Genomic DNA, 263,868 nt, shown 5'->3' with positions numbered 1-263,868 from the left:
AAGTATAATAATAGTACTCTATTAGTTACAAATTTATGAATTCATTAGTAAAATGGTTTTAGTAATATCACTGTTAGATTATAGAAGTTTGAATGCATAATCGATAAAAGTAAGACAAATAAAAACATGATAGTGAAAATAATGTTATGATTGTAAAGTAATATTAATAGTAGCGGTAGTGTAGTTAAATTTTTAAAATAAAAATGGTTATATTTTTTAGAAACGGGCTAAAAAAGAAATAACTTATACTGAGTAGTACTTTTCAGGCAAGAATTGAATTGGTCCAAATTAATAATGACTATGTTGAACTTCTAGAAATGAAAAATCAATTCATTGTTGTGATGCCTAAGTTTACAGATATCGGTTTGGGCTCCTTTTAATTATTATTGTATTGGGTCCAAATCACTGATCATTGAGCTGGATTTTAGTTTGGGTTGAATTTGAATTGAATCAGCCCAAATCACTAACCCGTACACTTAAAATAAATCCTCAAATATAATTCTAGCTGAAAAATAAAATTTGATGTTTATATACAAAGACAGGAAACAAAATAGTATGCTAATTTTCACATGCTGGACTAGACAGTATTAATCTAGAATCTTGTAGAAGCCCATAATATTATTAATTTTTCATATTAAAGTGGGCCTGAACATGACTAATTTTATATGAATAAACCAGCCCAGACACTTAACTTTGCAAAATGGTGCCCTTGTAAACTCTAGTGGAGCCAGTGGTCCAACACTAACCAGTGACCAAGCCCCTGTTGGAACGTCGACTTGGCCCGTGCTGGTCCAAGGCATACGCAAACAAAAAATACTAATAATTCAACACTAAAATTGTGTATCCCTAAACCCCTAGAATTAATCATGTGTTCATGTAAATCATAAACTATGTTCTCAACACTAAAATTTCATCGGATAAACGCAAATGTATTATCAGATAAATTAAAAATCACAAATATAACATGTCAATTAAAAAGTGAATTTGTGTTTTTAGGAACATATGCCGTGTTCTGAAAACATTCATCAATTTTAAAAATTAGTATAAATTTGAAGCCATTTTTTTTGGTGCAAGAGTAATTTATGTGGTTTGTTTGATGTTTTACCATGTTAGTTATGCTTCCTATCGAATATTGTTTAACTATCTTTCGTTCGTTTTGGAGAATAATTAATAAAATGTGAATATTAAATATATGGCTTGGTCGGTGTAAGATTTTTGATATGTGTTGCTGAAAAAAAGTAAAGGAAAAAATGCTTAAAATACATGTCAGTCTTATTCACTTGTAAATTTCGGTGTTTTAATTTAAGGGTTAGATTTAACTTAATTTGTTTGAATTTACAATATTTTTCTTTGTTATTACCAATATTTTATCCATTCGGCATATAAGAGTTTGTCGAGTTATGTGGTGAAATAATAAATGTTTGACGCAACTAAAAAGATCATGACTTGACTGGGTCACTTAGTGAAACATAATGACTCAGCTGAGTCCGTTATTTGGGCCGAGCAAAGTTTAGAGATAAACTTTTCTTTTGATGTCAATCTTTAATACTCCATCTATTTCAAGGAAGACGATTCCTTACTTGGGCGGCACATGAATTTATGCAACTTTATTTTATGTGTTAAGTGGAGAGAATAAAGTAAAGATAAAATTGTTTCCATCTTTAACAATGAATTATCTTGATTGGGACAAACAAAAAAGAAAAGTGAATAATCTTAATGGGATAGAGGGAGTATATCCCATGGAGCTCAAATTCTATCACGAATAGCTATTCCCCAACATTACAAATACTGTGAAATATGCCTGCGGAACTAGAGCATAATGAGAGAAATAATATTCCATAATTTCACAATATATAGTATTTCATGATCGCCATGTACATATTGCTCGTAAATTTTAGGAAGATCAAGCAAAACAAGGAAGGTGCTTAATATTAAGGAATCACGAGATTTGACTATGTGGGTTTTATATTGTTATTTCATTATTTACGTATTCCTTTGGAATTGCGTTATCAGTGTCCTTGTTTATTGAAAATTACTAGCATGTCCTCTGTGTCCATTAAAAATAGTCCTAGTATTATTCTTTTCAAATTTTGCTTCAATTATTTTCGTGAACGATTCGGGTGCGTTATAACATCACATTAGTACTTTCCCAGTCCCCAAAAATAGACTAGTTTTACCATTTTGGATCGTTCCCACAAATTAGACAAAGTCTAAAGATGAAAAGTTTTTAATCAATTACACAACACTTATAATACAGACGCCACAATCCAATAACACTACTTCCACTACCTTTTCCCTTTCTCTTTCTTACTTTTTTTAATCTCTCTTACTTCACTAATTACAAATTAAAACTCATGTCATACATAAATTTATATTTTCTAGGAACGGAGAGGGATTATTAGTTTATGGATGTATGTGTAGATATGGAAGGTACACACTACAAACATTGCTACATGATCAATAGTTGATGGGGTCAGATGACCCACGTAAAGACTTGAGAGCCTAATTTGTCGAGGGCATTGATACGAGAAGCTTTTTGAAAGTGTATTTTGGAATCTATAGAGGAACTTGGGTTGGAACATTTAGTCTATGATTTAACAAAAAAAGTGATCAACTAGCACTTTTGATGTAACTAGACATTGAATTAATAGGTTATGCAATTGAAAATTAATGAAATCTTTATCCTATAATTTCTTTGTTTAAGTGTCCATCTCAATTATCTTTTATCCTTTTGTTAATATTCAGTGATAAGAACTCCTATTTATTTGGTACCCAGATAGTTTAGGAGATCAGAGTAGCGGTATTTAGTGTCTCATACAATCTATTTTTATACGGTATGCTACTTCATCTTTAAGCTATATAATTACTCTCTTCCCGTCCCTAAAAAATATGCACTTTGAGTTTGACACGAGTTTTAATGCAAAATTTAGTAAGAGAGAGGTAGAGAGAAAAGTAATTAAAGTATTGTTAATGGAGAATGAGTCCCACCATCTCATCAGAGAGAAAAAAAATTCCAAAATTAGAAAATGCATATTCTTGTGGGACGGACTAAAAAAGAAAGAGTTGATATTCTTGTGGGACGAAGAAAGTACTATAATTAGTATGCCCACTCGCATTCAATTTTTAAATCTAATAAAAATAGTGCATTGCAAAAAAGCGAAAAATAAGTTTATTTAGTTTTATTTATAGTTAAATGACAGTTAATACATTTCCTCCTAAAATGATTAGAAAAATCATAGCGTAATATATTAGCCATAGATAAGCAAATCAAACATTTAATTATTTTAGTTATATGTATGGCTTCTACTTTCTAGGCCTGCAATGTTTTGGACCTGACGGCCAACTTGTGGCTCCAATTCATTTGTTGGTTTAATTAGTTGTATTCTATACCTAATATAAATATTTACATAGTAAATTAGTAATTAAAAAAATCAAAATAAAACAAAAAAAGGAAGCCGAGTAAGTCAAAATTGAATGACTTTGTTTTCGCTAATTTAACAATGCATTTACAATAAAAATACAAGTTACTGAATTTTTTAATTACATTCTAATGGCTAGCATGCTACCTTACATTTTATAATTAAGGAGTCATAATCTGTAACGATAAGGAATTACGTGGACCGAAATATATGTGACAATTCCCCTAAGCTTCATATTGATTTTATAAATAAATGGCATAATTTATTCCACTGGTAAGACGACCCTTGTCAATTTGATTTATTCAGTTACCTAACGTCGATAATTTAAGTAATGGCTTCCTAGAAAAATATTTAAGCATTATATAAGACTATAAGTTATCAAACTGAGTCATACATAGCCCCTGATCAATCTTCTATCAGTTAATGAATTATCAATGAACTCAAATACTTTATGCTACTCTAATAAATTTTATTCTGATTACAACATAGTTAAATATTCTATATCCCAAAGTCTTTTTTAGGGCGATGCAATTTAACTTGACATCACATAATAATGATCTAGTAACTATATTACCTGATTAAATATGATATTATATAATTAAATCTAATATTACACAATTTTAATAATAAAATTAAAGTATAATAAAAAAAATTTAAATAATAAAAAATAAAAAATTTATTTTCTTAACGGATAATCCGAATCTAAACTGATGCAACCTGATATCATCGGGTTTTGATTTGGGTCGATCCGGTAAAGACCCAAACCAAATAAGGCGTGATTCAAACTCATTACCTTCATGCATGCTCGTGTCAGATTTTTGTGCTGTGTCAAAAAATTTCAGCTCTCTCTCTTTTGCCATTTTGGTCCATTTCACTCAAGAATTCCCTTTCACTTTTCTACTATACATAATAAGTAATTTCATATTCCATTAATTCATTTCACCTACATTTTATTTAAAGACTAATATAAAAGTGATGAGATCTATATTCTATTAACTTTTTTTTCACTTATTTATTTTTATTTTCTTAAATCCGGTGATGAGTCAAATTAGAACTTTTATTGCATGACAAATGCGGTATATACCAACAGTATCTTATAATGTTTTGAATAATATAATATACTTCTAATTTTTATATTATATCAAATAAATACTATAAAAAATTATAAAATCATAAAACCTTTTTCATAATATAAAGCGACAGATCATGGGGACCTAGCTATTCATGAAAAGGTGAAAAAGCGAAATAGGAAAGCGGCCAAGCTCACTCTAAGTGCCTTTTTAGCCTCTAGAAAGGGAAAAGGTGATCACCGGAGTTTCTATACGATAAGTTTGGAATTTAATTTTATCAATGCAAAGTGCAAACCAAGTACCTATAAATTAGTAAATTAATACATCAAATGACCAAAACAAACACAACCTAACTATATTAAACAAACAAAAGTAATTATAAATGTAGGAGTATTTCTTTACTAATAACCTAACTTTCTACGATGACAACGTTTCTTGAACGTCTAACGTGGCCTAACACAATATCTATTTTTTTCTTCACAAGGTGGATAAGAGACTTTCTCACTCTCTCTCATCAATTATAACACATATTTATTGGTATTGAAAATCAAAGAGCCAGTTTACATGACATTATCATCCTATTATCCTCCAAAGCAAAGGGATTTTTTAAAGATTCTAAGCAGAGTCTAGTTGTCACGTCAGCCTAGAGGCTGGCTTTTGGAGATCCTCAAGGCATACGGAGAAATAATATTCTACTCCAATTTGAATCTAAGTATGTGACATTGCACCAATCATTGTAGTTTAAATATTCAACTATATAGAAAAAAATGGTCACCCTTGAATTTAAAATAATTTATGATTAAATATTTTGGTTGGCTGTGGATACTGCTGGGGGCCAGCATTGCATGAAAAGGCAGAATATGCACGTAATAGTCACTCCTCCATCAAAAATATTCTAAGTATCCATCACCCACTCTTTTTAGCTTTATTTTAATACTAAGGTCCGTGATACAAAGAACTAAACTTATTGAAAACCAGGTATATTTTGGATAAGTTTTCAACTTGTATATAAATAAAAAATCAAATTCGTGGCATCGTTAAAATGAAGGCAATATTATTTGGGATTCTTTTTATTGGTTAATAGAGGTAATTAATATAGTGCGGGTACAAAAGAGTAAATGTTAGTCATAAAGGGTTTTCTTAAGGTTTGCTAAATCGTTCAGGTTGGATCGTTATCAGATCAATATATATAATAACGACCACGTCAAATAATTAGGCCAAACTCGAACTCAACTTGTTAAAGAAATTCTCAACCTAAACATGAAATACGACCTGCTACCTTCAAACTCGAACATGACCTGAACTGGTGAACGACACAATATATTTTGAGTTGACACGACACGATTACAAAATGGATAATGGCACGAACTCGATTTAAACTTAATTTACACGAACTTAAAGGATAAAACTAAAATATTTTTTGAAATATAATAATTATTTTTTATTAGTTTATCCGAATCAAAGCTAAACCTAATTCGAAACTATAAAGTTCCTAACCGTTCGATTCAATGAGGACATGCATGAGGCTTAACCCTAACCCTTTAATTTCATAAGTATTTATGTTGAGTTTTTGTATCAGGTCAAAAATTATCAGCTAACTTAAGAATAATTAAGTTATAAATGAAAAGCTGATTCATAATCAGAAAGGTAGATTATGATTTATTGGGTCCTGATGTTACCGACCAATAAAAAGTCAGAACTCGAATCCACATCACTTATAAATTATTGTCACAATTAAGTCAACACCATGGGAAAACTGATTCTTTAGTTGGGCAGCTACACATTGTGTGGCATGTATCTGTACCAATATTTTTAAATAGATTATCGTCTCCTCTTTGATTTCATAAATTCATCTCAAATTTCTACATTGTTGATTTCTTAAATCGAAAAGAGAAATATATGATTCTTCTTTTGCCACTTGTCCTAACAATAAAAACGTGATTCTATTCACATTCTTCCCATATTCTATGTAATATAAAAAGGATTCCTTATTTAATGAATAATACTATATGATATGTCCAAAGATGATACCAGCTACCATATCATATTAATTATAAAATAAAAAGTATAAATTCTAAAATAAAATTGAAACTCGTGTTCTGAGAGATTAATTTATAGCACTTCTTGTTGCAACGTGCTTTAATTAATATTATGCTTAGTTGATTAATAATAACTATAAGTAATAAATTTTGTGTAGGATGAAAAATGTTGTCTATTTTTATGGAATAGGGAAAAATAATAAATGTCCATTTAGTGAATATTCATTTCAACGAAGATACCATCAGCTAGAGTATATACTCATTTTCACGAATTTGTCACATTATTCTTAAATGTTGGTACCACTTTTCAACAAGATTTTTTGCAATTACTTTAGCAAAAATTGACTCTTGCATAGATGGTCCCTAGCTATGGATTCCCGTCCAATCAGAAGCTTTGTGATGAGTATCTTTTCAAGTTTAAAACAACTTTTTTTTAGAAAAAGTGGAGTAATTGATCATTGATTCCCTAACACTAAAAAAGATTAAGTACAAAAAATTCCAAAAGTCACAATTCTTGACAACTAATATAGTGTTAGAATCAATCGACCTATTTATAAATTGAGAACTCAAGCACTAACCAATTTGATTATCAAAATTTTAGATTCATGCGAAAGTGAATAATAGTACTACTACTAATTTTTTTTAAGTGTTGGATTCTCACATAAAAATGAGCAGCCAGACCGCGTTGCAGGGGTGGGGTGGAACGAGCTCTCAACGCGCTCGTTGCGCCCTTCTCCTCCAATCACAGCGCGTGGTGTTGCCCACTCGCTAGACCCAAGTGTGAGACACCAAGACAAAAAGTGTTTGCATTGTCCCCCACCACTCAGCAAGCTAGCTAGTAGTAATTGGTAGGAACATGCAATTACAAACAAAAAGCCAGCACCAAATTAAGTGATCTGAGATCAAATGACAATCTATTTCCAACTGTTAAATTCTTTCTCTAGTGAGATACTAATTGATTCTTGGTTGGTTATATGAATAGCAGCTTGATTATCGTAATAATTTGTGTCTCAAGATATAAAGATCCACCGGAAGGGTAAGGAAGTGTATCTGTTTGTTTCTTTGCATTATTTTGATGAGAATATAAGTATCTCGTTACAAAAATATAGCTAGCATGTTGGCTTGATTGACAACCATAATCGCAACTTGCTAGTCACGAGTTGTCATGTACTCACAAGATAAAACAAATAATACTACAACATAGGGTACGCATTAGTTCATTTAAAAAATTACTCCATCTATCTCATAATAGATGTCACACTTTTCTTTTTAGTTTGTCCCACAAAAAATGTAACATTTCCTCTTTTAGAAAAAGTCTCCCTCAGATTAATATAAATATATTATTTTCACTCTTCACCTAACACATAAAACAACATCTCCTAAAATCTCATGTCATTCCCTAAGTATGATATCTATTATGGGACGGAAGGAGTATATTATTGATACAACAAAGCAATTCAATAGAGTCGTATATATTAATTTTTATTTATAAGAAAGTTATCTATTTGTCACGTGGTACGAAGAAAGACCTCAAAATTAAAAAAATGAACTTTGCAAAGAAATTAGCTTTAAAAGTTTTACGCTTTATATATACACATACACGTTCACTATCTTTAATTGACCAAATTCTCTTAATTACCGGACAAAGCTAATTAAAATGGACTTTAGTATGTGTTGGCCTAATAGTAAAGTGACAGATCCAAAGATAACACGGTCTTTAATTTTTTTTTTTTCATTTATGATTAAAAAAATAATTTTATCCAATCTCTTCGAGAGAAATTGCGCTACTATAACATTTTGAGATAAAGTGTATGAATTAATTTTGGGAATATCGTCCCCCAATTATGACTCTCTTTCATCAGATATTTGCTCTCCATTATTATTTTAGGTCTTTAATATTTCAATTCGCAGCTGTCAAATTTAGAAAAAGAAGGCAAACACGTTATTAAATTATATTGAAAGTTAAATGAGTCGGCCAAAGAATATACGAGGGTCACGTTTCTCAAAAGTCTCAAATAGCTATAGTATTTTTATTGTTTGGAGTGATGACGTAGCAATAGTTAAAATTTGAATATGTAGGGCACGGTTGACGCTCAATTTGCAACTCAACTTGAAACTCAACTTGACCTCGATTTTAATATATGTCTATTGCTGAAATGACTTCAAATAGTACATTAATAAATAGTTTAGGTATACCATCTATGTGGGAGAAATGTTATGATATATACCATATGTGGGCATTTTATCTGTGAACATCGTTTTTATTTAGGCCATATTAGTATATTTATTTTGTTCTTTATCATTGACATCATTAATTTATAAAAGAATATAAAAAACAAAGGTGGCCATTTAATTTATACATTTTCTGTATAACTTCAAATAAATAAAATAAAATAAAATATTTATTTTTTATACTTGTAAAATAATGCTGTCAATTACAAATCTTAAAATAATATGATCAAACTAAATATTTTAATTAAATAAATGACAAAAACATATATGAATAAATAAAAGTGATACTTACGAATAATGTTCACATAAAGTATGTAGTAGTACTCTAACTTTTTTCCAGCATATTAATCCTTAAACTTTTAGGTGTCTAAGATAGTAATTAAGAATAGTTGGAAAATACTCTTTACAAGCAGTGGAGCTATCTAATAAGTAGAAGCGCAATTTAGAAAAATAAAGGGTAATTTAATTACACCAGTCCACTCCAAAGTAAAATACATATATCTTCTACTAAAAAAATACTCCAGGTGTTTGTAATAAATTCAATTGATCAAATCAAACTTTGAGCAATTAATTAAATACTTGTGCTTTACCTTAACTAGTCTTAACCCACGTGCGATGCACGACGGAATATTTTTTTGTCATACAATTTTAAATTGTTAATCGATCAATTAAAATAAAAAATAATATAATTATATACGATTTAAAATAGAAAAATATACTGCTATGTAATAAAAATTCAATAAATATATACTCCTCAATTCATTTTACACCTAAAGACATTAACTTAAACATATTTAAAATTGAATTGAGACAAACACAATTATTTGGACAATGATAAAGAGACTACATTAAGTGTTGACATTTTTGAAAAATATGTTTAAAACAATCCTTCATATTTCTCTACTAAAAATAATAAATTGTGTAAAGATGAAGATAAATACTATGTATGTTTGAGTTAAGGATGTTACAATTCTTCTCTTTCTAAGAACTGTAAGAAATATTGGGATAAAATTCTGGAACCATATACACGCGGTACTCTAACTTTTGTAATCAAAGGAAAAAAAAACAACAATAAATGAAATGGAAATTACAATGAAAATTAGTCAAGAAAAACCATCTTTCCGCAAGACAAATTACATCACGGTTAGTGCTCTCGGATTGACATATTTTCCCCAGAGATGAAAACGACTTTCTCCTAACGTATATAACATCTCAAACCTGCTAGGCACCTATAAACTTGACGGGGCTCCAAAATCGAGCAAAACAATGTTCCTAAAATGTGCAATAAAATGTTGAGAGCTTGAGAGAGAATGAAGAATGTTTTGTTAGTGTGTATATTGTATTTCATCCACAATTCTATGCCTTTTATAGGTACAAAATTAGTAAATGAGAGATCATGGAATTATAACATCATAATTTTAAAATCAAGACAATATAGGTTACAAAATTTGTTAAATGCTCATTATTCTATTTAAATATTTGTAACCACCAATGAGTCATTGTAGTGCTTTAAGAATTAGTCAAATGCTGATTAAAATATCTAAATAAATATTCATGAGTTACTTAAAATATTCAAATTGGTCCATAACTTATAAATATTTCAGAATAAGGACAAAACATATAAATATTTCAAAAAAAAAGCCAAAACTCGCCTTTTATATATGTATAGATAATAAACGAGTCAACTTAATTTAAGCATGACACAATGCTTCTCATCCCTCCCTTATCACAGGCAGCTGCCCTTTTCTTTTCCACCCATGAATTCACCATTTACTTGCTCGAATATGAACACATTATCAAAAAATTTAATTATCAGGTTTGTTTTATTTTATACTTACAAAATCTGCAAAACAAATTGAATGTGACTGCCGTACTCCTAAGTGACGCACAATCTCGTTTAATTTGGCAAAATTCGTTTATTTATAGTAGTATATGTTTTTTCCCGGGGAAATGTCCCAAAATTTTGTTATACTAAAAATTTATTTTAATAGATTTTCCTTCAATATCTTTAGAGCCTATGCTAGAGATAATATAGTCTAAAACAAGTTAGTAGTTAGAACCCCATATAGAGTAGTAGTACGTAGTAGTATATCTTTATAGACGACAAAGTTTTTGCAATTTAAATCTAATAGCAAACTTCTTGTAGTGATGAAATAGATAATTCGCAACTTACCTTATTTATATTTTTAAATATGAACGCAATAATTGTTGTTGATACCTTGCCTGTGAGCTTGTGTGACTCAATTATTGTTTAATAAATCAATCAAATCATACTCCCAAGTCCACCTTATTTGGTTAAAATTTTACTCCCTCCATCTCTGGATAGGTGAGTCGTGTCTTTTCACTACCTGATTTTTTTTAAATGATGTTTATTTAGTAAGTTAAATGGAAAAAATAAAAAAAATGAGAAGATAAAATATATAAGTGGTATCACTATAATAAATTGCATTTTTTTCACTATTGGACAAAGCGAGTATCTTATAACAAGAACAACAAAATAAATTTAGTAAATGGAATATAGATGTAAAAACTATTGACAAAATAAACTTTGTCACTATATACTAAATCATTTCACCACTGTCTTTATCTGTCGTCACTGCATATGTCGCCCGTCCCAAGAGAACTTTGTCAAGTGTAATATGGACGAGTTATGCATGGAAATGAATAGCAAGTTAATAATTTAGGCTAATGGAGTTAATTTGTCTTTATTTGGCAATATTGAAGATGACGTTTCTTATTTAGCATATACTTATTTCTTTCCTCATATATATTCTTCATCTCGAGTGTTACAACGAACTTTTGTCAAGTTAGGAAGAGCCAAACACGTCAGATTGCAGAATATGCACGATCGTTCTCATCCAAGTCTTGCAAGAGAATAATATTATGAGTGGGCTTGGTTTTTGTGTATTAATTAATTAGACTTTTAAATGAAATTTAGTAATATTTTCTAAAGAACACCTAATTTGGTTTAGGAAAAATAGTGGAGTACTAATACTTTCACACTCCATTTAATTTTGGCATAGTTCATGAATCCATGATGGATTGAGACTCCCTTGATTCCAAAACATGGTGGAATTTCGAAGATGGTCCAGTTTTCTTTGAAATTAAAATGGGTAGCTTTAGCTTGACTCAATATTTTGATGAAGAAATACTACGTTGGGTGAAAATCGAGTACATAAAGACCTTGGAAGTTGGAACCTTTTAATGAAATCAGATTAAATACTTGATCTTCGCAATGTCATAACTCAAAAGAATGAGCTCAAAGTTAATCCACATATATATACCATTAATCAACTAAAAGATACTGATAATACAAAATATAAAACAAGATAAGGTCTCACATATATATTTTGAGGGGGGAGGTATCATATATAGGAGTATCATAACGAGTGGCTGGAAAATATCTTTTCACGAAGAAAATGATAGAAACATGTGATCACGTGTTATTAATAGACAAAATTCATTATCCTATTCTAACTGTAATTTTCCGTAAATTGTGCTATAATTTATGCTTTTACTCTACATTCATAAATGGATATAGGAGTATTACATTTCCTGGAGATAACAAAGGAAAAATGGAAAACTAATTAAGAAATATTTTTATTCTTAAAATTTTTCTCATGATGGTTAATTCAAATTTCAAGTGAGTTGTAAGATTAAGTCTCATGATCATATAGTTATAATTGTAGCCTTCAAGCCAAACCGTTACAAGTGTAAGTGAAAAATATTTTACTGGAGTATTTAATTTATTAGCTTATGTTTTTTAGTTAGGGGGCGAAAATACACCATTTTGTTGAAATGAGAAGTGGATAATTATGCGTGGAAGAGCTCTGAACACACAACACAACTGTTTTGAAAGTGATAAATCCAAAGACAACATCGAACTAAATTCATAGCTCCAGCCTCCAGGAATCAATAATTCGTATTGGTCCAAATCAACTCAGATAATTCACATACTAAAATAATATGATCAACTAATCAGCTAGCGTGACGTGCCAATTCATGAAAGAAAAATATCTTAAAAAAAGCAAAAATGCACAAGAACACTCCTATAAAAGGAAGCACCTCCACACTCTTAGAATCCACCCATCTTCAAACAGAAGGAATCTCTTTGCTTACATAAAACTCTCATTACATATAAAGAAATGGCGTCCGTACTCCCTCAAACAAATCTAGACGCCGCCGACACGCTCCCTGACGCCTGGGACTACAAGGGCCGCCCCTCCCTCAAATCCTCCTCCGGCGGCTGGACCAGCGCCGCCATGATTCTCGGTATATAACAACCATTGCATTACCACAACTTTATAAGTAGCATTTATTTAATAAGCACTAAATACGTATGCTGTGATGTGGTGATTAGGGGTTGAGGCCTTCGAGAGGCTGACGACGCTGGGGATTGCGGTGAACCTCGTCACGTACTTGACCGGAACCATGCATCTGGGCAATGCCGCGGCCGCCAACAACGTCACCAACTTCCTCGGCACTTCCTTCATGCTCTGCTTGCTCGGTGGATTTGTTGCTGATACTTTCCTCGGAAGGTTCGTTTCATTTTGTTTTTATATTATTACGAGATTCCTTATTGAATCCTAACAAAGCATACATGCCTCATTTTGTTTGCAGGTACTTGACCATAGGCATCTTCGCCACAGTTCAAGCTACGGTGAGAAACTATCTAGTTAACTTGTTTTTTTATATTAAAACATTCCTAGTTTGTGTCGTCGACGAACTTTTTTCTTCATAATTTGATAGTATTACTAAATAATTCCATGTTTCCATCATCACCTGCGAAGAGGAAAACAGAAAAAGCCATAATAAATTAAATAGAGATGATTATTGATTAATCTCTAATTAATCATTTATGATCAGGGAGTGACGCTGCTGACAATCTCAACCACAATCCCGAGCCTCCGGCCGCCGAAATGCAACCCGAGCAGCGAGGCCTGCATTCCGGCGACCGGGAAGCAGTTCTCGATCCTGTACCTAGCCCTATACCTGACGGCCCTCGGCACGGGGGGGCTGAAGTCGAGCGTGTCCGGGTTCGGGTCTGACCAGTTCGACGAGACGGACGACAAGGAGAGGAAGCGGATGATCAAATTCTTCAACTGGTTCTTCTTCTTCATCAACGTGGGATCGCTCGGAGCGGTGACGGTTCTTGTGTACATCCAAGACAACGTCGGGAGAGAATGGGGGTATGGGATCTGCGCCCTGGCCATTGTTTTGGGGCTGGTGGTGTTCCTCTCCGGCACCCGCCGCTACCGCTTCAAGAAGCTCGTCGGCAGCCCGCTCACGCAGATCGCCACCGTGTTTGTGGCTGCGTGGAGGAAGAGGCGCCTCGACCTCCCCTCCGACCCCTCCCTTCTCTTCAACGTCGACGACATCCCTGCCGCCGCCGAAACGCAGAGCAAGAAGAAGAAGCAGATGTTGCCACACAGCAAAGAATTCCGGTGAGTTCCTTTTTAGTCCTACTTTTTATTTATTTATTTACATTTTCCTAGCATGCTTAGTTAATTTGCTTTATATATATGAACATAATAAGGTTTATAAATTATTGTTCGGCTTAGTAACTTATTAGAAATGAGTCAGTCGTCCCTTAAAAGGCCAGAGATGATTACCAATACTTATACAGATGAGATAGGATGTAGTCACAAAATTTAAGAGATTTTTGATATAATCGAAAGAAGAATATGAATAATTAGTTTGATTTGATTGGGTGAAGGGAAAATAAACGAATTTATTTTGTCTATGGCATAATGAGTTAATAATGATGTTGAAGAGAGTGAATGATTTTATTTTTAATTACTTGAGATGTTCCCTCTTTCTTGTAAGGTCTATAATCATTTGATTATAAGTATGGGATAAAATAATGTATGTTTGGTCAATATGTCAAGCATAAAATATCCCTTGATATGATATGCAATAAATTACAGAATTTGTATCTAGTAATGATCAAGTTGAGGCAAGGAGTCATCTCTTTTGGTAGGGAGTGTTGCATTATTATCAGAAAATAATGACATAATTCATGAGATGACAAAATAGTGGGGGGTTGAGAGTCGATGGACCAGTTGGCAGCTTATCATAACGTGTGGTCAAGCTCAATTTCTTGATTGATCATGTTTATATATATATATAGGAAATTAGTATATACGTTTATAAGTGGTAAGCTTTAAAAAGCTTGTTTTGCATAGAGATTTGAATCTCAAGTAAGAAAGTTAAGAATCTAATTGGAGTTTTCAACAATTTGATACACTTTATATTGACTATTTTGTCCAAACAAGAAAATTGAGCCAACTGCCGCGAGGCAAAATAAATTTGAAAATGATCAAGTTTGTCTTCACATCGGTTGAGTCACTTGCAAAAATTGAAAAGTCAAAATAAAAATCAAATTGTCCAATTATAAACAAGTGTACTTACTTCACTAGAGACGTTAAAATTAAGTTGTCTGCCTCCATTCCTATTCCTAAATGCATGTGTCCTAATTGAAAATAATTGTAGTATGAGTATTTCAAAATGAATGATAAAATTAAGCACAAATTTTAAATTTTACCCTCGTCAATATTATAATAAATGCATATTTTTTTTGGTGTCTCATGCAATAGCTAGGGTTAGGGGTACATAAAGAAAAATATGTGATGTCTATGTCAATTGAATTAGCCGTGCAATAATTTAACTGCAACAAGACATGATTTGATTAAACAGATGCTGATGGAATTACTTAATTTTTGTTGTAGTTTCTTGGACAAAGCAGCAATAAACAATGCTGATTCGACACAAAAAGGGAAATGGTACATGTCGACACTAACCGATGTGGAAGAAGTTAAGATGGTGATAAGAATGCTACCAACTTGGGCCACCACAATAATGTTTTGGACCGTCTATGCTCAAATGACCACATTCTCCGTCTCCCAAGCCACAACTCTAGACCGCCACATCGGCTCGTTCGAGATCCCGGCCGCCTCCCTCACCGTGTTCTTCGTCGCCAGCATCCTCATCACCGTCCCCATCTACGACCGCATAATCACTCCCATCTGCCGAAAGGTGTTAAAGAACCCGCACGGCCTCACTCCCCTCCAACGTATCGCGGTTGGTCTAGTCCTCTCCATCATTGCCATGCTGGCGGCTGCATTGACCGAAGTCAAGAGGCTCCGGGTAGCGCAGTCGCATGGCCTGACACATGACAGTGAGGCCACTCTGCCGCTTACAGTCTTCATCCTGATCCCCCAGTTTATTCTGGTGGGGGCCGGGGAGGCGTTCACGTACATCGGTCAACTCGATTTCTTTTTAAGGGAGTGCCCTAAAGGGATGAAAACAATGAGCACAGGGTTGTTTCTAAGCACATTATCTCTAGGGTTTTTCTTGAGCTCAACATTGGTGACCATTATCCATAAGGTGACTCTGAACAAGCCGTGGCTTGCGGATAACCTTAACGAAGGCCGGCTTTATGATTTCTATTGGCTATTGGCGATTCTGAGTGTGTTCAATTTGGCAATATTTTTGTTTTGTGCAAAGAGGTATGTGTACAAGGAGAAGAGGATGGCTGAGCTAGGGATTGAGTTGGAAGAAGGTGATGACCTAGTTTGCCATTGATTACACTTCTAAATGCAAGAAGTGTAGGTTTCATAATATATCCTTGACTGCTTTTGTATAAAAATGTTTGTGGAAAAGAGTCACAAATATGAAAAGCAAGTGACCTTTTCTTTTTTGGGATTGTTTTGGTTGTGAAATACTATGTAGTTAGCCAAAATAATGATGAGAGGTAGGATAATAATTATGCAGAAAAGGCGAATGCTAAAAGTTCGACTGCTGTGATATATATGTACTCAACTTTTGTACATTTTGGAATTGATTTTAAGCTTTATCTCTAGACATACTTACAAAGCTATATTTAATTATAAGTAAATATGAGGATCGAGGAAAATGCTAAAATCTTTGCCCTGAACTTACAAATTTTACTTCATGATTAACATTTTATTTATTGCATTGAATTTGTTTATAAGACTACTTTGTTGGATGGAAGTTTGTGGATTGGACCATAATGTTTGTCTCCAAAATTTGTGGCTTGTTGTGAATCCTTGGGCCGATTGACATGAATTGTTGCATCATTTGGGCCATTTTCCCCAAAGCCCATAAATCTTTTTGTGACATAAAAACAAAATTGGGTCTAAAGCTGTCTTGTTTTGATAGAAATTGGACTAACTCCCTATGTGATGCAAGATCAATAAGTGTAATAACTTAAAGAGGAGTTGGTGAGAAAGGGCACATCAATGAAAAGTGGGCATGTTTAAAACTCTTTCCACTTATAACAACAAAATGAAAAGACACGAATGGGACCAAAGGATCCAAGCCTTCTTCAACTCTCTGCTTGTTTGAATAAGGGCTAGACATTTGTTTGTTGCTATCTAGTTGTAAAAGTATACACTTTAAATGCAAACAGTAAACTTCCTTCCAATTATTTCAATCTTCTGCACAAATAGGTGGTCCTATCCCTAATACATTAATCATGGCCTTGTTGATAAGCAAAAAGATGTACGATCGTCCCTTTATGGGTCATACAACGTGTTATTAAGCAGTGAATTTGTGGTGTTTTTAAAGTTAACTAGTCAGTGTCTTTAGACATAAATGGACCCAAATACACAATTTTAAAGAGGCCGATTTTAATTATTTAGACTTTTTGCTAGTGCTACAACACACATGTTTATTGTTATTACCCCTTGGAAATAGGTGACTTGTATGTTTATGCATATAGGATTTTGGAACATATTTGTTTCCCAATGGTTAAAGTATAGACAGTTTCTCATTCCAACCCTTGGTTTCTTTGTATTTTGTAGAAAGTGGGCTACACAACTTGTCTCAAATTATCCTACATGTCTAGTACTTCAGCAAATTATCAGCGAAAATTGAGCAAATTTAATTCTTTCTATTTCAATGTTGACACAAATTTGCAACAATAATTCCTTGTTTGGTGTCAACAAAATTGAACATTAATTGATACAAACATTCAGCCTATTAAGAGTTTGGATATATGATTCCCAATCTATTCCAGTCACGGGTTCAAACGACGTCCAGACATGCCAACCACCTGTTGGGTTCGCCAACCTGCCAACTCAGCGACCCGCTCAAAAGTCATTCTCATTCCATAGAGTACAACGACGAACTCGTATAAACCCTCCCAAGCTCTCAATCTCACTCAATAACGCAAGCTCTTTGAAACCCAGAGATCTCATGTAAAGAGAAGGAAGAAACCCTAATTCAAGAGAGGAAATATATCTTTGACATCACCCATGCTAGCCGAGCTGGCCATATGAATGTGGAAAAGCAAAAGCATTAAAAAGCAGTTAATAATTAACCGTAATAATTGGTAATGGGTAGGACAAGAATGTGTATAGAGAGTGGGTGATCATGTGAGTTTTGGACCACACAAGCGTGTGGATGGGTCAAAATGAAGGCTTGTGATTGCGATTACACTTCACACTTTGGAGATGGGGTTTATGCAATTTCACACATTGTTTCCGTTTTCATTTTCATTGGAGGTGAGTCAAACATTTTTTCTCTCTAGAAATACATAACATGGGCAGAGGGATTTAATGCAAATATTGTTACGTGTGACCATAACGAAAACGATGTGTGGAAGAATACAACTATACGATGACTTTGGTCAATGCAAGATATAGTACAGTAGATAACTTGATAATCAACAAATACGGAGTAATATTTTAGTGAATTAATCGTTCATTAATAAGAATTGGGTCCAGATCATTTTATTAATTAATGCTAAGAAATTGCTAAATTGATCAATTAATTAATATAGGATGTATAAGTACTCCTAATTGCAATTAATATATTTTGATTTTAAGTTTTTTAATGAAATTGATGACTCCTATATTTCGGGTGTACATTAATTTCTTATCTTAGTACCATTAAAGTATTTTTAAAGAAATAACTATGTAAATCCATTAATATTAATTTTTACATACATATGCTACTCCGTATATCAGTTTTTGACCTGATGTAACATGTGAGAGCTTGATCACAAAAATGTTATAGTAATAATAATTGCAAAAGCTACATTTGAAAAAAATCACATACATGTCCGACAAACGATTTATGACTCACAGATAATGATGATGTTTCTCGACAATTCACTCATGTACCATATCTAACTTTGGAGTAAAATCTAGTAAGTATGAAGTTATAATCGAAAAAGGAGAAGAGAAATCTACTATATTTAAATTTCATATTTGACGAATTTGGGTAATCATGTAAAAATAGGAGACTGTATTCGATATCATGAATGATAGAGAATTAATTACGAAAATACAAATGCGAAAAGTATTTTACTATATAATCTGTCTAACGTTAATAGACTTGTCGAAGCCAAGATTTAGACGATAAGGGGTCCAAGTCGATGTTATCAATTACTCCATTCGTCCCCTGTTAGGAGTCACACTTCCGTTTCTGCACTCGTTTTATAAAAATGATAGTAATAAATAGTTAAAGTGGAGAAATGGTAAAATAAGAGAGAATAATATAGAGAAAAGTCTTGTTTACATTATTCTCTCTCCTACTTTACCATTTCTCCACTTTAACTATTTATTACTCCCTCCGTCCCAAGGTATTAAACAACTTTCCTTTTTGAGATGTCCCAACATATTAGACTCATTTCTTTTTTTAGCAAAAAGCATCTATCTTATTTTATTCTCCACCTACTTTTTTCTCTCTCCTCTCCCCTACTTTTTCCTCTCTCATACTTTACTCTCTTCACTTTAACTATTTAAATATCAATTCCTTAAATCATGTGCCCAAAAGAAGTGAGTCTAATACTCCAGGACGGAGGGAGTATCATTTTTATAAAACGAGTACAGAAACGGAAGTGTGACTTCTAATGGGGGACGGAGGGAGTATTGTATAGCGTCAGTATTGCCGAAAATATTTGCAACACTGACAATAGACACTACAAAAAGGGTGAATTACTGACAGAATTATCGACAATGGGCAATCCCTCGGTGATAACCAACGGCTAATAGTGTTACGTCAAAATGACTGAGTGAATGACCGTAGTGGTCAACTCAAAAATTACCGACATGCAAATTACCGATAAAAAATAGGAATTACCCACAGAAATTTTTGTCGCTAAAAGTATTGTTTTATTATAGTGAGAAGATAAGAAATTGATGATTAATTTGAAAAATCTTACAATGTTCTTTTAATAAATTTTCCTACGCAATCTTTAATTATACAACTTCATGTAAAACTTAATAAGATGATAAAAATATAAACCAAAGATATATTATGTTTTTACATGTATAATAGTATTACATTTAATAATAATAGTAACTAGTATTCAAAATATTAAATAGTACCGTATAAAACAATAGATTTTATGAATAATATAATAGTAGGAAAAAATATAATAAAAGAAAAATGCAAAGAATATAAAAATAAATGAAAAACAATAAAAGGGTTTATCGAGATATCGAGAACCATTAAAAAATATTTATATAAAAAAAAAAGCATAAAACAAAAAAGAGATATCGAGAAACATTAAAAAATGTAAAAAAACGAAAAAAAAATACGAAAGAAATTAATAGCTGAATGCCTTGAGAAGGATCAAAACCAGAACCTCAAGAGTTAAGGGTATCCCCAACCCCATCCCCAATTCAGGCTCCAAGTCCCCTTCACGTCATTATTCCTCTAAATGTGAGTCTCGGGCCATAGCTACTTTAACCCTGCAGGTCTCATCCCAGACCACAACTATTAAATTGCACTATTCACAATTTCAACCTATTTTACACATGAAATAAAAAATGCCGAACAATTAAAACTGGAAAAATTCATTGTTCAGTCGAAAAAAGAAAATTACAAATCCTATAAAATTTTTTTACAAATCCTAGAAAAAAAAAGTTATTAAGACCTAGAAAATAAACTTTACAAGTCTTAGAAATAATATTGAAATAATTTAGAGGATAGAAATGGAGAAATTGGTGGAAGAATGTTGAAGAAATTGGTATGAATACGCAAAAAAATAAAAAATAAAAAATAAATAGATAAATAAATAAAATTGGGGGTTTGCGGCCCGTCCCGTCGTGCGTAACCCTGAGCCGGGCCGGACCCCGGGAGCGGCCCTGGGACCGGCCCAGGCCGTGACTCTCCTCCGTCTAACCCTGATCCCGGGCTGAGACTCGCAATTTGCGGCCCGGCCTCTAGCGTTGGTGATGCTCTAAAATGAATAATGGGATCATCTGCACTAGCAATGCCATACTTTTGCTATAATAAATGTATAATATATATAGGGGTGTGATCATATCATAACTCATATTTATGTGATAACCTAATAACCCTATCATTTTATGGGTCAAAAGTATCATTTTTACTAAAAATGATATTTATACACGATAAAATGATATTTTTTCAGCATGCATAAAATGATACTTTTATTCCATAAAATGATATTTTTTGTCCATAAAATGAGAGTTATTAGGTTATCACCATAAATATGGGTTATGATATGATCACATCCCTATATATATATAGAAAATGTTGAAAATGCTGGAAATGTAGCTTCGTCCTGCTTTTGTATATAAGAATTAGAATGAATATATCCCTTTGATATCTCTTGAGGGGATATTATAATTATTTTATTATCTTAAGGATGATATCATCATCATATAAATTACTCCATAATTTAGGAAAATTATGTTGGGAATAATTGATTGAACAATTACATAAAGCGTTCTATGATGATTAACCAAGAACAACAAAGAATGAGCATAAACTGTAGAGCGGAAGCATACCTTGATCCATAACGAATTGAAAGGCAGAATTACTTTGCAGCGGCTATGGATCTTCCAGACGATTAGAGACGTTCTTCATAATAATCTGCCGAGAGAATACAGAATTATAAGCCCCTTTATTTTCTATTCGATCCCTCGTCAAATAGAAAATTTCATACAGTATCTACACTTATTTTCATAACAAATAAAATTTTTAAGCCAAACTTATTTTTATTAAATCACATTAATTGGAACAACAGAAAAATAGTCATACATTGAATTAGTAACACAGAAGCCCAAATTATACCCCATATAGATATAGTACATAGAGTAGGGAGCAACCGAGCAACACTTTTAGTGCTTCACAGTGGTGACTTTTTTATCATTATTTTCTATAGACTTGTTAGCATCAAAACCCAATTCAGCATCAAACAGTTCAAATGATCAGAGCTAGAGTCCAAAACCGACAACCTCTTCAAACAGTTTGCAAGTAGGTATTTTCTGAAACCCTATATGTGTAGCAGATTAAATTAACTAGTAGTAGAATGCATAAATATAATACTTCATACTATTCTTCAAAAAAAAAAATACTTCATACTACTACCTATTTTACAGTAATCGCTTGATAATTAGAAAAAATCTTCCGATAATTTGATCAAAGTTAGTCACGACGTACCTTCAATAACTCCACAAAAAAAAAACTTATTTGTACAGTAAGTAGTTTAATAAGAAAAAAAAAACAATATGATCATGCACATAGAGCGAGCCATTTGCGCAATTACACATAGAAATCGACAACTTTGTTCGTTATTAATGTTGAATTAATTTTTTAAAAAAGAAATAGCACATCAACATTCAATCTTGGAAAGGAAGACTATATATGACATGACTTTACATATTTTTCAACCCCATATAATAGTTCATATAAGATTTTGCATATCTTAGAATAGTATATGATCATATATCCTATCAAAATGTGACACATCGTCGTACTCATTTTCTTTACATTTATGGGGAGAATTTAAATTATAGAGCAATGCAACTAGATTAACAAAAATAATGTCATTTTTTTTCACATGTGCATCAATTAGATACCGTGTCTCAATTACTAAATTAATTATTTTAATACTCTATCTGCCCCTAAACAATGTTCTCATAAAAACGGCCACAAGTTTTATCAAAGTGGTTGGTGTTAATAATATACTCCAGTGGAGATAGTAATAGTGGCATACATGTCATAGAAAGAATAAATAAGTTGGTACATTATAATATATTCCCCCGTCCCAATAAATATGAAACATTTGTTTTTCGGCACATAATTTTATGTAGTGTTGTTTTATGAGTTAAAGAAGAGAGAGTAAAGTAAAAGAGAGAAAAAAATAGAGATAAAGTTATTTCTATTTTAGAAAACGTTTCATTTTTAATGGGATAGTACTATTATAAGTAAAAATTAATTAATTTTTATGGACACTCTACGATGACATAAAATTACTAGGATTATGTATACCATGCATCTTTCTTTTAATTTGTAAATCTCAATACTAAATACACTCGTGCCGGATTAAAGTGAGATATACAAATGAATAGAGAAAATTATTTTTTATGAACAGGTGAATTATTCATCGAGCACCAAAGTGAACACAGATCTTGTGACCGGGTATCCATATTGGCGTCAAGGAATGCAGACGAGTACACCGTTACCGGGCATCCATATTGGCGTCAAGGAGCGAAGACGAGTACACCGTTTAATTTGAAATTGCGACGGTGTGGTAAGGAAATGGAATTCCTCCGAGATCTCCGGATCACGATCTCGTGTAGCAATGCGCCGCTGTGGGAGGGATGATGCTTTGCTTTGGTGGCACAACATTGGGAATCAGGCCCACCACCTCTTTTTTTATTTTTATTTTCTTTTATTATTGCACATTTTTCTATTTCCTTCAACTTAAGTTCCTTTTCACCATTTTTTCAGTTTCGCATGAGAAAATTGCAAAACTAAAAATTGAAAATTTGGTAATGTAGAAGACAGTATTTATCCAAACTAAAATGACAGCACATTTCCACAGCAGATTCCATGATAATAATGATGACGCTTATAACCACCACAATAATCACACATATGATAGAACACTAGATTTCAATAATCCACTCAATAAAAGTCTCACTTCGTTGAAATAAATGTGCGCACGTATAAACATACATACTACAATTTCACTTCTTGTCTACAATTCAATTTTACTCATTATATTTATAGTATATATTCTCACACAAGCAAAGCCAAACCCCTTTAACTATTACTCTATTTTTTGGTGTCATTTTCCCACCACCCTTCCCTTGTTTATGAATTCAATTCAACACACTTCTTTTCTATTCTCTCTCTCTCTCTCTAAAAGAATCCCTCAGTTTCAGAGCTCCTTTCTCTCTCTCTCTCTCTCTCTCTTCCCAATTTCTCGATTGCCACACATTAGTGACATACACACAATCCAAACTCCTCACTTTCTAATGCTGCTATGTGGTGCAGGAATTGTGGAATGGCTATAGCGAATTGGAGTTGGTGATGCAAAGATCACATCGATTGTGAGCAATTTCGGCGCGATGCGGGTGAAGGAGATGCACCCGCTGTGCTGCATAACGCTCGAGAGCGCCGGGATCGGGGACGGCTCGCCGGAGCCGACGCTCCTGAGGACTGGCTCCGCGATCGATTGCGGATCTGAGTCCAATGCCGGAGGATCTGACGTCGGCACCAGCACCAGCAGCGGCGTCGCCGGGATCCTCTACAAGTGGACCAACTACGGCAAAGGATGGCGATCTAGGTGGTTCACATTGAGAGACAACGGCGTCCTCTCCTACTCCAAGTCGCGCCGCCCCCAATCGCCCGACGTCGTCCTCATCGGCTCCGACGCCGCTGCCACCAGAAAACGCGGCAAATCCGTGGGCATTGTCCATTTGAAGGTCGGTGCAAATGCGATGTGTTTGAGAGAGAGAGTGAGAGAGAGGAAATGTGGAATGATGCGTGTTTGTGTTTGGGCATGGGGTAGATGAGAAATTGAAAGTGAGGGCTTGTCTTTTATTGCGTGTACAGAGAAAAAGGGTTTTCTACTAGAGGCAAAAAATTGAGCAGCGTGAATTTGCTAGGAATGTAAATCATGCTATATTTTGAGAAATTTTGCTTTCACGGCTAGCTACCAAAAAAAGGCGTAATTAGCTTTGATATCTGAGCCCATTTGCATTTAAGTGATTTTCATGCTTTTTAATCTCCAATTAACTGATTGTTCATCTAAAGTCGTTCACATCAGCAGGTGAGTTTTGTGAGAGTCATCAAAACAAGACACATAGTAGGCCTGGCTAGGTTTCTTTGATTTTTACTGTCTGGTCACATCAACATTTGGGATCCCTTTTTTTTATTTTTTTTCTCTCATTAATTACTTCCTCTCGCATAATTCCTCCATTTTCTCTATCCAATTACCGTCTCATTACTCAATTTTACTAATTTTTTTTTATGGAAAAAGTGCTGTTCTGGAGAATGGGCATCTATTGTTTATGTTTTTTTGGAGAATGGGCAGATTTACTTTTCGATGGGTGATAGGTTTTTCGTTTTTGAAATTTGATTTTGTTTTGAGCCAGCTTTCTTACTGCTACAGTGCATGATTATTTTAGATCTGAATAGATTCAAGCTCAGGTCTATTAAAAAATGGAAAAAGAAAAAAACAAAGAGTACATTTATTTGAATTCGTAGTATATTTACTGTTCTGGGAAGTCTCTGTTTCCTTGTACTAAGTTTTCACTATTTATATGTCTGCCCAAAATTCATTATATGTCTCACTTAGCAATCAAAGGTAACTGTTTTTTTGTTCTTGATTAATTGTCAATCAATCGTAATGTGACTTTTAAATGTGCTATTTGGTGATATCTTCTTGCTTTTTAAGTACTATGCTTGTGGTGTAGTACTCCCCCTAACTACAATTGCATTAAGGAATTCGTTGTGAAATTGTTTGTAGATCTCGTCATTTCGAGAGAGCAAGTCCGATGACAGGCGATTTTACATATTTACGGCTACTAAGACTCTTCATTTGCGGACAAATTCCAAGAAAGAAAGAGTGGCTTGGATAGAGGCTTTGAATTCCACAAGAAGCCTCTTTTCTCTGAGACCGCAGACTGGCAATACCCCTCTCTTAACTAGAGAACTGTCGGTATCAACTGAAAGGCTGAAGCTGCGTTTGCTCGAGGAGGGTGTTGGTGAGGGGGTTGTCAAGGACTGTGAGCAGATTGTGTTATCTGAGTTTTCTGGTGTACAAGGACAGTTTCAACTTCTTTGCCAGGAACGCTCCAATTTGCTCGATACATTGAGACAGCTGGAGGTGATGATTTCACTTGTTTATCTTCAATTTCGCGCATACTCCTACATTACTTTACTATTAGCACTAGAATCCATCATGTGTTAATGGTAATCGAAAGAATGATTATGATGTCCTGAGCTGAGCAGTTAAGAATGTTGTAAAGAACATAATTCGGATTGTTTTTAGAGGCCTTACGTTTGAGGTTTAGCCTATGTAGATTAAATAGTACACTACTATAGTTTAATTAAATGTTTACTTAGATAATTGGAACTTTGAATATCAAGGCCCTTAATAATTTCTTTTGCATGATTCATATCTCAAAAGGGTAGGATTGGAGAAATCCTAGCAATTAGGATAAAAAATACTAGTCATGTACATTATCTTAGTAGTACTCCATTAATTATGAAAAGTGAACAACCCCTTGAAGTGTAAACAGTAGCTAGACAGAAATTGCATTATACTCTTTTGTACCATAAGGAGCAACCAAGTCAAGAATACAATTAGAAACTTACTGTTAGTAGAATTTGATGATTTAATGTGATAAGTACAGTTATATTTGGGTTTGGCGAATAATATATTGATCTTGATGGAAAGTTCTGATTGTCATTAGTTGTCTGGCATGAACTAAATTTTTCTGTTGTCTTTTCGGGGAATGGTTATCAAGTTAATGTTCTTTGAGTGCTATCATTTATTTCTCAGATTTTCTTGGGGATAATATTGTGTATCAGTAGATTCACATGCCTTGTAGTGAGACCAGGAAATAATTTCCCTTCTCCAAGCAATTAATTTCACAATTACCAAAAAATCATTATAAGATGAGTTAATAACAACTACTGCTCCTATCTTATTTGATCGAACGCATATTTCCCTCATCCATGCGCAATTGAAGCAAAGAATATGGCAACTTGATACTTTTTTTCTGGGATGGTTTGTTAGTATGGCTTATGGTTTTCACTTTTCAGAGCTTGGTATATTATAAGTATTCAGTTTCAGAAACATATAGAGGAAGTATAGTAATATAAACTATTCAAATTTTTGTTTCCAGGCAGCAAATATTGAAGCTGAAGCCTCCGGGATTAATGATGGTGAATATCAATTGATGAAGCACGAATACAGAAATCTGGCACAGCGGAAGTATGGTGGTATAGATATTTCTTCGTCACTTTCTTTTCTCCCTTGTGTTAGAGACTATATCAAATTATGTATGTTATCTTATTTCAGTTACACCTTGGAACTCTTTCAGGTGTACTTTTTGTTTTCTTCCAACATTAGATTATATTATATAGAAAATAATTTGCAGCAAAGCACTAACCGAGATTTATATAAAGTTCAGTGACTAGAAAACATATAGATTTGTTCACTTGGAGAGTAATTAAACTGAGAAACAGATGAATCTTTTTTTGGTAAAGCGATTAAACTAAGTGATGAACTTTCTGGTGTGAATGTTTATTTTTTAACTTGCATTGGAGGCATCCACATTTGTAAATGAATTTGGAAATTTTCCATCGTGGGATGATAAAAGGTTTCTTAGTCCTAAATAAATTTGACGACGTACCCAAATTCTTTAACTAGATGAGTTGCCAATTGAGAAAATCTCACAAATGTCCATGATCAGTTTTGCATAATTATGCATTCCTTCTTCAATATTTATAGATCTATTTTCGCTCTTCATTATCACATATATCAAAGGATGTATCTGTTTTTCATTCTCAAGAAAATTGTTCCATATTATTCAATATGTATGATTCATTAATAGTACGTTTATTGCCTGATTTACACAGTACACATGTTAGACTGTCTAAGTTGGAAAGCTGTACTATATCCTCTGACATGTTGTTCTCGGTTACAGAGTGGAGCACTACTGAATCTTCAGATGATGTCGAAAAGCAAGATCTTGATGAAGCATCGGATGAGGAGGAGGTTCACTTCTTTGACACAAATGAATATTTTTCTGAGCATACATCAGGTTCTGGATCAAAAGATATAGATCAGATGGATGGTGGCATGAGTTTGGGACATCAAACTGATAGTGTGTGCAAGGCAGATGGAACGGAGAATGTAACTGATCCTAGATACCCAAGAGTTGAGAGAAGAAAGAAGTTACCGGATCCGGCTGAGAAGGAGAAAGGTGTTAGTCTATGGTCTATGATTAAGGATAACATAGGAAAAGATTTGACACGGGTTTGCCTCCCTGTATATTTTAACGAACCAATTTCGTCGCTGCAAAAATGTTTCGAAGATCTGGAGTACTCTCATCTTTTGGATCAGGCGTATGAACATGGGAAAGCGGTATGGTCCATTTCTTCAATCCATTTACTTCATAAGATGCAAATTCAATTATTGACTTAATAGTAGCCTTCTAGTTCTCATACTATTGCAGTTAACAACTGCTCCTTACTATGATCTAAACTTGCCTCTTTGACCTCATAATTTATTCACAAACTACAATTTGTGTTTGTCAGTCGGCAGTAAGTGATCCTATAAGATTCTTTAGCTGTTGCTTATTATTTTGTTACCCTACGGGTTGGAAAATGTTTTCAGTTTATAGTATAAGATTCTTCTTTTAGAAATTCTACAGTCTTTGTTTACAGCTTTCCAACCATGTTTCTCCACAATCTTTTCTGTGATAATTAATATTTAGTCAAATTTCTGAAAAAAAATACATTCTCTAGCCCATGCTTTTGAAGTTTTTCCTTGTGAACCTCATGCATGAATTGCACTTGAAAGGTTTCAGTCATGTTTCCCATGAAATAAACGCTGAAATACTGTTTGAGTTAACCTACAAATTTCAATTACACCTGATAAATTAATGAAATGTGGCATTACAATTCCAGGGAAAGAGTCTTATGAGGATTTTGAATGTTGCTGCATTTGCTGTTTCGGGATATGCTTCATCAGAAGGCCGTAATTGCAAACCCTTTAACCCTCTACTTGGTGAAACTTATGAAGCTGATTATCCAGAAAAAGGAATCCGCTTCTTCTCTGAAAAGGTGATACCTAATGACTTTACTTTTATTCAATCCACTACATTATATGCTCGTATATTAGGATGATTCTGTCAAGTCTTGAGATGAAGGCCATTCCCTTGAATTCTTTGTTTGATGCTGACCAAGTTGTGATATATATAGGTCAGCCACCACCCTACTGTCATTGCTTGTCACTGTGAGGGCAAAGGTTGGAGATTCTGGTGTGACACAAACCTTAAATCAAAATTTTGGGGAAGATCTATTCAAGTTGATCCTGTTGGAACTCTTCATTTAGAGTTTGATGATGGGGAGACTTTCCAATGGAGCAAGGTGCATAATATACATCTTTAACCATTGACGGATTTTCTTTCCCTCTTCCCCCTTAATAGTTAATGGAACACTTCCTTTTTAATGGTTTCTACTTTCAGGTCACAACCAGCATCTACAATCTGATTCTCGGAAACATCTACTGCGACCACCATGGAACGATGCATATCCAAGGTAACCGCCAATATTCATGCAAACTCAAGTTCAAGGAGCAGTCTATTCTTGAGCGCAATCCTCACCAGGTAAATCTCGCAGCATCTCTTACGTTCATGAAGCTAATATAAGTAGTACATGTGTGCACTACTTCTTGGAAACAGTTATTTTATTCTTTGACCAAATAATATAAAGATATGTACTAACTCGACAGGTTAATGGTTTTGTTGAAGATTCCACGGGGAAAAAAGTGGCTCAATTATTTGGAAAGTGGGATGATAGCATGTATTTTGTAAATGGTGAAGGAACTGACAATGCAAAAGATAGGTCTGAGGCATCTTTATTGTGGAAAAGAAATAAGCCTCCTTCGAATCTTACACGCTATAATCTAACTTCTTTCGCTATTACACTGAACGAATTGACACCGGGACTAAAGGTATAGATGATGTATTGGATAGCTCCTTTTTCATTCTTCCTCACGCTTATGCACACTAGTTCTCTTATATAGCTCTATCTGATTCCAAGTATTTCATGACGGATGAAGGAGAAGCTCCCTGCCACAGATTCAAGACTAAGACCAGACCAACGGCATCTGGAAAATGGGGAATTTGACAAGGCAAATGAGGAAAAGCTCCGTCTGGAAACACGACAAAGAATGGTATACGAGCTTCTTTTTTTTATAAATGATTTAATCAGTTTTGTGGGTCAAGAGGGCTGTTATCTTGGGGAAGGCTGCGATAGGGGATCTAGAGAAACGATTGCAGTAATTGTATGCTTTAGTACTGCTCTGGTTCAGTGGTTGGAATATGGACAGCGGGTTCAATGAACCCGGTTCATATTGTAAGAAGCACTTCTCATTGTTCTTATTCATATGATACATAACCTGCGAGCAGTGCAAATGATATGATAATTTGTTGCCAACCAATATAGGTACAGTTACTTAATGATCCAAGCCTTCCATGTATTTAAACTCTTTGCTCTTGTTAAAATGGTCAATTTCTTATCTTGTGTGATCAGTTGATCTTTTAATGAATCGACAAATTAATTTGTCTGGATGTAGTAAAAAAAATTTTTATAGAAATGTTTTGCTGCACTTGGCACTAACTAGATGGTTTTTCTACTGGTGGCAGTCGAGGAAATTGCAAGAACATGGTTGGAAACCAAGATGGTTCGAAAGAGATGGAGAAGGACCTTTCCGCTACATTGGCGGATACTGGGAAACACGAGAACAGGGGACATGGAACGGATGCCCAGATGTTTTCGGTGAGATAACCGAAGACCTCATGAATTCCTTGGAGCCTTCACAACCTCAAAACAGGTATGTTGTTACCATTGTTGGAATTAGAGTTGATTAAAGCAAAAGAAGTATTTCTGGTGATTTACTTTTATCCTGATTATGCATGTGACAGAGACAAAGCTTGGTAGCAGCATACTCATTGATCAAATGGAAACTTCCTATAAAATCTTTCTCCCAAGTCGGCTGGCTAATTATGGTGAAGGTGAAGGCAAAGGCAGTACCTTATAATGTGACATTCTTCAACTCACAAGATTTTGTATGCATATCTACCATTTTACTGCCACCAATCAGCTCGGCGTTTAGTTATAGGCAAGGCAGCTATTTGTTATTTTTACTCTTAATAAACCTAACATTCAGATCTATCTATATATATATATATATATATATAATGTACAATAATTTACAAACCATTCATCACTTAAATTATTTTGCTTTTATCAAATAGCCCAATATTTTGTACTATCAACTCGAAAGAATATAAAAAAGTGTGTTATGAATTAAAAAGGGCAAGTGTTCCATAATGTTACTGAGAAATAAACGCATGGTAACGGCGATACCTGATCAGTTCATCCTTGTTCTTCCTTATAACTTGAATAACGAGTCAAACTTCGATTATAGCCAAGTTCGTCTTCCAGTGTTCCATTATGTGTAGATAATTGGAGGCATGCATATATTATCTCCTAGCTATCTAGCTTACTAGACCTTATTAATTGACTCCTACTACCATTAATTACCCCAAACCTGCATTATGCTTCAAGATTAGGAAGAATATTCTCTAAACTAAACACGATTAATGTTCATTGGTTAACATTGCGATCTAGATGTCTGCAATTAATCGTTCACCCTCGTGTCCTTTATTTTATTATCAATTGTACCGCTATACGTTTGAAAATTGTATCTACATCCCAAATTATTTGCTTAAATATTATTTATATGAAAAATATATAATTACAAAATGGCAATAATAGTTTTTAATGTATTAAAATCAAATTAAATGAATAAAAAAATAAACAACGTTAAATATGCATGTATTAAACGAGTGTGGCACTCACGTAAAATATATTGCTTATCATTTCGTGAATTATACAAATATAATTATCAAAATTGATTAATAAATCGTAGGGAAAGTTTTAATTGATATCAATTGTATATATATGGTTGTCCTCCTCGATCCATTTGTATTTAGTACTATAAGAAATTATATACTACTATTTAATTGGTGAATATTGATTAACGGATAGCACTATGACGTGTTGCTCGTCTTGCTTCTGTTTTATTGCTTACGTAATGGTCTAGCAGTTTTAGATTGGATTGCTTAATTATTTTTTTTAATATTCAAAAACTGTTTTGTATTTCTCACTCATATGTCAGAAAGCCATGGCTGAACCTATTGATAATATATTTATAAGTCATCACAATAATGTTTTCTGGAAAAGAGTTTTTAATTTATGAAATTAAATACTACTAGTAGTATTTTTATTACATAGGAAAAAAAAATATTTTACCATTGTCGACTGCAATATACATTTGATATTTTCCGCTTTGGGTGAAGTCCAACGGATTTGTTTTTGGATCACTCCCCAAATGGCCTCAAACTGATTGGGGTTATACAAGAATTATATACACCTTCCAACGTCCATCAGACTCCAGATGTGAGATGAGTTTGTACTCAACATACCCATTCCATTCGTCCATTTAGACAACAAACTATTGGCACACATTTGTGTAACATGTTCTTGTAATCATAGTAATGTCTACAACACAAAAGAAGAAACTAATAGAGGACTTTTATGAGGCAGAGGTACCTCAAGAAATAGATGTTCACCCACCAGAAGTCGTCAGCACGAAGGGATCTAGTAGTAGAATTCCATCAAGGTTGGAGAAGGCAATGAAGATTAAGAACAAGCCATTGCGCCAACATTCGCTACTATCACTTGACCTATGCAAATGAATCTATACATATATACAGTGCGAATTTTAGGTTGTTTTTGAATACTTGTGACTTCTGATAATAGATTTGAATTTATAGAAATATTAGGTGTGAAATTATAAACGTAAAGTAACCACTCTGTACTCTCATTATGGTAACAGCTAATATATGAATGTGATTGTAGTGAGACCGCTATATTCAAATGAATTCAAACGAACCCAATGAACAAACTATCAATTACAATATTATTAGTAATATTTAAACACAGCCAATTAATACACAATAAATATTTGAATGGATTTAATATTTGAATGTTGATGATTACACAATAAATATGACGGTCAATATGAATTCAAAAAATTAACCACTAATCAATTGCAGAAAAATAACGACCATTCTTTGTTATGTGTTCATCAATTTATAGCATTTTCAAGATTATAATCACTTCTTCGTTGTCTTGATTTATTTGTTGAAACCATAGAATTCACCTTCCTTAATGATCTAAAGCCTAGCAATACTTCGTAAGTCATTCGAGTACGATATATGCGTGTTTCTGAATTCATTAAACGTGGAGACAAATCCAATGTGATCTCCTTGGAATATATTTTCCATGACAGGTGGTATGAATGTCACTTATTATCATATTACAACTTTTTAGTTATTTATCTAAAACTATTAATTTTTTATTTTTCCATGCAGGACACTAGAATTCAAGGCACGTTTCCCCGCTATTTACAAAATAAGTTTCGAGACCACATTAATAAAGGTTCAATTGTTAATATTAGGGGTGGGAAAAAATACTGACATACCGAAATACCGAACTTACCATACTGAAAAAATACTGAAAATACCAATTTTTCGGTATACCGTAGTTTTCGGTACGGTATGATACCGTACCGAAAGTTTTCCGTACGGTAACGGTATCAAATATCTCATACATGCGGTATACCGAATCTTCGGTATATACGTTATGTACTTATATGTATAAACTTAAAATATTTAATATACATATTTAATATTTAATCCCTCCGTCTCACATCTCACACAGATTCATTTGGCACATATTGCCATTATTTTACTATAGTTTCATTTGGGCACATATTTTAACAGTAACCTAAACCGTGCCCCATTTTATATTTAACATTAATATCAGTAGTTAGGTTCAGATGGAAGTTATAAGTTTAAATGTTTTTTAAATATTTTGGGTATAGGTTTGGTTGTTTTGGATTTGGATTTGAATTGTTGAAGTTTTATTGTATTGGACTTTTTTCACATAGTTGAACACTTGGAAATGTTATTTTAAATATTTTGGATATAAAATTATAATAGATTTTTATAACATGTATAACGGTATTACGGTATACCGTAAAAGTATGGTATACCGTAATACGGTACGGTATACCGCATTAACGGTATGATAATGATATTGAAAATTATCATACAGAATTTTCGATATACCGAAGTCCGATATACCAAAAATACGGTAAGGTATCGGTATAGAATTTTGTCATACCGCTACTTTCGGTACGGTATGCGGTATGACACTCTCGGTGCGGTATACCGTACCGATCCACCCCTAGTTAATATCTGCCATTTTTTTGTAAGAAAAAATCGAGTACATACTCCTATTACGGATCATGCCTTCGTAATAGCTATGTGCTCCAAGACACAAACATCTGAAGTCAACGACTCTAAATTTCCAAGATTTATGTATTCGTTTAAGACACTTGATCTAATCAAGCAGATCAAAAAAATGGATGAAGAGCCACTCTTTGGTACTCAGTACTACTTTTGCAATTATATTATTATTATTATTATTATTATTATTATTATTATTATTATTATTATTATTATTATTATTATTTATATTATTATTATTATTATTATTAATGTTATTATTATTCGTGTATTAACATTGTCCCGACTTCTATTTTTTTAGACATAATTGGTGTGGTTGTCGACCCAGGCAAGGTCATTACACAAACTAATTCTCGACTCATCGAGATTACAATTGTTGATTCGCAGTGAGTGTTGAAAAAATCGATTACATACTCCTATTATGGATCATGCATTTGTAATAGCTATGTGCTCCAAGACAAACATCTGAAGTCAAAGACTCCAAATTTTCAAGATTTATGTATTAGTTTAAGACACTTGATCTAATCAAGCAGAAAAAAAAAATGGATGAAGAGCCACTCTTTGGTATTTAGTACTACTTTTGCAATTATATTATTATTATTATTATTATTATTATTATTATTATTATTATTATTATTATTATTATTATTATTATTATTATTATTATTATTATTATTATTATTTGTGTATTAACATTGTCTCGACTTCTATTTTTTAGACATAATTGGTGTGGTTGTCGACCCAGGCAAGGTTATTACACAAACTAATTCTCGACTCATCGAGATTACAATTGCTGATTTGCGGTGAGTGTTGAAATATCGATTTGTTTTCATTCTCTATTGATATGCATTTTAAACTATATTGCTTACAGACATAACATCATTTGTTGTACACTCTGGGGAGAATTATGAACTCATATCTAGAGCAAATGAAAAAGATTGTAGGCCAAGTTCCTCTCTTTATTGTCTTGTTATGTAACCTACTATGTTTCAAGGTGATACTTCTTCTCTTCATTTTTTTAATTTTTTTTTTATTTTGGAAGATTTGATTTGTTTAAATTTTTAATTATAGGTGAAATTCGTGTTAGCATGTATTTTAATGCATCTAGAGTTTGCATCAACTATGATATGGATGAAGTTACCAAATTCAAAGTTAATGAAATATATGGCATCTACACTATTCATTGATATCGTTTTAGGATTTCCGGTGATGATTTTTTCCCGTGCCATGAAACAACTGTACTTTTCCCTTCGAGTGAGGTCTCTAACGAATTCGCTGGTTTGGAGGTGAACTCTATTGAGAATGTTCAAAAGCTTGAGGTAATTTTTACTTTTTATTTATTTATTTATTCTGTTGTAATTATTTATTAGTTTTGGATATGAATTTAAATATTTAAAACTTTTGGGAAAATCTAGATATTTGTAGAAACTAATGAATATTTATGAGTAATACATGTCATGAAATAATTTAGCCTATAAACTTTGTCTAATGAATTGATTATCATCATAAATTTAAGGCTAAGGTGCGTTACACTCAGTGATTGTGCATTTGCGTATACATATATTTATAGATAGCTTTGTGTTAAAATGACAACACCTCTTAAAGTGACACCGTGACACCACATATACAGTGATAAGGCTAATTTCATGCATCGGTTATATGGTGAAAAGCGTTACATTTTGCTGGTCTAACACGGTTTCTAAGCCAGGTGTGTGACAGAATCGCTAGATCAAGGAGATGCTGAAGGAAACAGTCTAGCGAAGGAATGAAGTAGAAATGAGCAGAATCTAAGGAAAAAGAAGGCTTGAAGGAGGGAGTCAGTAGCTGAGGGCAACAAAGTCTATCTATACCTCGCTGGGCCCCACTCCAACGCCTATAAATAGAAGAACATGCAACACACAAATCATCACTCTTTTCGCTCACTCTTAGCTCACACACAACACACACTTGGGAATGGGAGATCTGGGGTAGTTTCGGTTCCGAAGGGGTTTATTCTTCAGAAGTTTCAGTCGTAACACCGTCCGCGTGAGGGCGAAGATACAATCTCTTTATTTTCAGTTTGTTTGCACTTTTACGATCAAACTTCACTTTTGGGAGTCGATTTGATTGTTGATGCTACTAATTATCTATTCAATTCTGTTAATTTGCGTTTATCTGTGATTTTTTCAAGTTGATTACGTAGATCCTGCTGTTGAGAGTTTATTTTAACAAGTTATATGTCGATCTCTATTTTGGCTGTTGTGGTGCTCGATCTGGGAATTTGGTGATAGATCTGTGGGTTGTTGATTGATTGGAGGTTGTTGTTTAAATCTGAAGTTATGGAATGTTTCTTTTGGCTGGAGTTTGTGTCGGATGCTTGGATCCGGAGTGGATTTAGTGTCCGAGGTTGGATCTGAACAGGGGAGGTCGAGTTGTGCATGGATTTTGAATTTTCCGCTTGCTTTCTGTTTTACCTCGTCTGGCATCCTTAGATCTGTTAGTTTTTCTTATTGTTCTTCATCAAAATGATTTAAATTCAGTCTGCTCTGTTCCGATTTTGCTCATGCTGTTTTTTCTTCTGAGTTTTTACGCAATTTGTTGAAGAAGATGATGTCGCTGTTAGTTAGTACCCGAGTTAGTTGTTTTTCCAGCTTTTCATCCGTACTCTGCTTTTTCAGTTATGGTCCCCACAGTCAGTCTGTTACCCAGATCTAGGTAATTAGAGTAGTTTCTTAGATCCAGTGATTGTTCGGTTTAATTTTCGTGCATGCTTTGCTGTTTCGCCTAGGTCTAGCTGTTAGCGTAGCAGTGATACGCCCGGATTTTGCACTGTTTTAAGGCCATTATTTGGTCCGTTTTTGTTATCAAAATCACTCTACATGTCCATTATTTGCATATTCTATACATTTTGGTATTTTGACGTGTTTTGTGAGAAATGTGCATATTTGAGCCAAAAAGGGGAGTAAAAACGCATAGTCTGGAAATCTAGAGTCAGACGGCGACCAGCGACCGCCGGCGCCCGGCGGTCAGAGCTATGTGGCGGCCCGCCTCGGAAATTTACGCTAGGAGAAGAGTCTCGCCCGGCGACCGCCGGAGGACATGTGGCGGTCCGCCACCGAAGGGTCAGAGTCTCTGGACTCCAACGCGGCGACCGCCGGCCAAGGTGCGGCGGCCCGCAGGAGAAAGGCAGCGAATCCGACCAGCCCTAGATTTGCTACAAAATTTACCAAACGTTGAAGATCTTTTCCTTCTATGATGAGGAATAATCTTCCCCTATAAATAGGACCTCAAGCTTCATCAAAAGGAGTTTTCACACAACAAGAACACATTCATAGAGAAAGAGAGTGACTACTTGCAACATTCATAGAGATCAAAAGCTAGAGTACTTCAATTGTGCAAGCAGTTGGAGAAGGATTTCAAGAACATCAAGAACGACAAGGATTCAACCTACGGGTTTTATTTGCTTTAGTTTTATGTTCAAATTGTTTTCCCTTCAATTTATGTTTTTAGTTTATTCAGTCATGTGTAACTAAACTCATAGGATTCTAGGGATGTGTTAGTAGCAACTTTGGTTATACAATTCCGTTTTCTATTTAATATCCGTTTTGTTTTTACTTTGTTTCTTCCCTAAGTTAATCATGATGCTTCATAATTGAGTGACACAATTATGTATGATTCAATACAACTTGCTTCATAACTGTGACAGAGTTCTAGCGAGTTAGATCCACTTAGTAGACACTACAGTTAGCTTCCTTTAAAACGGCACTGTTAATTGAGAGTGAGGACTTTTCAAGGGTCTTAGGAGTTTTTTGGAGTTACGTGTTAGGATTGACAACCCTAATGTTAGTAATCAACGTTTGTATCGCATGAGCATAAGCTAGGTGACTCGTCCTTTCAAAGTATTAACTGTGCTAGGGTATTGTAGTTTGAAATTTGTATAACCATAAAAGTGAAAGCACATCCCTGGAATTCCCCTTATCTCTATACTTTTCTCTCCGTGATTTGCTTGCATTTAGTTGTTTACTGTTTTTAATATTTACCGTTTTCAAAAGTTTCCAAAAATTCTTGTTTCTCCAGATAGTAATTGAGTTCTAGTAGAAGATAGACACTTTGTGTACATCTTCCCCGTGTTCGATACCCGGTACTAACCTTTTGCTATACTATACCTACTCTGTATACTTGCAGGTATTTATAGTGCAAATAAAAAGTGCATCAAGCAGTTTAAATTCCCAAGTTAAGTTTATTTTCCTCAACCCGAAAAATGCGTGGCAGCAGCCAACCCCAAAAACAAGTCCAAATCCTTGAACATGATTGTTACGCATCCATCTCTGTGGGATCGATCCCTACTTCCCTATGCTAGGTTTAGTAAAGTGGTTGAGGGTTTTTTTTTAAAGAGCGCTCTGTGTGTCCGAAGACCAGGATTTTCAGACGACCAACGAGTTCCTAGACCGCGTGATCTAGTGGATTTACTGGACCAAGGAAACCTGTTATATTCTTTCTGTGCACATAGCGTGTTAACCAACCTAACCGATTCTTTTCATACAACAATATTATAAACGCTATACAACAATATTCAAAACGCTACACAGCAATCTATAGATTGTTGTATAGCGTGTTAGATATTGCTGGCCGAGAAAAATTGTTGTATAGTGTATACAATATTGCTGGCCGAGTTTTTTAGGGTTTTTGCCATGTGGCAGCTTATAATTCGTCCACGTGTACAAATGATTGACTAGGAATGGTGGTATGGTGTTATTTTAAGAGGTGGTGGCACTAAACATGCCCACGGTTCGTAAACCGGCCGTTAAGGTTCAGAACCGCCGATTCCGATTTCAGGAAATGTGGAACCGAAACCGAACCGGGAGGCTATTTCACGGTTCCGGTTTCAGTTCAAAAACCGGCGGTTCCGGTTCCGATTTGGAACCGCCGATTTTCCGGTGATTTTTTTACAGTTTTTCACTGTTCCGAACCGCCGGTTTCCGGCGGTTTTCGCGGTTCCGGCTTGGTTTCACGGTTTTCCGACGATTTTTCACGGTTCCGGTTTGGAACCGTCCAGAACCGACGGTTCCAGCACGGTTTCGGTTCGTAAAATCTGAAACGAAACCGGCCCACGGATCAAAATATAGCGGTTCCGGTTCAAGAAAAAAGTCACAGTTCCGATTCCGCAGTTAACCGCCGGAACCGAGAACTTTGGACATCTCTAGGTGGCAACCTAACCCTTTATAGATACTCCTATATGTAAATATTGATGAGGCTGTTTTCCATCCAAAAATTGATGTCATTTAATATTTATTTGAAAATTAATGTTATATTTTAATAGATTTAAAAAAAGATTGTAACTTTTTTCTCATCATTACACGTTACATTCATTAATCTCACTACAAGATCTATACTCTTTCAGTTAAATACGTATTATATAGTTATATTGTTTCTCATTTTAATTAATCAATTAACAATTTAAAATCGTAGGACGAAAAAATATTTCGTCATACATCGCATGTGGGTTAACACTAGTGAGGTTAATATCAGTTTTTCCGGATGCGTGGGGCACTCTACTACTACAATAACAAAAATGTACCCAATTTGTTATTTCTTCCATCTATGGTAAAAACGTCATCCCCATCGGCATCTTATTAAGTAAAAACGCCTACTTGGTTGGCGTTTTACAATTTCTTTTTTATTTTATGCAAATACAGTATATATTGTAACACGCCCATTAGGTTGACGTCTTTAATTAAAGCATTTTTAAGCAAATTTCGAATAAAATAAATCCATATTTATAATTTATACACTCCAATCTCGTTGGCGTCTTTAAAAGATTTTCAAAAAAAAAAAAAACTAAAATAAAAAACACCTATGACATTGGCGTTTTTTGACAGATTGAATTATATCGGATTCTCTTCCTCCAAATCGAGAAACCCACACACAACACACACAGCGGTGGCTTCTCGGTGATTTTTCCCTCCCTCCATCAATTGCATCAACAAGGAGTGAATCGGTGCTATTCTTCCGCATATTTTTTACAATATTAGAGTAATTGTTTGGTAGTTATTTAGGATTTGTAATGGATTGTAAATTGCGTTGAAATATTTTGTTGCATTATTATTAGCGTAGTGGCTTGTTTGAATGGCATTATTGTTGATTAATAGTTGAGATATTGGTGTTTAGTTAGGGTATAAAATGATTAAAAACCAAACTAGGTAGTGTTGTTCTAGCTTAAAAACTGGACAACTTTATTGTGTAGGTGAATTGTGAATGTTGTGTAGGTAGAAAATTATGATCTTGGGTTTAAATTTGAGGTGATTAGATGGTTATATAGGCTGCTTTGACAGTTGATTGCTATTTAGTTTCTTTAGTTGCTAATTCATGCAGTTTTTTTTTATTTCGGCATTTAATTCTATAATATCTATGATGTTGATGCATCAGTGTTGAGGTTGTTATAAATGTAAACCTCTTGATATATTGCATAGTGTTACCTAGGGGTGGGTAAATGGTTTTCGGTTAATCGTTAATCGAGAACCGAATCGAAACTGGTCGGTTATAGGTTAACTGATAACCGACATTTACGGTTATCGGTTCGGTTTCGGTTTTAAGTTTTGCTAAAAGTCGGTTATCGGTTATAACCGACCGGTTATCGGTTATAACCGATAACCGTCGGTTATAACCGGTAACCGAATTAAATTCAATTTTAATTTCAATTATATGTTTATTTAATACTAGAATAAAGTATAATTTACTTCAAACTTTGTCACAATTGATGAAATTGTAATTTATATCTAAATTTTGTCTAAATCAATGTAAAAAAAAGTTCATTTTAATTTGTGTCACTATCAATTAGAGTATTATACTTATAAATTTATATCTCAAAGTCAATAAAGTTCTTAAGAATTACTATTTTAATTTTAAATATAGAATAACCCTTCACTTATTATTGGAGACAAGTTTTTAAAGTATAGAATATAGATCAAGTAAAATTCAAGGCTTTTAAAGTGCCTAAACAATTTATATATTACTTTTAAATAGGAGTATAATAATAATAATAATAATAATAATAATAATAACAACAACAACAACAACAATAATAATAATAATAAAAGTAGATGAAAACTTAAAAGTTAAAACCATAAATAATTTTAAATTTAATTATATTTTTAATTAATAATAACAGAAATTGTAATTTACTTTTAAACTTTGTCACAATAGAAGTATCTGTAATTTACTTCCAAATTTTGTCAAAGTCTCATATTGCATATTTGCAATGTCAAAAAAATCTATTTTAATTTGTTACCTATTAGTTATTTATACTTATAAAGTTATAATATATCAAATTCAATAAAGTTTCTAAATATATTTTTAAAAATAAGATCTCTCAAAGTTAACAAGTGCTTAAGCAATATTACTATTTTAAAAATAAGATAACCTTTCACTTATTAATAGAGAAAAGTTTTCAAATTTTAGATCATTTAAAGTTTAAGTCTATTAAAGAGCCTAAAAAATATATCATATATGTATTGCTTGTAAATAGGAGTATAATAATAATAATAATAATAATAATAATAATAATAATAATAATAATAATAATAATAATAATAATAATAATAATAATAATAATAATAATAATAATAATAATAATAATAATAATAATAATAATCATCATCATCATCTGTAATTTACTTCTAAATTTTATCAAAGTCTCATATTCTAAATTTGCAATGTCAAAAAAGTCTATTTTAATTTGAATTAATTTATTATGGTGTAGGATAAAATTGAATGATTATGACTAAAATGCAAAAAAAATATGATAAAAAATTTGACGTTTTCGGTTTTATAATCATGCAGAAATGCGTAGAATTGAGAATACACAAAATCAATTAACAATCTATGTGAGAAAATTTCAGAATTTTATATATTATAGATTGAATCATTGAATTGAATGATTGATCATTGAAGGATGGCCGTGAAATAGTTAATTCAACTTTCGGTGATAAACTAATAGTGTGATTAGGTGTAGGTTGAGTTATCTATCACAACCTTAATCATGCAAAATAAACATTTGAATAAGTTAAATCAATTCGGTTAGTTCGGTTATAACCGAGAACCGATCGGTTCTAACCGAGTCGGTTAATCAAGTAACCGAACCGAAGATCGGGTCGGTTCCGGTTAATTTTTTGAAGGCATTTTGGGGTCGGTTAACCGACAAGTCGGTTCGGTTATTAACCGAACCGACCGAATAACCAGCCCTAGTGTTACCTATTGAGATTTTCTAGAATACTTTTTTGGTACATTATGTTTATGTGGGAATCATGCAAATTGGCAGGAACGAGCTATTGTGATTTGTGCATTATCTAATATTAGTATCCAATTATTGAAATTGTTAAGATTTGTGTATTGTTTAATTTGAATTGTGAATGTTGTGTAGGTAAATTATGACAACATCATCAACTTCTTGTCGAAGACTCTTATATGGTCCTGAGGACCCTTCCGTATTGTATCTTCGCAGACAGCACGTCTCTCAAAATATATGGGCAGGAGTTGAATCACAAGACCTTAGATATAGAAGACATGAAGAAATTATTTGGGATATTCTCATACATCCCCGTGTTTTGGCAATAAAAGACGAGATGGGCTTTGGTGGCATATTGAGGTGTGGTCAACCAAAGGTCGTTCACCACCATCTTACCACCATCAAACTCTAGCAAAGATAAAAGCTCCATTCTTAATAACACATCAGCCTGCTGAACTGGAGTTTTTGGAACACTGGAACTCTTTTTTTTTTTCTTCATCATCTCTCAAACTGTTTGTAAGGAGGTCCAACAAACCTACAGGTGGTCTAGGCAGATCCGTCTGCAGTACTTTAGACCTTTTCTTGAGTAATGCTTGTTGCCTTGCTTTTTCCTCAGCCAACATGTCTTCATCGATATTTTCATCAGGTTCTCCATCTTCTTCCGCCAATGGTTATATAACTATTTGGTAGTCATTCTAAGGCTGGGGGAGATTTATCATACCATGAATAACTTTTGGTTGGGAAAGCTCATCAACATCTTCATTTTGAACAGAATTTCCTTTTTTTAGCTTCTTAGCAATTGCCTCCAACTCGTGGTCAGAAATCTTTGGGGCAGGGAGATTTAAAATGGACCGTGGTTCAGGATCATTAAGTTTGTTTTCTTGCAATATTGCAGAAGTAGCATCCTGCCTCTTTGATACTTTGCTTCCTGCGATGTATTGCTTTCTAAATCGAGCTTCTTTTCCAACTCTTCTTTCACCTTCCAACTCCTCGACTGTTGTTGGAGACTTAACTAATTCAGCAGGCTGATCTTCATCAGCGATATCATAGAAGCCAAGTGGTGGTCTCTATACATCAGGAATTTTAATACGACGAAGGTTAATTCCAGTAGCTAAACGCCTCCGAGCCAATTCAAGCTCTCTCTCTCGCTTTCCTATTTGTCTTCTTAGCCCTAGTGACAACCAACCAATACCGAGCTTGAGGATGCATATATACGGTAACAGGAGGGTCAATCTCTATAGGGTGCAATTTTACGGGGTCATCACCAGGTTCATAGTTCCCACCCAAGGCAAGGAATGAATCCTAAAACTTTTCATTTTTTTTTTTGAAAACTTTTCATTTCTATCAGAGCACTGTGCTGCACTACACCCTATCATATTGGCAATTGTCTCCCACTGAGAAGGTAAACATTTCAGCAAACGTAATAACATCTCATCTAATTCTGCGGTCCATTGAATCGGAATTGTCTGGAAATTATGACATTCAATTGTAACCATCAATCAAATAAAAAATATTATCGATCTGATCCACTCAATCTAAATTGTCGCGGAAGTCATTTCCATATCTCACAAATAATGATTGGAAATTATATCATTCAATAATAATTTTAGTATTGTAAGCATCAATCAAATAAAAAGTATTATCGATCTAATCCACTCAATCTAAGTCAGTTCCAGATCACAAATAATGATTGTAACATTCAATAATAACTTTAGTATTGTAAACATCAATCAAATAAAAAATATATCGATCTTCAAATTCTCGGATCCACTCAATCTAAATTGTCGTGGAAGTCAGTTCCAGATCACAAATAATGATACTTCAACATGACGCCTGCGGTACCTCTTATACTTCGCCTTTGTGCTCCTCTTGGCCTTCACCATTGCAGTAACAACTCAATGAAGAAAACCCTAAACCCTAAAATGTGAAGTAAAACCTCACTGAAGAAAACTCGAAAATGAGAGTTAAAAGGGGCGGTATTTATATTATTTTAAAAACCCTGAAATGAGCTTGTATTTCAAATAAGAAGTGGAATATAATTTTAAAACCCTGAAATGGGCGTGTATTCAAAGAAGTGCCACGAACACGAACACGACACGTGCGTGTTGGGTCGTTATCGTGTCAACACGATAAGGACACAACCCAATAAGGATAAACACGAACACAACCCGTTAGGAAAATCTCAAACACGAACACGACCTGCTACCCTCAAACCCAAACACGACACGAACCTAACACAAACACATTAACGACTCGAACCATTTTGGGTCAACACGATACGAACACAACACGAAATGACACAATAACGACACTGTAACTACACGACCTGAAAACGCGATACGAATACAATAACAACAAGATAACAACAACTCATGATTTAAAAGTTATAAAACCTTGAATTTGATTAGGAACTTAAAATCTGATAACACAATCTAGCTTGACGAATAATAAGATTAATAAATTCATGCTTCTTAACAACAAAATCCAACATGAACACGACACGAAATTTAGGTATTTAAAATAATATTAATAATTAATAATATTATAATATAATTTCTTAACGGGTAACACGAACACGAAATTTTTATGTTCTTAACGTGTCGACCCGATAAAGACACGAACCCAATAACCTTTGACCCAAACCTATTAATTTCGTGTGGGTTCATGTCGTGTTATCTGTCATGCCAAAAATTGACAGCCCTAAGTGGCTTGATGGTACTCTCAGAGAAGAAAAAAATTAAAATTAGCCAGTCAAAGTGAATTCATAATGAATTATGTATAATTATTGGACAAATTTTTAGAAAATAAAAGACGCAGGATAAATGAAACGAGCAATTGGGAGGAGTTGTTACAATTCAACTTGATAGATGTTGTATGAATACTAAATGGGTGGAGGTTCGATGGATCACCCATGACTCCATGCAGTGGTGGGTCCAGAATTTTTGATTTGGGAGTGCGATAAATAAGTACAAAGATGTAAAACTTAAAAATCCGACTTTAGCATAAATTAAGATTAACATAATATACCTTAATACTTCAACATAAAATATATAACACCGACGTGATGTTTATTGTATAGCATAAAAATATACTACATCAATTTACTTCAAATTTTATAAATTAAAAAAATTAAACCATTTATTTGAAATATATATCACTATAACATTATGGTAATGTTTATTGTCAAAGAAAATATATAATGCTAGGGTCATGATAATCTACAAACCATCTATAATACAAACTATACAAACTTAAATCCTACCCACTGATTACAATGAATCAACGGTTAATATATGATTCATTCTTAAATGTCAACATTTTTATAAATAGGTCAACAAAGGGTAATTTGGTGAATAAAATAATCAGCCAAAATCAATAATTACGTTGAGATTATGCAATCCCAATAGTTTCGTCGTTTCAACCCTCCCTCCACTATTCACGTCTCATCTCTCTTCTTTCCCCAATTCCAACTTCCTCTCTTTTGGCGGCAGCATAATCGAATCCTTGTCGGTGTTGAAGCAAATTGTCTGCGGCAGCCTCATGAGTTTTGTCCGACAATGTTGGCAAGCTTCGGCGGAGTCAACTGAAGGTAAGATTTTCGGCGAAAAAACATATTGACATTTTTTGTATTTTACTCATGGTATTTGTTTGTTTTTCATGCCAAAATCGTGGTACTAAAGGTGAGATTTCCGGCGACAACCCTAGTTTAGTAGTACGGTGAATTTTTGTTTTAATTTGTGTTGACATGGTTGTTGAAATTTGATGTTGATATTTCCGGTGACAACCCCCTAGTTCAGTAGTACTGCGAATTTTTGTTTAAATTTGTGTTGCTAACATTCTGAAATGTGTATGAGAATTTAAGTGACATCTTAGTTGTGACTATGGTAATGGTTGTTGAAATTTGTTGTTGACATGGTTCTAAGGCTCTGATCTGTTGCAATTTCGTGCTGATAATTTAACTGACAAGTGCTAATAACATGTTAGTGAGTTGTTTTGTTATTGCTCTTATTGACATTGCTTGACATAGTTTAGTAGTACTGTGAATTTTTGTTGAGGTTGTGTTGCTGACATTATCAAAACTATATGAGCATTAAAGTGACATCTTGGCTGTGAATTTGATGATGGGTGTTGAAAATTGCTATTGATATAGTTCTAAGGCTCTGATCTGTTGCAATTGCGTGCTGACAATTTCACTAGGAAGTGCTAATAACATTTCAGTGAGTTGTTTTGTTTTGCGTTTGTTATTGCTCGTATGCGACATCTTGGCTGTGAATTTGATGATGGGTGTAGAAATTTGTTGTTGACATGGTTCTAAGGCTCTGATCTGTTGCAATTTCGTGCTACCAACAAATCGATGCAGTTTCAATATTTTTTTTTAAGTTTTTCATGCTCATATTGACATTGCTTGGTTTGGTGTGTATGTGACGTGGGAGGCCAACATTTAGCCGGTGGGTGATGAACTTTGCTTAGTAACTGAGGAATATTGACGCTTTTGCAAAATGGATTTTGAAATTTGTTTAGAACAATTCATTGGTGATAATTCATCTGGGGAGTGGAAACAACATGTTAGTGAGTTGTTTTGTTTTGCTTTTGTAATTGCTCGTATCGACGTTGCTCGGTTTGCGGTGTATGGTAGTTGACGTTTCTCAGTGGCATTACTTATTGATGTTTTGATATTTGATCAGGAAATTCCTTCGTCTAATGTTTTAAACTCCTGACCAACGTAAGGTTTCAGCTTGAGTTTGCAATTTGGGAGAACTGTCGCTATACACACAACAAAGAATTGTCACCGCAGAATGTCATCACGGAATGTCAAGGGAAGAATTGGCACTGCAGAATGTCAATATATGGGAGATTAAGATGTCAATATATGGGAGATTAAGATGTCAATTTGTTGACATTTGTTGTTGACGTGTTGACATTTGTTGTTGCTTGACAAACTTAAAAAAAATATTGAAACTGCATCGATTTGTTGGCAGATTATAATAGAAAAATAAATTGCTTGAATCATGTATATAGCATCAACTCAAGCATCAAAATGCAGAGAATATTCAACAAATTCCAGACCAAAATATCGTCACCAAATTCATCACAGAGACATCAACAAATTCGAAATGAAACCTACTACTCAACCTCATTCATCAACAAACGTAAAAAAGTCCAACATAATCGTCATTGGTTTCATCATTATGATACACCTATTTTTGCATATTAGCATGAAAAATATTTTGAGTTTTGTCAGACATCTCCATTCAACAAAAACGTGGTCGTTGAGCTCATGCCGGATAAAAATTCCGCCAAAGAAGAACACCAGAGAAGATTTAGGAGATCAATTATTGAAGAACTACATCAGAGAAGATTATTCCAAAAGAGAATATGATGAATATTTGATATCGAAATTTAGAGAATTATTGAAGAACTACGTCAGAGAAGAAGTTTGATATTTCATGGCTGAATGTAATCTCTTTCCAGAAATGATATCATGGTAGTTTGGGAGATTGGAGATAGATTAGGGACGCTTAATTGACTTTTTACGGAATAAAATGTTACTGATGCATATTAGAGATAGATTAGGAACGCATAATTGGGAGATTGGATATAGATTAGGTAGATTGGAGTACATTGTATTCCTGTTGCAAATTGGCGTGAAATTAGGGAGTGTTGTAACTTATCCAAAAATATCAGATTCCATATACACCCTTGTTGACAGAAACAGTATTATCTGTTGACATCGAAAATCCTCCCCTCATGGACCGTTGATTCATTGTAATTAGTGGGTAGGATTTAAGTTTGTATAGTTTGTATTATAGAGGGTTTGTATTTGATCATACCCTATTTGTTATACTCCCTCCGTCCCTTCTTACTCGCACTTTTCATTTTAGGCCGTAAATTTGCGATTGATTTTTTCGTGTAATAAAATTAGAATTTTAAGTGTAATGAGACACCACTTAATAAAGGACCTCTTAACTTAAACTAACATATTGATTAAATGCATTAATTCTAACTTCAACTATAAATAGTGTAAGGAGTTTGTGACGAGCCGAAAAGCAACAGTGCAAGTAACATGGGACAGAAGGAGTAGTATAGAAAAAAATATGTGCCAATTTAGTTCAAATTTTATGGGTAAAAAAATAAAAGTCATTCATTTAAAATATGTAATGGAGAACGAAATATACTAGACTAGTGTAATACTCTCTCCGTCCCACCAAAGATGACCCACTTTCTTTTTTCGTCAGTCCCAACCAAGATGACCCCTTTCTTATTTAGAAAATATTTAAAATACTAATTATCTATTTTCTTTCTTATTTTATTCATCTCTACTGCTTTTAAACACCCAACAACCTTTTCTCTCTCTTACTTTTTGCTAGGGCTATGTAAATATACCGAAAAAACGGTATATCGACCGTATCGTACTTAAAAATATTGAATTTTTGGTATACTTTAAAATCATAAATAGATATCCATTTAATTTATTTATATATTCAAAAAATATTTATTGGAAACCCTAAAATCATAAATAGATATCCATTTAATTTCGATTATTGTTCATAACGGTATACCGAAGTAAGGAACAATATACCGAAATTTCAATACAGTAATAGATATCCATTTAATTTCGATTATTGTTCATAACGATATACCGAAGTAAGGTACAATATACCGAAATTTCAATACAGTAACGATATAGATATTATCCATACCGAATCTTTCGATACAGTAACGATATGAAATTCTTTCGTATCGATATTTTCGATACGATAACGATACAAAATTTTCGGTACAATATACCATATCGACCCAACCATACTTTTTGCATCTCTTCTACTTTTAAACATCAACAACCTTTTTATCTCTTTTACTTTATCCATCTCTCCTACTTTTAAACACCCAACAACTTTCTCTCTGCCTTCTTAAACATTTTACATTATATATTTATTGTATAGAATATTATATACGTTGTCAATTAACTACAGTACTATATTGTAGAAAAAATTAATACATGTAAATATGTAATTACCATTAAATTTGGGGTACAGTGGTACCCCTTGTTCCAATATTGCTCTGCCACTGACTCCATGTATGCTAAGTGGTGGTCTCTGTACATCAAGAATTTTAATACGATGAAGGTTAATTCCAAGTAGCTAAATGCCTCCGAGCCAATTCAAGCTCTCTCGCCTTCCTATTTGTCTTCTTAGCCCTAGTGACAACCAACCGATATCGAGCTTGAGAACGCATATCAACAGTGACAGGAGGGTCAATCTCTACAAGGTGAATTTTTACATGGTCATCATCAGGTTCATAGTTCCCACCCGTGGCAAGGAATGAATCTGAAAACTTTTCATGTCTATCAGAACACTGTATTGCGCTACACCCTATCATATTTGCAACCGTCTCCCACTGAGAAGGTAAACATTTCAGCAAACGTAATAACATCTCATCTAATTTCGGGGTCCATTGAATCGGAATTGTCTGGAAATTATGACATTCAATTGTAACCATCAATCAAATAAAAAATATTATCGATCTGATCAACTCAATCTAAATTGTTGCGGAAGTCAGTTCCAGATCTCACAAATAATGATTGTAAATTATGTCATTCAATAATAATTTTAGAATGGTAAGCATCAATCAAATAAAAAGTATTATCGATCTAATCCACTCAACCAAGATGACCCCTTTCTTATTTAGAAAATATTTAAAATACTCAATTATATATTTTTTTCTTACTTTATTCATCCCTCCTACTTTTAAACACCCAACAACCTTTTCTCTCTCTTACTTTCTGCTAGGGCTGGGTAAATATACCAAAAAAACGGTATATCGATCGTATCGTACCGAAAAATATTGAATTTTCGGTATACTTTAAAATCATAAATAGATATCCATTTAATTTATTTATATATTCAAAAAATATTTATTGGAAACCCTAAAATTATAAATAGATATCCATTTAATTTCGATATACCGTTCATAACGGTAAACCGAAGTACGGTACAATATACCGAAATTTCTATACGGTGACGGTATAGATATTATCCATACCGAATCTTTCGATACGGTAACGATATGAAATTCTTTTGTATCGATATTTTCGTTACGATAACGATACAAAAGTTTTGGTAAAATACACCGTATCGACCCAACCATACTTTTTGCATCTCTTCTACTTTTAAATATCAACAACCTTTTTATCTCTCTTACTTTATCTATCTCTCCTACTTTTAAACACCCAACAACGGACGTCCTGATTTTTATTTATTTTTATTTTTAAAAAAAACTCTATATATACGGCTCATTGCAAACTCTATATATACGATTTTTTAAAAAACTCTAACGCGTGTATTATCGTCGAAAATGAAGGCCTAAAATAAAAATATATCACACCGTCAGGATGGGGCAAACAATACAAATTCAAGGCATAACATGTAACTTTGTTTGAATCATTTTTTTGTTTGGGATGGTTTTCTTTTTTGGCGAACTATGTTTTTTGTTAAATAAAATTGTGCATGTCCTTGGGGATGTCCGTTATTGTGTAGTGGGATGTCCTTATGATTTGGTAGTGTAGTGGGAGGTCATTATGACGTGACAGGAGGTGCTTTTGGGAAGTCCACCGGGACATCCGCACCATTGCAGATGTTCTAAAAGTGAATCGGAACTCCTATTCGCGGACAGACTAAAATGGAGAAATGTGACCCCTATTCGCGGACAGAGGAAGTAAATTATACTAATGGTTTTGGAAAATGTCCTACTATAAGCCTAGGCCTTCTATACATAGAAAGGAGTAAATAAGTTGGAAACTGAATGAACACAAATACATACGGGTGCATTCAAAATATAATTATATTTTTTTTTTTTAACAAATAACTATAGACTGAATGCATTTATAATTATATTTTATTTATTAAAAAAAACTTCATATCCTTATACATATACTATAAAATAATAAAGTAATAATTTAGCAAGACTATATCAAATTATGTATGTTATCTTATTTTAGTTACACCTAGGAACTCTTTTAGGTATACTTTTTGTCTTTTTTCTAACATTAGATTAACAGAAAATAAGCACTTATCACGATTGAGCTATAATCAAATGCTAACTAATTCTCAATCAAGAATAACCCATAACTTCAATATTATATTGGAAATTTTTCAACATATAAGTATAACTTTCTCAACATAACATGTAAATTTAAATCTCAACACAAAGACATAATTTTATCAACACAAATCTATTGAGAAAGTTGTGTCTTTGTGTTGATAATTTTAATTCATAATATTGAGATAGTTCTGGGTTCTGGATTAGAAGGTTGGTTTTATTTTAACGCGACCCTACCACGATTTATATAAAGTTCAGCGACTAGAGAACATATAGATTTGTTCACTTGGAGAGTAATTAAATTGAGAAACAGTTGAATCTTTCTTTAGTAAAGCGATTAAACTAAGTGATGAACTTTCTGGTGTGAATGTTTATTTTTTTACTTGCATTGGAGGCATCCACATTTGTAAATGAATTTGGAAATTTTCCATCATGGGATGATAAAAGGTTTCTTAGTCCTAAATAATTTTGACGATGTACCCAAAATTCTTTAACTAGATGAGTTGCCAATTGAGAAAATCTCACATAATGTCCAGGATCTGAATCCAAGTTTTGCATAATTATGCATTCCTTCTTCAATATTTATAGATTTATTTTTGCACTTCATTATCACATATATCAAAGGATGTATCGGTTTTTCATTCTCAAGAAAAATTTTCCACAGTATTCAATATGTATGATTCATTAATAGTACGTTTATTGCCTGATTTACACAGAACTCAATACACATGTTAGACTGTCTAAGTTGGAAAGCTGTACTATATTCTCTGCCGTATGGTCCATTTTCTTCAATGCATTAACTTCATAATGAGTCAAACTTCGAAATTAGCAAGAAATGTTTGTTTTACAGATATTCTATCGAATTCATGGGCTATCCATGTTCCAGACTTCTGCCTATACACGAAATACTAAAGTGTTCATATAATTTGAACAATATATACTTCAAACCGTCAAGAAATATCATAAAAGTACACAAACAATTCTACAAAGAATGCACAAAAGAGAGAAACTCAGCCTTAATCAGTCATCACTCAGAAGAAGCGAGAGCAGACTGCAACACATCTTCAAGATACTTCTCAGCAGCTGCATACTGCCTCTTCTTATCCTCAATTGCCAATGCAGCCAGAGCCTTGTCCTGGATGAAATCAGAGTCCCAAAATCAATCTATAATAGCTATAGTTATGGAGGGAAGAAACTATAACTAGAGGGAAAAGGAAACTACAGGAGGCAAGTCTTGGTAACTTCTCAATGTCTCAAGGATTGGTTTTGTTTTCTTCTCCAAATCCTTCCTGTGCTCAGCCATTTCTACCAACACGCCATGACTAATATCTGGGCTATAGCCCACGCGATTGAGCATTGCCTGGGAAAATTATGTTAAGACTTGGAACTGAAGTTCACAATTCTTGTTCTTTTCACGAGCTTGGTATATATACATATCTTGAGAACACATGACACTGATAACAACAACATCGAAAGATTCAAACCCATTCGAAAGAGACCTAACATTACCATACCTTATAATTAGAATACTGTTGCAGATACTGTCTCTCTTTTGATTCCATTATAGTCAAGTTCGTCTTCCAGTGTTCCATTTGAGCTTCACAAGGAGGTATATCATCTTCTAATTGTGTGAGTGTTCTGAAATGAAATGGTATATTTAGAAAGAGGAGAAACAAGGTTTGACATGCAAATCAGGGAAAGAAAAGAACTTGCAGATCCACCTTTTCAGGTATGTCAATCGTGCAATTGCCTTCCTAGTATAGTCAAGAAGTTCTTTGGGCTCCTGTTGAACTTTAGCTCTCTTGTCTTCTACTGCTGTTTTTCTCAGAGATTGATCTGCCATTGCTACAAGAAAACTAAAGCATTTTTCCTTGTAAGTTGGTAGCTCCTTATAATATTCTGAGTATAACCTTAAGTTTGAATACCCACCTACTTAATTCAGTATCCCTAATATTCAACAGATTAGCTACACTAGCAAGAACTTGGGAAGATGATAACACATTTGACGGTAAACTCTCTTGCACCAATCCAACATGCTCTAGTATCTCTCTTATCCTAGCAGCTGCAGTAATATAAGGTGAACAAGACACAACACAAAAACAATGAGGTTCATACATAACAAACATAATGATGTTAACAGCTAGTTATTGTTTTCACATTGAAAAATGAGTTGCGGATGTGGAAATCCATATGCATTAGTAACATACAAGCAAGCCAAGGCATGTAGCAGACAGAAATATAAGTTAGACCACCTTGTGAACGATATTCTGCAGCTTTGAGACGAAAATCATTTGCCACAATGGTGGCAGCCTGAGTCTTGGCCTGGGAGAGGGTGGCAATATTGTGCAAGTGAGCAATGCTCCGAGGAGTGTACTCGAAATCAGGTACGTCTTTTCCAACTGCGTCGAATTGAGAAATGAGCCATGCTTTCACTTCTGCAATCCGATTAGCATCAAATCCAGTGTTGCCACTGCTTTTCGATGATGCCACTGAGAGAGAAGGAGAAGGAGGATCAGATCCTGCACCAATTTCACTCATCCTTGTGGTCTTCCCTCGCTCTAAATTTGAACTTCAGTCCGAACCTACATCCACAAAATCAAAACAATTAAAGAACAGATAAAGAAAATCCAGTAACTCAATAATCACAATCCTGTGTTAAATTTTAACTCGAGACAATGTTGGATTGGGGGAAAGCATGAATCTAAACCCTAGCTTTACTTTTAATCCAGAATTGAAAATAAATATGTAGGGAGGTTACTTGCATAATTTGCACTTAATTTGTTAAAATTTGAATTGGGGGAAATCATGAATGTTTACTTTGAATTATAAGAGGTAGGGAGGTTACTTACATGAGGGAAAGTCGCCGAAGTCCGACGACGGTGGCGGCGGAAACGGCCGGACAGACACAACGCAGAGAGAGAGAGGCTGTCCTATGTGTGTCTGTGCAGAGAGAGGCCGAAATACCGAGAGAGTGACGAGTGGTGGTCGTCGAAGGCGCGGTGGTCTCCGACTCGCCGGCGAAGAGTGATGCGTGTGTGTTTGATACGGTCTCGATTCCCATTTCGAAATTCTTTTTCTGTTTCTTAATTCACTTTATTTTTATTCTTCTAAAACATTAGTACTACTATTTCATATGAATCTAACGCACTAATTCCTAACTATATTTTATTAGTACTTGATTACTATTTAAATTCCTGACTTCCATCACATTTTGTATAAATTTATGTATTCTTCAAATTGTTACAATTTAGTAATGAATCTAGAGAATAAACTAAAAAGTAGTGATTTAGAGATATAATGTCTCCAAAACATAGTATTCTTATGGTATTTTGATATAGATATATTTTTTATAATGACTACTTTATCCAATATCATATTAAATGGATACAAATCTAATTAAGGAATATTAAATCAAATTAAATATCTTTATCTAAATGCATATTTATTGATTTGATTAGAGATAAGCTACAATCATGCTCAAAACTTTTTATATGTTTACATGTCATTTTTTTCATGTTAATTTTTATACTATATTATTTATTTAAAAATCATAAAATTAGATTATAAATTAGTTATTATAATGCATATTAAATTATTATTTAATAATAAAATAATTTGATAACTTCATATATTATTATTTTTTTAAATAAATTTTTATCTAACCAGTTGATAATTTAATTATGAGTTATTTTCTTTTTTTTTATGTTACCCTTTCATAGCCGGTTTATTTTATTTTATTTTTTTTGTTAAATTTTTTATTCAAATTTGAATTGTATGATTAAATAATAGCAGTAGTTATTATGATGAATCATTTATTTGCGTACCTTTTGTATTTTTGAATTGATTTTCTTAACTTCTATCACATGTAATATTCTTTTTATATTTTGATTGACAAGTACTAGTTAGACTTCGACTCTATAAAATTATGCTTAGAAAATTAACATTATAATGTTTCAAAAATAAAAAATTATTGTATTTTTTAATACGAAAATAATTTGATGAATCAACTTTTCTCATTTTAGATTATTTAATATATCGTACATCAACTAATTATATTAAGAATTAAGAAAATTAAGAATCGTAAGCTCCATTAATAATATCCTTTTTTAGTTAGTAATTTTAATATAAGAAAATGAGAAGATTTTAAATATATAGCTTTAAAATGTTAAATATAGGAGTATTAGTTATGAACATGTGATTTTTTTTTTGTTGAGTTGTAATTCCAGAAATAATAGTAAAAATGAAATGTAAAGAATTAATATTAAAATTTTAAAATCAAAATTACGTACTCAATTAGTATTAAAATCAAAACTGCATCTCAAATAATTTTAAAATCAAAATTGCATACTCCAAATTTGTTGCTACATGATATAGTAAAATTTCAATATTTAATAAAGAAAAGTAAATATTAATTATGGTCAAATTCCAGCATTAACAATGATGTAAAAAAATAATAATTTAAAGCTATTTATATTTTGAAATATAACTTAATTTTTCTTGACATAGTAAATTTAGTTAAGAACTCTATATTTTACAAATAATCAGATTAACCTTATCAAGATCTTAATTACTACTTCCATATATAAATGCAGGGGCAACAAAGTACATATACAAAATTTAAATTTAATTTAAAATTAAATGTAAAATAAAATTACTACTTTAACCTCATTATGTCTTAGACATTATGTCTCCAAAACATTTTTCTAAACAAAAATATAAGTTAAATTATTTTTAGCAGGTTATCTGAAATCAATCCAACTCGAATCCAACACGAAATTATTCGGATTCTTATCAAATTAAGCCTATAAGGTCACGAACTCATGATCCAAACTCATTAACTTTGCACTGTTTTTGTCGAATTTTCGTATTGTGTCTAAAATTAGCCACCCTAATTAGATAGCATTAATTATCTATATGAAATACATTTTTTAATTTTAAAAAAGTAGTAATTTTTTTCTTAAATTTCCTAAAAATTTAAGTGAACTACAGAAATAAATGCATCTAGATTTTTTTTATAGTGCTGAATTGAAGATTAATTAAAATAATGATTTCATAATCTATTGATGATTGAATATGAACGAACACTAATTCTAGATTTAGAATAAAACCAGAAAGCGAAAAAAGACACCAATAGAACTTAATAGAATGAATGAATCACTGACGCCGCAAACAAGGTGATGAACCATTTTATAAGTCATGGATAGTAGAATGATGCCACAAACAATGCGATTAACCGTTTGATAAGTCGATAAATCGAACTCCGGGCACCATACTCAAAGAAGAGTTAAAAGCCACATTTTATTGATAATAAACTCTAATATTTGCTCATACTGGTGTGACCTTTATACGCACACAAGTAAAAGTTTAATTTTAGAAAAAAAAAATAAAAAAACAGAAAGAAATATAATCATGTCCTACTAAAAAATTTAGTTAATACCTAATTAAATAAATACTAATTTTTGTCGCTATTCATCATCCACAATTTGAGAGCACATAGTCATTGACTAAGTCTAAATTATCTTCAATCTTTGGTCTTCTCTCTTGCAATTAAAGTATACTTTTACATTTTAGTATAGTCTAGTTAATTCAAAGCTTCTTATGGTTGTCATGTTTGTGCTTGTATAAGGTTAGATTAACAGTTGTTTATTTGTCTTCGATCTTTTATAAGTTTGGTGTGCGTAGTGCTCTAAGTTGCTTTGTTTTATTTTCTTTGTTTTATAACTCTATGCTTATTGAGCATTTTGGTGCATCTACTACACATATCGGGAAAAAAAATCAATTTATTGGAAGCTTGAGTTGATTCTCGGAAGATATATGGGTGGCAGATCGTGCATGTGCATGATTGTCTATTCGTGTAATAAAGCTGTAAAATTATGATTGCAAATTTATGTGAATGAAAACAAAAAAACTTGTAGTTCTAATAACTGATTGATCCAGCTTCTCTTCTCTCATGTCATCCTTGTATTCAACAATTTCATCATAAACGAAGAATACATGTGTAGAAGAAAATTGAAAAATGAAATTTGTTAAAATGGTGATTAGGAAAGTATAGTACTTGTACAAACATTTAATTATGGTAAATATCATCGGATAACAAGAAGTTGAGAATGAAGCCCATTGCCATCCCGATGAGCCCAACAAGAAGTGTAAATTTGACGGATAGCCCATAACTGTTTTTACGATTCCTTCTCCTTTTATACATTTCCTACATATCAAACAACTAATTATCAATTAAGGAAAGTCCCATTTATATATTATTCTTTAGATATCATTCAAATGTCTCAATTGTTATTAAGAAGAAAAGTCTCATTTACAAGTTATAGACCTTTTTAGATAGAAATCTCATTTGGTATTAAAGAGTTTTAGTACAAAGCTGATAATTTATACTCCGCTTCCTATATTTTCATTAAACAAACATGAATATTGTGAATTGATTTGTATTGTGAACTACCAACTCAATTTTAATATCAAACGTTGAACTTTTAATATACTAGTACTATTAGAGTTGAATTCAAGGCCTATTTTATTTTCTCGTTTTTGGCAAATCTTTATTTACGGATTGTTTCAATTAGATGTAAATTTAAATTTGATACAGTATCTAGGTAGAATAATTTATTTCAGTGTGTAATTTGTGAGTTGTCGATTCATATCGAGGAGAATGTATATATATTTTCTATAATCATGTGTTTCATTGTTTGCCAAAATATAACTTGGGATATAAAATGAAGTATGTATGGAGATAAGTTTAGGCTATAGTAAATTCAAGCTAATGAGGTAAAGCTGGGGCTACTTTTGTAGTAAGAAAAACCTTAAGATTTAGCATTAAAAAAAAACTTATCTCATAATGGATTATTATTATGAGTTTATGACATATATAATGGAAAAGAATAAGTTAAGTGAAGTACTAACCACTTCTTTTTGTAGTTCTTGCAATTGTTTCACGGCGGCATCTCTTTCATTCTTAATACGCACCTGCATTGTAATAAGTTTCATATTTGTTTGTCCTTACATTAATTCTTATTTAATACATCCTATGTCCATAAGGTAATGTCTCATTTTTCCATTTTGCAACATCTACAATCTAAAGTCTCATTTTTATTTTCCAATTTGGATAAACGAATCATACTCCACTAAATCATTACACGTACATTCAATTATAAATTAATCATCCATCTGGCTGCCATTAATCGTCCCATATTATCAATTGTTAGAATACGAGTAATTGGTAGAGTATGGTACTCACCACACTGGAATCGAAATTTTGATCCCCATTTCTAACGTAGATGACTTTAAGCTTGCACTCTTGCAATGTGTCTCCAACTTCCTTGTTGAACTGTATGCAGAATCAGGCATACTTAAAGAGTGAATAATTACTCCATAATTACTACTATAATGATCATTATAGTAAATGTTCTTACTGTATCTTGAGAAAGCTCATCCACGTGTGTATTTGGAGGTACAATAGTGCTTTGCACTAGAAATTTATCTCTGCATTGCATACTACGAGGATATTCCCGTACAGTTTGAAGGGTCACTAATTCATAAACATTGTTATGTTAAAATACTCTCCAACACATATAACAACAAAATATCTTTAAAATTAATTGTGAACTGCTAATTAAATGAACATTAGAGTAAACACCTCTTACAAGACAAGAGTCCCATGGTTGCATCACACCAGTGTTTGGTCGCACAAAATACTTTTTTGGAGACGTAGTTTTTACCTACAAAACCAAGTATAGGACATTAATTAATATCTTGATCAAATGCATATCATATGTGGTTAGTACTAATTAATATGCATCGATACTCACCTTAAATGCAATATCATGCTCCGTGTTGTTTGTAACTTTAAGGTCACAATAACTATGCTTCTCCAGTTCAACTAAATCAACAAAAATTAAACGACAAATCACAATGTTTTTCTAAGTGAGTGATATAAAATACTAGGATATATATACGAAGTCGAGAATACTTTTCACTATAACATAAATTTGCGTCGAACGTTTACCAGAAACCATGGAGAAAGGGCTTGATTAGTCAGTTCCAACATAATCAATATGGAGTATATAGGAATGCGATACAACAAGAATATTACACAAACGCATAAAATGAATTTCATACTTTTGTTCATGTATTTTCATTTCTCACGAGAAATCCATTTTCTCATTTTAATTTTATTCTCCCCATGGCTATATATATACTCCATAAATTTTATTCAACAATGTGGTGAAATATATGACATAAACAAAAACCTTATGATATTGATAGTAATTAAAATGCAAAGGCAAGCAAAATACTTTGAAATTTGAGTTCTTCTGGTTGTACAGAGATGAATGGGCGAGCAGCAATTGTCATTGTAGCAGAAAATGCAATTCCAAATTCTAGCTATGAATCAAAATCTTGTATGCATCGATGATCTCTCTTTTGATTAACAGTCCTGAAGAAGATGAGAACCTTCAAAATAAATGAAAACTATTTTAGGAAAATAGATTTAGGCATGCGGAAAATGAGGATCGCAGAGAGAATGAGTATAAATTGGAAAAGAGTAGTCCATCATAAATTTCATTTAATCGGATGGTGAAAAATAAATGTGTCCCTCCAAATTCATATATTGGATATTTTCCCTTTTTCAGTAAGGTGTTTAGATTGGAATATCATTCCGTTTTTGTCGTACCATATATACTCCATATTTTATTGGTAGTAAAAAAATAGATAAAAAATTCAATATCTAGAAAAAGTTTATAAAAACCTAGTACTCCATCCGTCCCATAAAAGTTGAGATAAAACTTTTGGGCATTGAGGTTAAGAATTTATATTAAATAAATAGGAAAGATAAGAGAGAGTAAAGTAAATGATGGAATAAAAATAAAGGATTATATATTTTGTCTTTTGTTAAAAATAAAAATGACTCAACTTTGTTAAGACGGACTAAAAAAGAATATTACTCAATTTTTTGGGACGGAGGGAGTATTACAGTTACAAACTATCCAAGAAATTTCTCGGTGAAAAATGTTTGATAGCCAATCCGATCAATCTTGCTTTTGTTGTTGGAATTCTTTAATTTTATTACTCTCTCCAAAATGGAGTATGAATTTTTAATTATGCACTTCAAAGCCTCAATGTAGCTTATAGAATGTTGAATGAGATTGGAATTTGAAAATACCAGTAATTTAATCCCATCAATTTGTGATGTTACTTTTTTACATGGATAATGTGGCGGATTAAATTAATTACACAATCTGTGTGCCATATGTCAAGGACAAATTACTTCGCATTTCTCGCAGATCGTGTGTTTTGTGATAACAATTCACGTTGTTACACTCTTTACTTAATGAATTAAAATTGAATAAGTGGTGTCACATTCGCAAAACTTTGCGTGCAACTCTGCTTTTTCTCTTAAAAAACTGCATGATTGTCCTTAAATATTGTTTATGACCATCATTGAATTTAAAATAGACAAGTATATCATCAATAAACATTATTACAATGATCAATATATGTAAGATTGAAAAACTTGATTCATCAAATTCATAAAAGTAGTTGGGTCATTCCTCAACCCAAAAGGCACAACTTTGAATTCATAATGGTCATTACTGAGTCCTAAAAGTTGTTTGAAGAACATGAACATTTTTAACAATCAACTAGTAGGTGGTAGCAACATGACGGAAGAACAACATTCGAAAGTATGCTTGCTCCCTTCAATTGATCAAATGAACCATTAATTTTCGGCAATTTGTATATATTTTTTGTAGTAATTTTGTTCACTTGAAGGTAATTGATTATACAATTTCAATGTTTCATATTTCTTTTTCGCAAACAATAATAGCACTCCCCAAGGTGATATGCTCAACCGTTTATGAAGGAAATATTTGGTGAAGAAACACTCAAACGCCAATAATCATCATTGGATATTGTATAACTCATTGCTTTTTTAGATAATTACGAAATAAATCTCAAGTAATTAGACCTGTTTTATGTGGACAAAATTTATTCTTTAGAGAGAGTTCATTGAAAAGGATGGCGGGAAAGCCTGATTTTAATTTGTGTATAAGTTGACCCAAAACGCTCAATTTCCCGCCCACTCATCCCAAACCCAAACCCTTGTGCCGATTCCCTCGAAACCATTTTTGCTCTCTACCTTTCATTTCAGGTGTATTTTATAGTCTGTGAACCTTCCCCGATCTGGCAACTGATGGAGGCCCACCCGCTCAGCACTGACGCCGTCGCCGCCGCCGCGTGGCAGTCTCTCGGCCTTTTGCTCGCCCGGGGCCGCCCCGTCCATCCATCAGAGCTGGCTTTCCGTTCCACTCCAGATTTCATACGCTTCCTCTGCTCAATTCCTGACTCTCCTATCTCTCTAGCGGATGATGACCTAGTCACTTTCTCGCAAATCGGAGTTGCCACTCTCGTCGATTTCTTGTCCAATTCAGATTTGATTTCGAGATACTTGGATTTGCCACAATTTGTGCCGCGTTTGTTGGCAAATGTTAGGTCAAGTGCCCTCATGAGGACGTATTGTAGAAAAAGGAAGAGGATCGTAGGGGAGAATGAGGAATTTGTGACTATGAAAAAGAAGAGGTTCTACCTGGATTTAGATGGTACACATTATCTCTCTTTTATTTTTTCAGCGTTCCTTGTGGTTGAAATGAGCTGCATTGTTTTCGATTTTGTGTTTCACTTTGTTTTCATCTAAAAGAGCGTATGATCTTATATATGACAGATAAAAAGAGCTCAAACCAGATGGCGATTACAATTCCCCACAAATTTCAGAATGTCATCACTCAAGTAAGTTCGAGCCGATAATTCTGAATAATGGGAATTTGTTTATTTGGTCTGGCACTTTTGGTAATGCTTAAGTTGGGTAAAGGTTACATGTGCAACGTGGGTAATAGGTTTTAGATAGAATGAATCAAATGATTCATAATTTCAATAGTCAATGACAATCATATTTGAGGATAGCAATGGAATTATTTGTTATTTGAGGGAACTTTGGGGTTTGTAAATAATTTATTCCTCAAGGCTGTTTTATGGATTGCCCATTACTTAAAAGTTCCATTTGAAGGTTCTTTTTCATCGTCCTCTCAAATTTTCCACTTGAAATTCAGCACATACAGCTTGCATCTCATAATTGGCTTGATCTATCATTGGTATTTGCCTGCTGGAACCTTTCATTGATATTCAATGACATTTTACTGCATCACTTCGCAGGGTACTGAGACATTATCAAGCCTCCCATCACTCTCAGCTTCTGACTGCTGGAAACTTAAAAGAGACATGTTTATACCTGTAGCGCATAGAGACTTTGAATTTAAAGCAGATGAAATTCCGAAAAAGCTGAGGCTTAGCTATTTACATAGAACGAGTTCTAAGCCTTATTTTCAAGATCTAGGTAGTGTTCCACATAGACACCAAATAATGGCACAAGAATTATCAAATTCCATTCCTTATCCCGACAAGCTATCACATCCATTGAGTAGTAATTTCGAAGAAGGGAGTGGAATTGGTATAGTAGATCCTGCATCATATAAGTTAGAAATAGATGAGCAGATGACAGTAACACCAAGAACTGATGCTGTTAATCAAGGTTGTGATTCGTTGACTGAAAGTGGTGCTGAGAAAAAAAAGGAAGTATTTGTACATGATTCTGGTAGTTGCATAGGACATATGGAGCATCAGCCATTAGATAAAACCCATAACCCTGAAAAGGCAGTGCCTAAATCCAATAATAAGGATCACATTTCCAGCAGACCAGGAACGGCAGGTCATCTACAAAGCCAGAGAGACACTCCGAATCGTTCCAACAAGCATTCCTCTGCTCTCAATCCTAATAGGAGAAAAACTATCTGCCCAACCACAGAGAATCACAAGCGCCTTACTGATAAAGGCCAAGAGCAATGTAAAAGAGATAAAAACACAGTTTCTACACAGCAAACGAAAAAGATAGACTCTGACCAGATTCTAAATGCTAAAGATAAGAGGGATGCATCAGTTGAGAATAGGGAAAAGCCTTCCTCCATATCCAATGTAAGCTTTATGGTCTGACCAGTGTGGATGTATATTTGCACCCATATATGTATGCTTCAGAAGAATTAAGATATATGCATGCTTTGCAGGATTCTGAGCAAGTATCTTTTCCGGAATTTAAGTCATTTATTGTGGAACAAGAAGAGGGTTCAGGTATCATTTGACTATTACCCACCTGCCCACATTTTTCATGTGTTATAGATCGAAATCTTTCTCTTATTTTTCGCAGGAGGTTATGGTACAGTTTACCGGGCAAGAAGGAAAGCTGATGGAGTAATATTTGCCATCAAATGTAGGAACTTACCATCTCGTTGTCGCCTTCTCTATTATTTTCTATATCTAGTCATTTACTTTTTCTGTTAAAATCGCACATCTTGCGTCTTATTGTGTGTAGTTTCTAATGTTGTGGAGCCTACTTACTGCTCTTATTGGGCTATTAAAGAATTTTTTCAAGTGTAGTCATGCAAAACTAAATATTCTAGATAATGGTAAAATTTTGCTTGACTGCTAGATAGTGCAAAAGCTTAAACACTTGTTGGTGATTCTTCCCCAGCAAAGCTTTGCCTTGTTGATATGAATTCAGTGATTAATATGAGCCCCATTTGTAAGGCATAATCTTTTATGCGCCTCTACTCTAGTATAGTAAGAATGTAAGATGAAGTAGAAAAATACTTAAGAGGGTAAGAAGTTATTATTAGTGTATTGCTCTTGTGGTGTTGAAATATGTATTAAAGCAGCTTTGCTTTTAATGAGTGGTCTTGAACAATGAATATTAAACTTTCACAGCTGGATACATGTTTGGCGACTAACTTTTGTTTACTATGGTTTTCCAGGCCCTCATGTCAACGCCAATAAACACTACGTGAATAATGAGATAAAAATGCTAGAGAGATTGGGGTACACATTATTTGTAATATATTTAATTCTTAGCATATCCAGGGTCTTCTGAAATTTATTTTGGCAGTGGCAGTGATTTGTGTATTATACTTAATGACAGGGGGAAAAACTTTGTGATAAAGTATGAAGGTTCATTTAAGAGTACGAGTGCTGATTGTCTTGTTTTACAGCATGTTCGGCATGATAGACCTGAGGTATTCGTCACCACTTTAATCCTTCTTCTAAAAAACCTTGTTCTCTTGTAACATTATCTCAACCTGCAGATCTTAAAAAGAGAAATGAATGTTGCCGACTTACAGTGGTATGGTTATTGTCTGTTCAAAGCCCTTGCTGGTCTACATAGGCAGGTCAGGAAATATGTGAAGATGCATGTATCATTATGTGCACAATTGGATTCTTCTTGGAAGGACAAAAATGAAAATAAATTTTGGCCGTTCTTGTGCTTACAGGGAATTGTTCACAGAGATGTTAAACCTGGAAATTTTCTTTACTCCTGCAAGGACAACAAGGGTTACCTGATTGATTTCAATCTTGCATTGGTGAGTCACTGCTCCTGAAGTTTTATTGTCCTCTCCTCTCTCTATCCAACTTCTGTGTCATGTGTTCAACCAATTTGAAGCACTTAACCTGATTTATCACCTTTAATAATTTTTTATTATATGATCAACAGGATATGCGCAAAAAGTATGGGACAGTCGGTAAGTTTTATTCTTATGCAATCAACTTGGTTTATACTTTTATTAACATGTCAAGTGTAGAGGACCTGATGAAAGGTAATATTTTTTCAGTAATTTGCTGAAGGTTCAAATTCATTAATCTAGTTTTTAATTGAAGACTAGCTGGTGGACCTATAAGACATTTGAATTTTCCATTCCTCATATAAGACTAAACTGCATTTTTCCTATCTTGTTCAGATAATTCCAAATTTGGTCAAAATTTGGATGATCCTGCCAGTTTTGGGCTGACAAATTCTTTGTCGCCTGTGATAGATACGACATGCATAAACAGAGTAAACAAAAATGTTGGAAAAGTCTGTAGATCCCTTTTACCTCCCGGGAACCTGAAAAGGAAGGTTGACAAAGCAAAGGTTATCACTGAAGCTAGCAGCTGGAATCTCATTAAAAGTCAGGGTGCTGATGGTTCTGGGATAACTTCTGCCAAGGATGCAACAAGCACTAGAACTGTGTCTGGAGAAAGGTTGAGAGAACCATTACCATGCCATTATACTAAAAGGACGGAGCTGTTAAACCTTGTTCGGAAAGCCGTGCAGGGTGGAAATCATGGATCTGTCGATGCTCCCAAATCAAAGAGAAAAAGAGTTGCTGCACCTGCCGGGGATGTAGGTAGAAAACTTTTGTATGTCACTCCAATGCCACTGCATGCTAATGGAAATGCCATTTGTGGGGCTGGATTACTTAAAACCAAAGGTTCTCTGCCCCTTTATTTACTAATACATGTATTGTTGGTTGGCTTCATTAGTTGAAATATCAGAGCTTTTAAACTGATGGCCTCAATTGATAGTTATTCAATACTATTATTTATAGGAGATGGGAAGCCGACCAGAGAGGGTCCCTGTGCTGGAACTAAAGGCTTTAAGGCTCCAGAAGTAAGTTGCTTGAACTTTTTTCTTTATTATTTCACTCTTTACTTTCCCAATTGGGTGGTAAAATGAAGCTTACTTTAGTTACTTCAAAAACACTTCCCTGTGTCTTTATTTTGCTTATGCATCCACTGTCTTTGTCTGGGGAAATGTTTAAAGGTACTATCTTTTAAAAACATACCAAACCTTAGGGTTAGTTTAAGCTGCCCCTACTTCTTTAATAAGCTAAGACCAGTGTTTAGAGAGTTGGATGCTAGTAAGAAATAGTTAAGTGAAAAAGTAAAAGCAGGTCTGAGTTAAGAAGTTCTTTAGCTGATTTAAGTTCAGTTTGAGGTGTTTAAACTTAAAATACTGTAATTTAAAGCTTATGCTGTATTAGTAAGTTTTCATTCTTATATTTTGAAGTTCAGACAAAGCCTTCACTGATTCATGCATTCCTTTAATAACAGGCTTACAGCCAACAGTTACAATCTCATATTTCTTCAGTTTTGTCTATCCTCTCTCTTATGCCCACTGCTGGTGCCAACTTCTTAATCAACCCAGAATCAGATTCATTTCTTTCATTTCCTTTATTTCAGGAGCCATCTTTTTACAAGAATTTAAATCAATTAGTATGGTAGTAGCTCATTTAAGTTTAAAGCACAGTCTCATATGAACTGATGTTACTCTTTCTTGCCAGTGAGTTGAATTGGGTTAGTTCAGCTGAATTGTTATGCTGTTAAGCTCTAGAATATGTGAATAAACCTTCAACAGGAACTAACTAAAGCCGCAGATCTTTTAGCTTTGCACATATTTCCCTTTGAACTCTTATCATATGAAGATAAAAGCTGCTTTTAAAACATGGTTGTTTTATGATTTTATTGCATCACTACATGGCCAAATCTGTGAATTCACATATTAAGAAGTTACTTTAAAATATCATGGTGGCTAATAAGCCTATGATTTCTCTTCAATCACATGAGGTCCAGAGTATTTCTTGATTTTGCAACAAGAAAATATATGCAAGTGCATTTAGTGATCATAAATCAGAGAAGTTTGTCTTGGAGCAAGATAACACCACTTAGTATAGGGGTATGTAGCCTTGCTCTCCGCTGGAAGCTAAATGACCATCATGCTTTCTAGGTATTATTCAGATCTCTACATCAAGGTCCTAAGTCTGATATTTGGTCCGCTGGAGTGACCTTACTGTACCTGTTGGTTGGCAGAACACCTTTCACTGGTGATGCAGAGCAGTAAGAACTACGGGACACTAGCAACTTAATCTTAACTTCATTCAGACTTTCATTCTAACAGTTGCATGAACAGGAACATAAAAGAGATAGCAAAGTTAAGGGGCAGTGAAGCTCTCTGGGAAGTCGCAAAGCTGCACAACCATGAATCATTATTTCCAACGGTACAAATATACAAATGTCTTGTAAGACTCTCTGTAACAGGACCAGCTCAAGACTTAAACGACTCTTTCTGTAACAGGACCTGCTCGATGTAAAATACACAGCACCAATGAGTCTTCAGGATTGGTGTGCACAAAATGTACGACGACAGGATTTCTTTGATGCCATACCAAGTTCACTATTTGATCTCGTAGATAAGTGTTTAATGGTGAATCCACGACAGAGGATCACCGCAGATGAAGCTCTAGCACATGACTTCTTTGCTCCATGCCATCAGGCAATCAGAAAGCTGAGGCAGCGAAGGCAAGCACAGGCCGAAGCTGTGGTGGATCAATAGGTATTAATGCAACTTTTAACAGATAGTAAAATTATAATCTAGTTACAATACAAGTACGTTATTACTTGACATTTTATTCCTAAAAGGTGTTGCTTTTTGTGTAGAGCTTCTATCTCTGTAGTACAGTATTTTTCTTTTTTCTTTGTTTTGTCCGTTGTAACAAGGCAATTCCTTAAATGTTTATTCCATTGGAATTTGTATATATACACTCCCAGATTTATTCATTATTTCGACCAAATTTAAGAAGGCGTCAGTGACCGTTGACTGGATGATGTGGCTAGTTTTGATTGGTAATTGTGCGTGGCATTACAATAGGTTCGAGCGCAATCTAGAAAGCGTCAGCATTTAATAAATACAACTAGAGAGTTCTAGGTGAATTTAGAATAGCTAGCTCACCTCATAATTAATTAAATGTTACATAAACTTTCTGTGGAAAATAATCACATAGTATTACTAAATGTTACATAAATTTTCTGTGGAAAATACTAAATAATATACTAATCACGTAGTATTACTTTATTTCTCCCTTTATTTATGATAATTCAGCATCATTAGCGCCCTTACAAATTTAAAAACTTCATATAAAGAATAGAATTGGTGCCATCATTTTTTCTTCTTGATTAAAAAATATAAAGAAAGACTTCGAAAATTAAAATGAAATGAAGAAAAGACTTACGACCTAAGAAACTGCATCTTCCAGGAGGTTACCTTCCCGCGAAGTATATATACACGTAAACTTACAATTTCTCTCATCAAATCAGAAAGCCACTACTCTGTCACGACAAAGATAAACCTAAAATCAATGGATTCATTTTCTTCTTTCTTCGATTCCCAATTTTCCTCACGTAACCGATGGAATTACGACTCACTCAAGAATTTCCGCCAGATTTCTCCCCTTGTTCAAACGCATCTTAAACAGGTTTTGCTTTTCTAACCGATTCTTTGTTTTTCAATTGGTTCATTTTTTATTTGTTATGTTGTGAGCTTTTTATGATCGTAGTGTTTCGGTATATGTACATGGTGTGATTAGGCAGAGACCTGAGTGTATTTCGAATTCCTTATCCCTTTTCCGGAAATTAGGCTCGTGATTTTGACGGTGATCAGGATTGTTTAGAATCGCTTTTGTTTATCGACCTAGGGTAGTTGCAGTTAATTCCTTTTCTCCTTTTTCATAGATTCAATGGTTGAAGATAACGTCGAATTTCGTCATTGTTGATTGCATTCTTATACATTATTTGACTGTTTACGGCTGTGCTATTTCATCTGTGGATGAAGTAGTTGCAAGAATTTCATTTCCTCCACTGATTAGTAGTTTTTGTTGCCAAGAAAATATGGTGTTTTCGAGGCTTCCTTTATCGTGCGAGTTCTTTTGCAGTTTGTGCTGATGGGAAGATTAATACTCATTGTGAAAAAGTATCTGTTGATGAATGTTACCTTAGCTATGCTTAAAGTTTGTTGAACACCTATACTTATTTGTTCGTAGAAAAGAAAATGTGTTTTGGCTTATGGGGTTTCTTGATTTCTTAATTTCTTCCAGGTGTATCTCTCTCTATGTTGCGCATTGTTGGCATCAGCAGTTGGAGTTTATCTCCACATTCTTTGGAATGTCGGTGGTATTCTCACTTCTCTTGGATGCATGGGCTGCATCTTTTGGCTGCTATCTACTCCTTTCCACCAAGAGGTCTTCCTTTTACAGTCTCCTTTTTTCATAGAGTTCTTTATCCATTTGTTCATCGCTCAAAAAATTTTGGTTTAGGTTTTTGGTTCTGATCCTTGCTTTTGATGATTGACAGCAAAAGAAAGTCTCCCTTCTCATGGCAGCAGCGCTCCTTGAAGGAGCCTCAATTGGTCCTTTGGTAGATCTGGCCATTAAATTTGACCCAAGGTATGTATTTTCTAACTGTGCATTTGAGTTTGGAGATATAGTTATGCCTGCTATGTTATTGGATACCAAACATTTTTGCTATATTCTGTCACTGCTTTACTTCTGTCATTGTTTATGCTTTACCACATGTTCCGTTACTGCATTAGCACTGCAGAACTGTACTGTGTTTGTGTAACTGTAATATGGATTGTTATGGCTATTGAATTGTGAATGTTGACACCTGCAACTTCATCATGTCTGACTGGATCAAGTCTCCTTCTTCTCCTCAGTCTCCAGATAAGCCACATTATGTTTGACATTTCACCCTAACGGCCTAACCTTTCTTCTAAAACAATGGTTTGTTGTGAAGTCACTTGTCTTTGCATATAGTTTTAATCAAATGGAAGATGCATATATGCTCCCTATGCTTTCTAATTTTTAATAGGGGTCACAATGCTTTCATTTAATTAAGATGAAGTTCCTTTTGTAAAATTTGAGTCCCTCACTAAGCATGTATATTAAGTTCTTTTGGTACCATAGAAGCATGCTTAATTTTTAACTTAGATAAGTTATTTTTCTAAAGTCTTGCACCAAAATTAAGGAAAAAGCGAAGTAATTTTGAAACAATATAGAGTACAGGTATAGTTTATTAAGGTTACGAATAAATTACAAAGATGAATTTTAAAAAAACTCGGAAAAGTAGACTTTACTTTTCCAGTTTTAAATTGCTTAATGATGACAAGGTAGCTATTACCTTCCACGGTTTTCCATTATACTAATGTAATCAAAATTATCATTTGCAGCATCTTGGTTAGCGCTTTCGTTGGTTGTTCTCTGGCCTTTGGTTGTTTTTCCGGAGCTGCGATGCTTGCTAGGCGCAGAGAGTACTTGTACCTTGGTGGTCTGCTTTCTTCTGGTCTCTCCATCCTACTTTGGTTGCACTTTGCATCCTCAATTTTCGGTGGTTCCATGGCTCTATTCAAATTTGAGGTATTGAATTGTGTTGTGTATTTGGAGTTGGATACTGAGGTTCATGCTTGTGATCCATTGTGTCTTAATTCCCTTCACGCTCCCTTTTGTGTTGCAGTTGTATTTTGGACTGTTGGTGTTTGTGGGGTACATTGTGGTTGATACCCAGGAGATAATTGAGAAAGCACACATGGGAGACCTGGACTACGTGAATCATTCTCTCACCTTGTTCACTGATTTTGTTGCTGTGTTTGTGAGAGTTCTTATCATTATGGTATGTGTTATTTATGATATTAGTTTGATTTAATCTTGGTTTATTTTTCATTTGCTTGTTGTGAAACTTGGATGATTTGTTGCAGTTGAAGAATGCATCCGAGAAGGAAGAAAAGAAGAAGAAGAGGAACTGAGTTATCCTAGCTTGAAGTTATAGGAGAGAAGCTGAACTGGGTTCTGTCATGAAAAATAATACTACTGTCTATAAAACATGGTGTTTGCTTTAATGTTTGGTAATGTTAGGTTATGACATAGTACTACATTAAAAAAGTGTCGACTTTTGATGATGAAGCATGTTAAGATCAATGCCTCATCTTTTTCAATACTTGTATATTTTCTTCATTCGAATCTAGTAAGCAAAAGTTGGTCAAAATCAGTTGCTATGAGGTTCACATCTTGTTTAGTTTATGGTTGACATTTTCTTTAACTATATGCTCGAGTTTTATATTACAAAATTATTTGTGAAATATTGAAATAAGACGACTTCATCGACATGGATAGCATATGATGTGGTATTAAAGGCTGCCTATCTTTGTCAGTGCATTGTATCAAAATCTGATTAATTAACTTAAGAATTAGTATGAGAATTTTGAAATTTTAAATAGTCAAAATTGTATGAGTGATTTTAAATTGTACAAATATGAACAAGAAGGTAGATTGAACTACTATATCAATCCTCATAATATCTGCTCCCACTGAAACTTGCGGCAGCCGGCAAAGGAGTATGCTATTTTTATTTATTGACAAATAAATATAAATTGAAAAGATAACTATACAATAGATTCAAATTCGTGACCTTTGATCTGAATATAACCCCTCTACTTCTTTATCAACACATGCACACAAGGAATATGCCGTTAGAAAGTAATGTTTTAATTCATAGTATTTTAAATCCAAAGTTAGAGTGGATTTTAAATTGTGAATGGACAGAATGTCAGAATTGAGAATTACCTATTCTTTATTTAATCCAAATTTATGAATGTGCTACAAAGATACTCATAATCTAGTAGAATTATTGTGTACTCCTATTAGTGCAAATGACTTGAATTGAGAAGATAATTATAGAGAAGGCTTAAAAATGAATCATGAAAAAATAAGGTCGAGGCTGCATTTATTTTAGAACGTATTTCAGGATTAAGTACTGAAATAGTAATCCAATTCAAAATACTCTTTATTTGTAGTTAGGGTTTAGGAATTGTTTAATCGCAGTGGCCCCAATCAAACTACTCCTACTGAAATTGTTTAATCCAATTCAAACTACTCCCTTCACTCTCTCTACTTCAATTTCTCCACCTCCAGCGGCCCCAATCGCCACGCACCTCCTCTCCCCAGCTCGCCTCCGGCACCACAGTTCGTTGCCGCGCATTCGAAGGTTGGTCAGCCTCCAGTGGCGGATCCAGCGCTTTGAAACAGAGGGGCGGAATTTATTAGTACTAACAGTGACCCGACATTTTCACGAACAGTGAGAGAATCATAAAGTGACCCGACATTTTCACGAACAGTGAGAGAATCATAAAGTGCTGCACTATGAAAAACCTGTTACATTGGGCAGTAGAAAGAACTGTCTAGATTAGAATCACTGAAATAATTGAGGAGGTGCAAACAATGTTACCTCACCAAGCCAATTCTTAGGCCAGATAGTTCCTCATCACTGTTCAACCCATGTCGTCTTCTTCCGCAAATCAATACCTCACCCTAGTTGTTCATAATTAATGAGAGACCACAAGAAGACAGTCAATCTCAATCTAAATTAGCTTCTATCAATAATAATAATTGCTAGGGATTGGTGCCCCTTGCACAGCGGAAGACATGCATATACAAATAAATAAGATCTACAGATCTATTTGACCGATTATGAGATTAATTATCTACATGTTAAACAAAACAAATTGCATTCAAGAACAAAATAAATCATGTTTAAGGAATTAGAACCCTAATTCATGATTTCACGGTTTAGAATTACCGATATTATTCTCCAAAGAATCGTCGATTGCTTGCGCCTTCTCCACGAGATGATCTTCGTACTCAACCACAAATCTTCTAATCTGTATCCCGAATTCAGAATCTGACCATTGGGTGGGCAAAGCTTGTCAGAATCAAAAGGACTTAATTAGAGAAGAAGACAAAATTTCAGTTCTAGAGAGAACTAAAAAAAATCACGTTCAATCTGGAGAGAGGAACGATTAAAATGAATTAATTAATTTGTCTTCTCCCTAATCTCCTTTATATATAGAGCTATGATGGGCCAGATTAGGGATGCATGGAGGTTGGACTTGGGCCAAACCTGTTGGACTTTTATTAATTAAATTGAGCCCCAATTTAATATAAGTCCAAACTGAATATTATTATCATCCACTATAGTATAATAATATTGACTGTCCGTCCAATCCCAAATTACGAGTAATCCGGGCTTTACCTCTTTAATTTATTATTTCCCGTGTTTAAGGTATAAATATCCATTAATTAATTTAAGTCTGCTATTTGACTTTAATTAATTAATATCTTTTTCCAAGAGTTGTCTAGTTCAAAATCTTTATTTATTATTCTGGAATAAATTCCAACCGGCCGGGTTTCTGAATAATAAAACCTTTTTCGAACACCTCTTGAGGATATTATCAAACCGGACTCACCCAGCACACGATTCATTGCAATAACAATACTAGCACCTCTAGACATTGATCACCACTACCCAAGATATCATGATTCTTGGATTGCGAAAAATCCGCACCATTTGATAAATCAAAGTAGTGCATAATCAATGTCGTATGCTCAATGTTATGTCAACAATGATTAAGAAATAACAATCACCGAGACCTCGTCTTTCGGTAAATAGCAAGAAAGACTTATCTCAACTGTTAGATCCTTCAGTGCTATACCACACCAGTGTCGTTTAGTTCCTAAGGTAAGTAAACATGCGGACTAACACTGCAACCTTTCACGATAGGTAGCCAAAGCCTATCTAGGTTGTGAAATTCTATTTCTCTTTTACAAAGGACCGACTGCGTCACCTTCTGTGAACATCGTTCACGACGTAGAAAAATTAGACTTGTTTGCTTCTTATACATTTAAATGTTTGAGAAACATCTTATAAATGCACAAGCAAACATCAATGCGATAAAATTACTTCTTCTCGCCTTGGGTTAAACGTGGATTGTAGAATTTATTGTATACAAGCAATTCTATCCGTGCAACATGCTCGAAATATGCTTTTCAGTATACCAATCCTAACAATCTCCCACTTATACTCAAAATCATGCTTTCGAGTATACCCACTGCCAAAACTCTCCCACTTATACTCTAAGCAGGTCTCGGACCATGATATATCGAACTACCATACTTTTCACCTCATGTGTAAAACATGCTGCCATATAGGCATTTTGTGAATAATTCTGTCAGGTTGTTCTCTGATGATATCTTGGTAGCCATAATGTCACGCTGCGCACTTTTCCTTAATTAATTTCATACTTTCTCTCTATGTGATTGCTTAGCTTTATCAGATCGTGTTTCCCTCGAGTTAGACACATGTCTAGAGTAACCATAATAAAATATAATACTCATAGGCATACTCAGAATCACGGTCAAAGCTATTAGAAAGTTACTGAGATGAACAACTACCTTAGTAGTTTCCTATGAAACCACACTTGTAATTATCATGATAGAGCCTGTGATGTAATCACACTCCTTCAAGACTCAGTTTTCAACTCCTAACGTGAACACATAGTCAGAGGATAACTCGATCACATATCAATAATAAAATCGAGTCGATGTAACCTAAAGGACATAACATAGATGTCTGGTAAACTAGAGCATACCGTTTAGCCTTCTTCAAGTATTATAGTATATTCTTTACCAATCCAATGTCCTTGGCCATGGTTAATATGATATCAAGCTTCTATGCCAACGGCAAAGCTAATATCTAACTTAATTCACATCATAGCATACATGAGACTTCCAATTACAGAACTTGTCTCATTCTTCTTGATCTCATTCAGTGTCGAAAAACACTTGACTAGAGACAAGATAATTCCATCCAGAGAAGTAAAAACTTTTCTTGGAATTTTCAATGCTAAAGTGTCTAAGTATGATGTAGATGTAGAATTCTTTAAGAAAACTTAACATTCTTTTTCTAGCAATCTAATGACTTAGATGCTTAGAATGTAACTAGTTTATCTTAGATGCTTAGAATGTAATTAGTTCTCGAATAATTGGAAACTAACTACATATATACACTGAAATAAATATTCAAAATTTACAATAATTCAAAACGTATTACTTTTGAAATTTTAGGTTTGGTATTTGTATATATTTAGAGTTCGTAACTTCTCTAGCAGAATATAGTTAGTAATATCAAACTTACTATAATTAACTTCTACTAACTGCATAAATACTCAAATCTCACTCTAATTATAAAGCGATAACTTTTGAAATTTTAGGTTTGATATTTTAATTTTTTTCAGTATTAATATATTATTCTTTATTTACTTATAATAAATTAAGTTTTTTTTTACTTAAAGTTTTATAAAAACGTAGTAGTAATAAATTAGAATAAATTCTTAAATATCAACAATCTTTAAATCTTATTCTAAAAAGTTATTATTTTATAATAATTAATTTTTGTTACGATTCGAAACTCTTCATAATTAATTTATGTACTTTAGTTTAATATTACATTTATTATCACAAAAATAATATTAGTGTGTGATATTAATTGAGAAATTGACTAAGTTTATATCATTCAGTACAAAACAAATTATTGTTGCATACGGAGGATATTCTATTAACAATTATTTTTGGCCATGGATATTGCTTAATTTATTTAAAATTTGACCGATATAAAATTAATTAATCGTCCCTAGTCCCAGCATCCAAATTAAATAAAAAATATGAATTAGTACATATCACTATTACTCCCTCCATCCCGCTTTAGCAGTCCCATTGACTTTTCTGTCCTCTTTTTGTAAAAATGATAAAAAGTAATTAAAGTGGAGAAATGATAAAGTAAGAGAGACAATAATGTAGATAAGACTGTTCTCTATATAATTTATCTCTTAATTTACCATTTCTCTATTTTAACTATTTTTTATCATTTTTACAAAATGAGGATAGAAAAGTTAATGGGACTGCTAAAGCGGAACGAAGAGAGTATTATTTATTATAGAAAATACATAAAAAGCCTGAAAAAATTGAAATAAAGCCCAAATATTTTAATACTTCTACACACACAAGAGACGCCCCCATTACCCTCTCTACCTCTTTCTCTTCCCAATTGGATCTGCTACTACCACCGCTCCCTCCGCCGGCCGCTCCTTCCGCCCGCCCCGTAGCTCCACCGCCCTTCTCGCCATTGTGTCATATCTCTCTCGGTTTCACGCCCCTCCCTAGTTGTTGCCGCCGCGGCCCCGACTGCCGCTGCATTCGAAAATCCGAGGTATTGCTACTACTATAAATATATCAAATTTACTATCTGTTATAGTGCATTTGTATTATCACATATCAATCTCTCGTTTTATTTGAACTTATTTGTAATTTTAGACATATTGGCATTTCTATGTCATGAACAATCGCAACATATGTATGATAATTGTGCCGGTTTGTTTACCAGTCCGGTTTTAAAAACATTTTTAATTGCCGATTCTGATTTATTGTTATTTTTTTGAGTTTTTATGGCTGCTCAGTTGAATTGAAAATCCTTAAGACCAATACTGGTGTACCCTCTATTTTCTGTTCTAAATTTCTACATGCTAGACCAGATTTAGTTATATATAAGTCGGAATTGTGTGGTTTAGTTTCTTCTCCCATCATTTTTCCTGTGACTTTTGTTTGGTGAAACTCATCTCTTTTAGAACATTGGAAACAAATTCAGCTTGTTCATAACACTTGTTTACGTTTCAGTGTAGGAATACAAGGAGGTTTTCTCATTAATCAGGAATCATGGACATAGATGAGGAGAATACTGTCCCTACCTCAGCTGCACATTCCACTTCCCCTGCTGGGGACGAACCCATGGATTCTGCTATTGATGCAATGTCACTTCAAGCGGTTCAGCCTGTAATTGCACCCACTGCCCCAACCACTGTTATACCTCCTATTGCCCCAATACCTACTGTACCAAGACCATTGGCTCCAATACCTACCCGCCCTCCAGTTCATAGGCCTCCTGTACCAAAGGGAGAGTCAAGAACTAGTGATTCGGATTCTGACGAGGAAGGGTCAGGTATGAATCAGACTGCTGCTGGTCTGGAATACGAGATCTCAGAAGAAAGCAAACTGGCCAGGGAGAGACAGGAGAAAGCAGTACAGGAACTTCTGATGAAGCGTCGCACTGCTGCCTTGGCAGTGCCCACTAATGATAATGCTGTCCGAGCTCGGCTTCGTCGACTTGGTGAACCTATAACTCTCTTTGGAGAAAGGGAGATGGAGAGGCGTGATCGTCTACGGGCACTTATGGCAAAACTCGATTCTGAAGGCCAGTTGGAAAAGCTGATGAAAGCTCATGAGGATGAAGAAGCTGGAAGCACTGCGGCACCTTCTGGACCTGAAGAAGATATTCAGTATCCCTTTTTCACTGAAGGTACTCAATCACTATTAGAAGCTCGGCGAGAGATTACAAAGTATTCTATTGTGAAGTCAGCACTGCGCCTCCATCGTGCAAGGAGAAAAAGGGATGACCCTGATGAAGATCTGGATGCCGAGGTAGATTGGTCTTTGAAGCAGGCGGCAAATCTAGAGCTAAAAAGCAGTGAGATGGGTGATGTTCGACCTCTTTCAGGATGCTCAATTTCACATGACGGGCAGATGCTTGCCACCTGGTAAATTTCTACTTTCACTCAGTCAATTCCTGTTGAGTTGCTTTAACATGTTTTCTTTATTAATCATGCTTCATGACTTTGCCCACTGCTACGCAAGTTCTCCTGATTGTTAGCAGTTGCTGAAGTGATCATTTATTGTGTGATGTCTTTTTATTATATTTTGTATTATGCACACTTTTTTTATCGAATAGTAAAGCTAAACAAAAAAACGGCATATATGGTTTTTGTTTATTCTTCTCCACTTACCATGAAGTTGCTGCAGCCTGCAGTGTATTATCCTTTTCTGACCATCTTGAAAAGATCCTTTTTATAGAGTTCCAGTTTGTTTTATGTAGCTGAAAATGCATTGATAGTTTAACTTTGTCGAATTATGTACTCTATTTGCATCTTGTGGTTGCATGCTGTGATTTATCTTCTCCCAACTTGGTCTCTTATGACAAGATCACTGATTTTGTTCCTTCCCTGTTATCTTTCATAGTTCTCTAAGTGGAGTTGCAAAGGTCTGGAGCATGCCAGAAGTAAAGAAGGTTTCAGCTCTAAAAGGGCATACTGAACGAGCTACTGATGTTGCATTCTCTCCAATCAACTACCAATTGGCTACTGCCTCTGCTGACAGGACTGCTAGACTATGGAATGTGGACGGGACTGCCCTGAGAACATTTGAGGGCCATTTAGATCGCCTTGCTAGGATAGCCTTCCATCCATCCGGAAAGTATTTGGGTACTGCTAGCTTTGACAAGACTTGGAGATTATGGGATGTAGAGACCGGTGAAGAGTTGCTTCTCCAAGAAGGTCATAGTAGGAGTGTTTATGGATTATCTTTCCACCATGATGGCTCCTTAGTAGCTTCTTGTGGACTGGATTCTCTTGCTCGTGTGTGGGACCTGAGATCTGGACGAAGTATTCTTGCTTTGGAAGGCCATGTCAAACCTGTAAGGCTTGCTATGTTTTGACATTACTTTCCTTTTCCCTTTACGTGTTTAGCCTAATTGTGTGTAGAACTTTTTAAATGTTTCTCTTTTCAGGTTCTTGGTGCCAGTTTTTCTCCCAATGGGTATCATCTGGCTACTGGCGGTGAAGACAACACTTGCAGGATCTGGGATTTGAGGAAGAGAAAATCTTTGTATATAATACCTGCTCACTCCAACCTGCTTTCTCAAGTCAAATTTGAACCTCAGGAGGGATACTTTTTAGTTACAGCTTCATATGATACGACTGCTAAGGTTCGCTCATAGATGCCTCACTCCAACCTGCTTTCTTTTTAGTTACTTTTTACTTATCCCATCCTTATCTCGGATCTTTCTTGTTAGGTTTGGTCGTCGAGAGATTTCCGGCCTGTTAAGACATTATCTGGGCATGAAGCAAAGATTACGTCGTTGGATGTTGTTGCAGGTCAGTTTTATTCCGGAGGACTGTTGTTTCTAATTTAGTTTTATATGGTTTTCAAACAGTTAAAATATAAGGCATTTACTGAGTTGTTATGCCTTGGCAGATGGACAATACATTACAACCGTCTCACACGATCGAACAATTAAGCTATGGTCGACTAAAGACTCTGAGAGAGAGAGGAAGGAAATGGAAGTTGACTGATCCCTACTTTCTGTTGTGTGATCAAGGATGAGAATGCAGTCAGTCAGGAATAAGTCACGTGTTATATTTTGTTCACACTTTTCCTTATCTCTGGCAATATGATGTTGCATTTGCTTGTATGCTACTGTCATTTAATCAACTTGAATTTTGAGCTTCTGTAAACATAAAAAATTGCACAAAGCTAACTCAACAAAGTGGTATTAAAGGCTGCTTATCTTTTTGAGTGTTTTCTATTTAATTTGCACAGAGAAATATCCTTCTTATTCAAATACGACGCACATATAAATATATATTCACACACACAGATTGCAGAGTAGAGGTAAACACCAAGTAGTAGTTACAATATCAATATATATTCTGTATTATATAGAGAGGTTGCAGTAGGATCAGTTGAGTTGAATGGCAGCGTCGTATGTGAGGCCAGCCTTCCAATCGGCAGCGATCACACTCGAAAGCTGCACCCACTTCGCCTCTGCGTTCGCAGTGGCCACAATCTGGAGTCGTAAGCTTATCGCAGCCCCCAACGGTGGGCTCTGCGTGTCCCAGACCGCTCCGTATACCCTTCGCATTTCCCTCCATTCCTTGCAGTCCTCCTGCCATATTTGAAGCGCAGTGATATCCGTGGTGCCCGATTGGTAGATAGGTACGACGGCCAAGTAGTGAGGGTAGCTGCTGCGCTCGTGAACTTTGATCACCAGGTTGGAGGAGTAACGGCACGGGATCCGTCGGTACTCCACGTCCACCACGCCGTACGCAAATAGCTCAGCGGCCATGTTCGGCTTCGCCAGGTTAGCATAGGCGCGTGTGCTCAATATGAAGTCCGTGTAGTGCCCCTCGCCGTAATCCGTCGCCACCACCTCCGTTCCTTCGTCGGTGCAATGTGCTGCAATTTTGCATCTAACCTGGAAGCAAGGCGTAAGCGTCTTATCAACTGAGATATGCTTCGTTATAAACTAAATGGAGTATCTTAATTTGAGAGAGAGAATTTACCTGGTAGCAGGCACCACAGCCAGTGCCATTCCGGTAAAGCCTTGAGACTCCACTCACTTGCCCATTGTATACTGTTCTACCATATTCTCCATATCCACATGCTCCACCTTCAAAATTTTTCATTTCAGCATATTAAACAATACTTAAACTTGTATAATAAAAGTTGACGAAGAATAGATAGATAGATAGATAGATAGATAGATACTTGGATTTCCGTAGCATTCGGGGCTTCCGTAGTAGGTGGCTCTAGTGCAAATAAAAGGATCATCAGCCAAACAGAGGGAGGCAGCAGCTACTACCAAAACAGCTGAAAACACAAAGTAGTAATGGTGTGATGAACCCATTGCATGCATCTAATGCCTATCAAATTTTGAAGCAAAAGTAACTCTTTTTCGTTTGATAAATTATTAATGTGGGTGGATAAAATCCTTGGCGAGGAACCTATATTTATAGCTCAATTAAGGTAGGGAGGAGAAGACACTTGGAAATTCAATTTGTAGCAATTGTTTATCAAGGTAGTGGAAGTGAACCAAAGTGTGGCCCCTTGATTGGAGAACAGTTCATAAACATAAACACCTTTTTGTAATGACATATAATTAGTGCATTCACTAATCATGCTTGTATATGTATGATATATCTAAGGAGAATTGATATTTGATGTAAAAGTAATACTTCTAGGCCACTTTGTGTCCCTCTGTAGTGATAGTTTATTCCCCAATTGTTCTTCTAAATACTTGTTAAATAGTAGTTCCATCATTAGTTTGTATATCCAGCCTGTGGCAGCAAAGTTTAATTAATTAATGTGATTTTCTTATAAATGTTATGGAGGTCACTCTAGAAAAGAACGGTTATGAAATCTAAACAAAGAATGGTAGATTGGTAGCTTATGGCTGATAATGGGATTGGTGGAAATGATATTAAGTGGATGAAGTTTGGAATTCATAGGGGATTGCCAAATCATAGTTGAATTGCTGGGTCAGCTTAACTATTGTAGATATATATTGTGGAAATAGTTAAGTGGGGATGAAGTTGCCAAATCATACTTTTATTGTACTTGCTAGCTCAGCTCTATGTCTATGTAATATAGGAGAAAGTGCAAAGCTGTGGGCAGTCCATCTCAATCCTGATCAGATTATAAAACTAGGATCCCTTTTCCTAATTAGTGGCACCAAAAATCCAAAATTGCTAAATAGGAGTATAACAAGTGGAACACAACCCTCTCACATACACCCTACCTAGCCTAGCTATGGCAACTTGCTCATCACATTAACATTCATTTTGGTTATTTTATGTTGTCACTACAAAAAGAAAAGCCTCATTCTGTTACTTAGATAGAACATAAAATGTTAGTTGTACTAAACTAATATACGTAATTGCACTACAACTACACCTACCGTGAGTAATTATTTGTAGAGGAAATACGAAGAACAAAATAAAGAAATCTATTCCTACTAGTACAACTATTAACGTGCCCTTCTAGAAGCATAGCCACTGAAATAGATACGCAAGTACAGTGCACCGTACAGTTCCCCCTCATCCCAGCCTCTACTAGAACATTTGGTCTAAACACAATTTTTTTTTAAGGAAAAACAAATTCTATCGGTTTTAATGCATGAAATTTATACATTTTTATTGCTATTATAAATATAAATTCTTAAATTATACTAGTAGTAGTATTATTTTAACGCATCTTGACTGCGCATAATTTTTTTAAAAATAATAAATCCCCTTAATGTTTTTAGATAATCGCAAATTAAACCTCAATCTTTAGAATTTGTTACAGATTCGTGACAATAATACGATACTAGCATATTAGACTCATTCAATGTTTTCTCTTACTCTAGAATTGCAAGTTAGAGATTAATCTAATATTGGGACTTCTGGAATCATTGTTTTGGTTGTTTTCTCATATCGTCAATTTTGTCGTCAACATAAAAAGACTAATCAGTAACTCAGATTAGTTTCGAGTTACAACTTTCAATTTCAATTTCAAATTCAGATAACGAAACAAAAAGGCTAATTTAAGTTCATATAGAAAAGATTAGAATATAATTTGCAATAATGGGGATAGTTTTTAATAGGTTAAGGTGTATAGAAAAGGTGATACTATAATAAGTTGAGAAACAATAATTGAGCAGTGCACTGTAATAGGTAGTGGGCAAGTGCTGAAAGAGGGAGACACGTTTAGGAAAGCTAGAACACCCTTAATAAGCCCCAACCAATGCAAAAGGAGAGAAAGCGATTTGTCTTTGAAAAACTCAACAGTGGTTTCCGCGTCTACGTGTGTCTCTGCTCTTAAACCTTACCTCATTCTCATATCAGGGAGAGGGAGGAGGAAGCTACTCCATATTCCATATTGTGGTTGGTCACATAATATTATGGCCATCCATTTGTTACCATCTTGAATAAACACTCAATCTCTACTTTCCTTTTCAGATCCATTTCTGATGACACTCCCATTTTTTTAATCCATCGATTATACTATAAAATTTACAAAATTATTCACATGTCACGTGCTCTTGCTAAATGGCATTAGCAAGCACATTGATACTCACAAAGAGTGACAAGATTCACGAGGAACTTTCCTAGCAGCGGTGCTCGTAAAATTCAAACTAAAAAAGAAAAATTGTACTATAAATATTTGGTGAGTAAGATAATGATAAAAATGTGTTTAATAGAAGACGACCAAGTAAACATGAATAATGCAATTTAAAGGATTCAAGGATGGAAATGGTGGTGAAAGGGTAGATAAGATTGAAGAGTTGGGTAGAGAGAGCTTCAGTCAAAACAAAGAGAAACAAATCACTCGTACTCACTTTCAAAAAACGCAGTCTATTTCTGGTCCAGCACATCCGACGCCTAATGTGAGACTTCAAAGAACCATAAACCATATTCAGTTAACCGATTTGCAAATTACAAGAACTTTCATAGCGAATTTATAGTAATTAGTAGTTTTTTTGTTTAATATAGGCACCATTTATCAACATCTACGCTCTTTTGTTGGCATGCATATTAATGGAGATACATCTAATATCAACAATCAAGTTTAAGAAAATTGAAACTATAAATTATAGTAAGTTTGTAACTAGTGTTTACATTCTTATCGTAAGTAGCGTAATTATGCATTCCTTTTCCAGTTTGTCACATTCTTTTGGGAGTTGGAAACGACAAATACCGATTCTTAAATGTTGTGATATTTTTAATTATTAAGTACTACGACTTCAATTGTTGTTGCATGCTCATATTTTTCCAAGATCTTATAGTTCTATCACAGAGCATGGTTAATATGGCAAAGATCATGAATCATTACGTTATATAAAATGGTTTGATTATTAGATTGTTCACAAACAGAGAAAGATATAATCTACACAATCTTAAGTTCCTAGATATATAAAAAAGGGTTTAATGAAATAATAGTACAAATTTTGCTACATTTATGCAGAGATAAAAGCGCATACAATATGAATTTTGTTGTAATACAATCAAGTAGATAGGTAACTGTTTTTCAGTAACCCAGCAACAGACATTATCTAAATGTTAGCCTCTAAATAAAATACTATGAAAGAATGAAATATATATGAAAGCTGAGACATGTGGGAAATAATGCATTACCTAAGAAGCTGTAAAAATCAAAGGAACTCTAAAGCAAGGTGGGAAACTTGGCATCAAGAAAATCTCTCAAGGTTTTGGCAGCTCTGTGACCTCCCATCAACACCGCTAGCTCCTCCGTTGGAAGTAGGGCAACTTCTGCCAAGCTTTTACACTTATCCATTATCAACCGATAATTGGAATCTGTTACCCCAGGAAGCCGTCTAAGGAACTCAACCGCAGACGTATTAAAATTTTCAGCTCTGACAAACAAAATCATACCCCATAATCATAAATACATCCCAAATAATAATATTAGATTTTTATCAATTATATCCCTATTTTTCAAATTTATTAACTCTATCCAAACCTTTATCAATTGTATCAATTCTATCTCAAATTTTCTAACTCGTACTATCAATTTTATCAATAGTTTTTGAGATCATTGTTTCTTCCAAAAAAAATTTAAGAGAGAATGATGCTTAGAGTAGGAAACTCAGCGATAACAAGAATACAGGAACCATACCTGATATCATCCTCGATAATACCATCTTCTGATGGGACACCAATTCTAATTGCCTTAGCCTCATCAGGTTCATCTTGATTCGCTTTAAGAGTAGAGAAAATTTCAGCAGTGGCATGCAAGCTGCGCGACCAAACAATGCGCAGACGAGGAAAATGGAGAACGAGCAATGACAACTTGGATATAATGCTTGTTGGTGTAACATCATCACTTATCTCATTTGCAGACTGCACATGTAAACCCACTGTACTTGGTAAACAAGTTTAAGCACTCTCGAAATGATAAGAGCAATCTTATTACTAAAAACCTGAAAGGAAAAGCTTTTATCCTGTGAGAACTCGATCAGGAGGACAGGTATACGATAGTAGCGCGACATCATTTCCACCTGGTGATACAAACGGCCTGATGAAAAACTCATAAAGAGATCTTGAATACTCTTACGCTCAACACATATCAGTGGGGACAGAATGTAATCTCCAACTTCCAGAGTCACTGGTATAATACACATGCCTTTCTGGTGGAGTACATTTGGAAGGCTGCTCATAAATTCCCTCATGTCCACTATGATCTAGAAGAAATTGCAGAAAGTTATGGACTTCAACATTGGTTTAGTGAAAAAAATACAAATGCACCTACCTGCATTTCTTTTTCTACTCCTTTCTTTCCACCAGCTTTTCTGGTAATCATGTTTTGGGCAGTGACTGACTGGGGCTCCAGGGAAGAATTTATCCCCAAAAATTGGTCATCCTGAATTGTTATCAAAGAAACAATCAATTAATGTAAAACCCAACAACTATCTCCATTTGCTAAGAGATCCATTTGTAATTATTAAACTAATTTTTGTAATCATTGAACTATATGACAACTATGTTGTCTATACACATATATACTATACTTATAATATTATAGGTTTCTTATGGTTCTTTTGCTATAGCAAAGTTGCATTAACCCTAGAATCTCTTGTGTCAGTGTAATAGGGAAATTCAATGATCATATATGTAAACAGAAGGATAACGGGGTCTCATGGGGAAAGGTGGTGAAACCCTAAGTTCCTATAAAAGGTACAGAGAGGTAAGTCTACTCTAAGCAACAAGTGCGATGCAGGGATTATTGGAAGATAGGCCAAACACCTTAGTGTGCTATAATTGTTGTTTAGCTACTACTTTTTGTTGCATGCACAAACTATCTGCTCCAACCACTCCTGAGTGTAGGAACTAGGAAGGAATGGATTAAGGAGCTACAAATTAAGCCAAGAGTTGAGTTCCTGCTACAACCATTCGGAAGTAATAGTGTTAAGATCAACTTTCTAGGCAATACAACACTTTTCAGTATCACTCAAGAATTTTTTTAATATATAATTCTAAGCTATAGTCCATCATTCATAATGGCCCCTAAGGTGAGCTAGCAAAGGTAACTTCTCAATGTTTGATATACACTCAGGCCTATGATATAAGCACCTGACTTAGCTAAGAAGATAATGCACTCTATATATACAATTAGTATATGACGTGCATGCAAATTTTCCTAGCAACAATTAACAAAAGTATCCCCAGTTTGCAAATGTAGGGAATAGAAACTTTGGATCCTGAAAGGCACAGCAGATAAAAGCATTTAACAGAATTAAACAATGAAGCACAAGTAAGATATTTTACTGTTAAGGGATCAGGGAGGAAATTAAGGAGTGCATATATCAAACCTGACTAACAGATACCATCATTAGAGACTTTTGTCTGATCAGTGATTCAAATGCTCCATTTTCCCTACGTATACTTGCCTCAAATTTCTGAACTTCGGTAGAATTTTCATAAAATAGAAAATAAACTTTCAACCTCTTCGAGGGATTCTCAGATTTGTAGACTTCAATTTCTCTAACAAAAGCAATGTCAGGGTGGTAAAGAATTATGATAGAGGGCTGCAAAATATCAAGTATATTCTTATCATTCTCCAGGGCATGAAAAAACACTGATGATAGCAGGACATTTTCTGGTTCTTGAGCATGCTTTCGTAGAATGCTTCTGTCCACACACTCACTCTCAGATGCATTTTTAAGAACATGACCAGCAATAGGATTTTGCACTTCATCATGTTTTAGGGTTGGAATCTTAGGTTGAACACCAGTATCAGATTCAGGGTCAGGTTCGCTAAACACAGGTTTTTTCTTTTTTCCTTCACTTTTCCCATGTTCTTTATTGGTTCCACCATCTCTGATGTCACTATTCACTTTTGCCAATTTACTTATTTCATGTGCTGCAGCCATCAGTGCATCATTTTCTAGCTTGTTTATGCTACTTATGTCAGCTTTCTGTCCAGAAACGGAGGGAATGACTCCGTCAAGAAGTCCAATACCTTTAGGTGCTTTTGGTTTCTTTTTTTTGAATTTTGGTAAAGCTTGTAGCTCCACTTTACTCAGCAAATATTTTTCCCATTCCTCTCGAATTACCTTCAAAAGAAGCAAACAAAAAAATATGGTTATTGTAATCAAATGCTGCACAGTAAAATAACAACACATGGTAACACACATAATATAGTTCTCCAAAGGCTTGTCAAATGACTCAAATCAGGCTAATCGACTCGCTAAAGCAGATGACTTAACACAGAAAACTATGCCAGCCTACTAGCCTACTACGTAATTTTCTTCGATAAGCAGAACTTGTTCAGACAATTTTGTTTTGTGGTGGTGGGGGGGGGGGGGGGGTAGTGGTTCATGAATGAAGAACTAACTCCCATAGTTCTCTATTTCTTAAGTTAGAACTGTGAAGAACCTTGTAAAATCCGATGAGCATATTTCTTGGCTTGAAAGTTATATGCACCAATTTACAGTTTTTAGATTGAAGCCTATGGAAGAATACAATTTCAGGCCATGTTTTTAGAGTCAGTTGAACCAAAAAGCTGCGGACAATCTTTATGATGTTCTTGACCACCGCATGCAGTGAAAAAAGTAAATTTACAAGATGGCACCCGTTAAGCTGGAAAATGAGCTCAAAAGTATTCTGAAGATAAAATCAGTGAGTATCTTTTTTAGGGGAAAATAACATCAGTAATTTATTTAGACACTTGACAATAGACACAATCAACAATCAAGTCAAGGACTGCCAGCAGGAAAAATGATTAGGGAGAGGCAAAAGAAAACTAGACACCGAATACAAATAATGTTTGAAAACCTTATGCCTGCCTTTTGTGATGCAATCTTGAAGCTGAATGCATGAATGCTCATCTTTGCAAGCCACAAGTATATTTCCATTTTCATCATCTTCATTCCCAACTACTGATTCTTGTCCAGAAATTTCTTGCTTCTGTCTCTCTTCTTGTATTTCCATGAGAATATCCTGAGAAGGAAGCCAATTTTCAAAATTCAGTCCGATCACAATACCACAAAAAATAGAAATTAGCCTAATTAATTTATGCCGCACTTTGTTGCATTTTCCATACAAACTATTTCCCACAAATTGCTAACTAGAGCATGCAACTTTTGTTATTTTTCATCCGCATGTACACATGTAGAATTTCAAGAAATTCCTAGAATATTCCCATGCAAATAATGGAATGTCCCAAGAGTCATGTGGTGGGCTCAGGACGTCAAAAATGGACTCTGATGGAAACTGACAAGGGGGTTATAAATATAGCTTAGAGGCTTAGTGAAGAAACACATTCTGATGGAAAAACACTATTCAGCTCAAAATATGTAATGTTTGATTAACATGTCAACCTTTGATCACCAGATCCAATAACTTCAGATAATTTCCCTTGCAAAATAGTGAAATCTCAAAGACTGGAAAAACACATTTCTGAGATCATTTATTCATAAACAAAAAAAAAGCAAATCAAGGATCTCCATGATAAATGGAAGTCGCTCACTCACTTGTAACACCTTCCACTTTGGTGGTTCCTCCAAGATTTCCTCCAGCACTAAACCAGTAGTTGCAGCTGTTGGATAGTAAACTCATTCAGGTGAAGTATATAAACACAAATCAGTTCAAATCCTTACTTTTTATTTATTGACAGCTAAACATTATCCAATAATGCCCATACTTAATAGTTTTGGAGGACAAGGAAACGGAATATTTCCTTATCTAATCCAAATATAAAAAACATCATACACCATGTGATGAAAACAAAATCAAGCAACAATATTAGGAAATTCAATCGATAAATAGCAACTGCGTGAAGCAAAAAAAATCACCATCTTCATCCTTGTTCCTTTCGTCTAGTTTTCTCTTCTTGGTTGATGCAACCTTACCCATTCCAATCGGTTTCCCACTACCGGACCTACCAAAATGATAAACCCGCTTCTTTGCATACTCAAAAATCTTGTAACTAGACTCAGCAAAGATCCAAACAGATCGAAAACTCTCAGAGGCTCTAAGGGAATCCAGATACTTCAGGTAAGTAACTGCATCATACCTATTCAAATGCAATGAGACATAAACCTCAGAAAGCCATGCCTATAAGCATTCAGGAACAAATTTACTAGAACTGGACTTTAGTTTTACTTTAATCATAGTTATGAACACAAACTCGTTCAGCAGGAGAGAAACATATAGAGGCATATGGAGTTATTCAACGGTTTTGCATGCTCTAAGTAGATCATAAACAAACAAAACAAATGTTATATCAATATCCAGGGTTTATTGATGGAAGAAAACCTGCTGTCTTCTACATCAAGCATAAGAGCAGTTAACTATTAAGAGTACTCCAACTATTCAAACGACTAATATCAATTCCAATTTCAAGAGGCTGGACAAATGACAAGTTTTACCCATGCATTTGGAGTGGTTAGGAGACTAAACTTTGGTACAATTGAGCTTGAGTCCAGTTGAACTTCAAGTCATTAACAAAGTAGGGATAAACATACTTCATGGATGATAAATATTGTCTCAGATTTCCTTGCATTCAGAAACTCGGCATACGACCTAAAACTTGTTTCCTATTCAACTCTGTCACCCCATATACTTTCCAATATATATCTATTTTTCATCTTTCTCCCGAATCTAAACTAATTTCAAGATTTAGTGACTTGCTAGGAGTAAGGACCCAAATTCCTCTTCCACAAAATGTGTTTATCACAACTACATTGTTAGTGCAGCTTTTAGGAATGAGAAAATTGTCAGAGGAATGAGGCAGTCATCTCTTAAGAATTATTTTTTACATGCATGATTGTAGATTAACACCATCTAAGTACCTCTCAGTCATCTTAACAACAATTGAAAGGACACTGCCATGAATAAAAAAAATTCTCAGACTTCCACAGCAGCTCAACTAACGGTCACGGAAATGATTACCTCAAACAATATAACTAATTCTAGTATCTTTCTATAAAAAAAATGTAATTAAATCCTGTAGAACATAGATATCAGCACAAAGTACCTTGCGAGATAATCCAACAACTTCCGCAATGACTTTAAATCTGAGACTAGCTGTTTTGTTCTCTTTCCTAATGTATGCCATATAGGATCCAACTGCCTCCTCACAATTTCATCAAAAGACTTGAACAACCCGTTCTCCACAGTCAAATCCTCCACATCAACCTTGTTAGTGTTCCTCATCTCCTTTAAACAAGCATCCATCACTTCTATTACTGCTTTTTGAATCCCAATCATGTGAGTCGACATAGGGACACGAATGTCTATAACCTCTGGAGGGTCCCTTTCCAATTGCTGTGAAACATAAACCTAAATCCGCCCCCAATAATTTTTAGAAACACTGAGCAACATTGAACTGTGTATAGAATTTAGAAGGAAGTTTCATTTTGTACATGCTAGATCACGATTTAGTAATTGCACCTAATTTACTACGTGATTATTATAATGAAAATGGTCTAAATAACTCTATGCTGATGTGAAGAAACAACATGTGGATATAGAAACATCATTTGGATATGCTACACGCATAAATGAACAACGAGAGACCTATTTAAAGGCATAACCCTTTCATTTATATTACAGAGACCATTATCAATAAGAAAACTTAGCTGACGAAAAAAGTCCAGCAACAATTTAGGTTGATAATAATATGAAAGCAAGTTGCTGTGTTGTCACGTCAATTAACATATTCATTAGCAGAAATATGAAGCCTATTACCTGAAACCTAGGCCAGAGATGGAGTTTGCGGAGATGAAGGCACTTAAGGATGCGCTCAGCTTTGGCGAAGCCGGAAACCATAGCCTGAGGGCAGTCGGAGAAGGCTCTAACGTAGAGTGAGCGATTCAAGGATCGCAGAATCCGAACGATGAAAGCCTCCGTTGAAGTATCGGAAAGTGAATGGGCATTGAGGAGGAGAATTCCGGCGAGTGCGGTAGTGGGGAAACGGCGAGTGAGCAAATCGACGATGAGAATCCGAGCGGTGATGAAGAAGATGCCTCCGGAGGTGTAGAGGGAGAGGCGGTGGGAGAGGGAGAGGTCAGCGGTGATTGAGGGGAAGTGAGAATCGGCGTCGATGGAAGCCTTCTGTGAGGGAGAGGCGTTGAGGATGAGGACGGAGCCCTGGGAGGCATCATGGAGGGTGAGGAGTGTGGAGACGAGTTTTGGGAGGCCGAGGCCGGCGGAGACGACGACGACGCCGCCGCTGGGCTCTTCCAGGAGATCGCTGATTATGTGTTGGTGGAACTGCACCATCATTGGTGATTAAGTGACTCGCTCCAATTTTTTAAGTCAGTTTTGTTTTTGAAGGTAAATTTAAACTAAAAAATGGGGAAAAAATTATACATTGGGAGACCCCTTATTGAACAATACATGAACTTATTAGCTACTAGTATTAAACAGCTAAAATTATAAAATTAAATAAATCTAAAATTAAAACAACATATGCATACATGTTGATTAGAGTATTTTGTATATCTACTACTATAAAAGATTTATCATACTTCACCAACATATACAATATACAATAAATTACTAGTACAAAACATTAAAATAAGAAATAATTCATTCACAATTTATAATTTTCAATATGTTAAAATCGTATAGCCACACAATAATAATTCATCAGTTTCACATTAAAATTTTATATGTTCTAAACATTCACTATGATAATTGTGTTTCATTTTTACACGATTCATTATCGCCTTATAATAATAGTAAGAGCAATAATTATGGACTCATACTAATAATTATGGAGTAACTGTCTCAATAGTCTCTCTCTCGTCCAACTCCTTGACATAACTATTGAAAAGATTTTTATTGTTTGCTCATTTCAAGTTCTATGCCAATCGCCATGTTACAAAATTCCTCTTCTTCAATTGGTTTCATTTATCATTTGGCATTTGGTCTTGCATATGTCTGATAATCAATACAGTATGCACACCAACCATCAACATACATAGTTTTTCCTCATAAAATTAATTCATGTATTTGGATTTATCTAGTATTACCAGCATACCTATAATATTTGCTTCTCTTCTAGTATCACAAACCCATATGAAGTTAATTTAATTGACATTATTTTTTTTGGGATAATTACACCATACGTACAAAATGTTTCACCAATATTTTAAATTAGTACAAAAAGTTGTAAGTTGACATATAGCATACAAGGGGAGTGTTATATTGCTAACTCAATGCTTAATTGCTAACTACAACTCAATAATAGCCATTAGATATTCAAATTAAAGGCCTAGATCATCAACCACAAAATGTCAATACGATCAACAAAAAACGTCAATAAGACTATAGGATTAATTCCAATAAAAATCAATAGGGGTATTAATGTCAAGTTAGTTATAACTAAGTTTTAAAAGAAATCCCAAAACTTTAAATTCATATAACATATATCAAATTAAAGATAATTTTATAAGGATTCCAACGATATACTACATGCATATGTTCCGACGTCAAAATTTGAAAAAAATTTGAATTTTTTTTTTGAATTTTCATATTTTTGACGAACAGATTTATGTCAGTACACCTTACATAATATGTTAATATTATGCTTGTAAAATCTAAATATAAAATTGGGTTGACATTATTATGTCTTCGTGTTGATGTATTTCATACACTGTATTGACATTGTATTTCTAAACCCTAAATTTGATAATTGCTATTATCTTTTTAATATTAGAAAATGAAAAACGAAATTACACATGCCAAATTGTAGACCACAAAATTTTTAAAATCTTATGGTCTTAAATTAGTTGTAGTTAGCAATTAAGAGATGAGTTAGCAATGGATCACTCCCCTAGCATACAAAAACTTTATCTAATGTTCCAAACTAATAAATTCCGTCAATATAGTTTAACACTGTTAGTTTTCTTAGCAAAATCAGCCTACCATATGAAAACCTCCATTCATTAAAATCCGCGCAGAGAACACAAATGGAGTTAAATACACAAATTCAGAAATCTCTCTTTTGAATTCCCCATCTAGAATTATTGTTTTAGCTTTCAACTATACACCACCCAAAGACTATTTTCAGTTTATTCAGATGACTCCACGTCTCCACCTACATTAAATCAAAGCCTACATACTGAACTTTCCCTGTATACACATGACAATATTCTTGCACCATTATGCTCTTGCGCATTTTTGCTCGAAGATTCCACCATTGCATCAATAGTCAATTATTATTTACATATCAAATTATGCACTCCATAATTCACAACAAAAACCATGATCGCAGGGAGGCGTAACGAGGCAGCGCCTCCGGGCTCCGCCGCATGTGCAATCGTCTCCGTTTCCAAATTTTCTCAACCACCCAAACACTCAAAGCTCTCATCGATGTCGTCCACGACCACCAACACATTTGTTACCTCCACTAATTATTTGCACCGCTTTATGCAATTTCTCTACATAAATAATAATGCTTCAAAAACTAACAAATTGAAAATTAATGTGGTCGGCGTTTGATCTGTTTCTTCTCCATGGTTCACTGGTGTGGATGAGATTTGTAACAGAAGAATAAAAGAAACATTTTTTAACTCATCTATTATTCTAATCAAAGATCGGTCTTATACTCCTTTGTAATCTAAGCTACGTGATATAAATCTATAGGGTTCAAATATAGCAAGATATATCCTCATTTTGAAAGTTCAATTGGTGTTTCCACTTTCCGCTTTTCATGTTCATGAATATATCTCCACCCGAGTTCTTTGCTATAAGCGCATGGAGGTTTTCATATCATATTTAATGTAGGTTTTCTTTATTGAATGGATATTTTCATATTGTAGGCTGATTTAGCATAAAAAACTAACGGTGTTAAACTATATTGACGGAATGTATTAGATTGGAATATTAGTTAAAGTTTTTGTATGATATATGACAACTTAAAACTTTTTGTACTAATTTGAAACATTGGTGAAACATTTTGTATGAATGATGTAATTACATCGCAGTTTTCACATCTTTTTTAACTCCTGCAGTTTTTACATCTTCTTCAACAAATATGCCATTATTATTGTTTTATATGCGACCATTTTCTTGTCCAATTCGCATGTGTTGTTTACATTATTCTACACTCCGTCGCCATTTGTTTTATCGGTAATTTAGGTTCATATCAGTTTTTTATATCCTAATTAATTTCTTTAGTCGGGTTTCATTGTTTAATATGTAAATTCATTTTCGCAATTTTTTCTGATTCTGTTAACCCATATCATTTTTCATTTTAGTTGTTTTTTTTGTGGCATAGATTTATTGCACCATTTTTCTATAAATGGAAACTGTAGTAGATCCTTCTTCGCTTGGAGACAATCAATCATTCTCCGATGACGTTGTAGAAAACACAGGTTCTTCTGTTGTGAAATTTTTGTATTACAATGTTCGACATATCTCAATGGTTTGGTTGTGTATTTAATCGCAGCAATGTTCTATGTCACTTGACGTTATTTTGCATTTCATTTTTTTGGGAAATGTTGTCAATTTTAATTCGTTTGTTATGATATAATTTCTTGTTCAGTATGACCCATTATCATTGTTATTTTTTGAATTTGTGTACTTTAACATGTATGACACATTTTTGGCATTGGTATGATATGTTCTATTATATGCTATGATTTTGCCTATATATGATCTATGTGGTAAGTTTGTGAAGCAAGTAACAGATTTTTGCCAATGGCATAGTAATGTCTACAACACAAAAGAAGAAACTAATAGAGGACTTTTATGAGGCAAAGGTATCCCAAGAAATAGATGTTCACCCATCAGAAGTCGTCAGCACGAAGGGATCTGGTAGTGGAATTCCGTCAAGGTCAGGGTCGGATTTTTTGTCGGATTGTCGGATTGTCAGCAATCATATATATTGTCTGATTTTTTCCAAATGCCAAAATGTCACGACCGTCTTCAATTCCAACTTCGTTCCAAATTTAGTATGCAAGCCGACATTGCTAAGATCTTTTTCAATCCAATAATGCACACTAGGATCAGCAGTCTCAAAGTTCTTTGGATCAAAACTACCATATGCACCTGGTAAGGTGCGGAAATAGCCCATTCCACGCTGTGGGAACATGTCGGTAATCCTTAAAATTGCTATTGCCAGTTTGCCGCACAAAAGTAACTTTTACAAATGTTCTTCCATAGAGTAAGTTGTGAAAGCAAAAGAATATCCAAATTCGAAATTCCAAAATTTAAAATGGACAGTGGTTCAGGATCATTAAGTTTGTTTTCTTGCAATATTGCAGAGGTAGCATCCTGCCTCTTTGATACTTTGCTTCCTGCGACGTACTACTCCTTTCTAAATTGAGCTTCTCTTCCAACTTCTCTTTCTCCTTCCAACTCCTCAACTGTTGTTGGAGACTTAACTAATTCACCAGATTGATCTTCAACAGCAATATCGTAGAAGCCAAGTGGTGGTCTCTGTACATCAGGAATTTTAATACGGCAAAGGTTAATTGTCAATTCAAGCTCTCTCTCTGGATTTCCTTTTTATCTTCTTAGCCTTAGTGACAACCAACTGATACCGAGCTTAAGAATGCATATCTACGGTAACAGGAGGGTCAATCTCCACATGGTGCAATTTTACAGGGTCATCGCAAGGTTGCAACTTGTTTAGTATTACAGTTTTATCATTTCAGTGTATGAATGCAGCAATTTGTTTTTTTGCAGGAATCATCTTAAACACTTTCAAGAAGCATGGAAACCAAAGAACACATATTGCATGGAAAACAGGAATATGAGGTGAGTATATACATTCTACATAAAATCAAATGCACGAAACAGAAAAACTAATAAATCTTCATTCTAAATTTTGAATGCAGGGAGAAAAAGATAAAAATTACTCCTCTGCAGAGCAGATTTATTATTCCAGTCAATGGATGCAGCAACATTTTTTGCATGAATCATCATAAACAATTTCAAGAAGCATGGAAATCAAAGAACACATATTGAATGGAAAACTGGAATAAGAGGTGAGTGTATACATTTTACGTATAATCAAATTCAGAAAATACAGAAAAACTAATGAATCTCCATTCTGAAATTCAAATGCAGGGAGAAAAAGAAAAAATAACTCCTCTGCAAAGCAGTGCAAAGTCTCAAGAATAGCACAAACGGAAGGAATGGCATATTGAAGGTAAGAATACTAAATTAATCGTGCATAGTGCTGAATACAGCAACAAAATGAAAAAACTGAAACAAAATAAATGAAAAAAAAAAGAGAGTGAGCATTCACAATAGAAAAGGGAAAGACGAAATAGGAGATAGAGATCATAGAGAATATGAATTAGGGAAGAACTAAACTGAATTTTTTTCTGTGTGGATGATTGCTATCTAATTCTGAGAAGGGAAATGAAGTAGTAATTGATTATGGAAGTGGTAGGAGTGGGGTATTTGTAGGCCTCCCTTTTTCAGCATGGATAGCAAACAATGCATGTTCCCATAAAAACATTATCATGAGTGACCTTTCAGATAATAATCAGAAATAAATAATAAAACAAAATCAAATAATAAAAAGAACACTGAAATATCTGATAGAATTATTCTAACAATTAATAATATAGATATTTAAAACTAATAAAAGTAGCCGTTGTACTTTTGTCATGATTTATGTGTAGTAGCCTTTGTTACATCTTTTTATGACTATTTTAAATTTTAAAAAATATTTCATGTGTACACTGCAAGAGGAAATATATATATTTTTTTGGAAATATTTCAAGGGTGATGCTAAACAACCACATTATGGTTAACCATAAAGGGTATATTAGTAAATTTATGTGTTAATTATATATTAAAATATTAATTGTAGATAGTGGAGAAATTGAAATGACTTTATTAACCCTCTGCCTCATTTTCGTTTATTTCAAAATTTCCCTCTTTTCTTAGTTTTCAAAATTTGAATTAAAGTTATACATTAATTACTACAGTTTTATAGTTTCAATAACCGAAATTTAATGCACAAATCTTTATGATAACCATATTCATTAACATCAAAATTAACTAAAAAATCTCTATTACACTAGCTACAGAGCAACTTTTTTGAAAAAAAAAAAGAATGCATTTAAATTTCTTCTCTCATTGACATATTTCCTAATTATTTTTTATATATCTATTGCAAGTCACTCTAATAATCGTTTCTCTCATTTTTTTTCTTTTCTATTTTTTAATTTTTTATAGGTACACAAATATGCAATTATATTTGCATACTCCAATAATATACTATAGTACTAATTATTTTCATATTTTGACACTAAGTCTGAAGTAAACAATTTTATGGAGGTGGGTGGGTGGGTGTTTGGATTTTTGTCACCAGGATTGTTTTTACAAATAAAATAGTTAAATAAAAATAATTCAATGATTAATCTATTTATTTTTCAATATTAGGATTTCTTTTGCAAAGTAAATAGTTGGATGAGAATATTTGACTTATTAATATATTTATCTTGTATTATTAAATCTTGATCACATTAATTTTATTTTATTTTAAAACGAATGTTAATAGGATTTCTTTTACATGCCAAAATAGTTAGATATAAATAATTCACTAACTAATATACTACTTATGTGTTATTAGATCTTGATCACATTAAAAAAATTGTTCTATCAAACACTTATGTCATTAGAAATCCTTTTACAAATCAAATTAGTTGAATGAGAATATTCACTTATTGTTCTATCTATTTTTGTAATATCAAATTTATAATATTAAATAATTTCTTTAATCAAACACTAACGTCATTATGGTTTCTTTTACAAATAAAATAGTTGAATGAGAATAATTTATTACTTGATCTATTTATTTTTATGATATTAGATAAAAAAATATTATTATTTAATCAAACAACAATATTATAATTGTTTTTAGAAATGACATAGTTGGATTAGAATAATCCGGGTTAATTTCATGGTAGGTTACTAAACTATAATGTTTGAATCAAAATAGTAGTATAATTAGGGATATAATCAATTGCTAACTAATTACCAATTCCAAATTGAGATCAATTTTCAACCATTAGATTAGAAGATCTTGTGATTAATATAATGTCAAGTATAATATATTTTATATTAAAATAATTATTAATTAAATAAAAATGGTATTAATGTCAAATCCTACATTTAGTAATTATAACTAACTACTTTCTCTCTCCTCAAAATCATCTTAAATCTTTAAATTTACGTAACTCTCTCAATTTAAATTATTTTTTCGCAAAAAATATATCAAATTAAAGATAATTTAATAAGGATTCCAACGAGATCTCAATTGCATATGTTCCGACGATGTTCGGGTGATGAAATTTGATAAATTATATTTCAATTTTCGTAAGCAGCTTTTATCAACAAATGCAACAAAAAATCTTAATATATTGTAGGCAAAATCTCAATATTATGCATGTCCAATCTCAATAAAAATGTGTTGATATTTTCTTGTCTTTGTATTGATATTCTAATGTCATATTGTTGATATTTGTAATACACAATGTTGATATAAAAAAAACACCCACGAAAATTATCATATGATAACATAATGACGATATTACCCTTTTGTTGATATTTTGTCTACTATTTATTGAGATTTGTGAGCTTTAATCTTATCCACTCATTTTAAAATCCAATTGTGGAAATTTAGTCTTGATTTTGGATTAAGATGCTATAAGAATTAGAATAGGACCCGTATCAATTAATCTAATCTATTTTCCAACATTGATTTTAAATTATATTAATAAATTATTTAAATCAAATATTTGTGTCATTATTAGATCTCTTTTAAAAAATCTCAAATATATTTAAAAAATCATTAGTCAAACATTAGTATTTTTTTTTTAAAATCAAATAGTTGGATGATTATGTGAACATTGTTTATTGAGGTACGGTTGAAATAAATATTGGTATTTGATGTGCTTGTCTATAATTTGTATCCATATCACCATATGCACACATATACTATAACGTATATATTAAGAAAATATATTTTTGAAAGATTTTTATCATAATTTTAAGTTTGAACTAGTAATATTTATTCATTTATGACGTATATAAATATTTAATACTATAACTATTTAGTAGTACTAATTTTCAAAGGGTTAATGTGATTAATTTTAATTATTTTAGACTTTGAATGTAATTGCTTATTTTTTACATGAGTAATCTGTTATATTTTGCTTTCGGAGTTTTTTCGTACCATATAAGTATATTTGATGTAATAATATTAATATTTTATCATGTTCTAATCATTCATATAGTTAATGATGTGCAATAGCAAAAATATTTTACATCATAATTAATATCATGTGAAAATTAGTAGTAACTGCACTAAGTGGAGTGATCAATTGTTAACTAATTAGCAATCCCAGATTAAGATTAAATCTTAACTATTAGATTGGAAGATCTAGTGGTTGAAATAATGTTATATTGATTATATTTTTAATTAAGAAAATTAACAAATAAAATTAGAGGGGATTAATGTCAATTCCCTCTCATTAAAACCATCTTAAAACTTTAAATTTACGTAATTCTCTCGATTTAAATAATTTTTTCGCAAAAAATATATCAAATTAAAGATAATTTTGTAAGGATTCCAACGAGATTTCAATTGCATATGTTCCGACGACGTTCGGATGATGAAATTTGATATTTTTTATTTTAGTTTTCGCAAATGTTGATAACAGATTTTTATCAACAAATACATCAAAAAATCTCAATAAAACCATGTAAAAATCTCAATAAATATGTGTTGATATTTTCTTGTACTAGTGTTGATATTCTTATGTCATATTGTTGATATTTGTAATACACTATGTTGATATAAAAAAAACATTCACGGAAATTATCATATGATAACATAATGACGATATTACCCTTTTGTTGATATTTTATTGAGATTCGTAAGATTTAATCTTATACACTCATTTTAAAATTTAAGGGTAGAGATTTGGTATTGATTTTGGATTAGGGTGCTATAAGAATATGACTCACTGAAGTAATATATGAAAATTAACAAAATTAAGTTAATTACAGTAACATCATGTGAAAATTAAGTTAACTAAAATATTTTACATCATATTTAATATCACAAAGATTAATAAAACTAAGTTAATTAAAATAATTTCAACGAATCTGTTTAGAAGACTAATCAGGAATATATGTGAATATACATGGATGCAGTATATATAAGAAGTTCAAAAGGTGTTACCATATTTTGGCATCTTTTTTCAAAGAAGTGAATGACATATTATGTATGATTAATTTTATTATTAATCACTTTATATTTGTCAATAATTATTGGGTAGACGTAGACATACCATGTCATAATGTTTTCTTAGTGTGATAGTGAATATTTCTTCATAAAACAACTAGGCAACATAACTCGTGAATGAAAATGTCATATGAGAATAAATTACTACTCCCTCCGTCCCACTTTAAGAGTCCCGGTTGAGTTCGGCATTGATTTTAAGAAATACAAAGGAAAGTTGGTGAAAAAAGCTAGTGGAATATGGGGCTTATTACCAATTATGGAATATTCAAACCGGGAATTTTAAAGTGGGACATCCAAAAGTAGTAAACCAAGACTCCTAAAGTGGGACGGAGTGAGTAATTAATTTATCAAATTTGTAATGTTAGATCTTACGCATATTCAAAAAATCATTCAATCAAAATACTAATGTCATTAGAAATTTATTTAGTTATTTATTTTATATAAGATCTATTAAAAATTTTATTTAATGAAACAATAATATACGAATTAATATTGCAAATCTTTTTATATTTTATTTATAAATGAATAATAAAATATTGTTTACAAACTGAATCCTAGAATATAGGAAATAAATATGGATAGTTGTTAATACTTATTTCCTACCTAAATTCAAGGAAAAAGATTATAGAAGAGATGAAATGAGGAAAGAGGGAAAAACATGCGCCATTTTTGTATCAAATGGGAAAGAGGGATAAGCAGGCGCCAGTTTTTGGGAAGAGATTGGATGAGAGGCGCTAAATATAACAGAGGATAAAAATATAAATATAGTTACTATTAAATCAGAAATTATAGTTAAATCATTTTTTTTTGCTATTGAACCAGTTTATAGTTGTACATTGTGACTGAATAGCTTTTCCCATATTTCAAACTCATACTTTCCAATATTCAATACTGCACTTGCCTCAACATTTAATTTTTGCTGCAGAATTTAGACCATCTCGATATTGGAAAAACTTTTGGCATTTGGGTGGAATATTCAATGCTTGTTTCAGGCATTTGACAGCTTTGGAGAAAAAGGTACTCCGTATTAAGCTTGAGCATTGTTCAATACAGCTTAATTTCTATATTAGATGTTTCCAAAATAGTTATTTCGATTCTGTCATCTTAACAACTAAATCAATGGTCTAAAATTCCTTTTTTTTTGTCAAATTTCATCATATAATTTTAGTTATATGCAGATTTCATAAATGTAGGTATCATAGAAATTTATGCAGATTTCATAAATGTTGTTATATAGAGATTAATATTTTTACAGTTGACTCTGCAACTTATCAAGATTCCTTTTTGAATAAATTCAATAGATAGATACATAGAGCATAAATGGTATGAAATTCTTTTTTTTGTCATATTTCATCATATAATTTTAGTTATCTGTAGATTTCATTAATGTAGTTATGATAGACATTTATTCATATTTCATAAAAGTTGTTATATTAAGATTAATAATTTTACGGTTGATTCTAAAACTTATCATAATTACTTTTTTAATAGATATGGAGTAGTTGATATTTACAACATAATATACCTTTTTCAGGTATGCAACAAAATAATGCCATCAAAGGAAACATGGAAGATTTAATATTTATTTTTTTCAGGTTTAATAAAGTAATTGATATCTATGAAGGAGTATAATATTGTATTCATTTACAGGTACAAATTATTTGATTGAAAATGAGGAAGCACAATAAATGCCACATTGGAAATACAGAAGCTTATTATTTATTATGTATAAACAATCACTTGTGCCCAAAAAACAACAGAGACTTTAAATATTCTAAGCAGTTTTTAAAATGGCGTGACCAAAATGAGTGACTGCACAAATTCTGCTCAAGTTTTTAGAAGGATTTACGTAATAAATAAAAATGAAAATCAATTGGAAAATCTGAGCCTCTTTTCCTGCCTAAATTCTCACAATGGCACTTCTGTAAATATCAATACAACTGCCACTTTAGATTCTCATAATGGCATTTCTGTAAATATCAACACAACTGACACTTTAGATATTGATACACTTTAGATATTGATAGATTCTTATCCCTTCGCAAAACCTGTATTTGATAAGAGCGTTATTGTTCCATATGTGTCATCTGAATTCCACTTTTACCCTTCACTAAATGTCCAAATTCTCTGAATTTCGTTCATATTCTTGCGCGCAATAACAATAGACTTTTCCCCAAGCAATTGCAAGTGGATTTGTAAGAGAGAAATAACAATAGAAGAAAATAGGCGAGGACATTATAAGTATATAAATATAGAGCCACTCATGAATAAGAAAATTGTTATGGTTAAGACAGAACACAAGACCACTACATTCTACAGCCTCTCTTGTAATACACTCAGGTCTACTAGTCTAAGGTCAGTCGTTAAGACAAACAATCCAATCTATGCAACATGTGGGTTCTATTGTTGCACGAATCCTTCTTGGCAGGTCAGTGCACATATCGATTCTACAAATGTTGAAGGGGCGCGGAGGGAGGAGAAAGGTGATAAATTCCACGCAGCCACAACCTCATCAAAAATCACAAGGCAGCAATATCCGCCTAGTCCATTGAGAGCCATATCGCTTCAAAGTTGTCAATGCGTGCTGTAACTAGAACTTAATATATCCTCAAACTAATGGTTCACAAACAGGTAGGTCGCATCAATAATTATGTGGCAACTTCATCGACCTCTGAGTTGAAAACAAAGCTAGGAAAAGTCGTAGTTATATCCCTGCAGACCATGAATCACATCAATTGTCCGCCTAGATAGTTAGGGAGATTGTGGATAGATGGCAGGCAATAAAAGATTACCTCAGATATGGGAGTGTCATGATCTTCAACAACGAAGGGTTTCGAGTCACAAAGTTGTGCCATTCTGACTTGTCTATTTTTCCATCCTGGTCGATGTCGGCTTCCACAAATGTCTGTCAAGGATTTGCATTAAAACAAGCATGACAACCTAGAGATCTAGATGTGGCCAACCAGCAATGTGCAGAAGTAGTGAACAGTTAAGCACAGCCAAAACAAGATTGCAAAGAAAGCAAATGATATCCATTAAACAAGGAGGAAAAGCTAAATAATACTATAAGGACCAACATTTCTGAAGGTGTCAATTCAAGATACATACACAACACAGTGACAAAATTACAGTTCAGCAGATCATTGCATTGGATTTGCCAAACACATCAACAATGACTTAGACTCAGTAATGGCGCAAAATACACATCAGCCTTTTCACACAACCATCAAATATCAACTATTAAACTTAAGACTGAATGCATGAGGAAGAGGGGAGGGGAGGGGAGGGCAGCAGTAGGAAGCATAAGAATGCCACAACAATGAACTTATGTAAATTATGTGATACTCCACTTACTTTATCTAATATCATCTCAATAGTTTCATCAGCGAGCTTCATCTCTGACTCACATAGAAGTGCAATCAACATTTGTTTAACCTACAAAAAAGCAGGTGTTATGAAGAATCTTGGGATCAATTTCAAGAGAAAATAAATTGACAGAACAAACCCATTTCCTCAGTCTACACTTAAGAACAGATAATCACACTACACACAGAATCAAAACCCCAATAATGAAAGTTTTCTAATCCCTTGTAGTGAATGAATTATCAAGAACTTAATCAAGGTGATAAGAAAAGGTCTTGATTTTGCAGAGGAATCAAGATTCAAAATGCACATGCTAAAATATAAAAAGATAAAGAATGACGCAAAGCAGCATTTATGTTGTATGAGTATATCAAAGTTCCACGCACAACAGCTATCAGTTTATCACTTTAGCAGCAACGTTAGTGTTATTCATAATAGGATAAAGAGATATAACTACGTAGGCCACGGGCCACCAACTGCAACAGCAGTCCATGCAACAATGTTGTGATCACCTAAAATTGGTTCTCCAGACAGGTGTAAAAATGTATGATTTCATCCAGAATCCAGAACTTAAATATACTCACACATGGTAGGCGAAATCCAGTGACATTACATTATATATATATATATATATATATATATAGAGAGAGAGAGAGAGAGAGGCTATGCAAAACCCATTCTTAATACAAAAATGCAGAACCAAGCATACGGAGGTCATTTTTATGTCATCGTAAGCTTATTTTTATGTCATTATAGTAAGGATGACATAAAATGATCTTAACATGATCTCAAACCCGAATTTATAATATGACCTAAAACAGCTTTATAATGACCCTCCGTGTTTTTCTTTAAATATTGACCATTAGATTGCCAAATCTCATGGTCAGGATTTTGTATTGAGATCAATTTTTGTATTGATCATATATATAATGGAACAGGTGTTACGAGAAAAATAAAAGGGTCAAGATGGTTCGTACGAAGAAGAATGGTGAATGTGCCTAGATAACAAAAGATTGGAAAGCAATGTATATTTGCCGAACAAAATTTGTTTTAGACCAGGGTCTCTTACCTAATACATACACGTTCCCTTGTATATATAATGCAGTACTTAAAAAAATATGTAGAATTCGAAGATCTCTTATTAGAGGGAAAGAAAAGGAAAAAAAACTGAGCACTGAATTGACAATTGAGCTTCTCAAGTTAGGGACAACAATTATGTAGATCTGGTATTCATAATACAAAGACTTAGGCCTCTATGACAGTGAGCCAAAATGGAAAGATAATATACAAAGAAAAACAGATCCAACTTCAGTCCAGAACTATGAATCATCCTTCACTTTTGACTCCATTTTAGCATGAGGAAAAGCTGATCATATGTAGGAAAGTACAAAAGATGCAAATAGTCACAAATAATTACCTCTTGGCGTTCGATATATCCAGTCCCATCCATATCATATAGCTTAAATGAAACTGCAATGCCCGACCCAAAAAGGAAGAAAAGAAAAGCTACTTATTGATTGAAAATGGAAAAAAGAACAAACAGGGGAAACTATGTCAAAAGAAGTGTCACCATACAATTGATTTTGTCCTCTTGTGGAGCATTTGGATGGAAAACATTGAGTGATCTAACAAAATCCCCAAAATCAATTACACCTTTTTGCTTCACATCAAATAGATCAAAAATCTGCAAGTAAGAGATGGAGATTAAGAAAATAAAATAGCATCAAAGAGAAGCATGCAGCAGATGATACCATCTCAAAGGCATATTGAAAGTAGTATCCGCTAGGGTATTACAAAATTTTGTCAAAGATCTGCCAACTTCATAGTTTGTGTTTTCTATACCTGAATATTAGAGGCTCGTTACGTCATATTTTATCGATATTAAAAACAAAATCAACTTCCTTACAGCTTTTACATTTAAATATTTAAAAGATCATGCATCATAAATGTAAAAGTAGAAATATTCTCCATACTTGTGTATTTTGTGAGGGAGGAGGCTATGTTCTCATATTACCAATGGTGACACGATGCTCAATTTCGTGTCTTACGAGTTTTAAAGTAAAATTAGGGGAGAAGAGCACTGGAATTCTAATCAAGTTGCTAGTGTGATTGAATGTCAATTCCGATCAACTCATCTTCATAAACAGCCTTGTAAAAAGATTACAAAACAGGTCATTTAATACAAAGATATGGCAGTTACTATATGCTTTCAGAATCAGAGTCATTAGATAGTCTTGGCGAAAATTAAATGTATTAATTTACTAGCGAGGGGCATAACAATAGATCTAAGAATATTCAAAAGGAAAAGATAATCATGGGCAATACACTAAAGCTAATTGACTAAAAGAATAACTTACAAATGGCAGCAGATATTCATCATCGTTTCTTATGTTTGGAAAAGGCACTTAAGTAATTCTCACAAACAGATTAGTAGTAATTATTATACGAAGGTCAATTCAGAAGCCTAGACTTCCCTGTCTCTGATCTATTTCATGTCTTAAAGAAACTCTGTATAAAAGTTCATCTACTAACTTCTCCAAGTCTTTGTAAACAAAGGAAGAGAGAGTGTTTTCAAGGGAGTTATTGTCTGCATCAGCCTTTTTCAGAAGTTTAAATGACACCATTAGCATTAACTAAATAGATTGGTTAGGGCGGCCATGCCAGAGAACATAGGCTGGAAGGAGAACTGAAGTTATTACTTAGAGATTTTGTGTACCTTAATCAGTAATTTCAGGGCATGTCAATAATTTTTTACGAACTAGATATTATTTAAAAAACATTTATTTCCTCGCTGATCCCATAGTTATCCTTATTCCTCGTTGTCATGATGTCATCCTGATCCTTTGCTGCCAATTTTAGAATTTAGCAAAATACTATCACCATAAACTGACTACCCAAAAGAACCTACTTAATCAACATAGCCTCTAAATATTCTATAAGTCTAAGCAATTCAACCTAAGAATCATAAAGCTCAGCTTTTCTCAAAATTCCTCTGTAAAGAACCTTTCCTGGACCTATAGGAGCAAGCATCCAAGTATTGATATAAATATATAATCATATGTTACAATCTAAAATATTCAATTAGTGCCCACTGGCCAAAATATTGTGAAATAACCAGACTCGGTCACCTACCCGATTTGCGAAGAGATTCTCCTTTTTCCTATTCTTGAACAAAGCCAATTGAAGTTCTTCCTGCATATATACACATAAATGAAATGGGGTGTGTACATATCTGCACAAGGGAGGTCAAAAGGTTCTGATATGCACATTAGTTATGCATTATTTCTTGGAGGACTGACAAAGACGTGAAATATAAGTGACAAGGCACTGATATTACAAACAGAAAAGAAAGCAAGAAAAGTAGAAGGAATACTTTTCGTCACATGAGCAATATAGTTCATTAAATAGGGGAACATATTATAGCACTAACATATAAAACATACATAATGCCAACTTATCACAAAAGGATCACCTTTTTTAGAACTACACAACATGATCGTGACAATTTTACAATTAGCTGATCGACTCACAAATATGAGATAGAACAGAAATGATAGATATATTAACTACCAGAGGGCTATAACTTTTTTCCATTTATAATGATTATTATATTATTATAATAATATAATAATATTATTATATTACTATGAATCATATTATTCTCCTATTAGGCAATTACTATGAATGGCGCAGTCTAAAAATTAAGACATAAAATAAATTCAGAAAAGAGAGTTGGCAAGGTCAACATCTGTTGAAACTTACCTTATTAATAAGTCCATCGTCAATAACAGAACTGCTAATGCTCTTAAACAGCTCAAATAATGCTTCAACCTCACTCACACTAACTGCAAAGCAAGAACAACGTGTAACCTAACTACAGAGAAACGAAAATACCAACTGAACTGGAGGAACTCGTGAGTTTTTCATGCACAAAAGATAAAAGCATGTAAACAAAAGAAATGTGAAGCTCAAAATCAAGAAACTAAACAGGCATCAGTAATTTAGAGATGAATTATGAAACAAAGCCAAAAGATGACACATTTCCGTAGTTTCAGACTTTCAGGCTTTCAGGTCATAATGAGGAGAAAGGAACAGAAACTCTGAAAGAGAGAGATTAATGCTTTTAGAAGAAATCGTGTATTCATCACTACTCGAACACCCAGTAATGGAGCAAACAAGAGAGGAACAAAATGAGTATCAGCTGACTCCCTTAATGAGACTCCTATCTGCATATTTAATGAGACTCGTATACACATATATGGTATTTTTTTGGTATAATATATTTTACGCGACCGGTAAGTAATAATTGTGCATAATTTTTTGGCAATGATTATCAAATTACTAAATTTGCCATAATGACAGCAATATTACATGCCTTAGCCACAAAGCCATTCTCATTTATAACGGAATAAATTAAGATTAACAACTTAAAGCAATCTAAAGACATGGGAAAGAGAAATTACTTACAAGCCGTTTGGGAAGCAAGTAGAACAGGGTCTTCATGTCCAGGAAACTGCTTTCTTGTTTTAGAATGAAAACAGCCCATCTAAGGGAATAAGTCCCCACAATGCTACAACACATTATCAAAATTCACTTAACCGTGCAAAATACCCAGCCAATCAAAAAACTTAAAATGAACTACTCAATGGGTGATCCAATATAAACAAACTCATGGTTTCTGTAACAACAGAACAAGAAGATGTTTAGTTAAGCAGTTTCAAAACCCCTAAAATATGAATTAGTTTGGGTGAAAAAAAGTGAATTGTAGATCAACGGGTGATGAAACCATGCTAGCAGAGAATCTGCAAAGTTTAAATTAACAACCAAAGATTTCTCCCAAGAAAGCAAAAACCAACAGGCTAAGTTAAGCTCTCAATACAGATTTCAGAATACCGCACTTCCTTTTAAGAATAAGCTACCAAACTTGGCAACAACAACATAAAACCTAATCTAAGGATTCCAAGCAACAAAACCCTTGATTATATACACCTTCGGCAAATCATACCAAAAAAATATATACATGAATATAGGAAGCGACGCAGAATTCCTCAATAAACAGTTAAATCGAAACATTCGATCGACGTTGGACCAGTTAAGCAACAGATAAAAACTGATCACTCACCGACTAAATGGAAATGAATCGGCAACGGGATCGAGTCCTAAAAGTGAAAGCTCTCGAGAGGCGATATGCACATCAATTTGTAGGTATTGAGAAGTTCATTGCCTAGAGATGTAATGCGAAACTATTGGATTTGTTGGTGAGGGAACCAAAAACGGAAAAGCAGTAGAGGAAAGTATACATGAACAGGAAAGGTTGGGTGAGTGGAGTCGACGCGCGAGCAGAGGAGCGTGACGAGGGCATATGCAAATAAAGGATGTCGAATATTCTTATTTGAAATTTGATCAATTATGACATCGGATCATTAATTATACCATAAACCATTCACATCTTTTCCAAATAGGAGTATTTAATAAAAAATTCAATATACAGATATGCTTATGGAAAAGATTCCCTAGACTTAGATAACAATATAATTCTACCGAAAATACAATTAATTGCCACAGTTATATAATTCTATTACTCCCTTCGTCCCTGAAAATTTGTCACTTATTTCCTTTTTCATCTATTTCTCAAAATTTGTCACATTTTACTTTTACTCCCTCAGTCCACCATTAGGAGTCCCATTTGTTGGCGGCACGGGTTTTAAGAAATGTTAAGAAAAGTGAGTGAAAAAAAGTTAGTGGAATAGGGGTCCCACTTGAATATATTAGTTTTAAATAAAATGTGAGTGAAATGAGTTAGTGGAAGGTGGGACCCTATTACCATTTATGGTAAAAGTGAACCAGGACTCCTATTCGCGGATGGAGGGAGTATCATTTTTGGTAGTGGATTCTACATTCTACTAACTCATTCCTACTCACATTTTATTTTAAAACTAATATATAAAAGTAGGACCAACATGTCACTAACTTTTTCAACTCACTTTTTATTACATTTTTTAAAACTCGTGTCGGGTCAAATGGTGACGAATTTTGGGACGGAGGTAGTATTTGTTTTTTTATCCATCTTTTCTATTATCTTGGATTCTGACTGCATTTTATCTCATTAGTGGGGCAATTATACTTTTTTATTATAATATATGGAGGGGCAATTTAGTTCTTAGCTAATAAATTAATATAATTTGCTATATAAATGTACATGTATGTGAAAAATTGAGGTGGGGCGTTTGCCCCTTCTCACTATGAATTGGATCCGTCCCTGCTCCTACATATCCTAATACACAGTGACGAATGTACATTAGTTCCACAAGTGGCAAATGCCCCTCCTCAAAAAAATTCATTTGTGCTATTTTGAGCATTATTTGTAAAATTTTTTTTAATACCCTTATATATGCCCCTTCTCAGATCCTTAAAATGCCTTTATCTATATGTTTGCCGCAGGTATATAAAATTTCTGGATCCGTCCCTGCTAATACACCGCTAAAAAATTGACAAGTGAAATTCATTTTATGGAAATAAAAGTTATTTTCGATATAACCTCTTTTCTCATGTAAAGAAATACTATAAACTACACCAATTATCAAAATCGTACTGCATCCCCTAGCCTAAGTGAGACGTATTGTTTTTTGGTATATCTCAATCTAAGTCATATGTTTCCCTTTTTGGGATATAATTAACTAACTCATTTCTCATACTTTATCCTTTTATCTTTCCTATTTTGTTCACTATCTTATTTTCCCTCTATTTCTTACTTTATTTACTCTCTCACACTTTACTATTAAAAATTTAATTAAATAAACACCACTTCCTAAATTCTCATGTCAAAATAGAAAAGTTTAGCTTAAATCATGATAAAGGGAGTACTTTATTCAAATCAATTATGTAGAATTAGGATCCCACTTATATTTAAGATATCTACCCTATCATACAAATTACTTACTACTCCTTATGATTCATATTAAATGTTTCATAGTATTTCCTTATGTGGATCTCACATCTCACAAACTCAATCTAAATACAATTATTATAAAACAATATATAAAAAAGTATGACTTAGAGCATCCACAATAGGGGCGGCGCGGCAGCTGCCTCAATCGCTGCCAAGCTGACATACTTGGATTTTACATGGTTTTAGAGGGTGGTTTTGTATGAATTGGAGCATATTTCGTCTATTATTAGGCGTGTTTATATCTACTTCTCTATTATGTTGGTATGTTGACCATTTTGTTAAGAATGTGTAGAAAAAGGTACAAAATATGTGGATGTGCAGCAGCCTTGGTTTGAGACAATATTTACGGGAGATTTTGAAGTCCAATCAGCCCCTAATGCATACCAATCTCTTCGTCTTCGAAAGAGCTTCTCGTGGGTATCTCGCACGCCTCAATCGGAGTTCGGTAGAAGAAGTTATGGCCGTTATACGAACACTGCGTTGTCCAGAAAATCTCACCCGGCCGGGTGAATTATTACCCTATAATTCCACCCGGCCGGGTGGCGTAATTATGCCTGCGAGATTCCAGAGAGTACCAAAGAAGTCCCACCCGGCCGGGTCCGTCAATCTGACGTTTTTCAAAGCAGAAACGCTATTTTTGAAGAGGGGAATAAAGAGGAAGAATTAGGTCAATTCTATTCATTCTCGACAAGCGACAAAACAAATCTCTCTCTTTGTGAAGAACTCTTGGAAGAAGATTGAAGATTCAAGCTTCAATTCTTCCACCAATTGCAATTCGGATCATGATTTCCACTGTTTTTCCTTGTTTCTATTTGTTTTCTACCATGAACATGAGTAGCTAAACATCTTTTATGTAGAATTCTTGGTGAAGATGCATTGATTTATAGTTTTAATCCAATTGACTTCGTTTTTATCTTGCTCTTGCAATTGTTTGAATTATTCTTGTGCTTTTTCCTAACAATTGCTTGATCACCAATTGGGAGTGTAGGGTTTCTTAGACTAATCGGGAGATGAAATATTTAACCTTGAAAGAAGAATTTTTCACACCTTAATTCAATAAAACTCGGGAGAGTTGAGGTTTTGAGTGGGATCTTTAATCTAATCGAACTATTAGGAGTTAGGTCTAAGAATTAGAAGGGGACTTCAATTATTACACCTAATCTACGGATTTCTCACCTCGGGAGGGGGTTTAATCTATATTTGTGATTGATTCAACAATTCTGGAGACTTTAAATGGTAAATCGATTTCAATTGGGTTAGGCTATGAGTTGTGCATCGGATCCTTGAATTTTGCATATTTCTTCATCTTTATCTGCAACTTGTTTCTTTGTTCTCTTGTTTAAGTGCTTATTTTAATCTTTGTTTTTATATGCTTTTAGTAGTTGTTAGTTTAAAACCAAAATTCTCGATCGTCTGGATAGTAGTTGAAATTGATTCATGGTACTTAGGTTTACACTTAATTGTCTCTGTGGGATACGATATACTCTTGCTTGCTATTTGCTACAATAGCCCTGTACACTTGCAGGTATTATTTGGGTAAAATAAAGTTGAGTCAAGTTTTTGGCGCCGTTGCCGGGGACAATTTCTGTGTTAATTAGCTTGATATCGTGATAATAATCAAGATTACTAATTCAGACATTACTGCTTTATTTCTTCTTTTAATTTTTCGAGTTCTCACATTTGTGTTTCTTGTTCAGGTGTATGCACACACGTTCTAAAGGCTTGCCTCTATAACCTTTCGACTCTGAGATCGAAGCATCGAACCGGAAGAGGAACGCATATAGGAGACTCACAAAGAAGATTCAAGCTTCTTCGCCAAACCGCGTAGGAGCATCTTCAGATCGGAGGGACTTCTCACCTATTCGATCACCAGTTCAGGATCATATTCGGCTTGATCCCAATTCTCCTATTCTGATGGAGCACGAAGAAGGGAACAACAACGGAGGCAACAATGGCCCACCACCCCCTCCTCCCACCAATGCTGAGCTTCTACGACAGCTGGAGGAATTGCGCCGACAGGTTAATCGTGAACCAGCTGTGCCGGTGCAAAATCAATATGTATACCACGGAGTGGCAAACCCAACCGTCTTCAACAATATTGATGCCAACAACTTTGAGCTGAAACCAGGACTGATCCAGATGGCGGAAAACAATGCTTTTAGGGGCAAATCCTCAGATGACCCTAACAAGCATATTACCAAGTTCATTCAGATCTGCAACACGACGAAAATGAATGGAGTGACAGATGATCAGATCCGATTGAGACTGTTTCCTTTTTCTTTGGAAGATGCGGCAAAGGATTGGCTCGAGAGTTTGACACCGGGGTCCATTAGAACATGGGACCAGATGGTCCACAAATTCCTGGAGAAGTTCTACCCTCCTAGTGAGGCTATTAAGAGGCAACACGAGATCATTGCCTTTCAGATGATTCCTACAGAGACTATCAGAGATGCATGGGGGAGATTCAAAGCCTTGCTGAAGAGGTGTCCCAATCATGGTCTGTCCCCAACAGTGCAAGTCATTACATTCTTCAAGGGTTGTATACCTGAAGCACAACGGGAGTTAAATCTCAGCGCGGGAGGTAATCTTCTCAAGAAAGGAGAGGAGGAGGCGATGGAGGTGATTGAAGAGCTTGCATCCAGTGATGAAGGATGGAGCAACGAAAGGAGTAAGGTGCATAGGGTGGCTTCTATCATGGATCATGATACAATGAGCACCTTATCCGACAAGCTGGATGCCTTAACCATGAAATTTGACTGCATGGCGATGAGGCAATCGTCACAAGAGCCCCAAGGAAGTATGGAGGATGTGAATTACGTGCAGCAGGGGGGCAACATGTATTACAATAACTCACGCCCGAACTTTAATGGGGGAGGATACAACCAATATGGGAACAAGGGGCATCCCAATCTCTCTTATGGGAACCACAATAATGCTCTGCAGCCTCCTCCGGGATTTACAGTTTCTGATGGGATGGTGAACGACCCCAAGAAGATGACCACAGAGGACATACTCAAGTCCTTCATGCTACAATCTAATAAGGTCATGGAGCAGAACAATCAAAGGATGGAGAAGGTCGAGGCGGATGTAAAGGGAATGGCCACTCATTTGAAGAACATTGATATTCAGATCAGCCAGATTTCCCAGACTGTGAGTACTCTTACTCAACCGGGAAAATTCCCTTCTACCACTATCATCAATCCCAAGGACTGCAAAGCTATACATCTGAGGAGTGGAACAAACTACGAGGGACCTTCGATGCCATCTGAGAATGAGGGTAGAGTAACAGAAAAGAGAGCTGAAGAGGAGGAATTCGTTGAAGAAGATGAGACAGTGCAAATTTCTACTCCACCTAAGGAGAACACGACTATACCTTCACCCACACCACCTACAGCTCATACTCCAGCTGAAGTGAGGATCCCTTATCCTCAACGTGTTCAGAAGAAGAAGACGGATGCTCAGTTCCCTAGGTTCTTAGACATCTTCAGGAAGGTGAACTTGAATATCCCATTGGTGGAGGAACTTCAAGAAATGCCTACATATGCAAAGTTCCTAAAAGATGTGCTCTCCAAGAAGAAGAAGTGGAGTGACTATGAGACGGTGAACATATCTGAAAACTGTAGTGCCATAATTCAGAAAAAGCTACCGGCCAAGCTAAAAGATCCTGGTAGTTTCAACATCTCATGCGTCATTGGAAATGACAGACAGACAAAGGCACTTTGTGATCTGGGGGCGAGCATAAATTTGATGCCATTATCGTTTTTCAGAAAGATGAAGATCGGCACTCTCAAGCCGACTACAATCACACTGCAGATGGCAGATAGAACCGTCACCTATCCTAAAGGAATTGTTGAGGACGTTCTTGTGAAAGTACACGACTTCATATTTCCCGTCGATTTTGTAGTGTTGGATATGGAAGAAGACGTGAATGTACCGCTTATCCTGGGGCGTCCATTCCTTGCAACGGGAAAAGCATTGATAGATATAGCGAGGGGAGAGCTCACTCTTCATATGGGCAACAAACGCCACATCTTATCTATCTACAATGCTATGAAGAGTCGTGAGGAAGAGGAACTGGTTACGAAGAAGGAGTGCAAAGCTGTGCATGTTGTAGAAGTCCAAAAGGCACAAGAAATTGAGTCCACATTTGGGGATTTCTCTTTGCCGCAGTGGATGTTTGGTTCATATGGTGGATCAATTTCTAAAGAAAAGACTGCATCAAATCCTAAAGTGAAAGAGAAGAAAACAAAAGCTGAAAATTCACCCGAAGTGGAAACCAAAATTTCTGATGGAGCTCTGAAGAATACTTGGTGGAAGAAGAGATTGGCGAGATCCTATACTTCCAAGATTGGCAGAAAATCCAACACCACCATTTATGGCGTGACATGATGCAGCTCATGGAGGACGTCGAGCCAACGACGATAACCAAAGGCACTGTAGGGGAGGTAACCCCTAGTAGGTAACTTTTAATTTTATCGTTTTAGTTTATTTTTGGTGTGTTTTGTGTTGCTTTCATACCATGTAAGTCTCCCTTCTCCACCAACTTTTCAAACTTATTCTTTGCATAGCTTTGAATAAGTTTGGGGGGATGATATGGTGGATAGGGATACTAACGAGGTACTTATCTTATTGCTTTAGATTGATTAGTTGTCTTTTGTTGCTTTTTATTTTGTTTTAGGATAGAATTGTTTTGTTTGGTTGTGATTGATTGAAAATTTAGAGGCTTGAAGTGAAAAAAAATTTGATTTCTTGGGGTAAAGACTAGTTGTTAATGATAAAAACATCATCCATCTTTTAAGCTATCATGGTCTTTGACTTAAGAGTTTGAGTAATAGGTGCATAAGTAACGAATTGCTTGTTTGCCTTGATTCATGCTATTACCTGAGTGAGATTTGAGCCAAAACTTCTTTTTTGTGTGATTTTTTATCATATGCTTGTTGTTGTTTCTAGAACTTGCTCCTAATCATATTAAATCTACATAGTGAATGTGAATTTAGGAGATGACGTTAGGCATTCTTTGTTCTCCCCTTCACAAGTGTATATATTTTTGTCTTAATCCCTAGTTAGCCCTCCTAGCCTAAAAAGTGTCACAATGTCAAATATTTGTTAAGTCACCGTCAAGAGTGATAAGCCTACAAACTTGGAAGCACATATGGGGCGTTATCTAAAAAAAAAAATGTAATGGAGGTATAAGCTAGACGAAGTCTAGAGGAATAAGGGAAAAAAAAACAATAAATTTGTGGAGGTATAAGCTAGACGAAGTCTAGAAGAGTTATTGGTTGGGTTTCTAAATAAGTGGGGACCGGATGGGAGGAAGAAGTTCGACAAAGTCTTACTTATCTGAGATTTGTTATGAAAAATGGTCTTTTGTTGGGATTTGTAATATGAGAGTACTTGGGCTTCTCTTACTTCTCAGCCACTTTAGCCAAAATGTTCCCTACCGTCCAAAAAGCCACATTACAACCTTAATAAAGTCCTTTCTGATTTTAGATTCACTTTCACATTCTAGTAGAGGAGATGTTTGATTTTGAGCAAGCATATGGTAAACACTACTTGTATTTTGATTTGAGAGTATTATTTCTATACATACACCTTTGAGAGTGAGATACACATACACATATCTTGAGAGAAGCATGAATCCAAGGTGATATACGAGTTAGTAGTAAAAGTGCACTCGACGGCTTGACTTTATAGAATTTGTATTGTGATATGCTCTTGTCTTCCATACTCTTTGAAACAATGATGATGTCTAAATCCCTTTAAATCCAAGTCTTCTTTTAGTTCTTTTTTCTTCATTGCTCGAGGACTATCAATTATGTAAGTTTGGGGGAGTTGACATACTTGGATTTTACATGGTTTTAGAGGGTGGTTTTGTATGAATTGGAGCATATTTCGTCTATTATTAGGCGTGTTTATATCTACTTCTCTATTATGTTGGTATGTTGACCATTTTGTTAAGAATGTGTAGAAAAAGGTACAAAATATGTGGATGTGCAGCAGCCTTGGTTTGAGACAATATTTACGGGAGATTTTGAAGTCCAATCAGCCCCTAATGCATACCAATCTCTTCGTCTTCGAAAGAGCTTCTCGTGGGTATCTCGCACGCCTCAATCGGAGTTCGGTAGAAGAAGTTATGGCCGTTATACGAACACTGCGCTGTCCAGAAAATCTCACCCGGCCGAGTGAATTATTACCCTATAATTCCACCCGGCCGGGTGGCGTAATTATGCCTGCGAGATTCCAGAGAGTACCAAAGAAGTCCCACCCGGCCGGGTCCGTCAATCTGACGTTTTTCAAAGCAGAAACGCTATTTTTGAAGAGGGGAATAAAGAGGAAGAATTAGGTCAATTCTATTCATTCTCGACAAGCGACAAAACAAATCTCTCTCTTTGTGAAGAACTCTTGGAAGAAGATTGAAGATTCAAGCTTCAATTCTTCCACCAATTGCAATTCGGATCATGATTTCCACTGTTTTTCCTTGTTTCTATTTGTTTTCTACCATGAACATGAGTAGCTAAACATCTTTTATGTAGAATTCTTGGTGAAGATGCATTGATTTATAGTTTTAATCCAATTGACTTCGTTTTTATCTTGCTCTTGCAATTGTTTGAATTATTCTTGTGCTTTTTCCTAACAATTGCTTGATCACCAATTGGGAGTGTAGGGTTTCTTAGACTAATCGGGAGATGAAATATTTAACCTTGAAAGAAGAATTTTTCACACCTTAATTCAATAAAACTCGGGAGAGTTGAGGTTTTGAGTGGGATCTTTAATCTAATCGAACTATTAGGAGTTAGGTCTAAGAATTAGAAGGGGACTTCAATTATTACACCTAATCTACGGATTTCTCACCTCGGGAGGGGGTTTAATCTATATTTGTGATTGATTCAACAATTCTGGAGACTTTAAATGGTAAATCGATTTCAATTGGGTTAGGCTATGAGTTGTGCATCGGATCCTTGAATTTTGCATATTTCTTCATCTTTATCTGCAACTTGTTTCTTTGTTCTCTTGTTTAAGTGCTTATTTTAATCTTTGTTTTTATATGCTTTTAGTAGTTGTTAGTTTAAAACCAAAATTCTCGATCGTCTGGATAGTAGTTGAAATTGATTCATGGTACTTAGGTTTACACTTAATTGTCTCTGTGGGATACGATATACTCTTGCTTGCTATTTGCTACAATAGCCCTGTACACTTGCAGGTATTATTTGGGTAAAATAAAGTTGAGTCAAGTTTTTGGCGCCGTTGCCGGGGACAATTTCTGTGTTAATTAGCTTGATATCGTGATAATAATCAAGATTACTAATTCAGACATTACTGCTTTATTTCTTCTTTTAATTTTTCGAGTTCTCACATTTGTGTTTCTTGTTCAGGTGTATGCACACACGTTCTAAAGGCTTGCCTCTATAACCTTTCGACTCTGAGATCGAAGCATCGAACCGGAAGAGGAACGCATATAGGAGACTCACAAAGAAGATTCAAGCTTCTTCGCCAAACCGCGTAGGAGCATCTTCAGATCGGAGGGACTTCTCACCTATTCGATCACCAGTTCAGGATCATATTCGGCTTGATCCCAATTCTCCTATTCTGATGGAGCACGAAGAAGGGAACAACAACGGAGGCAACAATGGCCCACCACCCCCTCCTCCCACCAATGCTGAGCTTCTACGACAGCTGGAGGAATTGCGCCGACAGGTTAATCGTGAACCAGCTGTGCCGGTGCAAAATCAATATGTATACCACGGAGTGGCAAACCCAACCGTCTTCAACAATATTGATGCCAACAACTTTGAGCTGAAACCAGGACTGATCCAGATGGCGGAAAACAATGCTTTTAGGGGCAAATCCTCAGATGACCCTAACAAGCATATTACCAAGTTCATTCAGATCTGCAACACGACGAAAATGAATGGAGTGACAGATGATCAGATCCGATTGAGACTGTTTCCTTTTTCTTTGGAAGATGCGGCAAAGGATTGGCTCGAGAGTTTGACACCGGGGTCCATTAGAACATGGGACCAGATGGTCCACAAATTCCTGGAGAAGTTCTACCCTCCTAGTGAGGCTATTAAGAGGCAACACGAGATCATTGCCTTTCAGATGATTCCTACGGAGACTATCAGAGATGCATGGGGGAGATTCAAAGCCTTGCTGAAGAGGTGTCCCAATCATGGTCTGTCCCCAACAGTGCAAGTCATTACATTCTTCAAGGGTTGTATACCTGAAGCACAACGGGAGTTAAATCTCAGCGCGGGAGGTAATCTTCTCAAGAAAGGAGAGGAGGAGGCGATGGAGGTGATTGAAGAGCTTGCATCCAGTGATGAAGGATGGAGCAACGAAAGGAGTAAGGTGCATAGGGTGGCTTCTATCATGGATCATGATACAATGAGCACCTTATCCGACAAGCTGGATGCCTTAACCATGAAATTTGACTGCATGGCGATGAGGCAATCGTCACAAGAGCCCCAAGGAAGTATGGAGGATGTGAATTACGTGCAGCAGGGGGGCAACATGTATTACAATAACTCACGCCCGAACTTTAATGGGGGAGGATACAACCAATATGGGAACAAGGGGCATCCCAATCTCTCTTATGGGAACCACAATAATGCTCTGCTTGCCTATGCCGGACCGGCTGATATGTTCGACGAATACCTACAGATGGGTGAGACGACTAGTCTAGAGGTGCTCCGGCAGTTTTGTAAGGGCATGCGGGAAGTCTTTGGTCCGGAGTTCCTACGAAAGCCAACCTCTGACGAGTGCCAGAGACTGCTAGATATACACGGTGCGGTGCGCAGTTTCCCACGGATAATGGGCAGCATTGATTGCATGCATTGAGAGTGGAAAAACTGCCTGGTGGCGTGGAAAGGTCAGTTCACTACTGGTTTCAAAAGCAAACATCCTTCGATGATCCTGGAAACCGTTGCTGACTACCGTTTGCGGATCTGGCATGCGTATTTCGGTGTTGCAGGTTCGAACAACGACATCAACGTTCTGCAGTCGTCGCCTCTCTTCAGTGATGAGTGCCGGGGAGAGGGTCCAAAGATCTGTTTCGTAGCAAACGGCACGCAGTATCGCAGGGGATACTATTTGGCAGATGGAATATACCCTCGTTGGCCCGTATTCGTCAAGACACTTCGCCAACCGGCTGGAGCGAGGAGATAATATTTTGCGCGAAAACAAGAGGCCGCTAGGAAAGATGTTGAGCGAGCTTTTGGTGTGCCCCAAGCGCGATGGGCCATTATACGCTACCCGGCACGAGTTTGGCACGAAGATGATGTCGCGAATATTATGTTAGCATGTATCATATTGCACAATATGATAATAGAAGATGAAGGATTTGCTGCAGAACGTTGGGCACCGGAAGATGGTGCAAGTAAAAGTCACGGCGTTGCCTCCGCGCCGATACAGATGGGTGTACCTAGACCTGCCCACGGTTCATGAACCGGCGGTTTCGGTTCGGAACCGCCGGTTCCTGTCACGACCACAACTCCCTAGTGGTAGTGATTGCATCTATACGTGATTAAATAACACTTTAAAAAAAACAATATAGTGGGATAAGCATAACTGATAAGTCGAATATAGGACATTAGTCTCATAGGCGAAAGTGAATCAAGGCCAAAATAAAGTCAGAGTGCGGTTTAGGCTCATAAATTTCTAGTACAAAATCCTAATGCAGCGGAAAAGTCCAAGACAAAGTAGTATGTATGGAGACATACTACCTTGGGCTACCTATCTACTTATTTAAGGATCGTACCCAACACCTTCGCCTCCTCGTACACGTTCAACCTGCACATTAGAAAAGAAACATGCAGGGCTGAGTACTTGATATACTCAGTGGGCACATTGCCAAAAACATAATTTTCGTAAAAGTTTTGTCAGCCAGTTGAGTGAGCACGGGGTTTTAACTTAAAAGGCCCGAGTCACTAAAAGTACTTTTGTTTTGTAGTATTGATTGCGCAATCACGTAACATAGATACCATATCTGAAACGTATGTGAACCGGGAATATGGCCACATTCCACGACGGTCACTGGACCGGCCAACTGAAAGCTAGCTCACGATCCCCATATGTGTACACTAGTCCGAGTAGGCTTTACTTCCCTACTGGGACCCGAATTCGATTAAACATAATTGGCATAGCCAAGCAGATAGGTAATCCATAAAACATAAAATGGCATGACAAAACATAAATAGCACAATTTTCACATAATCATGCTAAAAGGCAAGTTCACATTTTGAAAGAAATGCCCACCTCAAAAGCTATCTCTCTAGCCAAACAAACTCCTTGAGTTGAATTCACACGACGCGCGAAGACGTCCCTTTAGAAATCATAGAAATAATATTTAATTAGGCTTACTAAGCCACATGAACTCAACATGAATGCATCCTAATCATTCTATTCCCTTCTTTTACTTCCTTAACTCGCAAAAGTCTTTTAGCGCTAACTACTCGAGCGACTTAAATCATTTGGAGGTTTTAACAAAATTAAACAAGTGATCAACTAAAACCCATCAATTTCATTTATCATCGTGGAATTTAACTAGTGGCCCAACTTAGAGGAATTAATACACAAAGGTAGTCCATTTCTCTAATTGATTTTCTTAGTACTTGTTTTTTTAATTAAAGAGGCCCAACATGCACTCCCTTAATATAAATCCTCTGGCCCAAAGACAAAAAAATAAAAAGAGGCCCAGACTTCTCCTAAATTCCATCGGTTCTTACTCTCTCTCTCTCCTTTCCATTTCACCAAATCGATTTGGGGGAAAAAGAAATCCCTAGACTCATCTCCCTCCTTCCTCTCGGTGAAGGCGCCGCTCCACCCGGGTTGCCGGAGCGACGCCGGCGTTTCCCCTCGGCGTCTCGCGTCGCTGCCCATCGCCGGATGAATCGCCGTTGTTGCTCCCATCTCTGTCACTTCCCACGGTGGCTCTGCACGGTCGGTTTCACCGCCACCGTCGCGCCTTACTGGAGCTCGGCGGATCTGTGGCGTCAGGACAGAGGAGGCATTGCCTCCGTGACTCCCTCTACCGTTACTCTCGTTCGATCCCCAGCCGAACCATCTCCACAGCCTTCATCTCCGGTGAGGGATGATCGGCATCATCGGGATCTGTCTCTCCCTCCGTCTTGCCGCGACGCGGCTGTTGTCCGAGAGCTTGGAAGCTGCTCGTCACGGCCTCCCGATGCCGTCGCCGACGCTGCTCAGTCTGCTCCTCAAACCAGCGCCGACGCTACCGTGCCTCGCATCCCTCCGTCGTCGTCCAGATCGGGCAGCCCAATACAAAATTTTTTTTTAAAAGCTAAGTCCTTTATACAACTTCTTTTAATTTGTTTGGCAGAAGCTTATGTTTTGGGATGAAGTCTTGTGTAAGCTAATGTTGTGGGAATCTATTGAGCTCTATGTTCTCTAAGTTCTTGGCTAAACTGTGTTGTTCTACAATGATGCAAGAGGGACTTGTTGGGGGGGGGGGGGGGTTACCTCACAAAATTGACAGTAGCTTGAATCTCTAGTTTCCAAATTTTTCAAAGTTTACACCTTCTCCGAAGCTCCTAGTTTCAGTGTGAGGGAAAAGGTGTGAGCTTGAGTTGAGCAAAGAAATGCTTGTGGGAAGAAGAAAAAAAATAAAAAGTTACCTAGGGGTGTAGGAGCCGTCTGCAAGAGCTCTTCTCCTCACTCACAACTCTCTATTGTGGCTGAAAATTTTATGTGGAATTATGTTGTTGAGAAGTGGAGAGGGGCTGCTTTTATAAGCCTCAAACCTTGGCTTCTTGTAGCAGATTCTTGGGCAATGGAGTTCCTATATTTGGCTACAATTTTAGTTCCCTTTTAAGCTTTATGATTAGGCTTCCATGACTACTTTGGTGTAACTTATGAGGCTTCCTTCTTGGCTGCTCCAAAACGTCTATATGGGTCAAACTTGGGCTGCCCCTTTTTTCAAGATCCTTACTCTTTTTATCTTACCACATTAACCTATGAATTTGCTGGACTTGTACTTATTCTATTTTTGGTGGTACCTTGGCAGGTTGATGTGGAGGTTCTCTTTTGGCACCTCTCTGGTCTCCAAGACCGAGAAGGATGTGAGAGGGGAAGAAGGTTTACTTATCATTTTTTTTTGTCTCTTATCCCCTTTGATTAATCCTTCATTCTAGGTTAGAGATAGATGAAAGTTGTACTCCCATTTCCATGTAATACTAGGTATTGGAGTTGTTAAAGAAGTGTATAGTATTCTTTATTTTAGTATTCTTCAATTAAGCATCATGATCATGCTGTGGAAATGGTCATGCATAGTTGAATCTGCCTATATGTTTACTCCCAAGTATAAATATATATATATATATATATATATATATTCATTATTCATTTACTTTCATACTTTACAAATTCTTTATCATTCCTTTAATAGAAGTGCCCCCCTTTGATTTCTCCATTTTGAAATTGTTCAAGCCCTTTATTTATGAAACAAAATACTTAGCATTCAAAGGTCGAGATTACAACGAGAGTTCTATGAGCACACAGTTCCGGTTTTTGGGATGAAAGAAGCTAATTAAGTTAAAAGTTTCCGATTTTTCTTGAAATGAAAGAATGAAATTCCGGGGCGTCACAGTTCCGGTTTTGGGAAATATGGAACCGGAACCGAACCGTGAGGCTGTTTCACGGTTTCGGTTTCGGTTCGGAACCGCCGGTTTTCGGACGATTCGTAGCGGTTTAGGTTCGGTTTCGCGGTTTCACGATTTTTTCCGTTAATTTTTTTTTGCCATATAGTTTGAAATTATAAAATAAATTGGAACAAGGAAATGGGTAGTTTAAATTGAGAGATTGAAGATAGAAATTCTTGTTAACACTAAAATGAGGTGAGTATAAGTAAGGATAGAGAGGAGTATTTAATATAGATAAAAATAGAGAGAAATGAGATCCAATTTGAATTTAAAATCAACATTTAAGAATAAATAAATAAATAAATAAAAATAAAAGAAATGGTGTTTTGTGCAGTCAATTTTGAATAGTGCAGCCATCGCCCACCGTCAACCAATCAATTTTGAAGACTCAACTAATCAATTTTGAAGACTACAACATTAACCAATGTTAATTTATTATACTTTATTTAAAGTAATCAATTCTTCTAAGTTTATTAAAAAATGTTGGATAAATATTTATTAATAATTATCCATACTCCATAGATTCCATACGTAAAAAAAAATATGTTAATTAATAAAATCGGAAATAGTATTATAAAGTTATTACCATAAACCATACAACATAGACTCCATCTTGTAATTTAGTTATTTTTATTTTATTATCTTTTATCTTATGTTTTTCAAATTACCATCCAATTTTACCAAATAGTATTATAAAGTTATTTTTGCTACAAAATTTTGTCCCACATTATTGTTTCTACGGATATTACCAAATCTAAAAATGAAAGTTATATATATAAGAGTATAAAACTCATAAACCGGATCATTCAGCAATGTTTTATTTAATGGAGTATAGTTTTAATATAAGGATTAACTATGTTTAAATTTATCATTGCGTTGGCGGTTCGGAACCGTGAAACCGCCGGTTCGGAACCGTCCGGAACCGGCAGTTCGGTCGCGGTTTCGGTTCGAAAAATTTGGAACCTGAACCGAACCACGGTTCTAAAATTCACGGTTTCGGTTCGGCATATTTTTCGCGGTTTCGGTTCGGAACCGTAACCGCCGGTTACGGTTTCGGTTTTAACCGCCGGTTCGGAAAACCTTGGGCAGCTCTAGGTGTACCACGTAGTAATGAATATCTGATCCAACGTTTCGCTGATATACGCAGGAGCACAGCACATGACCAACTCCAGGTCGATTTGATTGAAGAGGTCTGGGCACGTAGGGGAGGCGGCGTAGTGTGAAGAACATGTGTGATTTTTCGTAGATCAAATTTTCGTTGTAATTTTCCCCTTACTTTAATCCGATGAAAATTTAGTTTTCAAATTTAATTTGTTTTATTAGCCGTTTTTATCTAATTATTTTTAGTCCGATAATTTTAATTGTGATTGAATTAAAATATACAATAAATAAAATAAAGTGAAATGTGGCTAAAAAAAATTGTCCACTATTGCTGCGGAAACTTTTTTTTGTGGCCGTGGACAAATAAAAAGTGGCTATGGACAAAAAACGTAAAAGTGTCCAGCCAAAGTGTCCACCCTATTGTGGATACTCTTACATTCCATCTATTTTACTTTTCTTTGCAAAGTCAAATAATTTCTTAAAACTCTCACCGGTTAAATATGAGACATTTAATGAAATCGAATGGAACACTACTCATGGAAGACCATTTTAAACCTGGTACGAACGGACACTATTCGCTCAAGCATCCCAACAAAAATAGTCTACCTTTACTTGTGTAAATGGAGTACAATATAGTATATTGAAATTCAGTTGTCCCAATTTTAGTATTCATTGTGCATATTTCTAACAATTCTCTCATTAGGCACAATTAATCAGACAATCATTAAATTTAGGGTTGAAATATGGATACCGGGTATTGGGTTTACCCGTACCCGATCTGATATCTGTCGGGTATTGGATACTCAATATCCAATTTTATGGGATTGGATCTTGAAATTTAAGATAAATCGGGTATTGAGTAACCTGAATGGGTATCGGATATTACCTGAATATCCAATTTATTATTTAAAGCATTTTTTAAAATTATGTTTAGCCATTTTAGGCTTCAAGAGCTGGACTAGTTTATTTACTAATTACAACTTACTAGGTTAACTTTCTCAAAACTTGTAAAAATAAGTTAATCTTCTTACTCTAGGTCACGGCGTCTCCAAACTCTCAAAATTTACGTATTGCATAACTAACTCATGTGGTTTTTATATCTAGTTGATGAGTATTTTGACTTTTGAATTATATTATTGACTGCTTCTACAATTTAATTAAAGCGTAACTTTTATTATTTTACTTACATATTGCATGGCCAATCCCCATAAATATAATCATATACTTTTAAAATAAAAGTGATCCATTTTTTTATAGTTTCATACTAAAAAATAAATGCAACATTAAAGATATTAGTCAATTTAAATATATTTATATTTATATTAATATACAAAATTTGAAATTTTTTATTAGTTATTAACACATGTAATGAGTCGGGTATTTGGGTACCTGATACGTTGGATATGGATACCCGGGGCGGGTATTGGAGTACTCGAAAATATATCGGGTCGGGTTTGGGATAGACATTTAGATGATTTTTGGGTTTTGGTATCTGGTTTTTTCGTGTCGGGTATCCACGGATACCCGTATTCCCACCCCTAATTAAATTTATGAATTAAATACTAAAATAAAAGTTTTCACAATCAATTATCTGTCAAATCGGGTACCCGCGAATACCCGATCCAAAAATTTTGGGTACCTATCCCGAATTTCCCAAAATCTAATACTCGATACCGATACCCGATCCGAAAATGATTTCGGGTACCCAGATACACGACTCGGGTATCTAGTCCCGAAAAATCGGGTATCCAATCCCGATTGTGGATTTTTAAAATATTTTTTTATTATTTTTTTAAAGAAAATTAACTACTATAAAATTTTAGAAATACAAGCTTGTAGTTCGAATTTGATACAAACTTGAAGTAGTTTGAATTTAAGATTAAAAAAACTACTAAATGTGACTTAAGAGTGAAGGATTTCGGGAGTACATTTGATTTTTTAAATAATAAAATAGATACATAATTTATTAAATTTAAAAGAAATTAAAAAAATCAGGTAATTTGGGTATACCCGATCGGATATCAGGTTACCCGATACCCAATAATCCAAAGATCATATACCCGAACCCGATCCCGAAACCCGAAAAATCGAGTATTAGGTATCCAATCACCCGATATTTCGGGTTCGGATATCGAATATCTAATTCCCGATATCCATTTTGACAGCCCTAATCAATATATTTATTTTGCCAAATTCAAATTCAACGCATGATAATACATGTACACAGTTCAATATTTTGAGAAGTATAGAAAAATAAATGCTATCAAAGTCTTGAACAACAAGTGAACAAAATATTAGATCATATAGAAGAAATCAAATTCAATGAAATTCTAACTACGTATACTATATTTAGTAAGTTAAATATAAATATAAATGCACGTTAATAGATTATAACTTGAATATTAAATATAAATAAATAGTTAAATTTATTTAAAAAAATATAAACCTTGAGTAATTTAATACACCAAAAATAGTAAAAAGTACTCCATTCAATAAACTATACTACATTATTTACTTAAATAGAAAATAATTAAATTTTAAAAATATGTATGGTAATAGTATTATATAAAATCCAACAAATTAAAATTCAAAATAAGAACCTAGCTAAAGACATAATATAAGCCCAACGCATAAGTCTAAACTAATTTTGATCAAGTAGAGTACATATACGCTTATACGCATAAAAGCCCTAGTGAAAGTGGCGCACCATTTATCCTTGTCTTTCTCATAACGGCGAAACCCGATCCGGCTACCTCACCCACCGCCCGCCCCGCCCCGCTTGTCTCGCTGCACACATCTTTAGAGTAATGGTATTGCACAGTGCAGTATTCATAAATTGAGACGCCAACGCAGCCCTTTTCCCCAACCCCAAAATGGACTTCGCTGAGCAAGCCATGAATTTATTCGGCGATTCCGAGGAAGACGAAGACGAAGACAACACCACCACTACCAACGCCAACGACGACCAAGACAAAGACCACCAGCGGACCTCCTCCTCTTCCTCCGGCGCCTCCTCTTCATCCTCCGGCGCCTCCTCCTCTGCTGCATCTTCCTCTTCCTCTGCCTCCTCCTCCAATCGAAGCAGCAGCGCCGACGAAGACGAGGAAAACGACCCCAATCGCAGCGAAGTCAGGTCTTCCTCCTACAATAGCCACGATAACGTCAACAACAACGATACTAACACTCACTATTACGAGCATGATGAAGAGGTCGAGGACAAGGATCTCTTTGGCTCTGATAATGAGGATTATGTTAAAACTCCCGCCAACAGTGTTCACCCGGTGCCAGGTATTTATCTCTTCTCCTTCTTTTGATGTTTCGATTGTTATTTTGATCTTGAAGATATTTCCAGTACTGAGGCTTGTTAGCAGTCTAGTTGGAATTTTGAAACGATTTTGTAGTGGTCTACTTGCATAGTGTTTGTTCTCAAGATCCGGTTTTTGGTATATTATCTATTTATCTTTCTCACTAGCCACTTAGCAAGTTCGTAGCTCTCCACATTGGTTTGGATATGTTTTTATATATTTTGACCATTGAAGAACTTAATTTTTCTACTTCATTCTTAGATTTAGTTTTTGGGGCTTCCGGTGACTATTGTATTTTCTGACTATGCATATATGATATCTACTACTATCAACTCGTATGAAACTTAATATTTGTCTATTGTCGACTACGAAGTATGGAAAAACTTTTATTTTTCTATAATCTCTGCGTGGAACAGCTGGGCCATGAGTCATGAGATCAATTTTGTAAAGAAAAAGTTGCTATTTGAACATATAGCTGGATCAGACTACAGTTCAATAACTTTCTTGAGATATTTCATATTAACTTCAACTAAAACTTGGAGCTCAGGAATATGTATGCTGATTCTAATTACCAATATGCATGCTGATTCAAAATGGTAGTGTAAGCCTAGAGAATTGTGAATAAGCCAACAAAAAGAAAAGTAGTAATAGGAATTCGTTGTGAGATATGCCTTTTGAACCACTTCAGGAGTCAGGACCCAAAATCTTGGAAACCATAAATTGTTTAATTTTTGGCATTTGTGTTGATTTTGCAATATCTGAATAATTATATTCCACCCTTGTTTTCTCAAAAGTAATCAAGATAAATTTGAATGCAGTCCTTACAATTAAAACATTCTCCTCCCATCACATTTCAATAGGCCATTTCACCTTATTTGGATGTCCCATTTCAATAGGCCACTACCTAAAGTGAAAATTCAAATATTCAATGTATAACAAAGACTTCAACGTAATTCATTATTTACACTGCCATTGTGAGGCACACTTGTTCCATCTCTCAAACTTTATTAAATAAAGTTAATCTTCCTATCTCCTACTTTTTGGATGGATAAACATCCAACAAAAGTTACATTTTATTCCATATTTAATTATGAACTACTCAATTTCTTAACATCCGCGGCCGGACCTTGAGGCCTTTTCTAATGGGACAGAGGGATTATGCATTAATATTATGTTATATCTGAAGTTATGTTAGAATACTTTCCTAATTGTTACTCTTCCATAACTAATTTATGCGAATTGCTTAGTTTTACCACCTATACGCGTCATGAATAACCAGCCAAGAGGAGGTTTTGGACGTGGCCGATGGCAGAATGATAGAGGACCTGGTCTCCTCCCCCGTCCCGGGCCTTATCCACAAAGGCAAAACTTTGGTTATGGTCCAAAGTTTTTCAATGGTCCTCGTGATGAACGATTTGTTTCTGAGTTGAAATTCAAAAGTGAAGAAACATTATCCAGAAAGGCCACCGTTTTTCAGGAGGTAATACTTACACTATCCTTTTCCAGTGACGTCTAATCTTCACAAACTCAAATGCATAAGACATGGATTGTGCCTATTTAATACTTTGCATGGTATTGAAAAGGTTAATCACAATTTTATTTGTTCAGTATCTTTGTGATCATGTATGTAGACTGCGAGTCCACTTGGGGATTGGGTCTCATAATTTGTTGGTGAATGTACAACCATTTTTGGCCTTCTATGTCTGATGCTTCTATATTGTATACATCACTGCATGATGTGGCTTTAATTTTGTTTGCTAGCTAAGATTATATAGGCCTAAAATGTGTGAGAAGTGGAGTTGGTGAATTGCTGATAGCCATGTGAAAAGGGCATTAGTTGATGAGGGTTGTATTTGGCTTTTCCATATTGCCGTCAATAATATGAAGTCACCCAAAAATGTAAAAAGTTAATCTACTGGACGAGGCCAACTCTATGGATTTCAGAATTTACATGGAGTATGTAATTATAACTCATAACATTTGAACTGTTGCCCTGACGGGTGTTACAATGTCGTGCTAATTCTAGTTTATCTGTGAAGCATGTTGGTGTAGATCTCTTGTTCTAGTAAGTAGTAAATTTGAAATGCACATTTCCATGCCTTTGTCTCTAATTGTTCAATGCTGGCCTCTTTGATATCCTACTCACACCCAACTGAATCAAGGAAAGAAATATGATTTGTAACTGACCGGGAAAAAACTTTGTTGTACAATAGTTACTGTGTGTCCACGTGCATGTATATTGTGAAAAATGTATTTACTTATATTTTCTTATCCAAGTTAGCTTGTTTATTTTGAAACTAGCCATGTGAACTTGCTTGCTACAGTCGTGTAGAAGGTGGGGATGTCTACTTTGATGATCGCAGTTTGGTGAGCCTTCCCTTTTCCTTTCCTCAGATTTATACTACATGTTTGCTGGTTATCTGCTTATCTGGGATCGATTTTTCACATTTCTAGAGGCTTTTTAAGAGGCTTATTACCGAAGATATTGGAACTGATCTTAATGAAGGCTTTGATACTTTTATTCCAAAGAAAGGTATGCTATATTAGGAGAGACGTTTAAAATCATATCCTTCCTAAGTGAAGCTTTTTTTGCTTCTGATCCCGGATGCATATATTATTATTAACTTTTAAAAGTGGTCAATTGCATGTTTGTCACAGACCTGGGCTCTCAAGGCTTCGGTGACTTACTTTCTACAATAAGAAACAAAAATATACCTCTTCAGAACATGCACTTTGTGGTAATAGTTTTCAACATACCCAGCTTTCATGTATCAGTTAAGCTTAACAAGGTGCCCAGTTAATTAACATTTTATCTTTCTTTGGCTTCTTCCCTTTGCAGACGTATCGTAACAATCTCAACAAGGTAATTTATGGTTCTTTTGGCTGCTTATGTGCTTGTCTTGTTTGGATTTATGGTAGGCTCCAAGTGACTATCCTAAATGTTTTGAATAGTTGAATTTATGTGTTAATGAAACTATTGAAGAAATCTTGTAGTGTATTTTTCTTCTTCTCAAAGGGAATTAAGAATAGTTATAATGGCCATCTTTTGCTATCCTGTATAGAGATTGAAGCCTCTTTTTTATAAAGTTAAAAAGAAATGGTTAAAATGTAGGGCCTCAAAAATATTTATGTGCGGACAACAAACAACAAAACACTAAAGAAGACATTTTTTTTCAGACGCCATGGATGTTGTTGAATGCATAACATTCGTACATAAAGTTCTCTTGCAAATCTTTGGAGCATCTGAAAATCAAACTAGTTAAATGTCTATCTCAGTAAACTTATTGTTCCTCAATGTTATGTCACACTGAAGCTTGTTCTGTCAAATAGAAAGAAATAGAAAAAGGGATGTGCAGTGTCACTAGACTAAGAGTATGGCACTCATAGTTTAAGTGACATGTAATTCCACACTGCAAGAAATTTGCGTCTTTCCAAGATTGTTTTAGGCAGAGGACTTCATATAATTAGTGTTTTGCAGGAAATTGCTTCTTTGGAGCATTTGCTTACAAAAACGAATAACTTTTTTTTGCAGCTCTTTCTTTTATGGACAGATGCTTAGTACTCCCTCCATCTTATTTTTCATGGCCCAAAATCCATTTTGGGTTGCCCCATTTAAAATGGCCCAAACCCCAAAAATTGTCATGCCAAGTGGGGTCCCTATAATATATAGCCAGAAAACTGCATTCCTTAAAATATGCATGAAGTTTCGGGCCATGTTATGTGGGACGAAGAAAGTACTTAACTTTTCACTCTACTCATGCCCCCTTTCTTGTGAAAAGAATTGGAGAGAAGGAAATAAAATAGTGAATGCTATAGGAATTTTATCATGGAAAAGGATTCGTTCCTACTAAGCTTGGTTGTGATGAGGACTCAAGCATCTAATCGTTGGAGTTATGCATATTTGGCTTGATAATAACATCACAGATTATCCACTACCCATTGTTAGAAAACTTACTTTATGTTAAATTTAAGATAATTCTAGTATTCTTTGCGCATGTTTAGTTAACCATTCCCTCCATAGTTCTGGTTCAGCAGATTCTTAAAAGTTTCACTAATCGATATTATAGTCAAACAAATTGTATTTATGCAGTTTCTATAAACAGATGTCAACAAAATTCACATGCAAGATGGTCCAATTTAGGAACATGCAACTCTTAATGGACTAGGTAGCTGGTGCTTTTCCCAATTTTCAATTCTTAATGGACTAGGTAGCTGGTGCTTTTCCCAATTTTCAATTTTGACCTTTCCTTTTTTCTATCATATATCTTTATCCCTCCCCCTTTTTTTGGTACGCTGAGATTGTCATAGTGAAGATTGTGTTGGATTGTTGGTTTATAAACTACTACTAATTTGGTGAGTCACCAAAGTGAACTGGGAGAATAGAGTCTGAGAAAGTTGTGGTCAATTTAGAATTTGATACAAGTTTGTAGAAATTATAAGGAAATGGCATTTTCATCTGTAATATACAGTAGAATTTTAAAAAGGCATTTTTAAAAACAGTAAATCTATATAATTCTAATTATCAATTAATTTTGATTTATGTTCAAATATTTTCTTTGAGTTCCACTGCAATTAAAATAAAAAATCTTCCTCTAGTATGTTACTTCTGCCAGTTTCTGTGTGGCAAAATAAAGCTGTTTAGTGGTTGTATATTACTTTCCGTTGCATGCTTGACATCTTATTTAAGCTGATTATCAAGCTATTTAAGCTACATATTCTAACAGTGATCTATTTCCAGATTTTGGGGACTGCTTATATGAGGCACGAGCCCTGGGAAATGGGGGTACATAAAAGGAATGGAGTAGTCTATCTTGATGTGCACAAATTGCCTGAAAGACCACAGAGTGAACTGGATCGCCGAAGGTAAACTATTAGGTTCCATTTATATTAAAAGTGTTAGCTATCTGTCTTTGCTCTGAAAATGTTTATGCAAAGCATATCAATGTATCATAGTAATAGGAAAAATGCTGATAATCAGGTTTGATTGTTTCTACATATGGTCTTAGCTCTTTCTATATCCATATATCTAGATATTTGTGAAGAGATGGTTTTGTAGCTACCATTAAGTTACATTTGCTTTAAGGAAAATTGATCTAGGGAAGCATAAAGTATTTTCATTTGGTTTGAAGCTAGAGTCTAAGATCGAAGGTTGTCAATGGTTCAGGCTTTTGAGAATTTTCAGGATTGGGTTCAATCTCAATTTTAAAAGTTTAGACTTATGCCTTACGTTCATAATGCTTCTTGTTTACCTCCAGCTCAATTTGAATTTAGCTTGATTGTACTTTACGGTTTCTTGTTTTGGAAACATTTCCAGAAGTTTTCCTGTCCGGTTCCTTTTTCATTAGTGAATATTATTTAATGTCTTATATTATATCCGACCCTTTTGAGATAGATGTTACTGGGGCTATTGTTTTGAGACTCTTGCCACCGAAGATCCAAGAAGAGCTGATGGAGAAGCAATACATCATGTTGATGCCAATGTTGAATACTGCTCTGTAATTAAAACAAAATTAGGAGCTCATCGAATACTCATGGGTGCTGAAATGGACTGTTGTGATTCAACTGATGAGGGTAGAAGATTCTACGTGGAACTAAAAACAAGTCGCGAGGTTGGTATTTTCTTGATCCGTATTTTTATGTTTTTATGACCTTGTTCTAGTTTGCCTACCCTGGCTTTATGACTGAAGAGTCTTTCACTTGTGCTTCTACAGTTAGATTATCACACTGAGGAAAGATTTGAGAGGGAGAAATTGCTCAAATTCTGGGTAAATGACTTGCTAATTCTGCTCATTTTTTCTGTTTCTTTATTGACCGGAATGCTTTTGGGCTATTTGGATGTTATCCGAATAATATGGAATGCTTGTACCGTTAGCACGTATTTTTACTATTTATTTGTATTTGGCACATTATTTTCTTGATTTATAGGCTTGATTTGTAATCTGCTTCAAATTTCTAGACCCATCCCATGAAATAGATGACCATTTATGAGATAAAATTTGATTCTTGATTCTAGACCACATAGTTGAACCAAAGATCTGCAAGACATTAAATTATGCAAGACAATGACTCACATTTTGTTTTGCTGATCGACTTTATTGCACTGAAAGTGCCTATTTTTTGGCTTATGATTATATGTTAATTGAATTGAAGATGCACTTGGATGAATTCATGTTTAATTGCTTCTACATTTTCTATTAATAATTGCTGCAGATCTTTGGTTCAACTATGTGTTTATACTCAGCTTATCATCATTTTTAACGAGTTTGTCAATTCAGAAAGTACAGTAAACTCTGAATTAATATTTCAGTACAAATTGCTGAATCATTTATCCCCAAAGTATTAATTACATTCTCCTTTCTAAATCATTATGAGATGCTTCTACAGCTATTAATTGATGAAGATTTACTCTCTCTGGTCAGAAGAATTACTATAAGCTAGAAGCGCTTATTGCTTAATGTATATGCAAGTATGTTGTCATGACGCTATTCTCTGTCCCACTATCAAAATGGAGCATACTCATTTTGTTGTCGGGACAGTTGGAACTTGGAGCAGAATGAATGATATTCTCATTTTGTCCCATATACTGAATGATATTCTCTAGGTGTTTTGTAAATGCAACTTAGTATGGTCAATGTTCCTTTGTGTGAATCTGTCAGGCTGTCTTTCTATAAAATACATTATGGGTTCGTTGCCATGTTTAATTGCTATTAAAAGACCATGTCTAAATTTATCTCTTATTCGGTTTCCTTTTACTCAAAAGCTCGGCCCGTGAAATGTATCTTGGCCCGTCTCGACAATATCAAGATTACGTTGTATCTCATGATTAACTATCTCACCCCCACCCCTATAACTAATTTAATCCTAGACAAAACCCATTTTAGCTTATATGTTGATCTATGAGTTCTTTGCGTGTATGTTGATCTTGATATTCTTTATTTTTCGATTATGCTGTTAATTGCAGATTCAGTCATTCCTTGCTGGTGTACCATATATTGTGGTTGGGTTCAGGTATTGCCTTAATCTTTTGGATGTTTCTTGTTTCCACTTTTTCTTTCATACATGGAGAATATAAATAAAATGGGACTTTTTTGTATTTTAAAGTTTTTGTGCGATTCTTATTGGTCTTTTGTGTTGCAGGGATGATGGCGGTCGGCTTGTTCGTACAGAACGACTTAGGACCAAAGATGTAACACACAGAGTAAAGATGAAAAATTACTGGCAGGTATGTTTGGTAACTGCCATTGTCTTATATAGGCTTGTAATTAGGCCACCTATTTTCTTCCTCTTTCATCATGTTTTTCCCTTTCTTAGGCAAGTGATGGGTATGTATTCTCCTATGCATATATGCAGTATATAACAATTTTACTTATTCGTGCACCAATGCTACTGTCTGGGGATTTGTGGCAGGGAGGAGTGTGCTTAGCATTTGCTGATGAGGTGTTATGCTGGCTTTATGGGACCGTGAAAGAAAGTAAGAATCCCAATGATACACTGTTTGACAATAGGAATTTGATAAATTGTTGGAAAGTAGTACATGGATCGTCTTAGTGTGTCTGTATGATTTCAACCTTACACTGATCATATCCGTTGATAGTCTACTTACATGTAATTTCATTGCCCCGTGCAGATGAGGACTATATATTGCAGTTTGCCCATCCATTCACGCGATTGGAGCTTCTTCAAGCTCAAACATGCCCCGATTCCATCACAGAGCATGTTCAACAATTGTAGCTTCGCAAAGCTCAGTCACTCTGCCTAACAGTAATCATATAGTAGTATTATACAATTTTGAACATTGTATCATATGTGAACCTTTGGGGAATCAAGACTTTCCAACTGGGAGGGTTCCCTTTTAATTAAATGATCATCCTCATAATCTCTTATGCTGTCCCAGCTTCCAGAGAGATCGAATCATCTGAGTTTACTACATAATAATTATTTATGGAGGATTCTGGCTCTATTTAGTTCTTGATTCTCCAAATTTTCTACCACTGTCGTTTCTCTGAAATCTTAGCTAGCTCATAGATTGGCTACTGTTTTTCCATCTCCAAATTCAAATGCAAAATATACTGGATTAGACCTAGTTTTGCTCAAAATCCTTATATTCACGAGTAATAGATGGCATAATGTAAGATAGTTATCTAACAAGAGAGGCAAACCGTCAAGTGAACTATGCAAAGCTTGCCCATGCTTCCGTGGCCAATTTTGTGAAGAAAGCAAACCTTTAGGGGTGTTTATTTAAGGGTAAAATGGTTGATTTTGTTCCTTTGTTTGGAGTGTTTATTTAAAAATATCTTACCATTTAGGAATTTTTTATTTAATATCCGATGTTTCATTTTTTGAATAAAATGTCTTAAAAAAAAGTTCCAATGATAAGGACTGAATGTGATAGCGTGATGATAAGTTCCCATGTCCGTTTCTAATGGGGAAGTGATGCTAACTAGTTATGGCCGGAATCTGATGATGATAAGTCTTGCTCCAAAAATCTGGTCGTAGAGTATACAGAATTATCTTTAAAGTGACTAGATAACAGCATATCCCATGACAAAAAAAAAAAAAAAATGAAGGGAAAAAGGAAAACTATATACTGATAGCTGAAACCGGTGATTCACTGTCCAGATATAAAACTATCATCTTCACGCTCTCAAACATCATCAAAATATTTTTCTTCAGCGTCTTGATTGGCTTCTTTCATCCAATGATCGTCCAATGTCACATCCTCATCGATTTTTGAGTAGTCAAGATGCTGATGGTCTTCCCCTGACAAGAACTTCTGCTGCATTACAGACATGAATTGCTCCATCCGATCTTGCATTTCCTCAACTGACAAACTGTCCATCACCGCAACTCTCATCTCAGCGTTGTGATTCTGTTCCGCCTAGAAGCGATGGAACAAATGCATTAGATAACATATACAAGATCAACGATATATCTATCTAGGCTGGTGACTGAGTTGGAATAGGATGAAAAAATGAACCAGTTTCAACTATCTTCGGGAAAGCTAAAGAATAAACTATATGGTTTGCACTTTGCATTAAAGGAGAAGTAAGAAATCTAACAATTTCAAGAAGATTTTATTAGGGAGAACATGTAAAAGCACATCAATTAGAACACCACAACAAAACTAGCCAGCTAGAAGTAGAATTTTGTTGGTAACATATTTAATCAGAAAAGTTCACTCCATTGCCCGCCAACCAAATCTGATGCAGCCATAAACCCAACCTAATGAGATACTGGATGACATGGGAAAAGGCCGGGCCAAAACCTACTAACTGAGGCAGGTACAAAGCCCAATCAGACAGGTCCTAGGTTTGGTTTTGTAATCCTTGTAATTACATTGTCCGCATGCACTTAACATGGAACATTTTTCAAGGTGTTTTGGAATATTTACAGTCTTTTTCATAATGTTTTTCACTCTTAACACTATCTTTCTCCAGACAAATCTGGATTGTACTTTTTAGTGTACATTAGAAAATCCACACAACATCTTATTCATGTATCACTACAGTTTTCTGGTCCCAGTAAAACTCTGGCTATAATATGCATGCTCGGAAAACTTTGACAGTTCTGAGTGCAACACACTTTAAGAATCAATTAAGATGGTATTTGGTTACGCTCCTAAGCTCTTGAAAAGTGTTTGGAAAAATAGCCTAACGACTTATAAACTCCAAAAAATATATGTTCCTCAACTCCATCTTATTCTTTTCACAATCTAATAAGCAACAAAATACCCTACCATGTTTTTTGTTATTTCCAACCTGAAACCTTCCACTTTCATATCTCGTCATCTTCTCTCTCAAATTCACAATTCACCCTCTAACTTATAAGTTCCATTGTCCAAACATTTTGACAACTTATATAAGCTCTTGAAATGTCATCTTATAGGCTGGTGGAGCTTATAAGCTGTCTCAATTAAGCTTAGCGAAACAGTGAAATACCCTCTAAATCTCGGGCTCTCAACAAGAAGGATGAAAAGTATAGCAATAATTATCAATAACAGCAATAGAGTAGAAAAATATAGTGCTGCAACATAAACAGTTAAGTATGAAGCGCTGAAAAATAAAATATTTTACCTCAGTTGTCTGCGAGCTCCTAGAAGGGTGGTCTAATGCCATGCATTCCACTTCCTTCTCTACTATAACTTCTCTTTCACTTCCATCTTCTTCTTCTTCTTCTTCTTCTTCCTCTTCCTCTTCCTCTTCTTCTTCTTCTTGCTTTTCTCTTTCATTTCCAACCCAATCACTCTGAGCGACACCCAACCTCTGTTGCTCCCCTCTAATCTTCTCCACCAATATTGCCTCTTCTGATCGCCTCATAAGTGTCTCCGACCACCGCTCACCAGGCCTCGCCATGCTCCTACCACTTGGATCCTGAAACTTCCCCACATACTCATGATGCAGGTAAGGTTCTCTTTCCCTCATAGCATCTTCCGAAAAATAATGTCCATCCACCATCAACCTATCCATATATGCTAGCCTCCGATTCTTGATCTTAGCTGACCTCGACTTCTTCTCCTTATCTGTCGGGCTCAAAATGCTCCGAAGATTTTTAAGGTGCCAATTGATTTCATAATCATCCCTCAACACGTCAAAGTGATTAAGCTCCTCCATCGATAGTTTCGACCCATACCGCTCTGAATTCATCAGTTTTGTCAAGCTCAAATTAGTTTTTGTTTTTATAGCAAAGAAGAACACACAATTAAGGGAAACATAAATGACCTAATCCCTTCCCCATCAAACGCCAACCAAAATTGATACATAAAAAACAGTACAGCAACACCTAATTGAATCAGAGTTAAAAAGTGATGAAATGAAGGAGTAGAAGCATGGAACGCACCGAGGAAGACGGGGGCGTCGGTGGAGAGAAGGTCGAGGAGGAGGGACTTGCGCCGAGATGGGTCAGCTGCATCATCAGGTTGTACCTTGCGGGGAAAGTACAAGTCCTCGATGAGAGACAATCTGCCTGTTATACTCTCCTTGGCTTCACTGCCGATTGCAGTTGCATCACTACTGGATTTCGCCATCTCCAAACTTGCTTTCTCCTTCAAATTCACTTCTATTGAAGATTAATGGAATAAGTACTAAATATTTAAATTGATGAGTTAATCCTTTATAATCAATTGATTAATTTTAAATCTATAAAATTAATTATATATACATAGAGTTTTTTTTTTTTCCTCAACAAAGCAAAGCTGAAAATGCAGAAGCGCAGCTTCAGTCTCGTACAGACCGTTGCTACAGCGGGTATCTTCTCCGCCGTCTCCTTTTGGTAATTCTTTAATCGCTTATCAACTCTCGTATCTCTCTCTTCATTTTAAAGCAACTATAAATGGGGGAAAAAGAGAAGAAGTTTGTATTTGTGTTTGTGTTGTAATGTGCTTCGTGTTTAATGGCAGGTATGGGTTCATGTTTGGCAGAGAATCAGCGCGCAAGGAGCTCGGTGATCTGATTGAAAGCCTCCGCGGCACTGGCTCCGGTCCTTCTCCGCCGTCGCCGGAAAACTCCATTGAAAACTCCTAGAATGGTTACCAATTGCAACTCAATCTTCCAGAATAGTACTAATTTTCTACCAATAACAATGTTTGTATTTAGTACTAGTACTTATCATTTTCATGTGTATCTCATGAATTAAATGGTTTCGCCTCTCTGAGAATTAGAATTCGATCCTGGAAGTGACTTTTAGATTGATTTAACCAACATTTTACACAAGGGTTTGGTTTCTCAATCTGGAGTGTTGATTGCAATTTTCCGTCGTATCTGCTGCTAAATGTATTCATTTGTACTCTATCCGTTCTTTGTTAATTGAGTCACTTCTTTTCAGCATGAAGAATAAGTAAAAGATGTTTAGTGTGTTAAGTGGAGGTAGAATAAAGTAGGAGAGAGTGAAGTAAGAGAGATGTATATAGAATAAAGTAGGGGAGAGTATTACTCTTTGCCAAAAATAGAAATGATTAGTTATCTTAGAACTTCCCAAAATGGAAAATTGACTCAATTAACACAGGCACGGTAAGTATTTTATTAGAATTCGACGAGGTGACACTGAAAATTTTGGCTTAGCTCAAAGCATCAGAATCAATTTTCCAAAACACAATTGTAGAAAGTTTCACTTTAAGTGTTCTGTTTTCACTGTTTTGTGATGGAGGGTAACGCAGACACGCCCTCATGATGGAGCTGTGTTCAACATCATGTTAAAGTAAAATGATTTGGAAGTGATTTAGTTTCAGATGTCCTTGTTTGGAGTAAATATTTCTTTTTACTTCATGGAGGAATATTTTATTTAAAAGATGGGACTGATTGTGGCCTGATATATTTGAACTAAGTTTTCTGAAATGTGTTTTAACTTCTGTTCTGATCCTCCAACACATTCTATACATGCCATGTTATAAAATAATATCATTGGTAAGCTGGTTGCATTTGTACAACTGGAATATGAGGTACCGTATAACACTGTTCACAACTTCACTATTTCATGGTAGATGACCTTGCTGTAACAGTGAAATTTACAAGTGGAGCCTGTTTTGGATATTTTTATAGTAGACCATATATGATTTTTGGAAACATTGGTCTTAGTATGCCCCTGCACTGTAAATGTACCATGTTTTTGACTGACTTAAAGGAGTAAACTCTACCCTTTGCTTTGCTTATAGTAATAAATACCATCCTTAGGTACAATTTCAATGCAGTTAGGTTGCATTTGGTTTCGGATCACTTGAGGACTTGAACCATCTTCAATGCCATATCTTGTATTAATGCAATCATGAGAATAATGTCCAAGTCCATGCATGTTACTCTTTTGACTCAATTAATCCCACAATTCATCTCTTTTGTGTTTGATTATTTTTATCAAATATTTTTCCGGGTATTTGGTTGTTCGAATTGCAGAATAATACTGAATACTATGATCTCTGTTATGCGGATAATACCAAAATAGTACACATTTAACAAAATTCTACGAGCATCAAGAAAGAACAATTGGAACAGTTTTACGCAGGAAATAGCCATGCATTCCTGGAATAAGATATAAATTATTTGCCGTTGAACATCTCCAGTTCTCACTGAACACTTCTGGTAGTTACCTTTAGCTCTAACCTTTGTACGAGAGTTATGTATTGCTTTGAGCACTAATAACTCTTTCCCAAATTTTAACCGAGATAGGCATGTAACCATTTTCAGTGTGACTTATGCTTGATCTACATAGATCTGTATATTCTTGTAATATTTGTTTCTGTATGGCTTCTATTTGCCGTACTCATGCACCTATACATATACACATGTGCAATTATACAAGGGCTGCTTCACTTTCCTTCCTCACATTGTTTTGCTTGATAAATCCCACATACAGGTCAGTCCCGACCCTATCACTGTCCGGAAGTCTCGTGCTTCTACCACCTTCAGACATGCTTTTGACAAATTCAACCAAATTCCTCCAGTTCTCAGCTTCAAATAATCTCTTATTCATCCTTAAATAAGTAAATGCACTCAATGCGTTTCCTGAATCTGATCTACTTGTCGCCAACACTTGCGAAAATGCTCCTCCATCATACCTCTCCAGTGCATTCTCTCCTGCAAGTTCTGTTCCTGCAAGTTTAGTTGCCATCTTGACTTGCCTGACTAGACCTTCTGGCGAGCAGTTAGCTTCGTTCGGCTGTTCTCCATCCCTCATCTCCATACAAGTGAAGTTCAAGACAACACCATGTTTTGCCATCATTCTTGCTATAGGTAGGTAGCCATCTCTATGCCTTGTATTGTAGTATCCTGCTGTTAGCTCTGCTGCATGAGATCTTGTTTTGTAATGCCAATGAATTCCCGCCACTTTTCCAGATAGTTTGGCTCCAGTCCCTTGAAATATTATATTTGCTGCGTTGAGCATCTTTTCTCCATGGTCAAGTAGCTTACCGGAATACCACTCCATGAAAAACTGTCCATACTCACTATTCCACGTACCATCCCTCCGAAAAAAACCAGTATCCTCAGGAAACTGGTTGTATTGTCCAGCATCATGAGGCCCTTGCTGTCCCCAGTCATCTTTCGCGATTGCTTCTGCTGCCGCTGCCAGCGAAGCTCTCATATACTGTTTTAAATAAACATGTCAGTAAACTAATGATACATGAACAAATTGAATCCATTTTCTGTGGTAACTGATAACCATACCTTGTCATAGCACTGGAATTCTCCTATTCCTGGAAATCTCCAGGTGCCATTGCTTTCTGGATAGGATGGATATCTTAGCTCTCCGCAGGGTCCCATCCCCACTTGGACCTCCTGATTATAAAAAAAGAAATTTGGAATGGTTTCAGTAGGTGAAAGCTATTGTCTGTACTATGTATTACATCTGACATTAATATGTTATGAGACCTTAATACTCCCTCCGTCCACCAAAAAGAGTCCCATGGGTGGACGGCACGGGTTTCAACGAGAAATTGGTAAAGTAAGAGAGAGAATTAGAAAAGTGGGTAAAGTATGAGAGAGGAGAAAAGGTGAGTAGAATAGTGTTAATAATTTGAAAGAAACCTTCCATTTTTGGATGGGACTATTTTTGTGGACATCCCAAAATGTAAAGATGAGACTACATTTCGTGGTAATTGGCTTTAAGGATTTTCATAAGCCTAGAATGATCTACTAGTCAATTACATAGATATTATCTTAAGCATAGCACATGAACTATTCGAGGTCATAAGCAAGACAGTTCTTCTTTAAAGATCTTTCTCGTTGGGCTTAGCTTAGTTCTTTTCAAGCAGAATTGTAGCTTCATAACATATGGAGCTTTAATGAAACATACAGAACTATTAAATCACTGAAAAGTAAAAAAACACCAGTTGAATATCTTGATCTTGATAGTCTCATATAAAAACCAGTGTATTCATTCTAGTCCCAACATTTTTATTGTGTAGTGGAACTCAGGTACCTTTAAAATGCTTTTCATGCTACTCCTACTCTTACAGGAGTATATCCAATTTTCTGCTATCTGAGTTTGTGGTTATTTCAAATACACTCTCGTCTCTTATTTCATTTTGCACTACCATTGGAAATCTTAATCTTTTCAATTAGCTTTACTAATGCAATACGCTATGTAATAACTAATAAGTGATAAGGATAAGCTAGAATAGATTTAGAAGCCTTACCACAACAACATCTCCAATGTAGTCCTTGAATCTCTTTCTGAAACTCCTCATGAAGTCAGAATAGACTTGGATTGGTGTTCTTCCTCTAAGGACAGCTAGTGAATCACAACCCAAGGATATATACTCTGGGTTGCGGCGACCTGATTTATCCGTGTAGACAAGGTCAGGATTTTTGCTAATCTCTTCAAGTACCCATGGTGGTAGAGGAATACTGCAATGACAATGCCACAAGATAAGTTATGCTATTAGTGAAGATTCTAGAGCAGGCTTCTTGTTTCATTTGAAAATTTATGCCTTAACAAGTAGACCAGAAGAGGCATATTAACTGTTACAAAGGGAAAGAGGTCATATGATACTTACGTGCAAGAATCTCCAACATTTCCTCCACACTGATGAAAAGACATGACGACTTGAAGCTTCAAGCCAATCTTCTTGACCATCTTTATGAGTTCAGTATAGCCTTCCCAATTGTATTTCAGAGGTCCATCCTTTTCTACCAGACCCCACCACACATCAACCATAACTCCTTCAACTCCTGCGCTTTTCAAGGCCATCAAACTAGCTAACATTGCTCTAGGTTTGTTAAGAGTCCCCCCTAGAGATACTGTGTCAAGCGGTAGCATGACGAAAACAGGCACCCTCAAATTGTCATGGCTATGACTGTGAGGAACTGTCATTCCATGAAGTTTCTCCCCCAGCTCATTCATTCCTTCTGAATATGAAGAGATTCCTTCTGCCGGAGAAAGTTGGGCTTCATGCGTTGAATTCTTTGCTCGCTGCTGGCTTGATGGTTGTTTCATCTGAGAAAAACTAATTGCACCAGTGAAATCATCAGAAGTTCTAGAACTCCTGTTATCTTTAGATTTGATAAAAGAGGTGGAAGAATGAAGTGTTAAAGCCATTTTTCTCTTTTGCTGGGTAAAGAGATATGGAAAGAATGGAGGCTGCTGGTGTTTATATATAAAGTTAACCAATTGCTGACACTAACAAGACAATTTTGGTGGGCTCTAGTTTGAAAAGGTAAAAGTGCAAAAGTTCAAACCAGTCGCTTTACCTTTTCAGAGTCTTTCTTAGGACGCGCTTACACTTTTCACATCTCAAAACCCTTATAGGGTGAAAGAATCTGCTGTAATTTCATGATTTTCCTAAATAAGATGTAGGATTCCTAAAATGATAAGATGCATCATTTTAAAATGTGACGATCCTACTTTAACTTTATTATTGATAATATAACTAGAACTCGCATGAAAGATTTGGTAATCTCATCTTTGCAGGTCCATTCAGATTACTATGTCATTGATGTGGTTCTACTACTGCATCCCCTTAGTGTGGTAAGAAAGTAGAAAGTCACATTGTTATATTACAATACATTCTACCCTAGAAACTATCATACGTACACCGTTGATGCATAATTGTTGCTGCTCACAGATTTGCATGAACAGGAAGAAAGGTTAACTCTCTTAAGTGTCTCGAATTAGTCGAATACAGATGTTTTTAATCAGTATGCTTTCACTATTGTTATATCACCAGTAGCTAGTAATGGCGTTTAATTTGCAGTGAGTAGCATCATGTGTGTTTACTTCTTCAAATGATATGAAGAAAGATATTTATGAGTACCCCCAGATATTTGTTAGCATAGCATTATTTATGGTTTTGGTTGAGGGATGGTGGTCGCATATTCTAATTTTTGATATTTTCTTAATGGAATCTACTTGGAAAGAGGTTAAATCAGAGTGTTGGGAGTTATATTAGCAAATGTAGCTGTTTTGAGTGTCAGCCACATCTGTGTGATGATTAATATGTGGCTTTCTTTGTTTGTGCCCCACCGACTTTTCTAATTTGGCCTTTGTTAAAGAAGACACACTGCATATGAGTGGATGTGAATAATCTGCAATTTTGTAATTTCTTTGTTAGCATGTTAAATTGTTTGTTAAGATAAGCATGAAAAAATGATTTTCCCTTGGGCTGGAATTTGTGGTTGTGGGCAAAGTCTATGGTTGGATAATTATCAGAATTCCTTTCTTTGTTATTAGAGATAACTACTCCACTTGAGCATCGATCTATATGTCTACGTGGTGTGATTGATGGTTCTAATTGAGTTGCATTTTACAGAGCTCATTGAGCTGAGCTGAATATTGTCATGCTCAACCCTGGTTCGTTTAGTTAAGCGAGATTTATTGAACGCGCTTAGAGCTTGTATCAAACCAAACTTCAAATAACTCTTGTGATGGCTTGGTTCATTTACTACTCAAACATCTTATCCTTCAAATATTCGATACTCCCCCGCTCCACAAAGGATAATAGTTCTATGAGTGAGTGATATGAGTTTTAAACAACTGAGTTGGACTTTTTCTTGTAGACTGATGTAGTATTGAATATTTGAGGATAAGATGATCAAACAAGTTTATACTACATATGGTTTGAATAAGGGTGTGATTAAATACAAAACATGACAGCTGATTCTCTTTCATTTTACAAATTTATAGTTGAATTTATTAATTACTTGACCCAAAACTTAGATCTTCGCACACATTTGGTATGGTGCTAGAACCTTGGACATATACCACTTATTAGTTTAACAATTTTCTAGTTTACTTAACCATTACCGTGGCAGCAGATTTCTCCACATTAATACACATGCTATGTTCATTGTGTTTCATTATTTTCAAGTCTCGAGGAATGTATAGAGATGCAACAACAAAAATTTTCATGTGCATTTAAGTTTGTTATGGCTTACAAGGTTGACATTTCTTTTCTTTTTCTGAGGAATTTGATTGGTCACTCCACTGATAGGTTTTGATTGAAATAGATTCATATAGACCAACATCAAAACATATTACTTAACCAGTCCTCTATTTGTATAGACCAACATCAAAACATACTAATTAATTAGTCCTCTATTTGTAGTGGCTTATGCTGTAAATGATTTCCAAATGTGAAAGAAAAGGAAATAATGTCAATTATGTGCAGACATTGTTGGTCATAGTTAAGGCAATTTGATTGTACAAAATAAACGAAGGCCAGCTGCCTAAACATTGACAGTTTTGGATGTTAGCACTTAGCAATGGTGTTAGAATGTTTTGTGGTTGGAGTGAATCTTATCTTATATTTTGAATATCACCCAACTTGCTTTTATAGAAAATTTGCCCCACCTCATAATTGTTGATTTTAAATGAATCATTTTCTCGTTAATAGAAAGTGACTAATAATCTTTTGTAGTATTGCGACTGTGATGATAAAGCGCAAAAAATTGCTATTTTCTGTGGATAAGAAATTGTCAAAATTTGACATTTGGGAGTATGGTTGATTAGTATAATTTTTTTATTTCTTTAAATATTCTCACACTTTCCAGAAGAATATGAAATAAACATTTTTTCCTCCTCGGTCATTGTTGTTTTAAAAGGCGCTCTCTCTCTCGTTGAATTACAATTTTGCAACATGAATTTATCAGCTAATAATAAGAGAATTATAATATTAATCATAAAATTTGTAATTAGTTGCAAATTAGGCTCAAGTTCTTTAGAGCATATAATTACATTTAACCTTTTGTAGTTTAAAATCATCCATTCTAGTAATATTTAATTTGAGTTTGGAAGTTGAAATTTATGCATTTTACTTCAACATCAGAATTCACAAATAATTGATGACCCTATCCAACCATTTACGCCAAACTCAAACTCATTTTTGAGTATATGTCACAAAAAAGTAGTTTTACTCCAACCATTTACACCAAATTCAAAATTTACATTATTTTTGAGTTTTTGTCTCACAAATTTTTGCAGTAACACCATATTTGGTGCTGTTTCACAAAAAAAAAGACCAAAAATGGGTTTGAGTTTTGTGTATGGTTGAAAAAGATTTTTACACCAAAATTCATTTTTGGAGTATGGTTGGAGATGGTCTAATAAGTAACTGGGATAGAAGTTTGATGTAGAGTTCGAGCTTTTGGTTCGTTGAAATTGCAATTTAAAATCAGAATAATTTGGGATTTAAAGTATAAATAATGCTTATTCCTCTAGGATAGTTAAGTTCTTTTGAACAAAAATTTTAGCTCAAGCATTTAAGCAATAGTGGCTAGAGATGATTAATTTTAATTGTGTAGCCATGTGTTCATTTATCAAAAGTTACATTTATGCAATTAGGTCAAATTCCAACGCCAATTTAATAAAAAGGCCCACGTTAAGAGTAAATTAAAATTCTAAAATTTATTAAGGACCAAAATCACATTATTTTAGTTCTTTTGTACATTTTGTTTTGTTTGTAGCATAAAATTATGGGGTGGGTCCATTTTTTATTTTCCCGCCCATTCATCACATTTTGTACAAAAATAAAATCAGAAGAGTAACAAAAAATGAGTACTCACCGTAAAAAAATTGATTTATTAAAGTTAAAGAGAAATACGATGATAATATGTGGTGAATGGTGATGCATTTGAAATGCAGACTTTTGTCTGTTTCTTTTATTTTTCCCTTTCTTTCTTTCTTCCAAATATGTGTCGGCCACATCATCGCTGAACTCTAATGAAGATGTTATTTATTTTGAACTTAATTTGGCTATTAAATGGGTAAAATAGTAATCTATAGTACTCCCTCCGTTCCATAAAAGTTGAGACAAAACTTTTGGGCACGGAGATTAAGAATTTATATTAAATAAATAGGAGAGATGAAAAAAGTAGGAAAGATAAGAGAGAGTAAAGTAAATGATGAAATAAAATAAGAGTGATTAGATGTTTTGTCTTTAGTTAAAAAAGGAAATGACTCAACTTTGTTGAGACGGACTAAAAAGGAATACGACTCAACTTTTATGGGACGGAGGGAGTATTATTTTATCGTATGGTGAGTACAATATGAGTGAATCATGGTGAAATGTGAAGTAAGAACTACAAATAATGCATTCTTTGTGAAACATGTTAGTTTCTTTGCGAAAAAATACTAAATTCAGAAAAATGAAATTTTCGGTCATGGAATCCGAACCCCAAAAACCACAAATTGATGAATACATGAAAATAAAAATGAAATTGAAATTGAAATTGAAATTGAATTTTAGTTATTAGCCAGACTAATAACGATGAAAACGTGTGTAGGAGTTAATTGCACCGTCGAAATTGTGTATACGTGCCTAACTTTTGACACTGAGATTTCAAACGTTCTCAATTACTAATATTCTATAATAAGTCGTCAAATAATAAAATACCCATAATTAAAAATACTCCTGACAAAAGTTATTAGCAAAATGATATACCCCTCTGTCCTATAAAAACATACACTTTCTAATTTTTGGAATTTTGTTTTTTTATTGATGAGTACAGTGAGACACACTCTCTATTAACAATACTTTAACTACTTTTTCTCTGTATCTTTCTCTTACTTTACCATATTCTTTTGGGACGTATGGAATATGACTAAAGTCTAAAATTGGTCATATATATTTGTGCAATTTTTTTTGATCCTACACATTTGTTAGCTTATGATCCTAAAGAATATAATTTGGTCCATATTTAATGACTCTGTAAAAAAAATTAACGATCAATTATATATTGACTTTATTGATAGGTTAAATATGGATCTAAACATATTGTTTAGGACACAAAGCTAACACACTTACAATGTATAGACTACAAAGATTTTGTGCATATGTACGAGACCAACTTTGGACTTAAAACGCTATTGATTTTTACGAAATTATTAAATATGGACCAAAACATAGTACTCCCTCCGTCCCATAAAAGTTGAGATAAAAGTTGAGTCGTATTCCTTTTTAGTCCGTCCCAACAAAGTTGAGTCATTTCCTTTTTTAACTAAAGACAAAACATCTAATCACTCTTACTTTATTCCATCGTTTACTTTACTCTCTCTTATCTTTCCTACTTTTTTCATCTCTCCTATTTATTTAATATAAATTCTTAATCTCTGTGCCCAAAAGTTTTGTCTCAACTTTTATGGGACGGAGGGAGTACTAGGACCAAAAGCTAACACACTTAATAGGAGTACTACTATAAGATAACCTAATTTTTTTGTTGAATAAATGTTAGGATTCAATTTTGGACTTTATTTTTAAAATTTATACACTTATATCTTTGGATATAAAAACTACTGATTATTTTTTTATGTGTATAGTTTTCAGTACAAAAACTACAACAATTTTATTTTAAGTAATCTACGACTTTGTCTATAGACCTATATTTTGGGTTTAAATTAGATACAGACATTGCCTCTCCTATAGTACTATTAAAGATTACAAAATCTTTAAAAGTATAGAATACGTGTCAAATTTTCAGTATGGATTATAACTAGAGATGGATTCAAGAGATTTAAACATGCAAAATCAAGTTGTAAATAAAAATTTAACATATGCCCCAGAAATAAGAAGAAAATAAGGTGGTACTACAATCATATTTTTTGTAGATGGAATGAGTATTCCTAACATCAAATATCTTAGGTTCGACTCTCACAAATATTCTATTGGTCTGAGTCCATCACACTGAATTTCCTAAATATGGTTTGTAGACTATTGCACAAGGACATGCAACCAATTTCCATGAACACAATAAAATGGCAAACTGAAAGCAGTCGTTCAAACTCAGGTGTAAGATAGTTAGGTTTGATGTATTGCAATGACAGCAACTCAGCTAGCAAATATCTTGGTACATTCATAAGATATTTTCAGGTAGCACTACGTGTTGTTGTTGTCATTCATAAGATATTTTCACAAGTCATGTGATCCAACTACTCTCTGATATTTTATGCAACAATAATAGCTTTTGCAGTTGATATTTTTATGAAACAATGATATAGCATCAGCATCTGTCTTTGTCTTTGTCATTGCCTTGAACTTGAGGGAGAGAGAGAGAGATCACATACATGCACTGCAAGTTTGTTGGCTGAATACATATTCCAATAGCATGCTGTTTGGTTTGAACAAAATAGTCTAACAATACATCATTAGATCCTCACTTATTCCGACACACTAATATAAGATCTAATGTATAGTACATAACATTAAATGGTAACGGTAAGCAGCCCCAGGTAGGGATATGTATTTAAGAATCTGCGACAGGAAAAGCAGAGCCAATTCTGTTGCCGAGACGATAGCACTTGATATTCACAGGGTATGGACCAAGTTCAACATGGTTTTCTTCCTGTCCCAGATAGAAGCACAGAGTATAGATTGCAAACTCAAATTCAGGGCTCACTCCCACCAATGTGCTCGACACTGACTTCAGAACACCATTCCATTCGAACTGAATGGTCAGCAGATGCGATTCAGAGTCCGGCTGCAACAAATGGGAAAGAAATTACAATTTTCGAAATAGAAAAAAGGGCAACAGTTCGTCTCAGCTATACAGTTAAAGATTTCTTACAAAGAAACATGTGAATGCTACACACTTGTCTGTATAATAATCAACCAATGCAGCACTCTCAGAATCTAGAAATGTGAGTCGATTCTACCCTCAATGTATATATTACCAAATAACTTCTATAGATTACAATGATTTCCATCTGCTATTCCCTATATTACTTATAGATCAAGTTAGCAGTTTGTTGTTGACAAAGACATCCAACTTAAATATAGTTGGAGAAGCTTCTGATCCGTCAAGAATGTTTAGAAAAGCAACATCCAACACTTCATCCACAACTTATGCATGATTGTCTTAGTCATCTAGATTGGAAAATATCATTTGTGATGAGCTGAGAGCTTTGGGGAAACAGATATGGGGAATTAGGGAGCTGATGGATATTCACATCCAAACATATATTTCATAGGAGACAGGGGTTTAGGCTATGCAGCTATATTTATCCACATTCAATGAACACAATTCAAGTTAGTATTTCAAGATTTTATCAGTAGAGGAGGTTAGTGAAGTAAAAATCAACAGGACATTCCATAAGGGATGGTTTCGTATTGCACGACCTGCTCAACACACAAAAGTTGGCTGATTGAAAGTAAATTACTTACTGTGTTCCCACGCCTTCGAGGAAAAATATAGCCCTGATAGTTAACTCTCCCCTTAGCCTCTTCTAAGTAGAACTGAAGGGGAAAAAAAGCAGCAGAGTTAGAAGAAGATACTAAGTTATAGGTATGAGCATAAGGACAAGACTGGAATTCGAAGAACTGGAGCTAATGCAAGCAATGTGGTTACAATATTCATGTGCATGGATTTAATGGTAGCAGTACAAGAGAGAGGTAATGTTTTATTTTTTGACATTCTCAATCAATGGTGGAAAATCAAAGAGTTAGTACTCTTTCCAATTTTTTGATTCAATAACCAATAACCAAAACTAGAGGATCCGCCTCAAATTACGCTATACTCACAGAAAATGATCTTCTTCTACAAAAAAATTGTCATAGTACACAAATGCATTTGCATCATCCAAGTAAAAGATTTAGTAGACCGGATAACTGTAGATTGTTACCTGAATCCAGTTATGAAATCCTGAGACTTCTTGCTCTCCTCGTTGTTTGATTTCTCCAACAAAAACATGCTCAAAAGCCGATGAACTACCAGATGTACCTCCTCGGCCATAAAGATCAAACCAAAAACTTGCAAGCATTCTCTTAAAATCCTCATAGTTCTCGGATATAACGCCCTTTGCTGACAGATACTTGTGAAGGTATTTAATTACAGCAGTTCGGCTTATCTCTTCTATGAATGCCTTTTGCTCTTGCTTCTCTTCAGAAGTCACAACTTCTTTGCACCCCTGCTCTGGATTATAATTATCAAGAAGAGCACAGAAACGTGAATACGTAGGCCTCCTGAAGATATCTTCGCTCAGCCAGGTAAATAAGCTTGCATCTGCCATGTCTTCCTTCTGATAAACCTTTTTTCCTTCGCCACAATCAATCTCATAATCCTTCCCAGGAACTAAGCGATTTGAATCCAGATCCCACAGCTTGTTAAGAGCCTTTCCTATATCAGCAAGTTCTTCTTCTGAGGGTTCTATGCCAGTGCCATAATCCACTTCACCTGAATATTCTTGCTCTTCGAGGGGGCGCTTGTAATTATTCCACTGGTTTTTAGGAACCTAAACAGCAGAGATAAATAGTTCACGAAATATGGCATAACAAAATGTTTTATAAAATGACTACCATGTAACTAGTTGTGCTTCTGTGGACTTTCAACTAAAATAGTAGTACTAAAAGAATTGGGTACTCAATGAACCCATCCTATTATCTTATTATTCAATTTTGTTTACAAGAAAGTCACCTTCTGTGCAAATGGTTACTAAAATATAAGCATCAAACAACAAAGAAGTAACAATACAATGGTGACTTCTACAACAAACAGACTCCAGTCTTTAACTAATATCAATGGAAACATCAACAGTCTATGTTTGTTAAAGTTCTAAAGATACCTTGTGATTCTTCTTTGAAGGCAGCTTCCGGCCCACAGTCTCCCAACCATCATCATTTGTCTCTCCATACTGCAACATAAAACCAAAGTAAATGTAAAATATTTGAAGTGAAACCTACCTTGTCAAGATAGTTTAATTTCCGAGGTACTAAAAAAAGTGCCGTTTTGACTAAGACATTAAAGATGTGGCAAAGAACACAAATAATGGAAGATATATGCACAAATTCGTGAATTGACATATGAGAAAATAAAGAGACTTATTGTAAGTTAGGTGATCATTAAAGCTAGAGTAAGAAGGGACGAGCAGTCCCTTTTGGGGATGGCCTAGTGATGCAATGAGTGGTTGAATCTAACCAATGTCTCTATAGATATAAGCATGTCATACCATCTGCAGACAGGAGCCGATCTAAGCCCTGACCCTAGGATCATCCAGGAAATTCACTTTTTTTTATTATTCTAGTTTAGCTCATTCATTTTTCAAAATCCTAGCTCCTTCTCTGTTTCAAGTATTACATTACCAGTGCACACATTGAATATAGCAGTTGCGATTACTCGTAAACACAACAGAAACAAAAACAAAAATAAAAATAGAAGACCTCTTGGGTTGTAGCTGCAGGGCGCGATCCTCTTGATCCCCACTCATTTTGTTCATACGTCTCCTTTCTTCCTGATTGCCGCTGCTCATTAATCTCCTTCCGCTGCATACAGTTATAGTACTACATTTACAACAATCTGAGTTCTACACAATTTAAGTAAACAGGGGAGATTAATTACCGGTGCGTTGTGCGAAGCAGGTCTACGATTAGTCTGATCTTCTTCTTCCTGATCCCCGCCCACCACCTGCGCAATTTAGTCCGGATCAGATCAATAAAATCTCAACAGATTGATAGATGAGTAGAAACCTCAGCCCAAGTGGATCTGGATCGCTCATCGCGACTGTCATCATCATCATCACGACCACGATTAGGATTCAGCACTGCATCAGCGAGTCCGCGTATTAAACCCTCCATTTCCGATGTGAGATTTTGGTGAGGAAATGATTGAAGAAGATCAAAAGATATAAATAGAGTGAGTTGGCGGTTATAGCCACAAGATTTTTATATTGATTCATCCAATCATATGAGCTAAATTAATATTAGTTGCTGCCGACGCTACCTACATAACTGTCTATTTGACTTCACCAACTAAACTAAGAAAAATATGAGGCATATTGATTTTGTGATCCATTATTTTGCATTAGTTATTATTATTATTATTATTATTATTATTTATTATTATTATTATTATTATTATTATTATTATTATTATTATTATTTGTGAACTCAATTGTCACGTGTCAGCAAAATTATTTGATAAAAGTACTCCAAGATACTAAACAAATAAATAGTCGAATAGAAGTAAGTGTCATATTCTAGTAGAGTTTTGGGGCAAATAGTCTAGTGGAACTTATTTTACGTTTTTCGGCAAATAGTCTACTGAAATTTAATTTTAGTCGAATAGAAGTAAATGTCATATTCTATAGAGTTTTTCGGCAATAGTCTAGTGGAATTGCAAATTGTCTAGTTGAATTTATTTTGAGTATTCGATGAATAGATATTATAGATTGATAAAAGATAATATTGAGTATTCGATGAATAGGGATATTACAGATTGATAAAAAAATAATATTGAGTATTTGATGAATACTTATAAATTATAAATTGATAAAATATATATTCCCTCCGTCCAAAAGTTTTGATCTACTTTCTATTTATGTTTTATGTATTGTATATGTGATTTGATGATTAATTTTTAAATATTATAATATCATAAAGTATAATTATTCTCCAAATAGTAAATAGTGTTATAATTAATTTAGGAGTTTGCATTTTTTATTTATTTAATCATAACTTTTACTACTATCTGTATTTATTACTCCCTCCGTCCATGAAAATTCGTCCCGGTTTGATCGGGCACGGATTTTAAGAAATGTAATGGAAAGTGAGTTGATAAAGTTAGTGGATTGTGGGTCCTACTTTTATATATTAGTTTTATAATAAAATGTAAGTAGGAATGAGATAGTGGAATATGAGGTCTACTACCAAAAATGGTAAAAGCGAAATGGGACAAATTTTGGGGGACGGATAGAAATGGAAAAGTGGGACAAATTTTAGTGGACGGAGGGAGTAATATATTTCATATCTCAACATTAATTCATGCGCAAATCTGAACTAAATTTAGTTTAGGATTTCTTCCAAAAATATGAGATTCCCAATCGAATTCGTTCACAATAATCAAGCATGAATTACTGCGAGATTTCTGAACCAAATTCTTGTGCGATTTCTCAAATTTGAACCAAATTCAGCTTCCCGATCCAATTCGTTCACGATTGATCAGCTACGTTTTATTCGGCGCGAATTCGTTCAGGATCGATCAGCGTGATTTGATTCTGATTGAATTTATAACAATTGATCAAATTCGCTCACGATTGATCAACACAATTTGATTCATTCTTCACGTCCATTCCTTCATCGCAACGTCTGGATTCCTTATGACATGGATTCATTTCCAATATATTCGTCTTCATCGGGAGATGAGGAGAAACTGAATCTAAAGGTACTTATTAATTATTATCAATTAAGTGTTGTTGCTCAACATGATTATATTGTGTATGATGTGAAAAGACGTTAGAGTGAAGTACATGTGACGAATAGTGAAGTAAATATGCTCAATATACATTGTAGTTTAGTAAATATGCTTTATAGTGAGTAAGTATGTACTATCTGTAATAAATATACTTTAGTGAAGTTAATATTGTTTGCAGTGAAGTAAATTATGCATTTAGTGAACTATTTTCATTTTAGTGAAGTATATTATGCATTTAGTGAACTATTTTATGCTCACAGTGAAGTATATTTTTCTTACAGTGGCTTACGTACCAAAATGCCCCGATGATTTGAAACCAAAAATTGGACAAAGTTTCATGACCCTTGAATGTGCATTGGACTTCTACTACAATTATGCTCGATATGTTGGGTTTGACACCCGTAAAAAGGGATCGAAAAAGGAAAAAGATGCCATTACTTGAATTTACGTGGTGTGTCGCCGAGAAGGTACAAAGCAAAGAAAGAATGAACAACATGAGGTGAAACGCAAGCGTTCTTCTATTAAGTGCTTTCAGTGAAGTAAAATGTGCTTAGAGTAAAGTATTTCATGGTTAGAGTAAAGTGTTTGTGATTCATGTTTATAGTGCTTTGTTTTTCCATTTTAGTGAAGTGAAAGATGATTAAAGTGAAGTATTCCAGTGTTAGAATGAAATGTTTGTCATTAATGCTTATAGTGCACTATTTTATCATTTCAGTGAAGTAAAATGTGCTCAGAGTGAAGTATTTGTGATGCATGCTTATAGTGAACTATTTTATCATTTCAGTGAAGTAAAACGTGATTAGAGTAAAATATTTCGTGCTTAGAGTGAAGTGTTTGTGATTAAAGTATATTCTGCATGCCTTATAGTGATTTTAATATGCAGGTACTGCATGATATTTGCTCCTTTTACGGGCAAGGATAATCTTGGTTGCCCTGTGACATTTGCTGCTGGCCTTTTGTCCAAGGAAAATGCCGACTCCTATTGTGCAGCCATTTTTTTGTGTGTTGAAATATAAGTTTGTTAAGTTGATACCCGAGAAGTTGCGTGGATGGAGATGGTTGAAGTCACAGTTTGTGAAGCCAATACATGTAGGTTTTTGTAATGATCATGAAATACACTCTGTTGTGGACGAGAAGAAGATTGCATTTAAAAACTTGTATGCATTATTCTTTGAAATAGCCCAAAGTATTGAAGGGAATCCTCCTAATGTTGTCAGTACAAAGGGAAGTGCAAGAAGGAAGAAATATTGATTATAGTATACTGTTTTCCATATTAGTGAAGTATATTGAGCGTACAGTGACGTATATTGTGAATATAATGAAGTATATACTGGATGCTTAGAGTAAAGTATACTCTAACCATGAAATACTTCACGCTAAACAAATTTTATTTCACTGAAATGATAAAATAGTGCACTTTAAGCATGGATCACAAACACTTCACTGTAACCATGGAATACTTCACTTTAAGCATGTTTTACTTCACTAAAATGATAAAATAGAGCATTTTAAGCATGGATCACAAACACTTCACTCTAACACTAGCATACTTCACTCGAAGCACGTTTTACTTCACTGAAATGATAAAACAGAGCACTTTAAGCATGGATCACAAACACTTCACTCTAACACTTATAATATTTCACTCTAATCATGTTTTACTTCACTGAAAAGATAAAATAGTGCACTATAAGCATGCATCACAAACACTTCACTCTAACTGTGTAATACTTCACTTTAAACAACTTTTACTTCACTGAAATGATAAAATAGTGCACTATAAACATGGATCACAAACACTTTACTCTCACACTGTAATACCTCACTCTAAACACGTTTTACTTTACTGAAATGATAAAACAGAGCACGTTAAGCATGATCACAAACACTTCATTCTAACACTGGAATACTTCACTCTAAACACATTTTACTTCACTGAAATGATAAAATAATGCATTATAAGCATGCATCACAAACACTTCACTCTAACCGTAGAATATTTCAATCTAAGCAAGTTTTACTTAACTCCAATGATGTATATTGTGCATATAGTGAAGTAAATAGCTCAACAGTGAAGTAAATAGTGAACAAGATATTAACGTAAAATAAGAACTAACTGTTGAATTTAAATGAAGTTTTCTACAATAGTTCATGAACGCTTGAAGTTTACAATAATTTTTTCCATATCTATGTCCATGTTTTCCACACATTCTTTATAATGCTTTGATGTTGTTGCCAAGTTCTTGAATGACTCATGGTTTGTTTCCGATAACATTAATGCACTGCAATACTTGCTCTTAGTCTTTGGAGTATTCCCTTGCTCCTTGTAGATAATCCACATTTCCAATCTTGTTCCCGCTCACCATAATAACATTCCATATGTCTCATAAAAAAAACTCCACAATCTTCTATATTTGATTTTGTTTACTCTAACCATGGAATACTTCACTCTATGCAAGTTCTACTTCACTGAAATGGAAAAACAAAGCACTTTAAGCATGAATCACAAACACTTCACTCTAACACTGACACTCTAATCATGTTTTAATTCACTGAAATGGAAAAACAAAGCACTTTAAGCATGTAAGACAAACACTTCACTCTAACACTGGAATACTTCACTCTAAGTATGTTTTATTTCACTGAAATGGAAAAACAAAACACTTTATGCATGAATGACAAACACTTCACTTTAACACTGAAATACTTCACTCTGATCATTTTTTACTTCACTGAAATGGAAAAACAAAGCACTTTAAGCATGGATCACAAACACTTCACTCTAGTCATGTTTTACTTCACTGAAATGAAAAAACAATGCACTATAAGCATGGATGACAAACACTTCACTCTAACACTATAATACTTCACTCTAAGCATGTTTTATTTCACTCATATGAAAAAACAGAACACAAAGCATAGATCACAAACACTTCACTCTAATCATGGAATGCTTCACTAAATGAAAAACAGGTAGGAGTTACTCACGATTGGAGTCATTGGTTGCACTTTTTTTTTTTGTCGATCAAAACCTACATAAAAATAAAGTAGAGGAATGTAGTAATTAATTGTAAGTAGATGTTCTTATGTTCAATTTGGATTGCATAATAAACTATTGCAGATCTCACTTATTAAAAACTGTTGATGTTTGAATTTGCAGAATTCTTCAAACTAATTAATTGTTGATTCTAAAACTAATTAAATGTTCAAATCTAAATCGGTTGAAGAAATATTTATAAAAAATAAGTTTGACGACGGAATGAGAGAAATCAGAATGAGAAATCCAAATCAGTTGAAGAAACCAGTTGCTTTCTAATTTGAATGCATTGTTCGATGACGGATGGAGGCGACGGAATGTTGACAATGACGAAATGAGGCGACGACGATTGGAGTGACTGGAAGACGGGAGCGATTGCAGCGACAGAAATAGGAGGAGAAGGAGAAGACAGGAAGAGGTGATGGGAGGGGAATTGAATTACGTAAATGAGAAATTAATTCAAATGTTAACCCTAATTTTATTTGTAAAATATCCATTATACCCCTGCCTTGTTATAGTGAAGTAAATCTAGAAATTAATTCAAATGTTAACCCTAATTTTATTTGTAAAATATCCATTATACCCCTGCCTTGTTATAGTGAAGTAAATCTGTAAGAGTGAACTGTCTCTTTCAAATTTGAAAATCACATATGTAAATACTAGCCCTTGATTTTCTTGATCTTGTGGCTGCGATTTATTCTCTAGTTATGTACATATTAGGCATTTATCCTATATGACTGCTCGTATTTAATTTAAGTAATTGACTAGTGTGACTCAGTAAATTATGTGCAATGCACAATCTCTACTAAGTTTACAAAAGTTTGCCCAACAACTGATTTACAAACATACGAAAACATTACTGTATAAAAACAAAATTTAAGCTGCACTTAAGAAAATTAATTATTGAAATCAATATCTTTACATACGAATATTTTTGGTAGCTCGAGTAAAAAATCGCTAGTAATAATATACTTTTACACTACAAGCTTAACTCAACCATCAAAATTAACCGGGTGTTTTTCAGAGAGAAGTGTAATTCGTATAAAATAAACCAACTGGAAAACTTTTGGATCTCCTCAAGCATCATTCTCGCATTCAAAATGCAGCAAAAATTTGCCGAAAACCACAGCTCTACACAACCGAAACCTATGATTAGACGAAAAATATTTACTCCGAGAAAATAAACTCCACTTGACTTATTCAGTTTGAGACATCAGCACATGAATGTAGTTGGGGGTTATCAAGAACCCTCTTGGGCTTCCACTCCGTTTCTTCCCGAGGCTGCCTTAATGCAATAAAATGAAGAGCATCGCTGTTTGATTGGTAAATATGACATCCCCATGGATAAGAGTCGGGAGCTGACCATATCTTCTGCTCTTCCAATGACGTCTCTTCACAAAGAGATTCAGCTACACAGTAGACATAGTCGAGTTCTGGCTCTGCAAAATATGGCACAGCAACACATCCAAGAGAGACATACCCCTCAGGCGCACGTGGATGCCAAATCGATACAGGATTTTTGTAGTCGTCAATACAGTTTCTCCATACCTGCAAGGGATTTTAATTGAAGTGAAGATCAACATTTCATTTTCAATTTTAATTCCACTTAGCATACAACTAACGTAAAAACTCTCATATAATTAAATATTACTAGTAAACTTGGTTCAAACTTATTATTATCATGATTATAATTACAATTATTATGTCATTATCTCATATTATTATTATTATTAGGCTATATAGCCAGCCTATATGTAACAAGAAATAGTTTACTAATGGAAGAAGCAGATTCTACTCAACTAAATCATAAACTTGATGTAATTTCACCATACAGAAAAAGATGGTGACCTTCAAAAAGACTTAAAAAAATCGCATGATAAAAAAAATAAACAAAACCACAAGTTGTCAAAAACAGTGTCTGGGTTATAATTACAAAGAGGGTTTAGGGCTGGGAAGAATTGAAATCCTTGGCCATCTCTAGTGAAGGTGGAAATTTGTTGAAATTCATAAAGGCTGACAGAAATAAAAAATAACTTCAGCACCAAAGGATGTCTTACCAGATCATAACCAACTGGAGAGGCAAACAATTTATCACAATTGTTATATATTGCAGCAACATTAGGTGGATGGCAGCCAGGACGAGCTATATCACCAACCGATACATACCTGAAGGATAAACAGTGTTAAGCAAGGAGGATGGTAATAAATTAATAATGATTCGACTACCTTCACAAGAAAAGCTTTTTCTAAACATTCGTTACAAGTATAACTATTATTACATCCAAAAAGTTTTGGTTGCAGTAAACCAATGCAGAAATCATAAGAGCAAGCCATGAATATTTTACAAGAGACCATGTAAAAGAAAAGAAATGTAAAATATTTTGCAACTGTATGAAAGATATTTTCATTATAACAACCTTCTATTATATCCTTGATGTCACAGAAATCTGAGTACTGAGATATCAGAACTTACCCATCAGGACAAATTGGCCGCCATATACTACAAATTTTGTCGCTGCCCAAGCTCTAAAAAATTGCATAAAATTATTAGACAATAGAACTTGATTTACAAGTTATTCTACAAACTAGATAAGGATGATCTGATATTTTATAGCACTGACCTGCTTTCGGCAGAAAGTACACCGACCTTTCGGTTCTCGCTCGCTGCTCCAAATCCTTGAAAAGTTAACACTGTGTTCCACAAATTTCTGTTCACTGGAAGTGGAACCTAAAGAAGAAAGTCGTAATGATTTGATGATGGCTATATTCTGTTTATGATGTTCTCTTGCACCAACTTCTCTCCTACCAGAAAATCCCTGTCTTTGGCTTGAGGGAACCTGCAGAAACAAGAAAACATTACACAACAATACGAGCGGCATCATGGTATGTATTAGCTTGATAATCCAATAAAGACCTGTTTTTCATTGTTCTTATGTGCCATCCACATCTTACACGCCACTGAACAGATTCTAACTGCTTGTGGCTCTCTGTCTTCTGAGTGTTGTTCAGTGCTACACTTTATCACTCGAACAAAGCTCTCACCTTTCCTGAAGTTTTTGAGATGGATAATCAAATGAGAAGGGCTAGGGTAGCCAGCTTTGGCCAATTCCAGTGCCATAACTTCTTCCCAAGGTGCATCCCACATTATTTTGCAGGGCTTTTTATCCATCTCATCAGGGGCCACACACTTCACACACAAGATATTATGGAATTTCTAAAGGTAAGTACTTTTATAATGAGGGTCAAAATTTGAAGGACATAGGATCAAGCAATTTACCTGGAGAAGCATCACTCGCCTATTTGTCACTAAAACAATCCGTTGATAGGGCACCACAAAGTAATCTTCATAGCAATCTGACCATGCAAATTTAGATGGCTCTTTGAATATTTCGGTACATCCCAAATTCCGACTTGCTTCAGCAAGGTAAAGTATCATCTGAAACAGAGCATGCCAGGTTAGTGTGTTCAAACAATATTCAATACTGTTCGCACTAGGTTCATAATTCATCATAAAGAACTCAACTTTTCTAGTTAAATCGTAATCCTATATACGTATTCAAGACCCTCTAAAATCTTGAAAAATAGAGGGAGCTACAATTATTGTTCATAGAATGCATCCATAATATCAGTATATAAAGAATGCAAAAGGTCAAGTTAACACTGGAAAAAATTGTGATATCATGAGCTAGAGTGGTAAGAACTCAACTTTTCTAGTTAAATCGTAATTCTATATATGTATTCAAGACCATCTAGAATCTTGAAAAGCAGAGGGAGCTAAAATTATTGTTCATTGAATGCATCCATAATATCAGTAAATAAAGAATGGAGAAGGGTCAAAGTTTAACACTGGAAAAAAATTGTGATATCATGAGCCTGAGTGGTTCTCCAGCTGAAGGCAACTGGCATTAATCGAATCAGATACCAAATCTAAGAGAGGTGTATAATACCTGACCAAGCGCCTCTCTCTCAGAGTATTCTCTTAGTATATTGTCAGAGTGAAATGCCCGTGGGTTTCGTATTCTCTGGAAGTTTGTCTTGTTGTTTATAATCTTGAAACACCTGGAGCAACTTGCACCAATTCCATCGACAGTTAAAGAGAAAAAATCAAGTGCCCCACTCATTGGCTGTACAATAAATCCCAGGAAAGCTTGTCCAAGTCCATGGGCAAGGCCAAGAACACCATTTTGTCTGGCACTTTCTACAGGTTTCCTCACAACCCCTGACACCCCAAAAACTACACCTTGTGCAAGAGCTTCAGTTCCTTGAACAAATCCATCACCAACACCAGTAATCCTTCTTGACCACACCTTTGTCCAATACGCAAAGTCAAAGAAACATCCACATACTATTATTGAGATATACAGAACGTTTAATACCTGCTTGGAGCGAAGTTGGAGAAATTGCCCATCAGTTGACAGCTCTGCGAAACCTTTGCTTAGAGAAGCCAATGTGGAACTTGTCATCCCAAGTACATCTACTGAGAAGATTAAATGCAATGGATTGTGGATCAGATCTCTCCATAAGCGGTTCCCAATTGCAGAAACCACAGAACTCTTCCTAAGAAATCTGTCCTTGTGTGTTACTTTCCGCAGATGAACCTGACATAGTTGAATTACAGTTGATATGTAAAATACATGGATTCGTGTTATTTTAGCTTAAACTGAGAAATTGATTATTTTGAAACAAACTGATGTTGTATCCACATTCTCCTTAAAGGGAAACAAATTCTTTTAAAACAATCACAAATAAACAAGGTTCAAGGAAGACAGAGGACAGCTGCATGAGTTTTGTTCTTCCATTGTGTCAGGATCTGTAAGTTAATGCAACTGGAACTAGTTCATCACAAAATAAACTCAAAGAGCTAAATCTAAGGTCAACATAGTACTCTGGTATGATTAGAGGACACATATTTAAATCAAAAAGACACACAACACAGACAACAACCTCAGACCTGAATTTTAAATGCATTCCCAACAGCTGAAAGAACAGGACCCCACACACCGAGAAGTCCATGGGGTCTTTGGGCTGGTGCAGTCTCCAAAGCAATCTTCAATCTTACCTCAGAAATGTCAATCAAGCTGAAACAAGGATAAGTACTCAATCACACTTTATTAAAAGAATCCATTGTCTTATATTACTCAAAAGTAATTAACTTATATACTTTAAAGCATTATGCAAGCACTGTTGATATTGGAGATCTTTTGGATATCCATATGGTAGACATAAAACAGCTAGTCTTAAAAGATAGTAGAACAACCTCATTAAATTTTGTTTGTTCTCTCTCATTAAAAGATTCAACAAAATACCCTCAACAACTACACCTTAAACCCCATGCCATTCAAGAAAGTGGTCATCTTGAATGAGACGGAGGGAGTAAGACTAATATTTCCTAGAGGATCCTATTTTTCTCTTGTTTATAAATACGAACACCTTGGAGACCACCAATTGGTTAGATCAGTTGGATTATTTTCTAGTGTTTCTGTACCCAATTTTTTCTTGTTAGTTAAGTAGAGGGCAGGTAGAAATATAAATTGATCAGGGCGAGGGTCGTATTATGTGGTATTTTATGCTTGGGCAGGAAGCTGATGGAGCCTTCAATTCAAGTATTTTCATGCATCTCTCTCTTTTTATAAATATAAGCACCCTTGACTCTTATCAAGCATACCTGAAGCAACTGAAGGTACCAACAAGTGGCAGAAAGTAGATGCAAAGGGCCAGATAGCAGCCTATAGAAATTTAATTTAATTAAATGTATAAATGATACTTACTCAACGCGTATTTCAGGATCAACTTGAGTGACACCCGAAGTTTGTGGAATACGATCTAGTTGGATATTGTTGAAGAAATCTACAAAAGCCCAAATAATTGGCTCATGGATATTAAGCCTCCAGATTTTATCAATTACCTGTCAACAAATAAAAAATATGAGCAATAATCTGCAGGAAAATTCACCTCTATATTGAAATTATCTTCAAAGGCAATACCCGTATGTAAACATAAGGGTAGATCTGGAGACCATCAAGGCTTTCATTGCGTATAGTAATGGTCATTTTGAACACTGGATGCTGCACGTCAGGAGTCTGGTCAGGCGCAAGAAGTACTGGCATCACTGTCAGAGGAAGCTGATTGTCTAACTGCATGTAACCAAGTATAAGCTTGAACCTGACAACAGAGCAAGTAAATAATTTAAAACCAGTGAAGATCACATCGCTATTCAAATATACAATTGGATCAGTGCGTCTGTTGGGAGTTTAGAAAGAAGTTTGTCAAAAGAATGAGGAAATACTGCATAAGCAGATTCTCCAACATCGAATATAAGTTATCAAGCTCAAACATCAAACATCAAACATATAGATAAGACTATAAGAGGAATGCTCATCTAAGTAGATGCGTACAAGAAGAATGCTCATCCAAGACATAATGACCTTGAGGGAAAAGGTAACAGCCAAGCAAAGTGATTATTTTATATCATGCCAGGTCAAGTTCTTCTGAAACTAAACTATTTTTAAAGTTAACAAAACCAAACAGCAAGGTAATATTAAACCTGCTTGTTGTTCCACCATCATAGCCAGTCGAATAGGATATGAAAAATTTCTCCATGTACAAATAGGCAAGCTCTCTTGGTCTATGGTCCATGACAGAGACACCGACAACACCCAACTCTAGTATGATCTCAAGTGGAGATCCTTGTTCTGTTGTCTTGGCATGGATATCAGTATTTCCCCAATTCCCCCCCAGCATTGGAGCTCCACTTCTTTCATTTGAATTTGTATAATGTCTGTCCATAAATCTAGCAACTTTAATATCTCCAATATTTGCAACATGGATAAAGAAATCACAGTTGTCATCAATAGAGGACAATCCAGCTTTATCCAGATCAACTTTGTAAACCCCAGTATGAATGCCGGTATAGAACTCAGCATCAATATTTTTTTGGCCATAGGGATCCTCCCAAGAAAAGTTTACTGTTGACAGTGGCTGTAACTTAATCCAAGCATCATCACCACCAAATCCAGTTTGTCGAAATCTTATTATACTACTTTTCGTTCTGTTCTCAATCCTGTTCAGAAAAAATAATGAGACCAGCAGAAAAAATAAAGAATTTAAGCATCCTGTAAACTAGTGTAAATACAGTAATGGCCACATTGGTCAATAACTTGGTTTCCAAATTAAATTTCGGAGCTAATGGAGAGAGATTTGTCTAATCACTTAAGTTAAAACAGAGTTCTCATGATTTAAATCTATATAAGCAACTATAATCAGCCTCTTAATCACATTCCACTCCACTCTGCCAATGCAGAAAAAAATACAGAAAGGTCACCGCAGGTTCCTAAAGGTGTTCATAGCACAGGAGGAATCATTAAAGCTGAACGGGATGCTCCAAACTAATTAATATGGCATGGAGAACAACAGAATGTAATCACGACAGAAGAACACCTGCATAACATTCTTGAAACACTTTTGTGTGTATAGGTTCATGGATACATCCAATACATTTCATTAACCTGATCCCCAAAACAGCATTCTTGCAAGACATGGGTGTATGATGATTATCAACAACGGAATATATAATATATGCTCATATTTGCTTCGCCCACCGCAAGGAATAGGATAGGGAAAATTGTAAGGAATAGGGGACTGGGCAGGTGGTTTCTGGATGATCAACCATACATGGGTGCCAGCTATGAGGACTTGGAAGTCTCCTTTTTTAATAGTATATTCAATGTTTTCTTGTCCAAATAACTAGAAGTATAACTTTCATCTTGTTGGAATTATATATGGTAATTTAGTATTAGGTAGTACTATGTCATTTTTGGTGGACAGAGGTAGTAAAAAGGTGTATTATGAGTTGATGAACATACATAATAATTAGTCCCACTGTATGTTTCTCACATATGCTTAACATGGTATCAGGAACAATAAGATATAGGAATTCAAAATTAGGGTTCTAACAATTCAATTTTTTTTTGGTAAAAAGGGAGGGGAGCCACCCATTCAGATTTTAAGCACAACCAGTGGAAGCCACCCGGCCAGGGAGGTGCGCCTCCACGGAGTGACCTTTGCCGGAAGTCCAGCGGCCAAAAGCAGTGAGTGTGACTCTCCTGCATAATGGGGTTTTCTGTCTAGAACCTGCTTTTTGTGTGCGCAAGGGCGCATGAGTTGCCAGGATTTGATCCGTACGGTCTCGTTTGAATCATCTTGACGTCCGCTATCAATCTTTGTATCTGTTAGGATCAATACCTGGTTGGTATTGTATACCAGCTTCCATTTGAGGTTTATATCGTTTGATTGGTTTGTTGCATCTTGTCTTGGGCAAGTTGCTTTGTTTACCTGTTTAGTTGGGTCAGCATCAAATTGGTGTGATACCATTTTGGTAAAGGTTCAGATTCTGTTTTTGGTAACAGTTGGTTCTGTAAAGCTTTTTCTGGTGGGAATTTATGTGTGAGGAGGAGAAACATATTATGGTCCTTATGTGGTGCCCGTGATGCTAAGAATAGCGAAAACCAAACTTATGCTTTGAATTATTTGGACTCACATACTATACAAATCAATCGACCATCATCATCACCTTCTGATGTGTCCAAACTTTCTTGTCACAAGAGGATGCTCCTTTGTTAACTCAAGTCACCATTTCAGCTGATTAATACAAAGTTGCTTCAAATTCAAGAAATTTCGAGGTTTCAACTGACTTTTGTCGCTGTTGTTGAGTGAAATCTAAAGAGGAAGAAGATATTGGAGAAGGGAATCGGTCTTCCCATTTTGAAGGCAATTAATTTGTCAATGCTGACAAGTCCTAGTTTTGAGTTAATAATTATTTTGATGCTTCTTCTGTGACAAGCTAGACATGATTATCTATGTTCTAGGTGGTTGGGGAGTGCTGGAGTTATATGGTTATTGAGTATTAGATTTTAATAAGCTTCCCTAGTTCTATTAGTGTTGGGACTCTGGTATTATATATAGGGGCATTAAGTTGATGAATGAATATACAGAAAATTGGTCCCGCAATGTATTTCTCACATATGATTAACACATCTCTCTTAGCACTGAGGAATGCATATTAAACTTGTAGAAATCTATACGAAGATGTTAGCCATTAAAAAAGTAGAGGCCAGGATACCTAATAGGACCATTAGCTGATCCAAGGCGGAATACGATTATAAATCGAGAGCCCTCCTCATAGCCTCGAATTTCTGCTCGTATGAATATCCGTGAACCATCATGTTTCATTAAGACCAGTGTGATAGTATCCTCCTTCACTATTTGAATAGGAAATGTCCAATCTGTATCGTGTAATCGTACCTATACAGTACGACCAAAATAAGTTAAACAAAGCCAGTAAACATGAATTAAACATTTAATATAAGAATATCCCCACCAACCGGATATTAAAAAAACTGAGAAATGCATTGGAGGTAGATGTTGACATGGAAGAGGTTTACAAACATGTACAGGATCCATAATCTGATTAGCTACTGCCTGGTCTTTTAAGATGTGAACTCAAGCTACTGCTTGCAAGATGTGATAAACAGCTTAAATGCAGCCATTAACATTTAATCTTAGGACTACATAACTATGCATCATTCAGTACTATTGTCGAAAGAGCTAATCACACTTAAAAGCTGAGAACTGATGCACTGACCTGAATTAGATGAGGTCCTTGTGTTTTATTATGTACAAAGGAGACTCTGGCATCTGACACCCGCAAAGTCTTAGGTTCATCTTCACTGCTGAACTTCAAGAACATATTTTGACCAACTCTGTTCGTAAACGTCATAAATGGTCGAATGGAGATTACCTAAAAAAAAGGCAGGCATAAGTTATACTTAAAAGCAGGAATCATTTTAATGAAGAGATTAAACCACCTTTGTTGGGACAGACTGGTATGGGGAAGGCTTTGTAGATACAAAGAGTTGCATACACTTCCCGTCGGCATTATAAGCAAAAATGTCCAGAGATCCATCCTAACGATAAACAAAATGATGATCAGATAAAACCTAATATAAATCAAGGTGCAGAACTTTCACGGTGTTTACCATGTCTCCAAGTGGAGAAAGATCCTTAACAGGTCCAAAATTCTCTTCTCCAGAGTGACCAATAGATGCAGACAGGCCAAGAGATTTGAAGTTCAATGCAGATGCAAGTGTATAACCTTCATGTATATCCTCCTCAGTAATCTCCTCAAGAATGACCTCTTCGATCTTTTTGGTGTGAAAAGACAGTGGATTCTTCTTCATTTTTCTAGCATTGACATCAACAAGCCTGAAACTAAGTGCCGGGCATCTTGCAACTCCGAACCAATATGGAGAATACACTTTAATAATCTTTGGCTGCAAAGGCACTTCATTGGAATTATTCTGCTCAATAATAATTTGAACAATCCTGCACATGAAATGTATATTGCACAAATTAGTTCTGGTCCATAGAAAATGAAAAGCATAAGATATAATAATAATTTGAAACCTTCCAGACACAGAGCTTCTCAAATTTATTGTCTTTGACGGTGAAATGTGAGGATGTGATACCAAAACGGCCTCCTAATACAAAACAATGCAAGTTAATTACCATTGAAATAGTCATATTTAGGAATATACGTTCTCCCAGGAAAGAGAGAGAAAAATGAAAAATTGATAGACTGACGTGTAGTGGCAGCCATCCTTTCTGGGGAAGTAAAGAGAAGTACAATGGATTTCTTATGTCAGCATCATACACCCTGACACTTTCCCCTGGACCAGACACCCCTCTGTAGCAGGAAAGAAAATGACCACTTGCTTGCATCTCAAGAAGTGAAATTTCAGCCGCAAGTGGGAGATAGTTAGCAATCGATACAGGAGGTTTAACAACAATAGTCCAATCCTGTATTGAATTAAACTGGGTATCCTTTGCAATTTCAGTGGCTTGGATGCTCAAGCAAAACCACAAACCATGCGAACTATTTGATGAACTTTCATTTATTTCAGTGCAACACAAGAGTTTTTCAGTCTCCGTCAGATTGGAGACACAAACTTCTCGGATTTCACCTGATCTCTCCAAATCCTGTGACTGAGAAGATATATCCATGACAGAACTCCATGAATATTGGTTAGTAGCTTCTATTATTACAGGTTTCAGATGCAACAGATACGAGGCTGACTGATCAAGGCAAGGTAAGGGAATAGGAATAGTTTCTCCAGGTTTTAGAGACCCAATCATTATTTGCGACTTCAGACCCTCAGCTACGTGTCTCTTGTTTCTTGTCCACCTCCTTTGCCTAGCACGATTCTCATATTCTGGTGAACTGTATGAAACTGGCCACTTCAAACTTTCATAATCTGGAGCATATACCCATCCATCAACTGTGTTGGCAGATGTACTATCAACACGCCATTCATCAATCCATTCCCATCCTGAAGGCAAGTCGACTCTGGACAGTTCCTGCAACATGTATGTAGTGACTAGTTAATAATTCACCATATCCAGTCAATATAACCACTTTCTTAGACTACTAGATCACTCTCTCCCTCTCTCTCTCTCTCTCTCTCTCTCTCTCTCTCTCAACACATGCCATGCCAATATCTACATCTGTATATTCACATATAGTGGCTTCAAGATAGGCAGTGAATCTGGAATCTGGTGTTAAATTCCAGATAACTAGTGTGTATAAAACACAACCATTAGCTTCCACAAAGTTGAGTGTGTATTGAGTGTAGAAATGGGTGGGTCACTCACCCCCTAAAAAGGCCTTATATAAGAGGGGAGGGTTGTCCAAACTTATAGCAGTCAATGTGGGACAAGAAACAAGGATCTTAACACCGAGCATGACACATAGTACTACCATGTTCTCTGTCATTTAAACAAATTGACTTGAAGATGAGATATAATTCTACAATCTCATCTATATTTAATAGTACAAAAAAACATTTTCTGCGTATTATTTACCTCCTCAAAGTTGGAACATGCAAACCAACCATTAGTAGTGCTGTAATTCTGAGATTCAAACAGTTCCTCAGTTGCCAATTTACTCCCGTCATACTGAGCCATCTTCCTCTCACCACTTTCTGACTTTGCATCTGCGTTTGTAGCCCTGAGCTTGAGGCATAAATCCAGAGTAAATTCGGTATTATTACGAACTGATACCAGAGATCTAATGCTGACATATCTGTTTCCATCACATACACGGACTTCACTTGCAACCAGATTATTTCCTAGTTTCCAACATGCAACAGGTGAACCATAATTTAACCTCATTGTCGTCCATGGTCCCTCTGGGGATGTGCTAATCTGAATTGAACCAGATTTCCTGAAACCATTTATTGGTTTAGGACTTTCAGTTCCCAGTCTAGGTCGCAAGAACACAGCACATTTGATTCTACCAACTTTTCTGATTCTGCCTTCCAGCTGCATAACAAAGGGATATCAGGTTAAAAATGTAGCTGAGGAGCTCCCACTCAGTTCTATTTCTTGAACTCCACAGACACTCATCCATTTATGTCTACAAAAAAAAGGAAGGGGATAAGGGAAGGGGAAGGGTCACCGAAGATTCTCTAGATGACAGCTCTAGCCAGAACTCATTCAGATCATTAATGGAATTCGAGTTGGCCTGAGCCCTAGTCAACTCTTTCAAAGAACAGGAACATGATCCAACTGCTTCATCTGCAATGCCAAATCAAAGTGAATAAATCAGTTTAGAACAAGGTCTGTGAGAAACTCTATTTTGGAAATCTGAGCAAGGTTTCTCAGCAAAAGAAAGAGGAAATCTAAAGGAAAATGTACATTTAATTGGTTTTTTTGGTTTAGCTCCACATAGTCCAGGACAAGTAAACAAAAGTCAGAAAGTGTCAGAAATCCTTGATTTGACAAATCTATCCAGGAAATGATTGGATGCAGATGAAGCATCTATTGTTGTGGGAACTGTACTTTATAAAAATATAATTCAGCTGGTATAAGTATGTGTATAATTAATATTTTCACCAGAAAAGATAACTAAAGATAAGCTTAATTAAACACATGTGCATACAATGGAGTGTATAATGTTATAGATGAAGTGCCACTAAAACAATGTTCTCAACTTTGCAAATACACTTTTATATTATTTAATTGGTCATTGTTATGTCAACACATTGAGTCCATAGGAAACCAAAAATTACCTTTTCCAGTCTCAGTTACAGTAAATTCCAGCATGCAGCAGTCCTGTAAAACACATAAAGTAAGATGTGGCCACTAAGCTGATACTCATACTGCGAATAAGAACTGATAATCTCAAATAGTTATGTCCATGGCTAGCAAGATGCAATGCCAGAAGGAGTTGATATGTGAAATATAAACACAACGGTGGAGCCATGAGAGATATACTAAAACATCAAAGCTTACTAGAGAATCACAAACGACACCAACAGTTTCAATAATCATTCAATCAGAACGGTCAAAAAGCTTTCCACAAGAGATTGCCTGGCTCACGTTCACGATTAGATTATAGTACCAACTGGCACATGGTACGGGCTCAACTCAATGACTAAAGCAGGTCAGTCAATTCACTGACTCATCAACAGATATATAAAAAAATAGCTTTTTAAAGTATATCTGATAGTTACACCTATACAAAACCTGTGATAATTACACTCAAAAAATATTTAGGGACTTAGTCCATCTGAACTTGCAGGATTTTTTGTTCGCACTTAATTATATGAACTCTCTTTTTCTTGAAACTAAACCCCAAAAACTAGTTAATTTTGGCAGTTTGTAACATATTCCAATTGGTGGCTGACTAATCCAGCAAGATTTGCATTTAACATTTCAAACATAATATTTTGCACTTTTTTTTGCTTAATAATATGAACTCTTTTTTCTTGGAACTAAACCCCCTAAACTAACATTCTGAACTTCATGTAATAATAGGACCTCTTTTATCATGGAACTAAACCACCTGACCCAGTGGATTTGGCACTTGACAACATATTTCCATTGGCAGCTGAATCATCCAGCAAGATTTACATTTTTAGAATAATTCTTTTGCACTTAACACTCCTAACTTGTTATTTGGATGCACATTATGCTCCAAAGTTTGGACGGGATACATTAGGTACCCAAAAGTGTTATTTCAAAGAAGAACTCGAGGAAACAAACTGACACAGATTGGACTTTCCTTTTTCATAACAAGAAAGCTGAGAGTATTTGGGCTAGCAAGTTCCTTTTTTTACTCAGATCTGGTGTGCAAATAGGTGTTTCAGAAGTTTTTGACTCAAACGCAATCCACATTAAAATTTGAGTTTTTTACTGGCAATAAATAAGGGAGGGAAACTATGCCTGACAGATAACTCCATCCAAAGGGAAAGACTTCCTTTTCTATCAAATCCATAAGCCTTGCCCTCCTTTCCAGCACTTCTCTCAGCCCTCACCAAAGTTACCCAGTGAAATTGGGGATGGATGGGCTGGAAGTAAAATATGGGAGATACAAGGTTTCAGGTATGGCTATTATCCCTTTGTCTTTTTAAACAGAAATAGGGGATTATTCAAGATATGTTTGAGCAGCCTAATGCAGGAGACTAGAAAATGCAATATGAGCCGCTAAGGGGGTGTTTACTTTTCATGGTTGATAAGATAGATGATTGAGATTTTATCCATGTTACATGAATTTCTCTAATCCCACCTTTTGAATGGGATATGAATCAAATGAAATTATCCAAATGATAGGAGTTACCGAGGGCTTTGGGATATCCCAAAATTCCAATCCATCTAAGTAAACAAGAGATTAGCCTATATCATTTTTTATCCAACTAGGCTGATCCGCCTAAGTAAACGCCCCCTAATACAATAAAGGCAATCCACTTCAAGAACTTATATGTATATGTGCATGTACTCAAAGATCCAAGTACATATGAGAAATATATTTAATAATTTAGTATTCAAGCAGTTTAGAAACGAACCACTGAATCAGTTTTGAAGAAGAATACTTCATTCCACTTCACGAATATAATCTCTGAAGATTCAGAACCTCTTGGCTCAATTCCACAAGTTCGCGCACTTTGTTGGTTTAGGTGTGATTGACTAAGTTGACTCTGATCTTTAAAAACATGGACAGCAACACTGAATTGATGTGATGACAGACCCTCAGGCTTCAAGAGCTGTGCAATCAAGTAAATAGACAGCAGCATCATGAGAAATATCAATAACATATATGATCGTCTGATGTTGCATGGACACTGCAATTCATAAGAACTGACACCCAAAGTTTTTAAAAACCTTTAAACCTTAAGGCATGAATCATAAAAACATATAAATTATATTTAATGTATAATAAAACACAAAACAAGATCCTTTCGTCCCATGAAAACATGCACAAACCTTTTGAGCACGAGTGTTAAGAAATTTAGTGTTGTTTGAATTGTTAGTGGAGAAAGGGTCATACATTAGTGTTATTTGTATTGTGAGTGGAAGAAGGGGCCCACTTTAAAGGTATTGTTATGTAATGATAGCTTTGAAGGGATATTATTGCAATAAAGGGAAAAAAAGGAAGAAATGGACATGTTTTTATGGCATGGACAGTTAAGGAAAATAAGCATGTTTTCATGGGACAAAGGGAGTAGCAAATATATGAAAACACATAATTAGACAGAGAGAGATGTGAGAGTAGTGAGAGTACTGAATCAGAACGTGGGGTTTGCGTTCCAATTTATAGTCATTTTTCCTTTAATCCTTCTAATTAGAGCTATTTTTACACATGCCACTTGAAATTGATGCTTGAAGCCTAAAACATGAAACCCATTCATTTTCGATCCACGCAAAACCCAAAACGAATGGAAAAAGAAATTCATGTGGTTTTTGTGCGCCTTGTGCTCCTTACAAATGCTTTTTTAAACCATGTTAAGAACTACAATTGAGGAAAATCCTCACATCAAATCACTGCCCCGAAAATTGTTAACCAGGATGACAACCAACTAGTACATAGAACTTGTATACGGTATCATTGCATGCTCAAGTCAATAACTAAATCTCATTAAGGCAGTGAATTTGTTGAACTCAAACAAACAGCATTTCCAAAAACATGCATCAGTTATCACCAAAATGTTGGTAGGGACCATAGTTTAGAACCACATTTCAAGAATGTATGTTTTTCAACCAGAGAAGGAAAATCCATGATCAGATGAAAATCACAATTAAATGCACATGCTGGTAGCATGTATATTAATTCATCGAGAGATCTGAGGGCCAATTAAGCAGTAAAGTAGACTCGATCTTCCGTCATTAGAAAATTTGGACTATCGTGTTAATTTTACATATCCAATCTACTTATCTTTAAGTACCCCCCCCCCCCCCTACACACACATTGAAATTCAAGCAAAAATATGAAACTTTGTACTGCAACATATGTCATCAGTAAATAAGAGTTCAGTGTTGCTCAGTCACACAAGTTAACACTCGGCCATAAATTTTCCACACATAATCCTCATAATAATATTCATCTTCGTATGTCCATTTCAAGTCATCAGTAACACCACATGTATAAATCAGAAGAAAATCCAGACAGGAACGCACCTCAGCTTCAGCCACAATTATGGTTACCATGAGTCGGAGCTTCTTAAGAAGATCTCCTTTCAGATGAGAGTCCAGCATGTTCTTTGGAACAGGCAGTTTTAGGGCCTTCCTGTCTCCGGCTGGCATTTCAATTATGTCAGGGAGTCCCCGGACTCCAGAGGCCCTGATAAAAATGTCCTTTCCAAGCTTATTCTGGGGCACGATGTAGTGATGTTTTCTTTGATGGACAGCAGTCATTGATCTGGTTTCACTAGAGGGAGAACTTGCTTCCTGTTAACAAATTTAAGAGTTTCACCGGTAATGGTAATATTATATAAGTCTCCCTCTCTGATGCACAGATTGCTCAGTACTCTACCAAGTTACAGACATCCTATATCTAGCACTAATGGACATGGCAACAAAAAGAAACTAAATATCTATAACAAGAGACGAAGAAATATACCTCCCATGATTCTTGGCCATGACTAAGATTGTTCCAGCTTGCATAAGCTTGTAAAATCATATTTGCATTTGAAACAGACACATTCAGGTTGAGATCTCTTGTCGAAGTAATTCGTAACTCTGAAGCCACACCAGGAGCATTAGGATTATATTGGTACCTATGAAAAGTGAAAACAACTGTTAATGATAACCCTGCCGCCCCCCAAAGAATAGATAAAGGTTAAAAAAGAAATAGAGCAATAATAGATGGACAAAGGATTTGCATGAGATAATAAAGAGACTAGAGAGGCCATCACTATAGTTACCGTCATATCCAACAGTTTTATACGGACACACTACATTTGAATAATAGATAAATAAAATAGGGCAAAATCGTTATCCACATCACTATGAAAGTCAAATGCATGACAAAATGTACATAATGACAATTTCTTGCATGCAAGAAATTATGAGAGTGAGTGATACTAAGTACCTCTTTTAACATTTCCTTACCATATGAGGCAATATATTTATCTAGAGGACAAAAATAAGGAAAACATGTATGATGGACATTGTAATGCCAAAGACAACTATTGCACAGTTATTCCATCTGTATTAATTACTCTATGCTACATAATTCTACCACCAATTAGGGAAGGATGATGAAAGATTTAAACTAGCAAAAGCTTACCTCAGTGATCCATCAACTGGTTCGATAAGAGGCTCCCACGAATCATATTTATCATTGAATGACCTTGCAGCTAAAGAGAATGTAACACTAGAATTCTGGCTATCGGGTCTCCCATGCAAGGTGAATCCTATGCCACTCATAGAAATATTACAAAGTGGGACTATCTGCAGAGTGAAAACAATAGTTAGGAAACAAATATAGAAATAAATAATCCGGCCCCATAGAAGGAATCTGTCTCTCACACATATAGAGATCTAACAAATGAAATTTTAGGAGCACAAACGAACAAGCACAGTTAAGTACAAATAGACAAGAATGAACATGTAAAGGCACAAGTCAAAGTGCATGTGGGAATGTCAGTAGACAAAAGAGTAGATGAAGACTAAACATGATTTAGGATTTCAACTCATATTCACAAACACAGATTTCATTGAAGTATACAACTCAATAAGTATATATAAAAAATATGTGAAAGCAAATCAACTTTAGCATTTAATGAAGGCTTCAATGCCCACAGCATGATATGTTTTACTATTAAAGGGAACTAAAGCTGCAAACATACTCAGAACTCAAGCATAATATAAGTCGCGAACTTACCACACCACCATAGTCATCAAATAGTGCTGCAGAGAAAGTTCTTATTTCTGCATCGATCAAAGTATCATCTGAACCGCTTGGTATGTCCGGACCACTGAGTTTTAAAGCAAACCTCTTAGGAGGTTTTTTCAATCCATTCCTCACAATGAAGGTTCCCAATTCATTTCCAACTGTCCATACGCTAAATTGTGCTTCCGTATACCTGGAGTCAGATGTGTCCCATATACTTGCATCCAAAAACTGATCTGCTGACACCATATCAGCACGAATGCATCTTAATGATGTGAAATCGGATTGCTTGGGTTTGCCTTTATTAGCAACACATCCTAATGTAACAAAACCAGGTGGAGCCTGAGGCATCCAGAAAGATATATTATCCATTTTCCTTTGCTTTTTTATTTGTCCAACAAGCTGAAAATCAGAAGGTGATTTATACAGGTCATAATCTTCTGAATCTTGGAGAACAATGCAAGTATTTGGTGGTTCATACCTGAAAATAATTAAAAGAATAAGTATCACTTTGCACTATAATGCAAAGTAGATAGAGACTTAGTGAGGTTTAAGAAAAGGTTAGTTAGTACCCTTGAACTGCAATATCACCAAAATATACCATTCCTTCTGAGACTACAGGACGCCAGATAGATAACTTTTTTCTTGATCCAGAACCTTGGTTCCACCATATTAACTGGAAGGATGCAACTGCTTCAATCCTCCTCCTAGAATTTACAGTTGATGACCTTTCTGATTCAATCGTATTGTTACCCAAAGAGCTAGAAGCTTGATCAGAGCCTTTCAGCTCTTGAGGAGAATTTTCCCGATAACCCAAGTACAAATGACGTAATTCATATGCTCTATTAGTCAAACTCAAAGTGGCAGGATCAGCAGATAGAAATGTTCCAATAGAATTATCAACCCGCCAGAATGCCAAGTTTGGGCACCTAAAGTCAAACCTCAAAAATCAATAAGTGGTTACACGAACTGAGAAAAGAGCATAATTAAAGTGGTCGGTCATCATAAAATTAGGATCCATTCCTTATCACAAATATTCACTTGTAGCATATCATATTTCAATGGACTGGCATTGTTTTCTACTGTGTGTCCATTCCCACAATCGTGGTATTTTTCCAAAATAAAATTTTGCTGTTCAGCATCTTGAACTAGCCACCTCTTCGAGGGTATTGTTAAAAGATTGCAAAAGGTGGCACTATTTGTTACTTTTGAAATATTAAAGTACAGACTATGATCTAAGCTCAAAAGTGAAAGGTGTAAATCAGGCATTACTCATCAGCAAATTCAAGTACCCAAGAAAGCAAACAAAGAACACAAAAGGATATACCATACCCAGAGAATGACCCAACAACAATGCAATCTCTCAATCCACAAGGAGAAACTAAAGATTCCGAAATACAGAAGACTGAAGAAACAGGAGGCTGTGCCCTTCCTGGAGAAGCCACACAACCCATTGCAACATAGCCTTTTGGGGCTTCAGGAAACCAAATTGAGCACACTGCTTCTCCTTTAGAGCAGCCTTCATCAACAGTCAATTCAGTAATACCAGAGCCTTCAGCCGGAAGGACGTGTGGAGGAGGCCAAATCAGCTTAAAAGATTTTGGCCTCTTAACATGTATTAAGCTAGTATTAACAGCAACGACACCTTTAGTTGGTGGCTTGTCACTGTCAAAGGAGGAATCAAGACTTAATGTTTTTGTATGGATTATAAAGGGTGAAAGTGAGGGGAACATAGAAGATTAGAAGTTGACTAACACCGGAGTCAAATAGTCGCCAAGCACAGCAAAACCAGATGGAGCCTGAGGTCTCCACAATGTATAAACTTGTTCACTGGCAGGACCTGCATGGTACAAATTGGTAATTTAAAAGCTAAAAGAGAAACAAAATGAAATGTATACAAATAACACAGAGATTAGATACCATTCATACAATAAACTTACTTTTTATGGTTCCAATTTTGTCAAATTCTGAACATAAAACAGTTGATTTCTTTGACGTGGTTCTTAAAAATGACAAGATATCCTCTTCAACAGCCAAAAACAATCTCAAGATGGTGAATGAAAAATTCATGAATATGTCTGAAACCACCAACTTTACGTTTGTTTTTCCAGAAGCATTAGTGAATTTTACAGATGCATCAAAAGGCTCCAAAATCTTCACTCCATTGCTCTCCAAGGTTAAACCAAGAATTTCTGCATTCATTTCTATTGTATTTCCATTTGAAATAAGCCTGCACAAGCATGGAGTAAAACATTTTCCATTATTACATTTGATGACGACTATGGTTAAGGACATTACAGATGCACCTAGTCATACTAATCTTGCTAACACATTACCAAAATAAACAACTTTTCAATGGTGTATATGTTATCCGCTAATCCTGGTGAATTTTCTTGTGTCAATTCATAGATAGTTAGTGCACAATAGATGTGAAAGAAGCCATCTTGTATAGGATGCACATAAAAATCCTCCAATAAACTTATCTTGTCAAATTTAGCCAAAATTCAAATATCCTTCAACAAGAAGTTGAATAAAGAGCTATTTTACCTCTTCCAGAGCTTTAATAGCATTTATTCTGATCAACAGATTCAACACGTTAAATCCCTTGTCCAATTTTATCAGTTGACTTTCATTATCACTATAGGTATAAAGTTGCTATAAAAATGTCAAGGGGTGGAACCAGTTGATGAAGTCAAGAGAAATCTATTGGTTAAATGACAGACCAACCAATTTCGATTAATAAAACTTAAAAAATCGAAAGAACAAGAAATCAGGTAAAACTCCCTCCTAGCATTAAGCGGCAGTTGTTCCTTAGTAATCCCACTATGCCCTACCCATGATTGTACTAGGCTATTAATAGTCAGCTGTCAGAAACAGCCCACGAGCCCTAATCTCACACAAGCATCAAATACTCACAATTGTTCACCCCTGAGATGCCTCAGCACACCACTGGTACACTCAAAGGGATGGTTTGCAAAAAATCGTGCTAACAAATACTCAGGCTCAAAGGAATATGCTAGAGTGGAATCTACTCAAGCAAAAATGGATACTTGTAACTAAATATCTTATAAAAAATGGATTCAAGAAAGTCAACAGACTATGGAACGTCACCTGCAGGATGCGTCCATCTGTGCATGCAAAAGCTTGTTAGAGAGGATCTGTTCCTCTGCATTTCTTGATTTACTGTAGAAGGTGAGCTCAGGACCAATAGCCTGAAATAAACATTGTACCATCAAATCTTAAAAAGCATCATACACGTGTCCATGCATTCTTAATGACCTCCCAAACGTGTAAATTCAAGATATAGATAGTACATAGATGCAGAGAAAATAACAATTCTATGCACTACCTATTATTAAATTCATATACCAACATACAACATTGCAACTGAAAGAAAAATTCAAAATATCTTCTTAGTTCCCTTTGGCAACATCTAAGAGAATGTTTTACTAAATATAGCTTATTTTGAAAAATACCACTTTTTTGCTACTCCCATCATTTTCAGAAGCATGCAAGAAATATTTTTCAAAGCAAATTTTTCTACACCTTCAATCTAATCTAATAATGTGATGCAGCCAAATCTTCTATTTTGAGGTGAAACGCCTTGGATAAAGGTCTTCATATCAACAATGGGAACTCATTAGTATTACATAAATTTATTTATTTCAAGGGAAATTATTAGTAGTTACTCCCTCCGTCCAAGTATGAACCTATTTCCTTATTAGTCAATCCTGAAAAGTATGAACTTTCTAATTTTGGAATAGTTAAACAACACATTACCCCTACACATCATTTTATTTATAACTTATACCATTCCACTACACTACTAATGATGTGGAGCCCACTCTCTACTAACACTACTTACACTATCATTTATATCTCTCTCTCTTACTTTACCAATTATTATACTTAAAACCCATGTCGAACCAAATGTTCATACTTTTCATGGACGAAGTGAGTACTACTTTTGAATGCATCTTGAAGCCTCATCCAAAGATGAAAGTGACACCAATTATACAACCCTTGTTTCATTCTGAATAAACAAATAATAACATATTTTATTTTGGGACTTCCAAAAGAAAATCATATTTACATACTCAGCACGGTAAATTGTTGTAAATATCAGTTGTAATTCGACATATTCAAAGATTCAAATGGATATGTAGTATGTACACACAATATATCATAAATAAATAAATAAAAAATATGTTAAGAATCTATACAAATAACTACTCAAAATATAATGAAAGTTACAGAAGACCATGTTCTTATGATAGATCTATTCTCTTGCGTATCATGTGTGGGGTTTAGAGTGTTGAAGGAGCTAGGGATTTTCAGTCTGGTTTGACACTTAAGCGACCCGGCCTACTATACATCGATGGAAAGGTTAGATTTTACCACCTCTATCTACCCAGCTAGTCCTATTTGATCTAAAAAAACCAAACTGATCTGAGCAGAGTGTCAGAAAAATGGGGATGGATTGTTTGGAGAATAATGTCCATTATCATTGTTGGTAAGTGTTTTTTTTTAAGAGGATTAATAATGGTTCCCCATTTACCGCGCGGCCATGGTAACTCGAACCCTTGACTAATTGGTTGGAGGGAAAACGTCTTACCAACGAAGACACACTTCATTGCCATTGTTGTTGGTAAGTTTGGATGCAAAGGAAATACGAGACTTTTAGATGTGGAAAATCATATGGTCGTGTTTGGGGCAGATTCAGGCAAGTAGACAAGTCGACTTCAGATACCGGAGCTTCAAGGAATTTTCGGTTAATGATGTTATTAGAATTTGGAGCCCAATGTTTTAGACTAGATTTCTTCTGTTGTGACTTTTGGGGGGGGGGGGTGTTTACTGTTAAGAATATTAGTAGTGTTAAGAAAATTAGTATCCCACATCGGTGGTGTGACATAGTCCTTGTACTATATATATGTGGCATATGTTGAATAATGAATACACCAACACCTACTACTCTTCTCTCCTATGTCTACTTATAATTAATTGTTCTACATGGTATCAGAGCGGATTTGAATCCGTCTCTAGAAAATTAGGGTTTCCAAAATAAAAAGAAACTAGGGTTTCTGCCGCTGCCCACTCTACTATCCCCACTCTGCTCTTCCGTTGCTGCTCTACTCTACCCGAAATTATGTTTTGTTCTGCTCTACCGCGCTACTCTGCCCAAACTAGGGTTTACGGTGTTGCTGCTCTACTCTGCCCATCTACTACTCTGCCCAAATTTAGGGAAGAGCAACTGTGCAATTAGGCAGAGTATACATTTGTCACTTCTACCATACATCTGCTACTACTGCTACAGCTGCTACTACTACCCTACATCTGCTACTTCTGCTACAGTTGTTACTACTACCCTGTAGCTGCTATTCTGCTATGCTACTACTCTGCCCTGTAGCTACTATTCTGCTATGCTACTACTCTGCCCTGTAGCTCTACTTCTGCTAGAGGCCCTGCAGTTGCGACTTCTGCTATAGTTTAGGGTTTAGGGGGAGTGTTAAGAATATTAGTATCCCACATTGGTGGTGTGACATAGTGTAGCTTAGTCTTTTTACTTTCTCTTTATCTCTCCTACTTTTTTCTCTCTCCTATTTTATTTTACTTTCATTTAATCTATTCAACGCAGTTTCTTAATCTCTGTGCCCAAAAGTTTTGTACCAACTTAGTTGGGACGGAGGGAGTACTATATATATGTGGCCTATGTTGAGTAATGAACTACACCAACACCAACTCCTCTTCTCTACTATGTCTATATACTTCTCCACATATATCTATAATATATTGTTCTACATTTACATTGAGTTATAGGAGACTGAAAAAAATAATCCAACCTAATCCACCATTTACTTAGATGGACTTTGATGGATTGATTAATTTAGGGCTTATTCGACCATCTTGTCCATCAAATACTCACATCTTATGATTTACCATCTATCCTAATACTCAAAGTAAACATCCCCTTAGACAATATATTGTGACAATTTTTACCGAATGAACTCTACAATTTTTTAAACAATTTGAATCTGGTGATAGGAACACAAAAACTATGAGTGTAGTATACTTAGACGTATGAGCAAATGATCACAACGGCGACGACAGCGACGTTGCGATCTCACATTTAAAATGCTAACTTTTGAAACACAATTACCCAATGGAATATTAAATATTAATTATATATTGACAATTGCATCTGGTGCCAAGACCTTTTTATTCTCTGTTCTTGGGACAGAGGCCTAACGGAAGTAGCAAATATTTTGCTTAATATCCACTCCATATCCCCCGTGGAGACTATTTCTAATGCACCAAATTCAAGATATGCCACTGCATCTTGGCTAAACATAAAAGTGCTCTCATTTAATAAAAAATCATGCTCAATAAAATGTGAAACCAAATGTGCGTTTATCTAGCATTGTACCTGCAATTCAAAAACCAATTCTGAGGGTCGGGCAGAAACAGTATTTTGTGATACTGGAGTAACATGGCTTCCACCTGAAGAATGATGAGTAGGGCTTGCATTTTCCCCCTCCAAAAAAACATTATCCACCTCACTAGCTGAATAGCTGCTGTTTGCTCCAAGAAAAACACATGAATCTAAGTACGTTCCAATCTGGAGCAGTGGGATAAGAGAAATATCAGATGCAACTGAGCCATAGAATTTAGATAGAAAAACAGACGGGGATCTCATTAAGATGTAGTGATGAAGTACCTTGATTGTAACATTCCGAAATTGTAGTCTCTTTCCATTCCCCACATAAACTAAAGGTTCTATACTCGGACCTGAAATATCTAATCCATGTCGATCCTTCAAATACAATACCCCACCTCCTCCATCATATGTGAAAAGGTCCAATCTATCATCATCAGCAACCAAAGGCTTCTTCGGAGAAATAGAGAATTCATCGGAGGGTTGATGAAAAAGTGGCTGGTCAATTATGAGTGCATGCACAGAAGGTGAAAGGTTTGCATTATCATCATATAACACTTCCCCACGAACAGTCGGGACAAAAAACTCAGCAATGTCAAGCAAAAAGTCAAGTGCAACAAGCAACTGAGGCCTCTGGATGCATAAAGAAACAAATGTGGACTTCTCATAGAATCTGGCATCGAGAATTAGAATAGCTGGAGTGTACTTTCTTGCACCTTCCACCAAAGAATTGCTGTTATTGAGCATAGTTGCTGTAGGATTGTATTCACCAACATTAGGCTTCCCAACGGCCAACCTGAGCTCCTTTTCTGTTCCTTCACGATCATCAACAACAATCAAATCCTTAAGTGTGGTTGACAGAAAGCCTTCCCCAACTGTATTAGATTTATACAGAAGCCATACTCCACGTATCTGAGATACAAAATCTTGTTATACTGCAGAAACTAGAAACCCATAGAATGGAAAGTAACAATACAAGGGAGGTGACCAGACAAACACTAGGAAATATATTCAATGAAGAAAGTACTTGAATAATGATTAGACTACATAACAAAAAAGTAATACTATTATACTAGTAATTAAATAGCATTCAATATAATGCAAGGTTTGCTGAGGCTCGTGATCACTACATTCAGTAACTTCTGGAGAGAACTTGGGTTAGTCAGAATATCAAATTGGCCAAAATGTGTATTCCAACAAAAGTCAATATATAGGAATTATTCATTAAAGAATGAAAAAATCGAAATGCTTCAAATTTATGCAGTTAAACAACAAAGAATCTTGACAATATTTACAGAGACAAATCTGCTGTGTAAGATCTAATAACTATAACTGTAATCCAAGAAGTGATTCTCGAGACATTCTAAGGGTTGGTAGCACATGTTTTCACACATATGGCATAACGTTGTTATACTATCCAGAATCCCAGAATGAGGTGAAATGGTCATTGTTGGCAATTGAAACTAAAAATAAAATACTAACTATCCCACATCGGTTAAAGAGAACTGAAACCACAGTATAGGAACAACTGCCATCATATGGAAAGTTTAAAAGGCATCAATTTACCTGGAGTGTAGCAAGTGATGTATCCCTTGTAATGCCATAATGAAGACTAAGTTCAACCATGTCTATATGCAAAGAAACCTTAGTAGCAATCCATGATTCCTTGGGCTCTGATTTAGATTTTGCAGGATCTATACTTCGAGTTGCGCTGGATTCCCCCACTTCAATCAAAGGGGATGCAGTTTCGTTTTTAAGTGAAGGCACAAGATTTGGGGTCTCTGAAATATTAGATTGTGCACATTCGATGATAATTTCATATTCTTTGCTGGACAAAGCTGCTTTCAATTCTTCAATCTGAAATTTTTTTTAAGGCAGAAGCACAATGTCATTATACTAAATACAATGCAGCATCTCTAAACTGAGGTTTTTATACCCAAAAGATCAGTACAGACAACAATCAACTAGTCAGGATTTGCAGTAATGAATGATACCGTAATAGTGACTTCTGTACTTGGAACTCTATGTAACAAGTCACGGAGAGTTCTCTGAATGACAAGAGAAACACCCTTAACATTTTGAATTATGCTTTCACCCAATACAGACCCAGAACCAACATTTAAGTTGATATCTTCAACCTGAAAAGGAGCACATTTCAGTAAGAAAATTGATCAAACAATGAAAGCAATGCAGCAAACAATAGAGTTGTTGACATGGAATTCCTCCTAACCAGGTTCAGCTATTGTTTTAGTGGTTAGACCAGCTGACATAGTTTGGATAAAAATATCTTTTTTAATAGACCAGCGGAAGAAAGTGGTAAATGATGCCAAGTATCACTTGCAGCAACCATACAAATTATTGCACCTTCATAGGTGCAGACCTGGCCCCAAAGAGAAGCTAAACAAGAATATCCTATGGCAAGAACCAGTGCTAAAACATCATTTCAATTCATTGCATATGGTCTTGTAAATCTCATGGATCCAAAGAATCCCAATAGATGTTCCTACTTCCTAGCCAACGTTTAATACAAATATGCTCCAAAACTAGATTGATCAATAAGGTGATCAAAATTTGAAATATCAACAATTTGCTATTGTTATTGGGAGCTTGTTGACCTGTATAATGGTTTCAAGACAGTCCAAATGTATTATTCATTACAGATACCTGTTTCTGTTGTCATACCTGAGATATCTAACTAACTACTGAGAGAACATAATGACACAACAAATATTTCAATAATAACAGAACAATTTATTAATAATGACAACAAGAGGAAGATGGGAGCAACAGAACAATCTACAACATGCTCCAGTGTCTACCGACTCTACCCAAACCTGATAGAGAGAAAATGTAAAATCTTTATCAATACTGATCAATGACACAACCTTAAACTTGATTATCCTGTATATCCCCTAGCAACTCTTCATAGTCCAAAAAATTTCTAATCAAATTATTCAAATCAACCATCATAATAGTAGAACTGTAGAACAATTACTTTCCATAACCCATAACCTCAACTGTAATTTAAAACCCAAGATTAGAAGAAACGGAGCAATAACTGACAAAGGAAGCATCCACCATGTGCCTAATTCCTTCAGCTCTCTTACAATAAATTTTGGCAGAAAGGGCAGCAAAACAAAAAAAAACAAAGCAAAAAGAAAAGAAAAGAAAAGCATAAAAGGAAGGATCCATAACTTTGGAATGACATACACAACACAAATTTCAGAGCAGAAAGTTATTCAGTAACCATTCTGTAACATTTATTACCAGTAGGCAACTTGCCCAAAGATATAGCTAAACTGAATCCTTTCTTGTTCTCCATCAGACAAAAATAAGAAAGCGAATCATTTTGGCAATCAAAAGTTTCCTACAAATAGTACTTTCTGTAGTACATAACAAGTACGAATCACAAAAGTATCTTACGAGAATTTGAAGAATGTCCACATGCACTGCTTTCATGTCGCTTCTATTCCCACCAAACCATCTAAACTTGTTCTGAACAGTGATTTGAACTACATCAAGTTTCAAATAGCTGCAAGCAAGGACATAAGATCATGCATGTAAATTATACAAAAAAATTTAAAAAAATTGTTAATGCAGATAATCAGTATTCATTGCAAATTTTACACTCACTCAGTGCTGTTTGTTCTCTTAGGCATTAAAATAATGGGCTTGTTAAGAGAAAGATCCAATTTAACTGCAGGTGATCCTTCAATATCACTTCCCGTAAGCCAGTTCTCAGAATTCGCCACTTGATCTTTTATCCAGACAACGTCCTTTGAATCAGCAGGAACAAGACCCATAAAGTAACTGACAACCTGTAGATCATTTTGTCCTCTAAAACTGAATAAATCTTTACAATGGTCTGGATTTCTAACCCAACTAAATGAAACAATAACTGAAAGACTAACACACCTCTTGGATAAACCGATTCAAATAGATAATTCGGACTTCAGAGAGCTGCCCGCGGAGGCTATAGTTATAGCCCTCGTAATCTTCATCATCAGTATGAAATGAACAAAATTCCAGCTGCAGATTGATGAAAAAAAGCTTTTGTATGTTGATGTATAACCATTGTGATAGATATAAGATTATGTTATATGCCAATTGTTGTAGAGAAGTAAAACTATTAAGAAGAAATAACAAAACAGAGAAGCTGGCTGTATCTATGTAATGTGTAAGGTTGAGAACCACAACAAATAACATATTAAAAGCCTCGACGAAGCGCAAATTATTGTTTTTCATGCACCAGTACATTACGGAGCACAAATTCTCTTTTTTTTTGTTGAAACTGGTGAGTTGTTCATGAGATATATTCAGATGGGATACAGATGGAGTAGCTCAAAATCAAAAGTAAAATAAAAAATGCGAATCAACAATGGCTTATATAACTGACAGAGAATACTGTCAAGCTCGACTAACACAAAAATTTATTAGCTGAGCCCCAAGTATTGTCACATTGACTTCAATAAAAGAATCCACGCGGTTAATATGCCTAAGCTTCGAAAAATCAAACTGAAAAAACATGCAAAGATATTAAAATGATAGAATAAAGTTAAGAAATCTGGGCTACCTCCACAAAAGAGCTACCACCAGGATTCCTCATGTCACAGGCCCAGAAATACATATGATTGCTCTGAAGACTATCATCACTTATCCTCAGATTCCCAAGGGATGCTTTTATACTAAAAGACGAAGGAAACACCTACCACATGGAAGAAAGTAATTTTAGATTCATCAAGCATAGATGTTATATTAGTATTCATATAAGAAGATGGCACAGAGACCTTGATATCAGTAAGAAAACTATCTTGAGACAAGGTAGCAAGTTTAGAGTCATTTTCCTTCATTAGAAAAATCTCAGCACGTGCCATATTCAGTAGTAAATAGAAAATCACTCTGGATTTCCCCTTCCCCAACAAAGATTCTAGAGGCTCTTCTGCTGGAGCAGACAGTGGCAGCTCATCATTTGAAATTACTTTCTGCGTAGAATGTGGAACAGCAGATGTTGAAGACACATCCTTATGGTCATTGGAGCTCTCCACTGAAGTGTTTATGGCATCTACGAAATCCATAATAGCTAAAATAGTGGGTCTACGACAGTAAAACGTCAGTGTGGAGAGAGTGACTGCAACCTGTACCCAGGGTATTCCAACTATCAAACAACAAAATACAATGAACACAAGCATCGAATGATAATAAATGATTTTTCCAACTTTCCATAGTATAAACTATAATCTTTAAACCATAAACCATGGGCTCATGCCACTAGTTCCAATGAGAATTCAAAATAAAGGTATGGACTGGCTATACGTTATCAGTCTTGCATGTTGCAACTTATATGAGGGTGCATCGCAGACATTCAAAGAATTAAAATAGCAGCATCTCATCATGGAGTGTGTTACTCTTACCCAATACGTAGTGAAATATTTTGTCATTTTCACCTGTTCCCTAAGATCAATGCCTAACATCCATTCAGCCCCTCTACCCCCATCTTGACCTAAAATGGATTGTAGTCATAAAAGCTTGACAAAAATGCTGATTATGTGAAGATGAAAAGGAAATCAGTTTTGAAGGTACGATCCAACTTTTTCTTAACTGTAAACTAGACCACATTTTAGAGAGACCTGCTGCTTCACATTAAATCTGTGGCTTTCAAACTAGTTGGAAACTCAAAATTGACTTCCCATATCTTTCTAAGTCCAAAGCAGTCATGCATAAGTAATTTTGCTGATGAATGTAAGAAAGATCTTCAACTTTCAAGAAAAGCTTTCTCACCTTTCCATAACCGTTTACAGAGACTAGATAGGAAGAATGGCTTTGAAACCCAGTCATAGCATAGAGCTCAAAATGTAATATGAATAAGAAGACATATATTGTGCAGGAATTGGAACAACCGAGCAATAATTACCAACTTACTTGTTTATCAACATTGGAATAAAGGGGTGAGTTCTGGTCAAAAATAACAATCTGAGCTTTGACAAAACTGTCCAGTGAATCAATTGCTCCCACGTCACCAGCTTCCATATGTGTTACACCAAGAGGCAGTAACCCTGCAACACGGCTGAAACATGGGGCCTCCAAGTCGAAGTTATCTGTGATTATTCCTGAACTATCATTTCCCGATGACAGCGGGCTACCAACTGAACTGTTAAGATCCTCAGATGCCTCATAAAACTCATCATCTCCCTCAAGTTGGCCAGGATCATTCCTTGATTGAGTTAGAATGTTAACATTATCTAATATGGAAGGTGCATCTGAGCTCCTGATGAATGATCTTGCTATGTAGCAAATCCGAGATGTCCCTTTGCAACAAAATGAGTCCTCTATTTCCAAAGCTTTAAGGACTGTGCCAATGAAAATATCGCTTGCTCTCACAGACAGTTCAACCTGCATCGCATTGATTCATGCAGATCAATGACAGCCCAGTAATGCAGGATAGAGAAAACAGAATAGATTTGAGTATAAGTCTTACTTGTCCACCAATTGCTCGTATCTCAAACAAACGCTTCTCTTCAGCAAGAAGCATCTTCAACAGACTTTGATCGTACTAATAAAGTTTAAGCAGGAGCTCAAATTCAGAGACATAGTAGATATGAGTCGTATGACATATCATTATTTCTCAGAAAAAACTACATACCTGGTCACTGTAACTAAAACTTATCTTCAACTCATCAAGTAAGCCAGTTAAAAAGAAATTCTCTATTGCTGATGAATCTGTTAAATCTTGGTTGCTGGTCTCAGAGCCTTCTGAGTCGGACAATGTTTCAATTAGACCACTTATAGGAGCACTAACCTGAACATACGATTGAGAAGTCCATGAGAAAATTTCAGCAGATAATCACATAATGAACATCACCAAAATATTGATTCAGCTCTGAGAAATCTAAGATAATCAGAAAACATGACATTATCCATATGGTAAAAAACATACTGTGACATGTATGTTCTTGCTCTTAAGAAGAGTACGCAATGGTTTGGAAACACAAATTAAACAGAAGCAATATTCAACTATTCCAATAACAGGACCATGGAGAAGTCTAAAGCTCTTTACTCACTCTATGGAGTTAGGGTTGTTTATCTTGGTAAAAATTTAGGCATCATGATTAATTTCTATGATCCAGCTCTACGGGGTCTGTTAGAATATGTCCATATAGTATAAATTGTAAAGCAGGCTAGTACTTTCCTAGTTCAGTTAGGACTCTTGTCTTGCGTCTACGTATATATTTTGATCAGTAGATATAGATAGAGAATTTTCCCCAACGTTTTGTTTCTACCTTTTATTTAACACTAGGGAGTACAACCCTGGCAAGAGACAGATGGATAAGGCACCCTTAGCATTTTAACAAAATAGAAGTGAGATAGAAGAGTACCGATGCACGATAAATTGCTCCTTGAAGATAGCTTTGCCAATTTTTCCTTGAGCTTTCAGAGTCGAAACGAAAAATCAGAGCACTTGTATCTTCTAAAACCTAGAGAAGTAAGATACGAATATGAAAACCAAAAAGAAAACCATAAATCACAAAGCTCCATCAAAGCATTTCTAACTTTAATATGATGTTGACATATTACCCCTTGGGACTACCTTGGAATAGGGGCGGTCAGCATCACAAACGGCCAATACATGTTCCACATTACCAAGAAGCTCAGCAGGAACTTGATATAAATGTTTTCCCCGTAAGCTAGAATGAGAAAATCACAGAATCAATCACCAATATAAATGTCAAATCACTTTGTATACTGTATACAGCCACAACGTCAGCAGGCATTACATGTTAACTGACATGCTAAAGATACAAATAGCTGATCACATTGATATGTATAACTTCAGATATTACAGTATTAACTCCAGATTTAGTCTGGGGCAGATGTTAAACATTAAAGCGTCATCCAGGAATTTAGTATGTATCATTGGTGTAGTCCTCTTCTCATTTCCACAACATTCATTAAATTTTTTTTTTTCATAAATCAGATGAAGATGTTTTCATATGTAAACCTCTTATCCGCCCACCATAAAAAAAAATTGTGTTAAATTACTTCGGCAAATAAACTAGAAAGTCCAAGGTGGAGACATAAAATTTTAAAATAAATTTCCTATGAGGTTAACCAAAAAACACATTCTCCGAAAGCTATTTTTAGTTTTTGCTTCCTATAATGGGGCACTTCCTCTCTGTGACTTTGCTTCAATGTAATTACTAAAGTTGGCCAACCTAACAGAGGGTCGCAAATGCACACTCCATAGAGAGATTATTAAAGAATGAAGAATCAAGGGAACTAATTTAAAAGGGAAATATTAAGGCAGAATCCGGAGACCAATTCAGCAGGGAAAACATCAAGAGATAGACATACTTTTTCTTAATAGTAGGCTAGCTTTTCTCTTTACTAATTTCATGCATATATATAACTAAGACACCTTTATGCATAACAAGAGGACTATAAACTGAATCATCTTGGCTAAGGAACATGATTATTAATCTTGAGTCTTGACAGCTTAAAGGAGCAAGAATATGACTTATTCTTGACCTATAAACTATATGATGTATATATTTTATCAGCAAACAAAATCAGAAAAATTATTGTAATCTGACCATGTCCAAACCTGAAGTATTGTTCATAATTTCTTGACTCGGGAGTTTCTAGCATATAAAGAGATGGCCCAACTATACAAAAATATCTGCGCTGCCAAACAGCTTCTCTACCTCCAACACCCTGAAAAAAAAGAGCTTGAATGAGGAAAAAGTGAATGATAACAATAGTACTCCCTCCGTCCCACCGCAAGTGATTGATTTTCATTTTTGTTGTCCCACTACAAGTGATTGATTTCCATGTTTAGCTAAAATCAAAACATCTAATTACCCTTACTTTTACTCTCTCTCATACTTTACTCTCTCTTTATCACTCCTACTTGATCCTCCCTCCTACTTTATTCTTTCCACTTAACTCAATAACTATCATTTTTCTTGAATCCCATGCTGAAAAGAAATCAATCACATGCGGTGAGAAGGAGGGAGTACAAATTGCAATGCTAGATTCATGTAGAAGCTAAAAAAAGAGAGGCATTTGGACAAAAAGGAAACAGAATAAACCTTTCGCGCAAGATGATAATGCCAGCCCACATAATCAGCTTCGTCCCATGGACGCACTAGAGCTGAATGATCTGCATCCTCCCCTTGAAAGATCTTGGCCACTTGCATTAGACGATGATAGCGTGATGGAGAAAAGTGAAACCCAATGGAGGGAAGTCTCATAGCAAGTCGCGTTGATGGAAGGGATGCAACTTGTGATCTAATCTGGAAAGTCAAAATGAAGATGCAATGACATGAACATTTGCCAATTCACTCAATTGCATGAACACTTCAAATTGATTGACACGTAGTTATAACTTTTTCACCTGCTGAAGCTTTAAAAATACTCCACACTTATCGATAACTGGTAGGAAACTGATAAAGCTATCCTTAGATAAAACATCAGTTCTATTTGGCATAGATATGCTCCAGCTATAGTCACCATCAACAAGGAAAGCTGATACATCTCTCAAGACCAAATTGAATTGTGTATACATGTTCATCTCTTCAGGTGAAGCATATTCAGCATCATCCTGAACGTAGAGCTCTCAAGGTAAACAAATTGAACTTCAAGAGTTAGTCAAACCAAACTCAAGGCTTGAGAAACTAACCTGAGAACGAATCACTAACTTTCCCAGATCAATCAGGAGCTTTGTAGGGTGGACACTATCAGGATAGAAGTCAGTAGGAATAGTAATCTTGGGTGCTGCAATATCTAAATCCAATTGAAACCTGAAAAAAAACCAAGATTATAAATTAGCCATAATAAAAGGTAAAACAACTTAAGAATATACTACAATCATTCAATAATTTCATCAGCTTGAAATATTTATGAGGTACCCACTAAACACGCCAAGATTTGGCATCTATATTTCACTGAAAACCATTAAGATGTTACTCATATTGGCCAACATTGTGTACATCATTGTTGGCATTCTATTTTTAATTAGATTACTAATCCAAATTGCTGACGTGACTTCCTCTATAAATGGGCGAGGGCAAGAAAAAAAGTCTTGCAGGTAGAATTTATCTTTCTAACTTTTAACATCAAATCTTATTATTCACAAACGATAGCTCAAATTCAATTTAAGATTCATAAAGCCAAATAAGACGAAATGTTTGATGAATTTCATCACTTAGCAGAAATTCAAGCCATAGTTATCTATCACATTCCTCAATGTTTTAGAATATCATATGATTTAGAAAAATATTGTTTCTAGAAAGCATCCCTCTTATTTTCTCAATGTCGACTGAATAACAACAGGTATCAGCATTTCCAATTCATGAATATTGGTGTGCAAAGGCTATTATCTCATAACTAAGAAGCAAGAATAGCTAGGGACCACATCAAAGCTTAAACCTCAGAACTCAAATGTCCCTCAAATATAGTTCTTCCAATTCCTCACCAAAATAATACTCCCTCCGTCCCAGAAAAATAGCACAATTTGGTATGGCCCAGGTTTTAGTGCACAATGGGTAAAGTAGGAGAGAGAGATAGGAAGAAAAAGTGATTGGAGTACTATTAGTGGAGAATGGGGCCACCTCAATAGAGAAAAAAAAAGTTCCCAAAAATTGAAGTGTCTATTTCTATGGGATGGACCAAAATGGCAAAAATAGTCTATTTTTTATGGGACGGAGGGTGTAGTACTCAAAAACCCTTATCAGATAATACTTCTCCAATGAAATATTTGCACCAACTAGACCCAATTGCTGATGTCAAGCACATAAGTATTGTCTGTCTCTGCAACAGCCAACTTAGAGTTGCATCCTTGGATTGACCCAAGTGATGTCCTCAAACATAAGGGCTAAATAAGTCCTGTGGCTTTCTAACATTCTAAGCTTTCACCATCATCAATCCCTACTTAATTGGAAATAGCTAGTTCTGTAGTTTTGAATGATTGCAAATAACCTGATGCGCTCTTTCAATGCCCTGTTCATTTGCTTGGTCGCTGTGCGTTTCACTTCATCAATGGTCATCTGCAAGGAAAATATGATAACATAAGAGATCAGAAAAAAAATTAGTACTATACATCTTTCAGATAAACTGCCCCAGATAGCAAGGGAAACATGCCAGTAAAAAATAATTGTAAAAGGTCATGCTAAGAACATTACAACTGCAGAGAAATAATAATAGGAAAACTTATCAAGGAATAATCCTACTGAAACAATGAAGTCCCTTTCAATTTGACATATATAATTGGTCAGGTTTGCTGATAAATTATTGATCATTTCATAACAAACAGAGAAGGTATTAGGTGTTGGGCATGAAAGCTAGATGACAAAACAAGTAACTAAACTTGCACAATTTTTCAGTAACCAATACCCAGCAAATAGTTAGATGTACAAGATTTGATGTTACAAATCAAAGCTGCATATACAACTTGAGAGAGAAGCAACACCTGTCTACTGGAACTATAAGAAACAAAAATAAGTCTCTGTTGGATACAGAGAAGGGTTCTCCATTAAGGAGTTCAAAATGTAAGCATTTCAGTAGCAGCCAATACTTTGAAATATCAACTTCAGTAAGCATAAAAACTGCCCATAGACATAAATATGATTTAAGTAGGTTGTTGGTTCAATATCTGATAATAATCATCAAGAACAAAATGTCATGATCTTAAATCACAAGCTAAATTATTCACTCAAATTTAATACATCAAGAACAGAGCTTCTGGAAGATCCAAACTACAGCAATGTCCTTGATAGCTATTAACATTGAATGACCTCAATAACAATCTTATGTGTGTGTTTGCCATGTGTACACAACGCATATATTATAATTTATAAGTAGTCAAAGTTAAAATAATCCAATGTCAACAACCGTAGATAGGCTGCCATTCACAATAGAGAAAAAAAATATTGAACCAATTTTTTGTTGAGGTGTGGCAAACCAGAAAATCTAATTACCTAATGCAGACACGGTAAGTAAAACAGGATGGGGAATCTGATTAATAAAAAAAATTAACATAATATCCATACTCAATATATAAAGTGGAAGGCAAGTAAACATCAGGAACTCAACAGTCTTTCAACGGTTCACAAACCTTTAGGTGAGAAGGAGCAAAATTTAAAAAGAAAAGTTAATAAAATACAATATTAATGCAAAAAAACAAAGTAACCAACGGAAAGACAAAATATCCAGCATCCTTCCTAACTTATTATTAGAGCACTAGAGTGAGAATATACTGGTATCAGCATGACCCTAAATTGTTAATCAACTCTTCCAGCCCTTTCCCATGGTGCATTGTGAATTTCAGAATTGCATGTGCAGTATAAGCACTTTACCAAGCACTCTAAAATATGGAAGTCCAAACTAGCACCAATCACAAGTTACTCAAACCCAAATGTCATGACTAAAGCAACCTCTAGCAGTGAAGAAAACCATGAGTACATAGCACGAAGGTCAAAGTACAAACCTGCACAGCAGAAGCAGTTTCCTGGACCAGAGTCTGACTCACAGTAGCACTACTTTGAAAAAAGTCAATGATTTGATTGATGGAGTCCTTCAAATACTGAACCAAACAAAAGTCAATCACAAAGTTACATATTGAGATGGTAATGATGATGATAGTTGATTAAAACGAACTGCCATCTTACAGTCACATAACACGGTGACGCTTTAGCAACCAGACTCCAGTCGAGATCTCCATCAAGAGGTTTATAGCTAAAGAGAGCAACCAGTGAATCTGACTCACTTTCACTCTGTAAAGTTGAATAAAATGGTTTGGACTTGCTAAACCAAGTGATACGTAAATATGTAGCACAAAAATACATCAAAAAAACCATCATACCTCAGCAAGAAGACCATTTGGGGAGAGTAATCTGTATGATCCTAATTTTACATCAACAACTTGCGTCTCTGGATACAGCTTTATGCAAGACTCAAGATTATCACAGGATAAGTCAGCAAGGCACTCCTCAGAGTCCATCAGCTTTGATGCATTATGTTTCATAAACAGCTTCAAGAACATATTTGGTCTCCGCTTGTCATGGATCAATAGTTGTTCCTCATCAGCTTCCCTGTATCCAATAATATCATTCAATCTCTTCCAATCTTCTCCAGTGAGAGCCCCTGGTTCATTTTCATCTTTAACAGGTTGATTGGTCCTGAAACAGTGGTAATTATGCATATGTAAATATGCTAAGCTTATGAAATACATAAAATAAAAATAACAGCAGATGGCAGACTTCTTTACCATCCAAATGACCACCATGATTTTTTTTCTTTTTGCTTTCTTAGAAAGAGTTCTGATTCAGTTGATTGCTCCACAAACTTATGGGCTAACATCCTGTTCAAAATCAAAGCAGTGATTACAAATAATGTATGTTGGAATCAGAAAGTGAATCCATTAAAGAGGAAAATCCTTCTAGATGCTGAGTACAGAAGCTATTTCAGATTTCAAAATAATTTTGCAAAGATTTTCAAATCCAGATGAAGACTAAGCAGTTCCATATTCTGCAGAGTAATTCTCGAGTCAAAGAAGCCCAATCATTTGTACATGTTGAAGTTCTACCACCAAAAATGGTAAAATCATATTTCTGATTCCAAACACTGGTACATCTAAATAAGTAGTCGCGTGAAGTAACCATTAACCAAGGTGTTTTAAAAGCTCCTAGGACACCCCCGCCCCCCAACTATGATTTGTCTAATCCTGGAAAGGAAACAAACATCATTGCTTCTATTATAGTACGAAACTCCAGCTTTCCAACAAAATAAATAGTAGCACAAATATATACCTCCACTGAATAATGACTTCAATATCAAGTTCCCTATCAAGTTCCTCTATCTCTTTGTTGTCATCAATCACAGTGCGTTCAAGATCTGATTTGAGTAATGCAGCATAGAGCGATATGTATTTCTTACGCAATCTAGCATATCGCAGGACTTGCTCCCATGGCAATTTTCCACTGCCAACAAAAAAAGGGACAGATAAGTTTTAACCAGTTCAAAACACAAGGGAAAATAAAACCCATCGCACCACCAAGCATGAGATATCATCAAAGAAGTGGAGTATATAACAGATTACAAGATCTATCCCTTGAAATATAGGACATCAGCTCTAAACCTCTTTACTCATGCTGGTAGGAGAAGAAATTTAAGTCGTTAATTCCACTAATTCTTTTGTTCGTTAACTAGGATAGTAGGAGTAAAAAAACTCCAGATTCTACACCATAATGGACAACTAGCACAAGAAAAAAAAAATTTGAAAAGATATATCACAACTTAATATATGTAGCACCTCTCAGTGTTCTCAAGTTGTGACTATATGCTTGGAATAAATTCAGGGTGTACCGCAAATTCCCAAGAAGATGTTTTGTTCAACATAAGCATGCAGATATCAAAATGATGATCAATATTCAATTCTAGTAACTCCAATCTATCACCCAATTCCAACCTCGCCATATTCAACAACTAAACATAGTAACTTGACACTTCCTGTCCAACTTCTTTCTAGCCAGGTAATGCTCGGAAACTGAAAAACACTACACAGTCACAACTAGACATCTCTAGTCGTACATTTAGAAAAAAAATCACAGCATCTGAATCATTTTAAAAGAGCCTGAACCTGGCTTTCTTCATTTGGTCTGAAGTTGCTTTGCAGGCGAACTTCCACCATGATCTTGGATCAGTTTTTATAGATACACGTGGACGATAATGAGCATATTTCAGTCTCTGATTGAAGGCTGTGAAATTATCAGCCAATTTCAACAAATCACGGTACCCATTCTGCCATTGAGTATAAACTAATTAGTTATGGGTGAAAGTGTGTTTATGTAGCTGAGTAGAGAGGCGAAAACTCCAATTACAAACCTTTGACAAGCAAAGGGTCACATCGTCAAGTTTCACATCAGCATTCTGCAGTGCTTGATCTTTCTTAGTGGAAGCATCAGAGCGGTCTTTTGAATACTTGGCACTTCCACTTACTGGTTGCAAAACATAAGAGTGCTTTTCCAGATCACTCGCTGCAGGTTTTCCATCCTTAGTCCCAAATTTGAAAATCTAGAACACGCATAGATTAGATAGGAATCATAAATAAAATAAATACAGTCAACAAGTATACAGCATATCATAAAATACCTGTTCCCACTCAGATGGTAGCAAATCCTCCCATGATTTTGCAATATACCATGGCCTGATATCAGCATCCAAATAAACAGCCATTCTTTCCAGTTTTACGGTCTAAAGTTACAAACAATGACGTATTAGTTGAAAAGGTGGAAATAGGGGAAACAAGCATAGCAGTTAGTCTGTTATCTTCTGAAAGACCTTTAATTCAGGTACCCTCTAATAGTACGTACTTTGATGGCCGTCTAACAAGCAGAAGCCTTGCATATGGATACACTTCAATTACAAAACAGTTCCATCAATATAGATATTTGAAGCACTGCTTTTTAACCAGATTACTGAGTTATTTATCATTCTAATTAACTATTTTAACCTAATTAACTGTTCTTTAAAAAATATAAGTAGAATAATAATTAACTCATTAATCTGATTAATTAGAATGAAAATTAACTCAATAATTTGGTCAAAATGTAGTTGACCAATAATTTTTTATGGAACTGTTAATTATGGACCAAAAACATAATATTTGAGACCAGAAGCTAACACATTTAATTTGTAGGACCAAAAAGTTTTTTTGGGCAAATGTAGAGGACCAATTTTGTGCTTTGGTCTTTTATTAATGATATGAAATCTACATTACAGAACAACTTGGAAGTCCACATTGCTACTTCGATATTCACTCTCCCTCATACATCCTATGGAGGTTCTTCAAATATTCTCCTAAGGCCTACACAGAATGCATGGAGTGTGATCCTCTATATTATCTGCTATTTTTCTTATACCATGATTCAAATCCAACAAATATAGACTTCTACATGAACTAGGCATCATGAGTTTGAATCTTATTTAATTCGTAGAAAGAGTCCTACTTTACATAGGAGTAGACAATCATCCGATCCGACTACTACACTAAATGTTAGTATATTCTATCATGATATAACAAATGTTCATAATTATGATTATGTCTAAGTATCCTCGCCAGCACTATAATTTATTGCAGCTGTTACTGTTGGTTTGCTGGAGGCATTCCATTACTGCTTCTAAATTGCTGGATTATTAAGTTAACTAAACCTTTTAGCACTCATGTCCAACAAAATACGTATATCAGACCTATGTATTTCTGCAATTATATCTAAAACGCTAATTAAAATTCATCAATCAAATCGACTACTTCTGCTATGAAATGAGCTTTATTCCCTCAATTTTCATCTATTCTTACTATTACCTTTGGTAACAAGCCATAATATATGAAACAGAACATATGGGAACTTTATATTTACAAAAGCAGTCAGATGTCAATGCACGTACTAAGATCACCAGCTCATCAGCAAAAAATGCATTTAAGATGAGTCTACCGCCAGATAATATCATCAAACCAAAACATAAGATCAAACCAAAACATAAGATCAAAGCCAAATAATTCAATGGAAAAAGTAAGCATGCTATGCTTAATTTGGACATTGGAGTATTTGACCTTCTGGATTCTCTCCAATGCACCTCCAGTTATAAAAGTCTCCTCCCCATTATCATTCACTGTGAACGCTGAGAGTTTATCTAAGGTCACGCCAGCTGCAAATGGATGCCCTGGGTTACTGGAAAAATTGTTGCATGAGTGCACAGTCAGAGATGATCAGATGATAGGAGAAGGAGAAGGAGGGTGAGAAACACTAGGGTGGGGGGGGGGGGGGGCTGAAGTATCCAACGCTTAATTACCTCTCAAGATCTTCATATCTGATGTGAATATTTGATATGGAAAGCTTTAGATTCCCGATAACCGTATTGATTAAAGATCCAAGCCAAGATTTATTCTTGGGTAAAGAACAAACAAAGAAAAAAAAAGGGTGGTCAAATTATGGTCTAAATACTTCAAGAAACGGACTCAGATAATTATACAGGTATTTTGAAACATGATCATCAGTGGTTGTGTCACAAGTCACAACGAAACATATACAATTCCCATGAATGAATATCTATCGTACAGTTTGAAAGGAAAACATGCAAGGACCAAATCGACTACAGGACCTAAAATATATACAGACATGATTCAAAAGCACTACTCTTCCCTTTTGAGGTTTAAGTGGTTGTTATTATCCAGTCTACAGATTACTATCATTAATAACTAATTTTACATAATTTATAAGCATATTTGTAGCTCATAAAAAGCGTAGATTGATATCCCTAATATTAATCTACAATCAATCAAATGGATCGCCTTGCTAGACCTAGAAAGCTCAAATACACAATATTATTATTTGTGCATGTGTACTTTGCATGAGTAGTTGAGTACTACTCTTGAAAGCCCATACCATTTCCATATTCAGCTGTTGTTGACTCTCCAGCAGCTTCTTTTCCAATTCCTGTTCATAAGTTATTATGATCCGTGATTAATAAATACTACCAAGAGATATGGAAACGAAGAATCAGAATGCAATTCTTACTCGTATACGACTCTTCTTAACTTCTTGGACAGCATCCTCACTAGATCCCTCAACCATGGTTGAAGGCTCGGCCAATAAAAAAATGCGATCTAGATAAACTAAAACTGGGTCTTGCCCAAGCCTGCTCCACGGAACCTATTCTTATAAGAGTAGAAGCATTAAAAATGAACAGGAAGGAACCTAGACCACAGAAAAAGACATACTGTATGAAGACATATACAAACTAGCTGATAAATTCACAAGTGTATTTACTCCAATACATGTTTCCTATGTGATTTAACAGGACGCAATCCTCATATCAAATACCTTGCACCAATATCAAGTATTCCAACAAGCCCCAAATAGAGCAAATGTCAGACTTTTCAGTGACCTCGGGATACAATCAATATACAAATTCCAAGAAAAGCAAACAACTCATTTAATGAGACCTATGAGGGGAGACAAAGTGATATGGTTGATCATGAGCTATGGAAATCTGATATAATGTTGGAAAAGCTCATAAGGGAACACCCTTCCCCTCCCTGTCTGATTGCAACCCCAACAATTGAAGGAAAGCTTGATAGACTCTAGCAATTATTATCATAGACTCCTAAGTGGATGTAGTAGTCAACCCATGACCCAGTCGATTTTCTTGTATACCTCACCATACTTATTAACTACATTTGGTCAACCTCCAGCACCGCTTACCTAAAAGTGTCCATTTTTTAGACAAGCATTACCAACACCCAATCCCCCATGTTTATAGTATAGAAATAACCTACATAGAGTAGTGAATCCATTTGAAGCAGAATATTCATATTCCATTTGGTTACTTGAGATTTAAAGGATTGAATTGATTCAGCTTGGGAATTTCACTGATTTCACGTCAGTTAGAAGAGAAGAGAGCGACAAGGTGAGAACGAAGCCACCGTTGCATAGACGTTAACATTATTATAACATAAAAGGTACCTTGTTATCATCTGAATAAAATCTGCAACTATTTTGGGGTTCCTTAAGAAAAAATGTGCAGGTATAGCATTCATGACTACAAAAGTGGAATCAACTTGCCACTAAAATAACACTTCAGTTTTGGCTACAATTGGTTCCGAAAAGGAGAATTTTGATGGCTTGTCCCAAAATATAATTCAAAACATATAAATGGTTGTGTAATTCCTAATGACAAACCAAGTGCAGTTTAAAAATGAAGTAAACCAAATAATCATCAATACATATAACATATCTAAATCGAACTAATGGGAGTAGAAGAATAACTTCTTCAGATAAGGAAAACCACAACTGTGACACAAACCTTAAGCTTCACTGATCCAAGAAACCCAGCCTTAACCTTCACTGGTAATTTTAACGCATTTAGTGCCTCTGGCTTCAGTTCCATATTGGTCAGTTCTACATCACCTGTTTAATATTTAAACTATTAAATACTAGTACTCAATATTCTTATATTCTAACACACCAAATGCAAGTTCTTTATTTCAAATAGAAATAAAAAAATTTAATTTCACAAATATGCACCATGAACAGGTAAGCATGAAATTTTTATTACACATTCATGGTAAACACTTAATACATCCAAATATACATTACACTCCATGTCTAACAGGATCATTCTCAAAGACACCCTTGTGACTCTTTGTGCTTGAAATTCACATTGCATACTTCAACGTCAACCTCTCGTCCTCTCCATAAATCCTCTTATTACTCCATAATATACTTAAATATCCCTTTATTTACTTCTAGCCAAATGAATCAGCATAGCATCACCGTGTCAAACTATCCTTCATGGTTGCCCTCTTTTGAAAATCGTAGCCCAGAATCAAAAGAACATTCTCCAACATGAAATTTTGGACCAATCACAAATGATCAAATTCCTTTGAAGCCCTCACCGTCAACTAGTAGGTGAATGAGCAACACATAAAATGTGATCCCGATCCCCTCCCCCAAACCAGATCAACCTCACCCTAACTAACTGTCCAATCAAATTACATACTGCATCAAGTTCTATGTCTCTAACATAACATAAGATATTAAAGTTCCAAGGTAATGGAATGTGAAAGAAGTTATGTTACAAGCAGCTAGGTGCGTGATGAAATGGATAAAAATGTTAAAATTGATTAGAATGTTACAATCTGATCCATAGAAAGGAAAAATGGATAAGAATGTTACTATAATGGATTTCTGTAGGGAATGCCAATAAAATGCACTAAGTGTGCCTACAAACACCCTATTCATCCTGTACAAGGTTTAGCCCTTTCCAAATCCTTGAAAGATAATAACGATGTTGTATTTCAGAGTCTTCTAGACTCAAGAGAGCATGGAGATCTCAAGAAATGGAGGAATAAGAGGAGTAAGGAATCGAGGAAGCAAGAAGTAATGGGTTATTGATGCTTTAAGTGACATTTAGAGAAGGGGATAAAGTTGCCTGAGCATCATCAACTACCTAGACATTCTTCCTAAATCTAACATTCTAACATTAATACAACTTCTGGCTTGGACCCTAAACAATTGGCAAACATACAGATATAAACTCTAGATATATGTTTCCGTGGACTGTTAAAAGCGTCCTATAACAGAGAGACCTGCATTTCATTTATCATTTGTTGCTTTTAATTATCCAACAAGACAGGGTGTGTGTCCCTTTTGACACAGCAACGATGCTTACCCAATGCTTTGTTTTGGAGATAGGTAAATCCCAATACCAAGACCTGTTAGCAACTCCAGAAAGAATTATTGATGAAGACTTTCCACAAGTAAAAATTGTATTGTATAAGTTGCTACGCTATTTTATTAGTTTTTATTATTTAGAAGTAAAACAGCTATACTTTTGCAGGATTGTTCCTGTGAACCTTGAGAGACATTATTTGTCATCCAATTACATTCTTGTCGAAGACATTTATGTAAATATCTTTAATATGTCCCCAACCCTGGAATCTTTTATTAGAATTTGGTGAAAGTGGTACATTCAGAACCAAAATAAAATTGTAATCGACTAAAAGTTCCTTCGCATGTGTTCTTCATCAGTGAATCCCGATGATTATTTTGAAAAGAAAATGACGTCTGCAAAAACTTTAAAACCCAAGCTCGAAAAATACCTGGTTGGAAATAACTCTTAGTGCATCTTCAATAGGGGAAGAAATATTACAAACAGGGTATCTAGATTATATACAAAACGTGAAAAGAACATATCAGGGGAGCCAAATTCGTCTATGATTCTACAATCGAACAATTCAAATTACTGATTCTTAGGATGTTTAAGTTGTTTTTAACTTGATAACTACACCATATATCCTTCTGTTGCCTTATAAGGCCCTGGTACTCTTATAGCCCTTGGCAAAGAGACAAAGACAGGCACAAATCATCAGATTCCAATCACCAGTCTTGCTACCCAAGCAATACCAGATATAAGCAAGTCACCAACCAGCTAACTGTATTCCTTCACTGAAGATCTAACGCCATAATATAAGAGAAAGGATAACTAGAAAGACATGGTGTACGGCCTCCACAAAGAACATGTGAGAAGCATCTTTGAAAAATCTTGCACATGAGCAACTTACTAGGTAGGAAATTACATTGAATTTGGCTACATGGAATTAACAGACATAAGGCTTATAGATATGATCGCCATACCAACATGTATGGAAAAACATTTCAACAAACGAAACACACGATCACGGATTCGCACAGGAGCCAAATTCAACATCCAAATCAGAAAACAACGAAAGCACAAAAATAGATGACCTCTTCCTAAATGGCGTGGGAGAAGGCAGGGTAACACAAATCAAAAACAGCAGTTACTGGAATTAGAGTGAGAATAATTATGACCTTGCCAGACACTGATCTTGAGTGCCTCTTTGTTGAGTCCTCGGACATAGTTGCCCAAATACCTCTGCAACAGATACGCCACCTGATCCTCCAACATTTTTCAAATTTCCCAAATTCCCTCCGCTTCAATGTCGGAGCAGGCAGGTGTGATCACATCAAATATATGAAGTCTAAACCCTACAACACTAATCGGCTTGGAAGTATCTAGTAAGCGCGGCGCGCTGATTCGAGTAGTAGAAAACAACGAAAGCGGTGTGTGTGTGTGTTTGAGTGTGTGGAGAGAGAGGGAGAGAAAGGTTCTTTGCCTTTGAGCAGGGGAAGCCACGCACGTTACTGCAATTAGAAAAGATCGGACTCGTCTTTCGATACTTCTCTCGATTTCGGATATTTTTATTTGCATAACCGACCTTCTTTTAAATTTCACGGATTACTGATGTGAATAAAATATGCATGTTAAATCATTCAATTACCAATGTGAATGAGTTTAGTCATCCGATTACTATTTTACTAACGAGCTGTTTGGTTTGCCATTTAACACCAGTGGCTGATTTCTGACATTTTTTAATGTTTAATTTGCCATGAACCGTTTTGGAAGGGCCGAGTAATGGGCTATGGCCTATGGCCCATTTCGTCAGTTAGCATTTCTTTCCAAACCTTGGGTTTTGAGTGTTTATATTTTGAAGATGGCGACTTGATGTCAGTAAGATTTTTGGAAAGGTTAAATGCAAATTATTTTTCAAATTGTAGATTGATTAGCAATTATCTCTCTATACACCCTTTAAGATTGAGGGTATTTTCATCCGAAAAATATGAAAATAGTAAAAAAGTACTTCCTCCGTCCCATTAAAGATGACTCACTTTCCTTTTTGGTTTGTCCCAACCAAGATGACCTATTACTTAAAATGGAAACCCATTTGTCTCTACTTTATCCATTCTCTCTTACTTTACTCTCTCCATTTAACCCACAAAATAAAGTTGCATAAAATCCCGTGCCGCCCAAGAAAGGGGTCATCTTCCTTGGGACGGAGGGAGTACTTCGATTGATATTACCTCGCAATTGACGGATCTCAAATGATATTTTTAAAGTTCACGGCCCTAAAATTATAGTTTGACAAAGTTCGTGGACCAAAAAGATGTTCCCTCAAAATTTAAAGATGAACTTCAATACTGAAATTTGTTGGTGTGTGTGTGCCCAAATTTTATCGATGAAATCGGCTTGGAAGTGGCCATGGGCTAGCTCTTCACACATAGAAGCCCGTCAACTTGCGACCTCTCGGATTTTACTGCATTGAGTTGTGGGCTCGTTTGCGATTCCCGAGCTAGAACAGCCTAGTTCATTATTGTTTCATTCGTCTTCAATTATTATGTTATGCATTATAATGTATGCATACATACATGACATTAGAAATGCTCAATCGATACCACGGAAGTTTCTATGACTTCGCAACAAAAAATTCTTAACGCACTCACGACATTTTGTATCATCAGTATGAAGATATTCGTCAAATATGTAAACAATGGTGTCGTATGTGAGATGTCGAATGGACATTAGCAATTTGCAAAAACAAGGGTTGACCCACGCAAAAACGATGATTAAACACTTGTGGACCCCTTCGGGGCTCATTGGCAAAATAATTTCACATTTAGTCATGCAACAAACACTTCAAGGTCTCACAGGATGTATGACCTTGGTCGTGGAATATTTGTTGCAGCCCTATGTTTATCCGCCTTCACATTATTGGTTCGACCGTCATAACTATATTAATTAGAGCATCATCGATCGTTTTATCATGATGATCCATTAACTTTTTTATGTGCTTTTTGTTGTTTTAATTTTTGCTAGCGTTGGTACTTTTATTTTTCCAAATACTTTTGTTAAATTTTTATATTTCAAAACGTCACCGGTATATTTGTTGTTCAATAATAGTACTAGTATTCATTTAAGTTTCGTTACATGCAGACGAAGAACATCATATATTTTGTGGGAGGAGTAGAATATCAATCAAATGATTTTCCTTGTGTTGATCCGAAAGAAGTATGCATAGAACCTAAATTCTGCTGTTCTCCCAATTTGTTTATAAATGAAAAACATGTTTTAAATATTAATTACTATGATATGTTCAAAGGATTTATAAGAGTTTAATACTCCACTATTGCAGGAGAAGTAAGAATTACAAGTGCATGACATGCATCTGATGCCATTGAAAACATTGAAGAAAGTATTCAAATCATCAATTCAATGATTCAATTTTTTTGGATTTTTCAGAATGGTTATGTCCAGAGGATTTTAAAATCTCGTCTCATCTGAACATTCCACTAAATTCAAGAAACTAAAACATCCCACTTTGGCACTTAGCTTTAGGATTTTGACTTAGCTTCCACCTCACAAAAATCAAATCTTAATTCTAGTTTATTGGCTAAATTCAAGAAATTAAAACATCCCACTTGGGCATTTTACACTAAATTCATTGCAATTAACCATCTATCAGCTAGTGTACAATCTGCATGAAAACAAACAAACTCAGCCTACAAATCTTGTACCTCCTCAAGGGAAGAAAATTGTGCATCGATTCTGCAAAGAGCTTGTTGATCAACTGTGACTGGATTCACCCATTTTGTTGGGGGAAAATGGATATAGGAATCATCATTTTCCTTGCTAGGCCTAGGAGAGTCACCTGTAGCTTCCGCTTCGCTCTTTTTCGCATTCCACTGAAACACCTGAGACGCCATCTCCCAACACGCTTTCAGTTCGTCCTCATTTCGTGCTTTATTTAATTTGTCAATGAGATCAGTTAAGGCTGTTGCTTTCTCTCCCTGCAAAGACTTTATCTTTTTGGTAGTTCTTCCCACTCCTTCTGTATCACTGATGTCATCTGGCTTTCCTACGTTCTTCAATGCTTGATTTACAATGTGTTGAATCCTTTTTCTCAAGTTTTCAGTTGTTGCTGGATTTGATCTTAGCTTCGACTTCAAGTCATGAACCATTCTCTCATTGTTCTCACCATTGGAATCAAACTTCTCACCAGAAGACTGCTCATTAAACTCAGAGTTCACCTGGAAAACCTCTTCCAGTAAACCAACATTTTGCATGTATCGGTCAAAAGCTTCACTCTCTGCTTCAATATTTCCATCCCTAAATTCTTTCAACTTCGAGAACCTCCATTCATTGATGACTTGTGCATCCTGAGCATGTAAACAAATAAGGATTTTAAACCATGAACAGATTATACCAATAGAGAAGGTTTCTCACCTTTTTGGTCAATGGCTTCCTCGACCGAAATGAGGTCTGTAAGTTACTGAACTGCGCAAAGTTGTTAGAAAGTTGGCGAAGTCTGTGAAAACTCCTGTAAGTGATCGATATGGAAATTACTACTACAGGATGTCAGCAACTAAAAAAAGTAACAATATGAAGTGGAAGAGGCACAATTAATCACCAGTCCTATGGTGGTAATAATATCAAGCAATATAACAGCAAGCATCTATATGTACATTGGCAGAGCCAGACTTTTAACGTGGGGGACCCAAACAACTACTCCCTCCGTCCACAAAAAATAGTCTCATTTATGGACGGACGAGTTTTAATGAGAAAGAGGTAAAGTAAGAGAGAGAATGTATAAAAATGTGGGTAAAGTAAGAGAGATGACAAAAAAAGAGGTAAAGTATGAGAGGAAAATTTTCCATTTTCATAAATGGAACTATCAAAATGGCAAAATGAGACTTTTCTCGTGAATGGAGGGAGTATTAAAATTTATTGAATATGTTCAGTGTTCGGAAACAACTCGAACATAAGCTATATTAAAAGTCGTGCGTGAGAAATAGATAATAAGAAAAATAGAGCAATGCATTGATATTAATTTTACTAATATTATACACTATTATATATTTACATGTCTATAGAATTATTTTTATTCTTAAATTATAAATATCATTCTTTATGAATACAAATTTAAATCGTTTATGTAAAATCACTAGAGAGAAAATCAATAAAAATAGTAATGTGAGAAAATCAATAATACTCTAAATGAATATGGATAAAAATAAACCAGAATTACTAATTTAAGAAATTTAAAAATAAAGCCACAAATGAACTAAACATACCTTTGAAATTAATTTTACTAATTTTATTACATATATTTATTCAGTTGTAGAGTTATATAATTATCTGCTAATATTAGAAAATCTGAAAAAACATATACAAATCCGAAAGATAAGCATCAGTTAGGAGAATAAATGCACCAACGGGAGTCGAACTTGGTATCTCGCGAATGCGTGGCTCATATTCATGCCAACTGTGCTAGCTAATGATATAATTAATGTCGCATACATATATTATATATAGTAAATATTCAAACGGCTGGCCCCACCGTGGCTCCGCCACTGTATATGTATATAAACATATTTACAGTATACATTCAATATAAGGGTTGGCGAAGGCAGCCCACTTGCAATAACAGTGATGCATCTTGAATAAACATGAAAGATAAAACACACACAAGATTATGCTGAACAACTAGCTCTGCAACTTACCCGGAATGAGATGTTTCAGACGATTGCTGGTCAAAGAGAGGAGAGCTGGTAGAGGACGGTTTGTCCGGAAAGGATGAGTTTCCTTTCAATACTGCAAATACAATCATTAGTAAATGACTTACTTGATATGTGCAGTGAAGCTTGTAATTTCTGGAGATAAGAAACAATGTTTTCAGCTAACTCTGAGAATTCCATCATACTAAAAATTAGTGTCCCAGTAGGGTTCATGGTGGACCTATGTTAGCTACTGTACTTTTGAGGATCTTTAAGGGGGTCGCTAAGAATGGTCACCCTAGAACAAGCTTCCTTGAGGAAGCATTTAGGTATTAGGTTCCCCAACAAACCTACAGCTGTCCATCTACCTCCATTAGTTTAGCCACTATTTGCACATCCTCTTCTCTCTGTGAGAGAGAAAAGCATATCCATACTGAATAAAACCTGCTAAATAAATACTAGTAGATCATTCAGCACAATTTACTGTCACCTATCACATTTTATTCTTTCTTTATCTTGTTCACCAGTTCGAATATGACTTAAATTAGTATCAGGCACAGCTCAGTGCTGACGATACAGTAATTAGATATAATAAAATAAAATACCACACTCAGACAACATCAGACACCTCAAGCTTTAAATTATAGTGCCGAAATGTTGGGATAAATCTTAACAAATGGTATAGAGCAGAAGAGAATCATGAACATATGTTTCAGACGAGTATTCATTTAAAAGTTTAGGATTATAGGAATTAGGAAATCAAGATTCTAATGATCTTTTTTCCTTGATATGATCTTCTATTGCCTATAATGTTATGAAAAACTTGACAAAAATTAATCACAAACAAAGGACTGTAGCATGAGACTGGATTAGCATACCATGTATATGACAAGGATTTTGTGCCTTCGCACAGCAGTTCTTGCATGACTGGTACGGACATCTGCGGATTTAATATAAGAACAGGTAAAAATATATATAAGTATCCGTTTTTGACTTTGCATTAGAATTTAGACAAGCATCAAGAATATTAGATAAGACATGATGAATTAATTATGAACTAAAATTTATAAGTATTCATTTCTTTTACATAATGGTGGTCGGACACATACTACAGTTATAACCAGGAAGATGCATCTATTACCAGATATTGTATAGCTTAGTTGGTCAAGTATGGTATATTGTGCTTGTAATCTTGTACAGATGGGGAAGGGGAAAAATCTCAGCTTCTTAGTCATGCATCAAGGTGTTGAATAATAATTGAGATGAGTTACATGAGTATTATATTTCTATAAATATCTGAATCTTATTCTGCAGCTTTACACTTATACTAGTAAGTAAGTGAACTTATGCAATTGATATAAATCCAAGTTTCTTTGTGGTTTCAAGTTTTCAACTTCACTAGGATCCATGGCAATTAAAAGGAGCTCCCCGAGACGCACACAGCAGGTGCAGCATCTTACACCTTTAAGGGCCAAAAATCAATTTCTATCTATGAATCGATGATACCCCATCACAGTCAATCAGTCTATTTATCCCAGCCAGGGGTTGCTGCTACAATATCAACAGGAAAGCACAGGTTCCCTTCTAAAGGTGGATATCCAGGTGCCCGTAAGGCCTCCAGGCACATCTCTTGGAAATTTCCTATTTAATTTATTCTTTTTTGAAAGTGGGTCAATATCCAACCTGATATGTCTAAATCAGGACGGTTTCTAAAGTTTTGTTTCCTACGGGGATATGCATCAGGTAATTAAATAAAAATCCTTTGTTTTGTGGGATCTAATTGATTAGCGTACCGAATCCTCTTTGCCTGACAGCACTTTCCTCAGGCACATTGCCATTTTCTTGTAAATTTCTAAAATAAACTTGTTACTACGAGGCTACACATATTCTTTCATTCAGAATCACAGAACATTTTTCTCAAAAACTACAAATATCAGTAAACCAAAAGGGGAAAGTGAGGAGAGCAAAACAAACACTAAGGCATATGAGTACTTCTCTTACATTTTTAACTGTTTTTCGGAATGCAGCTGCTTGAACAAGGAAAAATGGAGCCAGATTCTTGAGAAACAGATAGAAGCATAGAGGCAAATATACTTGGAAGTTAGAATTTTCTTATATAATTATTATGCTGATTGTCTTTTATTTCCTGTCATGCGTCAGATGATTTTCTAGAATACTAGCAGACTAAATTCACTTTTCATTATTTTATTCTTATTTTAACACCTTGCGTACTACGGCAACCAGCATGCATTGTGTCCTCAATAACCATGAATGATGAATAATACAATTAGAACTTCAAGCATGATTCCTAAAGATATAAATATGGTAGAACAAATAACACTTATGACTCAACACACTAAGAAAGACACTGTAGTTAGTGGTTGATCAACAGCTTTAGGAGTTTCAGTTAGGACATGTATTACACACGTGAACCATTCAAACAGAGCAGATCCAGTCTGTCACTGTTCTCCTTATGCAACATAATGTTCAAATCATATTCCAACTAAGAATTGTCTAAATGTTAGCAGTTATAATTGAATAAATCAACATCACAGGTTTCACATCACAGGTTTCTGCACTGGTTAGAGTGAAACTACAGCTATTCTACAACATAAAACATTGAGCTTCGCATATATAATAGCATACTTCCGGAACACTTAGCTTCCTTACAGGAGTGACTGAATGCAAGTAGAGACATAAACTTTCATAAATAAAATCCCCAAGTGTTTTCAACCATCACCCTAGGTATGGCGAGCAATAGACTGCGGTGGAGATAGTGTCTTATGTACAAGCTATGACGTAGTATTTTATGCGCCAGTGAAAGTTCACAGACTTTTAGGAGGTATAGGATGATATACGATTCTAACCACTGACCTCCATTTTTAACAGAGAAGCCCATAGCAAGAGTTGGTATTGATTTGCCATTTCTGTTTAAAACCTAACCAGCTTAGAACATACAAAAATTAAATGGAAATTCATGAGCCACGAGTATTTAAATTGCCTGCTCGATTAGCAATTTTCTTCCAGACTACAACATCTAATCCGCTAAAATTCCCTTGATTGTTACTCACGTATGACTAAGGCCATTCCTTCACTAATCATTCGCATTGAAAAGGGGATAAACATTGATTGACGTTATGATGCTTGCATCGTGTCAGGGTTATGCATCAACCACCACAGAAACAGAACGAAGTACAACTTCTAGGAGCGCGGGGTACAACACGGTGATGCATTAGGAAGTGGAATCTGGAAAGCGAGCTCAGAAAACCCTACATTGGCTGAAGTAAGGTGGCGAATAAGGAAAAGGAGAAAGGGTTTACCTAGAACGCGCCACGTTGCCGCACTTGATACACTTGGGTTTGTTAAGGCCGCGGAGGCTCTTAGAGGAGGGCGGCGCGGAGACGTCGGCGCTGTTGCTCTTGGCTGGTGATGAGGCCGCCATGATTTCAGGCGGGCGATTCTCTCCGAATTCGAAATCCAACTTAATTTGATTTTGGAATTAATCCATTAACCAATAATAATAACATAAGGCTGAAAGTCTCCGGCTTTATATTTCGGGCTCCGACACACCCTTTGGAATTCGGGCTTTCGATGTGGAGGGTGGGCCCGGACTATTTTATGCTTAATTTTACTTTTTAATTTGCACATTGGTTTTACGTTGTAAAATTAATCTATATTCAAAAATATTTTTTCAAAAGAATTGGAAATATGGTTTCAAGAATATGATATGTACTATGAGTTACTATATTCCATCGAATTTCCAAGAAAAATTAAAATTTCATAGAAGAGAGCATTTTTTGTGTTGTTCTTCGAATAAATTGTTCTACACTATTGGTGTTTATTTTGTTCCTCCTCAAAAGTGGATGGCTGGATGCAAAATTCAACCAGCATCATGTTTAACACGTGGTAATCGATTAGACATTTTGTATGGAGTAGTACTAGTATATTTCAGTGAATCAAGTTGAATTAAAAATAATACATTAATCCATATAGGAGTGTGATCGATCACTAACATTTTTAAGTTTCTAACTTGTTAACTTATCAACACAGTGTATTAAAAATGTCAATACGGTGACATTAAAATATTAACACATAATTTTATTAAACTTCAAGAGGATGTGTTGATATTATGTGTTGACATTTTAAATACACAACATTGATGATGAACAGAGTTAGCAATTTAAATGGAGTACTTAGCAACGCACCCTAATCCATATAAATGCAAAAAAAATGTTGAATAATTAAAGTAAGTTTCTTTGTTATTTTTAATAAAAGAAATAACTAATTCATTGGTCGAGTTATATTTAAGTTACTGTAGCAATTATTATTTTGGTTTTATTATCCTTACTAAAATATTAAATGTATGTCTTTTATATGATTTCTCATTCAAAGAAATTTAATAAATAAAAAATGTATAAAATACTAAATATACGTCTTTTATATGATTTCTCATTCAAAAAAATTTGATAAATCAAAAAAATGTACGGTTGGTGATGTAAGTATATTGTTTGTGTACTTCGTATTTAGAGTATATACATAGGTAGTGATGAGTCAATTCGTTTAAAGACAGATGATCAACTCGGATACAAGCTCCCAGATTGAGTGGATATTCGGAACCCCACACGTACCAATTCATCAACCAAAAGTTTCGAACTACTTTTTGGAAAAATATTTGGCACTTGTATAATGAGCTTGTGGATGCATATCTCATTACTCATTAGTAGTGTTCGATTTAATGGATTAGATAAAATGAATGTTGTTCAATTTGGTATATAAGGGGTCTAATAGCCAAATTTAGGACAACTGTCACGTAGTATTAGTCTTGGTTTACAACCTTGGTCTTTCGATATAATAAAATTAATCTCGAGTAATCGCAAACAATTCAATCTCATGACATGCTATTCCTGAATAACCGACCAAGTAATCATTGTTGTTGACATTCTCATGCTCGCAATTGGAATTTAGTATAATGATATATTGGTATTGCCATATTGCAAAAGCGTGTGTATCTTAATTAGCTTACAATCTATATTGAGTTGTAATTGATTAGGAAAAAAAAAAGAGTTGTAATTGAATTAGAGCAACGTTGGGCTAAATTAGTTTGGGCCCAAAATAGGCTATCAAAAAATATCCGTAGTCCAAAGATGCAATTCTTTGGAAGCTTGGGGTGCTATCTCGCTACTGGGCCTTATGATTTTGAAAAAACAATTGAGTTTATAAAGCTAAAGGCCAAGCGACTTTGTATTCTCTGTTGAAATTCATATACTGTTAATCAATAACTTGAACCTTTTCATGTTCTTTGTTCTACGAGTTGTTACCCAGAGTTTTCAATCGTTCTATCCACAAAAATTAGAATTCATAATGTAGATATGTTTTCCAAGACACGTCTTCCATATCATTATACCCAACTAAATGTATAGTTATGATATTTCCATATAGTATAAAATTCACGAGGCAAGTAACAAAAAAATTATAGCTCCAAGAGAAAAACAAGGAGTATAGCTTTATTAAAAGAAATAGAATAAATAAAACTAAACCAACAATCCTAGTGGATTTAACCAAAGCATTGTGTTATGAAAATTTCTTCATACTTTCAACGGCATAAAAATTGAACCATATGCGTGCATGCATGTCATGGTAATACAATGGTTTGTTACTAATGTTGATTTTAAAGGTCTTGAGTTTGAGTTTATCGTTGCAGATTTTTTTATAAATTTCTGATCATTTGATACAAGAAAATAAAAATAATACTATATGAATACTTTCACCATCTAAATTTCATGCCAATGGAACGAAGCCTTAGTTTTAAAATCTTATACAGATACGGAGTGAGAGTTGTTGTTGGATATCCACATATTAATCCAACAAAATGAAAAGCAAAGGAGATAGACAGATATGCATGATATGGTAAGGTGTGGCTAATGGTTATAGGGGGCTTAAGTCAATGGGGGTAACCATGTCCACGCGAATAGGATGAGTTGATTGGAATGTAAATATGTACGGCTCTCACCCTACTTATTATCACTCTATCATGTTATCTACTTCCCTCATACACAATATTATACTCCACATACATAATTCATCTAATAATATAATGGAATTTACAGCAAGTGTTTTGAGCAAGTTGTTGTGCCATAAATACAACTTTTCTCAAGAGTCGTTGTCGTATTATAGCAATATAGAAAAAAAAATAAAAAAATAAAGGGATTATAGCTGTATTTAAATTATATAGTTTGATCAAATTATGGTGACTTACTTAGTTTTTGAAATTGTTATAATATTAAATCACAAAATTTTAATTTTTCTCATTTATTATATTCGTAACTCTTGTAGCTTTTGAAATTGTAATATTAAATCACGAAAATCCAATTTTTTCTCATTTATCACATTCGTGAATTAACGTCTTTTGGTAATGTTAAAAACAACATTATTTCAATAGAATAACAAAAAAATATTTATTTTAGTGAAATATGTCATTTTGAACATCATCGACGAATTATACATCATTGAAACAATTTTAAAAATTGAAACTTTGTGATTTAATAATTCAATTTCAAAAGTTTTGATATTCATCAAAATTTAACCAAATTCTATGATTCTATTACTCTTAAATAAAATACTATTAAACTTTGATTATGGAGTTTTTTAGTTGGTCGGCTGTGCACGCCATTTAATTGTGCAGGCTACAGAGACCATGCATTAAATGACATTTATTAATAGACAATCTGCTTAACTAATATATAATCATTAAAAAATTCACAAAAAACACTAATCACACCGTGCCACGATGCGCGCTTCCCCACCTAATTGGTCTTATTTTTTAAGTCAAGATAATTGATGTGTTTTAAGTTGTCTTATGAAGACTAGACAAAATATTTCCTAAAAACCATCATTGAGAACATTAAAAACTATTGATAAGAGGCTTGCAAGTTACGACTGAAGAATTACATAAAACTAATTCTCTCTATATAACTTTTCAAATAAAGGCCATCTAAGTTAATCATTTCATTTTGAAGGATATAGTATTATATACCAATATAAGGTTACATAAAATTGAATTTATCTGTAACTTTTCTAATTAAGGCCATTTAATCATATCATTTTGAAGGATATATTATAGAATAGCGATATAAGGTTACATAAAATTGATTTCATCTAACTTTTCTAATAAAGGTCATCTAAGTTAATCATTTCATTTTATAATACTAGTATTATATACCGATATAAGGTTGCAGAAAGTTGATTTTATCTAAACTTTTCTAATAAAGGTCACCTAAGTTAATCATGTCAATTTGAAGGGTATGTTATTGTATACCGAAATAACGTGAAAGCAACATTATGAAGACTACGAAGGGTATAATCTAAATCAATGATATGAGACCAACACAGCATGATTACGTATGTGAATATGTCATTTTACTATACGTAATATGATTACATAATTGTTTACATGTCATTTAGGTGTGTGATGGCTATTGACTTTTCATTAGTAGTGAATGTCTTCAATTTAGATATTTTTGGTTGATTTCAAACTAAAGCAGGTAACTTTTACACACAATGACAATCGTGTGATGATGTTATCAGCCTTTCTTCTACGTATATAATTGATTTCACACTAAACACGATATTTTTGCACTTGGTATCCTTTACTCACTTGTTTTGACAACATTTTAAATATGTAGTATTTGCTTATACTATAAGTAAAAGACTACAACAAAAAATCGTTGAGTATTTGGTGTCGGTTTCAACCTAGCTATACATATATATTGACCATTTCTCACGTAAAAATCTAAATTGAATCAAGTCATCATATTTATATCATTAGTTATTATCGCTTTACATCGTTTATAATAATAGACTCATAGTATATGCATAACTTTTAATTAATTTTATCTGACCAAATTAAATTGGTAGCTAGTACAGTTTAAATTATAATAAACTCAAATTACTATAAACTAGTTTTTTGTTAATAGCTAAAATATAATTATAATTATTTTTTATATAAGTTTTCATTTCATAAATTGCATGTAAGTGTTCATTTGATAAATTTCATAAGAAGAAATAAAACATGAATCGAGGTAAGATATGCATGATGCATGGTTACTGATATATTGCATTTAATGGTAATTATTGTACTACTATTTATTTTGTAGCACAAATTTCTTAAACTGATATAGGAGAATTAATTTAAGATCGTATTTTTTTTTTATCAAAGCATCACTTCATCTGAATTTTGTTAAATTTATGAAGATATATTGTCTACGATATTGTACTTAACTTTTGTACTTCCGAATTTTGAGCATAATCTCGTACGAAATTTGAAGAGTAGTACTATGACTTCTTAGCATCGACATCTAATACATATGAAAGAAATATGATTGTTTTTAGCATATCTAACTAGACCTTGCAAGTAAAAATTTATTTGTTAGAATCATCTCATGATACAGAGCTTCTAATAAGCGTCATCACGTTAGAGCTTGTAATAACTATTTTGGAGTATTAAATTACTCCATTAAATTCGAATTTGAACATCTAAGGTTAAAAAGATGCTATGTGATAATATATATTCTATTAAATTTAAAGCATGATGTTAAATATGTAATGTAGCACAATTTTCAGTTACTATACCTATTGTTTCGCCACTTTAATTTCGATTAACATAAAATTATTTTCCATGTATCTTTCCTAATTTGACTTTCAAACATATGTAATCTACTACTCACTCCATCTCATAAAAATATAGGCAATGAATATGACACGAGAATTAAGATAAAATTGGTAAAATAAGAAGAGAAGGAAAAAGATATGGAAAAGTAAAAGAGATGTTGAGAATGATAGTTAAATTAGTGTCAGTGGATAGTGAGACCTATATGATTATATTATTAAATTAATATATAACTTCCAAAAATAGAATGCACATATTTTTGTGGGACGGACGAAAATGGAAAGGGCACATGTTTTTATGGGAAGGAGGAGATACTCCCTCCGTTCCTTCATAGTTGAGTCATTTTTCCATTTCGGGAAGTTCCCTCATAGTTGAGTCGTTTTCATTTATAGTAACTTTTTCTTCTCTCTTACTTTACTCTCTCTTACTTTATTCTCTCTACTTTATTCACTTTTTACTTTATTCTCTCTACTTTTTTCTCTTTCTTAAACTCCGTACCGAAAAAGTTCCGCCTCAACTATGAGGGAACGGAGGGAGTACTATTTAAGAAATTAACACGACTTTAGGTACATGGTAAATAAAAACTAGCCCGATAGGGCTGACGCAATCCGTTCGCGCCAACACGCCAACCCTAATGGGCTAACCCATTTAGCCCCCTTTGTATCCGGGTTACGAAATAACAATCCTAACCCGCTAAATTTATCAGACTATTCGAGTTGGCCCACGAATTTCAGGTTGGATTGATATTCCTATTTTTAATATAGGGCATTAATGAGTTAGCAATAAAAAAAAAAAAAGTTAGTAATGCTTTGCCAAAAAAATAAATTTTTTAGTAATTATAGTATATGCGCTCCTACTTAATTATCTACTTAATTATGCATTATAAATTTAGAGATTAATTAATTGCACAGTACTGGATTGCATCCCTATATCATGAAAGATAAGTTTGAATAATTTTAAGAGTAGTGATTTAGAGACATAATGTCTCCAAGCCATAATAACATTGTGACTAATTTACCCTAACATTAAAGTATTAAATAGATATATACCTAATTAAGGAAAATTTAATCAAATTAATTATTCTTATCTAAATGCATATATGTTAATTGGAGATAAACTTAATCATGCAACTAGAGTAATGAATTTAAAATTTTTTCAATCAAAACCATTCTTGTCGTGTAAATTTTTAAAACAATTAATTAAAAAATCAGTAATTTAGATATTTAATTGTAAAATAATTTGATTACTTAAATAGCATCATATACTTTTTCAAATAGATTTTACGTTGTGCTATTCTTTCATAACTTATTTTTTTCCTTAAATTTTCTGAAACATTTTGTCAATATAGTAACAATGAAATCATTCATTTAATAGTATATGAAAAAATATGTAAAAAATTAAACATTTATCTTATTCAATTTGGTTTATATAATAAAATAATATACTATTTTTTCATTATCTTTTCAATTTTTTTGTTATTTTTCTTTGCTTTAACTAAATTTAATATTTTTAATTTAATTAAGTTAGGGCGTCTAATATTTTAATATAACTATTTAATTTTAAAATATTAAATAGATGAGTTAAGAAAATACAATTAATTTTTAATCAGATTCAAATCTATCGTTTTAAATGTTAAAAATCAAAGAAATTATTAATTTAATACAAAAATAATTGGATGAATCTACTTTTCTCATTTTAGATTATTTTAATATACCACATGTCAACTACTACTAATTGATTAATAATTAAAAGTAATAAGAATCATAAACTCTGCTAATATTATAAGATAGTGCGGAGTATTATTTGTTTAGAGTTAGGAATTCTAATATTTGCAAAAAAAGAGTGAGGGAATATTAAATATGTAGCTTTAAAATGTTAAATATATAAGTTAAGAACATGCGATTATTTATTGATCACTGTTAAACATAATCTTTCAAAAATTATAAATTAAAGAAATTATAATTTTGTAAAATAAAGAATTAAACTTAAAATCATAAACACTAGACTCAATTAGCATTCGTACACCATGTATCAAATTTAATTTATTGCATGTTATAGTTAAATATTTTAATATATTTAAAATATGAAATAAATGATATAAGAACATATGATTTTATCGAGGTTCAACTATAATGGTCCAAGATTTAAGAATTTAAAAAAATCAAAATAAAAAAATAAAAAATTAGAACTAGAGAATTCTTAAAATCAAAACCATATACTCACTTAATTAGTAGTATTAATATATAATATAGTATTATCAACTTTTAATGTGTTGGTTGTTATATTAAAGTGAACTAAAAAATTTATTATTTTTTAAAGATTATTGTGAATAAAAAGTGATTAAAAGAATAAGTTTATCAATATTGAAGATTATAGTATTATAATTACAAAGTAATTATTTTTTGTCACATGTTATAGTAACTCTAAGTATTTACAGTTCAAAAATATTAGATAACTAATTATTTATATTTTATAGCGCTAATTATTTGTTAAAAATGATTTAAATTCACATTTATAAAGACTAATTCATTAAGAAGTCTGAAATTATTTGTTTGTTGATAAATCTTATTTTATTTGTAGACAAAATGTACACTAAATATATAAAGCTAATAAAATTTATATTTAAAATTTTAAAGAAATATCTTTAAGTAAATGCATTAAAATGGGCATATATAAAAAAAGTTATCAAATCATGTTTTAAACAATTAGATGATTGCAATATGTTATTAAATGCATGCATCATCTATGCATAATCAAAATTTATATCCTTAAATAGGTGTATTTAGTAAACAAATTAATGTAAGGGTAATAAAGTACATATACAAAATATAAATTTAATTAAAAATATGATATAATATATACTTACCATTTTAAGCATTATGGCTTGGAGACACTATGTCTCCAAAAAATTTTCCTAATTTTAATACACGTGAAAGATAAATTTGAATAATTTCAATGCACTTACCAAAGAAAGATTAAGTTAGATTCTGGAAAGATGAATTAGTAGTTTTTTAAGGATGGTTAAGTATAGAAGAATCTCAAAAAGTAAAAAATCCAAATCACCCTTCAACATTGCCCACGATGAGGGAGAAAGTGAAGAGAGAGAAAATGGATACATCTATATTGATTGTCTGCTGCTGGGAGTTGTGACTATAGTTTTTGTGTCAACTGTGAATGATCATTATCGCCTAACATTATAAATCCACACCTTCACCTCACCAATTTTCTTCTCTTCATTATCTAACTCAGATATTTCCGTTTTCTACCTTTCCAATTCTTATCATCGAATCGAATCTCAGCATAAACAAATTCATTGTTCCTGACCGTTTTCTGATTAATTTTTCATAGAAAATATTTAATTTACGGATTATAGTTGTTGTTTATGGCGGAATCGGTGGAGCTGCCCGGGCGGCTCGCTATACTTCCGTTCCGGAACAAAGTGCTACTGCCTGGTGCGATTATTCGAATTCGATGCACTTCATCCAGCAGGTACTTGCAATTTATATATGTTCAATTTGTTGTTGATGAGCTGTTTATGCTGTTTCCTGGATTTGGCTGAGAAATTTGTGTTCCTGTGGATGGTTGTGGTGCTAGTGTGAAGTTGGTGGAACAGGAATTGTGGCAGAGGGAGGAGAAAGGACTGATTGGAATCCTGCCTGTTCGTGATGCTGCGGCGGGGTCTTCAACAGCCGGCTCCCCGCCGGCTCCAGGTGATTCTCGTGCTTTCTGAGTTAAAAAAGCCTTTTGGTGTCTGTATGTGTGAAGTCCATCACCTTTCTGTTTGATAGAGAGAGTGATTCTTATACCTGGTCTAAAGAACTGTAATTTCAGGCATAGGAGATAATTTAGGAGAACGAAGCTCGAAAACACAGGATGAAATATTTGAATCCCTCAAGCACGGAGCTAAGAGTAACCAAGAAGCTATTCACTGGCATAACAGGTACATTGATATTGCTGAAGCTGAAGTTTTTTTGCACTTTGAAATTGCTAAATTTTGTTGGTCAGTGGTATTTCTGTTTTTGATCTCCAGGGGTGTTGCTGCTCGAGCTTTACATCTGTCGAGAGGAGTAGAGAAACCAAGTGGAAGGGTTACTTACATTGTTGTTCTTGAAGGGTTGTGTAGATTTAGTGTTCAGGAGCTCAGCACAAGAGGAACATATTACACTGCCAGGATTACCTCCCTGGATATGACTAAACTCGGTAAGCATAACTCAAGTCTCAAAGGCACAACAACATCTGTGCTCTCCTAACTTCTGTGTATTTGTGCACAGAAGACAACGAACTGGTAGTGTCTCATTGAAATGGGTTTAGAAGAAGTGAAGTTGTATGAAATCCTTTAGCTGTTTTTTATGTATCTTAGGTTAATCTACTCTCAATCACAAATGGAAGGTCTTGCATTCTTCCATTCACAAAAATATACAAGCCCCCCAAATTTATCATTGTGCTGGGCTTTCCAGAAGATTTAAGAGGCTGATTTCTCTATTAACAACTGCATGCAGAGAGGGGAAAGAAATTGTAAACATCATCTGGTTAACTCTACTACAGTAGGCTTTGTTTTTTTAAATGTGACAAAATGAGTAACATCACCGGATCAGTTGCATAGGAGAGGGAATTGACGAAATGATTCACCAACCAGAATTCAACCAGCTTTTCTTAAAAATCAATTGGGATTCGTATACATTATAGAGGATTAGTGACAGTAAAATTATAAATGCTAGGAAAGTAATGAATGAACCAACCCATTAATATGGCGTTTGCATAAAGAACCTGAGTTCAACGAATTATGTGTGATACATCATCTTGCAATAAAAGTCCTTTCCTCATATATGTATGCTACATATGTCATCTTGGAAAAGCCAACTTATATTTGTATTGGTGTCATCTAGTTTGAAATGTGTACATCTTTGGTATCGATCTACCTTTATAAAAATGTTGATTCAGAATCTCCTTATCATATTACTAGAGATGGATCAAGTGGAACAAGAGCCAGATTTCACAGCTTTATCCAGACAATTCAAGGCCACAGCTATGGAGCTTATTTCTGTACTTGAGCAGGTATCATTTGAGTTTGCAGTTTGTATATTTGATTCCTAGAAAATCATGAACTACCTGAAACTGGATGTACATTTCAATGACTCTCTCCCCTGTTAAAAAAAATATCAGTTCTCTAATTTTCTTAATTTCTGTATCTAGAAACAAAAAACAGGAGGGAGGACTAAAGTTCTCCTGGAGACAGTTCCTGTGCACAAACTGGCTGATATTTTTGTCGCAAGTTTTGAAATTAGCTTTGAAGAGCAGCTATCCATGCTAGATTCTGTTGATGTGAAAGTGAGGCTTTCGAAAGCAACAGAATTGGTTGATAGGCATTTACAGGTATCTGGATTCAGCTAATGGAATTTTAAAAATGTTAGGAGCCTGTAAATCTGAGTCACTCATGTTTTTTGTTTTATTGTATGCAGTCAATTCGTGTAGCAGAGAAGATTACGCAAAAGGTTGAGGGACAATTGTCAAAGTCACAGAAAGAGTTTCTCCTCCGTCAGCAGGTTTGCAATATCATGTGTGTGTGTTGGGAGGGGGGGGGGGGGTAAAGTTTTAGTCACCTTGAGTAGATTGCCTCACCTTGACTGTACGGACTTCGCTTTTTGAAAATTGTTCACGTCTTGGATTCAGGAAATATTGCAGAGGAATGGATGGTTTGTGTGGATGGAGGATTATTGTGAAAATATGAATTTTGCCCTTCTTAATGTTTTTGAAATTTCCAGAAGAAGGTGGCTCCTGCATATTTAGGGTTGGGAATTGGGGAGGAAAAGACAAAGGAGGGAAGAGGAAGAGGGAGAGAAGGCATTTTTTCATGTTTTTCATTTAATATTTTTCAGCCAAGGAAAAAAACCATGTTTGAATTTTGATGGGTAGAATACACCTTATATTAAAACAAAACTGAGAATTTACACAGGAATTTGTCTAGCTCATATATCTGAATCCATTTCTTTTCTTGTGCCATGTTTGCAACTTCACTAAAGATCAGGATATATTTTGCATTTATTAAAGGTCAAGCCAAATATAATTTACTCTTTTTATTCTGCTTAGAAATAAACATCAAACATTTCATGTAATTCTTTTCATAACTCATTTACACTTTCTGTTTGTGCTTAGCTTCTCATGTGTAATGATGAGCATTTTTAGTTTCTTCCTTCCACCTCCCAACCCAAAAATAAAAGTAGTGGAGCATGTCGATTACCAATTTGTTGCAACTAATTGTCGTTTTTTGTCAACTTTGTTAAGAGTTATGTGTCTAAGCTTTACATATATTGCAACTCCCAGCAGCATGCAACTAAAAACTTTATGCAGGTTACAAGTGGCATTTTTTTTGAAAAACTAGTTTGCTACCTCTAACTAAATTGGATTTGCATTTGGTGTTACTCCAATTGTTACTGAAACTGAAGTTGAGATTGATGATTTGTAATGGGCTAATCTTCTACTTATCTGATTTCTGGATCTTAGGGGAAGTTGTATTTAACTTTTACTGCCTTATATGTTGGGTTGTAGATTCTGATGGTGTGTCTATGCCCTAATGCTTTCTGGAACATGTATCAGATGCGGGCTATTAGGGAAGAACTTGGTGATAATGATGATGATGAGGATGATGTGGCTGCTCTGGAGAGGAAGATGCAAGATGCTTCGATGCCTGCAAATGTCTGGAAACATGCTCAGAGAGAACTAAGGTATAACATTGGGGAGAATAATTACTTGAGATATTTCTATTGTATTGTTTATAAGATTATAAGACTGACTTATTTTTGTGTGCATGACTTCTCCACTTTGGTTTGATCCTGAGGTTTAGTATTGTTATTGTTGAGTCCCTTGAAAGTGTGAGTATTTGAATCTTTCTCACCTGACATCTGTCTAAGACGAGTTCACTCTGTCAAAGAATTGCCTTAGCTTTGAGCTTGTCTAGAGTTATGTCCGATATCATGGATCCCTAGTTAGTTAATATACTTTAACATATTTCTTTCTGATTCTAGGTTGGCTTTTTAACTCAAACTAAAAATTACACCTTTTCTCTTAGATTACAATTATGGACCATTAACACTGTTGATGGAAATTTAACACTTAACTGTATTAAAATGATGTGGTTATGTCTAAGTTTAGAGATTAGCCATCACTGTACTGGCATCTGATACATGTTCCAGCCTTTACGGGAAAAAGATAGACATATATGGTCCAACCATGATTCATTATGGCCGGACCTTTATGGCTGATCATCAATAAATAAATCAATAATTTTCTAAGTTATGAAGATCAGGCTAAAATGTCACTGTATGGGCAAAGGTCTGGTCATAAGTGAATATAAACCCTAACTTTATTATTTAATATTTAATGTTTATGTTTATTGTGTTGGTCATTATAAAAATTAACATGCTTTTTCGAATTTTCTCATTATTACTACATTACATTGTTCTGAAAAGTAAGAGTGTCATTTGAATTCCTACTTGTATTCGTATATCAGGAGACTGAAAAAAATGCAGCCTCAGCAACCTGGGTATAATAGCTCCCGTGTATACCTAGAACTTCTTGCAGAGCTACCTTGGCAGAAGGCCAGTGAAGAGCTGGAATTGGACTTAAAGGCTGCAAAGGAGTGTCTTGACATTGAACACTATGGTTTAGAGAAGGTGAAGCAGCGGATAATTGAATACTTAGCTGTTCGCAAGGTTGGCCACTAATTACCCAAATTTGATATTTTCATGGAATATTATATCAAATGATTATGCTGCAAATATGTTGTGCAGCTAAAACCAGATGCAAGAGGTCCGGTGTTGTGTTTTGTTGGTCCACCAGGTGTTGGAAAGACGTCTTTAGCTTCATCGATTGCAGCGGCCTTGGGCAGAAAATTTGTCCGCATATCCCTTGGTGGTGTAAAAGATGAGGCAGACATTAGAGGGCATAGGCGTACATATATAGGGAGCATGCCTGGTCGTCTTATTGATGGACTTAAGGTGTGTGATGGTATCTTAGAATCTTATCATAGTGATCCATTAATACTCATATGTTTGTCTTAAAAATTAATTTCTTTATTGGGGGTAAGATACTTATAATTAGAAAAGACTATAATTCAAAATTGGTCCTCTACATTTTCTCGAAAAAACTTTATGGTCCTTCACAGTAAGTGTGATAACTTCTGGTCCTAATAGTATGTTTTGGCCAGTATTTATCGGATAGTCAACAACATTTTGACCAGATTAACGAGTTCTAATTGTAAAAGTTTAGAAATACTTAAATTAAAAAAAAAACAAATATTAAAGAAAAATATATAAGGACATTCTTCTCCTTTTAATTTTTAATTTGAATGCAATTACATAACTAATCTGGTCAAGATGTTATTGACCGTTAACTTTTTGACAGAACCATTAAATATGGATTGAAACATATTATTTAGGACCAGAAGCTTTCACATTTAATGTGTGAAACCAAAAAAAGGTTTTCAGGCAAATGTGGAGGACCAATTTTGGACTTTAGTATTAGAGATGTCTATCTTCCATGCATCTGGCCGTCCACTAATGTGGAGGACCAATTTTGGACTTTAGTCAAGTTATCTATGATGTCTATCTTCCATGCATCTGGCCGTCCACTAATGCGCGCATTCACCATTATACTACTCCATAATGCTTATACGGAGTATATAATAAACAACTAGAAGCTCAGTTAACACATTGCTTGTTATATACCGTTCTCCGTACTGTGGTTTAGCATGAATCCTCAATTTAGTTGTTTGAATATGTTGAATATATTTATTAATATTTCTTTTCTATCATACATATAATAATAAGACAAGGCTAGCTTCAAAATTGAATTTTTTTTACCCCGGCCCGATTATGAATTAAAGCTTATGGTTTTTGATCTTCATGAATTATATTTGGATATTATTTCATCCTACTGAATTGAAGAGTTTTTTTGAATTTTCTAGAAGGTAGGCGTGTACAATCCAGTTATGTTGCTGGATGAGATTGACAAAACAGGTTCTGATGTTCGGGGTGATCCAGCATCAGCGTTACTTGAGGTCCTTGATCCTGAACAGAACAAAACTTTTAATGATCAGTATCCTACTGCTGTCAATTTTTCGTTTCAACAATATAGAGCCAAATTCCGATAAACACCTGCATTTATCTTCTCAAAATTTGGTATGAGCAAGTGTGTGACTTATTATTTCATAGCACACCAAGTGTGCAGATTTCTCAAATTTTTTGCTAGTATTATTGTTCTCTTTTTTAGGATTAAAATTTTTAAATTATTGAGGAAGATTTGTTATAAGGAATTGCAGTAAAAAAGATATTGGACATAATCTTTGCCATATAATCACTTGTTGGCTTCCGTCGAGAGATAAAAAATGCTTTCTATAACTGCTATTAAACATGCATGAATACATGGTTTCACAAATATATGTTTGTGTTTATATTCTGAGAATTTTATGCAGAACTTAGTACCGTGGTTATCCTTGATCAAAGATTTTAGCTATTTGAATGTACCATTTGACCTCTCAAAGGTAGTGTTTGTGGCTACTGCAAATAAAATGCAACCTATTCCTCCGGCACTTCTGGACAGAATGGAAATCATTGAACTTCCTGGATATACACCTGACGAGAAACTTAGGATTGCAATGCAGCATTTAATTCCACGAGTTCTTGATCAGCATGGCTTGAGTTTTGATTTCCTTCAAGTCCCTGAGGTATAGAAATATTATGCAAGTATTTCTATGAATTATACACAAAGTGCAACTAGCTATATCCTAGAGGCATTAGTATCATGTTTTAGAGGTATTAAGTTGATCTGTGAGGAGTTGATTGGACTAGTATCTGAATTAACTTGAATTGGAACCGTAAAGATTATAAATCCTTTCATGCTAACGGTGGTGGTCTCCTTTGCTAGTTTTACCAGGCTATATCTGTTACGCTTAGGTTCTTAGCCATCTCTTGTTAATTAATTAAAATGTCATGGTGTCACCCAGATATTCATGGATCCTAACTCCTAAGTCATACTGGCTTTCTTGGTTTTATTATAGGCTATGGTACAACTTGTTATTCAGAGGTATACAAGAGAAGCTGGTGTGCGGAATCTAGAGAGAAACTTGGCGGCTTTAGCTCGTGCCGCAGCTGTCAGAGTTGCTGAACAACATAATTCAGTGCCACTTAGCAAAGATGTCCAACGACTAGCTTCACCATTGCTAGATGGTAGGCTTGCTGGTGAGGCGGAAGTGGAAATGGAAGTGATTCCAATGGGCATGAACAAGCATGAAATATCAAATACATTTAGGGTAACCTTGCCCTTCATTGTGGATGAAGCTATGTTGGAGAAAGTCCTTGGCGTAAGTAGTAATTTTTTCTTAGAATCATTAGTTTGAGTGAGTAAGTTCGATACTTACTTGGTCAAATGTTGTTTGTTCAGCTTGATTTCATTCCCGTTATTCTCTTCTTTTCTTTCTAATAGACTATACTATACTATACTTACTATACTAAAGAAGTGACGTGATTCTGTATTGATGAAGCCCCCAAGATATGATGATAGAGAAACTGCTGATCGAGTTGCAACTCCTGGAATATCCGTTGGACTAGTATGGACAGCCTTTGGAGGAGAGGTTCAGTTTGTTGAGGCTACTGCAATGGTTGGAAAAGGTGATTTGCATCTCACAGGCCAACTTGGGGATGTTATTAAGGAATCAGCACAAATAGCAATGACATGGGTAATCATCTCCACTTTCTTCAATTGCACATATCATGGACCTCTGGAAGTATCTTTTTTGAGAATATTTATTAATGGCAATGACTTACCTACCTGCAATATTTATAACTTCAACCAAAAAACTCTGGTCTTATTTGATGCATTGTACATTTTCATTTGCTATGGAAATAAAGTTGCATTCTTTCAGTGAAGTCTTACTTGGCAATAATTGTGCTTCTCTCCTCATATATAGGTTAGAGCAAGAGCAACGGAGCTTAAATTGGTTACTGCTGAGGAAAGCAATCTCCTTGAAGGCAGAGACATACATATACACTTCCCTGCTGGGGCTGTACCAAAGGATGGTCCATCAGCTGGTGTAACTCTTGTTACATCACTGGTTTCACTCTTCAGTCATAGAAGAGTTAGGTCTGATACAGCAATGACTGGGGAGATAACTTTGAGAGGTTTAGTCTTACCTGTTGGTGGTGTGAAGGATAAGGTATGTTTGCTAGTTTTCTGGCAAGGTCATTTCCTAGTTCTCCTTATGGGACTGTTTTGAATAATGGTATTATCAACTGAATCATTCTTGGACTCAATTACAGTCACAATATCAACGAATAACCAACTGCTTCTTAATTTTTCATAATCTGAATGACTTGGGGCAGTAAGGAACCTTTATTCATTTCAGCTGGGCGGGATAGGATTTATGTTAGTGAAACCTGGCATAGCTATACGCCTAGATAAAGCACTTCTATAAAGAGCATGTTCACATTGACCTGGATATATTTGAGATCTTTACAAATCTCAATTCTTCATTCCTGCCCAACATGGAAATAGAGTAGGGGATTCTTAATCTTAACAACATGGACCAAGGGGGTATGTTTATCCATTTCATTGAAGCTAGATTGCCTTGTTTAATGGAAAAAAAAAGCACATAAGTGCTTCACTGGTAATTAGACATCATAATAATTGGAACTTCATCTATAACTTAATTGAGAATAAAAGTGAAAGATAGTTAGATTGTCTTAATTGTGTTAAATGACTCAGAAATGTAAAGTGCAGGATAGTCATACCCCACCCTTTCATTGCTTTTTTCACTATCAAGATGGTTAACTTATTTAGGAATTAGGATAAATTGTTCCACCTGAACTTCGCCCACTCTGCAACTTTTATTTAATTGTTTGCTACATTAAGTATTTGGTATCTGTACGGCTATGTATGCAGGTTTTAGCAGCCCATCGGTACGGAATTAAGAGAGTTATTCTTCCAGAGAGGAACTTAAAAGACTTAGTCGAGGTGCCAGCAGCTGTGCTATCGGGACTAAAGGTAAATTTGAACACCATCTTATTTGCTATCATAGATATATGATATTTATAATTTTATTTTATTTTATTTTGAAATAGATATTACCTGCAAAGCGGATGGAGGATGTGTTGGAGCATGCTTTCGAGGGTGGTTGTCCGTTGAAAAAGTATTCAAAACTGTGAAAATTTCTTGCATTTCCAAAAGCTCGCTTTTCTTCTAACCACGACTGCTGTGATGGAGATGACAGAACGTATTGGTAAATTAAAAGTGAATTTTAGGAAATGGTGATAACATTTACCATGGGAAAATCATGCAACTCCATCTTGTATTTAGCAAGTTGTGTTTACAAAAATGGCAAGGGCTTTTCATTTGGCTATACACGTTGATGTGCAAGTTCTTCACTTATTCAACAGAGGTCAATGTCTTATATTTATACTTACTCGATCAAGAGGATGCTATGAATCAAGAGTATATGTTATATTACCCAGTAAGCATCATCTGCAACTCGAGATTAATTTAAGCTCAAGTGTCTTCATGCCCACCTCACTTTAAACAAATTTTGATTTTACACACCCTTTTAATTTTGAAATGAAATGCTTTTTTTTTTTTTTTTTGAAATGAAATGCTACTACGTTAATTTTTCTAGTTTTTCCCTTGATGTTTAATTTTGGCAAAATTAAAGCTGATATGTTAAAATTGATTAAATATAAGCTGACATGGCGTTTATATGGAGAAATAATAAATTTTAATGAAAAAGTACAAAAATAGATCAAAGAATATTCCTCAACTGTTTGAATAAGCTTACCAATACGAGTTAAAGTTATCTAGATTAGTTCAATGACACAAGTCAAAACTATGTCAAAATTATTAATAGAACATTAAATAGTTATTTAACACAACAATTGTCAATGTAATATATCCTCCCAAGACCATTATATAACCTTTTATAGATGGAATTGGAATATAATTCAAAAAGTAATTATTAATGGTATTGGTTGTTCACCTCTAACATGATTAGTCGCCCACTAAAGGAATTAACAAAAAATTATTTTAATGATATTCACTGCCACTTCTCTGCATGATTAGCCAACCACTAATGATTCACCTTAGAGCGATGTATCCAATCCCTTATGATATGTATACTTCACAAGAATTGGGCAATTCTTGGCCCAATTGGGGATTGTGGTTGCTCCCCTAGAAATAGACTTGGTTTTACACATTTGTTCCACCTTTCTACTTGGAGGGATAAATTTATCAATCATCAATCATCAAAGTCTTTATTTTAGGTAATATTTGGACCATATCTTGGGCCAATTCTACGATACTAAACAATGGGAAAAAGAATTATATATGTGGCTCATTGTGGCTCAATTCTTGAAAAATTTAATTCTTCCAAATGTTAGAAATTGAAATCTCCTATAGTGAACACGGCCTTAGTCTAAAATACATTCAAATTAAAAAAATATCAATAATATCGATCAATGCAAGGCTTATGATAAAAGCAAAAACATTACACTAACCAACGCCACAAAATAAACAAGAATAACGAAAGGAAACATATGTGCCTCTCTAGCATTTCAAAAATCTTTATCGCAAACATTGGAGTTTGGTACTAAAATCTTGAGTATTGCAACCTTTGGAATTTGGTACCCAATCAGAACATGGTGCAGAGTCTGAATGGTAAAATTCATCAAACTCTACTAGATAAACAGCACTAAAAACCCACCCAAACTTAGGATATAAAATAATCGTCATCAACATATATATGTATCAAGTAGCTAATTACATATCGGGGGAGATTAATGTGAGAATTAATTTTGTCAGCCATGCTGTAAAAATCATAGCAGGAGCTCCTTTAGTGCGATGAGGCCACTTCCTGGAATTCACTGATTCTGCTTCCCGAACCATTTGCTGGCGTGTCCATGCCGCATAGTAGGCCATTGGTGTTACCTTTCTTCTAATCTCTAGTTGTACAGCCCAGTGGTTGTCTTGAGTCGGTCTCAATCAAAACTAAATTTCATCCTGTCATTTCAGAATCATCCACCAAGGATTGTGTCATCAATCTACCCGACATCTTTGTCAAACACTAAAGGCATCTTTAGGGCGCATAATATGCCACACACGACAGCACAAACCAGACATCTGGACGCGAAAACAAAATATCCAAACATCCAAACACCCATCAACCATTGTAGTGAAGCTTGTTACTCTGGGATCCTTGACCCTGCTGGGACGATGGCTGAGGCTGAGAGTTCTGTGCATTTAGTGGCTGTGAATTGTAGTGTGCAAATGGTTGTGAATAAAGGGGATTCAGCTGCAAGCAAACATTCAAAACTATTAATATACCAACTCCAGGTCCAATTAAGAGCTTTAGCAATTAAAAAAAGAGAGAAATAGGGCTAAATTCGCAACAGTGAGATTTAAGGTCGTCAAACAAATTCTAACATTAACTCAAAAGAACGAAATGAAAATACCTGTGACTGAAGTGGATTGGCATTGGCCACACCAAAGTGATTTTGAGAAGCATCTTCTTGAGATTGATCACTGAACGGTGCCTGTGTAAATAAACCTTGTGAACCATGGGCCATGTACTCCTGAACAAATCAAGGCAATTTATGTCAAATGAAGACAAAAGTACAAATTTTTGATGGGCTAATAAACAAGCAAGCGGTCTAAGGAAAAATTCATCAAGTGGATGATTGGGATAAAGTTCAAGGCAAATCCAAATGCCACCTGAACTGCTTGGAAGTTTCGGAAATAGAAATTGAATAAAAAATTAAAGTGAACAGTCACAAGACAACCATATAATGAAGGTAAAAAGCCATAAACAACCAAAGCAACTGCGATTTCAGTCTAATTCTTTTAACTTCTCTAGGAAAAAGGAATCATATTCAAACCTGAGACATGTAATCATTCCCTGGGGCAAAACGAGTATATCCAGCTTGAGAGTTCTGGTTAAGAAAGCTCCCAGGAAACCCTTGTCCCCCCTGTGTAACATAGTCAACAGCATAACCACTCTGAGAAGCCTACAAAGTTACATAGAATGAGTGAATTACAGTAAATTAGTCATTAACATTGTTAGGAAATTCCATATTATAGTTAAACAAATGAATCTGATGACAGATATAGATATTAAGTACCTGGGTGGAGAACTCAGCAACATTATAAGGAATATGTGATCCCTGACTTTTGAAATCGTCGCTTAAGAAGTCCTGCAAAATAAACAAATAATAAGCATAAAGAAATCATCCAGACATGTAGAGATGAATCAACAGTATTGATGCTAAATAAATTACTTGAGACATGCCACCCATGGAGAATCCATCCCTGTATGTTTGGTTTGGTCCTTGACCTGTCACCTGCATTCCAGAAACAGAATATATCAGGCTCTATTCAGAGCAATAGCAGTGATTATAAAACTATGCATGACAAAATTTCACTGAACACATACACTAGAAACATAACCCGGTTGGGACAGTGGTCCAGCCAGAGTTGGCTGGCTACCAGCATTATCCATAGACGGAAAAAAGTTTGGTGCATGGCTTCCAATAGGAGGTTGTCCACCTTGCTGGTGTGAAAGATGACTACCAATGGGTGCACTGGAATTCCCACGGCCAACACCAAATCCTCGGCTGCCTGGTTGTGGAATTTGAGGAACAGCTCCAACAGGTCCATGTACAGCACCACGAGTAGGGATGGCATATGGTTGTGATGGAGGCCCTCCATGGTATGGAGGCATGGGCACCCGAGGCATTGCATAACCAGAAGGGTGAACACCAGGTTTGTGGGCACCGTTTGTTGGGCCAGGAGACATGTAAGGACCTGCTTAGAGAAAACATCAATTGCTTCTCCAGGTTGGACAACTATTTCCAGGAATTATTATAATTGTAAAGGGCAACGGTAAAGATTTGGCCTCAAAGCCCTAAAGTAACATACCCCTAGAGCGAGGACCCCTCCGATCAGTACTTTGGCTGGAGGCAACAGATCCAAAAGTATCATTGGGAACAATACCTGCTCCGCCACCATAGTAAAGTCTTCGTTCATTGTATATCTGCACAGATTAACCACACGGCCCATGTCAAAGTGCCTCAAAAATGAACCAAAAATAGGGGAAAGAGTTAAATTTTTAAACAACATCCATGACACCTCCAATAGATACCTTTTTCGGTTTCTGAAACTGAACCATACTTTGCTTCAGATTATTCAAAGGTCCTTCCACCAAACACTCATGTTCCTGGAGAACCAAAGTTCAGAAGTCACAAACATGAAGTATTGGCACAGAAACAAACCCAAAAGTATGGAAAATATTAGTTGCAAACATATCAAGTCCATAGAGCTAACTCAAATAAAAGCAAGTCTGAAGGGATGATCATGCCATGTAAACCAATGACTTCATTTGACCAAAACAAGTTTCTATAGGATGACTACAAAGAGTAAAATACAATGCAAGCAGTTACCTTATAGTGTGTTAACAAGCCATTCCACAGCGGCTGCTTGCTTAGAACTTTAGGATTTCCCAATATGACAATACCATAACGAGCACGTGTGAGGGCAACATTAAGTCGCCGCGGATCATTGAGGAAACCAATGCCCTAAACATACACAGAATGAGATTAGACTGGCAAGTGACAATGACAAATCACCATGAAACAATTTACATTTTGAGAAACAACTTTACAATCATCTACAGACCAGCAGCCACCCTAAAATTTAACCAACCCATAATAAACAACATAATTTAACAATCCCATCTGCATGGACCATTGAAACATTCCACAGTTAAAACCCACCTGATGCTCATTGCTCCTCACACATGACAAAATAATGTAGTCTTTTTCCCTACCCTGGAATGAGTCTACGCTTGCTACCTGAAACAGAAATATATCATCAGCCTTGATTTTTGGGTAGGTTCCACAATACAATCATTTGATATCACAGTTCACCTCAATTTCTTTGTATAGTTGCTGACGCAGAGCACCATTTCGTGACATGTAATTGACGATGTATGCCCTTTGGCCTTCATAGGGCGTTATAACACCAATCTGCCAAAGACCAATGTTTAACAATCATTTTACTAACTTATAAGTCTTGAGCAGTAAATCCAAGAAATAGAAACTTCAGCAAACCTGACTAGGAACAACACCGCTCTTCAAAAATGTGGTTACAATTTTCTCAACATTTGCAGCCTCAGTCCTATTTAGATATGATGTGCCACTAGCACTGATCTCCTCTTGTCCCATCTATACAAGTACAAAAAAGAACGTTATTTCAGAAACCAAGATGAAAGTGTAGAAAATGCAATCAGATACATATATCAACCCAACAAGGCAACACCTGAAAATAGAGAATATAAAAGGCATCTCTGATTAAGTATCTTTGTTATGCTTTAATCTTTATCATTATCTTTATAAAATACTCCCTCCGTCCCACTTTAGGAGTCCCGGTTGAGTACGGCACGGGTATTAAGAAATGTGAAGGAAAGTTGGTGAAAAAAGATAGTGGAATGTGGGTCCTACCTTTTTATATTAGTTTTATAAGAAAATGTGAGTGGAAAAAGGTTAGTGGCATGTAGGGCCTAATACCATTTATGGAATAATTCAACCGGGACTCCTAAAGTGGGACACCCAAATATGGTAAACCGGGACTCCTAGAGTGGGACGGAGGAAGTAAAAGCTATCCCGTTGCATGCAAAAGGTCTTTCAGATATTAAAGCAGTCAAAACTGTTATCCTTTTGTTCCAGCAGCAAAAAATATCACGATCTAACAAGATTTTTTTAGCAAAACGAGCATCCACAGCCACTCACAACCTTACAAAAAATGTATGATACGTAAATGCCGTAAGTGAGAAAAACACATAACAAACAGTACTACTCTGCTATACCTGGACATAAAAGAACATGGGACGGTTTGGTACTGGCCATGGGAAATCGATGCCAGGTGATTGCCTTTCATTTACTGTAACTCCATTCTGAAGAGTGCCTTCATAAAAGTTGTTAGATGGAAATTCTGAAAGAGCAGGGTGCATCCTATATTGAACCTGGAAAGGAAAATCACGAGTTATTATGCAGAAAGATGGCAAATACTTTTTCTGGATACTTGCAACCCAAGCATCAACAACGCAAATGCATGTGCCCCTCCCCCCCACAATAATATGAGTGTGTAGAGAACGTACGAAGTAATATAAAGCAGAGAAGATGACATTAACACAAACACAGATTCAATTCAAGAGACTGAATAAGGTATGCATAAGGAAGTAACAGAAGAGTATAGGGGATGAGAAGATTTGGGGTTGTGCATAATTAAAATCAGCAGACAATGCAATTTAGTAATCAAGTAGTGCAGAAAACATGCTTCCTTTGATAGAGTTGCAAAGCAAATTAGGATCATAAAACCACCTGCAATCTAATTGGTTTCACACCAAGCATCACAAGCCGTTCAAACAAAGATTGGGCAAGACCAGCTCGTGCAGCTTTCTTGCACATAATAACAGGACCAAGCTGGCAGTGATCTCCCACAAGGACAACCTGCAACAATCTTGTTATAAAATATAGCTACATAACCAAATACTATAAAGTAAAGGAAATTCCATTTACCTGTTTTACTCCAAGAACCAACGGAATAAGACACTCAGGTTCTGTTGATTGAGTGGATTCATCAATAAGAACCTAAAAATGGTTTCAAAATTAACATTGCAAAACCCAAGGTGAATACGATAAACTGTATAACCCACTACCCAATTGATATGTAAGTCATCAAGCTAAATTTTCAACTTTTTAGCAATGTACCTGGCGGAATCTAAAATTAGCTAAACGAGGATCCCCAGCCCCCACACATGTACAGCAGATCACATCAGCACTCTGAGATATCTCCCTCTCAGTTGCTCGTTTGAGGGCTTTATACTTTTTCTCATCACTGCTGGATAATTCTCCTGCAAAGTTTAGAATTTACATGAACAAAACTATAAAAAATAACATTCATAAGAAAGAAGGGAGAACTATAAAACAAGCGTTTCGTACAATAATGGAAACAAATAGTTGAGTAAGCCAATGATCCATAAGTGGGTGTTTCATAGAATAGGTAACATAGATCCCTTCTAACAAGTGCACGGAAAATGAAGGCATCTTTGAACTGAGTAATAACTAATGACTAATGATAGATTATTTGGCTTGCTCTCATATAATTATGCCCATGATACTCATTTGGTCTTTAAGACATTAACAAAGACAAATATCAGAATATGTGAATATAGTCATTCCACAATTTCCTTTGATGGTTCCATACAACACTGATGGTGATCATGCTACCATATTCTCCCTTCCCCCACAACTTCCTCCACAGTAACGGGGAACACATTATTAAGTACAAGTCGCTTTGATAACTAAGAAGATCCATCCACCCCATCTCATCCAAAACAAGAGCATATAAAATACCAAGAAAAATTGGAAATATAATTTGCACTCACAATCTTTGGATGTAATAGCTAAGCATGCACATGTAAGATCCAGCCTACACCTTTACTTAGTTGAGAAAGGACTCAGAAGAATGTATTAGCAAATTTCACCATCTGAAACCTCAGTAACCCTTAATCCAATTAACTTCATACATATCAGATATTCCATTTATACTTCTTATAAAACCAATCAAGCAAGTAAATGTGTAGCTGAACAAAAAACATACCAAACAAAATCCAATTTCTATTAATCAAACACAATAAAAAAAAATAAAAATAGAAGGAAATAATCAGGATACAAATGTAACAAACCTTGTTCATCTTTCAGCTGTTGTAACTTGTGAAGTTCACTCTTTTCTGATGTATCCAGATGTCTAACCTGTGTGTGTGAAGAAATAGGTAAGCCCAACCACTTACATATGTACAGGCCACGTCATTGGCAAAAACATAATTGTAACTTTACCATGAAAACTGCTGAAATATACGATAAAAATCGAACATGAAACAAACCTGGTAGTGCAAGGTTAAATGCTCAACAGGGGAACTAACAGCTTCCCTTGATTTCGCACAAAGTCTGACAACCTTAATTATTAAAGGAAAAAAGAGTGATTAATATAAATAATCTGCCAACAAAAGGACATAAACCTCAAAATTGCACAATCAACAAAGTCATTAGATCTATTTTAGCGCTCTCAATTGCTCTCTTTATTCCCTGTTTGTCTCTATTAGCATATGGCTCAGGATTATGCAAAGGTTAGGGGGAAAACTGTAACAAGGATACATCAGCCAACAAACTTGCTAAACAATTAACCAGAACGATAAGAGGTACTATGAGTACTGTGAATCAATCAGATTTCACCCAACCTCCACATGTTCCTAGGGATCAGAATTTGAGTGAAGGAGTAATTTAAGGTGATACATCATCATACCAGCGCACAAAACATTCGAGGAAAATAACGATTTTGACTAACAATATTCAAACCTTTAAACCAGTTGCGCTTATCTTTTCAGCTAGCTGATCCACAGCAACATTACTAGGAGCACAGACCAAAACCTACAGGGAAACCAAACATTAGCACACATGAAAAAAAAAACAACAGAGAAAGCATATGTATCTTCTCGGAAAGCACAAGCTGCAAAGTAACACAACCTGTCCTTGACCTTGTTTGGCCATATGATACACAATTGCAGCAGATGTCACAGTTTTACCCGTTCCTGGTGGACCTTGGATGAGACTTATAGGCTTCTGTAGGACACTTTTGACAGCAAAAACCTACAATGGTTGGCAATATTAAACTTTGTTGGCAGAAAAAAAAACACAAAAGGCGCAGCCCAGTCTACACCACCAAAACAGCAATTTGTAGAACATCAAAGTGCAAAGGAAGGCAGAGGCGGCAGTTTTCTCCAAAAAAATATGGCTTCGCATGTACTTTTTTTAGAATAAAAATGGCAAAATATAATATGTTCCCAGGGACATTTTTTCGTATATGTCACTGGAACAAACATATGGACCTGAGGGGTGTCCCCTTGCTTCACAGATGCTACCACTTCCAACACAGTGACAATTGACTTCTTTGCTGTCAACTTTTCCATATATAGCTGACTAGCCGTAACAGTGCTTATAGTAGATAATTAAAAAGAGAGAAAACACCATTTACTTAACATTGCTTATCAAAGAATTTTTAAGCTATTTCCACGAGTGCTTATCTATCTCTAAGAAAAATAAAAAATAATAATAAAAATGGGTGCCCTACTTCAACCACTCGGCATTGTGATTCAGGTATCATCCCTTTATTTAAAACTAGAACTTAATATGTAATGCATTTTCATAGCTTCAATAAACACGCAGAAAAGAATATAAAACAAAAGCCAATCCAGATTAAAAATAACATGGAAGAGCACAAGACCATACTTGAGATGCATTAAGCTCTGGTAACCCAGGTGCACCAAATCTTCGAGGCAACGTATTACGAACCATCTGCATTTCAACTTCATGGCCAAGTAAATGATGATAGATATACCTGAATGCATGCAACAATATCAGTTACAGATAGTTTGAACTTTAGCCAGAGATCAAGAAAGTGTATTCACTGTATGCACAAGAGAGTTAACTAAGAAAACTACCATAAGGTTTGACAGTGTTACAGAACTAGCATTCTTCGTAATGCATCTATCCCCTGGAATACGAGCTAGCTTCTTATGGAAAGATCCTGAAGATGTGCTATAAGGAAAGCCAGACAGTATTCTTTCTTTCTTAGGAACCAAGGAGGGGAGATTGTGGGGCTTGAGCTCTAGGCCCCACACTTAACATTGGCAAGGCTAAATGCTTATGAGTAATTGTTTTGCAAATGTCAAAATTATTCAGAGATATTTCAGCATTAAACACCAGAAGGAAACTTTTTGATTTCCCTTGCAAATAGTTAGGCATAGGAAATAGCATCATCTTCCACCCAAAATTCCGACAAATGATTTGGTGAGGACACCACATTATGAGAGCTTTCTGGCCACAGGGTACCACGCATATCAGAAAGTATCAAACCCAGGGAGTGTTAAAATATATTTTCCCATTGACCAGACACATGAAAGAAGGTGAATATGATTCAGTTAGAGGCCTATTAGATTGATTTCGTATAGACCTCTGCTTCTTTTCTAAGGGTAGGAAATACGATCTAATATAGACAGGAATCTTCCATCTCCAAGAAAAGATGACCTGATGTACTTGTTTATTTCCTCTAGCATGAATAACAGTTTTTTCTGAAGCAGTGCTTAGAATAGCATAGACAACTGATGCAGTTTCCTACCAACTGAAATACATTCACAAGAAGAAAGCTGTCACTTACCCACTGACACTGGTTTCATCAACAGCAAAAGTCTTCATAGCCCCCTGCATCCGATCAAAACTTGTGCTTTTCCAAACAAAGTCAACACTAAAACCATGATTGACATCAACAGGAACACCCTGCTTGAACATGGATTCAGATCATCCATTTTTATAATCATAATATAATGTTAAAAACTAAAAACAAAGCAATTGAGCTATTACACACCTGACTAGCACCAAGTTCAAGAGCAACCTCCTCTTGTGCAGTCAATTTTATCTGAGATGACAAACAAATTGCAACTTCCATTCAAAGGATAACCAGATATGTCAATAAATCAAATACGAGACAAAAGTAAATGAAAATTAGAACTCAGTGTGCCTCATGACAGGTTATGATAATTCAGAAACACACTAGACTACCATAAAAGCTCATTGCTAGAGAAAACTAGAGTCGTTCAGAATGAGATGTCGTACCACATGACCCACAGATTGCCACGAGGGGTGAGCTGCATCACCTGAATAACGGAGTCGAAGTTCATCACCAGTTACAAGGCGTATTTCATTATCTTCCTACAGAAAAATGCATCCATTATCTAACAAAAAGTATCATGAAAATTGAACTTAGTAAACAGCATGAGAGGCTACCTTAGGAAAGACAAAATAAGCAATGCGCTTCTTGTTGAGACCAATATCCCAACGAATCGTGATACTGTCTTTGCTTTGAGACTCTTTCATCATCTGCCAAAACATATGCACCAGCTAATTTAGGATTCCAGCTTGGACAACCCTAGATATAAAGTTTTCCTCTATTTCATGTTCAAAGCTTGTTTGCTTAATAGTTAAAAACTCATGTGTAGTTTGTTTCTGTTTTGCAAAAACTTTAGCTAAAATTCTATAGTGCCATATGTTTGTTGAAAGGAAGCATGTGCTATGTTCTGCTGCAAGTCACATCTCAATCAAATTCCAAGCCACGACAAGATTAAACTGGTTCTACGATAAATAAACTATGTTTTGAAAGAAACTGTCTAATGCGGTGAAGATAGTAAAAAGAACACTATCTAGTGAAGTGAAGAAAAATCTCATAAACCTGTTAGCTATACACCATTAGGGATTTTTGTAGATTTTACTTTTTCAGTCCACATCTAAATGCCCACATTTCCTTTCTGGGCCAACTCAGAAACCATGCCTTAATTAATACTAATGATAACCTTTCTCAACCCCCCCCCCCCCAAATTATGTAATGACGACAATTGTTATATAAAGTGTGAACACAAACTCGCCAAGGAAAAGAAAACAAAAAATCGAATTTATTCAGTAGGGGATAACTATTTACACGCGACTTCTGGTGCAGTGCAAAATCATAAAAGTTGAGGTAGGTCATACCTTATCATAATCTGCTTCAAGCTTAATGAGTGGTGCAAAAACATTTTGATACTGTAGAGAAAATACTACATCAATATAATTATATATTTTGGAAACAAATTTCACTTCACTGATGCACAAATTAATTTAAATAAGATATCACTATATTTCACAACAACAACCTGATAAGCATCTTCATACTTCGGAACCACAGGTTGAGGCTCATCATCAACACCAGGCTTCTCAAGATCTTCCAGGGTAGCATCAGGATTCGTCTTCCAAAGCTCTTCTATTTTATTTATCTGCTGGGCACTAATTTGTCGAGCCCTAAGTTGTTCTTGTTCAGATGGTACCTATTTTTCAGAAAATTAAATAAGCTCACAATAGGAACATAAAGTCTGTATTAGCCATTAGGACAGGGAATATGAGGAAGTCTAACCTTTAGTAACCATTGCAAGAAACATCTATCATCAATAAGTGGGCACCATTGACTCAGGTCCCAGTTCATGTCCTTTAATGCATTAACACTAAGGCATGGCTCCCTACAAAGCAGAACAACAACACTTTCTGTTGTTGCAGATATGAATCCTAGAAGAAACACATTTCTACAACCACAGTTATAACATTCAAGGATTGTTTCCCCCAGCGGGCTGTCTTTGTGAAGACACACTTCTTTATGTTTTGCTCTCACCTGTGATGGATCACAGAGTACCGGTTAGCTTGATCCAATTTACTTCTTAAATAGTACGATTCACAAAAGTTAGATTGAAGGAAAGCTTAACAGGCACTTCCTACTAATCCCCTAAATAGGAAAAAAGCCCTAAGCAAAAGCCCATTATTTTATTCAAGGCAAAATCCGCAAGCAGACAACTTTTCTTCACAATGACTCACCAGATGATTGACAATGTGTGAACCAGAAGTATTCCCACGTGAATTACAAAACCATTTCCTACAGGACGGAACATTGCAGCGCACCACGCATGCTGGATTGGTGACCCCGCAATACCTGCAAGCATGCTCAGTAAAGTCTCCCTTTCCATACTCGAAAACCTCGTCATCACCACCAGTGTCTTCAAAGTTAAGGCCGCTCATCCCGGCGGCCAAAGCCTCCACGACCCCGGTCTCCTTGGTGTTACTGTTACTAGTGCTATTATTGTTTGGCGCAGAGCGGGGTTTGGCGGTGGAGTGGGAGGCTTCAGAAGAGGAGGGAAGCTCCGCGGCGGAGACAGAATCGGATGGCGTGGGCCATGCGGCAGTGGATGATCGAATAGGCTGGGAGAGCTCTTGGAATTCGGGGTAATCGAAGTCCTCCTCGCCCTGAGTGTTGAACTCGAGGAATGTGTAGGCGTCGTTGCCGGTGTCCGGCTGAGACGCCGTGTCGTAGAGATTGTTGGGCTGCGAGTCCATGCCTCTTGCCCGAGAAATCGACGAGGTATGAGTGGAGATCACGAAATTGTGGTGGATTGGGGAGAAATTTGAGGGAATTAGGGTTAGGGTTTGGTGGTGGGGAAGGAGAAATGGGGTTAAGCGCGGTGATTGGTGAATTTGATGATGCTGTGTTTCTGTATTTGGAAATTGGAAGAGGACCGATTTCTACACTAAATCATGACATAAAGATTAATACAAAATTTATAAGTGCAAATAACACCTATTCCATGATGGTATCAAATGAAAACTCTAAATATTATATAAACTCAAAACTATAATATAAACCATTAAAAAATGTCAACAGATCACAAAAAAACATCAATAGAAAAATGTCAACAGAATTTCAACGGTAGTCAATGATTGATGTTGTGTTGATATTGTGTTGACATTAAAATCTTGAAATTTTACATTGTGTTGATATTGTATTGAAATAGTGTTGAAGTTGTGTGGAGGAGTTTTGAGTTAGTACAATATATAAGTTTGCATTTTATCACTACCCTATCGATGATTCTATATAAACGTGTATTTTTTCGGATGCTTACTTAATAAAAAATATATAACCGTAAATAAGAGCTAGATATATGATTCTATATAAACGTGTATTTTTATCCGATACTTAATAAAAAAAGAAAAATGTTTTGGAGACATAATGCCTAAGACATAATGAGGTTAAAGTAGTAATTTTATTTTACATTTAATTTTAAATTAAATTTAATATTGGTATATGTACTTTGTTGCCCCTGCATTTATATATGGAAGTAGTATTAATTAAGATCTTGATAAGGTTAATTTGATTATTTGTAAAATATAGAGTTCTTAACTAAATTTACTGTATCAAGAAAAATTAAATTATATTTCAAAATATAAATAACTTTAAATTATTAGTTTTTTACATCATTGTTAATGTTATTATTGACCATAATTAATATTTACTTTTCTTTATTAAATATTGAAATTTTACTATATCATGTAGCAACAAATTTGGAGTATGCAATTTTGATTTTAAAATTATTTGAGATGCAGTTTTGATTTTCATACTAATTGAGTACGTAATTTTGATTTTAAAATTTTTAAAATTTTAATATTAATTCTTTACATTTCATTTTTACTATTATTTCTGGAATTACAACTCAAAAAAAATAAATTCACATGTTCTTAACTAATACTCCTATATTTAAAATCTTCTCATTTTCTTATATTAAAATTACTAACTACAAAAGGATATAATTAATGGAGCTTACGATTCTTAATTTTCTTAATTCTTAATATAATTAGTTGATGTACGATATATTAAATAATCTAAAATGAGAAAAGTTGATTCATCCAATTATTTTCGTATTAAAAAATATAATAATTTTTTATTTTTCAAACATTATAAAGTTAATTTTCTAAGCATAATTTTATAGAGTCGAAGTCTAACTAGTACTTGTCAATCAAAATATAAAAAGAATATTACATGTGATAAAAGTTAAGAAAATTAATACAAAAATACAAAAAATAACGCAAATAAATGATTCATCATAATAACTACTACTATTATTTAATCATACAATTCAAATTTGAATAAGAAATTTAACAAAAAAAAATAAAATTAACCGGCTATGAAAGTATAATATAAAAAAAGAAAATAACTCATAATTAAATTATCAACTAATTAGATAAAAATTTATTTGAAAAAATAATAATATATGAAGTTATCAAATTATTTTATTATTAAATAATAATTTAGTATGCATTATAGTAACTAATTTATAATCTGAATTCATGATTTTTAAATAAATAATATAGTATAAAATTAATATGAAAAAATTGATATGTAAACATATAAAAAGTTTCGAGCATGATTGTAGCTTATCTTTAATCAAATCAATAAATATGCATTTAGATAAAGATATTTAATTTGATTTAATATTTCTTAATTAGATTTGTATCCATTTAATATGATATTGGGTAAAGTAGTCATTATAAAATTTATATCTATGTCAAAATGCCATAAGGGTATTATGTCTTGGAGACATTATGTCTCTAAATCACTACTCATAAAAAAAATGCAAACTAAGTTTTTTTTTTCTCTTTGTAGTTTATCATCTGCTTCCTGAAACAACGCAATCTATAATTTATAATCTATAAATATATAAAAGGGGAGTTTTGAAAATAATTACATGAATGCCATTAATAATATAAAAAGATTTTTCTAATATACTTACTATATTATTAAATTTAAATATCATGTTAGCGTAACCTAAAAGAAATATTACTACTATGACTCTTCATTTTTTTCATGATTAACTATCCACTAATGACATTTATTGTCACTTACCAACTAACCTATTAACTTTGGGTAAAGAGATTTTTCTTTTAATACTGTTACTCTTAATGGTTGATCATCAATCGTGTGGTTTATGTTGCTCTAGGTTGCAAAAGACGAAAATAACTGTCTTCTGTTGTCACGAACCTTGAGGTTTTGTTGAAGACCCAGAAACACAAATTGTACATGCTAGTAGTTATCCAGGAGGCCAGGATTACAAAGGTTAGTGGTGAAAGCATTGAGACTGTTCGCATATTGTGAAGTGTCGAATGTATAATTTTTTCATTTAGTGCTTTGTATGAATATTAGGTTGGTGGCACTCTTATTCATTTGTCTTTCCTGGACGTGATATGGGTAGTAGCAGCTACACGGGAAGTAGGCGATGCGGAATATACTATTAGGGTATGCAACCAATTTTTTTTTTCCGGCTAAATGCATGCATATTGATATCGGTTTTATATTTCAATAAATTGCTATTATATAAATTTGCGATTTTAGAACTTGAAATAATAATATTGTTTCTCATTCGGTATGTGTTATTTTTTTTTCTTTTTTTGATTTTATATTTTTTAATAATTGTTTTTTATTTTATATATTTATAAATTTATAAAATTATTTTACAGTATAAAATAAATGTAAATAAAAGAAAATGAGTCGTGCATCGCACGTGTGTGATACTGGCTTGTGTTAAAAACGCAATTTAAGTTTTTTCTCTTTTTATAATATTTTTTTATTTTTTAGAGTGAATAGTGAATACATGTAGTTTGCACATTTTCGATATCTAAGAATATTTGTGAAAAATTGGGTACAAGATAAACAAAAATAAAATAATAATAACAAAAATAAAACAAGAATAAAAACATTAATAAAACACACACATTGTCATTAGTTCAAAACAAAAGATATGAACACTCGTACCAATCATTAACTCTATTATTATACTCTAGTAGTAGTACTATTTACTTTAAATAACTTTTTAAATATTATATTGAAAATAAAATAATTATTTGAATAGAACATATCATTAACTCTTTTTATTTCTCTAGGTTCATTTCAAGGAATTTTGTGACTCCGTCATAAGTTTTATTGCATATTTACAGAAACATGAACACTAAGTGTTTTTGTCTAATAAAACTGCACTAACACACTAGGTGAAATTTCCTTTATCTATAGCAATTTTATAGAAAAATAATACTCCGTAATCATGTAATGAGAATTGTAAATCCAAGGAATTAATTATATTCCACAAATTCCAAATGGATAGCATAACATCATCTAAGGACATTATTATCCAAATGGATAACATAACATCGTCTCAGGACATTGAATAATGTCGTTCATATTAAGGTAATTCTTACATTGACTAATAAATTTAAAATCGAATTGTTTATACATGAGTTATCGCGAATCATTTAGTAATGCCTTTGTTCCATTATATGTGACCATCTCATTCTCTCTTACTTTACTTTCCCTCCACTTTAACTAATTATTAATATAATTTCTCAAAATACATGAGAAAAATAAATTGGGTCACATAAAATGGGACGATATGATTCATGTATTACACTTTCGCTTTTGTAGTTATCCTCATGTATATGACCAAATAACCATAATAAGTGATCTTTACATATAATAATATCTTTTACTATTAGTATTATCATTTATAATGTGAAATTGAATTGAATAATTCTAATAACTGAGACACCACCGAGACTCACAAGCGGCCGAATACAAAAGGGAAAAAAGAAAAAAGAAAAAAGAAAAAAAAAATAAATAGAAACTATTACAATAGAGTGTATACATACTCGCGGCCCACCAAAGGAAAAATAAAACAAGCAATTTTGGCGTCGACAAAGTGAAAGCTACTTTCATAATTCATTTATTTTAATAAATATACAAAATATTAAATCCATTGATCTCTCCATCCATTTTATCTTGAGATGCTTTGATCTGCAATAATTTTCTTGTACGCACTCTCTTGGTTCATTTTCTATTCCACTAGATGATTTTTTTTTATCTGTCGCCACTATCCTTGTTCACGAATGTTGCATTTTTAGTGTTTGTTGATTCCAACAGATTTCACCCTTTTGATAAAAAATTCACAGCATTGATTGTTCTTTGTCGGTTAATCTTTCCGTTTGGTCACTTTCTTGAAATATTATGTGGTTAATTTTGGATGCGTCTATGTAAATTTCATATTCATGTGACGAGCTGAATAAGGCTTAGTGAGATTTGTTGGGTGAGAAACATGGTCTAATTTTGTGGCTTTTAAACCAATCATTTGTAAGTCAAAGTTTTATTCTTATTTATTAAATGAATTTTCCTATGTGAAGTGATTGAGTTGCTTTGCACTTTAGTAGTTGTATCAGAGAGAGCTAAATAGTTGTACATAATGGCATGTAAGGGGTTCTGGGAATGCATGTTGAAGCTTTTGAACTTCTTATTGATGCTTGTGGGTTTGGCTATGGTTGGATATGGCATATACCTATTTGTGAAGTACAAGAACATTGCTTCCTTTGGCGTTGATGCACACCCTCCCCCGTTAAGTCTGGAGCTTGTACAGCTCGGTCGGCCCATGCTGTTAGCTGTGTCTTTGGCTGATAATATTTTGACAAACTACCAAAGGCATGGTACGAAGAGATAACCCAACTCTATCTATAGATGTTCTGCTAATGCATATGTAATGGCTACTTGGAGTATGAGAGTCATTCTTATTAATGCTTTTTGTGTGGTGACTGTGGTCCATTCTTTAGATAGCGTAAAGCCTCAAAGGGATCTGTTCAAGTATCAAACTTGTGGAATTTATCGGCCTATTGATTACTCTGAAAATTTAAATTATTAGTATTAATTGTAAAAGTGATCGCACATCGACTTGAACTCAATAAGATATTAAAAGTTTTCATCGGTTTGTGCAAGCTGAATACGACAAGATAATAAAAAAGTGTTTATGCATTAATATTCTTCTATCCTTTGCTCCATGTATAGTTTGCCTCTAATACAAATCAATGACGAGATCTGGCACCTTTACTAGTGCTTGGAGCTGCTTCATCTTAGAGTAGTATATTATTTATGGGTGTGGTTGATCATACCGTTTCATGTCTAAAGTTTCCTGCTTATCTTTTATTTATATTTTCAATTTGCGTATGGGTCTTCAATTTCTCTGTTACTGTGATTGTTGCTCTCCTGAAATCCATGATTATGATTTTTTATTATATAAGTAATTATCATATTCCTTATTTACATTCTAAGGATGAATACTTATCCTTCTAACCCAATTGTTTTTCATTAATCTCCACTCTCCAAAATCCAATATCGTTTCTTGTGTTTCTAAAATGCAAGTACTTACTTGCTCAGAAAATATGATGTTTGGCAGTATGTCTTTTCGTCTTCTTAATCTTATCGTCTCTGTCTCTCCTTCCATCAGTTGTGCTGGAGACTTGTTAAGAAGCCGTTTTAGAGCGTGAATAAGACAAATGCATTATCTTTCTCATGTATGTTGACGTTTGGTTGCTGGGGATGATTATATTGGCTTCATATGTGCTAGTTGCAGGTTTATTTGTCTCTTCATTGGAATTGGTGTGACTATTCTTTTTGTTGCTTGTTGTGGTTGCATTGGAACGACAACTCGAAATGAGTGTTGCCTGACTTGTGTATCCTTTCTAATATTTATTCCTTATGCTTAAACCTACTGCTCTTTTGATTTTATATCATTGATATGATTGTTGGTGAAAACTGTATGGCTTATGCTCATAGGATTCTCAAAGTCGACTACATAATATAGTGATTTGTTAACTATAAATCATCATCCCTCACTCGGTAGTTTTCAGTTATAGATAAATTTCATGATGCCTTCATAGTTGATGAGAAGTATTATTGACATATGTTGGCTGCTAGGTTTTTTCTTAGTATTGGTCATCTGAATCATTTGTGTGGAAAATAATGCAAGCAAGTTAGTGTGTGGAGTTCCTTAAATAGACATCATGCTTTTTTTGTTCTTCGAAAGATGGCTGAGTTCCTTAAGATAATTTAGTTTTCAATACTAATAGTCTTGTTGATACTGGTGGAGGTGGGATCAGCTGCTTTTATATTCTTTGACAAAAGCTGGAGGGAGGTTAGTCGAATTGAGATGGTTATATTTGATATCAGACTTATTGGTTGTAAATCTAATTCACGAGCTAAGCGTACAGAAAATTCCAACTGACAAAACTGGGAACTTCGATAGAATATATGAATATCTGGAGGACCATTGGGAAATTGTCAAGTGGGTTGCGCTTGGAGCTGTCATACTAGAGGTAATACTACTATTGAATAGTATTAACCATTAACATATTCTTGTATATGAATTGGAATGATTGCTCCCTGCTATGCAAGTAATTTTGATATTTGTGACAGTGTTAGTTGCGACACCAGAAAGACAACACCATAATGTAATAACGATTGGTGATATAAAACCATTAGTTGTTATTGTTATGTCTGACAGTTCCACTACCACTTTTAAGAACGATACCTCTAAGGTTCTTCTCACACATACTTTAGGTAATAGGTATGATTCAAAAGGGTTTTCTTATGCAGTTTTAGCATGTGGGGCAAAGATGATATTATGTTGCTTAGTATCGTCTCAATTTTACCGAAGAGTTAACATAGTGGCTTTGTTTCCAGGAACGAATATTTGACTTTATTGTCTTAAATAGATGATTAAAACTTGAACAATTTTGGTTCTCTTTTATTTTATTAATCACTGTGGAAATGCAGGTAATTACATTTTTGTTAGCACTCATTGTAAGGGCTGCTAATAGACCAACAGACTATGATAGTGACGAAGAATATATAGGTGCACCGAGGCAACAAAACCGACAACCATTAATTAATCGGCAAACTGTTCCAGCCACTGGTGTCTGTGCCGCTAATACCCTTGACCAGCGCCCCAATAGGAATGATGCATGGAGTACGCGTATGAGGGAAAAGGTGAAAATTCTTGTTCTGGTTTACACATTAAATAGTTCATTGACTTTTTGATCTGTATTATGTTTTGCAATTACACTCATATTGAAGATATATTGAATTAAATGGTTATAACATTGCTCCTCTCCACCGGCCTAAGCTTGTAAAGGAGACAGTTACATAATATGCAAGCCTTAATATTCTTCTCGACCAACATAAACTTTTAAATGAACTGTCCAATCAACAATGCTAAAGTGCTTATAAAAAGAAAGAAAGGAATGCATATTTTATAAGCATGATATGCCTTGATTTTAGTCTTATAGTTATGTTTATTAGTTATACAAATGAGTCTAATTTTAGAGTTATGTCAAATAATTAAATTTTGTCAGAGATGGTTAGTAAATGACAACTTATCCTCAATGGAAAGCATGAATGATTCTAGTTTAGGTTATTAGGTAAGGATAACTCCTAGCATGATCCGTTTTTACCAAGTCCATATTAAACAGAAAATGAGAATAAAAAAAAAATAGTTTTCTGCTAAATAATCTGCTGGGGTCAAGACTATATAATGCTTATGACAACCTATGGTATTGAGAATGTTTACTAACTATTTGTAGTAGGAATTTGCTATAGGTAAGTAAGATGCTTAAATGAAATAAACTAGTATGGTATCTTGTGTCTTGACTTCACGATCATAGTATTGGAATGCCCTAGATGTGTATTGTGGTTTTGAACTGATGGTACCATAGTTTGAGTCCTCTCATGCCACTGTAGACCATACCATGCATACCTGTCAGCAGAGGTGCAAGCTTGACACCTAGTTTAGACTAATTGAAGGCACGCTTCGTTTTCTCTTGCTTTCAATTAATGCCTAAGGGACATGCTCGACTGATATATGAAATATTCTAGGTTGTTTTTTGTTTTTTATGAAATGCCAGAAAGAAAACTACGATTATTTGAAAGAAACTTATTTTATTCTTCTACGTCCTCAAACAAAATTATGCTCTTGAGAAAAATGGAATTATGTCCGCATTTAAATATTTCATTAGCCATATTAAGTTATGTAATTCTATTGAGAGTGTTATGAGGATGTTAAGTAACACACAAATTGAAAGTTATATGTCGTTATTGCATAGATTTAAATGTGGGTAATTTGTAACTTTGGCCAAACATTGAGACTTTGGTGCCATTAATCCAATGAGAGATTTAATTTTATTATGTATGTTCAATAATATATTTAGCTATTACGACCGACTTAGTAATTTTACAACACAAAATCAATGCAACTATTATATGCTTAAATCAAATTTTATATTATTAATATACCTTGTATTATATTTTTTAATGAAAGTTTACATTGGTTTGTAAAATAGTCTGTTGTTGGTTGTCAGCCATAGTGGTAGCAACTTCATTATGATTTAATAATAGTCTGTTGTTGGCTTGAACTTTAGGACAAACATTAAGGTTTTTAGTCGAGGTATGCAATAAGAATAGTTAGTAGACTATAATTGTCTATTTAAAATTTTCCTAATTAAATTACAGTTTTTACATTCTAAGAACCTTTATTTGTCTACAACTTTGTACGTACTTCATATTTATATGCATTTGGGTCATTCATGCTGTAAATCTATATGATTCGCAGTCTCTAAAGTCTGTCTGTTTTATATTGTATTGAATTTCCCAACATGAGAGATCTTAGAGTGTGATCAATTTTCTAGCACTTTTGACACTGTTGCATAATGTTAGTAGTCTTTATATGAAATATCGTCTTTTTTGATTTCACAGTCCTCGACCTATAAAGCACGAACCTTTCACAGTATTTGATTGTGTCTTGAGAATAGATTAAACCTCAACTAGACAGATCTCCTTATTATAAGCTAATGTGTTTTTTTGTGTCATGCTTTGAACCCTCTTACAGATGTGTCTTCCCATCAATTTTATTTTCAATCCAATAACAACTTGAGTGATATAAATGTCATCATTTCATTTCTCTTATAAGTGAATATAGTGATATTAATATTATCATTAAAATTCTACATCTGAAGTTACTTATTCATTGTTTGTGAAACAGTACGAATTGGACACCTCAAAGTTCACATACAACCCCTCTGAGGCAGGCAGGCACCCGCAAGCTGCCACACAACCAGTTGAGGAAGGGAGTCGCTGCATGATAATGTGATGTTGATGCTTGGTTTTGCACGAATTGGTTTATTCTGAACCGGATTGTAATTAACTGGTGTGATATCTTTGTATCTTGTGAGCTCAGTACTAGACAAAAATACGATTTGCCAATCGGCATTCATTTGAAGTCTTGTTGTTTCCCCCTTCCGTGAATGTTTCTCTCAACTTTTCAGAAAGAGCGGTTTGCCATCATGATACTTTAGGCAGATTTTTGGGTGATATGTTATTATGTTGTGCGAAGTGAATTGAGGTATTCCTTTTACATGGAAGTATTTTGTTATTGGATTCAATATTCATATTGCTGCTGACTTGCTGTGATATAATCAACTAGACTGATAATAGGGCTGACAATTTTTGACACGACACGATAACACGACACGAACCCGCATGAAATTAATGGGTATGTGTCAAGGCTTATTGAGTTCGTGTCCTTATCGTGTCGACACGATAAGGACACGAAAACTTCGTGTCGTATTCGTGTTCGTGTTACACGTTAAGAAATAATATTTATATATTATAATATTATTATTTTATTATTTATTTTTAATTTTTAAAAATTAAATTTAATATAAGAAATAATATTTATATATTATAATAATAATATTATTATAGTGTTGTTATCGTGTCGTGTCATATATTTGTTGTTATCGTGTCGTGTTGACCCGAAGTGGTTCGTGTCATGTTCGTGTCTGAGGGTAGCGGGTCGTGTTCGTATTCGTGTTCGTGTTTGGAGTTTTCTTAATGGGTCGTGTTCGTGTTTGTTGTTACCGTGTCGTGTCATTATCGTGTCGACATGATAACGACACAACACGTACGATTTGCCACCCCTAACTGATAACATGGATGTTTGTCGATTGTTTAAAAAATTTATCATCTTATAAATTTTTAGTTCTAATGCTAAATGTCCAAGCTAGCCTATAGTGGAATAATCTACATCTATTTATAGGTTTAGATCCATGCAAAACTATATCTAGATACAAAAACTAAGGACAAAATCACATAAAGGGCATTATTAAGTCAATGTTAATTTATTTTTAGATCATTTTATTAAAGGATGATCTAAATTGATCCAACAATGACATCAAACTCAAATTTTATAAAATGATCAAAAAATGATTAATAATGATCTTCCATGTTTTTGGTTAATTATTGACCATCAGATCACATAATCTTAGGACCATGGTTTGGCCTGCATTTCTGTATTAAGACACATCATTTCCCTATCTATACATACATACATATATAAAAAGGAAGTTTTGGGAAAAAGAACAAGATTGTCATTATGAATATTTTAATTGAATTGATAAATGCTTTTTTAGTTATAATAATTGAGAGAATTTAAAGTGAAAAGGTTTTAGTCATTTTAAAACATAAATTGAATACCTATTTTATTGAAGGAATTTATATTTATTAATGGAATTGAAAAGATTTGGGAGCTAATGACTATAGATCTTTTTTTCAGGCTCGTTAGTATAAAGATTGATAATCAAGATTCTTATTATTTTGCTATTCATCTTCGGTACAGTGGAATGCAGGATGATGACGATAATGACTGATTTCTGGCTAAATTCTATAAATAGTGCATTCTGGAAATCGGCTTCCACCGATAGGGTTTTTTTTTTTTTTTTAAAAATTTCTGTAAATAGGTGTTGCGCATTCTAAGAATGTGTATTTGAAATACGCATTCTTAGAATGCGTATTTCAAATACGCATTCTTAGAATGCGCAACTAAGCTGAATTCGGCAGTCAACCAGAAAAGTCAAAATTCAAACTAAATACGCATTCTTAGAATGCGTATTTCAAATACGCATTCTTAGAATGCGTATCTCACTTGAATTAAATTGGGGCAAATCGGCCAGAACAGAACGCACAACAGACACGCTGCTTCTTCGATTCTGCTGCTTCTTCTTCGCCGCCGCTCCCGTCGACCTGCCGCCGCCGCCGACGTTCTCCCCCCCCCCCACCCCACCCCACGGTATGTATACCTCTGCCCGATTCTTGGAAGGGATTCGCGGGCAAGGAGGCTGGAGTTCGCGCAGAGGGCAATGCTTCTGCCCGATTCTGTTATGGACTAACTTTATGAAGGGGAGATACGCATTCTAAGAATGCGTATTTAGTTTGAATTTTGACTTTTCTGGTTGACTGCCGAATTCAGCTTAGTTGCGCATTCCAAGAATGCGTATTTCAAATACGCATTCTTAGAATGCGTATCACCCATTTCCAGAAACAAAAAAAAAAACCTACCTATTGGTGAAACGATTATTGTAGAAGACCCCATTTATAGAATTTAGCCCTGATTTCTTGAAGATATTTATGGAGCATTTAAGAAATTGAATGAAATCGCTAAGTGAAGAAAAACAATTATGATACTTTATAAAATGGAAGTGGATCCCTGCTGTGGTGCAAAACGGTGGCGTTTCATTCATTTGCTTCATCCTCTATTTAAATAATGATTTTGGCTACTCTACATTCTACAAAGAAAACGGTTGCTTTGTGTCTCAACTTTTTCATCAAACTTTAATCTCTTTCATCCCCTATTTAAATAATGATTTTGGCTACTCTACAATCTATAAAGAAAACGGTGGCTTTGTGTCTCAACTTTTTCATCAAACTTTAATCTCTTTAAATCTATACATATATAAAAGGCGAATTTTGGCCTTCTTTTGAAATATTTATAAGTTTTGAATATAGATTTTAATATTTATAAGTTTTGGGTTCCATAACATTTTTTCCTTGATTTTATTATCTTTAAATGATGTAACCGCTCTAAGAACAAAAAAAATTGAAGAGGTCGTGCACTCAATAGTCTCTTTTCTTAATGATTATGGAAACCGTTCTCCATTGAATTACCTTAATATTTGGTGTTGAAAAATAATTAAATTACAACCGTTTTACACCTAATTCAAATCCATAATTGAAAAAATCATGTAACTGCCGATTGTAGACCTTAATTTCGCATTTAATATAAATCCATTACTAAAAGAAGTTTGAAGGTTATAAAAGGGGAAGTATCCATGATATATTTCGAATCAAAATTTTTTCTGCTATCAAATCTGTGACTTTTTAATTCTTGATATATTAGTCTTGCTATTTCTATGTAAATATTGTATATACATATATGCAGGATTTATAGACGAGAGAATACTGTCGATTCTGCAAAACTATGGCATTAGAGGCTGTAGGGCAGTAGGTAATAGAGAATCCTTTTAATGTTTTTGGTTGAATTTGTGTACAATGATGATATGGAGAAATCAAAAGCGAAGAAAAGTGATGTTGGTGGTGTGAAGTTTTGTATTCCTGTTTCTCATTCGTCGTCGGTGAATTTTCTGGCAATTAAGTATGATGGAGGCGATGGATTCTTCTTTAGGGTTTATTTTGGCGCAGAATGGAAGGTTGATTATTTAGTGTATTTGTATTAACACTAAATGTATGTTGTAGTAGGTTTATAATTTATGGTACAAATTATATGTGGGGAAGGATCCCCAGCTGTGCACCTGCTATGCCATTTCTCACAGGCAATAAATCAAAGAAAAGAAAAAAGAAAAAGAAATAAAACAAGCGTTGCTGCGTTTTGTTCATAGAAAGCAGCCCCCTATTGTGCACAGCAGGAGATCCATTTCCATTATATGTGTACAACGTCGGTTCATTTGCTATAAATTTATTAATTTGTAGTGACTCATTTTATGTTTCTAAAATTAATTTTTTTGTTGATGTGTTGATGATAGGTCCATAGTTATTCTCTACCTAATCGTGTGTTGTTTGTATCATAGTAAATTGAGTTGTTTTTCCATATGATCTAAGTCGCAATATGTTATGAAATTTTCGTAAAATAGTATTTTGGTTTTATTCAATAGATTTACTATATTTTTAGAGCATTTAGGATTTAAGTAAAATTAATGTGTATTTGCAAATATTTTTATTATATTTATTGTTATGACTATATAATTTTTATATGAAGTTTTATTTAGTGTGTATCACATTATTTGTTACGTGGAGTAGTTAATTATGTTTATAAATAGGTTTATAAATCAAATAAAATATCTGTGCATCGCGCAGGTGTGTTACTAGTTGCTTTAATATCCAACTAATCCATAGTAAATTAGTAATCCATATTTTAAGTGATTTATGTTGAACCATGATTTTATTTAATAGCAGTTCATTACCATTGAACTATCATTAAAATTTATGGATTATTTATTTTACTAATTAACATTTCATAATTTTATATTCACTTGATGCTCATTTAAATTTTACATATTTAACCATTATAATTAGGACTGACAATTATTAACATGACACGATAATTCGACATAAATTCGTATGAATATAATGAATTTGGCTCAAGCTTTTACTGGATTTGGGGTTCATATCGAGTCGACGCAATAAAAGTCCGATGATTTCGGGTTGGGTTTGGGTTATCATATAACAATTAGAATTATTAAACTAAAAATATTATACATTATATTACTATTATTTAGATTTAAATCGGATAAAGTTTTGATCATGTTATAACAAACTTTAACTGTGTAATCATATAATATCATGTTCTGATCGTTATCGATTTATCGTGTAGTGTCAAACTATTTGTATAGTTACTTACGGAAATGTGTTTTCAAATTTGATACTCCCTCCGTCCGCGAATAAGAATCTCGTTTTGCCATTTTTATCTGCCCACGAATAAGAGTCCCCGTTTATTATTTCTATAAACGATAAAAGGCTCCACATTCAATTTCAGGCACTCCTAAGCTAAATGATTAGAATTTCTTATCCATTTAGAATTACAAATGATTGAAAATATCAAAAAGTATGAACCACAATCTCATGTCCTTTTTGTTTGGTTTCTTTTTCATATCTCGTATCCTTCAGAGTTCAGATGCTACATATTTATACTCCAAAATTAAAGCATCAAAATTTACTCCAAAACTTTTTCACTTTCTCCGTTTATTCATCATAATAATCAATTTTTTTCTACAAACCTTTTCACTTCCTCATCAATTCATCATCATAATAATAAAAAACTATTTGACTCTCCCACTTATTACATGATTGTATGTTATTTTATAACATACGCTTTTATTTTATAACAGTTAAAGTGGAATTTACATTTTTTTTTAATTTTATACTATTATCATAATATTCATTATGCTAAGAATCATAATTCAATAGTACTTCTACTAATTTGATGTAAGAAACATATATAATCCAATAATGTAACGTTCACATCTATATTTAGTATATTAAGCTGTTACTAACATGGTTACAAAAATTAATATTAAAAAAAATCTCTTCAACTTCCTCTAATTATTATGAAAATGAATACTAATTTTAACTTCAATAATTTTATTAAAAAAATTCATGATGACATGTTTGTTATTTTCTCCAAAACTTGCCTCTATACATATATAACAAGAAAGTTTTGGGAGAAATCACAAAAATGCCATTGTAATTTATTTAAATTTATGTAATAACTTTTAGTACAAATACAGTTAGTGCAAAGTTGAAATTTTTTTGAGCAGTTACGATTTTTTACTTTAAAACATATGTTAAAATTAATGTCCTTTGACATTTCCATTAAAACAATCTTTCAATGCGACAGTTTTCAAAATAGAAGTAATGACTTTTATTATTTGCTAGAGAAAATGTTACTATATCAATACATTTAATGGGGAGTTCCAATATATTAGTACGTTATTTATGTAAATACAACTATATATAAGTGAGGAAAGTGAAAAGATTTTGAAAATGGTCAAGTGAAAAGGTTTTAAAATAAGATCCTCATATATTTGTGTGAACAATAAATAGGTATTTGATAGCTAGAAATTCATTCACTCACCCGGCCCCCGTGCCTGGCGTCGCGGCCTCCCCACAATGCATCGCGCCTCCCACCGGCACCGCTCCCCTATTTGGCTTACAAAGGTAGTATAAATGTTATAAATTGACGTTAGTCTTTGATTGCTCTTTCAACATGGAGGAAGTATTGTTCACAATGGTGCGTTGTATCCTTCTCTAACCTTTCTTTATTTTGTTTTCTCTCAATATTATGTTGTTCCATTCATACAATGTTGAAGATTTAAAATGTCATATAACATGTTCAACGCAAATATTTATCATCTATACATACATAAAATGGAGGTTTAGAGGTTTAAAACTGTTATAATTAATACTCCTTATAATGAATAGTTTCTTTTTGTGTGCACATAGGCACAATCGCAAGTTGGCAAAGTGACTTTTCTTATTGTGCATTAAATTGAGAAATTTAAGATATCTACATTTTACATCCATTAAAAAAACCTTTTGAATCATCAAATATAAATTGGGGAGTGAATAGGCAACCAACATTTAAATATTAGTAAAAAATAATAATACTGATCACCATATATGTTTCATCATCAATAACAATAGAAGAAATAAGAAGAATATGTAGATTTGAAGAATCAACTCTCATTCTACCTAATTAAGACATTAGTCTTCTCTTCATTTTACAACCAATGCTAATAAAACAAGAATATGGTCAATTGAATCGCAAAGACTTTTTTAGCAAACTATATTACACTATGAAACAAAATAAATCTCTATAAATACTTAGTAGCATTAACATAATAACTTTTTTTTAATAAAAAATTTCAACAATAACAAAATATAAAGATAAGAACTCCAAGCTAACCATAGCAAAATTTGGTTTAGAAATTAGTGTGTATTTTATGGAATTCTATAGTCATGAACTCTTGCGGATTGCGATTTTTAATATTGGACTTCTTGCACAAGTTTATACCCATAAACCCTTGCATATTGTGTTTTTTAACAGTGCAAATGCAAAATTTTGTTTGCACTGTATACAAACTCAAATATTTTTTGAAATTGCAATTAATAAAATTGGCATGAAAAATTACAGTACTAACCTTTTTGCAATTAGTAATATGCGGTAGAAAAGAGCCAAAATTCCAAAATAAAAATGGCATGAATAATTAAATTATAATTACAACTTTTTGCAATTAATGACACGGGGAAGAAAAAAGTCAAAATCTCAATTTAATTTTTCATATCATTAATTGCAAAAAGTTGTAACTGTAATTTAATTTTTCATGTCATTTTTAAATTGGGAGTTAGGCTCTTTTCTTCCGCATATTATTAATTGTTAAGAGTTGTAGTTGTATTTTTATTTTTCATGTCAGTTTTATTTTGGGATTTGACTCTTTTTTTTCCTCGTGTATTTTTAGTTCTAGAAAGTTATAATTGTAATTTAATTTTTCATGTCATTTTTACTTTAGAATTTTGACTCTTTCTTCCAAAAAGTTCTAAACCCACTACTGAAGTTGTTATGGTGGAGAGAACCATAGGCCGACGATCCAAAGCATCAACCACTGTTCTGATTTGTTTGCCTTATGTTTAATTAAAACTTGGAGTTCTTGCAAAATTTCAACCCATTTGGCATGTAAAGCGCTTAGCTTCTGGCATCGGAGGTATTTCAAAGCCTCATGATTAGAATATAATACGAACTCTCTAGGTAGGAGGTAATGACTCCAATGGTCCAATGCACAAATTATTGCATAAACTTCATTTTCATAAGTGGAGTACCTCAAAATGGTATCTTACAATTTCTCGCTAAAGAATGCTATATTGGTCATCCACCTTGGCTTAGCACGGCTCCAATGCCTGATCCCGAGGCATCACATTGGCCTCAAAAATAACAACACGTCTACGAGATGGTCGCAGGAGTGGGAGGTTGAATTGGGCATTAAAATAAAGAATTTGGTAATTAGTAGTATAACCTAAATCGATCTATATATTTTATGCTAAAACTTCTGGACTTTGTACTTTTATGGTGTGTTTATATACGTCACATGTATCTGAAAATGGATATTCTATTATATAGGTAATTGAATTAGGAGGAAAGCCAACCTTCATACAAATTTTGCAGACAACTCATTGCCTTGCCTAGGTTATGTTTTTGGCCCATGAGTCTTATGTGATGTGATGTCGATGCATGAAAATGTGATGTCGATGTTTGGTTTTGCACGAACTGGTTTATTCTGAACCGGACTGTAATTAACTAGTGTAAGATCTTTGTATCTTGTGAGATTAGTACTAGACAAAAATACGATTTGTCAGTCGACATTCATTTGGCATGAAAAATTCTAGTAACTTTTTGCAATATGCAGTAGAAAAAGAACCAAAATCTCAAAATAAAAATGGCATGAAAAATTAAATTACCGTTACAATTTTTTGCAATTAATGATATGAGGAAGAAAAGGGTCAAAATCTCAAAATAAAAATGACATGAAAAATGAAATTACTTATACAACTATTTTGCAATAATTGTATCATTAATTGTAAAAAGTCGTAACTGTAATTTATTTTTTCATATCATTTTTATTTTGGGAATTTGACTATTTTCTTTAGCATATTATTAATTGTAAAAAGTTGTAGTGGAATTTAATTTTTCATGTCAGTTTTATTTTGGGATTTTAACTCTTTTCTTTCTCATATATTATTAATTCCAAAAAGTTACTTCCTCTGTCCGCGATAGGAGTCATGTTTTTTCATTTTAGTCCATCCGCAAATAGGAGTCCCGATTCACTTTTACCATAAATGGTAATAGGGTCCCACCTTCCACTAACTCATTTCACTCACATTTAATTTAAAACTAATATAAACAAGTGAGACTCATTTTCTACTAACTTTTTTTCACCCACTTTTCTTAACATTTCTTAAAACTCGTGTCATCCATAAATAAGACTCCTAATGACGGACGAAGGAAGTATAATTGTAATTTAATTTTTCATGTCATTTTTATTTTAGAATTTTGTCTCTTTCTTCCAAAAGTTTCTAAACCCATTACTGAAATAGCTATGGTGGAGAGAACCATAGGCCGATGATCCAAAGCATCAGCCACTTTATTTGATTTGCCCGACTTATGTTTGATTAAAACTTGGAAAACTTGCAAAAATTCAACCTATTTGGCATGTCGAGCGTTGAGCTTCTGCTGGCATTGGAGGATTTCAAAGCCTCATGATCAGAATATAATACGAACTCTATCCAATGGTCCAATGCATGAATTACTGCATAAATCCCTTTTTATAAGTGGAGTATTTCAATATGGCATCTTACAATCTCGCTAAAGAATGCTATTGGGCGTCCATCTTGACTTCACACCGCTCCAACGCCTAATCCCGAGACATCATATTCGGCCTCAACTCAAGAATAACAACGCGCCTAGGAGATGGTCGCCAGGAGAGGGAGGTTGAATTGACCATTAAAATAATGAATCTGGTAATTAGTAGTATAACCTAAATTCATCTGTATATTTTATGCTAAAACTTTTGGAGTTTGTGCTTTTATGGAGTAGTAGTATATTTGTTTGTTTATATACATCATATGTATCTAAAATGGATAATGTATTACGTAATTGAATTAGGAGGAACGCCAACCTATGCCTTCAGCCTTCTTACAGATTTTGCAGACAACTCATAAGCATTGCGTTGCCTAGGTTATGTTTTGGGCCGGTGAGCCTTATGTTTTCTGGTTTAATAAAAACTTGTCATTTAACTACAAAGAAATAATGAATTTTGTAAGAAGATGAGTTCCAGAAACCGATTGTCTTATGAAAAAAATCTTGAAATTATTTGTTGCGGGTAGATTTTATGCAGGCTCAAAATTCTGAAGACTTAAATTTCTTGGCTACTTATTCTGGATTTGTAACTAAAAGCATAGACCCACACTTTGTTTTGCTGATTTATTACGGTATAGAACTATAGATGCATATGATATGGAGTAGTATAACTTCAATTGCTTTATTTACATTATGATTCTGCAGGCAAATTAATGGAAATGATGAAGGTTGGCAACATGGCTTGTCCTTCACTTAGCGCGGGTTATCAAAGTTTCTTCAACGCATTTCATGGAAAAAAAGGAGTTGTTTTAGCAAACAAATTAAGTACTACTACATTTAAGTAAGAAAATGTGTTTTACATGATTGGTGTTCGTATAATGTCGTATTAAACCAAACATATGTTTATTTTATAGTCGATTGAGGCTAATACGAACATACGATCACCCCATTTGTTTGAAATATTAGCATATGTTACATTTGATTTTGAACTAGTAGAGGAAAAAAGTATTAATAAAAATGAGATTCATTCCTCCCACATCGAGAGTGGAAGAGAGAGGGTAGTGGGAGTGATTATAAAATGGTAATGATGGTTTAGTGGAAAATCATGATCCTTCAGGCAAGTTTTGAGGGGATGTGATGAGTGGTAAATCCTCGCAAATTAAATAGGCGAGATGGGTGTCTGCTCCGCCTGTTTTACGACAATTAGGCGCTCTCACTTCAACCATCTGATCCCTCTTGTCCTGGACTTCTTTTATTTGTAAATCTATTTCCTATGTTAAGTTGTTTTTCTTACTCTTTGTTTTAATACTCTTTCACCCTACCTCTCAATATCAAAAAAGAAGACTACTTATAGACACTGCACAGCTCCACGCTGTGCATAGTTTAGTCATGTATCAAACAAACAGTCATATTAACAAATCTAATCCTTGGATGAGCACTGAATAAATGGTCAACTTCTTCAATACTATGGAACCCTCAACATTTCAATAAGTCTATCAACTTCAAACCAGATTTGAATTTTGAAGTTGGTAAAGGTTTTTCTTTAACATATCAGAGGCATTGTGCTCCATTGACACCTTTGCAATCCATGTCCATTCTCTACTGAATTGTAGTAGTATATATATGCTCGCTCCTTTCATGAAAAGTTTGGTGCTTTGCCAAACATAACACTAGAACTATCACAATTCATATAATACAAAATCTTCAAGGATACCTTTCAACCAGAAACTCTCCTTCATAGATTCTTTTTATCAATGCAATGTATTCGGCTTCAGTCATTGATTAAACCACTATTGATTATTTGATTGCAAGACTATATTTATCAGCAATCACTCAATCTAATCCAACTATTCACTTTTTTAATATTTAATTAATTTTTATCTTCTCCACATCATTAATACTCATCCAACCCAATCATATTCCTTTTTTGATAGTTTATCAATGACTATCCAACCACACCATTATATTAATACATTTTTTATTTGTTATTACACAATAAAATTTATAAAAAAATACAATAAATAACAAAACAAAAATTATAAAAATAAACAAATAAAAAAAATTACAATAATTGAAATACGAAAGTGAGAAGAAGGATTATATGAGGAGAAAAGATGAGATTTTTTTGTGCAAAACTATAGCAAATGTGGTATCTATTTATAGAGAATGAAAAATCATTACTTTTGACATAAATTTTATATTTTTTTAATATAACATATTAAAAATATAAACAATTTAAATAAAAGTATTTGTCAACCAATGAGATTGTGCCAACACAATCTCATTGGCTGACTTACTAAAGAGGCAGAGAGACCCTTGGACCTTGGTCTTTGGTGCAACCACGGTTTAGGAGAGAGAGATCCTTGTATTTTTATTTTTTTTAATCTATCAATATATAAAGAGACAGTTTTTTGGAGGCCCATGTGGCACACTTTTGGGCGGGAAAACTATCTATTGGGCAATCTAAAAGACAAATATTATTGGATAAAAATTGGTCCAATGAAATGCAGAAAAATTGGCTTCTACAAGAAGTTTAAGACATTTATATAGACAACATTAATTGAATCTGCATTTTTGTGGACTGATTTTCTGAATTTTGATTGCAGCATAGCGTGGTGCTTAGAATCCGGCGACAGATCCGACGAGAGGGTGGCAGGCTGAGGGAGACGGGGCGGTGGCAGAAAGGCGGCGGCTGGCCGAGAGGATAGGAGGGATTCGGAACGAGAGAGATGGGAGGAAAGTTGAGAAGATGAGAAAGAAGAGGAAGGAGAGAGAGAAGTACGGCGGCGACAACAGCAGATTCATTCAAAGATCTGATCTTTCTCGCTGGAGAATAAGAAAAAGGAGAGGAAAAGAGAAGAGTGCCAGAGTCGGGAGATGAGGGAGCTGGCGGGTGAGGTGAGCCCGGCGGCGGCTGAGGTTCGGCTGTGTGTTGAAGGGGCACAAACTGGAGGTACTACTGCGGCGACATGGAGATTGTTGTTCAGTGGGCCGACGGACAAGAGGAGTTGCCCAGCGGCTGCGGCAAGTTGGTGTTTTGCGGGTTCCACCGATTAGAGGGAGAGATAGAGAAGGAAATGAGGGAATGAAGGAAGCAGTTGGCGCTGCTCACCGGCGATGTGTGTGAGGCGGCGGCGGTTAATGGAGAGAGACGGTGAGAGAGAGTGAGAGTGGCGCATCATTAGTTTAGGGTTTCATAAAATGTGGCTGTTGTATACTAATTGGGCTCTAATTTGGGCTTTTAGTGTATGATATAATTTCAGCTGTAACATTGTAGTAGTAGTATAGATTTTATAATTAATGTTTTTATTTATTTAAATAGCATTTTAATTTGGGTGTTGAACTCTATTATTATTATTATTATACTTTAAATGGTTCTAATTTAGACTTCTAAATTATTGTATTTTGTATAATATATATTTTATAAGTTAAATTATTTTTTAATTGAATAATTTGAGTTTTAAATTTGGGTGTCATGACTATAATATTATTATGTCTTAAAAGTTTGGTTT

At 34.7% G+C, this 263,868-nt stretch overlaps 21 protein-coding genes, 1 long non-coding RNA gene, 1 other non-coding gene and 1 pseudogene across 33 annotated transcripts; 12 read left to right on the top strand and 12 right to left on the bottom strand.

Annotated features, from left to right (window-relative positions):
- Window positions 1-12,846: 12,846 nt before the first annotated feature.
- On the top strand, window positions 12,847-16,621 carry LOC125215552 (protein NRT1/ PTR FAMILY 6.3-like). The gene is made up of 5 exons (XM_048116996.2): window positions 12,847-13,032; window positions 13,121-13,298; window positions 13,381-13,420; window positions 13,627-14,204; window positions 15,489-16,621. Exons 1-5 carry the CDS (start codon window positions 12,906-12,908, stop codon window positions 16,342-16,344), a joined length of 1,779 nt encoding a protein of 592 aa, XP_047972953.1. The 5' UTR covers window positions 12,847-12,905; the 3' UTR covers window positions 16,345-16,621.
- Window positions 16,622-23,845: 7,224 nt separating this feature from the next.
- On the top strand, window positions 23,846-31,066 carry LOC125215409 (oxysterol-binding protein-related protein 2A-like). 3 transcript variants are annotated; one of them, XM_048116814.2, is made up of 11 exons: window positions 23,854-24,476; window positions 25,523-25,882; window positions 26,907-27,003; window positions 27,711-28,150; window positions 28,696-28,851; window positions 28,990-29,157; window positions 29,256-29,396; window positions 29,522-29,743; window positions 29,852-29,965; window positions 30,438-30,625; window positions 30,717-31,066. In XM_048116814.2, the coding sequence occupies exons 1-11, from the start codon at window positions 24,120-24,122 to the stop codon at window positions 30,730-30,732; spliced, it is 2,259 nt and encodes a 752-aa protein (XP_047972771.1). In that variant the 5' UTR covers window positions 23,854-24,119; the 3' UTR covers window positions 30,733-31,066. The 3 variants fall into 3 exon arrangements, with proteins under 3 accessions (XP_088924808.1, XP_047972772.1, XP_047972771.1); XM_048116815.2 differs by lacking the exon at window positions 30,717-31,066 and having other exon boundaries at window positions 23,847-24,476; window positions 29,833-29,965; window positions 30,438-30,576; XM_089068682.1 differs by lacking the exons at window positions 30,438-30,625; window positions 30,717-31,066 and having other exon boundaries at window positions 23,846-24,476; window positions 29,816-29,965.
- An 18,497-nt stretch (window positions 31,067-49,563) lies between these two features.
- LOC148931093 (cell division cycle 5-like protein) lies at window positions 49,564-49,869 on the bottom strand. The gene has a single exon (XM_089066719.1). The coding sequence runs from the start codon at window positions 49,867-49,869 to the stop codon at window positions 49,564-49,566; it is 306 nt and encodes a 101-aa protein (XP_088922845.1).
- Window positions 49,870-52,330: 2,461 nt separating this feature from the next.
- LOC125212401 (AUGMIN subunit 1-like) lies at window positions 52,331-54,626 on the bottom strand. Its single transcript, XM_048112567.2, has 7 exons — window positions 54,384-54,626; window positions 53,787-54,116; window positions 53,464-53,596; window positions 53,256-53,390; window positions 53,049-53,172; window positions 52,757-52,894; window positions 52,331-52,669 (listed from the first exon to the last, which is right to left on the bottom strand). The coding sequence occupies exons 2-7, from the start codon at window positions 54,070-54,072 to the stop codon at window positions 52,562-52,564; spliced, it is 924 nt and encodes a 307-aa protein (XP_047968524.1). The 5' UTR covers window positions 54,073-54,116; window positions 54,384-54,626; the 3' UTR covers window positions 52,331-52,561.
- A 2,758-nt stretch (window positions 54,627-57,384) lies between these two features.
- On the bottom strand, window positions 57,385-59,960 carry LOC148931092 (Plant VAMP (vesicle-associated membrane protein) family protein). Its single transcript, XM_089066778.1, has 7 exons — window positions 59,835-59,960; window positions 59,349-59,419; window positions 59,177-59,258; window positions 58,953-59,068; window positions 58,778-58,867; window positions 58,444-58,506; window positions 57,385-57,739 (listed from the first exon to the last, which is right to left on the bottom strand). Exons 1-7 carry the CDS (start codon window positions 59,890-59,892, stop codon window positions 57,602-57,604), a joined length of 618 nt encoding a protein of 205 aa, XP_088922904.1. The 5' UTR covers window positions 59,893-59,960; the 3' UTR covers window positions 57,385-57,601.
- Window positions 59,961-61,666: 1,706 nt separating this feature from the next.
- Window positions 61,667-68,024, top strand: LOC125212131 (uncharacterized). 2 transcript variants are annotated; one of them, XM_048112209.2, is made up of 15 exons: window positions 61,667-62,135; window positions 62,258-62,322; window positions 62,746-63,561; window positions 63,651-63,714; window positions 63,791-63,853; window positions 64,395-64,458; window positions 64,559-64,652; window positions 64,722-64,805; window positions 64,908-64,997; window positions 65,129-65,156; window positions 65,448-65,885; window positions 66,003-66,064; window positions 67,181-67,290; window positions 67,364-67,451; window positions 67,529-68,024. In XM_048112209.2, the coding sequence occupies exons 1-15, from the start codon at window positions 61,730-61,732 to the stop codon at window positions 67,784-67,786; spliced, it is 2,730 nt and encodes a 909-aa protein (XP_047968166.1). In that variant the 5' UTR covers window positions 61,667-61,729; the 3' UTR covers window positions 67,787-68,024. The 2 variants fall into 2 exon arrangements, with proteins under 2 accessions (XP_047968166.1, XP_047968165.1); XM_048112208.2 differs by having other exon boundaries at window positions 65,373-65,885.
- A 489-nt stretch (window positions 68,025-68,513) lies between these two features.
- On the top strand, window positions 68,514-71,278 carry LOC125216287 (bax inhibitor 1-like). Its single transcript, XM_048117960.2, has 6 exons — window positions 68,514-68,705; window positions 69,324-69,467; window positions 69,580-69,671; window positions 70,454-70,640; window positions 70,738-70,893; window positions 70,979-71,278. The coding sequence occupies exons 1-6, from the start codon at window positions 68,589-68,591 to the stop codon at window positions 71,024-71,026; spliced, it is 744 nt and encodes a 247-aa protein (XP_047973917.1). The 5' UTR covers window positions 68,514-68,588; the 3' UTR covers window positions 71,027-71,278.
- A 4,830-nt stretch (window positions 71,279-76,108) lies between these two features.
- LIS (WD-40 repeat family protein / small nuclear ribonucleoprotein Prp4p-like protein) lies at window positions 76,109-79,529 on the top strand. The gene is made up of 6 exons (XM_048115499.2): window positions 76,109-76,320; window positions 76,785-77,701; window positions 78,180-78,633; window positions 78,727-78,924; window positions 79,012-79,093; window positions 79,194-79,529. The coding sequence occupies exons 2-6, from the start codon at window positions 76,824-76,826 to the stop codon at window positions 79,289-79,291; spliced, it is 1,710 nt and encodes a 569-aa protein (XP_047971456.1). The 5' UTR covers window positions 76,109-76,320; window positions 76,785-76,823; the 3' UTR covers window positions 79,292-79,529.
- Window positions 79,530-79,625: 96 nt separating this feature from the next.
- EXLB1 (expansin-like B1) lies at window positions 79,626-80,708 on the bottom strand. Its single transcript, XM_048115500.2, has 3 exons — window positions 80,487-80,708; window positions 80,282-80,388; window positions 79,626-80,193 (listed from the first exon to the last, which is right to left on the bottom strand). The coding sequence occupies exons 1-3, from the start codon at window positions 80,632-80,634 to the stop codon at window positions 79,678-79,680; spliced, it is 771 nt and encodes a 256-aa protein (XP_047971457.1). The 5' UTR covers window positions 80,635-80,708; the 3' UTR covers window positions 79,626-79,677.
- Window positions 80,709-83,695: 2,987 nt separating this feature from the next.
- On the bottom strand, window positions 83,696-91,044 carry UVH1 (Restriction endonuclease, type II-like superfamily protein). Its single transcript, XM_048117393.2, has 10 exons — window positions 90,470-91,044; window positions 89,757-90,061; window positions 88,573-88,793; window positions 88,252-88,316; window positions 87,554-87,718; window positions 86,089-86,832; window positions 85,029-85,139; window positions 84,700-84,960; window positions 84,396-84,619; window positions 83,696-84,132 (listed from the first exon to the last, which is right to left on the bottom strand). The coding sequence occupies exons 1-10, from the start codon at window positions 91,004-91,006 to the stop codon at window positions 83,922-83,924; spliced, it is 2,844 nt and encodes a 947-aa protein (XP_047973350.1). The 5' UTR covers window positions 91,007-91,044; the 3' UTR covers window positions 83,696-83,921.
- Window positions 91,045-95,388: 4,344 nt separating this feature from the next.
- LOC148931091 (uncharacterized) lies at window positions 95,389-96,479 on the top strand. The gene is made up of 3 exons (XR_016136838.1): window positions 95,389-95,491; window positions 95,572-95,721; window positions 95,804-96,479. It is a non-coding gene; the product is annotated as an uncharacterized LOC148931091 (long non-coding RNA).
- A 5,757-nt stretch (window positions 96,480-102,236) lies between these two features.
- CBL1 (calcineurin B-like protein 1) lies at window positions 102,237-108,685 on the bottom strand. The gene is made up of 9 exons (XM_048115032.2): window positions 108,487-108,685; window positions 107,832-107,934; window positions 107,127-107,209; window positions 106,497-106,556; window positions 104,940-105,048; window positions 104,782-104,834; window positions 103,356-103,436; window positions 102,794-102,906; window positions 102,237-102,713 (listed from the first exon to the last, which is right to left on the bottom strand). The coding sequence occupies exons 2-9, from the start codon at window positions 107,908-107,910 to the stop codon at window positions 102,650-102,652; spliced, it is 642 nt and encodes a 213-aa protein (XP_047970989.1). The 5' UTR covers window positions 107,911-107,934; window positions 108,487-108,685; the 3' UTR covers window positions 102,237-102,649.
- Window positions 108,686-112,926: 4,241 nt separating this feature from the next.
- Window positions 112,927-114,702, top strand: LOC148931090 (uncharacterized). Its single transcript, XM_089066718.1, has one exon. It carries the CDS (start codon window positions 112,927-112,929, stop codon window positions 114,700-114,702), a length of 1,776 nt encoding a protein of 591 aa, XP_088922844.1.
- A 12,072-nt stretch (window positions 114,703-126,774) lies between these two features.
- LOC125210692 (glycine-rich protein) lies at window positions 126,775-135,342 on the top strand. Of its 2 annotated transcripts, none has more exons than XM_089067304.1 (13): window positions 126,775-127,358; window positions 128,623-128,855; window positions 129,677-129,742; window positions 129,830-129,908; window positions 130,010-130,113; window positions 130,215-130,238; window positions 132,114-132,238; window positions 132,768-132,984; window positions 133,087-133,140; window positions 134,337-134,383; window positions 134,513-134,597; window positions 134,783-134,846; window positions 135,003-135,342. In XM_089067304.1, the coding sequence occupies exons 1-13, from the start codon at window positions 126,944-126,946 to the stop codon at window positions 135,104-135,106; spliced, it is 1,617 nt and encodes a 538-aa protein (XP_088923430.1). In that variant the 5' UTR covers window positions 126,775-126,943; the 3' UTR covers window positions 135,107-135,342. The 2 variants fall into 2 exon arrangements, with proteins under 2 accessions (XP_088923430.1, XP_047966218.1); XM_048110261.2 differs by having other exon boundaries at window positions 126,777-127,358; window positions 130,034-130,113.
- A 430-nt stretch (window positions 135,343-135,772) lies between these two features.
- Window positions 135,773-138,398, bottom strand: LOC125210693 (coiled-coil protein). The gene is made up of 3 exons (XM_048110262.2): window positions 138,212-138,398; window positions 137,449-138,008; window positions 135,773-136,253 (listed from the first exon to the last, which is right to left on the bottom strand). Exons 1-3 carry the CDS (start codon window positions 138,396-138,398, stop codon window positions 136,020-136,022), a joined length of 981 nt encoding a protein of 326 aa, XP_047966219.1. The 3' UTR covers window positions 135,773-136,019.
- A 174-nt stretch (window positions 138,399-138,572) lies between these two features.
- LOC125210694 (Putative membrane lipoprotein) lies at window positions 138,573-139,099 on the top strand. The gene is made up of 2 exons (XM_048110263.2): window positions 138,573-138,643; window positions 138,771-139,099. The coding sequence occupies exons 1-2, from the start codon at window positions 138,573-138,575 to the stop codon at window positions 138,892-138,894; spliced, it is 195 nt and encodes a 64-aa protein (XP_047966220.1). The 3' UTR covers window positions 138,895-139,099.
- A 1,159-nt stretch (window positions 139,100-140,258) lies between these two features.
- On the bottom strand, window positions 140,259-143,430 carry CT-BMY (chloroplast beta-amylase). The gene is made up of 4 exons (XM_048110973.2): window positions 142,857-143,430; window positions 142,497-142,707; window positions 141,526-141,636; window positions 140,259-141,445 (listed from the first exon to the last, which is right to left on the bottom strand). Exons 1-4 carry the CDS (start codon window positions 143,396-143,398, stop codon window positions 140,654-140,656), a joined length of 1,656 nt encoding a protein of 551 aa, XP_047966930.1. The 5' UTR covers window positions 143,399-143,430; the 3' UTR covers window positions 140,259-140,653.
- A 5,927-nt stretch (window positions 143,431-149,357) lies between these two features.
- LOC125216683 (poly(U)-specific endoribonuclease-B protein) lies at window positions 149,358-152,923 on the bottom strand. The gene is made up of 7 exons (XM_048118441.2): window positions 152,751-152,923; window positions 152,623-152,688; window positions 152,445-152,546; window positions 151,850-151,918; window positions 150,911-151,519; window positions 150,453-150,524; window positions 149,358-149,769 (listed from the first exon to the last, which is right to left on the bottom strand). Exons 1-7 carry the CDS (start codon window positions 152,856-152,858, stop codon window positions 149,536-149,538), a joined length of 1,260 nt encoding a protein of 419 aa, XP_047974398.1. The 5' UTR covers window positions 152,859-152,923; the 3' UTR covers window positions 149,358-149,535.
- Window positions 152,924-158,392: 5,469 nt separating this feature from the next.
- LOC125213442 (pleckstrin homology (PH) domain-containing protein) lies at window positions 158,393-203,934 on the bottom strand. 3 transcript variants are annotated; one of them, XM_048113998.2, is made up of 64 exons: window positions 203,556-203,933; window positions 201,028-201,131; window positions 199,740-199,874; window positions 199,608-199,658; window positions 199,015-199,109; window positions 198,776-198,893; window positions 197,314-197,415; window positions 197,047-197,235; window positions 196,802-196,962; window positions 195,972-196,142; window positions 195,431-195,523; window positions 195,026-195,341; window positions 194,832-194,936; window positions 194,651-194,746; window positions 193,144-193,211; window positions 191,846-191,966; window positions 191,561-191,767; window positions 191,256-191,459; window positions 190,769-190,878; window positions 189,755-189,851; window positions 189,543-189,641; window positions 188,810-188,965; window positions 188,645-188,719; window positions 188,089-188,559; window positions 186,957-187,304; window positions 186,743-186,874; window positions 186,085-186,198; window positions 185,803-185,987; window positions 185,593-185,701; window positions 184,164-184,307; window positions 183,736-184,026; window positions 182,452-183,081; window positions 182,161-182,352; window positions 178,848-178,948; window positions 177,677-177,966; window positions 177,492-177,576; window positions 177,069-177,401; window positions 176,309-176,665; window positions 175,728-176,217; window positions 175,131-175,294; window positions 174,462-174,618; window positions 174,020-174,289; window positions 172,411-172,608; window positions 170,635-170,677; window positions 170,022-170,140; window positions 169,427-169,885; window positions 168,149-168,922; window positions 167,972-168,045; window positions 167,545-167,890; window positions 167,374-167,472; window positions 167,151-167,306; window positions 166,629-166,810; window positions 164,055-164,570; window positions 163,495-163,672; window positions 163,279-163,415; window positions 162,462-162,588; window positions 161,887-162,108; window positions 161,458-161,817; window positions 160,788-160,946; window positions 160,425-160,697; window positions 160,132-160,347; window positions 159,984-160,036; window positions 159,568-159,676; window positions 158,393-159,058 (listed from the first exon to the last, which is right to left on the bottom strand). In XM_048113998.2, exons 1-64 carry the CDS (start codon window positions 203,650-203,652, stop codon window positions 158,711-158,713), a joined length of 12,981 nt encoding a protein of 4,326 aa, XP_047969955.1. In that variant the 5' UTR covers window positions 203,653-203,933; the 3' UTR covers window positions 158,393-158,710. The 3 variants fall into 3 exon arrangements, with proteins under 3 accessions (XP_047969955.1, XP_047969954.1, XP_088923542.1); XM_048113997.2 differs by having other exon boundaries at window positions 182,161-183,081; window positions 203,556-203,934; XM_089067416.1 differs by lacking the exon at window positions 203,556-203,933 and having other exon boundaries at window positions 182,161-183,081; window positions 199,740-199,860.
- A 2,009-nt stretch (window positions 203,935-205,943) lies between these two features.
- LOC125211781 (uncharacterized) lies at window positions 205,944-211,604 on the bottom strand. The gene is made up of 5 exons (XM_048111714.2): window positions 211,397-211,604; window positions 208,955-209,016; window positions 208,083-208,173; window positions 206,806-206,899; window positions 205,944-206,738 (listed from the first exon to the last, which is right to left on the bottom strand). The coding sequence occupies exons 1-5, from the start codon at window positions 211,516-211,518 to the stop codon at window positions 206,082-206,084; spliced, it is 1,026 nt and encodes a 341-aa protein (XP_047967671.1). The 5' UTR covers window positions 211,519-211,604; the 3' UTR covers window positions 205,944-206,081.
- Window positions 211,605-219,845: 8,241 nt separating this feature from the next.
- On the top strand, window positions 219,846-229,189 carry LOC148931089 (lon protease homolog 2, peroxisomal-like). Of its 2 annotated transcripts, XM_089067951.1 has the most exons (17): window positions 219,846-220,230; window positions 220,336-220,451; window positions 220,573-220,681; window positions 220,772-220,941; window positions 221,705-221,796; window positions 221,935-222,114; window positions 222,201-222,284; window positions 223,336-223,463; window positions 224,249-224,450; window positions 224,529-224,735; window positions 225,704-225,834; window positions 226,249-226,462; window positions 226,796-227,098; window positions 227,279-227,473; window positions 227,705-227,950; window positions 228,676-228,777; window positions 228,855-229,189. In XM_089067951.1, exons 1-17 carry the CDS (start codon window positions 220,124-220,126, stop codon window positions 228,936-228,938), a joined length of 2,670 nt encoding a protein of 889 aa, XP_088924077.1. In that variant the 5' UTR covers window positions 219,846-220,123; the 3' UTR covers window positions 228,939-229,189. The 2 variants fall into 2 exon arrangements, with proteins under 2 accessions (XP_088924077.1, XP_088924078.1); XM_089067952.1 differs by lacking the exon at window positions 219,846-220,230 and having other exon boundaries at window positions 220,747-220,941.
- A 1,110-nt stretch (window positions 229,190-230,299) lies between these two features.
- Window positions 230,300-241,964, bottom strand: LOC125210380 (regulator of nonsense transcripts 1 homolog). Of its 3 annotated transcripts, XM_089068036.1 has the most exons (30): window positions 241,281-241,964; window positions 240,829-241,080; window positions 240,572-240,742; window positions 240,411-240,461; window positions 239,673-239,765; window positions 239,502-239,597; window positions 239,254-239,304; window positions 239,047-239,165; window positions 238,119-238,227; window positions 237,357-237,479; window positions 237,189-237,260; window positions 236,717-236,788; window positions 236,519-236,585; window positions 235,542-235,684; window positions 235,350-235,421; window positions 235,152-235,280; window positions 234,638-234,793; window positions 233,883-233,996; window positions 233,700-233,798; window positions 233,547-233,624; window positions 233,214-233,348; window positions 232,916-232,990; window positions 232,693-232,807; window positions 232,208-232,578; window positions 232,053-232,115; window positions 231,897-231,968; window positions 231,654-231,782; window positions 231,231-231,350; window positions 230,892-231,070; window positions 230,300-230,778 (listed from the first exon to the last, which is right to left on the bottom strand). In XM_089068036.1, exons 1-29 carry the CDS (start codon window positions 241,794-241,796, stop codon window positions 230,939-230,941), a joined length of 3,795 nt encoding a protein of 1,264 aa, XP_088924162.1. In that variant the 5' UTR covers window positions 241,797-241,964; the 3' UTR covers window positions 230,300-230,778; window positions 230,892-230,938. The 3 variants fall into 3 exon arrangements, with proteins under 3 accessions (XP_088924162.1, XP_088924161.1, XP_088924163.1); XM_089068035.1 differs by having other exon boundaries at window positions 230,300-231,070; XM_089068037.1 differs by having other exon boundaries at window positions 230,300-231,070; window positions 231,654-231,743.
- Window positions 241,965-246,086: 4,122 nt separating this feature from the next.
- On the top strand, window positions 246,087-251,368 carry LOC125215327 (tobamovirus multiplication protein 2A-like; annotated as a pseudogene). Its single transcript, XR_016136760.1, has 6 exons — window positions 246,087-246,755; window positions 247,676-247,775; window positions 248,156-248,236; window positions 248,313-248,417; window positions 248,878-249,090; window positions 251,138-251,368. The product of XR_016136760.1 is annotated as a tobamovirus multiplication protein 2A-like (transcript).
- A 10,117-nt stretch (window positions 251,369-261,485) lies between these two features.
- Window positions 261,486-261,590, top strand: LOC125217204 (small nucleolar RNA Z279/snoR105/snoR108). The gene has a single exon (XR_007175624.1). It is a non-coding gene; the product is annotated as a small nucleolar RNA Z279/snoR105/snoR108 (small nucleolar RNA).
- The last annotated feature ends 2,278 nt before the right edge of the window (window positions 261,591-263,868 follow it).

This window comes from Salvia hispanica, chromosome 3, assembly GCF_029641045.1.
Source record: "Salvia hispanica isolate PSC_SH4W2 chromosome 3, Shi_PSC_v1, whole genome shotgun sequence".
Taxonomy (NCBI): Eukaryota; Viridiplantae; Streptophyta; class Magnoliopsida; order Lamiales; family Lamiaceae; genus Salvia; species Salvia hispanica.
This window is presented reverse-complemented; position numbering and strand designations above follow the sequence as displayed.

Bases quoted from the DNA above. Each gene is read 5' to 3' on its own strand.
- LOC125215552 (XM_048116996.2), top strand. From the start codon at position 12,906: ATGGCGTCCGTACTCCCTCAAACAAATCTAGACGCCGCCGACACGCTC. The intron at 13,033-13,120 runs GTATATAACAAC...TGTGGTGATTAG, and splicing joins CAGCGCCGCCATGATTCTCG to GGGTTGAGGCCTTCGAGAGG. The intron at 13,421-13,626 runs GTGAGAAACTAT...ATTTATGATCAG, and splicing joins TCGCCACAGTTCAAGCTACG to GGAGTGACGCTGCTGACAAT.
- LOC125215409 (XM_048116814.2), top strand. From the start codon at position 24,120: ATGCGGGTGAAGGAGATGCACCCGCTGTGCTGCATAACGCTCGAGAGC. The intron at 24,477-25,522 runs GTCGGTGCAAAT...AATTGTTTGTAG, and splicing joins TGGGCATTGTCCATTTGAAG to ATCTCGTCATTTCGAGAGAG. The intron at 27,004-27,710 runs GTATAGATATTT...TCTCGGTTACAG, and splicing joins GGCACAGCGGAAGTATGGTG to AGTGGAGCACTACTGAATCT.
- LOC148931093 (XM_089066719.1), bottom strand. From the start codon at position 49,869: ATGTTATTACGTTTGCTGAAATGTTTACCTTCTCAGTGGGAGACGGTT.
- LOC125212401 (XM_048112567.2), bottom strand. From the start codon at position 54,072: ATGAGTGAAATTGGTGCAGGATCTGATCCTCCTTCTCCTTCTCTCTCA. The intron at 53,391-53,463 runs GTGGGTATTCAA...AAAATGCTTTAG, and splicing joins AGGGATACTGAATTAAGTAG to TTTTCTTGTAGCAATGGCAG. The intron at 52,895-53,048 runs GTATGGTAATGT...TAATTTTCCCAG, and splicing joins AACAGTATTCTAATTATAAG to GCAATGCTCAATCGCGTGGG.
- LOC148931092 (XM_089066778.1), bottom strand. From the start codon at position 59,892: ATGACAATTGCTGCTCGCCCATTCATCTCTGTACAACCAGAAGAACTC. The intron at 59,069-59,176 runs GTGTTTACTCTA...TTTATGAATTAG, and splicing joins GGACTCTTGTCTTGTAAGAG to TGACCCTTCAAACTGTACGG. The intron at 58,507-58,777 runs GTGAGTACCATA...ATTACAATGCAG, and splicing joins AAAATTTCGATTCCAGTGTG to GTGCGTATTAAGAATGAAAG.
- LOC125212131 (XM_048112208.2), top strand. From the start codon at position 61,730: ATGGAGGCCCACCCGCTCAGCACTGACGCCGTCGCCGCCGCCGCGTGG. The intron at 63,562-63,650 runs GTAAGCTTTATG...CATGCTTTGCAG, and splicing joins AGCCTTCCTCCATATCCAAT to GATTCTGAGCAAGTATCTTT. The intron at 64,998-65,128 runs GTGAGTCACTGC...TATGATCAACAG, and splicing joins TTGATTTCAATCTTGCATTG to GATATGCGCAAAAAGTATGG.
- LOC125216287 (XM_048117960.2), top strand. From the start codon at position 68,589: ATGGATTCATTTTCTTCTTTCTTCGATTCCCAATTTTCCTCACGTAAC. The intron at 69,468-69,579 runs GTCTTCCTTTTA...GATGATTGACAG, and splicing joins CTACTCCTTTCCACCAAGAG to CAAAAGAAAGTCTCCCTTCT. The intron at 70,641-70,737 runs GTATTGAATTGT...TTTGTGTTGCAG, and splicing joins TGGCTCTATTCAAATTTGAG to TTGTATTTTGGACTGTTGGT.
- LIS (XM_048115499.2), top strand. From the start codon at position 76,824: ATGGACATAGATGAGGAGAATACTGTCCCTACCTCAGCTGCACATTCC. The intron at 77,702-78,179 runs GTAAATTTCTAC...TATCTTTCATAG, and splicing joins GGGCAGATGCTTGCCACCTG to TTCTCTAAGTGGAGTTGCAA. The intron at 78,925-79,011 runs GTTCGCTCATAG...CTTTCTTGTTAG, and splicing joins CATATGATACGACTGCTAAG to GTTTGGTCGTCGAGAGATTT.
- EXLB1 (XM_048115500.2), bottom strand. From the start codon at position 80,634: ATGCATGCAATGGGTTCATCACACCATTACTACTTTGTGTTTTCAGCT. The intron at 80,389-80,486 runs GTATCTATCTAT...AAAATTTTGAAG, and splicing joins CGAATGCTACGGAAATCCAA to GTGGAGCATGTGGATATGGA. The intron at 80,194-80,281 runs GTAAATTCTCTC...CCTTGCTTCCAG, and splicing joins GCTGTGGTGCCTGCTACCAG to GTTAGATGCAAAATTGCAGC.
- UVH1 (XM_048117393.2), bottom strand. From the start codon at position 91,006: ATGATGGTGCAGTTCCACCAACACATAATCAGCGATCTCCTGGAAGAG. The intron at 88,317-88,572 runs GTGATTTTTTTT...ACTATCCAACAG, and splicing joins AAGGAACAAGGATGAAGATG to CTGCAACTACTGGTTTAGTG. The intron at 85,140-86,088 runs GTTTGATATATG...ATAACAATTCAG, and splicing joins TGATGGTATCTGTTAGTCAG to GATGACCAATTTTTGGGGAT.
- CBL1 (XM_048115032.2), bottom strand. From the start codon at position 107,910: ATGGGCTGTTTTCATTCTAAAACAAGAAAGCAGTTTCCTGGACATGAA. The intron at 107,210-107,831 runs GTAAGTAATTTC...CTTGCTTTGCAG, and splicing joins ACTTGCTTCCCAAACGGCTT to TTAGTGTGAGTGAGGTTGAA. The intron at 106,557-107,126 runs GTAAGTTTCAAC...GTATATATGCAG, and splicing joins ACGATGGACTTATTAATAAG to GAAGAACTTCAATTGGCTTT.
- LOC148931090 (XM_089066718.1), top strand. From the start codon at position 112,927: ATGGAGGTGATTGAAGAGCTTGCATCCAGTGATGAAGGATGGAGCAAC.
- LOC125210692 (XM_089067304.1), top strand. From the start codon at position 126,944: ATGGACTTCGCTGAGCAAGCCATGAATTTATTCGGCGATTCCGAGGAA. The intron at 129,743-129,829 runs GTGAGCCTTCCC...TCACATTTCTAG, and splicing joins ACTTTGATGATCGCAGTTTG to AGGCTTTTTAAGAGGCTTAT. The intron at 134,847-135,002 runs GTAAGAATCCCA...TGCCCCGTGCAG, and splicing joins TTATGGGACCGTGAAAGAAA to ATGAGGACTATATATTGCAG.
- LOC125210693 (XM_048110262.2), bottom strand. From the start codon at position 138,398: ATGGCGAAATCCAGTAGTGATGCAACTGCAATCGGCAGTGAAGCCAAG. The intron at 138,009-138,211 runs GTGCGTTCCATG...TGATGAATTCAG, and splicing joins CGACGCCCCCGTCTTCCTCG to AGCGGTATGGGTCGAAACTA. The intron at 136,254-137,448 runs GTAAAATATTTT...CATCGCTTCTAG, and splicing joins GGAGCTCGCAGACAACTGAG to GCGGAACAGAATCACAACGC.
- LOC125210694 (XM_048110263.2), top strand. From the start codon at position 138,573: ATGCAGAAGCGCAGCTTCAGTCTCGTACAGACCGTTGCTACAGCGGGT. The intron at 138,644-138,770 runs GTAATTCTTTAA...GTTTAATGGCAG, and splicing joins TTCTCCGCCGTCTCCTTTTG to GTATGGGTTCATGTTTGGCA.
- CT-BMY (XM_048110973.2), bottom strand. From the start codon at position 143,398: ATGGCTTTAACACTTCATTCTTCCACCTCTTTTATCAAATCTAAAGAT. The intron at 142,708-142,856 runs GTAAGTATCATA...TTGTCATTGCAG, and splicing joins AATGTTGGAGATTCTTGCAC to TATTCCTCTACCACCATGGG. The intron at 141,446-141,525 runs GTATGGTTATCA...TATTTAAAACAG, and splicing joins AATTCCAGTGCTATGACAAG to TATATGAGAGCTTCGCTGGC.
- LOC125216683 (XM_048118441.2), bottom strand. From the start codon at position 152,858: ATGGAGGGTTTAATACGCGGACTCGCTGATGCAGTGCTGAATCCTAAT. The intron at 152,689-152,750 runs GTTTCTACTCAT...TAAATTGCGCAG, and splicing joins CCAGATCCACTTGGGCTGAG to GTGGTGGGCGGGGATCAGGA. The intron at 149,770-150,452 runs GTAAGTAATTTA...CATTTGTTGCAG, and splicing joins CTCGAAGGCGTGGGAACACA to CCGGACTCTGAATCGCATCT.
- LOC125213442 (XM_048113997.2), bottom strand. From the start codon at position 203,652: ATGTTGGAGGATCAGGTGGCGTATCTGTTGCAGAGGTATTTGGGCAAC. The intron at 195,524-195,971 runs GTATATATTTGT...GATTTTGAACAG, and splicing joins GAAGTCATTATTCAGTGGAG to GATGTTAGCCCATAAGTTTG. The intron at 189,642-189,754 runs GTAGTCCCAAGG...TTACTTCTCTAG, and splicing joins CTGACCGCCCCTATTCCAAG to GTTTTAGAAGATACAAGTGC.
- LOC125211781 (XM_048111714.2), bottom strand. From the start codon at position 211,518: ATGGCGGCCTCATCACCAGCCAAGAGCAACAGCGCCGACGTCTCCGCG. The intron at 206,900-208,082 runs GTAAGTTGCAGA...GATCACTTACAG, and splicing joins TCTGAAACATCTCATTCCGG to GAGTTTTCACAGACTTCGCC. The intron at 206,739-206,805 runs GTGAGAAACCTT...TTACATGCTCAG, and splicing joins GGAAGCCATTGACCAAAAAG to GATGCACAAGTCATCAATGA.
- LOC148931089 (XM_089067951.1), top strand. From the start codon at position 220,124: ATGGCGGAATCGGTGGAGCTGCCCGGGCGGCTCGCTATACTTCCGTTC. The intron at 222,115-222,200 runs GTATCTGGATTC...TATTGTATGCAG, and splicing joins TGGTTGATAGGCATTTACAG to TCAATTCGTGTAGCAGAGAA. The intron at 227,951-228,675 runs GTATGTTTGCTA...CTATGTATGCAG, and splicing joins TTGGTGGTGTGAAGGATAAG to GTTTTAGCAGCCCATCGGTA.
- LOC125210380 (XM_089068035.1), bottom strand. From the start codon at position 241,796: ATGGACTCGCAGCCCAACAATCTCTACGACACGGCGTCTCAGCCGGAC. The intron at 236,789-237,188 runs GTTTGAATATTG...TTAATAATTAAG, and splicing joins TAAGCGCAACTGGTTTAAAG to GTTGTCAGACTTTGTGCGAA. The intron at 235,685-236,518 runs GTTTGTTACATT...TAAACTTTGCAG, and splicing joins ACAGCTGAAAGATGAACAAG to GAGAATTATCCAGCAGTGAT.